The sequence below is a fragment of the Stegostoma tigrinum genome, chromosome 1, assembly GCF_030684315.1.
Source record: "Stegostoma tigrinum isolate sSteTig4 chromosome 1, sSteTig4.hap1, whole genome shotgun sequence".
Taxonomy (NCBI): Eukaryota; Metazoa; Chordata; class Chondrichthyes; order Orectolobiformes; family Stegostomatidae; genus Stegostoma; species Stegostoma tigrinum.
In genome coordinates, this window is record NC_081354.1 from 53,117,406 (window position 1) to 53,362,789 (window position 245,384).

The 245,384-nt window shown below is 41.7% G+C and overlaps 3 protein-coding genes across 10 annotated transcripts in view; all 3 read left to right on the top strand.

Annotated features, from left to right (window-relative positions):
• Nucleotides 1-5,928: 5,928 nt before the first annotated feature.
• Nucleotides 5,929-164,432, top strand: tmem131l (transmembrane 131 like). 2 transcript variants are annotated; one of them, XM_059645409.1, is made up of 35 exons: nt 5,929-6,264; nt 6,606-6,676; nt 11,138-11,181; nt 53,394-53,459; nt 65,080-65,203; nt 71,560-71,676; nt 74,288-74,386; nt 84,943-85,020; nt 91,356-91,509; nt 91,872-91,930; nt 92,346-92,454; nt 92,797-92,899; nt 96,262-96,403; nt 98,332-98,502; nt 102,858-102,918; nt 103,928-104,045; nt 110,737-110,869; nt 120,799-120,908; nt 121,709-121,781; nt 123,725-123,864; nt 125,030-125,172; nt 135,441-135,627; nt 138,583-138,768; nt 140,853-140,984; nt 141,250-141,851; nt 145,098-145,246; nt 148,110-148,222; nt 149,974-150,134; nt 150,713-150,904; nt 153,996-154,071; nt 154,164-154,294; nt 157,952-158,072; nt 159,088-159,149; nt 161,120-161,250; nt 163,989-164,432. In XM_059645409.1, the coding sequence occupies exons 1-35, from the start codon at nt 6,075-6,077 to the stop codon at nt 164,265-164,267; spliced, it is 4,827 nt and encodes a 1,608-aa protein (XP_059501392.1). In that variant the 5' UTR covers nt 5,929-6,074; the 3' UTR covers nt 164,268-164,432. The 2 variants fall into 2 exon arrangements, with proteins under 2 accessions (XP_059501392.1, XP_059501393.1); XM_059645410.1 differs by lacking the exons at nt 153,996-154,071; nt 154,164-154,294; nt 157,952-158,072; ... (1 more) ...; nt 161,120-161,250; nt 163,989-164,432 and having other exon boundaries at nt 150,733-150,869.
• A 14,307-nt stretch (nt 164,433-178,739) lies between these two features.
• LOC125452751 (toll-like receptor 2 type-2) lies at nt 178,740-202,141 on the top strand. Of its 3 annotated transcripts, XM_059645414.1 has the most exons (3): nt 178,740-178,828; nt 178,994-179,148; nt 198,590-202,141. In XM_059645414.1, exon 3 carries the CDS (start codon nt 198,606-198,608, stop codon nt 200,994-200,996), a length of 2,391 nt encoding a protein of 796 aa, XP_059501397.1. In that variant the 5' UTR covers nt 178,740-178,828; nt 178,994-179,148; nt 198,590-198,605; the 3' UTR covers nt 200,997-202,141. The 3 variants fall into 3 exon arrangements, with proteins under 3 accessions (XP_059501397.1, XP_059501400.1, XP_059501404.1); XM_059645417.1 differs by lacking the exons at nt 178,740-178,828; nt 178,994-179,148 and adding an exon at nt 179,163-179,275; XM_059645421.1 differs by lacking the exons at nt 178,740-178,828; nt 178,994-179,148 and adding an exon at nt 184,870-184,919.
• Nucleotides 202,142-215,850: 13,709 nt separating this feature from the next.
• Nucleotides 215,851-245,384, top strand: part of LOC132209546 (toll-like receptor 2 type-2) — a 154,497-nt gene continuing 124,963 nt past the window's right edge. For all 5 annotated transcript variants that reach the window (XM_059645426.1, XM_059645436.1, XM_059645432.1 and 2 more), the window contains exon 1: nt 215,851-216,292. The gene's annotated coding sequence lies outside the window, so the exon portion shown is untranslated. The remainder of the gene's footprint in view (nt 216,293-245,384) is intronic.

Genomic DNA, 245,384 nt, shown 5'->3' on the forward strand with positions numbered 1-245,384 from the left:
GGCACAACCAATATTTGATACAGCTCCAGCATTCGCTCCCTGCTCTTAAACTCTATGCCTCAACTAATCAAGGCAAATAGCCTATATGCCTTCTCAGACACTTGAGTTACCTGTCCTTCTACCTTAAGGAACTGGTGGACATACACCCAATGTCCCTCTGATTCTCTGTGCTTCCCAGAGTTCCTAGATTCTTTATGCATTCTCTTGCCTTATTTGTCCCATCTAAATGCATCACCTCACCCTTATCCTGATTGAATTCCATTTGATGCCGATCAACGCAGCTGATTACCTGTCTAGATCATTCTGTAATCTAAGCCTCTCCTTCTCATGATGTATCACTCCATCAATTTTTGTATCACCTGTGAACTTACTGAGCAGCACTCCTAAATTCAAGCTTAAATCGTTTATACATCACATACAGCAAGGTATCCAACACTGCTCACTGCAGAATTCCACTGGACAGAGATGTCCAATCACGAAACCACCCCATGTCCATCACCCTAGCTTCCTGCCACATAGCCAATTCTGTCAAATTTCCTTGAGTCACATGAGGCTCTTATCTTTGCTATCAGTCCCCCACAGAGGACCTTATCAAAAGCCATGCTGAAGTCCAAACAAACAACATCAAATGCATTTACACACCTGGCGATCTTCTTGAAAAATTCAATCAAGTTGGTCAGATATGACCTTCCCTTAACAAAACCATGCCATTTTTGATGTTCTCAGAATTGCTTACAATAGTTCACACCACTGAGGTTAGACTAACTGGTGTGGTTTATTCCTTGCTCCCTTCTTGAATAATGGTACCACATTGGCTGTCCTCCAATTCTCTGGCATCTCTTCTGTGCCCAGGAAGGAATTGAAAAAACTATTGCCAATGCCCCTGATATTTCCTCCCTTGCCTCACTTGACAGCCTGGAATACATTTCATTCTGCCCAGGAGATTTATTTACTTTCATGCCTGCGACAACACTGAGAAACTCTTTGCTGTTTATGCTACCTTTTTATGTCTTTCACGGTCCTTCTGATTCCTTCCATACCCACATCATTCCACTTATTAGTGAATACTGACAGAAAGTATTTATTTAGAAGGCTACTCATGTCCTCTGGCTCAATGCACAAATTACCACTGTGGTCCATAATGGGCCCTATTCTTGCCCTAGTTAACTTTTTATCCTCAATGTGTCCATCCTCCCTCTTGTGACGCATACGCACTTTCTTATCAGTAGAAAATTGGCAAACTTTTGGCAACATGTCAATGCACATTTAGCCACCAAGGAAAAGGTTTTGCATGTTTCTCTGGAAATTGGCAATTGGAATGTCCAAGCCACTAGCATGTACGAAGATGTATCTGGTGACCTGCCATGTCTGATTCTCCATGCAGTAGCTACTCTTTCCACCAAGGTGGTCACCAGAGAAAATGTCTGGGAGATTTCAAGCCACTCATGCTTGAGATTGATTCCTTCATTCCAGTGCAAGGATGTACATTACTGGAAATTCTGACAACCCAGAAGGGAAAACCAGTAAAGCTCACAAACAATACACAGTAGTTTTTGTCTTGTGTGCCTTAAAATGGGGCCTCGGGACGGCCAGTATGTTCATTTCCAAGTATTATTGTTTCTCCTTTACGTGGTTTTCCATCTGATAATAACAGGCTCATTTCCCCTTGGCACTCCATAGGTACATTTAGTGTGTGATCCCTAAAGCTCTGCATATGTGTCCAGCTGAAAAGAGTTTGTATTTTTCTGTGCTTTCTAGAGTTCAGTCTCCATTCCTTTTCCTGTCTTCATTACCTGCCCTTGCTCATATATAGCATGTTCCTTAGCATATGCCAGCCTAACTAAATGAGAAAGTGGATGCACTGTTATGTCTGTATCTGTGTTGATGCAAGGTGTGCAATTGCTATGTGATGATGTATCCTCAGAATGCTGCACCTTGTACGTGAACTCTTCAGGCTACTCCCTCATCAGGACCCACAAAGTACCTGTGTAAGAAGAAATACACAAGTTGCTTCTGAAACGAAATTGAGGTCCAAATTAGCATTGCGAATCCAATGTATTCGGGCCACTTATTCAACTTGAATGACAAATAACTGCCAAGTGACAACCCTTGCCTAATGCTGTCATCAGCTTTCTGGGCATCCTACGCCTCCCCATTAGTAATGACCAGTAATTACGCCACTCTGCCCATCTTAAGAGTTCCCTCCATGATTGCAGCTCAATCCCAGTTCTATGTAGCTCTTGGAACGACAGAAGGTGAAGATTGAGGAGTTAACTTATTGCTGAGGACGTAGCATGAGCGTTCAGAAAGGTGATAGTAAAAATGGATGAGAGTTTAGTGGCGTATGCCTGTTGAGAGGAAGGCTGAAGAGAACCTAGTGTGTTTACCAGCAAGGCGGTCATTCAGAGGAGTACTGTGCAGAATGCTAGGAAAGTGTCAGTGATGGCTGCCAGTTGAGAGTCCTTGGTATGATGCAGAGGCTGCAAGCAGCCGGAGTTTCTGCCAGAGGCACTTGCTGAGGCTGATAAGGCTTCATCGTTGAAGAGGATTTCTTTTCTTACCCCTTTGCACCTAACATTATCTCAATGAGTCATTGTAGTCCTTGCACTGCCAACTCTTATGTTGGTGAGAATTTTAGACGATTAAGAAATAGAAAGTTTCAGTAACGTTAAGTTGGACGTGCAGTGGTTGTACTCTAGCCTACATGAATCAACGGCTTGTGGGCTCAACTTTCAAACAAAAATCTTAAACACAAAATCCATGTTGACACTGCGCTGCAATCTTGGAGGTTCTTTCTTTCAGATGCAATTCTAAACTAAGTTATTGTTTCCCAAAGTGAAGGTAAAAGATCTCCAAGCACAATTCCAAGGAATTTCAAGACTTTAGATCTTGGCTACACTTTATCCTTTAACCACCAACACTAAAGACACACTACTTAGATCATTGGCACATCCCTTGTACGCTACTGTTTGCTCTCATTATTCCCACATTATAACGATGATAGTTTCATTACAGAACATTTTGGGGTGTCCTGGGATGGCGAAAGGTACAACATAAAGTTTTAATTCCACAACTGAATTTCATCAGAAGGCTCAAAGTGTGTGTCATAAATTTAAGCTAAATGTGACAGAAGGGAGAACTGTTTGATGGAAACGTGAAAATACTTAAAACACGATTTAAAGTAACAGCAGCTTGAAAGTGCAATGTAAATACTTCAGTAGGATGAGTCCTCAAATGATGAAGGCATGAAAAACAAGAACGCCGGTCAAAGTGAGGCAGTTGAGCCGTAAGCCAGATGTGGTTATTTTTTACGAGTCTCTCTGCCCCACCACTTTAATCAATAATCTATGAATATCTCCATAAGCTCACTTCTCTTACAATAAATATGGAAACGGCTCACAAATGTCAATTAGCTCAGGACCAAACATCCTCTGGAAGCGTGTTCACAAATTCACCTTTTATTCTCAGGAAACAATGTAGTTTCTTTTCCCCTCCCTATTCTTACATGTTTAACGAAGGGAACAATCCAACCTCCACACACGCCCTCGTTGAATAAGTTTTAACAAACGGCAACAGTGACAAGAATAAAACTGAGGCTAAAATTGTATCAGAGATAATGGGAACTGCAGATGCTGGAGAATCCAAGATAATAAAGTGTGAAGCTGGATGAACACAGCAGGCCAAGCAGCATCTCAGGAGCACAAAAGCTGACGTTTCGGGCCTAGACCCTTCATCAGAGAGGGGGATGGGGTGAGGGTTCTGGAATAAATAGGGAGAGAGGGGGAGGGAGACCGAAGATGGAGAGAAAAGAAGATAGGTGGAGAGGAGAGTATAGGTGGGGAGGTAGGGAGGGGATAGATCAGTCCAGGGAAGATGGACAGGTCAAGGAGGTGGGATGAGGTTAGTAGGTAGGAAATGGAGGTGCGGCTTGGGGTGGGAGGAAGGGATGGGTGAGAGGAAGCACAGGTTAGGGAGGCAGAGACAGGCTGGGCTGGTTTTGGGATGCAGTGGGGGGAGCGGACGAACTGGGCTGGTTTTGGGATGCGGTGGGGGAAGAGGAGATTTTGAAGCTAGTGAAGTCCACATTGATACCATTGGGTTGCAGGGTTTCCAAGCTGAATATGAGTTGCTGTTCCTGCAACATTTGGGTGGCATCCTTGTGGCACTGCAGGAGGCCCATGATGGACATGTCATCTAAAGAATGGGAGGGGGAGTTGAAGTGGTTCGTGACTGGGAGGTGCAGTTGTTTATTGCGAACCGAGTGGAGGTGTCCTGCAAAGCGGTCCCCAAGCCTCCGCTTGGTTTCCCCAATGTAGAGGTAGCCACACCGGGTACAATGGATATAGTATACCACATTGGCAGATGTGCAGGTGAACCTCTGCTTAATACACCTCCTCCCACCCACCCTCCTGCAAAAATTCCATCCCCTATTCCCAATTCCTCTGCCTCCGCCGCATCTGCTCCCACGACAAGACATTCCACTCCCGCGCATCCCAGATGTCCAAGTTCTTCAAGGACCGCAACTTTCCCTCCACAGTGGTCGAAAGCGCCCTTGACTGCGCGTCTCCCGCATTTCCCACGACACATCCCTCACACCCCGACCCCGCCACAACCACCCAAAGAGGATCCCCCTCGTTCTCACACACCACCCTACCAACCTCCGGATACAACGTATCATCCTCCGACACTTCCGCCATCTACAATCCGACCCCACCACCCAAGACATTTTTCCATCCCCACCCTTGTCTGCTTTCCAGAGAGACCACTCTCTCCGTGACTCCCTTGTTCGCTCCACACTGCCCTCCATGCCCACCACACCCGGCACCTTCCCCTGCAACACTTGCCCCCACACCTCCTCCCTCACCCCCATCCCAGGCCCCAAGATGACTTTCCATATTAAGCAGAGGTTCACCTGCACATCTGCCAACGTGGTATACTGTATCCATTGTACCTGGTGTGGCTTCCTCTACATTGGGGAAACCAAGCGGAGGCTTGGGGACTGCTTTGCAGAACACCTCCGCTCAGTTCGCAATAAACAACTGCACCTCCCAGTCGCAAACCATTTCCACTCCCCCTCCCATTCTCTAGATGACATGTCCATCATGGGCCTCCTGCAGTGCCACAATGATGCCACCCGAAGGTTGCAGGAACAGCAACTCATATTCCGCTTGGGAACCCTGCAGCCCAATGGTATCAATGTGGACTTCACCAGCTTCAAAATCTCCCCTTCCCCCACCGCATCCCTAAACCAGCCCAGTTGGTCCCCTCCCCCCACTGCACCACACAACCAGCCCAGCTCTTCCCCTCCACCCACTGCATCCCAAAACCAGCCCAGCCTGTCTCCGCTTCCCTAACCTGTTCTTCCTCTCACCCATCCCTTCCTCCCACCCCAAGCCGCACCTCCATTTCCTACCTACCACCTCATCCCGCCTCCTTGACCTGTCCGTCTTCCCTGGACTGACCTATCCCCTCCCTACATCCCCATCTATACTCTCCTCTCCACCTATCTTCTTTTCGCTCCATCTTCGGTCTGCCTCCCCCTCTCTCCCTATTTATTCCAGTTCCCTCTCCCCATCCCCCTCTCTGATGAAAGGTCTAGGCCCGAAACATCAGCTTTTGTGCTCCTGAGATGCTGCTGGGCCTGCTGTGTTCATCCGGCTTCACACTTTGTTATCTAAAACTGAGGCTGGCTCTTCGGCCGTTGCCGTTTACAGGTAAAACAGAGTCCCGCGCGACACAGCCCCGCCCCCGCCCCATGGACCAGATCCCGCCCCGCCCACCTCTCCGCCCTCATCCCGCCCCCTGCTCAGCCTGGGCAAATACGGATCGCCCCGTCCATCCCGTGCAGGCATGAGCTCGCTCCGCCTTGCGCTGGAACGCGCCACTTTGCATCTATTGGTGTAGCCCGGCAGTGTCAGTTCGGTGAGCGCGCACGGGCGAAGAGTAGTAGGAGTAAGAGTAAGAGTAGGAGAAGAAGAAGGAGGAGGAGGAGGAGGAGGAGGCGTGGGTGGCGGCAGCGACGGTGACGGCGACGAAAGCTGGTTGGTCCGTGAGTGTGAGGGCTCCTCAGCAGCATGGCGGGGCTGTGTGCACAAGGGGAGCGGAGCTGCTGCCGCTGCTGCCGCCGCCGCCACCACCCCCCCCACCCCGACCACCACCACCCCCCCCACCACTACCAGCAGTGGGTTCAATGGTTAAAGTTAATGCTGGGCGTCCTGCAGTTCCTTTTGCCGAGTTTTCGACAGGGGACGTCTGCCGTGCAAGGTTTGGGAATCCCTTGTGTGTAACTCTGTTCTCAGTATTTTCCAGGGACTCGGTTTTCGATATTTGCAAAGCCCGTATTTGTTACGTTGTCGAATGACCCACTCCTCTGGCGAGACATTCATGATCTAGGCGGCAGCGTGCAGTAATCGAGATCAACTTCTGATTAAGAATAGAATATTTCAGTGTTTTAGAGTGCTTAAGAAATATTGTGAACCGTGTTATATTTTAAGTTATTAGGTTGTCTTTTCAAACTATTCCAATTAAGTGCTTTTACATTTTCTTCGTGTCTTCGAAGTGGTTTCACTTTCACTCAAAATGTATATTTTTCTTGCTTCGAACAGCATTTGCTGAAATGACCAATGTAGTAGAGCTTTGGCAAGCAGAAGAGGGAGATGTGTTACTTCCTAATCAGGTGAGAATTTTGAAATAACTTCCCTTGTTATATTCGTATTATTTTGGGAGTGGGAATTTCTGAACTCAGTGTCGAAACGTGTTTCTAGTTTGTGACTGCATTACGATGTTTTTTTTCTTAACATGTTAAGATGACTTCCAAGGTCACGAATCCCTCAGTTATGTATTTGTGTCTTGCTGGTGGTAAACTAAATATTTAGAGATCCAATCGAACATGCACACTAACGTGCTTCTCCAGCATATCTCTCGTTGAGTGAGCTATGGAATAAGTCCTTTTTTTTAAATCAATACAAACCTGTCAATGTTAATTGTTCAGCTTTGGCATCACTGACATCTTTTGTCTTGTTAACAGGTTATTTTAAAACAAAGTAATAAATCAAATGTATTAAAATGAATAAAATAAATATTAGCATGACTGCATTGAGCAGATTTGCATTTTTTCACTTCATGAAAGTTTGTCCAATGTTCTGTGGGTTATAGGGGGATGGGTCTGTGTGCAGAGTCAGTGTGGACCTCTTGGGCCGAAGGGCCTGTTTCCACACTATAGGGATTCTATGATCTATGATGCCTTGTTTCATGGTTGAAGCAGGAGTATCCAGGATAAGTAGTAAACTGTATCCTGTGTCAGATGTTACTTGAATCAAGTTGATATGATTTCTGGTACAAGAATCTAAATTTCAGTTTTCATTTGTACAGTTTAAGTGCTGTCATTTTGTGAATGAATCAACTTTAAAGTTTCTAGTGAACTACCTGCTCAGTTAATTAACTTTTATTCAATACAAATTAATGTTCATGTTGATAGCAACTGACTGTATTGCAGTAGCTTTAATTTAGTGGGGTAGACTTACAAAGGCGTTAACCCAGTAACTCTGACTGAGTTTGCAAACAAAATTGGCTGTAAAGACTATGCCTACTTGGCAATGATCACAAAATTCTGAAGTAGTTCTTTTAACCTCTTCCTCTGTGTGTGTGTGTGTGTGTGTGTGTGTAGGCTGTTATATGTAAGTGTGGCCAATGACCTGCTGAATATGTTTTGAGGCTGTGGTCCCTTCCACAAATATAACATTGACTTCTCTATTTTGTTTTGGTTTATTTAACAACAACAAAACCCAGAATTTGTTAATCCCCTATTTGAGTCTTTTTGAAATTGCTCAAAGATTTGGGGAATTCACAGGTTGTTGCTGCACACTGACACATGTGCCAGGCGCCAGTATAGTTGAAATGCGCATTTATGGGCTAAGAGAAACAGCAATTGTCTTCTCCATAAAAACTGAAAGAACTGTGGATGCTGTAAGTCAGGAATAAAACCAAAGTTACTGGAAAAGCTCAGTACGTCTGGCAGCATCTGTGAAGGAAAAAGCAGAGTTAACAGTTTGGGTCTGGTGACTGAGGAAGGGTCAGATGCTGCCAGACCAGCTGAGCGTTTCCAGCAGCCTTGGCTTTGGTTGCAGCAATTGTCATCTGTTGCTCTTTGATTAGTTTTAATTTTATCCTACAATACATGGTAAATTGTCATTGTCAAATGGACCAGTTTAAATATGATTTACAACGGGAAAGATAGGTTTGATTGTTTCCTCTTGTGGTAATGGCACTGATCACAGATCAGGTGTGTTCTATGACCGTTTTACATGCTACACTTTGCAGTGAGAATCATACAATATTAATAAATATATTGTGATATATTTCAGTTTGGATGCTATTACACACTAGCAATGCTAGATATTTATTTATAAATCAGATTTCAAAAGAAACAATGATGACCAATACACTCAGCACCTTTTTAGAGCATCTGAATGAAATTTGACACCAAACCACGTGATATTAGGGTAAGTTAACAAAAGTTTGGTTAGGTTTCAAGGAATAGCTTAAGGGTGAAAAGCAGGATGGAGGGGCTTATGGAGGGCAATCTATAGTTTAGGGCCTAGTTAACCACAGATACTCACTACTTAGAACATGAAAATTGGATGTGTGTTGGGTAAAGAGATCTTGGAAGGGTTATAGGATCTGTAGAAAGTTACCAAACAGCAGTCGTTATCATTTGGCAATAAGTTTTATTAGGGACAAGAGAATGAAAAGTGAAGATGAGCATGTGATTGATCAGGTCAATAGCTGCAGAAATGCCATGGTGAAATGTTCATCAGTTAGGAATTTGAAAATGTGTTTAAAAGTGATTTAAAGTCATACAGCACGGGAACAGACCCTTCGGTCTAACCAATCCATGCCAAACATAACCCCAAGCTAAGCTAGTCCCATCTGTCTGCTCCTGGCCCATATCTCTCCAAACCTTTCCCATTGATGTATTTAACCAAATGTCTTTTAAACATTGTAATTGTATCCACATCCACCTCTTCCTCAAGAAGTTCATTCCACATGGGAGCCATCCTCTGTGACGGCGGGTGGAGGGTGGCAAAAGCCCCGCTTGTCTGTCTTAAATCTTTCTCTCACCTTAAAAATGTGTCCTCTAACTTTGAAATCCCCCATTCCAGGGCAAAAACAGCTACCATTAACTCTATCTATACCCCCTCATTGATTTTATAAATTTTGAAGGTCACCTCTCAACTTCCCATGCTCCAGTGGAAAAAAGGCCCCAGCCTACCCAGCCTTTCTTTATAACTCAAACCTTCCATATTAGGCATCATTCCTTCTGAACCCTCTCTAGCTTAATAATATCCTTCCTCTGACTGGATGACCAGAACTGGACACTGTATTCTGGAAGAGACCTCAGCAATGTCCTGTGCAACCTCAACGTGACTTCCCAATTCCTTTTGAGGGATAATTATTTTACCCTTGATGTATGGAGTAAATCGGTTGGGAGGTGAAAAAGGACAGTATATGGACTGCGATTCACGGAAGTGATCAGAATACGTCATCTTCAAAATAATGATTCTGACTAAGGAAATGAAGAGACAATCTGAGAAATCATCCTATTAAAGATGTGCAATTTTTTTTGAGGGTAGTGAATCTGAATTAGTGCAGAAGGCTGTTATGGCTGGATCGTAACTATCTTTCAGACTGAGATTTCTATTCATAAATTTATTCTGCATTTGTGGAGGTAAATCAGAATAGTTGAGTTAAGGATTACTGGATCATCCAAGATCTTATTGAATGATGGAGTGGGCCATTGGGCTGAATGGCCTGCTTCCCTCCTATCTCATGGTCTTGACATGACCAGTAACCCCATGTCACATTTACATTCGTTGCTGCATACTCTCGATATAATTTTGTACCATTTGAAATGGTTCAAAGCCATGTTTGGTTTCCAGTTTTTCATTTCTCCCATTTTACACTCAAAACAAGCAGGACCTTGCTTGTCCTTTTATTTTCATTGTATTGTTTTACCTTGATTTTAAAGACAGACTAAAACATAGCCATGTAAACTTTTAGTTTTTGTAGTAGAGGGTGAGAAGCCACTTGGTGCAAAGGTTGATGGTGGAAAACAATGAAGGTATCTTGGTGAGGAATTTGCCATGGTGCTAGGGTGGGCAGTAGAGAGAAGATTTGAGTGAGAAAAGGTGAGTTGATCAAAGGTGGAGATGGTGGTGGAGGAGTACGGATCAGGCCATTGTGTGATTTGCAGGTATGCTATACTTCTCCCTTTTTCAGCCTAGACTTGACAGATGGTGGCAGGTATAGTCACTTTGGATGGTGTTATCATCTTTGAACCAGGTTTCCATAAAGCTCATGCTCTTGATGCAGTCGTTTACAGCAAACTGATGGATGACATGGGCCTCTGTTGACGAATGTGTGGACATTCTGCAGAGAGGGGCAGTGATAGGTGATCTTCTGTTAGCTTGGTTCACCTTGTGAAGGAAGATTGTGCATGTAGGATGCACAAATTGAAATTGCTGCTCGTATAGAGGTTTGGAGGCTACCAAGGGAAGTGTATGCAGAACTTGTCAGCTAATCAGAGGAAATAAGCACTTGTTCCCAAGGTTTCTTATTGATACATTTCATCTATTTTTGCAATGAGGTGTCAATAGCTTACCTTGGAGTCTGTTAAATGTATTTTAAAATTCACCAAGATTTGTGTGAAAAATCCTTTAGGAGCCAGAGAAATTTCTGCTATTCACCTGTCACCAAGCTGCATGACCATCACACGCACAACCTGAACTATGTAAATAGTTGCAACGTTTTCCTTGTAAACGGAAGAAACTCATCACAGCCACAATTCTGATACCCTAAAATGTTTGTTCCATTCCCCTCCCCTCGGATGTTGCTTGACCTGCTCTCTGACTCCGCACTTTTAGATTTTTATTTCAGATTCCTAACATCTATAGGATTTTTTCACTCTTTTAAAATTTTTTTTTTTGCAGAGTCTCAAAATCAAGTATAATACATCTGTGGCTGACTTTTTTTGATGTAATTGCAATGTGTATAAAGGGATTTCAGAATCATAATCAAGGAGATGGTGATTTTGTATGTCTTTCAAATAATTTAATTTTGCTTTCCTCTTGTATTGTAGGCTACTTCTGAGCAGAGTGTAGATGAGCTCCCTCTGGAACAAAGGTAACTGATTGCTGTTTCCACGTTGTAGTTGTAACTGTTACAAAATTACTTTGAAAATGGAGGTAGTGACACTAAACAGTACTGACAGCTTTTAAAGTAATTGTCTTAAATTTGGTTCAAGAGCTTATGATTAAAATCTAAAATGTATGGGCTTATAATGTTGCAGTGAGCTGTCAAATTGGTGAACTACTAAGTTTCATCGCGTGTTTAACCATGATACTTTTAGAACCACATTGATACCATTCTGAGTTGTAGATAGGTGGGATAACCAATTGCCTCCCATTCATTAGGCAGTGGGATGTTCTTGAATTGCTTGTATGCAGATGTTGAGTATTGGATTGCATTAGATCTGGTGGCCCATACTCGTCAGATAAACCCCTGGCATTGATTGTACAGATTCTTTCATGCTTATGTATCAAGCACTGCATATCTTTATGACTGTATCAATTAGTTTTGAAGAATACTTTTTATCTCATCTCCCAGAACCAACAAGGCAGTGTGCAGAATGAAGCTACTTTTGAAATGTTCTTTGGTTCATCTCCTTGCTCCCTCAAAAAAAAACTCACTTTCCTTTCCTGAGAAGTAGAAACAAGTCACTTGCCTCCCTATGTGAGAGGAATTCAAGGTGTTTGGTGCATTTCTTTCTTCTCACTCTGGGAAACAATTTAAGTCCTGTGCCATGTGGAGGCTAAAATTAGAAACTTGCCTGTGAATCGGTTCAGACTGAACTAAATCGAGTAATGTCCAGTATTGAAACATATAGATCCATTAAGATAGCAACTACATAAAAAATGTGGTTGTGAGTTAACACTTCAGTTGCAGTGAAGGTTTACATTTATTTAAATTTGTGACATGATTTGTCTCTTTGCTTTTTGAGCAGAGAGTTCAATGAGGGCACATGTTTGGAGAGTAGAGATTGGGCTTAGAGGGTAGTGAGTAATGATAGCAGAACTTAGGGAGAGGGTTTAGCTGACAGACTAACACCTGGGTGAAATAGATGCAAGGTAATGGTGAAGGTAGAAGGCTGTTGTAGGGACATCAGTAGTAAGAGGGTGATAAAAGGAGGACGGCTGATTAGGGATCAAAAAAAATTTTGCTTAGAGATACAAGGCATGGTTGAGGTGTTAGATAATTACTTTGCTTCTGCCTTTATCAAGGAGGTGGATTCTACTGAGGCCATTGTGATAAGAGAGTTCTGGGGCAGTGCCAAAGGACTGGAGAATTGCAGCTGTTATACCCTTGTCCAAAAAATATTTGAAAGATTAGACCAGCAATTACAGATTGGCCATTTTAACTTATGGAGAGGGAAAATTTCTAGAAACAACTTTTTTTGGGACAGAATGAGTAGTCATACATGGGGTGGTGGTATTGACGTAGGATGATTAGGAAGATCCAGTGAGGATTTCTAAAAGGAAATCATGTTTGAGGACCTTGCTGGAATCTTTTTTGAAGAGGTAACTGCTCCAAAGAAGGTGATGCTGTCAAAGTGGTGTATGTGGATTTTCCGAAGGCAAATAGCATAGTACAACTCTAAAGACCTCTGAGAAGTTTCAGTTCATGGTATAAAAGGGACAGCAAAAGTATGGACATAAAGTTGGCTGAGAAATCATCAAAGTAATAGTCAATAGATGCTTTTTGGGCTGGAACGGTGTACCCCAAGGGTTGATGTTGGGACTCTTGCTTTTCCTGATTTGTGTAATGATCTAGGTCCCAGTGTGCAGGGGAAGTTTAAAAGTTTATGGATGAAATGAAGCTTGGAAGCATTGTGAACTATGAGGATATTAACAAGTTGGAGTGGGTAGATAAGTGACAGGTGAAGGTCAATACAGACAGATGTGAGGCGATGCAATTTGTAGGAGGAGGACGGACAGACAGTATTAAAATAGTGGTATAGGAGTAGCAGGACCTGTATGTATAGTTGCACAGGTAAAACTCATGGAGAGAAATGAATAAAGTACATAGTTTTGTGGGATTTACTAATGAGGGCAAAGATTACAAGAGCAAGGAAGTGATGTTGACCTTGTGCAAGACACTTTTGAGCTGGAGCACTGTGTGTGGTTTTCAGTGTCACAGTTAAGAGAGGATGTGAACATGGAGAAAGTGCAGGAGAGATTTATGAAAACGCCTCCAGGGATGAGAAACTTCAGTACAAGGATAGTTGGGACAGTTCTTCTTGAGAAGAGGTTCGCAAAAAATCTGATGGCAGTTTTGAAAATCATTAGAGGTCTAGATAGAGTGAATGGAAGAAATTGTTTCTAGTTTAAAGGATCAAGAATGGTTGGTGATGAAGAATGAGAGAGGACACATTTAAAGTCAATTGTAAATATAGCAAAGAGTGAGAGAAATTTTTGCATGCAAGGACTGGTTTGGGTCTGGAGTGCAGTTCATGGAAGTTTGGAGGTGGCAACATTTGAGGTTTTCAAGAGGGGGCTAAATATTGTTTCTAATCAAAAATTATACAAGGCGCAGGGTGAATGGTACTGTCATAATCCTCATTGGATAGTGAATGTAAGCAGAAGTAACAAAGAGGTGTGAGGGCAGAGTGGTGGATGTGATCCAGATGGACTTTGATAGGTTTGACAAGGTTCTTCACGGTAGACTGGTTAGAACATTAGATCTCTCAGAATACAGAGAGATCTAGCTATTTGGATGCAGAACTAGCTCAAATGCAGAAGACAATGGTGGTGAAGTGTTGCTTTTAAGACTGGAGGCCTGTGACCAGCGGTGTCCCACAAGAATCATTGCTGGGTCCACTAGTTTTTGTTCATACAAATGATTTGGATGTGAACATAGGTATGATTAGTAAGTTTGCAGATGACGCTATAATTGGAGATGCAGTGGTCAGCAAAGAAGGTTACCTCCGAGTACAGCTGGATTGTGATCAGGCGGGCCAATGAGGAGTGGCAGATGGAGTTTAATTTAGATAAGTGTGAGCTGCTGCATTTTGAAAAGGCAAATCAGTACAGGACTTGTACTATTAATGGCAAAGTCCTAGCGAATGTTGCTGAGCAAAGAGGCTTTGCAGTGCAGGTTCATAGCTCCTTGAAAGTGGAGTCACAAGTAGATAGGATAGTGAAGAAGGTATTTAGTATGCTAGCCTTTATTGGTCAGTGCATTGAGTATAGGAGTTGGGAGGTCATGTTGCAGCTGTGCAAGATGTTGGTTTGACCACTTTTTGGAGTGTTGCATGAATTCTGGTCTCCCTTTTATATAGGAAGGATGATGTGAAACCAGAAAGAGTCCAGAAAGGATTTATGTAGATGTTGCCCTGATTTGGAGGATTTGAGCTATAGGGATAGGCTGAATAGGCTGGGAATCTTTTTTTCCCTGGAGCGTCAGATGCTGAGGGGTGACCTCAGGTTTGTAAAATCATGAGGGGCATGGATAGGGTAAATAGCCAAGGTCTTTTCCCCGGGGTGGGGGCAGGCACAACGAGAAGGCTTGAGGTGAAAGGGGAAAGATACAAAAGGACCTAAGGGGCAACGTTTTTCCTCATGGAGGGTGGTACATATATGGAATGAGCTGCCAGAGGAAGTGGTGGAAGCTTGTATGATAAAATTTAAAAGACACCTGGATGGGTATATGAATAGGAAGCGTTTAGAGGGGTATGGGCAAAATGAGACTAGATTTGTATAGGTTATCTGGTCGGCATGGACGAGTTGGACTGAAGGATCTGTTTCTATGCTGTACATTTCTATGACTCTATAAAAGATCTTCTGCCCTGTAGCACTTTTGTGATTCTGGGTGGTAGTGTGCTGTTTTGTTCAATCGATTGGTGGAGTGAATTTTGAATTTTTAAGGAGTTTGAGAACTGTGCTTTCTTTTGGGATGATGAAACAATTTCACTGTTGCCATTTATTTTCTTGGGGTGGAATCTACACTCTCTGCTGAAGTTTAGGGTGAATGTTCTATGTTAAGTTGAAGTTTTTCCCTGATATGGTATGGACTTGCTTTGTGAAACACAGTTAGCTTTCAGTGGTTTGCTCTGTTCTGTTGCTGTGAATTTTTCATGCTTGATACGTGACTGTGCTTTTAAGCTACATGTTGCTTTTGATATCGACGAGGGTTTAATTTGTTTGCTCACTCAATCCTTAAGCATGGTTTTTATTACTTTTTTATTCAGCTCTTTAAGACACAAAAATGAGAACCAGTAAAAAGCTGGAAAACCTCAACAGGTCAGGCATCATCTGTGGAGAGAAACAGAATTAACGTTTCAAATCAATGTTGAGGGCTGACCTTATGTTTGTAAAATCATGAGGGGCATGGATAGGGTAAATATTCAAGGTCTTTTCCCCGGGTTGAGGGCGCACACAACTAGAAGTTCTAGGTGCTTGAACGTTGATGCAATTAACGTTTCATCAAAGTAAGTCATTGAGCTGAAACTTTGCCACACTCTAATAATTTGGCCCAATCTCTCAGAATCTCTCAGCAAACAGTGTTCCTGTTTCACAGTAGTCAGCTGCTATATTCTGAAATGTAAAAGTATTTTAAGTTACTTCGGGTACATCCGGTAAGTGTGATGGTAGGGTCCCAGCTGAGGGGGAGGTTGAAGTGCCAGAGGTAGGATGGGAGAAGTGTGTCAGTAAGTAGTGTGCCACCTAGGAGGTGCTTGAGTGCCATGGCTGGGATACTAGATGAGCAGGTGATATGATGCCAGATGAGTAAGGGGCAGGATGTTCAGTAAATAGAATGCCAAATTGGTGGGATGTCAAGGGCCAGGGTGGAATGTTGCGAGTTAAGAATTGTTTATCATAGGATGAAGTGAGTTGCAGAAATTGGGTACAGTGTGGGAGCATGAAAGGGGTCAGGATGGTTGGGCCTATGCGTGTGTGTCAGGTTTGGTGTGGTGGTGGTGGTGGTGGCAAAGAGGTTTGTGTTCCTGTAGTGTGTTGGGTCAGGGTTTGGGGAATGCAAGTGGTTTAGGAGAAGTTATAGTTGAGTTTCGATGACACATGTATGGTGTGTATGAATAGGTGCTTGAATGGTAGCCTGTATATTTATTGTACATTTTTCTGAGTAGTTATTTTACTTAGTTTCATCTCAATCTTCCAAAGTCTCTGATTTAAATTGCAGTTCTCGGAGAGCCAAGTGCAACTCTTACCTACCCTGGAATAATAACTGCCTGGCCATTGGAAAATCCGGGCTGTTAACTCCGTTTCTCTCCATAAATGACCAGCTTTATTTTTATTCTAGCTTCAGTATGTAAAAACCTGATGTGTTTTAATGATCAAAGGTCATAGTCTTGGAATCATAGAGTCTTTTTGAGGTCAGTTAATTGTGAATTGTTTTAAATTTCATGTCAGTTTCTATTGGATGGAAGAAATTGAATTTTTTGCATGCAATTCTTGAAGTTACTTTGACTACATTTAACCTCCAAATTGCATGTACTTTTCTCATTGTGGATAGTTTGTATAATTTTCCAGTTTTCTGACAACTGACAACAGTTACTGTTTGTAGTGACCAAGTTCTATCAGAGAGCGGGGGAGAGAGAGAGCGCTATGTTGCTACTCCCTTATATTGCTGACCCATATTCCTAGATACCTTTTTAGCTACATTACTTCTGGTATAATATCAGATCATTAGGTGTGAGGTACTGTCAGTCTTGTATGAGGTGCAGGGCTGGCCCATGCCCGAAACCAGTACCTTAGCAGTCACCTGAACCATCTTCCACTTCATCATCTAGAGGTCAAAGATGGTCAGTGTCTGCAGGGATACAATGTACAAAGCTCAGGATGATAGGAGGGGAACAGAAAAGACATACCTAACTCTGCCCTCATTCTGATGGCCACCTTTGTTTGGCTGCAACAAGCTGTACATAGACCCTGAATACATAATCACCAACTGTCGCTATGTACTCAGGATCTACCTGTCCCAGGTGTTGTGAAGAACGGGTCTGGCCTTAGTCCCGCAGAAGGCTCCACATAGTTGGACCATTTCATATCACCTGCCCTTCATGGAAAAATTTGAAATGAGAAACTGTTTTGACTGCATGTCCATCAGGAAGTGGTCATCATATAGTATTCTCAAGATCCTGTGGAAAAAGGAGAGAGTTGATCCTGTCACGTGATTCCATGAGGAGACTGTCTGTCATTTGACAGACAGCCTCAGAACCAGGACTTCCAACAAGCACCAAGATGTAACTTGGCTAGTGGTGAGAAGGTCACAGCCTATTGGATCCTGCATGCATGCCTAGTCTCAGTACTTCATGACATGCTACTCTTGAAACAGTTGTGCTGCTGAAGAGACAATCCTTAATTACATTCTGGAGTGTGCCTTTGCAAAGAACATCGGGAGGGAGATGCAGTTTTTTTACCACGATCCATCCCGGGCATTGCCATGATGCAGAAATGTGCTGTTAAAGTCGGTCCCTGGGATGCACACCAAGATAAAACATCGACTGACCAAGGACCATCTAATCAGTGAAAGATGCTCTTTGGCCTGCCTGAAAGCTGCTGGACTACCAATGTAAGGAGTTGACCTTGACTGCATGCTGCAGGCTGGTACATTCCAATGTCCAGGACTATGTGCTGAGGGATGCGCTAAAGCTTGGTGCAACTGCTGTTGAGACACAGCGGGGAAAGACTGGTGTCTGGGGTCTTTCTGTCCATGAATAAGGCGTGTCCATTCAGTTTTAATACCAGCTTGGCGTCTCAAAATGAACATATAGTTTCCTGCTTAACTCTGAAATGCGTTTGTTTATTTTTGCACCTGTAGAGTAGCTATGAAAAATGTCAAAATTCCAATGTTTTGTCTGTTTCTTTTCAATGCAAAAACTGCACAGATATGATTTAGAACCTTTTTATATGTACTTATGCATTATTCATAAAAGTCATTTACATTGTTTTGAATTAAAAGTTATTTCTGAGCATTTGTAATAGTGAGTAATGAATGAAAAAAGATCAGAAGTATGGGATTGTTCTAAGTTTTTAGATTAGATTCCCTACAGTGTGGAAACAGGCCCTTTGGCCCAATAAGTCCACACCGCCCCTTGAAGTATCCCACCCAGACCCATTTCCCTATCGACCACACACCCCTGAACACTACGGGCAATTTAGCATGGCCGATCCACCTAGCCTGCAAATCTTTGGACTGTGGGAGGAAAGTCACGCGGACATGGGGAGAATGTGTAAACTCCACGCAGACAGTCGCCCGAGGCTGGAATCGAACCCAGGTCCCTGGCGCTGTGAGGCTGCAGTGCTAACCACTGAGCCACTCATGTCCAAAATATGGATTCGGTGACATTGACTCGCATTTTACAGACATTAATTTGGTTTTCACTTTATTCTTGAATGTGTTTATCTTTTTGTGATATTTATTTTGAAAGAAGTTGGACCTTGATTTATGAGTTGAAATGTCAGTTTAATGGAAGTGCGCGAGTGCTGATGTTGCACAGTTTGGAGGCTTGTTTGAGTGTTTCAAAACAAAGGAAATGAGGATTTGGGTGTGGTGTTGGTAAGTAACGCAGGTAATGGAAAACACCAGGTTCTGTGCTGCATTTAAAATGTAGTCCTGGAAATGACAAAGGATTTCCTGCAGGTGATAGGATTACCTTTGGCAGCCTGAAGGGAACTTTCAAAGCCCAGGTTAGTTGAATTGGTGCATAAACTGGAGTTAGCATTGCCTGACAGAGCTAACAAGGCAGAAATAATTGAGCCACTAGCACAGCACTTATGCTGAGAGAAAATACAAGACAGACCAGCTCCTCTGGATTGTGAATCATTGTAATCAGATGACAGTGGCTGTAGAACGAGCAGAGAATGAAGAAACCAGAGATGGTAGAAAAGGAAAGGGAAATGGAATTAAGATGACATGAAATGGAATCGAAAAGAACGGAAGTGAAATTCTAGAATTAGAACTGTAAGCGAGGGTGGAAGTGAGGGACTGTGACTATCAACTTAAGGATGCAGTTGAACCAGGAGACGTCAGATATGATGCATGCCTCTGATAAGGAGCCTAAGAAGGAAAAGGCCGTGGTTCATATTGTAGCTTTAACTACTACAGCTAAGAGACTGGAGGTAAACATTGCTACAAATGCAGAAGAATGTAGGTACTTGAATTCTAAAGGACTTTTCGTCTAAAGGGACGATAACCCTGTTTTCTTCAAGGGAAGCATCCAAATCTCTCAGTATCTAGTGACATGGGGTTACTCAAATTCCTTTGCTGGAGAAGGATGCATTTTTCCCTCGATTTAACCATGCCCGAATTACTAAATGGGGTAGGTGGAGAATATGTCCCAGTTACACTATATAAAGTCCAATTGGAATGTAACTTATCTGGACTAAAGGTAGTTGGAGTAGTTAAGAAATTACCTGTAGATGGAGAGATTTATTCCTGGGGAATGATTTAGCAGAAATGAAAGTTATAACTTCGCCATAGGAAATCTGTTTGAGGCTAGAGAAACAGGTCCTCGTTATTTTTTTTTTGGCTGTCATCGCTGCACAATGTCAAAACAAATTCCATCACCAGAGGCCCACAGTGATGCCACAGGTTGGTGTTAGAGTATCCTCTATTTGAGGATAATTCAAAAGAAGTGTATAGCATGTCTTTAATTGAAGCTTGGGAAGCAGATTCAGAGTTACATAAGAACATGAGAACTAGGAGCAGGAGTGGGCCATCTGGCCCCTCGAGCTTGCCCCGCAATTTTTAATAAGATCATGGCTGATCTTTTTGAGACTCGGCTCTACTTACCCGTCCACTCGCCAAAACCCTTAATTCCTTTACTGTTCAAAAATTTGTCGAGCCTTGCCTTAAAAACATTCAGTGAGGTAGCCTCAACTGCTTCACTGGGCAGGGAATTCCACACATTCACAACCCTTTGAGTGAAGAAGTTCCTCCTGATCTCAGTCCTTCATCTGCTTCCTTTTTATTCTGAGGCAATACCCTCTAGTCCTAGTTTTACCTGCTAGTGGAAACAACTTTCCTGCCTCCATCTTGTCTATTCCCTTCATAATCTTATATGTTTCTATAAGATCTCCCCTCATTCTTCTGAATTCCAGTGAGTATAATTCCAGTCTATTCCGTCTCTCTCCTCATAATCCAACCCTCTCAACTCTGGAATCAACCGAGTGAATCTCCTCTGCACCCCCTTCAGTGCTAGTATATCTCTTCTCAAGTAAGGAGACCAAAAACTGCGCACACAACTCCAGGTGTGGCCTCACCAGGACCCTATGCAGCTGCAGCATAGCCTCCCTGTTTTTAAACTCCATCCCTCGAGCAATGGCAGACAAAATTCCATTTGCCTTTTTAATTACCTGCTGTACCTGCAATCCCACCTTCAGCAATTCATGCACAAGGACACCCAAGTCCCTCTGCATGCTGCGTGCTGCAGTTTTTTTTACCATTTAAAACAGTCCATTTTTTTTATTCCTACCAAAATGGATGACCTCACACTTATCAACATTGTACTCCATCTGCCAGACCTTTGCCCACTCACTTAGACTACCTATATCCTTGTGCAGACTTTGTGTCTTCTGCACACTTTGCTGTACCACTCACCTTAGTGTCATTTGCAAATTTTGACACACCGCACTTAGTCCCCAACTCCAAATCATCTATGTAAATTGTAAACCAGTGCGGTCCCAACACTGATCCCTGAGGCACACCGCTTGCCACTGACTACCAACCAGAAAAACACCCATTTACCCCATCTCTTTGCTTTCTACTGGTCAACCAATCCTGTATCCATGCCAACACATTGCTTGTAATACCGTGCAACTTTATCTTATGTAGCAGCCTTTGGTGTGGCACCTTGTCAAATGAAAGTTACCTTAGTTAGGCACAGACGACTGACACCGAAGGAGTGCCAGAGTGTAAATCAAATCAAAAGTTGAATTTTGAAGAAGTTGATGCATCAGAAACTTGTGGGATAAGAATAGATGGTTGTTCATCAGATAGCAGTACCACTCAGATATTAGCAGTATTGAGAGTACGACATGAAATTCTGATGGCAGCTCATCGTAGTAATATGGAAAAAACAGATATAATAAACATTGTTTTACATGACTAAGACTATGTAAAAATGTAGTGCAGTTCTGTAAGACACTAGGTGATAAGAAAACCTCAACGTATAATCAAATGGTTGATATTCGTACCAGTTTCTTGAAGAAACATTTAATCGAGTGTTGGTTGATTGTATAGGAGCATTGCCAAAAGTGAAAGTGTGTCATCGATATATCCTTACAATCATGGATATGACATCTCAATTCCCAGAAGTTAAGTTTAAGCACCCCTACTGCTAGGGTAGAAAAGTAACTCATTTTTACTTGTTAAGGACTAGCAAGTTTAGGGCTCTAATTAGGGCACCTGATTAGGGCTCTAACTTATATCTGAAGTTTTCCAGGAAATTCAGTTTGGATATAAAACAATCAACAAGTTGCAAAATGGGAAGCTTTTGAAGAGGTACCATCAGACTTCCCAAGCCATGATTAAGGCATATTGTGATTGAATACCTGTAGGATTGGGGCAAAACGTTAGATTTCTTATTTGCCACTAGAGGTTTCTCAAGTGAATCTGTTGCATTTAGTCCATTTGAATTGATTTGTGGTCATGGGATTAGAGGTCCATTAAAATTGATTAGGGAGAAGATCTTGAACCGAAAATAATCCTCAATGTTGGTTTATGTGTCCACTCTCCTAGAAGGACACTCAGGAGCATGTAATGTAGCTCAAGAGCATTTGAAAGTTTCACAAGTAAAAATGAAAGGATGGGCAGACAGACATTCAGCATAAAATGTTTCAAATGGAGATAAAATATTGATACTGTAGTTTTTGCTAACTGAACATCTAAAGATGAAGTTCAGTGGTCCATACAAAGTAGTTAGGTTAATAAAGTAATTTTATCAGATAAATACTTCTGATTGCAGGAAGAAAGATTTGGTTACATCAAACTTGTTGAGAAGTTGTCCTTGTTGGAAAGAGTTTGAGGAACAAGTACGTCAGATTGTAAGAGTGGTGGGAGAGACAGTACGAGTGAGGTGGAAGGAACAGTGATCAAAGTGAACCTCCTACATTTTAACTAGGCAATTCTCAGAAATATTGAGAATTTGAAGCTGTGTTCTAATTTAGAGAAGGGATGGATCTTGAAGACTACTGAGAAAGTATAAGATACTCTGTAGGGAAACACCTAGATAGCTGACAAATCACATGATGTGAACATAGGGAGGTCATGACCAGTAAACAGCAACCTTGTCAGTTGTGCCCAGCAAAACAAACTCATCTGGAAACAAATTCAGTACGTGCTAGAGAACCACTTGATAGAACTTGGTCAAAACAACTAGAGTTCACCACCAATAATTTTGTTTCCTAGATGATAGATCAACTAGACTTTGTATAGATTGTAAAAAAAGTAAATGTGGTCACAAAAAAAACTTGTGTATCCAGTTCCATCATTGGACGTCTGTATTGATAGGAATGATGCACTTCCAACCCTTTATAAGATTGATCTCTTGAAGAGCTACTGACAAGTGCTGTTAACATCAAAGGCTGAAATATCTGCTTTTGTTACACCAAATGGCTTATACCATGTTGAGTGATGCCATTGCGTTAAAGAATGCCCCAGCTACATTCTAAAAGCTCTAGAATCAAGTTGTTGCTGAGATTTCTAACTGTATAGCTTATTTGGAGAAATGTTATGGTATATAGTAACACGTTGAAACAGCGTGTGATGCAGGTAGAAAACCTGTTTGAGCAATTACGGTTGACTGGTTTGGTAATATATTTGGCAAAAATGAATTTAGAAAAGGAAGATTAGCCTATCTACATATTGTGGGACAAGGAAGTTTGTTGCCAAGGGCAATGGAAGTGAAGGCTTTAATAGAATTCTGTGCTCTTAAAACTAAACAGAAAAACATAAATTTTTCAGATATGTGTGGGTTACAACAGAAACTTGCTTATATTTCAGTACAACAGCTGTACCTTGTAACAAATTTATTAAAGAAACTGACAAAAGTGAGATGGTCAACGGAATGCCAAGCTGCCTTTGAGAACCTGAAGGCAATCCTATTAAATAAATCAGTTTGGCTGCTTCTGACTTTTCCAGACCTTTCAAAATGACTGGTAACCTGGTAAACTATGGTAAATGCAAACGTTTTAGAAACTTGTATTATGGGAGGAATGTGTGCAAGTCTTGTGCTTTATTGTTTGTGTTGCACATTGTTTGTAATTTTTAAAAATACTGTTTCAAAAATGCATTTTAAGGCTGAAGGCATAAAATGACTTTTTTATTTTTCTATATTTTTGATTGTGGACAGAAATGGGAAAGGACTGGTATAAAAGCCAAGGATTATTAAAGGATTACTTTTTTAAAAGCAAGTTATCTAGAACATATTGTAAGTGTTTTACATATTTGTCGGTTCAGGTGGTGGGGAGAAGCAGCTGTAGCCAGGGGGCTGTGTACAAATGGAGATTTGGCTGGCAGCAAGTTGCTGATACGTCTGTGAAATGGTGACCATTTATCCATGACGAAGGCCTCCTGCCTGCCAACTACTATGTGATTGACTTCCAAATAGCTGAGCAGCTTGGATATGTGAATTTTCTAGATGTGTTATTGCAACTGTACAAGTTGCTGGTGAGACTGCTTCTGGAATACTGAATACAGTTTTGATTCTCTTAATTGAGAAAGGATGTAATTAAATTGGAGGTTCAGAGAAGGTTCATTAAATTGATTCCAGAGATAAAAGGTTGGTTGTATTAGTATAGATTGAGTACTTTAAGTCTCTATTTGCGAGAGTTTGGAAGGATGAGTGGCAATCTAATTGAGGTACACAAGATGGTAAGTGGGATTGATAAAGTTGACATAGAGCAGATGCTTCCTCCTGTCAGCAATTGAGGTCATAATCTTCAGAATCTTAAAAGATCGTTCAATTATCATGAACAAAGTGACTTTTTTTGTGAAAAAAAAAGTGTCCTAACACTTCTGGTCTCAGGTGGGAGATTTAAAATAGAGATGAGGAACTATTTCTCTCAAAGATTATGAATCTGTAGAAATCAGTATCCCAGACTTCAGTGGATAAATTCAAAGAGCGATACATTTTTTAAATTAGTGATGGGTTAAAGGGAAATGGAAAATGGCCAGGAAGGTGGAGTTGTGGCCAAGATGAAATAAGCCATAATTGTTTTAAATGGCAGAGCAAGCCCAAGGGACTGAATTGTGTACTGCTGCTTCTAGTTCTTGTGTTCTTATTCTTTCCTAAAGAAAATAAATATTACTGCATTTCCTTCAACTTCAAATTTTAGTTCAATTCATGAAGACTACTTCTGTAATCTATAGTATAGAAGGTTTGAGCAACTAAGCAATAGGTACAGCATGTTTTTGCACAATTTGTTCTCAGTTCCTGTTTTAAACTGGTTTAAAAAAAATTAAACTTTTAACTCTGCCCCAAGGCTGTCTGCACTTTAACCTTCAGTGGTGAGTAGACTGGGCTACGGATGTTCCCACAACAAGGTCAGCCCAACAATCGAGGTCAAATGTGTTTTTCTGTTGCCCAGCTCAGCAAAAAGTTCATTCTTGGTTCTGGTATAAAAAAAAAAGTTACTAGATTCCATTAAGGCATCATAAATATTTCTGAACTACTCTAAAACACATAGTACAAGACCATTTTACTTGCACTATTCCCTACGCCTTGAGCAGGTTCGTGGTTCTCTTGCGAATCAATTCCCCTTTAAATCTGACATTTAGTCCTAGGTTGACAAAGCACAGGCCAAGTTTCTGTACTTAAGAATTACCATTTACTATAAAGAAAATAGATTTCAACTACAGATAAAAATTATGAACTGTCAACAGGCAACCCTACCAGTTAAAATTCAATGCTAACTACAAACAAACCCCCTGCGCATACAGACAGACACAAAATATGTTGTGAGCAGAGTGACTGGTGAGAAGGCCCTATCCACTGGCCAAGATGATCCTTTTGCTGATCAGGATGCTGCTTCTCTATTTTCTCCAGGTAATTTCACTTGTTTACAGGAAGGACAGGGTGACTGGTTCATACTTGCATCTTTTCTCACTAGACATTTCGGCTTACAACAACTGATGAGGGAAAATAAATGGCTGTCTTCAGATTTGATGCTTTTTACTGCACTGCAGAATAGCTCCTTTCCTTCTGAAAGTCCAAGTGGCTTCTATGCTGAACATTTAAGCCCTGAGGCAGTTCAGCTATCTGAAAGCCAATCACAGTTGTTGGCAGGCAGGAGACCTTTGTCATCGATAACTGATCACCTTTTCACAGACCAGTCAACAACTTACTGCCAACCAAATCTCTATTCGTACACAGCCACCTAACTACAGCAGGAGCAGGAGGAAGTCATCCAGCTCACTTTTATATCTGTTCTGGCACTTGCATTTAATTTCATGCCTTCTCTCTGAAAATGGGCACACTGTTCCTTTACATTTAACAGTTCTCATGCCCTTTAGCACACATTGATTTGTGTCTTTATGATATGCATTTCATATCCTAGCTACTCTTTTTTTTTGCATGAAAAAGCCTTTTTTGTTTCTTTCGTAAGTTACTTTAAAGCCAGGCTACTTCTCAATCCATTCACAAGGGAACAGTTCAAATTGAATATCTCTCTGTTTTCCTTTCAGGGAAAATAGTCTTCAAGAAAAACAGTCCTAACACTTCCAATCTGTTTTCATGACTGAAGTTTTTTAAATCTCTGGAACCATGCTCGTAAATATCTTCTGCAATGTATCCAGTTCTTTCACATCCTCCATAAAATCTGGTGCCCAGAACCGGACGCAGCAATACAGCTGAGGCTGAATTAGTTAAAGTGCAACATTACCTTCTTGCCTTTGTACTCCGTGCCCTTGTTAAAGCCTAGATTACCGAATACTTTAGCATTCTTTCAACTTGTCCTGCCATCTTGTAATGACATGTGCACAAATGTACATCTATTCTTGTGCCTCTCTTACAATTGTGGGTATTTTTCTAATCAATCTGTTCAGAAATGTTATGACACCATTCTGAGCAGGTGGGACTTGAACTCAGGCCTTCTTTATAGTGTCTTTTTTTCTTTTAAAAAGAATCATTCACATCTCTGCATTGAATTACAGCTGTTATCCGGCAGCTGATCCCACCGGTTTGTCTGTCCTTTTTGAAGTTCTAAACAGCTGTCCAAGATTTGCCATGTGCAGTTTTTGAAATTGTACCCTGTATACGATAGTCTAGGTCATTAATGTATATCAGGAAAAGCAAGGGTCCCATTACAGGCCCCAAGGGAACTCTGCTCAAACCTTCCTGTAGACCAGAGGCCATCCATTAACCACTCCTCTGTTTCCTGTCACTCGGGCAATTTTGTATCCATGTTGCCCTTCTTTCTTTTATTCCCTGAGCTATAACTTTGCTTAGCAGTCTGTTCTACTTCACTGTTCAAATGAGTAACAGGAAATTTTAAATGTTTTGCCCCTTTTCTGATCCAGTGTTCCAAAAAGAAAATCTGATGAAAAAAACACTTTGTGAAGAAATTTAATTTTCGGCGTGAGAAATCTATGTAAGAACGCACCATCTGCGTGCTTATGCTGCAGAACTCAACACTTCACTCTTTGATTCTGATCCTGCCTTTAACTTGAACACCACAGCATATAACAGCAGAACAATTTATAGACTTAATGTGTTAACTGAACTTTATGATCTAAATCATGTGGGAGTGCCAGTGGAAAAAGGAATTAAAGAAGGAAGAGTTCATAACTGTTATATGTTGCATTTTAGCGAAGACCCATAATCCTAATTTTTCACCAAGGATTGCTGATCATAATGTCTTGGGTAACTAGAATTTATTTATTTTTACCTATTAAATATATTTCGAAAGAGCTAGATGTAATCTGCAAACAGTGGAAGCTTGATTCCTAGTCAGAATTTTCACTTGAAGTTAGTTTAGTTTGGGAGGCTGTTAGAAGTTGACCTATTGTCATGAATTAACAGGGCATAGTGTGCTGATAATCGTGCCCCAGTTTTTCACAGGTCATCACTAAATTTATGAATGTACAAAAATCCCAGTGAAACCCCCAAAATAACCAGTTTCCTGACTGACTACTACCTAGGCCAAGTGCAGGCCCCACCAGGTTCCTTCATTAACAGTATGATAAACTATATATTTGTAGCACATTTAAATCTATCTTTTTATGGTTCTAAGGTTTATAATTTGTGCACTTTAATTGTATCCCTTCAAACCCCGAAAACACACATGCACCCAGTCATAATTAAGATAGACAAAAATCATAATGTTTAATACACATGCACTGGTTGGAAATAATATATACAAGGTTAACAGAATTCATAAGAGAACTTCCTCCTGTGTTCTAGACTTGTATTTCTGGCTGTCTTTCTAATTTTCTGTGATACCACTTCTGCCCATATGTTAACAGGCTGCTTTTTGATTTGATGTTTGATCAGATACTTGGGTCTGTTCTTTGTAAGAAATCTTTCATTTAAACTTCCTGATGTTTTCTGTCTCTTTCTCCACATGGGGAGAGAGAGGTGCTCTATGTAATGTAGATGTTTTTATTTTCTGCTCCTTACCGCAGTTATAGTTTTGTTGAGCTGCAGTGTTAGAATCAGAATTGCTGGTTACAGGCAGGATTTCCTTAACTCGGAAGGCTCTTGGGGCTGTTTAGTCTTGATGTCACTTAATTTGCACCATTTGTTCCAAGTTGCAAAATTTTCCTGTTTTCTTTTTCAGTTAAACCAGTCCTACTGCTGTTTCATTTTATAGTCTGAGAAATGAAAAAAATGTGATTGATCAATTCTTTGTAGTTAATGCAATCTAAAGTGAAATAAGGTTTCATTTTTTTAAAAAGTGAGATTTGATTTCGTGCTGTAATTTCTGAGGTATAATTGAAGTTCAGCTGCACCTTCTAATAAAATTTCAGGTTAAGTCAATTTTAAGAACCATTCACATTGCAGATCTCTTCAATATTCAACTCTTCTGTATTTCTTGCCACTGTGCATATCATCCTATTTCTGTTACATTCCATCTCACCTTTTTGCCCACTCAATCACCTATCCAAATACCAGTGTTGGCTCCTTGTCATCCTCTCCACTTGCCTTCCCACCTATTTTTATTATCCATAAAGTTGGGGATAATACATTCACTTCCCTCATCAGAGACATTAAATATTTTGACTAGTATTTAATATAACTGGGCGATTTTAAACACATGAAAGTAGAAGGAATGGCTGAGCCACTAAATGAATGTGCCTTTATCGAAGAAGATTATTCTTCCAAAGTCAGTGAAGAGGAGGTAGTTGTGACAATGGACTGAAATTTGATAAAGGGAAGGCCATAGATAGGTTGTTGCTAAAGTTGATAAGTCACCAGAACCTGATGGGATGTGTCGAAAGGAGGATGAAAATTGCGGGGCACTGGCTGTAGTCTTCCAGACTTCTTTAGTGCACTGTTCATTGAATGTGGCAGGTCAGATTGAGGAAATAGTTTGGTCTGAGCTGCGATATTCTGACCAATCCTGGACATGCGCTATGATGGAGCAAGAGAAGAAATTGAAGACTGAGCAATGCAAATAGTTACATGCGGAAAATCTTCAGAGTAGCTTAGCAAAGTTGAGATGACTGTCTTTATAGAAGATTTGGAGGAATTCTCAAAATCATAAGGGTCTGGACAGAGTTGAAGATAGATTATTCCTGTTGCTGGAAGGGCTAAGAACCAGAGGACAATGATTAAGATGTCTGACAATGAACAGTGATGTGAAACTAGAAATATATTATCAGTTTTTTGACATTATTTCCATTGTAATAGATATTCTTGAAACATTCAGTTGGGGTTTTATCTCTCAAATTGGCCAGGCAGCATCAAACAAAGTCCATGTTTTGGATGTAGACTCTTCTTCATGTCCAGATTGAAAACATTGACTTTCCTGCTCTTCTGCTGCCTGACCTGTGCTCCTTTAGCTCCACGTTTTATTGACTCTGCCTTCCAACATCTGCAGTCTATCTCCTATCTCCCAGCTATCTGGGTTTATTTCCAAGCTGTTAGCTTGCTGTGATCTAGACCCAGTCTGAGATGATATATTCTGGAATACAGACTTCAAAATCCCTATTAGAAAACCATGCCCATTCAGTGTTGTCATTGTGATGCATTCTGATCATTTTTGGAACTAAAAATGTCCTTGTGCATGAAATATGATTTAGATTGTTCAAGTCCTGTACACCTGAATTACCATAGATAGTAGATCAGAAAGATTTTTGTCATATGTTCAATGGGGTGTTTATAACTTACAAGAACAGAATGTGGTATTTAATTTGTAAATTATTCAGTAAATTAAACCATACAACTTTTAGGGTTGGGAGGAGCTAGGACACCTTTTCAGAAGAAAACCGAAGGAACTGTGAATGCTGTAAATCAGGAACAAAAACAAAGTTGCTGAAAAGCTCAGCAGCTCTGGCAGCATCCGTGAAGGAAAGAAGTGAACATTTTAGGTACGGTGACCCTTCCGCAGTGGGGTCTGGTTCTGAGGAAGGGACACCGGACCTGAAATGTTAACTCTTTCTTTCACATGTGCTGCCTGACCTGCTGAGCTTTTCCAGCAACTTTGTTTTTGTTCTGTTTCAGATGAGATTGTTCGTTTGAAATATAGAAATACTGGTTCATCCAAATGATAGCAGTAGACTGTTATGGGGCAGCTACAAGTTTAATTCCAACATTTTTTTTTGTCTTCATGTGTGACAAATGTTAATCTCAGTATTTGAATATTTTAAATTTGCTTTGCACATAGATCTTTCTTTTGAATGTTTTATTAGTAGTTTTGGGTATGGTAGAATTTGTAACTCGAGGGTTTTAAAATTGAATTTTCTCAAGTTGTCATGTACAATGTCGACATTCCTAAATAATGGGTCAATTTTAATACTACTTGCAGATTTCACTTAAAATTTTAAATAGAGTGTAATTCCCAGGCTGCAAAAGTGCTGATCAGTCACTATATATAAATTTCAACTTGTGTTTAAAATAATTTTGTTTGTGGGTCAAGGACACATTTCTTTTGACAGTTCTCACCCTATTCTACTATTTTGCCATTTGAAAAAAATGATAGTCTGTTTCTAATCTTCCATTGTATCATTATTCTTTGTAACAGTTTTTATTACAGAACTTTATTTAAATTCTAATGTTATATCTACGAAATTCACACCCATCCAACGGACTTTAGGCATAACTTTGACAGGAGTTAGTTGAACTTTCGATTGTTGCCTGTCTCCTAATCTTGAATCGGGATTGCTACTTTGCTTCGTAAGGAATCTACTGCCAGATTGCTACGATGTCTGTAAAGAAAAAGGGGTGAATGTTGGAGTTGCTGCATCAGTGAGGCCCCAGTTGGAAGAGATTGAGTTGATAGTTGTACGTTTTTAGTAGGCCATTTGAGTAATGAATTTATGGTCTAGCTAGGGATGGAGGCTAAAATTGTGGCAAGGACACTCGGTGGATTTAATTCTTAAAACATTTTCTTAGGCCCCCATACAATGTTTGTTTGTTTGCCTGTCTGTGGATTTTGTTTGGAATGGGAACTATCTTTCAGGCCACTGTTCATTTGGATTTTTGCTTACATCAACCCCTATAAAACACCTGTCTCTCCAAAACACACACATCAATTTCGAAGTGCAAATCATCTTTATTCCCACAATGCAACTGTATGTGTTAGCTGTTCTTTCAGACTGCTAGCTGCAAGAAAAAGCTAGTATCCAAATAATATATTTTGATGGTTGCATTTGATTGGTTTCAGTTTTGCTACCTCTAATGGCCTCAACTAACACCTTTTCTGTTTAGCAACTGTTACAGCTTTTCAGAAAAAAGAGCTCATGTACTTGTCACTTTCTGACACAGTTGGATGTTGATTTTAGATATGAACCAAAAGCACATTTTTAAGTAACTAACTAATTTTATTGAACAAAATTGGTGAGGGAATTTTGTACCTTTTTGAGAAGCTGGCATCTGCATGAATGTTATTACTACCTTTGAGGATTACTTCAAACCTTTTGCATCTAATTGAAACCTGCCATTAGTCAATACTGCCTTATTGTGTACTGAGGAGAAATTGTGAAATATTATGCTTTGTATTTGTACAGAGTGAAATACTCATGCTTGCAGTTCTTATTGGGTAAGCTAAGCTATCTTTCTTTGATTTAGTCTGCATTATCGTCATTCTATTTGGTATTTCTCTATTGTGTGGCTTCCACTGTAATGGTATTTAGAAATCTTATAGCAGGGAAATTGAATTTGAGACTAGAGCCCAGCATCACAGCGAGTTATTAAGTGCAGCATTCTCTTAAATGGACATTGTTTCGCAGATTGTTAGCTGTGATGACCAACAGGAAGAGGTTTCTATGTTTTAACATTGCAGTTTAATACATCATTATATAAAAATGAAGTACGATGTATCCACAGTAACGAGGGACAGAAGAATTCTGAGGTAGATTTGCTTCGATTGAAGCTTCTGAATGACCACAAGAACACAATTTTGCACAGCGGGTATTTGAGTTAACATTTTGCTGTAGATAGACAGAGGAAATGGCCTTGTATGGATGACACTTACCAATTAGTAGTTTCCAGCTTTATGCATGTGCTGGCCTCTAAATGTTTTCCCTGCATTTCCTTTACAGTAGGCCCCGATTCATTCTTGTTTACTTTCCTGCTCACTTTGTTTGAAATAATGCTTTGCTTGAACATTTTCTTTTTATCTTCTTTGTGAAACAGTGCCCTGTAGCACCACTAGTATAATGTGTTAGCCATTATGACAGTGGTACAAATGCATGATTGATTTTTGACTTTGTTCAATTGATTTGTTTAGTACCTGAGACCATTCATGGGCTCAGTTGGTTTTAAAAGGGGAAAGCACTGACTGCAGTGATCATCTGACCACAGATCGTGTCTGTTCATGAAGCTATCAATAAATAAAAACCAGTTTGTACTGAAATTAACATAACATTGTAAGTGTTAGTATCAGTCACCCACATGTGTATCTTCTGGTTGATTTGCACCCTTCAGGATGGGCTTCATGTATTAGAGAAAAAAGGTCATCTGTAGGTTCACTCCTCCCTTATCTCCCCCTCCCCCTCCCCCTTCCCCTCCTTTAACCCTCCACTCCTTTCCCACTTGCCCGTTGTCCTTCTCGCTCTTGCTGATATGGGGAAATAATTGTACTTCACTATCTGAAACTTTTAGATGTCCAATGGTTATGCAAGGTGCTATACAAATGTAAGTCTTTCTTTTTGAAAAATTCATTTGTCATTGGCTTGGTATATTCATGTTCTTCAGTTCTGTCTAGCAGACCGAAGGAACAAAATAGAGCAGAGAGCGCATATAATTAAGCTAAATTACTTGCTGCAAATGCTGCTCCATTAGTACCTTCCAGCTGATGAGATTGTGTCTCTGATTTCAGGATTGTGAGTTCAGATGTGGAAAAATAAGGGGTGTAGAAATTGCTTCTGATATTGACTGCCACTGAATTGCAGCAGGTATCCAAGGCAGCCAAGAAGTTTGCAAGTGCAGGGCACTAAGTTTCCTTAAATGCAAGTATAACTGTCACTTCCCTTTCCTGGGGGAAAATATTATGGAAATGTGTAAATTTCAGTTTACTAATTTATGTAAACTGATTTGTTCTCTTGTGTCTTTGAATTTGTTAAACCTTGCCCAAGGTCTGAGTTAATATGATGTGGGTAATAATTTTCACTTGTTTACTATGCCATGTGAATACTAGCAACAAACTCAAATCTCACCAAATAAGTTCATTGTAATGTTCTTATTAAAATGCTGTTGTGCTTCATGTAGTTCCCTGCAACTCACTTTAGGGGCTTATAGTAATTGATTATTCTAACTCAAACAATTGTCTAGATGTGCAAAAAATAACTTTTCTTTGGCAGTGTTGCCCTTGGGCTTCCCCCAAAAAAACTACTACTCACTCTTTTTAACTCCTGTGTTAACACAGTTTATTAACCCAAACTTATTCTACTACTGCAACCTTACACAGGCCTAATGAGACTTTCAGTCTTGTATTAAAGCTTAAAAGTACCAGAGGGCCAGAAAATCTGGGTTCAACACCAGCCCCAGGGGTGCGTCATAACATACTTGAAGAAATAATTTGAAATATCTGATAGAGCTATAGGGAATTGTTTTCTAATTGAGCAAATAAGTTTGATCTGGAATGCAGTCCATGAAAAGGTGATGGAAGCAGAAGTTACTTCCAAAGATGAACTGAAAGTATATTTGAAGAAGATAAATATGCAGTGAAAGGAAGGTGGGAAGGGGGAACTAACAGAATAGCTTCCAAAAGACAGTCATAATGTGTTGAAGAGCCACCACCTATGCTATAGGTTTCTGAATTTGGCACAACTGAAATTTGGATCCATTTGTTTTGGAGCTTTGGCCGCATTTCAGAATTTCATTGTTTCTGGTTCCATTTTGCTTTCTTCAGATCTATCTGGTTACCAACTCCAAAGATAATTAATTTGAGGTGCATTTTAATCTACGCTTTTTTTTTTACACAAACGAAGTATTCTGTTCCTTAAGAGCCAATTCAGTGCCACAAATGAAAAACAAAACAAAACAAAATTCCCTCTGAAATTTAATGTCGGAAAGAACAGCTGATTTTCAGCCTGTGATGTTGCCAGTTGGGCAGCTCTCATTTGTAGCTGATTTGTATTTGAAAGAAAGCATCTTTCAATGGTTGACTGGAAGTGATGAGTTTCCTTCTCATTTCCCCTTACCTTGTTACCTTCTAGGCTCCTGTGCAATTTCCTGTTGAGTTATAAAGTTGCATAATCTTTTTCCTTTTGACTGTATGTGCAAGAAAATCCATTTTTATAATGCTGACTTTCAGTTGATGATTTAAAGCAAAGCTAGCATCTTTTTGTATTATCAATAAAGTATCGTTACGCAGAACGCATTGAATCTCAGGGTTTCCACACCCCTCTATACAGGAATTGTTCCACAATATATTCGTGCATGTTTTCATATCTAACATTTCCACTATTTTAATTTGTGTTAAATCATTCACCAGTATATTTAAAAAAAGGTATTTTTGTTAAATATATCAGCTGTAATTTGATTTTCTCTCTCTCTCTCTCTCTCTCTCTCTCTCTCTCTCTCTCTCTCTCTCTCTCTCTCTCTCTCTCTCTCTCTCTCTCTCTCTCTCTCTCTCTCTCTTCTCCCCCCCCCCCCCCCCCCCCCCAGTTGACATGGATGAGTTGGACCAGATAGTCTCTTTCTGTGCTGTATCCTTCTATGACTTTATAATATTTCAGCCTGAGTTCTGACTACTGTTAGATGGCTTTCTTCACAAATCTTTTGATAGTTGGGGTTGTGAGGATGGAGGTGTTCACATAGAAATTAGTTTGAAATGCCTGACTTTTGTACAACAGGAAGGAACTTGCTTGGGGGAGGAGGGGGGCCTGTGGAACAATCTCCAGTGAAAGGTATCCATTCACTGTCTGTAAACCTGTGGTAACTAGAAGTAGTGGTGTTGAGGTTGGTGATACTGAGTAATTGAATTGAGAGAAAGTTATGGTTTTTAAGGCGTACTGCAAATTTCTTCAGTCTTTAAATGTGTTGCTGTTTGGTAACCTGCTCCTCCCCCTATTCTTGGTTACTATGTTTGTTAACATAACAATGAAATTTTGCTTCCTCTCTACTAGTTCTTTGTTCCTTTTACCTAGGAAATGAACAAAAATTATCTTTTCAACTACTTGTCTTTTCTCACAGGGCTGTGCCAGGATTTTTAAAAGTTCTTTTTACCATGAGAAACAGTTGTTTAAAAATTGAACCTAGTCGGGGTGGAATTCGTGTTGAGCGATAACTCAAACGGTCAATTTTCATTTTCGCTGGTAAAACTCAATCATGTGGAGTATGAAATAAGCTACAAATGTCGTGTGGCCCACTTTGTGCTACTGCTGGAGATGCATTTCAGCCCAAAGATGATTTTGTGTAGTAGGGATGAAAATTTGTGAAGCAACTTCCTGGGGGTAAGGGGTGAGTAGAATTTCAGTTCAGGTAAAGAATTGGATTTAAAAGTAATACGTGTGAACAAAACCAGGGGAAATGGAAATGATTTAATTGTATAGATGGTTTCAAATAGGTAACTTTTTTTTACTTCCGAACCAGAACTATTGGAGGAAAGGTTATTGCGCTCTGAAATGAGCCAACAGCAAAATTTAGTAGCTGAGTGTAAAGGTGGGAAGGGGGCAAGTTACAAATTAACTCTGGAGTCTACGTCACTGGTTTATGTGAAACACATAGCTTGTGCTGTTCATATCCAAAGGAATAATCCCAAAACTGTATTACTGATACACTCCCCTTTTCTGGTAAATCTGCATTAGAACAAACCCAAATATAACATAGGTATCAGCAGTTAGGGTGCAAGGAAAGCACTGAATGTAGTCGTCTTAATTGTTAAAATCAGAAATACAACTAGCATGTTTAAGAATTTGCAATGGAGGAAACCTGTCAACAGAAAGACAAGTTCAGTTTGCAATGAAGTCTACATGTTAAAAATTCCCCAAATTGTAGAAAATCAGCAAAGAAGAGAAATTCTTGCTATCTGATAAGGTATTGAAATTTGAAGGTCACTGAACAAGTACAGTTATTGAAAGGTTGTGCACTAAGGTTTTAAATCTGTTATAGGTGAAGATATATTTGGCTAAAATGACATAGAAGCCATAGCAGATCAAACCTATTTCAGACGTAATTTAAAAGGGCGATGTCACTTATCAATATTTAATTGGATCAAGACTTTTCCCATGGATTCCTCTAGACATTGACATTTTGGTCACCAAATCTTGTTAAAATTCCGTTTTATGTGCAAGGGATTCCATCTGGTCTCTAGGTAGGGACGCTACTGCTACACCATGAGAATCTTTTGGTTCCTTATTGACTACAGCTGTGAGAGCGTTTACATACACTTGAACAGGGAGGCAGAGTGTTGGATTAATATGTCATCCAAAAGATGGCATCCCTTGCATTGGAATGCTCCATTAGTGCTGGCTGAGGAATCAGTCTAATTTATGTAAATTTAAAAAAAATTGACTCAGAAGTTAGTGTGCTTATCCCAGAAATCCTACTCTTGCATGTGACACACATCTGACAAAATGGAGCATGAGGTTAAAAAGAACTGTGGTAAAACCCATTCACATCTGTTGCTACAGTGGTGCAAATGGAATTTCAAAGTTCTTTTGGTTAAACACCAAACACCTATGATCAATTTATATTAAGACTTGGCTGATCTATCAGCAACCTGCTTGTGGTACTTAGGACAATGTGCTGGCCTTTCCACATAAAAGGGAAAGAATCTTGTGCTGGATTCCCCTTGTTACTTAATAGTTAGAACTTTAGTCACCTATAACCTGCTGAATAAAGAAATTCACACTTAGCCTGGTAATTATTGAATTATGTTGTGCTATCTGGTGACCATCTCCACAATTCATGTGTTAAAATATGCTTCAATTATTCTCTCAAATAGTTGGTGTTGCTGTGATTGACAGTGACTAGAAAGCCAAAATGCTCATGCACAGTTGATGTCCATTTGGTTAAGTGGATGAACTAAGACAGTAGCATCACTGATATAGTTTGACAGAAGACTTAGGTTTTTCTTGGTGAATAAAAATGAGATAGTGGACAGCATCTAATTGTCAAATAGGTGTGCAGTATATTAAAATCAATCCTCTCTACTTCAATAATAAATGAACAAAGTGCTGAGGATGCTGGAAATCTGAAGCACAAGCAGAAAGTGCTGGAGAAACTCACCAAGCCTGCCAGCATCTGATAGTGGTGAGTTTTCTTCATTTCCTTTCATCTGATTACCTTCCAGGCCCCAGTGCAATTTCCTGTTGAGTTGTAAACTTTTGCGTCCAGTGATCCTTTCTCTATCTACTTCATGTGGCGACAAAGTAGAAACATAAAGTATATTAGTGCCGTCTCTTTGTAGTCTTTTAAATGTTTTAGAATCTTTTGACCAATGGTAGTGGCATATTTTCAGAGCTAGACATTTATGCAGTTCCTAAACATTTTCAGGAAGCGTTTATCTTGGCTCACTGAGCCGTGTTGGCTCTCAGTCAATTAACTTACTGATTTTTACCTTGTTTTGGATCCCACTATGGCCTTTCCTCTCCCTATATGTACAATGTTCTCCAGCCCTTTGACCCTTCTAGGTATCTGCACTCCTCTAATTCTGGCCCCTTGTGTATCCTCCAAGTCTGTAATCACTTGACTGTGAGAGGCTATTTCTTCAGTTACCCTAAGCTCTAGAATACCCTTACGTCTGCATATTTTGCTGTATTCTCTGAGGGAATATTTCAACTAGGTCCCTGTCCGTGCTTCATCTGACTCAACATCATCTTATTGGCTTGGTGTCCTATTTTTGTTACATAATGCTCATGTCAAGAGCTTTTGGGAAGTTTTATTGTGTTAATGGTGCAATATAAATTGTAGGCTGTTGACTGCTAAACGTAGTTTTTATGAAATTGGATTGCTTCCTAAGTGCACATTCTATTTCTCATCAAAATAAAATCAGAAAGAACTGTAGATGCTGTAAATCAGGAACAAAAACAAGTTGCTGGAAAAGCTCAGCAGGTCTAGCAGCATCTGTGAAGAAAAGATCAAAGTTAACGTTTCGGGTCTGGCTTTTAATTCCACAAGTCATTTGTATCTTGCAATGTTTTCTGATTTCTGGAAACACCTTGTATACAATTTCCAAAGCCCTATCCCATGGCAAGCAAATTACAAGGCTAGCTGCTTCTCAGAACTTGTAAAGGAAGTGTAGTATACAATGAACCTTTTTTTTATTATTGTGTAGTTAATGCTATAATTTTGGCTTGTTGACCAACTTGCATTGCTTCCATTTTGTATTTCATTTGAGCTGGACAGTGCTTGTCGGCCAGAGATTAAATGAGTAATTAATTATTTACAAGCTTAAAGTATTCATTGAAATTTATAAAGTATTTTCTTTGACAATCAGTTTGCTTTATGATCTAGCAAAATATTTTAATGTTTAGATTTTTATCAAAAATGATTAAATTTGTTTGGTATGAAAAAGACAATGCTACCCTCTATGCCCAGATACAGTGCAGGAAATTGAGCAGTGCTTTTTCAGTATGATTTCTGCACTGAACTGTTAGGTGGTACACAAGTATATTATGGGAAGGGTAAGCAATCTATTTTTATTCCACTTCCTTGATGGGAAGATGTGCGGATTTCAAGTCTGTGCTTCCTTGACTGTGCAACAAATGTCTTGTGTCCTTGGCTCAATGCAGTAGAGAATTAGTTTTCTGTAGCACCTTCCATAAGGTCTGCAAATCTCGAGCTGCTCCTGAAATGTGATTGTGTTGTTGCAAGCGATATACCATTGGGTTGTCAGAATCTTTTATATTTCGATTGCAAGTCATTTTATGGTCCTACATGTCTGAGGTTCTTGAGTAGATTTGTAATGCAGGTTGTAATGCTGTGGTTGGCTCGCTTGCCAAGCTGGTTTGTTAGCTTGCAGATATTTCATTACTGAGTAACATCACCAGTGCAGCCTCCAAAGAAGCACTGTTGTGTTTTTCTGCCTGGTATTTAAACTCTAGGGTCCATTGGAGTTGATTACCTCATTTCTGGCATTTCTTTGCAGTGGTGTATGTGCAGGGTTTAACTTTGTGTTTATTGATCGCCGCCTTGATGGTGAACCAAGCCTCTAGAAATTCCTGTGCTTGTCTCTGTTTGGCCTGTCCTAGAATCCTAATGTTGTCCCAATCAAACTGAAGATTCTCCTTATCATTGCGAATGGAGAAGAGTAATAACTGGTCGTGTCCTTTCGTTGCTGGTTGTTCTTCGTGTATTCTTGTGGCCAGTTTCCTTGAGTGGCACACAACTCTACACCAACTGCTAACTCGAACCAATGGCTCTTACCCACTGAGGATAGAACCAACATGATGTCCAAGATTCCATTCAAGGACTGACAGGAAGGAAACTGACCACAAGAATACAGGAACAACAACAAAAAGACATGACCAGTACTCGTCTCCATTTACACGTATAAGGAGAACCACCAGTTCAATTGGGACAATATCAGGATCCTAGGAAGGGCCAAGCAGAGACAAGCACAGGAATTTCTAGAGGCTTAGTTCTCCACCAAGAAAGCCATTCATAAACACAGAATTAGACCCTACATATACACCACTGCAGAGAAAAACCAGAAATGAGGTAATCAATTCCAATAGATGCCAGAGTTTAAATACCAGGCAGCAAAACACAACAGCACTTCGTTGGAGGCTGCAGTGTAACCAGCAGGGTAATGAAATGTCTGCAAACTAACTAGCCACAAGGTCCTATGTGTTTTTTTTCCGTGTTGAAGTTTTCTCATTATTGGCAGCTGGTTTTTCCAGTTTTATTTGGTATTTAAACTTGCCGGTAAAAGATTTTGGTAACAGATTTCATTCGAAATAAAATTGTGGCAAACAATGTAGTGTGAAATCTTATTTTCTACAGCAAAGTGAACTGATTTCAATCCCAAAATTATCTGCTTCTCATGAAGTTTTTTTTCAACAAATGCTTTGACATCCAGCCAACAAAATTACCTTTCTTCACTCCTCAAATAAACAACGAAGTTTTTAAGTAGCTGTAGAGTGTAATCCATTGACACGCAACTTTCAGGAAAAATAATGATTGTATCTTGACAGGTGTAAGGAGGGGCTTAGATTGGTTTGTATTGGATGACTAATGCTTCATTATTTACAAACACATGATTTAGGAGCAGTGGCAACCTATTTAGCCTCTCTAGCCTGCTCATCTGATTTGTGGCCTCTACTCCACATTTTTGACTAACCCAATCAGCTTTGATTCCTTTGTTAGTTACAAATCTATCTATCTCTACCTTGAATATATGCAATGACACTTACTTCACTGCTCTTGTACAAGAGTTTCCCAGACACTTGGAACCTCTGAGAGTAAAAGACCTGCTGAGATAATCTGACCTGTAATGTCTGGAACCTTTTAAAATGTTACTCGTATCCCATCAGTTTGAGTGCTATGTTTTGGACCCTGGCGGAAAGTATTGAGGAAAGCACCTTTTTAGATGCGCTCATGCCAGAAGGTAGAGATGCTGTAAGAGAGTGACTGGATGACCACCCTTCAGAAGAAGGGTAGCAGGCAGGTAGTCAGGAAAGCTCAAAGAATATCTCACTCAAAAGATTTTCTGTGTTTGGAAAAATATTCTCCCAATCCGTGTCTTAAACAGGGGACCCCCTTTTTAAACTTTCCTAGTTCTGTTCTCTTCTATGTAGAACATAGAACATAGAACATTACAGCACAGTACAGGCCCTTCAGCCCTCGATGTTGTGCCGACCTGTCATACCGATCTCAAGCCCATCTAACCTACACTATTCCATGTACGTCCATATGCTTGTCCAATGACAACTTAAATGTACATCGTGAAAGGCATCGATACAGTAAATAGACATGGTCTTTTTCCCTGGGGTTGGGGAGTCCAAAACTAGAGAATGCAGGTTTAAGGTGAGAGGGGAAAAATTTAAAAGGTATCTAAACGGCAACTCTTTCACAGAGGTTGTTGTATGTATGGAATGAGCTGCCAAAGGAAGTTGAGGCTGGTACAATTACAACATTTTAAAAGGCATTTGGATGGGTATATGAATAGAAGAGGCTTATGGATATGGGCCAAATGCTGGCAAATGGGACTGGGTTGATTTAGGATATCTAGTTGGCATGGATGAATTGGACCAAAGGGTCTGCTTCCATGCTGTGTGTATCTCTAGGGCTCTAACAGGCTAGTTGAAATTGGATGTGGCTTGCAGAGATTTTGGGTTACTTTCACCAGTGGATTGCTTTAGAACATAGAACAGCACAGTACAGTCCCTTCGGCCCACGATGTTGTGCCAAGCTTTTTCCCTAATCCTAAACTCTATCTGACCTTCACCCCCTACCTTATACTGTCATCCATATGCCTGTCTAATAGCCATTTAAATGCTCCTATCCAAGTCGACTCCACTACCCTCTCCGGCAATGCATTCTGCGCTCTAACCACTGAGTGAAGAATGTACCTCTAACGTCTCCTCTGTATCTCCCTCCACTCACTCTCTAAAGCTATGCACCCTCGTAATAGCTCACTCCACTCTAGGAAAGTACTGGATAAATTCTAAATCAAAATATTGTTCTTCCTAGTAATTTGATATATGGGAACATGGATTTAAACTTCATATGCAACTCTAAAGCCACCATCAAATGTGCCTAAGACATGCATAAATAAAGGGTTTTTTTCTATAAAGACTATTTGGCTTATTACAATGTCTAGTTCATACTTCTGACCTCTACAACTACTAATTTATGGCTCTGTTCGTGTCCACTCTGCAGTTTACTGCAGTTAACTTTACAATATTCTTAGTATTATAAAGGTTTAGTACATATTTGTCTAAATCAGAAACAGTATGATTCTCCCACTGGAACAAATAGCATGTTACTTTCAGTGTACTTTTTTTTTGTCTTGGAATCACTTGAAATGGAAATCAGTCACTGCTATATTCACTCTACATATTCTGTCAGAATCATGGGAAGTAATAGTGAGGGTCCAATTTTTAAAAGGCTTTTTCCTATCTTTGTGAATCAGACTTGATCTATTTTCATGAAAGCTTAATCTCCTGGAGAGAGCAGGTTCATTACTTGTAGTGTCACTTCAGGACTTCACCTGACAAGGGAGCAGTGCTCTAGAACCTCCACGAGAGGGATGCTGCTTGGCCTGCTCTGTTCATCCAGCTCTACACCTTGTTATCTCAGATTCTGCAGCATCTGCAGTTCCTACTGTCTCTGGGACTATAACTTGGTATTATGTGACTTCTGACTTTGCCTACCCAGTCCAAGAGCACCTCCACATCATGTTATAGATTTGTAAAAGCTTTTACAACATGCTTTATATTTCTAGCTAGTTTACTCTATTTTTCCACAAACCAGCTCATTTCCAAAACACCCCTAATTATCATATTTGCTCTCCACACAAAACAAAAAGACATACATTACTGAAATAATTGTTGTTCTTTACAACATTAGAAATCTCTGCTTTATCCAATAATTTCCTGTTGAAGGCACAGATGGGTCTTGCTTGTTGAGTTCTTGTTTTCAGTAGAATGTAGTTGCAAGATATTTTTGCACTGTCAGTTTACCTTCAGACCTCTTTACCCAATTGACCTTAGCCAGCTATCCCAAATCAAATAAACTCTTTTGAAGATTCATACTAGACTCCAACATTAGCTGCTTCTTTTTCCACAGATGCTGCCAGACCTGCTGCGTTTCTCCAGAACTGTTTCTTAAGGTGGGAACGATAAAGATGGGAAGGATTTTGCTGATCATGATTTTCTTGCCCTCAACTCAGCATTAATTTCACCCCCCCCCCCCACCCCACCCCGACTCTTGATTCACATACTGAGCCATGCTCCCAAAAGCTTCAACCTGATAGTGCTGTTGGTGGGTGCAGCATCCCCTCCCTTGGAATCTAAAGTCAGTGGGTTATAAAGGCTATAATTTAACATAAAAATACAGATCTATTTCATAAAAGGGAGTAACCTCGCCGTAGTCCTACCAGACCTGTAGTGCGGCTCTTTCATTAGAGAGGGACGAGTGCAGTCACCCACACTGGAAAAATTCTTTCAGTGTTCACTCTGTCAAGTTTTCTCAGTATCTTGTGTGTGTCAGTAAGATGATCTCATTCTTCTAAGCTCCAATTGGTATAAATTCAAACTTCCAGTCTTTCCTCTGAAGGTAATCACTCATCCCAACGAGAGCAAAGCTATCCATAGCACTCCAGAAGTTGTCTGTGTTCTGTCCAACTGTGGCAAAACAGCCCTACTTTGTCATTCATTGCAAAAATAATGTAATATAAATGTTCCATTTGGCATCCTAATCACTTAATGTACCTGCATTGAAATTGTGATTCATGTACCAAGACGCCCAGATTGCTCTGACCTCATTCTGCAGCCACTGATCTGCTGTTTTTCCTCTTCTTCCTGCTGAAGTGAATGAGTACACATTTCCCTACATTGTATTTCCGTCTGTCAGTATTTTGCCCACTCACTCAGCCTACCTATATGACTTTGCAGACTCCTTATGTCCTCTTCACAACTTATTTCCTATCAATCTCAGTGCCACCAGCAATTTTAGTAGCCATTCTTAATGTCCCTTCATTCACATCATTTATTTAGATTATAAATAGCTGAGGTCCGGCCTGATCGCTGGCATTCCACCTGTCACATCTTGCCAATCTGAAAAAGATTTAGATGTGCCTATGTTTTTTCTCCTGTTAGCTCAACATTCTCCATCCATACTATTGTCACCCCTCCCATTATGAGCTCTTCATTTGCATAATGAACTTTGTTGTGGCACCTTGTCAGATGCCTTCTGGAAATTGAAATACAGCATATCCATTGGGTTTCCTTCTCTCCAGGTTGTTCATTATGTATTCAAAGAACTGCAGTATGTTAGTTGAATGTGGGTTCTCTTTCTTACAACCAGATGAGTGTACTTGTTTACACAAACATTTTCTAAATGCTGTGCTGTATCCTACTGAATAATAGATTCCAGTGCTTTCCCTGTGACAGATATTAAACTACTAGCCTGTAGTTTCCTGCTTTCTATCTCCCACCCTTTTTGAAAAGAGGAGTTGTGTTCACTATTTTCTCAGCCTAACACGAACTTTGTAGAGGCCAAGGAATATTGTAAAACTAAAACCAATTCATTTACTACTTCAGGAGCCATTTCTTCTATCACCGTAGAAGGAGATCCATCAAGATCTGGAATTTGGTGCCATTTAGTTCTAACAACTTTCTCAATATTCTTTTGTGGTGAATATACTTGCTGTAAATTTCACCCCCTCACCTCCTGATTCTCAATTATTTGTAGGAAATATTTGTATAACCTAGAATGGAAGCAAACAAGGTTATTTGTTCAATTTAAATGCCGTCGTCTTGTTTTCTGTTAATAGTTCCTCAGAACTACAATATGAAGAACCAACATGCGTTTTACCTTTTTTCCCTGGTTTTATATTAGTAGCTTTCCCTTGTACTCTTTTTGCCTTTGTTAATATTTTAGCCATTCGGTATATTCTGTCCCAAGAACAGCAATCTTCTATTTTCCAATGCCAGAGAGATGAATGGCATGTTGGTTTCAATTTGATGCCATGGTCGTTTTAACCTCCTTGCTTAGCCATGGATGATGCGCTATTTCCTTGGTGTATTTCTTTTGTACTGGAATGTACTTGAGTATTCTAAAATAGTTCCTTACAAGCCTGCCACTGAATATCTTCTGACCTAATTTTTCAGTTCACTTTAACCAGCTCTGTTTTTGTGCCCTTTATAGTGACACGTTTATGTTTAAACTGAGTCTATTGCGTAGTTGCTATTCTAATTATTGTCTCATACTATATACATTCCTATGATGTGATCATGTGCTCATGAGCATAAGATGCAAACAGAAGTGCAAGATAATGGGAAGAGAATCTGAATGTAATTTTGCAAGAGATATAATCATCAATGTTAAATTATACTTTGCCAAAATGCATTAGTTAAAATCAAGTGAGTTATTAAAAAAAAACTGAAACTGGAAAATTTTCTCAAAGCATGCATGGCCTACATTCAATCGTTTAATGTAAATGATATCTGCCAATGGGGCATTTAAAGCAGCTGACATGAATGAAGTCCAGAGCTAGTAAGAACTGTAGATGCTGGAGTCAGAGACAACACAGTGTGGAAGCTGGAGCAACACAGCATACCAGGCAACATCAGAGGAGCAGGAAAGTTGATGTTTCAGTTTGGGACCCTTCTTCAGAAACGGTGGGAGGGAGCTCAGAAATACCTAGAGAGAGGAGGGGTGGGGCTGGTGAAGGTAGGTGAGATTGTGATAGGTGAGTGTGGGTAGGGAGTGGTGGGGATTGGTCAGTGAGGTGGGAGGGGTGGATAGGTGGGAGAGAAGATGGACAGGTTATGTCAGGTCAAGGAGGTGGGGATGAGAGGGATGGTTGGACATGGGATGAGGCTGGGGGATGTTGAAACTGGTAAAATCCACATTGAGACCATTGGGTTGTCGACTCCCGAGGCAGAAATGAGGTGCTGCCCTTCCAGTTTGTAGGCGGCATCATTGTGACACTAGAGGATGACCAGGATGGACATGTCACCGAGGGAGTGGGAAGGGGGAGTTGTAATAGTTCACGACTGGAAGATGTCATTTGTCACGAACAGTGCAGGCCCTGTACAGGAGTGTTTTCTGAGCCTCCGCTTGGCCTCCTCTACATTGGTGAGACCACATTGGGAGCAACAGATCACATTCACAGATGTCCAGGTGAACTCCTGTCTAGTGTGGAAGGTTTTTTTTGTGCCTTGAATGGACATGTAAGGGCAGATATAGCACTTCCTGTGGTTGCAGGGAAAGGTGGTGGTGTTAGTGGGGAGTGTGGAGCAGATGAGTCTGAGATTGGTCTCTATGAAAGGCAGTTAGGGGTGGGGAGGGAAGTATATCTTTGGTTGTCAGGTCAGATTGTAGATGGTGAGTATGATGCAGTGCAGATATAGTTATCGATCTAACAGATGAAGAAGTGGAGGGTAGTGCCAGTGTAGCAGCAGAAGAGGGACTGTTCCACATATCCTGCGAAGAGGCAGGCATAGCTTGGGCACATGTGGGTATCCTACAGAAATGAAGTCCTACAGCTTAGTGCGAAGTGGGCCAATGTAGATTCAATTCGCACTTGTTGCAGCAAGACTCTCCAGCAAACAGTAAGCCTAGTGGTTTTGAACTTGCAACATTTTGTCAAGTTTGATGGATGGTTGGAGCGTATATTATTGATCATGTCACTTGAATGGAACCCTTCGTACAGATGTATTATCTGGCCGTTATGCCTGATAGATGACTGGTATCGACTTTCAAACAACTGAGCTAAAAAGTATTGAAAGTTGTGCAAATCTGCAGAAACTCCTGAAGTAACTATCTTTTTTAATTTGGAATTTAGATTTTATTTGATTGCCATTAATAGTAACGAACAGTACAGTGTGAAAGGGTAATACAGTTGTGATCTGAAAGTACTCTAGAGGATTTGGGAGAGTCTGTAGTCAGTAAGAAGTTCTTTCCTAACTGGAACCTGTATCGCAAAGAAGAATGCCATTCAATGTGTGACTGCTACAACAACAATCTGGAAAACATCCATTTCTGATGAAGGGTCTTGGCCTGAAACGTCAGCTTTCCTGCTCCTAAGATCCTGCTTGGCCTGCTGTGTTCATCCAGTTCTACACCTTGTTATCTCAACATCCATTTCCTGTCCCTTTCCCTATTTCTTTTAGGGTTTGTCTCAAGATATTAATGCACTTCCCTATTGAAAACTACCATGGAGTCTCCTTCCGACACTATTTTAACATTTCACGTCCTAACAACTGTTCATCCCTCTTCCCTTTGGGTAATCTAAAACTATTTCTTTTATTTTCTATATTTGAGCAAGAACAATCAGTTGCAGAAACACTCCTTTTGTTTTGATACTTGAGGAATTTGTGCTTTATTTGCTTCCATCTATTCAGAAGTTTTACAATGATTAAACGAATCATAAATCACAGCACCAGGGACCCAGGTTCAATTCCATCCTCTGGTGACTGTCTGTGTGGAGTTTGCACATTCTCCCCGTGTCTGTGTGGGGTTCCTCCGGGTGCTCTGGCTTTCTCCCACGGTCTAAAGATGTGCAGGTTAGGTGGATTGGCCATGCTGAATTGCCCATAAGTGTATTCAGGGATGTGTAGCTTAGGGGGATAGGTCTGGGTGGGATTCTCTGAGAGTCGGTGTGGACTTGTTGGGCTGAATGGCTTGTTTCCACACTACAGGGTTTTTATGATTCAAGTGCATCTATCCATGACAGTGTCAGCGGGGTGGCACGGTGGCTCAGTGGTTAGGGACTTAGGTTTGAATCCAGCCTCTGGCGACTGTGTGTGTGGAGTTTGTATAGTCTCCTTTTGTCTGTGCGGGTTTCCTCCCACAATCCAAAGATGTGCAAGTTAGGTAAACTGCCCATCCTAAATTGCCCATAGTGTCTAGGGATGTATAGATTAGGTCCGTTACAGGGTGATGGGTCTGGGTGGGATGCTCTGAAGGTTTGGTATGGTCTTGTTGGACCAAAGGGCCTGTTTCCATACTGTAGGGTTTCTGATTCTATTCTATGATTCTAGAAGATTTTAAGATCAAATCTGGAGGTAAGAGATTAATCAAACTTAGAGAAGGTTAAAAGCATCCAATCCAGATCTGCATCTGCGCATATTAAGAGGCTGGGGAAGGGCTCAATCTTGTTTCCTGTTTATTAAATAATTTAGAGGCTGGAATCTGAGTATAATTTCAACATTTGCAGTCTATGCCAAATCAGACGCTGTAGGTATTACGGAGAAGGTCACCAAAATACAGGAAGACAGTAATAAGGTTACAAAATGGGCCTGTAATTTCTAAATGAACTTCAGTCTAAATGAGAGGATCTATTAAAGCCTCACAATGAGATTCTCCTAAGAATAAAGAGGTCAGATAGCAAGAACTGCAGATGCTGGAGTCAGACAACACAATGTTGAGCCGGAAGAACACGTCTGGCCAGGCAGCATTACAGGATAAAGAAAGTTGATGTTTCGGATTGGGACCCTTCAGAAATGGAGGGGGGACAGGAAGCTGGGAAATAGAGTGAGGAGGGGTGGGGCTTGAGGGTTCGTGGGATGGTGATAGGTGAATGCAGGTTGGGAGTGGTGGGTATTGGTCAGTGGAATGGGTCGGATGGATAGATGGGAGTGAAAATGGACACGTTGTTGGGTCAAGGAGGTGGGAGGGAGGATGGGTGGCGTCGTAATAGGTTGGATGCAGGTAGGGTGTAGTGGGGATTAGTTGGTGGGAAGGGTGGGTCAGTTAAATAGAGAAGAATATGTCAGGTTGAGGAAGCGGCGATGAGGGGGAGGGTTGAACATGGCATCAGGCAGGGGGTGGGGAGATTTTAAAACTGGTGAATTTCATGTTTAGGACATCAGCCTGTCGGCTCCCGAGAGATATGAGGTCTTGCTCCTCCTCCAGTTTGCATGTGGCATCAGTGTGGCACCAGAGGAGGTTCCGGATGGGCGTGTCACTCATGAAGGAGGAGTTAAAATGGTTAGCAATTGGAAGGTGTTGTCGTTTTTAGTGTACAGAGCGCCAATGCTCTGCGAAATGGTCCCTGAGTATATGCTGGGTCTCATCATTATAGATGGGGCCACATCGGGAGCCATGGATATAATGGACCAAGTCGACGGATGTGCAGGTGAACCCCTGTCTGATATGAAATGTTTGTTTTTTGCCTTGAATGGAAATGGGGAGAGAGGTGTAGTATTTCCTGTAGTTGCAGGAAGAGGTGCTGGATGTGGTGGGGTTAGTGGGGTGGTTGACGTTAATGAGGGACTCACTGAATGAGTGGCCCCTACGAAAGGCAGATAAAGGTAGGGAGGGATTGTAGGTGGCGGAGAATGGTACACTCGATGCAGAGGTTGGTCGGGTGGTAAGAGAGGGCCAGGAGGATTGTGTCTTTATTTTTGTTGGGGAGAGGGGTGATCTGAGCGCAGAAGTACAAAGAGATGCAGTTGAGGGCATTTTTGATCACCAGAGGTGGGAAGTTGTAGTCCTTTAAATAGGAGGACATCTGGTCCTTGGAAAATGGAATGTCTAAATGGCCTAGAAAAAGAGGGATCTAGGAATAGAAAATACTAGTACTAAAGTTGAATAGGACTATGAAGAGCATCAAGCATAGAGGAGCTTTTCTGAGATCATTAGAATAGGAACAGAGTAAAGGTTTTCACTTATGGGGCGAGCACAATATGGAACATGCCACATTGAGGCTCGGCCAAGGTGACCATCAAGAATGCATTTGAAGAAAAACTAAGGAAACACATGGAGCGAGAAAGAAAGAAAGAAAACATTGGAGTTAAGGGAAGGATGAGGCTTGTATGGAGTGTAATCATTAGCATGTACCAGTTGGATCGAGTGACCTGTTTGTCCTGGAAATACTGTTATGCAATCCATTGTCTTGTCTGTCAGGTTTCTTTCTCATTTATCTCTCAACGAGTCCCTTTTTTAACCTTGCTGAATATTTCCAGGAGCTGACTGCAGAATTTTTTTTTGGAGAATTTCAGTCATTGCATTGTGCTCTCTGAATCTTTGTTATTATGTAGCCCAGTGCATTAGTGTACCACAAGCTGATTATGATCCTAATCATTTGGGTCTGACTATTTTGATCAATAATCTGATGCAGAAGTGGCCAAGGGAGGGGCCAAATAGGTGCTTTTGTTAAGTTCTTTTTTTGAACTTTCCTTCTGGCACCAGCAGGAGAAGGATCAATCCTCCATGCTTTAAAAGGGTTCCCTGCCTCCATGAGTATAAAGTCTTATCAATACAGCCCTTATCTAACAAATAAAATGCTCGCTCTGGCCAACGTTCTTTGGGTTTCAGATGGGTGGTGCCATATAGATGTGGCCTGATTTCATTGGAGTGGAGAAGGCCTAAGTGGGTTGAGAAGATGTGAAGCTGCTCTTATCCGGTGAATGACTTAGTAACCAGAGGGCATAGATTCAGAAAGTTTGTTTGGAGAAAGATCCAAAGGAGTGATTCCAATTCTTTGCTCTGTGTTGTCAGAACCTGGTGTGGAGGTACCAATGTTGGTCTGGAGTGGGCAAGGTCAGAAATTAGATGACACCAGGTTGTAGTCCAATGGGTTTATTTGAAAACGCAAACTTTTGGAGCCTCTCTCCCAACAGGTGAGTGAGGCTCAAAGGTTGTGCTTTCAAATAAACCCTTTGGACTGTAACCTGGTGTCATCTGATGTCTGACCTTGTCAGGATCTGGAACATTCTATCTTAAAAGGTCGTGGAAGCTGATTCCAAAACTCTGTGAAGGGCTTTGGACAGGAACATGAGCATTAGGGTATTCTCGGGTTACTGGCATGAGGCCTGTGAGACTGAACGTGACTGCTGTTCGAAATTGCCAAGCGGTTATTCCATCCACTATAAATTTATGTGATTTCTGTAGTTTGTTGACATACATCAAATTACCTCGCCGATACAGATTGTCTGTCTGGTTTTGCATTTCATCACTTTCACTTTGATAGTGAGCTGTTTAATTCTGAAAGGCGTTTCTGTCAAGCCTAGTTATTGCTGAAGGTGATGCCCATTATCACTCATGTTGCAGCAGGAGTCACTGTACAATCCTGTGGAAGTTCTGGGTAATGACTTTCTCTTTTCCTATCTCTTCCATGAGACCCCAGTTGCTAAAGATTTAATGTTTTGTATGTACAGCATAATGTGAGATTGTATAGTAAATTCCCTGTTGCTCAGTACCCAAGCACCCATATTGTCATGCAATCAGGCAACAATTAATGTGTTCCCTCCTCCCCCAGTGTGTCAAGCTTGATCAGGGTGTGATTCGAAATTGGTAAAATATTTTCAAATGTTGTATCATCAGAAAGCTGACAAACCATGCGTGACAATTTCATGAATTTTAGTCCAGGTACTCTATGGAAGATGCCATTTTAATGTGGTGTGTTTGTGGAACCAGGTGAAGAATAAAACTCCATGAAGATGCTGGTGAAACCAGTGGCTTCTTTGTCATATTTGACGAAGAATTGTCTGATGGGGAAGTAACTTTTGAAGGATTTTGTGTGTGAAGAAACAAACCAATTAGAACTGTGCATGAAGAAGTCATGTAATTGGTTGACTGTGCTAATGCTGTAAATCCAATGGAAAACATTTCTAGAGATAAACTTGCTGGATGTTGATTTGTTCGATTCTGTTCTATACGGATGCAGTCATAGCCAGTGTTTTGAATCATGGCAAACCTAATTTTCAAGAGGTGGAAAGTGATGACGAGGGAGCACGTTGAAGGAGTTTTGATGTGGATTGCTGCCAAGCTATTTGAAAATGTCTTGAAACTTGTTGAATAGTGAAACTGCTTTATTGCGCAAACTCTCTAAAGCACGCTCACCTTCACATTCTCAATTTTTGCATTAGAAGGAAAACATGCAAGCAGGCAGATGTTTTAAAAAAAAATTCAAAAGGCTTACTAGGCGAAAATCCCCACCCCTCAGCCGTTGACATTGGCAGCTGCTCAAGATGCAAATACCAGTCTGTTGATAACCCTGATGAAATGCTGAGTTTCTAGAACCCAGTGAGTAAATTTAAAGGTTTTGTAGTCAAAAAATACTGGTGTAGTTCTCATGTAACTGGTATCTCTCCCCCCCCCCCAAAAATTCTCCATACATGTTGGATAGCGGAATGTGCTAGTAAAGTATAATATGTATACATGACATAGTTTTGTATAGATTTGGATACTTGGGTACGATAATGTATACCTAAATAGGTTTAATTTCTGTTTGCAGCGCAATTTGAAAGACAATTGCACATATTTCTGCTAAGTAAAAAGTTTGCCAAAAATATTTATGCATAACAAGCCCATAATTTCTATTAAAGTTATATATATTTAGCCTTTTAATTGCACTTGGATGTTGCACAAAGTGTGCTTACTACACATCGATACAACACTCTCCAAGAGTAGTGAAAAATGTGTTCATGCATTGACACTGCTAAATTTAGGATTTCTGAAAGTACTTGTTGGCTTGCACATACTGCATTTGCTGGATGTTGAGGAGTTGCAGGACATTGTAATAAGAAATTTATAGTAACTTTGGCAGATGAAAAATTGTTAATATAGCATTAAAATTGTTATGTAAACCAAAATGTTATATCACATAATCAGAAACTCCAAAAAAAGCAACATTTAAAATGCTGATGTTAGATCTGACACCTTGGCTGTTCAATTTTCAGCATATTTAGTGGTTTGTTTCAGAGGGACATCTGTTGGTAAACCTTAAAATGAAAAGTATTTTTTAAAGGCTTTCGAAAATAACATTTCTTCGTAGGCGTTGATAACTGTAACACGAGGGTTTGAGCAAGTTAACCACAGGCTGCCTTAGCTGTTGGAAATTTCCTTTTCTAAAAAATATTTGATGCATATTACGCAATATCGTCATTTATCTCGTTCCGAAATCATATACAATTGTCCATGCTTTTCAACCTGTTTTACTTGTAAAACTAACGATTCTCGCATATAAATGATGGGGGACTGTTAACATTCATTGTTAAACATCTAAGTGTGCAGTGACTCCATTCTACAGATTAGATACATGGATGCAGTAAGCTTTGCAGAATGCATTATGAGGAAAATATTGCTAAGCTGATAATTTCACATGATGCACTAAATACTGTGCCTCCAGTCAAGAAGTGTGAGATCTACTCAGGTTAGTCACTTGCAGAATACCTCCCACAGATCAATGCTCTCCTTCTGTGCAGTGAAACGTTTAGTTGAATGGTAACCACTGACAGATTAGATGCAAGTAAACCTTTACATAAGTTCCTGGAGCTTGTAAAAATATTAAAAGAGCATTGAAACACAGCAGCAATGTATATTGGTATCATTTATTACTGTCCTCTAAAATTGACTGCTGATATCAAAATACAATTGCAAACAGCTGTTGTTTTGCAGAAGTTAATGATGTAATTCAGGATTAGAATCAATTTTAAAATAAATCATAGCTTTATTGAGGCAACAGCTTGATTTTCTCAGTTGTCCTGTTGTATTTGATAATATTGAAAGTTGTGCCATCAAGCAACTATGCTGATTATTAGTTTAAAATTACTAACTTTTGCATACTGAGATAATGGGAATTGCAGATACTGGAGAATCCAAGGTAACAAAGTGTGGATCTGGATGAACACAGCAGGCCAAGCAGCATCTTGGGAGCACAAAAGTTGATGTTTCAGGTCTAGACCCTTCATCAGAAAGGGATGATGAAGGGTCTAGGCCCAAAACGTCACTTTTTGTGCTCCTAAGATGCTGCTTGGTTTGCTCTGTTCATCCAGCTCCACACTTTGTTGTCTCAATTTATGCATATTTTTTGCTAATTTTTTCCAAGGGGAAATGCGAATGCAAAAATTAACCTGTACAGTTTTAGTATGCTTCTTTGTCAAATTGAGTCTTTGTACATATTTAGCATATTTATAAGGGTACTTTTATTTAATGTGCATTATGCCAAGAATAATTCACAATTTTAGCAACACATTGACCTTAGATTACACTGGTTAAATGTTGTTTCACATGTTTAGCATCTAGGACATGTCAGATTGTACCATGCATCATTGAAAGATTTACTTATTTTCATTGTCTTATTTTTCAGCTCTGCAAATGGGCCTTGTACAAGCACGTTACATTTTAAACCTCAACTGTTGGATTTTGGTTTACAGTAAGTGTTTTTATTAATAGCTACAATGCCTTCCCTAATGTATGTTAGAAGATGTCAAGTAGATGCTGTTTGGTATATCTTTAAGTGATGTGAAATATAGTTGATTATAGTCATATACAGTCAGCAGTGTACAACATTGTAAATGATGAATGTTACCATCATAGTTTGCATTTATCAGTATATTGATTGGCTTAGTTGGATTTAATATAAAATCATTTTTTCAGTATTATGTAGTGGCAGTCTAAGAGAAAGAGTGAGCATCTGTTTATATATAACCTCTCATTGTTATATTCCATTTTAATGACTTGCTAAGTGCATTATAGCAAATCAAGTTATTGTTTTAATGTAGGAATTGTAGCAGCCAATTTGCATGCAGCAAGTTCCACAAGCAGTAATGTCAAAATCAACAGAATTTGTTTCAGTGACTTTGAGGCAGGATAGCGAGGGTGTCTCAGTTACCTGACAATACTACTGATGTCAGGAGGCCTCATTGGTACTGTATTTAAGGGAATACATTTCGTATTAAGTTTTTGTGAGGAAAGACAAAGAATTATATTGTAGTGATTTAGAAAATCAACCTCTGTTCAAGTTTTCAATGACACCAGTGAACATCTTTTCAGTCTCAGATTTGGCTAATTTGTTTTTGCAATGTTTGAGGTTCTGTTCAAGACATTACATTGTGGAAGTCAATTCTAGATGGATAAATCCCTCCAGATTTAAAGCATCAGTAATTCAATTTTCATAATCATTCTGAGTAATTAATAGATAATGTTAATTTATCTAATGTTGTGATTAAATCGAAAAATGGCATAGGTGAGAGACCATCAACATCCATATGTTAATTTAGAAGTATCAGTTCGGTTGTTTCAGGGCAGTTTTTTTCTGAACTGTAGAAGGGCAGTGGAAGAATGGCAAAACTTGGACGTGCATCTTCTGTTTTATGTTCTGTTTTAATGACATTACTATAGCCTTGTAGGCGCTAACACCATATTGATAAGTCCCCCTTCATCCTTGATCTAGATTGCAAACAATCAGCTTTTTCTTTAAAATTAAGTTGGATTTAATGTATTATGCTTTCAAAACTCAATCCTAGAATGCACTAATTGTTCTGCTTCACTTGTTCAGCTACTTTTCATATAGCTTGATTTACATTGATCGTCACGTACTGAAATACAATGAAAAGCTTTTAGTGGTACAGGCAGATCACAGCAAGTGAAGGATGTACAGATCAAAAAGACTTATACGCCTCAAGTTACGTTGCAGGTTACATTATTTGAGGCTCGAGTCCATTCGACAATCTGACAACAGTTGGAATGAAGCTATTCATGGACCTGCTTGTGCATGTGTTCAGGCTTCTGTATCTTCTTGATGAAAGAGGCTGTAGGAAGTCGTTACCAGGGTGTGATGATGGCTCTTTGATCTTGGCAGCCTTTCTGCGACAGTGAGCCTTGTAAATAGAGTCCGTGGGCAGAAGGTTGGCTTCCATGATAATGTGCAGAGACCAGACCACCACCTGTAGATTCTTACAATCCTGGACAGAGCAACTGCTGTACCAGGTGTAATGCACGCGGACAGTATGCTTTCAAGGGTGCATCTGTAGAAATTTCGTGAGGGACCTTTTTTGGCCATGCCAAATTTCCTGAGCTGCCTGATGAAGAAGAGGTGTTGTTGTGCCGCCTTGACTGTCACATCTCTGTGGGGAGACCAGGACTGGTTGTTGGTTATTGTCAATCTAATTTTTTAAAAAATGTTTTACTTGAATGCATTAGTTGCTGCCTTGTTTTACTTTTCAGTTCTGCAATTACAGTATATTACCTTGTAAGCAAGTATTTACACTTCCAAACTAGTTTGCAGAATTCTGTTTTGATACTTATTGTGTTTGAGTTAAAAAATCAGCAGTTTCTCCCGTAAGTGTACATTGCATCACTCTTATCTGGAGTGTTCTCTTAATATTTTTATGACCAAGCTTGGGAAAGAGCTCTGAGAAGATGGTATCGCTTTTCTTTGTATTTTTGATTGTTGACCAAAATGATTTTTTTAAAGAGTGCTTTTCCCAAGAATCGTGGAAGGGATTGCTATGCTTTTTTTTTAAACAGCAGGCAACTGGCACTCATTGTGGATGCTGTTTACCTTTACAACCAGTGGGAGAAGTTTACTTGCAGACGAACTGGAGCCAGTGAGGAGTACTAAATGAGATTAGCTGACAGCAAGTGGCTCACTAACAACTAGTCATTGATCCACAGATCAATGACAAAGGCTTCGACCTGCAAGCAGCTATGTGATTGAGTCTCAACTGAGAGTGTAAACAAGATAGTGAGAACCCTTTGAACCTTTGGAAAAAGAGAATTTGTCTTTGTCATCTAAAGCCTGAAGAAAAGGCTTTTATTTTTCCTGGGATAAGACCATAAGACATTGGAGTGGAAGTAAGGCCATTTGGCCCATCAAGTCCATTCCGCCATTTAAATCATGGCTGATGGGCATTTCAACACCACTTCCCTGCACTCTCCCGTAGCCCTTGATTCCTTTTGAGATCAAGAATTTGTCGATCTCTGCCTTGAAGGCATCCAACGTCCCGGCCTCCACTGCACTCTGTGGCAATGAATTCCACAAGCCCACCACTCTCTGGCTGAAGAAATGTTGTCTCATATTTCAGTTTTAAATTTACCCCTTCTAATTTTAAGGCTGTGCCCACGGGTCCTAGTCTCCCCGCCTAACGGAAACAACTTCCTAGCGTCCACCCCTTCTAAACCATACATTATCTTGTAAGTTTCTATTAGATCTCCCCTCAACCTTCTAAACTCTAATGAGTACAATTCCAGGATCCTTAGCCGTTCATCATTCGCTGAACCTACCATTCCAGGGATCATCCAAGTGAATCTCCGCTGGACACGCTCCAGGGCTAGTATGTCCTTCCTGAGGTGTGGGGCCCAAAACTGGACACAGTATTCTAAATGGGGCCTAACTAGAGCCTTATAAAGCCTCAGAAGCATGTCGCTGCTTTTATATTCCAACCCTCTTGAGATATACGACAACATTACATTTGCTTTCTTATTACGGACTCTACCTGCAAGTTAACCTTTAGAGAATCCTGGACCAACACTCCCGGATCCCTTTGCACGTTTGATTTGCGAATTTTCTCACCATTTAGAAAATAGTCCATACCTGTATTCTTTTTTCCAAAATACAAAATGTAGTAGGAACTGCAAACGCTGGAGAATCTGCGATAACAAGGTGTAGAGCTGGATGAACACAGCAGGCCAAGCAGTGTTAGAGGAGCAGGAAGGCTGATGTTTTGGGCCTAGACCCTCATTCATTTTTAAAGAGGGGTCAAGGCCCGAAACGTCAGCCTTCCTGCTCCTCTAACACTGCTTGGCCTGCTGTGTTCATCCAGCTCTACACCTTGTTATCTCGTATTTTTCCTCATCAGTTTTGTAAATTTTTCATCGATGTCAGACACCTCCCATAAATTGAGGAACTGGTTGCATTATGAGTCTAAGTCTAAAGGTATGAGGCTGAAAAAGCACGTCAGGTCAGACTGTATCTGAGGAGCAGGTGAGCCAATGTTTCGGGGCGACACCCTTTGTCAGGGCTGGGGAGGGGGAGAGGAGCCAAGAAACAAGTGGAGTAGGTGGGGTGGTGATAGAGGAATGTAGGTAGTGAGCTATTGTGATGGGACATTGGGAGGGGTAGAGTGGATAGGTGAGTAGGAAGATAGACAGGTTAGGTCAGGTCAGGTTAGGGCTGGGCTTGGGATAAAGCTGGGGATGGAGGGATTTTGAAAGAGTTGAAGCCAATGTTAATGCCATTGGGCTGTAAGTACCTGAGGCAAAATATCATATTTTGTTCCTTTGGTTTACATGTGACCTTACTCTGACAGTGGAGGAGGCCAAGAATGGACACGTTGTCAGGGAGTGTGAATGGGAGGGGGAATTAAAATGGATGGCAGCTGGAAGGAGGAGTTGGCTGTTGGGTGCTGAGCGCAGATGCTCTGTTAACCGGTCCCCAAATCTGTATTTGGTCTCCCTGACATAGAGGAGACCACATTGGGAGCAGCATTTGCAATAGATAAATTTGAATGATGTGCAGGTGAATCTCTGCTGTTTGCTGGATCTGGAAAAATTGTTTTGGGCCTTGGACAGAGGTGAGAAGGGAGGTGAGGGGGCAGGCATTGCATGTCTTGTGGTTGCAGGGAAAGTTATTGGCGTGATGGAGGAATTCGGGAGAGTAGAGCTGACAAGGGAATCATGGAATGAACAGTTCCTGTGGAAAGTGAATAGGTGTGGAGAAGGAAATATCTCTTTGGTGGTGGGGTCTGATTGGAGGTGGCAGAAATGTTGGAGGATGGTGCATTGGATCCGGAGGTTGATGGGGTATTAAGTGAGGACAAAAGGAAGTCTATCCAATTGCTGTTGGGGGTTGGAGGTTTGAGGGCAGATGTGCAGGAAATGGAAGAAATGCAGTTGAGGGCATCCTTAATTACCTCGCCATCATTGCATAACTTTTTGGTCTGTCTGTCTGTCTGTAAGTGGGAGTTTTATAAGGGGTTTAAGAATTTTAGTTATAACTACTGGAGTTATCTGTCAATTGTTCATGATTGTTTATCTGTAGTTGGAATCTATTTTATTCGTAAAGTGCTTGGTCTGTGCTTTCTGTCATACTGAGTCTAACTTGGGGAATTCTGATAAAATCTATAACTTTGAGTGTGTCTGGAGGGGCTTGGTTTCTAGTATGCTATACCATTGAGGCATGAGAACTATCTTGCTTTGATTTCATCACTGCACTGGTCACAATATAAATTCCAAGTGTTTTACCCAGTTGCCATTTTATATGCTTTATTCGGTTCAAAATAAGATCTATTAACCAGGTTTCTTTAATAAACAACAGTCTCTTTAATATAACAAAGTAGCTATGTGACAAAAATGATGTCTGATTGATACACAGTTTGAAATATGAAACCCCCACATGTACATGTGACACAAAACTTTAAGAAAAATTAGACAACTTTCCCTTCAGGAACTAACCCGTGAAAAATATTTTTTTTAAAAAAAACTAATAACTCTGCTTGCTGGAAATTGGAAACACAAACAGATTGTTGGAAAAACTCAGCAGATCTAGCAACGTTAGTGGAGAGAAAGCAGAATTAATACTTCTGGTCCAGTGACCCTTCAGTGCTGATTGTCGCTGGGGAAAGGCTGGTATATATGGTAGGGATGGGTGGGAGTAGGAATAAACAATAGTTGGGGATGAATACAGTATGTAGCTGGAGGAACACAGCAGGCCAGGCAGTAGCAGAGGAGCAGGAAAGCTGACGTTTCAGGTCAGGACCCTTCAGAAGGTCTTGACTCAACGTCAGCTTTCCTGCTCTGCTGCCTGGCCTGCTGTGTTCCTCCAGCTCCTCACTGTTGTCTTAGACTCCAGCATCAGCAGTTTATGTTATCTCTCAGTAGGAGCAGTGGGTTGTTTGTGGTAGCAGCCATGTGATAACAAGGCCTGGTGTGTGGTAGTTAGGGTAAGGACATGGGAGAAGATGCTCAAGCCTGAAAATTGTTGAACTTAATATCAAGCCCTGAAGGCAGTAAGGTTCCCAAGTGAAAAATTAGATGCTATTCTTCCAGCTTGTGAGAGTTTCACTGGAGCACTGCAGCAAGCCTGACACACTGGCCAGGGATCGTGGAGATGCTGAAGCGTCAGGCAACAGGAAGCTCAAGATCATTTTTTTACAGGCTGAATGTAGGCGTTCAGCAAAGCAGTCGCCCAGACTCTGCTTCATTTCCCTAATGTAGAGCAGACCACATTGTGAGCAGAAAATACATTGAACTAGATTGTGAAGTGCCGATAAACCACTGCTTCACTTGGAAGGGGTGTCTGGAGCCTAGGCTGGTGAGAGCTGGACCAGATGAAGTTGAGAACATGGTGGAAATTGGAAACATAATTGATAGTTTTCCAATTCTGGATGAGAGAGGGAAACAGCATTGATGTCTTTGCACTGGAGAAAGAGTTGTGGGTGGGGGCCGAAGCAGAACTGGAAAAACAAATGTACCATGTGCTGCACAAAGAAACGGGTATAATTTTCACCTGAAGGAAGCGGGAGGACTTGACGAGGGATCAGCTTGGCCGGGCAGAGGGGATTGTCATGGATTAGGTTAGTTCAGGCCTTTGTCAAGGAAGAAGCAGAGAGTCTTGAGACCACCCTTATGGGTGATGGATGTGTAAAGGCATTGCACATCCATGTCGAAGAGGTGGTGCCTGGAGTTTGTGAACTGGAAATTCTGAAACTAATGCAAGGCATTGGAAGAATCATGGATGTAAGTGGAAAGGGAGTGGACAAAGGGAGAATATTTGTAGAAAGGGATCAATTTTCTGAATAAGAAACAGGCAGAAATAATGGGTCCAGTTTGTGGATTTTGGGAAGAAGGGAGAAGTGAGGTTTGGGAGACTGAACTTGGAGGTAGTGGTGGAATCTTGCCGGATGAATTGAGATTAATGACCATTGTGACAATGACCTGGTGTTCAATGGTGGGGATTGTGGTCCAGGGGGGGAGAAAATTATGTGTCTGAGAGATGGTGCTCAGCTCAGCAACATGTGATCAGTACACCAGACAACTGCACCTCCCTCCTTGTTAGCAAACTTGAGCGCGAAGTCAGGATTGGATCTGTGAGCACAGAGTGCAGTCAATTCAGAGGGAGATGTGTTGGAATGGGTGGGGGTACAGAGCACACTGGCTGCAAATTATTGCTATATTTTTATAAAAGGATAAGATACAAAATTTTCCAGAGTTCTTCAGTCTGAAATGTTTCTACATGTCTACAAGTTAGTAATCACAGATGATTGCATGTGAAGAAGCCAGTGACAGTTTGTTCAGAGAGGTTGAAGGGGAAGCCTTCTTCTGGGAGACTAGCTACCTGTGATTTTCTGAAACTGAATTCTTGAAAGTGCTTCTCAAGAAGGTAGCAGAGACTGAACTGGTGGTCTTATCTCCTCCTTGTGCTATACCCCAGTTGAACCCAAGCAATCTGTCACACACCTGACAGAAACTCAGACATGTGACTTCTAGTAACTTCAAGTAGTTCTTTTATGATGTGCCTTCAAAAAAAATGTCCAAGCAGTTAGCTTAAATCATGTGACTTCTAATATTTGCCTTTATAAATAAGTGTTCTACATTGTCCTTCCGGAGGTGCTTGAAAAAACCAAGTCCTGCTACTGCCTCATTGCTCCAAATGACCCAAGTTTCACAATCCTTTCAATGGATATTCAATGAAATATTAATAATAAATATTAATATTAATAATGTCAACCCTCAAATTTTTTCATGCCAACATCTAGAGACTTCTGCCAAAATGTGTGGGAGCCGCCCCACAGGCTACTTCAGGAATGACCTGACAGAGTCACCCTCATGGAATTATCTCTTTCAATCTCCTAGCTGTGGCCATGGCCTGGGAATTCGTAACACAGACTGTAGGCCCCATGAAGTCTCATGGTGTTCTATCAAACGCAGGCCAGGAAGCCACCTACTAATTACCATCTACACTTCCACGGGGCCACCTTGAATCTGTATTCTGCAATATTTAACAGCTAGCACTGAGGGTGGCAAGACTGCACATTATACACCAGGACTTTAATGGCCATGACCAAGGGTGGCTCTAACACCATTACTGACCATGCTGGATAACTTTGAATAGATCTAGCAACTCAAAACTAAGTGTCCATGATGTGCTATTCCCCTCAAATGAGGTGCCAATAGGGAAGTTGCAATGCAACATTACTTGTGTGGCAAGCAGCATGTAATGGGTATGGATAAATGATCCTACAACTGGATCAGATATAAGTTCAGCTGTCATTTCACATCCATGTGGATGGTGGACAACAAAGCAGCTAATAGAAAGTGGAGGTTCCACAAATATCCCTGTTCTCGATTTATTGCAGAACTACCAATGCAAATACCTTAGCCGTATCTTTTGCAAACATCTTTGTTCAGAAATACTAAGTAGATGCTCCAACTCTGCCTTCTCTTCATCTCGGATGTTGGTTATCAGCCAATTCTTTTCCCTCTACATGATATCTACAATGACTGAAGACAGTGGATATTGCAAAGGCTGTGAGACCGAATGGCATTCTCGCCAAAGTAATGAATAACTGAGCTCCAGAACTAGCCAAGTACCATTATAAAACTGGTATCAACTTGGGAATGTCGAAAATTGCACAGTTGTGTCCTGTCCACAAAATGCAGGACCAATCCAACCCAGCCACCCTCGGTCACTCTTGGTCATCAGTAAAATGCTGGAGAGCGTCCTCAAACTTTCAACCAAAGGGCACTCAAAAGAATAACCTGCTCGTTAGTACTGTGCATTCTGCCATTCCCTACTTAACTCCTGGCCTAATTCCTTTAGAATTTTGATCTATAAGTGAGTCTAGAGTGTTGAGGACGGCAAAGAAAACTGAGTTAAGGCTACAACAGAATAACATGATCTTATTGAATGGCGGAGCATACTCAATGGGTCAAATGACCTAGTTTTAATGTTTTGAGGATTGAGGATGCCCAACCACTGAGATGCACATCACAAACAGATCAGTTTGGGATCTGCTTGTAGAACAATGGCTGGCTAATCTTCATTGTAGATTGACATTCCTAGGGCTATTTGTGAAGAAGAATATCTCTTACCAGTGGTATAAAATCTTGCTAGTGAATGTAAAAGAAAAATCCAGCAACTAACTCCTAGGGGTTATCAACAGTGCCTGTGGTTTCCATACAGCAACGTTGCAACACATTTAACTAATTATAACTTCAGAATGACCCTGTGAACTTAAATGATCTTTTATGTTTTGGAACTTTTGAAGAAAAAGTGATGTGTGCAGTTAACCTGCGAAATACCAAATCTAGCAAAATCTAGACATTTACTCCAGTACAGACAAGCCAATAAAAAAAACACATTAAATCATAATTTCCCCTCTCTGATGTTTATCCCAAATGCAGCACCTTAAATGGATCATCTGCTCATTAATCTCAATGCTGTTTGTGCAAAAATTGGATTCTACATTTACCTATAGGACAGTAATGATTACACTTCAGAAGTGCTTAGGGACATCCTGAATATATGAAATGCAGTATTTAGTTTTAAACATTTACAACCCATGTCTATGCTGTCAGAATTGTAAAACATTATCCTGCTGTTTTATCTGCAGTTTCTAACAGCTAAGATTTTTTTCAAAAAGACTGTTTGAAACACTGAAGCATGGTTAAATTTAATTTATATGCCTAATCCAAAACCTTTTGAGCAATTAAGCAGGAACAATTTTGAGACAGTTTTCAACTTTACTCGCCTGTTTGGGAACTTAGTGAAGCAAATCATCTGCCTATATTAGATCTTGCATGATTTTAATTTTGTCAACAGAATGAAAATGGGATAGCTTCAGCAACGAATGCCTTATGCGTTTTCTACTTTCAGTTTTGGGTTCAAGTTCTAGTGAAAGGAGATTGATTGATTTAGTAACGTTCTCTCCATGGAGGCTTCTAGGCCTGTGGAATATTTCCAGTCTCCTTTCCCCCTCCACTCCCTTTCCACAGCTAAAATTATCCATTCTCGGAAATGTCTTTGTAAACCTACTGTATTGCCCCTCTATTGCAGTCGCGTATCCTTCTTGTAATTTGGCAGCTAAGACTATTTGCAATACTCCAGCTGTGGCCAAACTGGCCTTTTTTATATAATTCCAGCACAGCCTCCATGTGAGGTTGTTAATTTGCTCGCTGAGCTGGCTTGTTCTTCAGACGTTTTGTCACCAGCTAGGTGACATCGTCAGTGGAACCACTGATGAAGAGATTTTATTCTACTCCGCTTGGAATTTATACTGTTTGGTCCGTTATGGTGAGTAGTATCGTTTCCAGTTTTAATTTGTATATGGGGTCTAATTCTGTGGTTTGTTGATTGCATTATGGATGGAGAAACATTCCTCTAAGAATTTCCGTGTATCTGATTTGTGGTTACCTTAAACTGGCCTTCATTGTCTGAGCGTACAGATATTAAGAAGAGTTTATCACGCCCTTTTGCTGCTAGTTGGTGTTCATGTATTCTGATGGCTAGTTTCCTTCCTGTCTGTCTGATGTAATGTTTGTGGCAGCCATTGCGTGGTATTTTGTAAACCACAGCAATCACCCCAATGCCGGCAAATGAAGCAGCATTAGGATGCTACTAAAATGGGCCAGGGGACACTGCAACACCCTAGAACCATGCAAGAAAGAGGAAGAGTACCTATACAAAATCCTCACTATAAACTGATCCCCGTAACTTCATCCTCAGATGTCTACTAAACAGACAACAGGAGGATACAGTACACCCTAACACTGGCCACACTGCCATACATCAGGAACATATCAGAACTTGCAAGACTCCTAAGACCAGTAGGAATCATGGTAGCCAACAAGCCCACAGCCACTCTACAACAAACACTTACAAGGATTAAAGACCCCATTCCCATAACATGCAGAACCAACGTGGTTTACAAAATACCATGCAACGGCTGCCACAAACATTACATGGGACAGACAGGAAGGAAACTAGCCATCAGAATGCATGAACATCACCTATCAGCAAAACGGCATGATGAACTCTCCTTAATATCGGTACACTCAGACAATGAAGGCCATCAGTTTAACTGGGACAACGTAACCATTGTAGCCAACCAAATAGACACACATAGAAATCCCTAGTGGCATGGTCCTCTGCCCATAATGCACTCAACAAACACTTAGAATTGGACCCCATATAAAAATCCATACAGATCAAAACTGGAAATGACACTACTCACCATAATGGACCAAACAGTATAAATTCTAATGGAGTAGAATAACATCGCTTCATCGCATGCCTCACTGATGTCACCTAGCATGGTGACGAAATGCCGGAATGAGAGCAAGCCAGCTCAGCGAGCAAATCAACAACTTCACCCACAACCTGAGCTACAGATCTTTGCCAAAATTTTGCTACCCTTCATGTTCTTATAGTCTAAGATTTGGCTAATAAAGGCAAATATCATCTTATGCATTTTCAATTATGTTTTCTACCAACCCTGTTATTTTTAAGGATATGTGGACAAGTACTCCAACTTCCTCCAGTGGTTCCTCAACTTCGTCCTTACATTTACTATGTGGTCCCAGGCCTTGTTTACTAACTCTCTATATGCATCACTTTGTACTCCTCTTGATTGCAGAACCCCATTTGCCACTTTACTGCCAAGTTGATCTGTCCCTTGATATTGTTCTGTATCCAATGACTTGAATGAGTAGGTTGTCTTTCATGACCACCTAAATGTCCCAAGACCATAATCCCAGACTAAATTCATCCCATTTGCTTATGTTTGGCCCATACCGCTCCAAATGTTTCTCATTCATGTTCTTATCCACGCTACTTTTGAATGTTGTCACTGTACCCACAAAACTACTGTATACAATAAAATCTTTTTCTTCTCCCAGGCAGTTAAATAATTGTGAAGTGTTATCACTGTTGTACAGCAGGTAATGAATTAATAGTTTGTGTATTTAGTTCCATTACTCATTTTGTTGGTGTATGTCAGACCCAGAAACTGACTTCAAGTTCCTTGTTTTACTTTCCCTCCTTTTGTCTGTAGGCCAGTCGGGCAGCCACGGGTTAAAGAATTTTTTATACAGAACCCAACCTGGGAATTGCCAGTCGTATTGGTTTCAGTGTTTACATTGAGTAGACATTTCCATCTACCACCTATAGATAGCATGGTAAGTATTGCAAGTGACCATCAATAACCTCTGCCAGTAGTTTGCCTTTTTAAAAATGTATCAGTGTTCATTTATTCAATACAATTGACCAGAGAGAGTCTTTGATTAAACATTGAAGAGTCAAACTCATCCCAGATTTTCAAAGTGATGTTGAATCTAATTGAAAGAATTTTTATATACAGTGGTTTAAAAGAATCTGAACATTTTTGTCAGTAGTTTTAAATCTGAGGCCTATAATAGTTAATTCCTTTTCCCCAATGACCGCAAGATAAAGGATAACAGAATGGTTATAACACAGAAGGGATCCATTTGGTGTGTTATCTATTCTGGCTCTCGGCAAGAACAGTTCACACTGTCCCATTTTCCCTGCTTTTCTCTGCATCTCTGCAGATGGTTTCAGGTATTTATCTAACTTTCTACGAAGCTGCGTCAGATTCTTAATCCTTCTACCAATGGGTATAGTTTATCCCTATGTACTCTGTCTAGATTTCTAATATTGAACACCTCAATCGAATCTCACCTCAATTAGTAGAACAGCTCAATGTTTATATATCCGTGAGCATAGTTAAAGTTCCTCGTCTTTGGAACCATTCTTCCAAATCTTTACTGTGCCCTCTGTAGTCCCTTTACACCCTTCTGAAAGTATTGTGGCCAGGGCAATACCCCAGTTGAGGTCAAAACAATGATTTCTGCATGTTTATGATAACTTCCTTACTTTCATACTCTGTCCCTGTTTATAATACTCAAGATCTTTTATGTTTTCTCAACCTGGTATATCACATTAGTTTACGTACGCACTTGCAAGGTTCTCCTCTCTCTAGCACATCCCATCTAGGATTGTTTCCTGTACTTTATATAGCCTGTCCTTGTTCATCCTACCAAATTGAAGCATGCACTTGTATTAAATGTCACCCACTAATTTTCTGCCCTCTCCATCAACCTGTCCGTATCTTTTGAAGTTTATCACAATTCACGTGCTTTCAAGTATTGTCACATTCACATGTTGGAAAATGTGCCTTGTGTAACCAAGTATTGATCATTAATGTATCAAAAAGTGAAAGGATAGTGAGTGTTGGAGAACACTGTCTTACATACCTTCCTCCCATTGGAAAAGCGTCCATTTACCACAATAGCTTCCTATCACTCAGCTAATTTTGTTATCCTGGTGATACTGTCCCTTTTGTTTCATGGAGTCTAATTTGCTCACCAGCTTGAATGTGTAATTTCATCAAATGTATTTTAGCTGTCCATGTGCTAAATCAAACATGTTGTGGCTCACAGTTTGGTATGGAAGAAACACATTTGAATTGATGATACATTGACAATAGTACTGTGGGAGAAAGGAGCTGTTCCAAGTGGTCGGGATTGTGAATCATGCAGGTTTAGAGATTTAGCGAATCACCTAGCTGTAGATAGAACTTTAAACTAAATATTTGGGGGAGGTGGAGCAGGTTCAGTTGCATAGTAAATCAAAGGTAAAGGAGAAAGTAGGATTTTGGTTACTGATGGGGCTGATTGTGCCTTTCATTTATTTCCTGGTAACAGTGTTTGAATGCCATATTGCACCAATGAATTATAAACACGCAGGGAAATTCAACAATAGAACAAACTTAAAGGCTTGTGTATCTTAAGACACAAAACATTGGTAATAATGATGAACTGATGGTACAAATCAGTGTAAATGAATATGATCTCATAGCCACTAGAGAAACATGTTTATAAGGAGATGAAAACTGGGAGCTTAGCATTCAGAGATATTTGACCTTTTGGAGAAGTGGGAGAGATGGAAAAGTGGGTAGAGTAGCACTGTAAAATAAGAAATGAAAGGAAGGCAGTTGTGACGAGTGATCTTGGCTTGGATTTGGGCCAAGGCAAAAAACAACGAGGGAAGGAAGACATCGGTAGGATTCCCTAATAGTAGCCAATCTGTGGGAAAGGCTAAAAATCAATAAATAACATGTAAAAAGAATCCAGCAATAATTATGGGCGACTTTAATCTTGTTGATTGAGTTAGTCAATTTGGAAAGTTTAACTATGACAATATTCATTGAGTGCATTAATAGTTTTCGAGAGCAATATGTCATGGAGCCAACTAGAAAGCAGGCTGTCTTGGATCTGGGAATAGGTAATGTGGCAGGTTTAATAAACTAATTCATATTAAAAGATCCCTTGGGAAGTAGGGATCATAACATGGTAGAATTTAATATTTGGGTCGGAAGAAACTTAGTATAACTTAAAGAATTACAATTAAATGTGAGGATAGAGTTAGCCAAGGTGAACTGGGTGGAAAGATTTGCAGGAATAACAGTAAACACAGTGGCAGACATGTAAGGTAATTCATGAATCTCTGCATAAAAAATATCCCGGTAAGGAAGAAAGATTCTGAGAGGGATAAACCAACCATGCCTAACCAAGGAGGTTAAGGAGAGTTTTAAATTGAAAGCAGAAGTATTTGGAGGCATAAGTCAGTGATTGCCTTGAAAATTGGGATCAATTAAGAATCCAACAAAAGGAGGACTAAGAAGATAATAAAACCCAAGAAAATAAACTGTCGGGGAAAACTAACAAGGAATATGAAAAATGACAAGAGCTTCTTTAAACATATAAAAAGGAAGCGAGAAGTCCAAAGTGAACATGGGCCCTTTGGAAAATGTATCTGGGGAGATAGTAATGGGGAGCGAGGAAAATAGCAGAGGGGTTAAACAGAGATTTTACATCCATCTTTATGGTGGAAAATACTTTATCCCTTTCATACTAAAGAATATGGGACAGGAAATGAGTACCATCACTACAAAAACAGTGTTGGTCAAACAGATGGGGCTAAAGGTAGGTAAGTCCTCCAGCAGTGATGGCTTGTATACTGGGATCCTAAAAGAGGTAGCTCCAAAGAAAGCAGATGCTAGTACGTTTTCCAAAAATCTTTGGATTCTGGAGGTGTTCCAGTGGTTTGGAAAATGCCAAAGTGATGCCCCTATTGGGAAGGAGGCAAAAAGTGAGTAACTATAGGCCAATTAGGCTTGGATCCAATGCAGAAAATATATTGGGGTCAATTATTAAGGAAGTAATGAGAGTAATAAGAAAGCATATGGTGTTTTGGCTTTCATTAACAGGGGGATCAATTTAACAGCCGCGAGGTTATGCTGCAGCTCTGCAAAACCCTGGTGAGACCACACTTGGAATATTGTGTCCAGTTCTGGTTGCCCTATTATAGGAAAGTTGTGGAGGCTTTGGAGAGGGTGCAAAGGAGGCTTACCAGGATGCTGCCTGGCCTGGAGGGCTTGTCTTACGAGGAGAGGTTGACTGAGCTCGGACTTTTCTCTGTGGAGAGAAGGAGGAAGAGAGGTGACCTGATCGAGGTGTACAAGGTAATGAGAGGCATGGATAGAGTCGATAGCCAGAGACTTTTCCCCAGGGCAGGATTGACTGCCACGAGGGGTCATAGTTTTAAGGTGTTAGGAAGGTATAGAGGAGATGTCAGAGGGAGGTTCTTCACTCAGAGTTGTGAGCGCATGGAATAGTTTACCAGTGGTAGTCGTGGAAGTGGAGTCATTAGTGACATTTAAGCGACTGCTGGACATGCACATGGAGAGCAGTGAATTGAGGGGAATGCAGGTTAGGTTATTTTATTTTTGAATTAGGAATATTCCATGGCACAACATCGTGGGCCGAAGGGCCTGTACTGTGCTGTACTTTTCTAAGTTCTGTGTTCTAATGGCAGAATGTTTGATAATCTAATCAAGGACAGTCAGTGTAGCTTCATGAAAGGAAATCATGTCTGACTAACTCAGACATTTTTGTGGAAGTCTCGACCAGAGTTGATAGAGAGACACCAGTGGATGTATGGTATTTGGACTTTCAGAAGATGTTTGACAAGGTACTTCAAAAGATTAAGCTATGAAAGCCTGCTGTGTGGAGGAAGTATGTTGATGTGGATAGACATTTGGCATGTGGGCAGAAAAAAAGCAAATGGTGTTTGTTTTTTCATGTTGGTGATGTGTGATACTGCAGCCAAATTTGCAAGCAATACAAAATTAGGTGGAAAGGCACATTGCGAGCGGGATGCAGACAGTTTGCAGAGATATTGGTAGGTTAAGTAAATGGCCAAAATGTTGGCAACTGGAGCATAATGTGGGAAAATTTGATGTTAATTTTGAAAGGGAGAAGAAAAGATTATTATTAAAATGGAGAAAAACTGCAGAAAGCTGCAACACAAAGGGAGTTTAGGGTACTAGTGAATGAAACACAAAACAGTCAGATACAGTTCAGCAGATAATCAGGAAAGTAAATGTAATGTTGGTCCTCATTTCAAGAGGGTTACTGTATAAGAGTAGAAAAGTATTACTGCAACTGTAGAAGGTGCTGGTTAGACTGCCTTGAGTCCTGGAAGTAGTTTTGCTCCCCTTATTTAAGGAAAGTAATCATTTCATTGGAGGCTGTTCAGAGAAAGTTCAATAGGATGATTCCTAGTGTGGAGGGATTGCCTGACAAGCAAAAGGCTAAACTGGTTGGAGTTGAAGTTAAGAATGAAAAGTAATCAATCTTATTGCAATATATAGGATTGTTAAACTACTTGACAGGGTAAATGCTGAGAGGATGTTTCCCCTCATGGAAGAGTCCAGGACCAGAAGGCATGTGCTCAGAATAAAGGGATGCCAATTTAAGACTGAGATGAGAAATTTCGTCTGAGCGTTGAGTCTTTGGAACACCTTGCCACAAAACTGTGGGGGCAGAGTCCTTGTGTGTATTTAAGGCTGTAATGGATAGATTCTTAATCAGTTGAGGAATCGAGGTTTATGGGGGAAAAATTGAGAGAAAGTAGATATGAGGAATGTTGGATCGACCATGATCCTATTGAATGTTGGAGCTAGCTTGTGGAGTCGAAATACCAATTCCTATTTATTATGATCTTATGTTCTTGCGTTTCTCTTAGTCCTTTCTGTTTCTGCTTCAGTTAATGTAAGAAAGTTAGTCACCTGTGATTTGCACTTAACAAGTACTTGCTTTCTAAATTAATTCGTTTGTCTAAGCAAATCTGTATGTTTTGGAGCGCTGTTACTGATTAAACTTATCCACAGTTGAGGTCTTGCTGAGCTTGTGCTTGCACTATTGTTCAAAAAAGGATATAACGTTGCAATTTTCCAGTCATCTGCTAACACACCTCTAAGGTGGATTGGAAAATTATCAGTGCATCTTCAATGTGTACCCTTACTTCTCTGTATCTCCTGTCTACCTGACTGAGTGACGTGTCCATTTTAATTACATTCATCCCATCAAATACACTCGCTTTCAATTTTTAACCTATCCAGTGTCTTAAATACAGAAGTGATTTTGGCAACTTCTAATTTCTTGGCAAAAATTAATGTGAAGTACTCAGTTAAGCGTCTAGTCATATTCCCTACCTCCATGCATGTGCATTCTCATATGTATCAAGCTCCCCCACTCTGCAGCTACTTTTATCATTATGTAAAGATGATGTCAGAATTCACCTCTATGCTGGCTGCCAGTTTCTCTTCGTAAAATAAACGTACCGGTAGTCACCAGTACCTTTCAAAACTTAAGGTTTTTTTAAACTCTTGCACACTCTTTAGATGACTTTATTTATATTTTCCCACTTTCCTTTTTTGGACCTTCCATATTCAACCTGGTTTTCAGTTGCGTTAGTGACATCCATTGTATGCAACCTCTTTGCTTCACCTTACTTTCTATAACTCCTTGACGATGAAAGGTGATAGAGTAGTTTACAACAAGAAAGGGGGCATTTGGCCCATCAAGCCCACCACAGCCCAATGGAAAAAGTCAGAATCACTCCCTCACTTGGGTTCTGTAGCCACCCAGTTTATGTACTTAAGTATTTATCCAGGCTTGTTTGGAAATGAAATTATTGTTTCTCCACCCATCACCTTCATGGACAGTAAGTTTCAGGTCTCCATCACTTGCATTAAAAATAAATTCTTCAGCACATGCCCCATGCTGTGTCAGTGCTCCTGAACACCTATTTGGAAATATGCAACATTTGAGCAGCCCCTGTGTTGGAAGATAAAATGAATTGTCCATGTAAAAGCTTTGGGAAAATCTCTTCCGCAAGGTGTCTACTATTGTCATCTCAGGGTGAAGATTGTTTGGAGCAAATGTACATATAAATTATATCCAATAGTACAAAATGTTGGTGATATAGTGGTCTTTCAGGTCTGTTGCATTGATAAGTTTTAAGTAATTGCTGGTATGATGCAGTGATGCTAACAGCATTTAATCCATAAATCAAGTGTTTATTATGACAAGGAGACAAAAACAGTATATATGCAGACTGTAATTATTGTCATGAGAATTTTTAACATTTTGTACTTTCTATGCTCCAGATAATTCCAGCAGGAGGAAATATTATACTAAGAGTTGTCTTTCTGCCCACTGAAGAAGGAACTGTACAAAATTCTTTATTTATAAACACCTCTACCCATGGGACTCTTTCATATCAGGTTGGTAAATTGACTTAATTCTAAAGCACCCTTTCTGAAAGTTCCCTTGTGCACACGAGATCTAGATGTAGCTACCATACTACACAGCTTCATGAGCCAGCATTAATTATACAACAACTTGTACTGCTGTTTGAAGTTTCCTTTTATAAAGAGATGTTGAAATAAAAAATGATCAATTGCTTCCCTTGTTTTCACAATGAAAGTTATGCACAAGTCTGTTGATAAACGACATTTAGATGTTATGCTGCTTGACAGTTGTTGGCCAAATCTCTGTTCAGGCTTTAAGCTTTTGAGGCAGCGTGCATGGCTGAGGTACAACATTCACATTGCATTTTGACTATTCCTTGAAAGATGATACTGCTAAAGTATGAGTGAAGGCGTAGGTAGTTAAGAATCTGAAGGGATTAAAAATTGATTAAAGTTGGGGGGCAGGGGCATTAAAAAGGATGACTGTACTTTCCTTAGTCACAAGGTCTGAGCGGGACATATCCAAAGATGCTGAAGGTAGAAGGATGAAAATTGAGGCGGCGTTGGCCATAATCTTCTAATTTCCCTTAAACTTAAGGATTGGCCTGGCAAACACAGGCCAGTGTGTTTTGACCTCTGTTGGAAAAATTCTTGGAATTTTTTTTAAACAGTTTGGTCGTAGGATATGCATTTTGTTGGCTAGGTCAGCAGAGATTGCTCAGATGCAGTTGAGCCATAAACAGGACTGTATTTCTGGAGCCTCTCTTAAGCCAAGCCAAGTAAGGATGACTTTTTTTTTCCTAAAAGACATTACTGAACCATATGGGTTTTTATGATAGTTGACAGTGGTTACAGATTCCCATTAAAAGAGCTTTTTTAATTCCAAATTTATTGTATTGAATTCAGATTTCACCTTTTTACTTTATGATAATCAAGGCCAAAATGAGCAGGCACTTGGAGCAGTGTATTTAACTGTGGGACCTGCTTTGTTGTACTCCATCATGGCCAATTTTCTTGTGCTGTCCCCATAACCCTTAATGTCATCATTAAGTAGAAATCTCCTGATACCTGGGTGAACTTAATGACTGAGCTTCCACAGCCTTTTTGGCTAGAGGATTCCCATGAGTTGGTACCTTCTGAGTGAAGGAATGCTTTTTCGTCTCAGGCCTAAATGGTCTAAGATTGTTTGTCAAAAAAAGCCAGCGCAGATATGCTAAAGAAAATTCTTGTTAACCAACCTGATTGAGATCTTTGAGGGTAGAGGAAGGTTGATGAGGGTGATGAAGCTAGTTTGATCTGTATTGGCTTTCAAAAGCTTTTGTTTTATTAAAGTGCCACATAACAGATTTACTAATAAAGTTGAAGGCCATGAAATATGAGTGACAATGGCAGTATGGATACAAAGATGACTTCGATACCAGAACTACTACTTGGGTGAACACTTCTCAAAATTTGCAGGCAACATATCTAAAGGTTCATAAACAGTCTGGCAAAATGGACAGACACGTGAGAGATGAGAGTTAATGCAGAGAACTGTGATATAGTATGAATTGTGAAAGGATGAACAAAGAGAAGCTTTAGGAAGCCGTTGAAGACTTTAGAGAGGGTGCAAAAAAATTTATTAAAATTGTGCCAAGATAAGGGACATGAGCTACATGTGTACAATGAAGAAGCTGGGTTATTTTCTTTTAGAAAAGATTGAGAGGAGATTCATAGAAGCTGTGCAACATCATTAGGGCTATGGACAAAATATCTAGATATCTTTCCTAACGAAGGATGGGCCAAGAACCAGAAGAGACAGATTTAAAGTAATTGGCAAAAGTACCAAAGGCAGCATGAGAAATGTTTATGTGCAGCAGGTTGTTAGGATCTAGAATGTGTTGCCTGAGAGAATGATTTGAGACATTGAATTGTGACTTTCAACAGGGAATTGGGAACATTTGTGAAGAGAATTGCATGGCTCCATGAAAGGGACATGGGGCTTGGTAAATTGCTCTTGCAGAAAGCTGCTGCAGATACAGTGGGCCACTGGCTTCATTTGTGCTGCAAGTATTTGATTACTTAATTTTTGATTTGGACAAATGGAATTAACTGATGTTGTGAGGCAGATGAAACTCTGCTACTCCCTTGAGGAATATTGATTTTACCATCTAAAGTGATGTGATGGTGTGGCGGTGCCAGTGTTGGCTGTGTAAGGTGATCACGTTACTATTGAAGGAATTCTTCTGCCCATGAGTAGGTGCTTTTGGGGTTTGGGGGAGGGGGCTGTTTGCAGTAGGGACAAGGTTAGCTCGTTTATAAATACATCAAACCTCTGCAAACCTCAATAGTCAATGTGCAAAAAGGGAAGGAAAGCTATCTGTGTCCTCAAACTCTTTTAAAATTATTGAATAGGAAGACTTTTCCACATGAAAATTTTATTACTTTGTGTTTAAGTTGATCTCTGATTTATTTAAAGTTTAGTAAATAAATATGTTTACAGAAGTTAGAAGTCTTGAAGCAAATTTTATTCTTTTCAAACAGTTGCAATGTATGAGATCTTAAGTAGAGTCTGCTGAATGAAGGGAAATCAATTGTACAATTATATTGATATTCACTGAATGCTGAATTGTCCCTTTTTCATTCCTTTAAATTTAAAAAAAAGATGATTGGTGTTGGAGGTCGCAATCCTGAGCCAGTAGTGGACAATCAACATTACTTAGATGACAAACTCATCTTTTTTCCACACATTCAAAATATTCAGGTTGGTGTACATATACAAAGACTGTCAAGACTGAATAATTTTATGCAAACTAAGTCAAAAACATTAGCATAAATAATTAACTGTACACTTTATTGTTTATTCAATGCCGGAATTCTTTGTCTTGGTGTATTTAAATTACTACTGTGCCTTCCAGTGGAATCAGTATCTTTGCTCTTTGTTGACTGGAGACGAAGTGGCTCTGAACTTGCTTAGTCAAGATGATCTCTTTCCCATTTGTGTTCGATCAAAATTGTACAGAAATCAACCCAGCAGCACCATGAGCTAGAGCTGGAAATCTGATAATTGGATGGCTATTAGAGTATTGCTTGCTAGTTTACTTAATACATTGAACTGCTCGTTGCAGAAATAGCCAATATACAAGAAGGGAAGGGAAGGAAAGAGGAAAGCTATTTATATGGCCTTAATCTCACTTTGAATTATTGAATAAAGGGGGGGGGGGGGGGTGGGCGGTATTTCATTCTAGTTTCAGACAAGGATCATTTGCTTTCTGTCAGAAAAAAAATTTAAATTTCTAAAAACAATCTCTGGAGAAGATGGGTGGACATCTCCCATTTACTGTAAATGTCCGAGGGCCAGATCGCCCTTTGTGGTATAGGTGTGAAATCTACATATAATATTGATAGTTATTGATTCCTTCACTAGACTATACAGTAGATGCTTCTGTCGTCAATTCAGACAGGAAAACCATTGTTTAAGCATTGGAATGGTTTGCTTCATATTGTTTATGTTCAAATTATCAAAAATTTTTGAGATGCGGATGGGAATTGAAGTTATCTCTGAGCCTACTACAAATCTTTAAATGCAAATCTAATAGTGGTCTGGATGTCATGATCTTGGCGTTAATTGCATCTGTTTGTTTTGTCCCCATGTAAAGTCATTCCTCTCATCTCTTCCTAGAATATAATTGGGATTTCATCCAAGCATTTTGCTCAAAAAGAGCAGAAAAATTATCGGAAGTAGAGTTGCAATGGTAAAATTATGCCTTTATGACAAAAATTAATGCTGCAGGAAAAATAGAATAGTTGCATCCATAGAGGAGACCTTTGGCATGTCATGTCCATTTTGGCACTCTGCAAGACACCAAAATTGGTGGAGTTGCAGATAGTGAGGAGGATTGTCAAAGGATTTGGGTGGAGAATGGCATAAGGAGTTTAATCTGAACAAATGTGAGAAAATGCATTTTGGGAGATCAAATTCAGGTATGAATTACACAATAAATGGCTGAACCCTTTGGAGCATTGACTTAGAGGGATCTGGGCACACAGGCCCCTAGATCCCTGAAAGTGGCAACACAGATGGATAATGTTGTCAAGAAGGCATTCAGCATGCTTGCCTTCATCAGCCAGGGCATCAAATGTACAAGTTGGTTAGTTGTGTTATAGCTGTACAAAACTTCAGTTAGGCTACATTTGGAATATTGTGTGCAATTTTGAGTGCCACACTACCAGAAGGGCTTGGGCATGGGTACTTTGGAGAGGGTGCAGAGAAGGTTTACCAGGATGTTGCCTTGCCTGGACGGTTTTAGTTAGGAGAGGTTGGATAAACCTGGATTGTTTTCACTGGAAAGAGTCTGAGGAGTGACCTGATAGAGGTCTAAAAAAATTTGAAGCATTTATAGGGTAGGTCGTCAGATTATTTTTTTCCCCAGGGTGGAAAGGTCAACTACAAGAGGGTGCAAGTTCAATGAGAGGCAGAAAGCTTAAAGGAGAAGCGTGGGCAAAATTTATCATAGGGTGGTAAGCCTGGAAGGTACTGCCAGTGGAGGTGATGGAAACAGGCATGTTAGCAACATTTTAAGGCATGTTATGAACCTGAGGCGAATAGAGGGGTAGATACTACGCATGGGCCATAAGTAGTGGGTTTAAATAAAGACTAGGAATTGGCCCAGGCTTGGTGGGCTGAAGGACCTGTTCCTGTGCTGTATTTTATTGCATATTGAAATCTTTACTTAAATATATAAATCAGGTAGAAATAAAAAAATGGAATAAACGACTGTCACAAATTTTTAATAAAAGGAATATCTTGCTGAGCAGGATTATGATATTGCTCATTTCTCCGCTGAAAGTTTGAAATTATTCTAAAGTAGCAGTGATAAGATCTTGATGCATCTGAGCTGCCAGGGACAAGTAAGTCTCAAACAGAATCAGAAAATTTTGGAAATACTGAGCAGGTTCTACATAATCAAATAACCCAGCCACACCTCTTCTTTCACCAACAGTCCCATGCTGCTTACCGAATTGGGGTCTATCTCATTATGCCTATGCCGACAGCAAAAATGCACTGAAAAATATACAGTCCAAGCCACTTTTTTTTGTGAAAATGTTTGCCCTTACATACTGTTGCCTTTCTTGCCAATCTCATTATATGTGTCCTCTAGTTCTTGACTTTTATGCCAACTTGAATGCTTGTCTCCATCAGTGATCTAAAACTACATGATTTTGAACACTCATATCAAATTTTCTCTCAATCTTCACAGCTTCTTCAACCTATTCATGTAATTATCCATGGAACCATTCTTCTAAATCTTTTCTGCAATCTCCCTGCAACAGTACCTGAAAGATACCTTCACATCCTTCCTAAAGACTCTGCACAGAATTGGGATACAGTATTCCAGTTGAGACTGAACCAGAGTTCCATGAAGATTCATCAGAACTTTCTTGCTTTATCTTTTGTGCTGTTATTTGTACTTGCCAGAATCAAGAGTCTGTTTAAACCATTTTATTCAACCTGCTCTGCCATTTACACACACACCCAAATCCTTTTGTTTCTGTACCTCATGTAGAATTCTACCCTGTTAATAGATATTTTGAATCAACCTGTTCATATTTCTTATGATGCGCCTCCTGGAACAGGTTGGACTCCTACATAGACCTTCAGGACCAGAGGTAGGGATGCTACCCTGTGCCACAAGACCCTTTAGCCTGTTTTATCTTGTCTGTCCCCATTCTTTAAATTGAATTGTACTACTTTTGCACCTAACAACACACAGGGTGTATCCACACTTCATGAACTGTCATGGTTCAAGAAGGTGATTAACTATCTTCTCAAGGTCAATTAAGAATGGACATCAGAAAGCTGGTCTAGCTGGTAGTGTCCGCATCCTGCAGAAAAAAATTGAAAAGAATCTCACACTTCTCTGCGTTAATTTTCTTCTGTCTAATTCTGGCTATATCTGCTTTCTCTTGAGGTTTATCACCTCTCTTTGCAGTTCACAACATTTACAAATCCTGGCATCTCCAATCTGAAATTATGACCAGTCCACCTAAACCTAGACTATTTAATATAGAATAAGGAAAAGCTTTAGTCCTAGGATTGATGGTTGTGAAACCCTGGCATGTGTGTTAACTCATCAACTATGTGTTACTTTATTAAAACTTGAGATTAATTAAGTGTTATTTGCTTCCAACAAATCACTGGCTTTCATGAATTAATCCACTTTTATCCAAAAAACAATTTACTACCCAGATTATCATCTTGCGAAAATTTCCTTTGATCAAGGTTAAACTCACTGGCCTGTAGATTGATTGCTTTATCTTTACACCCATTTTGAACAGGTGCAAAATTTGCAATTGTCTAGTCCTCTGACATCAGATCATGGCAAATGCTTCCACAGTTTCCTCCCTTAATTCCCTCAGCATCCTTGGATGAATTCCAATTGGTCCAGGTGACTGACTTTACATACCACCAGCCTTTCAAAAATATCTCCTGTCAACTTTTGGCTCATGCAGTGCCTCAATTGCCTCCACTTGTTCTATGGCTACAGCAGAATCATCATCTTCTATTTTAAAGCGAGGTGCAAAGTACTCAATTCGCACCTCAGCTATATCCTCTGACCATGTGTCAATCTTTTGGTGCCTATTCAGCCAACCTTAACATGTTGCAACACAAATGAAGGCTATTCAACTAGTCACATCCGTACTGGGCTTATAAAGAAGCAATTCTTATTGTGCCGTTCTCCTGACATTTCGGCACAGGAGGAGACCACACTGCCTGTTGTAGCTACACTTGCCTAATGACAGATTTTTAAACAACAACCCTGGCTTTATATTCTCCTGCAACAGGAAATATCTTCTCCAAATCCACCCTATCAAGATGCCTCCACATCTGTTTCAATAAGACATCTCTTACTGTTCTGAACTTCAGTGAATACAAGCCTACCCTATCCAATCGTTCCTTGTAAATCAGCTGTTTCATTCCAGTTTGTCTGCTGAACTGCCTCCAATGCACCTGCATCCTCCCTTAAATAGGGTGACTAGTACTGTGCATAGTTCTCCAGATTGAGTTTAACAGTGTCTCTGTATAAGTGAAGCATAATCTCCCTACTTGGTATTCAATTCCCCTTTGCGATAAATGACGACAATTTATTAGCTTCCCTTATTTACAGATGTCTACATTCTAGTCTCATGATTCATGAGGACACCCCAATTCCTCTGCATTTCAGAGTTCAGCAATCTCACCACTTAGATAATATGCTTTTTCAAATTCTATCTGCCAGAATTCATAGTTTCATATTTTCCTACATCACCTCCTTATTTGCCACACTTTTGTCCACTCAATCAACCTATCTAATCATTTTTTTTGTAGCTGCCTTTTGTCCTCTTCACTTATTTTCCTACCTATCTTTGTGTCATCAGCAAATTTGGCAACTATTCCTTCTGCTCCTTCATCCAAGACATTTATATAAATTGTAAATCATTGAACTCCCAGTAATGATCCTGGTACGCACCACTTGTTAAATCTCACCACCCTAAAAAGGAGACATTTCAATGTCTATTCTCTGCTTCGTTTTAACTATTTCAATCTCCTTTCCACCACAATATGCTATCTATTACACAACTTTTATCTTTTGCAATAACCTTTGATGTAGCACCTTATCAGATACACTTACCTTCTGGAAAGCTATTGCATCCACTGTTCCCCTCAAGAACTCCTACCACCTCAAGAAACTCCAATGTTAGTTAAACATGATATTCTTTTCACAAAACCATATTGACTCTGCCTGGCAGCCTTGAAATTATGGAAGTGTTTCAGCATAACTTCGTTAGCAGTTCCCATCAGACAGAAATAAAGCTAATTGGCCTGTAGTTTCCTGCTTTCTGCCTTCCTTTTTGAACAAAGGAGTTGTAATTGCAAGCTTCTGATTCATTGGGACCATCCCTGAATTGAGGGATTTTTGGAAAATTAAAATCAATGTATCAAATATGTCACACGTCCATCAGGGCCTGGGTACTTGTCAGTTCTCAGTTCTAATAAATTATTATGTACTGCTTCTCTGATTGCAATTTTCCTGAGTTCTTCCCTCTCCTATTTCTTGATTTATTGCTGTATCTAGGATGTTACTTATATTGTCTATAATGAAGACTGATGCAGAATACCACTTCAATTCATCTGTTATTTCCTTATTTTCAATTATTAATTCTTCATTCTCACTTCCTGTAGCAATGCTCACTTTATTGACTTATATTTATAAAAACTCTTACTATCTGTATTTATATTTCTGCCTAGCCTTCTCACATACTGTAATGATTCCCACCTTATTACTATGTTGGCCTTTTTTTTGCTGTTTCTTTGAATATATTAAAATGGGACGGTGGCACAGTGTTTGGCACTGTAACATCAGAGAACCAGGGACCCAGATTTGATTCTGCTTACTGGTAACTTGCTGCGTGGAGTTTGCAAGTTTTCCCTGTATCTTCGAGGGTTTCCTCCCACAGTCCAAAGATATGCAGTTTAGGTGGATTGGCCATGCTAAATTGCCCCATAGTGTCCTGGGATGAGTGGCCTCAGTGAATTAGCCATGGTAAATGTGGGATACTGGTATGGAATGGGGAGGTAGATCTGGGTGGGATGCTTATCGGAGGGTCAGTGTGGATTCAGTGGGCCTCCTTCCACACTCTAGGGATTCTGTGACGATGTTTAATCTTCTGACCTGCAGACACACTTTGCACAATGGTATGTGGTTTCTTTCATTTTTGATATTTTCTGTAACATTTCCAGTTAACCACAAATGCCTTCATAATTTGCCTTCCTTAAATTCTATAAAATAGTCTTGGGCCTATCACTATTCCGCAGACTGAATGTAAAATTCAAACACATTATGCCTACTGCTGCCTAGGGGTGCCTTCACAGTGAGATCGTTTACTTTCTCTCATTGTGCAAATCTAGTGTAGCCTGCTGTCGGGTCACCTTAAGAACATTATGTTCTAAGAAACTCTTTGGCTACAGGGTAGGGTAAGCATATTGTTAAAGGGTTGGTGGGGATGGGAGGTGGCAGAAATGGTGTATACCAGCCCCATAAAAGACCCCTTTCCTTTAATTTCTACCTAACCTGTTTTCATGTCCTGCATTCCTGAGCTTAGTCCGTCCTTCTCTATTGTGCTAATATCGCCATTAACTAACTGAACTACTTCTTCACCGTTTCCTAATTTCCTGTTCTTCCTAAGTGTCCTGTACCCTTGATGATTCAGGTCCTAATTCATGTCATCCTTCAGCTGTCTCTCTGTAATGGTTACCAGATTGTACTCGTTCATTTCCACTTACACTGTCAATTTCTGTTTTGAATGCTATGTGTATTCAGATACAAAGCCTTTAGTTTTATCCTTTTATCTTAATTCTAATCTTATGAGTTGGTTAACTCTCCAATTTGCTTTTCTTTTACTTTTTCTTCCTGTCACAGTATTTCATTTTCTATATTAAATCCTTTCTCTTTTTTGCCTTGACTTTATTCTTTGATTTGCTACATCTTCCTAAACTTGAACCCTTGCCCCTACTGTTTAGTTTAATATCCCCTCTACATTGCGAGAGTTATAGAGTTGCAACAATGCAGTCCCAACGCAATTCAAATGGACAGCGGCCCATCTGTAAGTTCCTGTTTTCCCCAATATTTGTGCCAATGCCCCACGACCTGGAACCCACTTCCCACACCAGTCTTTGAGCCATGCATTCATCGTTCCAATCTGATTTGCATTATGCTATTTGCATGTGCTTTAAATTATAATCCAGAGATTTGCTTTTTGATTTGATGCCTAGCTCCTGTTACTAACTATGCAAGGGGCACCGTTTGTTTTCCTGCCTGTGTGCCATTAAGCACCTAAACACTGACCATATTTAACAAACAAATTGTAGGAGGTGTGACTGCCGCCTGGTACAAAGAATCCAGGTAACTCTTGCCCCCTCCATGATGTGTCGAAGGCTGTATATGTCAGCCTCCAACTCAAACTGTGAACCAAAACTATTTGAGTTTCAACATTTGCTGCAGAAATATTATTTCTGGACCAAACTGTCATCCAGGAACTCCCACATGCTGCAACTGTGATACATCACCTGTACTGCCATCTTTAACATGTTTTTCAGGAACTATGATTTATTTTTGTTCTGTTATATAGTTTCTTAGACTTACCACCGGTTATACTATTTGATTCTTAGAAACAGATTAAACCTTAGTCACTTAACAGATACTCAGCAAATATCTAGCTTATTTTCCTGTTGTAGCAGAAGAATCAATGCTTGAGGCTGAAAAGGTCTGGAGAAAAATAAAAGAAAACCTCTCTCCTTCCCTCCCTCACTCACAACCATCTAACTGTTAATGCTCTGTTCTAAGTCATGTAAGTACAAAGTTGCCCCAAGATGGTCAGTTTTACGTGCTACTAGGAGAATAAGTCTAGTTGACTCAAGTAATGAGAATCTGGTTTCAGCTGCTGCTTTATTAATCCCAATTGCTCTTTGAAGACCTTGTTTACCTTACTTAAGGCTGGGAGCTGCAGAGTTTAAACTGTAATTTTCAATCAAGTGTCAATTAGAAACAAAATATGATTTGTGCAAAACAAAAATTTAGATTTTCCTATCTACCAGTGTAAGTATTCAGCCCCTTCTAATTTGTATCTTTGCCTTCGGTGCTGACCCTTCCATTGAGGGAAATAGGTCTTTCCCAGTATCCCAGCCTGCCTCAACTTGAACAGGATCAAATCTTGCCTCAGTTTTCTTTGTTAGGTTGGGGTTGCTTTCCTTCTATCAGTTTTGCAGTTCTCGTGACATTCTTGTGAATCTCTGCACCCTCTCTAAAGTGCGATTTATGTCTTTTGAGATGACTAAAACTGCCAGCAATACTCAAGTTGTGGTCCAGTAAATATTTTGTGTAACTTCAACTTAAGTCCTGCTCTGTTGTATTGTGACCTGGCTGATAAAGGGAAGTGTTCCATATGCCACCTTAACCACTTTATCAACCTGCCCTGCTATCTTTGAGGATCTGTGGATGTGCAGCCCAAGATCCATCACTTTGTCTACACCTCTCAGTATCTAACTATTTATTGTGTGTTCCTTTTGTCTTGTTTGATCTTCCAAATGCAATACCCCACAATTTCTCTGGTTTGTATTCTGTTTGCCACTTCAATGACCACCTACCCAGTTCATTGATACCTTGCTGCATTCTGCAGCTTCCCTCTTGACTTTCAATCACATAACCCACGTTTTTGTCGGCTGCAGACTTCTTGATAATGTCCCCTACATTTCAAGTACAAAGCAATGGCACATACCTCACAAAGCAGACAATCTTGTACTGAGCCCTGTAGGACTCTATTGGAAACAAAAACAACTGTCAATAATTATTAACAACAAAAACACAAATTGTTGAAAACACTCAGCAGGTTTGGCAGCAACTGTTGACCAGTTCATAGAATCGTACAATCCCTAGAGTGTGGAACAGATCCTTTGGCCCAACAAGTCCACACCGAACCTCAGAGCATCCCACCCAGACACCTCCCCCTATAACCCACCTAATTTACACCTCCTTGAGCACTGGTCAATTTAGCATGCAAATCCACCTAACCTGCACATCTTTGGACTGTGGGAGAAAACTGGAGCACGTTGAGAAAATGCATGCAGACACGAGGAGAATGTGCAAACTCCTCAGACAGTCGCCCGAGGCTGGAATCGAACCCGGCCCCTGGTGCTGTGAGGCAGCAGTGCTTGCCACTGTGCTGCCCCCAATTCTGGAGAAAGCTCACTGGACTCAAAATGTTAATACTGTTTTCTCTTTGTCTCAATGATTGTTCCTTTATTTCCTGCCACTGATCCAATGTTATATCTAGCTTCCTATACATCCCTGGATCCTATCAGATGTTTAAAGATATAAAAATCCATATGCGGAAGTTTGTCAAAAGCCTTGCTAAAATCCACGTAGGCTGTGTTGAGTGCAGGTGCCTCATCAATCCCACTTATTACTGCCTTGAAAAAATTAGTGAAGTTAGTTAGGTGTGAACTTCCCTTAACAAATCTGTGTTGGGTTATTTTATACCTTTTTAATTGGCAGTTTATCCTGTCTTTTGGAGTTGTTTGAATTTAGACAGAGTGGCCTGTAATTGCTGGTCTTCTACTTTTTTTAAAATCTTCAATCAGAAGTATAATGTATGCAGACTTCCAATCCTCCAGCACCATACCTGCATCCACTGAAGATTGGGAAGTGATGATCTTTTGCCATTTCTTCCCTAGTTTTTTCATAATACCCTGAGGTATATTTCATCCAGTCCTGGTGACTTATTTGCTTTAAGATACTAATCCCATCAAAACTTACTTTCTCTGTCTTCCCCCGTGTTTGTCACATTCAATATATCACGCTTCTTCAACCACAGTGCCTTCGTTACACAATCTTTGGTCAAGACAGAGAGAAATATTCATTAAGAATCATGCCCACATCTTTCTACATCTACACTTCTGGATTTTTTTTTATATTAGTTGCCATTCTGTTTGCATACTTGCTAATTTCCTCTCTTGCTTCCAATTTTGAACTTCCTATATTCTGCCTCAGTTGTATTATCACCATGACATCTATAATGCGCATCTGTTTCATTTTTTCTGCTGCATCTATCTTCATTTCACCATTTAGGAACTCTGGCTTTGCATGTCCCACCTTTCCCCTACATGAAATTGTACATATATTGCCTTGTCTTTAAAGTATGCCCAGTGTTTAATTACTATTTTGCCTGCTAATTTGATTGCGGCTTGTCTAGGACAGATTTATTTTCCTGCTGAAATTTACCCTCCAGTCTAAAATTTTTGCACACTATTGTTCTTTGTCATAACTAATCAAAACCTTTTGATGTTATTATCACTGTTGCCTTAATATTCCTTTACTGGCATTTGTTTTGCTTGACCTACCTCATTTCCTGAAACCAGATCTAGCAATGGCTTTTTCCATGACTAAAATTCTCTTGAACTGAAGTCTGTATTTTATTGAATACAGTTTGGAACCTTAACCCATCCTCCCCCACCCCTCTACTCTCCTGCCCTCTCTTGTTACCATCCGCGAATATATTGGAATAATAGGAACGGGAAATAAACACTGGCCTAGTCAGCAATATCTGCGTCCATATGACAGTAATAAGTCTTTGGCAGAAATCAACAGATTGAAAGTGTGGTAATGTCTACCTCAAAGAAAATCACAAAGTTTGGATGCATTAGCTTTTGTAAGGGCATTTATTGTAAACTTGCTATCATTTAAGTTTGGATTGAAGATTTTTTCTCTTCATCTGATCATCTAGGAGAAATCTTCAAATTGCACGCTCTCAGAACTAAGTTTTGAACTTATTCTACCTTTACAGAGCTATGAAGATTTTCCGGTAAGAAAATCCCCTCTCTCCGGGTACATGTCATTTATTTTATTATAAATTGTGCTGTAGGATTTTTGGAATGGATGGAAAAATGAATTAACCAACAAAACAAAGTTGATCTCTGTTGATATTCTGCAGTTAATTTCTCTTAATGTTGTATTTTAAATGCATCTTTATATTTTATATTAGCTTGATCACTGACAAAAAAAAATTACTGGAAAAGCTCAAACTGTGGGGAGAAAGCAGAGTCCAGTAATTTCTGTTTGTTTTTAGATGATAATCCTGCTTTCTCTCCACAGATGCTGCTGGATCAGCTGAGTTTTTTCCTGCAATTTCGTTTTCAGATTCTGATTTACAGCATCTGCATTTTGTTGGTTTTTGTTAACTTCATCACTGGATTTGTTTAATTCAATCCTGGACGTTTAAAATGATGGGTCACGTTGCAAAAGATCACTTAAGAGTTCCTGAACCATTTTACTTTTAAAATTCTGTCTTTCCTTACCTGTTATCCTGTAGAGTATTATTTAACACTTAGCTGAGGTTGTAATATTTTTGGTTCAGTGTCTAAGCACATTATCATAGAATATAGAACATCCCTTTGGCCCATGATGTCGTGCCAACCTATTATCCTACTAAGATCAATCTACCTTACATATCCTACATTTTACTGTCCTCCATGTTCCTATTCAAGAATCATTTAAAACTCTCAAGTATCTGACTCCACTACCTCTGCCGGCAGCAAATTTCACACGCCCGCCACACTCTGTGTGAGGAACCTACCTCTGACATCGCTGCTATACCTTCTTCCAATCATCTTAAAATTATGCCCCCTCATATTAGTCATTTCTGCCCTGGGGAAAAGTCTCTGACTATCCACTCCATTTATGCCTCTCATCATCTTGTAAACCTCTATCAAGTCACCTCTCATCCTCCTTTGCACCAGTGAAAGAAGCCCTAGCTCCCTCAACCTTTGCTCATAAGACCTGCCCTCCAGTTCAGGCAGCATCCTTGTAAACCTCCTCTGCACCTAAATCTTCCACATCTTTCCTGTAATGAGGTGACCAGAATTGAACACACTATTCCAAGTGTGGTCTAACCTCACAGCTTTTAACGTCCAACTCCCCTGCCAATAAAAGCCAACACACCATTTGCCTTCTTTACAACCCTGTCAACTTGGGTTGCAACTGAGGGATTTGTGGACGTGGACTCCAGGATCCCTCTGTCCCTCCACACTATCGAGAATCCTGCCATTAACCCTGTATACTGCATTCAAATTTGACCTTCCAAAATGAATCACTTTTCTAGGTTGAATTCCATCTGCCACTTCTTTGCCCAGCTCTGCATCCTGTCAGTGTCCTACTGCAACCTATAACAGCCCTCCACTCTATCTACAACTCCACCAACCTTTGTGTTATCGGTAAACTTTCTAATGCACCCTTCCACTTCCTCATCCAAGTCATTCATAAAGATCACAAATAGCAGAGGTCCCAGTACAGATGTGTCCCACCACTGGTCACCGAGCTCCAGGCTGAATACTTACCATCTATTACCACCCTCTGCCTTCTATTGGACAGCCAGTTTTGCATTCAGATAGCTAAATTTCCCTGAATCCCATGCCTACTTACTTTCTGAATGAGCCTACCATGTAGAATCTTATTGAATGCCTTGCTAAAATTCATATACCCCGCATCCATTGCTCTACTTTCATCGATTGTGTGTTTTGTCACGTCCTCAAAGAATTCAGTAAGGGTTGTGAGTCATAACCTGTCCACCTCAAAGCCATGCTGACTATTTCTAATCAAACTGTGCTTTTCCAAATAATCCTAAATGCTGTCTCAGAATCCTGTCCAATAATTTGCCCACCATAGAAGTAAGCCTGACTAGTCTGTAATTTCCAGGATTATCCCTATTCCCTTTCTTGAACAAGGGAATGACATTTGCAGTAAGGAAGCCAAAATCATTGCCAAAGCGGCAGCAGTCTCTTCTCTCGCTTCCCGTAGTAACCTTGGATATATCCTGCCTGGCCCCAGGAGACTTGTCTATCTTCATGTTTCTCAATTTCTAGCACATCCTCCTTACCAACAACAACCTGTTCAAGCATATCTGTCTGTTTCGTGCTGTCCTCACAAACGTTATGGTCCCTGTCACTGGTGGATACTGAAGCAAAGTGTTCAATTCGGGACAAACCACGCGCGCGCGCACCCCCCCCCCCCCCCCCCCCCCCACCGCCATCTCTGACTCCGCACACAAGTTCCCTCCACTGTCGCTGGTTGGCACTACCCTCACTGGCCATCCTCTTGTTCCTCACATAAGTATAGAAAGCCTTGGGGTTTTCCTTAATCCTACCCACCAAGGTTTTCTCATACCCCCTTCTAGCTCTCCAAAGTCCATTCTTTGGTTCCTTCCTGGCTATCTTATAGACCTCTACTCTCCTGTCTGATTCTTGCTTCCTCAATCTTAAGTAAGCTTCCTGCTTCCTCTTGACTTAGGTGTTCCACATGTTTGTCATCCAAGATTTCTTCACCTTACCATCCTTTCCTTGTCTCGGTGGGACAAAGCTATCTAGTACCTATAGCAACTGCTCCCTAAACAATCTCCATATTTCTATCATGCATTTCCCTGAGAACGTCTGATCCCAATTGGTGCTCTGTAATTCTTGCCTAATAGCATTGTAATTCCCCTCCCCCAGTTAAATACTTTTCCATACCATCTGCTTCTATCCCTCTCCATGACAATAGTAAAAGTCAGGGAGTTGTGATCATTATCACCAAAATGCTTTCCCACTGAGAGATCTGACACCTGACATGGTTCGTTGCCAAGCATCAAATCCAATATGGCTTCCCCTCTAGTCGGCCTACCTACATATTGAGTCGGAAATACTTCCTGGACACCTGACAAAATCTGCTCCATTCAAACTATTTGCACTTAGCAGGTTACATTCAATACCAGGGATGTTGAAGTCACCCATGACAACAATCCTATTACTTCTGCGCCTTTCCAAAGTCTGTCTCCCAATCTGTTCCTCCGTGTCTCTGTTGCTGTTAGGGGGGTCTATAGAAAACTCCTAATAAAGTGACTGCTCCTTTCCTGTTTCTGACTTCCACCCATACTGACTCAGTGGAGAAACCCTTCTCCACGGCCTCCCTTTCTGCAGCTGTGATACCATCCCTGATTAGCAATGCCACTCTTCCACCTCTCTTACCTTCCTCCCTATTTCTGCTGAAGCATCTGTAATCCAGAACACCCAAAACCATTATTGCCCCTCTGTCATATCCAAGTCTCCGTAATGGCCACAACATCTTAATTTCAAGTACTGATCCATGCTCTAAGTTTGTCACTGTTATTCTTGACACTTATTGCTTTGAAGTAGGCACAACTCAACCCATCGCACTGACTGCCACTTTGCCCTATTAACTGTTTGTCCTTGCTCATAGAGCAGAGTGTCTATCTGTCTGTGCACTAGCTACCCCAGCCTCCGATCTGTAGCTCTGGTTCCCATTCCCCTGCTAAACTAGTTTAAATTCTTCCAAAGAGCTCTAGCAAACCTCCCACCCAGGATATTGGTGCCCCTCCAGTTCAGGTGCAACCCATCCTTCCTGTACAAGTCCCACCTTCCCCAGAAGGTATCCCAATGATCCACAAACCTGAATCCCTCCCTCCCTCCTCCACCAGCTCTGTAGCCTCACTAGCCCGTGGCACTGGTAGTAATCCTGAGATTACTACTCTACTTGTCCTGGCTTTCAGTTTCCATCCTAACTCCCTATAATTACTTTTCAGGTCCTCATTCCTTTTCCTAGTTATGTCATTGGTACAGATGTGTACCACAACTTCTGGCTGCTCGCCCTCCTCTTTAAGAATTCTGTAGACTTGATTCAAGGCATCCCTGAACCTGGCACCTGGGAGGCAACATACCATCCAGGAGTCTCAGTACCGCAGAATTTCCTGTCTGTTCCCCTAACCAGTGAATCTCCTATTCTCATCCCCTGCCCTTCTGAGCCACAGAACCAGGCTCAGTGCCAGAGATCTGGCTGCTATGGTGTTCCCCTGGTGTGTCATCCCCTGCAACAGTATCCAAAATGGTATACTTGTTATTGAGGGGAACGGCCACAGGGGATCCCTGCACTGTCTGCCTGTTCCCTTCCCCCTCCTGACAGTTACCCAGCTACCTTTTGTCCTGTACCTTGGGTGTGACCACCTCCTTATAACTCTTTTTATCACCCCCTCAGCCTCCTGAATGATCTGGAGTTTATCCAGCTCCCTAACACGGTCTATGAGGAGCTGGATTGGGTGCGCTTCTCAAGTGAAGTCAGATGGGACACCAGTAGTCATCCTTACCTCCCACATCCTACAAAAGGAGCATGTAACTGCCCTAGCTTCCATTCCCTCTACTCAGGATTTCCAGAGGAATAAAGAAAAAAAAATCCTTACCTTAGCGACCCTCCACACGGGCCTTTTTTTTTGGTTAGACGGGGAGGAGGGAGAGGAGGAGGTTGGGTGGGAGACACTACACGTGCAGTGTTTCAGGTTTACCAATGCCTGAAAATATTAGTTCACTTCCTTCCTTGCGCTGTCGCCACTCCCACTGCTGAATGCAAGAAGGCCGCTGCCTCATGAGGTAGGTTTTTATAAAGAAAATCTTGGCTGACAATTTTTTTTTTCTTTATTGTCCTTTCATGATGTGTCATTGATGAGGCCAGTATTTATGTCCATCCCTAATAGCCTTTGGATTGAGTGGCCATTTCAAAGGCAGTTAAGAGTCACTCGCGTTGCTGTGGGTCAGGACTCTAATGTAGGCCAAGCAGATAAGGATGGCAGATTTCCATTCCTGAAGGACATTTGTGAACCAGATGAGTTTTAATAACAATTGATTGTTTTGTGGTTACTACTACAAAGTCTTGCTTTATATCCCAAGTTTATTCATTGAACTTCAAAGTCCACATGCTGTTCTCCAAAGCTTTAAACTTTGTCCTTGGGGGATTAGCCTGTGTCACTGGAATGCTGGTCCAGTGAAATTACCCCTGTGCCATCATCTTCCTCCCTTCTCTCATTCACAGTCTCCATGTTTCAGTACATCGCTGTGGTCATGCTGGAGATTATGTTCTTCAAATGGAGGCATAGAATTCAGGAGGAAATAGAAGATTCTATGGCACTCTTTCACTTAAGAACGTACTTGCCCTGACAAGTTTGCCATTCTCCAAAGCTTCATTAATATTCTGTTTCTGAGTGCAGGACAATGCATTTGATTATGTAATATTGTGTTCACATATTTACTGTGTATCAAAATACATGCCAGTCGTGCATATGACCAGGAGAATTGCCCCAGCGTATACATTATTTACTGGTAGTAGAAAAATATGTTTCGACGGCATTGTTTTACTTTTTGGAAAGTTGATAATCCATTTAGAGTAAAAAGTAAGAAGAGAATTTAATAAAACAACAATACATTACCCAGCATCGTAATGATTTTTTGGGATGTTTTTGTTTATCTTGTGATATTACTATACTGAAATAAATTCCAAACCTCAAGTTCAAAATATATTTAGCTGTTTCTAGGAATGTTTTGTTACTGTGCTGGTTCCTGTTTTTGAATCCTAATTTCTATTTGTATTGAAAATTGATAATGAGAAGTTATTGCCCTTCTGACCCATTGCATATATTGAGAAATTCTGACCTTCCACTGTCCAGCTAAGTGGATTACCTTTCATTTGCAGCACTGAGGGTATATTATGGTTTAGGATTTTTGAATTGGCAAAAGCCTAGTCCGTCACTGTTGCCAGAGTAATATAACTTGCCTAGATTGCAGCCACTGCCATTCACCAAGGCAGAGCTGGTGCCTAGATGCAAACCAAGTGAGAGTGGAGTGGAGGCACATGAAATCTTACCATGAAGTAAATGGGCATGAATTTGGATATCAAGGAGGGTTCAAAGTTAGGAAAATATCAAACTGGTAAAAGGGGATAACTGAGAATATGTCCACACCTTAGCTTGCATTGCATGAATTTATGCAAATTAAGAAACTTTTTTTTGGCGTGTTAGTACTGTTATGCTATATTTAACGTTCTCAGTTTGCATCAAACATTGACCTTAATGCTCATGTCTGAAATCGTTATAGTAAATTGTATGAATTCTGTTAAACCCCAAATCACAGCCGACTTCTTGGAGGATTCACGTTTGTAAGACTAAATTGATTTGAAATAATACTAATGCACTGAATCTTGAAGCTGCGTGTTTGAATGTGATGTTAACTCCTGATCTGGTCTTTGTTTGATCTAGTAAATAATAAATCTTTGTGGTTTGATATTTGGAAATTACTTTTCACTAATTTACTCCTTTGTCTGTTACAGAAACATTGCTTGTTGAGGAATGAAAAGTTTATACTGTATGTCCACGTCTCTCTCAGCATGGGAGAATGTTACAAAGAATTTGAAATAGTAAAGAGCTATTTATTAGAAAACATTATTGTACTTTATTTGCCAGTTAACAAAGAAAGTACCTCAGGTAAATTTATATATCTTGCCTGTGTTTTCTGTTCCTTCCCAGTGCACGTTTAGTATATTTTATCTGCATTAGTGGATGATTTCCTTTCAGTAATGTAAATTTTGGCAGAGTATATATACAATGGTCATTTTAAGTGAATATTAATGTAAACATTTACTTCTACTATGAAGATTTGAGGAAAGCTTTAACCATTAATTCCTTTAGGTGCATTTCAGATGTTTTTTATTTTCGGTGCTTTTATAACTGACTGCACATCAAAAATAATTCTATGAACATAAAGTATTTAATTGTTTCTTAGATGCTTCTGCAAATACTAGTTTTTTTTAAACTGCCATTGCAGTTACTAAATTCCTTTTTTACAGATGAACAAATAAATACTGTGTACTTCTGGCATTCAGGGAACAATATTTTGTATATTAAGGTATGAATTTTAAATACTTTTTTTAACATTTTGTATCATCTGATCTTCAATCTGTAGTTCATATTATTGATCCATTTGGGCAAGAATGCCCAGTTAATGTGCAAAGAAAGGCATAATTTCAAATTTTGTACAAGTGTGCTATAGAAACAGAAGCTCAATTGTGTTTTGCTATCACTTCTCTTTGCTATAATCAGAGATATTTGTTACTGTCTGTGTGTTCTAATCATGGTAAAATCACTTTCTAAAAATTTTTAACTCTACTGATTCTGTATTGTACCTATGCCCACATCACAATTATATCATCTTCTGAATTTATTGAATTCTGATAAATCACTTTCATTAGTCCACTTTCTATACTGACAGAACCTGCCAAGTACTATTCTTAAATTGACATTGTTTTATTAATCCTTCACAGAATGTTCATTTTCTGCCAGGAGCAAGCACAGTTACTGTTGAGTTTGAGCCAAAGCTTTTGGAGACAGCTGTGACCGATTTGACGAGTGTTGCTTCTATTGTTTGCAAAAGTAGGTAATTTAATGCTTAGGTGCTAATTGAGATGACTAAATGTAATTTATTTAGTAGTCAAGGAGATCTATGTGGTTCTAAGTCTTTATTGGGGCTGAGGAGGATTCTGGCTAATTTTAGCTTAGTGCCAAAGACCCCTGACAAAGCATAACTCTCTCACACACCCCTTAAAGGTTTTCTAAACTTTCTAACATGCTACTTCAGGCATGGTATGTTTTTTAATGTGTTGATTAAAACCTTTTTGATATGTCTTATTAAGTTCATACTGAGAGTTCTGTATAAATGCAGGATGTAAACTTTTTGATACGGTTGAAAAATATTTTCACTTTATTTTCCAACAGCTGCTATGCCTGACGATATGGAAAATTGTTCAGGTGAAGTGACACATGTAGTAAAAGGCAGCTTAATAATTAAAGCATCTCCTACATTGCAGCTAATAGAAAGGTGAGTTCATTGAGAGTAGGTCCGGAGTGTTTAAATCTCATTTATTTATTTTTGTAATGCATTATATGGTTAGACTTTGAAACATAAAGCATTTTTATAGTTTAAGATAATAAAATGTGAGGCTGGATGAACACAGCAGGCCAGGCAGCATCTCGGGAGCACAAAAGCTGACGTTTTGGGCCTAGACCCTTCTTCAGAGAGGGGGATGGGGTGAGGGTTCTGGAATAAATAGGGAGAGAGGGGGAGGCGGACCGAAGATGGAGAGAAAAGAAGATAGGTGGAGAGAGTATAGGTAGGGAGGGGATAGGTCAGTCCAGGGAAGACGGACAGGTCAAGGAGGTGGGATGAGGTTAGTAGGTAGATGGGGGTGCGGCTTGGGGTGGGAGGAAGGGATGGGTGAGAGGAAGAACAGGTTAGGGAGGCAGAGACAGGTTGGACTGGTTTTGGGATGCAGTGGGTGGGGGGGAAGAGCAGGGCTGGTTGTGTGGTGCAGTGGGGGAGGGGACGAACTGGGCTGGTTTAGGGATGCGGTGGGGGAAGGGGAGATTTTGAAACTGGTGAAGTCCACATTGATACCATTAGGCTGCAGGGTTCCCAGGCGGAATATGAGTTGCTGTTCCTGCAACCTTTGGGTGGCATCATTGTGGCACTGTAGTTTGGTTGTTTATTTCATTGTGTAAAATATATAACACTTGTGAATTTCTGAAGAAGGGTCCCAACCCAAAATATCAACTTTCCTGCTCCTTTGATGCGGCCTGGCCTGCTGTGTTCCTCCAGCTCCACATCATGTTATCTTTGACTCCAGCATCCGCAGTTCTTACTATCTTTGTTTGCAAAGTGATGTTTATTTTGGGTTCACGGCGTTGGTTTCTGAATGATTCCTTAGCATGTAAGATGTTATTAACCCTGTGTGCCTGAGGAGCAGGATGAGTTGTCACACTGCGTTCCCCTCAAGCTCACTGAGCAAAGGAGATTTTGGGTATCTTTGTAGAGATCCTTATCATTTTTTAAAGTATGAAATAATTAGTCAGAGTTGATTTACACTTGCTGTACTTTGAGAAGAACACACATGTTTATGTATTGATTAATTCAGTAATTTCTTTACTGTGCATTTTGTTTTTCTCAGCGCTGTGCAGGTTTGGAAATCCTAATTTCCTTGGCAGTAGCCCAATGTCCTCTGCAGCCTTGCCTGCACATAAGCAGGGACTAACAACAACAATAAAAGCTACTTGTATTTGTGTAGCCCTTCTAATAGGGCTACAGGATGAAATGTTCTCCACTGAAGGTGGGGAGAACGGGAGATGGATCATAGAATCATAGAATCACTACAGTGTGGAAATAGGCCCTTTTTGGCCCAATAAGTCCACACCAAACTTCAGAGCATCCCACCCAGGCCCATTCCCTTCCCCAACCCGCCCTGCCCCAATAACCCACCTAATCAATACCACCCTGAACACTACGGGCAATTTAGCATGGCCAATCCACTTAACCTGCACATCTTTGGACTGTGGGAAGAAACTGGAGCATCGAGGAAACCCACGCAGACACAGGGAGAATGTGGAAACTGCTCACAGACAGTCACCAGAGGCTGGAATCAAATCTGGGTCCCTGGCGCTGTGAAGCTGCAGTGCTAACCACGGTGTCACTGTACCGCCCAGATAATTGGTGGTGTTGTCCAAATTCTTGCCGCTTCAGTTACCTTCTAGATCAGAAGGTCAGTTGGGGACTTTCTGAACTGACCATTTGCAGGGCCTCAATTCCCCACCTTCCTGATTAATTGCCTTCTTGGCAATTAAGTACATTAGTCAATTTCTTTACAGGGAATCCTCGGTGACAGCTTGCTAGGTCATGACGGACTGCCAGTTGGAGGCATGGATCGTGGTTAAGGAGGCCCACCCTTCTACTCTTGACTTGAAAACCCCTCTCTCATACACCCCACTCTGCAGTATACAGATAAGAAGTCACTTGCCTTTTCACTGTTGAATCCCCAGAGTGGAAGACCTCGATAATAACCCTATCCCTGCCAAGGAGCCAGACGTTACCGTCTTCCAATTGATCAGCTTCTTGTGACTCGATGTCTGTATAAAGACATGTTCATTCATCCACATTCATTTGGCACCTCTTATTGAACTGAATGGCCTGAGATCAAGTGTGTTACCTTGTTTCATTAGTTGCCGCCTGCCATGCCTGCCTTCGTACTTTGACAAAAGAATGGGGAGGTTGGAACTGGATTGGGCCATTCAGCTCTTTGAGCCTGTTCTGCCACTTCATGTAATCATGTTTAATCTGGTTATGGTTTCAACCCAACTTTTCTGTATCCTTCATAGCCTTTGACTCCAAGATAATAAAATGTGAGGCTGGACGAACACAGCAGGCCAAGCAGCATCTCAGGAGCACAAAAGCTGACGTTTCGGGCCCAGACCCTTCATCTGCAGTTCCCATTATCTCTAGCCTTTGACTCCCTTGTCTTTCAAAAATCTACCTAACTCTACCTTGAATTTATTCAAGGTAATTTGAGTATAGGAGTTAGGATGTCATGCTGAGATTGTACATGACATTGTGGCTTCTTCTGGAGTACTGTGTGCAGTTCTGGTCTCTGTTATAGGAAGGATATTATTAAACTGGAGAGATATTTACTAGGGCGTTGCCAGGCTGGATAGACTGGAACTTCCTTCACTGGAGTGTAGTAGGTTGAGGGATCACCTTATAAAGGTTTACAAAATCGTAAGGGGCATAGATATGGTGAATGACAGAAGTTTTTCCCTGGCGTGGGTGAGTTCAAAACTAGGGTGTGTATTTTTAAGGTGATAGGTTTAAAAAGGACATGAGGGGTAACTTTTTTTACACAGCATATTTAGTGTGTGAAATGAACTGCCAGAACAAGTGGTGGGTGTAGGTACAGTTACAATGTTTAAAAACCATTTGGATAAGTTCATGGAAAGAAAAGATTTCAAGGGCTATGCGTCAAGCGCAGGCAGGTTTGACTAGTTTAGTTTAGAAACGTGGTTGGCGTGGACTTGTTGCTGTATGACTCTGACTGTGACCTTCGTATTGAATGTCATGAAGGTATTGAGGTAAAAATTAGAAAAAAAAATTGTAAGTACCAGTTAATAAATCAGTGACTAAACAACATATATTAAATGTAATCTCCAAATGTATGAAGAATGTGGTTCCCCAAAAAGACTTTAAAAGTTATTGGGGGTCCTGCCAGGAAGTGGCAGAAGCAGAAAATATTCACACTTAACCTTCTGAAAGTTGATGAATAGATTATTTGGAAAATTTCAAAGTTTAGACATCAGAGCTGTCTAAATGTGCTGTAAAGTTCTGTCCTGATATTTCCTGTCTTTTTCTCTTTATTACAGAAATACGGAACATGACTCATCGAGCTTATTTCAAGTCAAGGCAGGACGTGAATTCTGGACAGTCTGGTTTACAAATAACTTCAAGTTCAAAATCGTGATAAGAGATGTTTATATACCTGAAGAAGTCTCTCATCTGTTAACAGTAAAGTTGTTTTAATTTTTGGATATCTTTATGACACACTAGATACCAGAATATATTTGATGTGAAGACAGTTGTATTGTTCTTCAGACTAAGAACACCTAAGCTGTGATGTTGAGCAGGTGTGCTGTTTAAACTATTGTATATTGAATTTACAATTTACTGTCTGTAGAATGTTGCTGGAATTCAAGACAGTTCAAGCGAAAGGATTCAAAAATAGTGCATGCAGGTTTTAACTTGGGTGCATTTCTTACACCTGGATGGTGAGATTCAAGGCTCCCTCATTATTGAAAAAGCAAAATATTGGAAATCTGTAGTAAAACCGGAAATGTTAGAAGTACTGAACAGATTTGGCAGCATCTATGGAGAATGAAGCAGAGTTGATGGCCATAATCATTTTTGCAGTGTAGAAGGGGGTTGCACAATGGGACCTTGTGGAAACCTAACGGTGAACTCTGAAGGAATTGCTCAGAGAATTGATTCCATCGCTCTATACCTGGAACCCTCTGAAAGTATTTAAGTTGGAGAATTGAGGGTTCTGCAGCTGCTTAACTAGTTACTCAGGAAATGTTAGATTCTTAGAATCCTAGTCTAACTCTTAACTATTAAGCTAACACCCCAATTTACACCCACCAATTCCTTCTGGCCTGGCACCTACTGCCATCTCTTCACTTGACAGTTGCAGCTCCCAAGCACCAGGTTTGACCCACCATCCATTTTGACTAAACACTCCATCACTTACCTGGCTCCCTACTCATCTTGTGTCCTGGCACCCTAAAGAATAGAATCATCACCAAAAGCTGCTGTCCAAAATTAAAGGAAAACAAGGAAATATACAACCAAAGTTCAAGATGAGGGCAGAATTTATGATCTGAAATTGTCAAATTCTATTTAAGCATCTGCTTGAAAGAGGAGGTACTGTTCTTCCTACTGTTACTGTACAGTACTAGTGAACCAGCTCAATGTAGGACCAAGCTGGATAATTAGAACCGTGACCAGAAGCTTGGAGGTGACACTTGTGGACTGAACAGAGGTGCTTATTTTAAATAATTACTGTAATTGACACTTTCTCTCCCTACTGTAGAGGAGTTTGTGGTGAGCAATATATATGTTAACTTAAATTGAAGCAGGTACAAGTAAATCTATATTTCACTTCCATGCAGGATTATTTAGGAGCCTGAATGATGAGAAAGTTGGAGATAAAAGGATAGGTGATGTATCTCCTTTCTTTACATGAAAAAGTGCCATGAGATAGAGAGAAGTTGTGGTTGCTTGAGAAGTGAACTGGTGTCCAGGATGGAACTGTTCTATGGAATGCTGATAGGGGAGGGTAAAGGAGGGTTTGCTGTGTTGGTGACAACATCACGCTAGAGACGGTCCTTTTATACGTGGAAGCTGATGAGACGGAAGATCCCTTTTATCCCTTGATTGTGAGAGGAACTCATTCTAGCTGCTGTTTTAATGATGTAATCGACTCAACTTCCTGAGTTGGGCTAATTGAGATTTTGAAGCCTAGTTTCCCTGTAGCAAATACAGTTTGCCCGAAACAATGAAGTTGGGAGAACTTCAAATGACTATTGCAGTTTTATATATAGGGAAAGGGCATAATTGCGTAGGATTGAATAAAAGAGACACAATTATTTCCCATGATCAGTAATGTCAGGTATATACATATGATCAAAAATGTGCACATGCTTCCTATATGTCATGTTGTGATTTAGTAGTCCAAGTACTGCTTGCAACAGTTTCTAGGTTATTGCATTGTAAGTAAATCTAAAAAATAAATCTTTTAAAAAGAAAGCGAATAGGTGGATTTGCTTCTTTGGAAAATAAAATCACCAAAATAATATTCAAGGTCATAATGTCAGGCTAATCGTGTGAAATAAGAATGAATTGCTGTCAGCTCATCAACTGTTTCATATTTCTTTCAGGTTCTTAATTTTACTGGCCCAGTGACACTCCTACCAGGTTGCTGGCACATCTTGTCACTACAGTTTAAAGCTGGGAAAATGCCTAGAACCCTAAACACTCAACTGATCATTGTAATTGGATCCGGGTTAATGCTCAAGCTCCCTTTGCGCCTCTGTTCAGTTCGCATGCAGGTAAATATGCAATGTTTCACCATCCATAATCACATCATCAGAATCAATATTTGACTCATGCTACATTACAGATTTTATCACATACAACAATGTTTTAAATCTAAATTGGCAAAGCTTTTAATTTGAAGATTTTCCTGAAATGTAATTGCAGCAGTACTTTATTTTTGCATTTAACATTTTTGTTCAAAACGCTTCATTCAAATGAACAGACTTTTTTTAACTTCTGTTGCATACTTAGATATAAGACTAATCCCATATTGCAATGTTTCTGCATAAATAACTAACTGCACACAAAACATTTGGGAATGAGTTAGTACTACAAAACTGCTAAATTAGTGTGAAGCTGGAGGAACACAGCAGGCCAGGCAGCATTCAGTGTCCTGACTCGCAACATCAGCTTTCCTGCTCCTATGCAGCCTGGCATGCTGCATTCCTCCAACTCCACGCAGTACTATTGCTAACACCAGCATTGGCAGTTCTTACTATCTCTGCTAAATTAGTGTGTTTTGTCAGGTTACGTAGACTAGGTGATTCTAGAAAATGAAAAATTGTCATGTGCAGTGTGGTTGCTTTCTTCACTGATTAGAACTAACAGAGATATGAGAGCATACTGATCTCTACTTTGCAGTTAAGTGTTCAGTTATCCAGTGAAGCTGAAGATAAGCATTCAGTGTCTATAGAACAGAACAGTACAGCACAGAACAGGCCCTTCGGCCCTCGATGTTGCGCCGACCTGTGAACTAATCTAAGCCGCTCCCCCTACACTATCCCATCATCATCCATATGCTTATCCAAGGACTGTTTAAATGCGCCTAATGTGGCCGACTTCACTACATTGGCAGGCAGGGTGTTCCACGCCCTTACCACCCTGAGTAAAGAACCTGCCTCTGACATCTGTCTTAAATCTATCACCCCTCAATTTGTAGCTATGCCCCCTTGGACAAGCTGAAGTCGTCATCTTCGGAAAAAGACTCTCACTGCCCACCCTATCTAATCCTCTGATCATCTTGCATGTCTCTGTTAAATCCCCTTGTTGAAAAATGTGCACTGTTCTCATACCAACATGTCTTATCTAAAAGAAAAGTCATCATTTATGTTAGAAAATAATGTTTGTGGAGGGAATAAAATATGTCGTAAAAAAGATATGCAAAACTTGCTAAAAGATATTTTTTTTTAAAAAGGACCTTTCTATGGTGAGCACCTGTTTGAATATTTGTGTCTTGTCAGAACTTGCATAACTGAAATAAATGCTGCTTCATTATTTTTACAGGACGAAAATACTAAATCATGTGTTTCTTAGCAAGTAGAACATTAGATTTTGCATTTCTTGATTTCAGTTTTAATTGCTTAAGCTGTAGAAGTGAGAACATTGGACAACAGTAATGATAAGCTCAGCATTTGAAAATTAATGAATTGCATTACAACTGCTGCCTTAAAGTTAATTGAAGAAAAACAACAGGAAACATGAATTTAAATTCGATGATCCCATGGTCCCAGAACTCTTGAATCAACTGAACACTGCACGATTCACTATAATGGAGTGGTTGAATATATTGTAACAGTTTGTGTTGCAATTACTGCCACTCCCCTTGCCCGTTAACTGTCTTTAACACATCATCAATTGGTCTCCCATTTTGTGTTACATGGCCTGCATCACTTTTTTTACAACTGTTGTTTTAAGTTTACTGCTGATATATATCATTTGGACATCATTGGTTAATGCATTTCATATTTTCTGACTGCTTGTGCAGAAGGAACTAGCATTTGGCCTTATTTCATTCTCCGATATCTCGGCACTTCACAGCCAATGAATTCCTTTCTGAAGTGTGCTCCCTGTTATTTGACAAATACAATTATGTTCCACACAGCAAAGTCCTACAAGCAGTAATGATCTAATTGATAGTCCAGCTGGTATAGGTAGCAACTAAGAACTAGGCATGTCATAGACTGAACTTTCCTACTCAACAATGCCATGGATCCCCTTATAATCACTGGAACTGAAAACAAAACATGGTTTAACACCTTTGCCAAAATCAGGTATCCTAGTGCAGTGTTTTTCTTCAGTGCTATGCTCAAGTTTTAAGCCTGTATCAAAGTTGAAAAGTGCATTTAAATCCACAGTTCTGATGTGTGTAAGAAAGAAGAAAGGTTTGCATTTACATGGTGCCTTTCCCAATTGCCGGATATTAAAGATATTTTTAAACCTGTGTATTTGCTGTTATACTTTAGGAAGCTGGCCAGTAATTTGAGCACTGCAAGTTCTTATTAACAGTCTTAGTCATACAGCACGGAAGCAAAACCTTTGGCTCAACCAGTCCATGCCAAACAAAGCTAATCCCACCTGCCTGCTCCAGGCCCATATCCCTCCCAACCTTTCCCATTCATATACTTATCCAAATGTTTTTTCAAATGTTGTAATTGTGCCCATATCCACCACTTCCTCAGGAAGTTCATTCCAAATGCAAACTATCTCTTTTTTTAAAATTTGTCCCTCATGCCTTATTTAAATCTCTCTTCTTTCACCATAAAAATTTGACCCTGGATCTTGAAATCCCCTGATTCTAGGGAAAAGACATTAACCATTAATCTTATCTAAACCCCTCATCTTTTAATAAACCTCTTTTAAGGTCTCCTCTCAACCTCCTACACTCCAGTGGAAAAAAGCCCCAGCCTTTCTTTATAACTCAAACCATTTCTACCTGATAACAACCTGGTAAATTTCTTCTGAACTCTCATCAGCTTAATAATATGCTTACTGTCACTAGGTGATCAGAACGGGACACAGTCCTCCGAAAGATGTCTCACCAATGTCCTCCACAACCGCAACATAACTTCCCATCTCCTATACTCAAAAGGTCTGAGCAATGAAAGCAAGCATGCTAAATGTCTTTTTAACCGCCCTGACAATGTGTGACATAAACTTCAAAGAATTATGTACCTGAACCCTTCAGATCCTCTGTTCAACACCACCAAAGGCTCTATCATTAACTGTATCAGCCCTACCCTTGTTTGTTGTACCAAAATGTAATACCTGGAATTTATCCATATTGAACTCAGTCTGCCATTTTTTCAGCTGTTGACCCATTTGATCAAGATCCCTTTGTAATTTTAGAAAACCTTCTTCATTGTTTACAATTTTTCAATTTTGGTGTTGTTTGCAAATGTTGTAATCATGCCTTCTATATTTGCATCAAAATCACTTATGTGGACGACAAACAAAAGGGGACCCAGGAACGTTCCCTGTGGAACGCTGCAGGTGACAGTCCTCTGGTCTGAGAAACAATCCTCCACTACCACTCTGTCTCCTGCTGTTAAGCCAATTATGTGTCCAATTGGCAAGCTCCCCCGAATCCCATGCTAATTGTACTAGTTAGTCTACCATGCAGAACCTAGTTGATTGATTGCTTTATTAAATTCCAAGTAAGAAACATCTACTGCTCTGACTTCATCAATCTTTTAGGTAATTTTCCCAAAAATCCAAATCAGGTTTGTGGGACACAATCTTACTTGCACAAAACCATGTTGACTATTCCTAATCAATGTCCATAAATCGTATCTTTTAAAATCATCTCCAGCAATTGACCCACAACCGAAGTCAGCCTCACAGGTCTTACAGTTGTCCAGTTTCTCCTTACAACCCTTCTTAAACAAAGTTACAACATTAGCCCTATGATTATAACAAATTATCTGTCCTAATGTTAATTGAGCGATGCACATTGTTCAAGACACCAGGGATAATTTGCTTGCTGTTTGTCTAAATAGTGTAATAGGGTGTTTATGCTGACTTGAAAGGAGATGGGGACCTTGGCTTAATGTATCATCCAACAACTCAAATGCAACCCTTCGTCGGTACTGCCCTGGAGTACCAATCTAGAATTTTGAGCTCAAATGCTGGATTAGAGCTTGAATCTCAATCTTGTGACTTGAGTGGTAATGCTACTAACAGCAGTGAAAGTGGCAACTCAGTATTGAGTTAAATGAACAGCTATGCTCATATTGAATGGAAAATGGCCTACTCTTCCTCCAGTTTTTTGTTTCAGCTGTGCCACTTTGGCCCTAAAGAGTATCAGTGCATGCACCATGGTTCTGTGTTTGAAGTGCTGCTAATGATTTTGAAATCTCACTTTGTTGCCTTTTTTCTAATGTGCATTATTCTTATTTAAGTATTATGTCATGAGATCATATATATGCATTAATAAGTGAGTCTTAACCACCATTTCTGCATTCTCTAATGCTGCTGAAGGGACATCAGGAATGAAATCATGAAACACCACTTAGATAAAATGCATTCTTTAACTATTTTTATTTTCACTGGGACTACAATCTACTAAAGTAGCTTTCCTTTTTCTGAACAGGGAAATATGTATTCTGATTCAATTCTGCAGTGTGGTGTATATTGCTATCTAGGGGCAGAAGGTAAGAACAGAATGATGTGCACACTTCTGTTGATTTTAGGGGAGTTATTTGTTTAAATCAGTAGTCAGGTCACTGACAAAATTCTGTTTTGTTGACCTGTTCCCCTGTTCAATGTTACTTCATTTTCTCTCCTGATCAAATTAGCACAGTTGTGGGTAGATCAGGCCAGACTTGCCTGCATTTTCGTCTGGATCGTCAAGCAGGCAGTGTCTTCCAGTAGCTGATCCTCCATACTGCGGCAGGGGTGATTTACTACTACAGTTTAATTTCACCCCTTCAGTCAATTGTGATGTTCAACTAACTGGTTACCGTGCACTGCAAATTGCAGTGGAATAAAAAGAGGAAGTAGACTGTAGTTGCCTGAAATGCAGTTGAGGAATCTGGAAAATTTGGGGAGATCCAGACACTCCTGTCTAAAGCTTGTTTTACTTGATGCAAGAAAGTACTTTATTTAATGATTTTATTTAATTATCATGGCTTTGACAATTGTGATTTTGTCTATTGAGCATTACCTAGTCATTAGAAAATCAACTCTCGTATGGATATTTGAGAGCAACAATAGATGTTTCTGTGCTTATATCTGAAGTTGGATTTTGATTTTTATAAAGCATTTGTGCGTGAAATTAATCTAGTAAAACTTGCTCAGGAACTATGCCTAAGCTACAGCTAAGGAGGGTCAACTAGAATGTACTTTGCACAAGTTCAGGCAACACCTTTTACTCTTTTTTTTATTTTTTTTTGCTCTGATTAGGTGATGCATAATCAACTTAAGTAAAGTTTAAAGTAGCACTGCATGTTGACAGTAGACTTTAGGCTGTCTTCCTGTCACCTACTAAATTTATTTTTGTCTTCTGGTTTAGAACATAATGATTCAATATCCAGATAATAGACATTTCCAGAAGATTTTAGTGATAATAGTGAATGTCCCAAAATTGTGCTAATAGAATAACATTAGAGTTTATAGCTGGTATTTTCAGCCATGTGCCTCTTGACATCATCTGTCTTTCAGCTGCTGTGCACTGGCATAACAGTCTTTCTCAGGAATCCTCTTCCTGGAAAGTGGATTCTGAGCTGGGTTTGGATTTACGACACAAGTGGCAACAAATGACAGAGAAAAAAGCAAAGAGGTAAAACTAACAGATGAATGCATTACTTAAAAATTTGAAGGCCTGAATTTTGCAGTACTCATGATTGTAAAAATGTCAGTGCTCATGATCACTGACTTTGAAATTAACAGCAATTTCTGGACATAGGCAGTTAAGTTGGGAACTTCAGAAGTTTCTCCTTTTCCGCAAATTGTGGTGTACTAGAGATTCAGTTGATTAAAACTCACTGAAATGATGAACAAGTTCTTATTTGTGCTATTGGTCATACTCTAAAAATGATTAGAAAATGTTGCACCTTTTTCACATGAGGTGTAACTACAGTTATAGTGAATACTAATAATAATTATTGTTAACAAGCTTAACATACTAGGGAAGAACCAGTTGTAAATTCATTAACTACCTTGAGGGCAACTAGGAATCCCATGAACAATTTAAAACAAACTCCAGGAAAATTCACGTAATTAATATTTGGGAACAAAATTTGAATTGCAACTTTTATCTTAATCCGTAATTTAGATATTTGTAAAATGTGACCAGAAGTGAAAAACATCAGTCCATTTTGTGAAGTCATTTGTTGTCTATGAAAATACAAGATTTGATTGGCTGCATTCCATATTTAATGGCAGCATTGTTTCTGTATGCCTGGTGATTCCATTGATTTGGCATCAGATCAAATTGATATCAGGAAAACTCATTGCCAGATCCGCTTTCTTTGAGGTCAGCAACAAGCACCATCACTTACCTGTTCACAACTAAATCTGAGGTGAAGAATAATGTATACCTAGGAATGATTTATAGTACAATAATTCAGTTACTGGATTTGAATGTTTGGATGTAATTTTCTCCTGTAATTTATGGCCATAATTCCAATCAGAAGATTGAAATGCCACTTCTGAATTTATTTCAGAGCTTCTGATACTATTATAAAATGTAACATTTATTTCTGTTTATCATAGAAAGTAATTACAAAAGTTTAGTTGAAAGATCAGTGACTTCAATCATAATATGATTTTCAGTATTAGTGGATGGATTATGTCACCACCTTTTGGCTGAGTTGTGGAACTGCAAAAATGCCTCGCCCTCTATTTGACCTTCATTAATTTTGTTTGTTGGGAATCTGTACATTTTTCCATGAAGGCTAAAGTGCAGTCAATATGATCATGTAATGTGACCAATTACACTTGCTCAGATATGGTCTTGCCATCTCTGTTTTGATTAGGTATTAACTTCTTGGAAATTGGGGCTAGTGCCCAAAACTCATTGCCATGAATTTGATTTTTCTTTTGTTCATAGTACATTTGAGTTTATTAAACCCAACCCTGACACTATCTGACTCTGTGTAATGATGACATATTTTGCTATTTGGCAATGCTACAGGCATCGAATGCAAGACCTATCATTAATCATATTTTATGAGCATCGCTAGCAGGCCAGACTCTCTTTTGTCAATGAGAAGGTCATAATGAACTGTTTTCCTCAATAGCTGGGTGCATGTAGTGTTAGTGCATCCACAGTACTCCTCGGAAGAGTACCTAAACTTTTTGACTGAATAACATTGAAGAATTAATGATATGCTTCCAAGTCAGAAGGGTTTGAGATTTTGGAGGGAACTTGCAGATGGTCTTCTCATGGGTCTATTGTCTTTGCTCTTCTAGGACGTAGAGATTTGGAGGCTGTGTTGAAGGATCCCTGGTGAGATACTGCAGAAAATCACGTAGATGGTGTACAGTGCTGGCATTGTGCATTAGTGGCAGTAGCAGTATATATTGAAAGTGATGAATGTGGTGCCAATCAAGTAGGCTGTCTTGTCTGGGATGGTGTCAGTCATCTTGAGTTTTATTGGAGCTGCACAGATCCAGTAAAGTGATGACTTGTGCTTTGTAGGTGGTGGTCAGGCTTTGGGAAGTCATGAATTGAGTGAGTTGAGCCAATGTAGAATTGGTGCCTCTGACTGGCTCGTATAGCTATAGTGTGTGTATATATATGGTTGGTCCAGTTCAACTTTTTGGACAATGGTAGCCCCTGAATGTTGCTTTATGGATGCTTCAGTGATAGAAAGCTATTGTGTATTACAAGGAGATGGTTGGATTTTCTTTGTTTAAAATAGTCATTGCCTGGCATTTAAACCTGAATGTTAACCAGATTTTATGCAAACAGTCACAGAAAAGATATAGCGCAGAACAATGCCATTGAAGGCATTGTGACTGTACTGACTGAGTCACCTAGCTGCCCATAATCTCCTTTGTAGGTTACAGTACTTCACATGCAGATATTTTAAATGACTTGGGAGTTGCAAGGGAGCACACACTGCTTCAATATCTGAGGAGTTGAAAATGGCCCTAATCATCAGTGAGCATTTGTCAGTGCACATCTCCCCATTTGGCCTCATGTTGGAGGGAAGATCGTTGAAGCAGCCAAAGGGTTAGGCCTGGGACTCAACCCTGAGGAACTCCTGCAGTGTTGCCTTAGGGCTGACATGCTTGATCTCCAACAATTACAACCTTTTTTTTGTGTTTGTGTATGATTTTACGCAGCAGAGTGTTTACTTTTTCTATCAGCTTTAATTTGCTAGGGCTCCTTGATGCTACACTCAGCAAAACACTGCCTTTATGTCAAGGGCACTTGCTCTTGCCTCGTCTCTGGGATCAGTTCTGTTGCCCATGCTTGGAACAAGGCTGTAATGAGATTCAATTGATGCAGTTTTGCATTGTATTATAGAAATCTTTGGGCAGTAATGGTTTGGAGTACAAAGGTAGCTTTAGGTATTTGTTAACCTACAGGTGTACACTAAATGCAAGAATTTTAATCATTGATCAATTTTATGTGGCGTCTTCAGGATAGAAAATGCACCATTTATAGTCGGGTGTATTTTACCATGTCACCAACAGCAAGTGAAAACATGATACAAGAAGGTGGCAAAATAACACTTCTTCGCAATGAGGGATAGGAGGGAGCAGTTAGCTGTTGCAGTTTGCTTTGCATGTGTTTTTAGACTTGTTTGCGAATTCTTCCAGTTGAGAATTGTTTTTTCACAAAAGAGAAGTACTAATCAAGAATATGGGAGCAAACAGGTGAGATATGTTGTGTTGAAGAAATTTCTGCATGTAAAGTTGGCACATTTGTTTATTATTACACTGCATAATTCTTCTACATAACAGCTAGAATATTGAGCACTTATAACTAAAACCTGAGCTTTGCATGGATCTCTAGCTTTTACAGAACAACTTTATTGAATTGCTTATGTATTGTAACTCAGATTCTCATGCCTGAGAGACCATTGAAAGAATCAGCTGGTAACTTGGGTTTTTGAATCTTGGTTGATGGCTTGTTGACTTTGCCAGTTATGAACTGATCAACTGAAATAAGTACTGGACTCCTGAAACCAAGTTTAGGAATAGTTAAGCATTAAAATAATAGGGTGGTTGTTTTTGACCAGATGCGATGGCCTGAAGGGCTTTTTTATGTGCTGTAGATCTCTGACTCTAAATCAATTTTAAGGCATGTTCTGAGACATGCCTCTGTAGTGGTATTCCAAACAATATATGTTTGTCATTCATTTCAGTGCTGTAAAATATACCCTGTTATTTTTGGTAGTTTCCACAGTATATAAGTTACAACATTAACCATATTTGGGTATAAAGTAGTTTAGAAGGCAGATTTTTGTCAGTAGTCAAGGCGTATTCTGGCCACACTGTAATTTGGAAAATGTCAGCGTTTACCTTGCATCTTCCATAGACTTGAGCTCATCCAAAGCTCTGCTGTCCATATCTTAACTCCCAGTAAACCTATTCCTGTTTACTCACCACTTCTAGGCTCGCTGACCTGCATTGCCTATTTATCTGCAAATGCTTCAATCTCTCCATCACTCCTGCTCCCTGGCTTGTGCAGCTGTAACCGATCACTTTTCGGATTCAAAAGTAGCCATGTTGCTTGGTAGTACAGAACCTAAATGCGTAAGGTATTCAAATTGCTGAGTTGTTTGCTGTCAACATCCTAGGGGTTACCATTGACCAGAAACTGAACTGGACTAGCCATATGAATACTGTGTCTTCAAGAGCAGGTCAAGGGCTCTGAATGCTGCAGTGATTTTCTTGGCTCCTGACTTCCTAAAGCTTCCATGGTTTATGGTTTATAAGGCACAAGTTGAAAGGAGTAGTTTTGGATATTCGCCACTTCATGAATTAATGCAGTGCCTGTGAAGCTTCAGAAACTTAAAGCCACCTAAGGCAAAATAACCAGTTTGGCATTTGATAGTGTTCGCTCCCTCCACAACTGATGCATAGTGGGTGTTAGTGTGTATCATCTACAAGACACACTGCAGAACCTACCGAGTCTCCTTTGATAGCACCTTTTTAAATTAGACAATTACAAATGCACAGCAGACACATGGGAACACCACTACATGAAAGTTTTTGAATCTGTCACCAAGGTAAGGGAAACACCTGGTCATCTAGCAACAGGAATATCATTCAGCGGGGGATGCTACCAGCCTCTCAGCAGTATTATTGCAGACGGCAAATCTGGAAGTAAAATTTCCCCAACAGTTTTTCACTTGTACAGAAAAACGTTTTCAAGAAGCTAGCAAAACGATCGGGGCATTTACATGAGATCAATATAGAAACTGAAATTTTATATTTTTTGTAAAAAATGAGACTTGTTGCAGTGGAGAAATTTGACAAATATAAAATTTGTTGTCCAAGGTCAGCAATAATTAAGATTTTAGTACTCTTAAGAACCCAGTACACCTCACTTAACAGGGTGCAAATTATTCATGTTATTAGAGAGAAACTAGTTCTGTAAAGAGGCATGTTCTCATCAGTTCAGTGGTTTATTTTTGATTACTATTTGAGAGGACTTCCAAGAGCGCACAGTTATGGGGAAACAAAGCTAACCGACAGAAACTTTGGTATATCCATATTTAGATAAGTTTGTGCAGAGATTCCAGATCAAATAAGGGAAGCAATACAACTTCAAATTCCACACTAGAGATTATAAACCGTTGGAATGCTCCCAAAGCTGAATGGTAGAATTTAGAAATAGTAAGATCAGTCAGGTTTACATCGTTGGAGATGTGGTGCAGAGAGAAGGCTTCAGATTCCCAGGGAAGTTGGACTAGTCCTGGGGCAAGAACTGCACCTCGACGCAAAGTCCTTGCAGGTAGGTTGACTAGTGTTGTGATGGAGTGTTTAAGTTAATTTGTCAGGGATATTAGCAATGTAAAAGGCAAAGAGGAGGAATTCCTGTAAAGAAACGAGAGAATTTTTTGAGTAATGTTTCCTTTAATCAGGAGAATGAAGTGCATCAGTGTTGAGTTAGAGAGCATTTGGGGAACTGTAATCAAATAAAAGTTGAAAATAATCACAAATATTTGGACCAAGTAAGTGTGAAAATAATTAACATGAAGAGAGCTAATTTCAATGAGTTAGGAAGTGATCTGGCCCCACTGGATTAGTTGCTGCTTGCTAGATAAATCGGTAAAAATCACTGGAAATCTTTTAAAGAGGAGCTTTTCTCATATAAAGTTAAAGTTGGATGATTAACTACAAGAGGAAGTGGAAGGGTAGGTTAATAAGTTTGCCGATGACACGAAGGTTGGTGGAGTCGTGGATAGTGTGGAAGGCTGTTGAATGTTGCAGTAGGACATTGACAGGATGCAGAGGTGAGCAAAGAAATGGCAGATGGAATTCAACCTGGAAAAGTGTGAAGTGATTTGTTTTGGAAAGTCGTATTTGAGTGCAAAATTCAGGGTTAATGGCAGGATTCTTGGCAGTATGAAGGAACAGCGGGATCTTGGAGTCCACGCCCATAGATCCTGCAAAGTTGCTGCCCAAGTTGGTAGGATTGTAAAGAAGGTATATAGTGCATTGGCTTTCATTGTCAGGGGGATTGAGTTTAAGAGCCATGAAGTTATGCCGCAGCTCCATAAAGCTAAAGCCCTGGTTAGACAAAACTTGGAATATTGTGTTCAGTTCTAGTTACCTTATTATAGGAAGGATGCAGAAGCTTTAGAGAGGGTGTAGACGAGATTTACCAGGATGCCACCTGGGCTGGAGGGCAGGTCTTATGAGGAAACGTTGAGGGAGCTAGGGCTTTTCTCATTGGGGCAAAGAAGGATGAGAGGTGGCTTGATAGAGGTGTTCAAGATTGATGAGAGGCACAGATAGAATGGATAGCCAGAGACTTTTTTCCCAGGGCGGAAATGAATATTATGAAGGGGTGTAATTTTACGGTGATTGGAGGCAAGTATAGGGGAGATGTCAGAGGTAGGTTCTTTACACCGAGTGGTGGGTGCGTGAATTGCCACTGTTGGCAGTGGTAGTGGAGTCAGATACATTAGGGACGTTTAAGTGACTCTTGGATAGGCACATGGATGATAGTAAAATGTAGGGTATGCAGGGTTGTTTGATATTAGAGTAGGAAAATTGTTCGCCGCAACATCATGGACTGAAGGGCCTGTACTGTTGTATGTATGTTTTGTTATTGCAGGCAGTCTGCCTCCAATCTTCCCCTCATCCTTCAGTAAGAAGAAGGTAGCTTTCAAAAGGGAACTGGATAAATAATTGAAGAGAAAGCATTAAAAGTTCTCGGATACTGGGGACAGAGCAATGGAAAAGGATTATTTGAAAATCTTTCACAAAGAGCCATGAGAGTTGTATATGCTGCACCTTCTGATGATTCTAACTTTTAGATTGTTTATTTTCCCTTGTAATAGGAAAATATTGTTAGATGAAGATCATCTGACGCAGCAGAAAATCCAGCAATCATTTTCAACTGACTTTATTTGGCCCCGTTTAACTCGAGACTTTCTAATAAGCTTCAGTGTTACTGCTTCACACAATACAACGGTAAGTCATGAACAACACCTTTAAACATGGTTTTGAAGACAAAAACTGATCATATTCATTGTTAGATTGGATTAGGTAGGTCTTCTGTATATTTCTGAACTTGATTTAAAATTTAGCCAGACGGATGCATGTAGTTACAGTTATCTATTTGTATTATATAATTACAATCCTAACCAACTTAATCACTCCTCATATTGTCAGTTCTGTCATCCCACAAATCAATTTGGTAAACTTTCACTGTACTCCCTCCCTCGCAACAATATCGGTCCATAAATAAGGAAATCAAAAATGTGCGCAATAAATCCAGGTGTGGCTGTTGTAATTTCAGCAAGACAGTTGTTTCCTGTACTCATCCCATTGCTATGAAAGGCCAGCATACAGTTTACCACCTTTATTGGCTGCTGCTCCTACATGTTTAGTTTCAATGACTAGTGTACAAGGGCACCCAAGTTTTCTTGAATGTAATCCCCTCTGAATTTACAACAATAAAAATAAAATCTGCCTTCCTGTTATGGTTACCAAAGTGATATCCTTGCGGTACCATGCTGGTCACTGCAGCCATTCAGAAACAAATTATTCCTAATTTGTTCTCCTGCCTGATCACCAATTTTCTACCCATCTCAATACACTACCTCAGCCCCACCCCCCACCAATCCCATGCACTTTAATTTTACACATTAATCTCTTGCACTGGACCTTGTCAAAAAGGACTTCTGAAAGCCTAAATAACCCACATCCACTTCCCTCCCAGATCAACTCTACTAGTTGCACCCTCAAAGAATTCCAGCAGATTTGTCAAGAATGATTTACCTTTGTAAATCCATGTTGACTGCATCTGATTTTTTCCACTGTTTTCTAAGTGCTTTACTACAAAATGCATGATAATGATCTCCAGCATCTTCCCCACTACTGATGTCAAATCAGTGGTCTGTAATTCCCTGCTTATTCTTTACCACCCTTTTCTAAATAGTTAATCAAACATTAGCCACCCTTCCTTTTGGAACTGTTCCAGAGTCTGAAGAATCTTGGAAGATGACCACCAATGCATCTGCTTTGTTTAGGGCCAGATCCTTAAGTATTCTGGGCTGTAGCTAATCAGGCTCTGCTGGAAAGATTGATTTATGAATTTTCTTCCAATGTCTTTTATTGGAGGTGGAGAAAAAGATGCCTTTAGGACACATTCAAATGAGGCCCAGCTGACAACTTTCCTCTCACCTTTGATAAATTTGTAATTGTATCAGTGAGCATCTGCTCCCTAGACTCAGCCAGGCCTAGATTTGTTGATAATTTTTAGAATGTTCATTTGTGGATGCCTGCTTTCAGATTAAAATTCCCATCCTCACATTTAGGTCCCTTCATAAACTTGTTCCTCTCCTGTTTGTACTTAATTTTACCACTGCAAATCCAAACCCCTTGTGCCCTGTTTTTAAACCTCATCCTTCTTTAACATGCATCTTACTTGACCTGTTGACCAAACTTGGTCACCCTTCAGCTGCTGTTCAGTTTTCAAATTTCTGTAATAGTGTTTCAGGACTTTCTTGTTTTTTTTTGAAAACAATGTAAGTAACATGTGCCTTTGTGGCTTTTACACATTCTCCCTATGTCTGCGTGAGTTTTCTCCCACAGTCCAAAAATGTACAGATTAGGTGGATTGACCATGCTAAATTGTGTATTGTGTCAAGGCTGGGTGGATTAGCCATAGGAAATGCAGGGATATGGTAGGGAGGTGGGTCTGGGTGGGATGCTCTTTGGAGTGTCATTGGGGACTCCATGTGCTGTTGGACTGCTTCCATTCTGTAGGGCTTCTGTGATTCCATGATGAAGTGTTTTTCTGGACATATGTTGACCAACTTTTGATCCACCCATCACAAGCTCATGTGCGTCTCCAGTCAGACCACGTGATGCTGAGAAAAGCTCAACATCGCCAATGCAGAACCTTTCTCTGTTTCTCCCATTGAATTGTCAGTACCCCTGACTACATGACCACAGCTCTGTCAAACACATTCCTTGTCCTAATGTCTCGTGCTGTACAATAAAGCATGGCCCTCATTGAATTTAAGTGCAGACATTGCAAAATATATATTAGATTTTCACGAGGAGAGTGAGAGAGCCAGACAGAGAGAGCACCAGGAGGCTGCCAGGAAGGTAACTTTTTTTACCACTTTTAAAAAGCTTACCTTATGGTTCTTTTTCATTTATCTAAGTTAAGTTTAATAATGTCAGGAGATCTCACACCTGTGTTGTGCTCCTCTTGCTCAATGTGGGAGCTCAGGGACAGGCCTCCTTCATGTGCAGGAAGTGTGTCCAGCTGCAGCTCTTGTTAGACCGCATGACGGCTCTGGAGCTGCAGATGGACTCACTTTGGAGCACATGCGATGCTGAGGGGGTCGTGGATAGCACGTTTAACAATTTAGTCACACCGAAGATTAGGATTGCTGAGGGAGATAGCGAATGGGTGACCAAAAGGCAGAGGAAGAGCAGGAAGGCAGTGCAGGAGTCCCCTGCGGTCATCTCCCTCCAAAACAGGTATTCCGTTTCGAATACTGTTGGGGGAGATGGCTCACCAGAGGAAGGCAGCAGTAGCCAGGTTCACGGCACCATAGCTGGCTCTGCTGTACAGAAGGGCGGGAAAAAGAGTGGAAGGGCAATAGTCATTGGGGATTCAATTGTAAGGGGAGTAGACAGGTGGTTCTGCGGTCGAAAATGGGAATCCCGAATGGTATGTTGCCTCCCAGGTGCACAGGTCAGGGATGTCTCCGATCGGCTGCAGAACATTCTGAAGGGGGAGGGTGAACAGCCAGTTGTCGTGGTGCATATAGGCACCAACGATATAGGCAGAAAACGGGATGAGGTCCTACAAGCAGAATTTAGGGAGTTAGGAGCCAAGTTAAAAAGTAGGGCCTCAAAGGTAGTAATGTCAGGATTGCTACCGGTACCATGTGCTAGTCAGACCAGAAATGAAAGAATAGCTGGGATGCATGCGTGGCTTGAGAGATGGTGTAGGAGGGACGGCTTCAGGTTTTTGGGACATTGGAACCGGTTCTGGGGAAGGTGGGACTATTACAAATTGGATGGTCTACACCTGAACCGGACTGGAACCAATGTCTTTGGGGGTGCTTTTGCTAATGCTGTGGGGGAGGATTTAAACTAATGTGGCAGGGGGATGGGAACCAAATATTGGACAGAAAAGAGGTAGAAACGAAAGCCTGTAGGGAACTAGATAACAGTCAGTGTGACTAAAGGGAACAATAGTCGGGGAGCAGATGATGAACACAAAGGGACAGGTGGTCTGAGGTGCATTTGTTTTAATGCAAGAAGTGTAGTAGACAAGGCAGATGAGCTTAGGGCTTGGATCGGTACCTGGAGGTATGATGTTATTGCTATTACTGAGACTTGGTTGAGGGAAGGGCATGACTGGCAAGTAGTTGTCCCAGGATATCGATGCTTCAGGCGGGATAGAGAGGGAGGTTGCAGTAATGGTCAAAGACGATATCACAGCTGCACTGAAGGAGGGCCCCATGGAGGACTCAAGCAGTGAGGCAATATGGGTAGAACTCAGAAATAGGAAGGATGCAGTAACAATGCTGGGGCTGTACTATAGGCCTCCCAACAGCGAGCGTGAGATAGAGGTACAAATATGTAAACAGATAATGGAAAGGTGTAGGAGAAGCAGGGTGGTGGTGATGGGAGATTTTAATTTTCCCAACATTGACTGGGATTCACTGTGTTAGGGGTCAGGACGGAGCAGAATTTGTAAGGTGTGTCCAGGAGGGTTTTCTAGAGCAGTATGTATGTAGTCTAACTCGGGAAAGGGCCATACTGGACCTAGTGCTGGGGAATGAACCCGGCCAGGTGATTGATATTACAGTAGGGGACTCATTTGGAAATAGTGACCACAATTCCGTAAGTTTTACAATACTCTTGGACAAGGATAGGAGTGGCCCGAAAGGAAGAGCACTAAACTGGGGAAAGGCTGACTATACCAAGATTCGGCAGGATCTGAGGAATGTAGATTGGGAGAAACTGTTTGAAGGTAAATCCACATTTGATATGTGGGAGGCTTTTAAGGAGAGGTTGATTAGCGTGCAGGAGAGACATGTTCCTATGAAAATGAGGAATAGAAAAGGCAAGATTAGGGAACCATGGATGACAGGTGAAATTGTGAGACTAGCCAAGAGAAAAAAGGAAGCATACATGAGGTCTAGGCGACTGAAGACAGATGAAGCTGTGTAAGAATATCGGGAATGTAGAGCGAATCCGAAAGGGATGAAGAGGGCTAAGAGAGGGCATGAGATATTACTGGCAAACTTGGTTAAAGAAAATCCCAAAGCCTTTTATTCCTATATAAAGGGCAAGAGGGTAACTAGAGAAAGGATTGGCCCACTTAAGGACAAAGAAGGAAAGTTTTATATGCTGAGTCAGAGAAAATGGGTGACATTCTTAACGAGTACTTTGCATCGGTATTCACCAAGGAGAGGGACATGACAGATGTTGAGATTAGGGATAGATGTTTGCTTAGTCTAGATCAAGTTGACATAAGGAAGGAGGAAGTGTTAAGTATCCTAAAAGACATTAAGGTGGACAAGTCTCCCGGTCCGGATGGGATCTATCCCAGATTACTGAGGGAAGCGAGAGAGGAAATAGCCGGGGCCCTAACAGATATCTTTGCAGTGTCCTTAGACATGGGTGAGGTCCCAGAGGACTGGAGACTTGCTAATGTTGTCCCCTTGTTTAAAAGGGCAGCAGGGATAATCCAGGTAATTATTGGCTGGTGAGCCTGATGTCAGTGGTAGGGAAGCTACTGGAGAAGATACTGAGGGATAGGGATCAATTCCCACTTGGAAGAAAATGGGCTTATCAGTGATAGGCAATATGGTTTTGTACAGGGAAGGTCATGTCTTACCAACTTAATAGAATTCTTTGAGGACGTGACAAAGTTGATTGATGAGGGAAAGGCTGTAGATGTCATATACATGGACTTCAGTAAGGCGTTTGATAAGGTTCCCCATGGCAGGCTGATGGAGAAACTGAAGTCACATGGGGTCCAGGGTGTGCTAGCTAGATGGATAAAAAACTGGCTGGGCAACAGGAGACAGAGGGTAGTAGTAGAAGGGAGTTTCTCAAATTGGAGACCTGTGACCAGTGGTGTTCCACATGGATCTGTGGTGGGACCACTGTTGTTTGTGATATATGTAAATGACCTGGAGGAAGGTGTAGGTGGTCTGATCAGCAAGTTTGCTGATGACACTAAGATTTGGTGGAGTAGTTGATAGTGAAGTGGACTGTCAGAAATTAGAGCAGAATATAGATAGACTGGAGAGTTGGGCAGATAAATGGCAGATGGAGTTTAATTCAGGCAAATGCGAGGTGATGCATTTTGGAAGATCAAATTCAAGGGCGAACTATACAGTAGATGGAAAAGTCCCAGGGAAAATTGATGAACAGAGAGCTCTGGGTATTCAGGTCCATTGATCCCTGAAGGTGACAACGCAGGTCAATAGGGTGGTCAAGGCGGCATATGGCATGCTTTCCTTCATTGGGCAGGGTATTGAGTACAAGAGTTGGCAGGTCATGTTGCAGTTGTATAGGACTTTGGTTCGGCCACATTTGGAGTACTGTGTACAGTTCTGGTTGCCACATTACCAAAAGGATGTGGATGCTTTGGAGAGGTGCAGAGGAGGTTCACCAGGATGTTGCCTGGTATGGAGGGTGTTAGCTATGAAGAGAGGTTGAATAGATTAGGATTATTTTCATTAGAAAGACAGAGATTGCGGGGGGACCTGACTGAGGTCTACAAAATCATGAGGGGTATAGACAGGGTGGATAGCAAAAAGCTTTTTCCCCCCCCAGAGTGGGGGACTCAATTACTAGGGGTCATGAGTTCAGAGTGAGAGGAGGAAAGTTTAAGGGAGATATAAGTGGAAAGTTCTTTACACAGAGGGTGGTGGGCGCCTGGAACGCATTGCCAGCGGAGGTGGTAGATGCAGACACGTTAGTGTCTTTTAAGCTTTATTTGGACAGGTACATGGATGGGCAGGGAGCAAATGGACTCAGACCATTAGCAATTAGATGACAGGTTAGACAGGGGATTGTGATCGGTGCAGGCTTGGAGGGCTGAAGTGCCTGTTCCTGTGCTGTAGGTTTCTTTGTTTGTTTCATAATTTTCAGATTCCCTTTTAAAAGGATACAATTTATATTCTGAATGTTTGATTCCTAGATGTAACTTCTAACTTTAGGTATGACTGATTTTCAACTAAGAAATTACACAATCCAGATAGACTTCCAAATTGCAAGGAATACTGAGGAGTAATTCAGTTGAGTTTTGTGCTCTGTGTGACTCCAACCAGTAGATGGGTTTCACCGTCGCTCCCATGGGACCCTAGCTTTTCCAGAATTTTTTCATACCACACTCTGTCAAAGGCCTTGATGTCAAGGCCAGCCACTGTAACCTCCCAGCATGAGTTTGTTTCCTTTTGTTTGTATTGGATCAACATAGTTATGAGATTGAAAACCAAATGGCCCTTGTGTGTCCAAGCTGAGCATTATTTTTTGCTTTGTAATTGTCACTTGATAACATTGATCGCTAATTCTGTCACATTTTGATGATTGTGAAGAGGTGGTAATTGGTCAGATTGAATTTGTGCTGATTTCTGTGGCCAAAGATACTTGGGCAGTTATCCACATTGCTGGGTAGGAGTCATTTTGTTGCCATACTGGATTGGCTTGGCTAGTATTGTGGCTATTTCTGAAGTTTGGGTCTTCAATTCCATTGCTAAGATATTCATGAGGACCATAATCTATTGCAACATCTCATGTCTTCAACTGTTTCTTAATGAGGTGTGTTGTAGTGATGATGTCACTAGATTATAGCCCAGAACTCTAAGGCTTTGGAGTAGATTTTTAGCTTGTGTTGTGGGAGTTGAGGTTGGTTGGCTCGCCAAGCTGGCTTGTTGTTCTGCAGACATTTTATTACCCTGCTGGATAACATCGTCAGTGCAGTCTCCAGTGAAGTCCCAGTGTGTTTTCCTGCCTGGTTCTTAAAACTCTGGAGTCCGTTGAGCTGGATTGCCTCACTTCCGGCTTTCCTTCGTAGTGGAGTATATGTGGGGTCAAGTTCTATGTGTTTGTTTATTGATGGCTTTCTTCACGGAGTACCAGGCTTCTAGGAATTCCTGTGCCTGTTTCTGTAGACCAGAACCTAAGCCAATGCCCTGGGGACTTGGGTTCAGATCCCACTGTGTTAGATGTTGAAATTTCCATTCATTAAAATCTGGGATAGAGAGCTGGTCGAATGACCACCATGAAACCATTGTCAATTGTTGTAAACACTCATCTAATAGTCAATATTTTCCTTCAGGTAGATGGCAGATTTCCTTCCCTAATTTGGCCAATATGAGAGTCTAAATGCACAGCAATGTGGTTGATTCATAACTACCCTCTAGGCTGTAGCGGGTCAGCAAAAAACGCTGATCTAGCCAACTATTTCCACATCCCTTGAATAAATAAGAAAAATGTCACACGAAATGAATCAAATCAGCTGGAGATTGGTATCTGTGATCCTGGGAGACTTCAAGAAAAGCTCAAAATGGATCATGTGCTCAGTGGTTCTGGCTGACAATCGTTGCGTGTGGTTCACCCTCTCTTTTGTATTGATGTGCATGACTGCTAGTTCCTGAGGATTTGTGAAACCTGCTCTTCATGTTTAATCGTCATGCAATTCATGACTGGATGTGACTGGATTCTAGGATCAGATCCATTTGTTGTGGGTTTAGCTTTGTTTATTGCAGGATGCTTCTGCAATCTGTTGTGCAAATTGTTCCATATTGTAGCTTCAGTCTGATGCCTCATTTTAGCTTTGCCTGGTGCTGTTCCTGTCATGATCGTCTATACTCTCCATTGAACCGGGGTGGTTTACCCTGGCTATGCTGCCCATGAGGTTATAGATTATGACTGAAAGCAGTTCTGATAATCATGCAAAATGCTTTGTGAATTCCCAGTTTTGAGTTGCTAGATCTGTTCTGCGTGTCTCATTTACCGCTGCCACATCCCACAGTGGAGGGTATTCTTAGTGTAAAGATGGGATGTTGTCTGTCCAAGGCTATGAGGTGATCACTTCCACCTCTACTGTCATAATATATCTGCGAAAGCTAGACTGGTGAGGATTAGATCTTTATAGGTTTTTCCCTCTTGATTTCTTCAATATCTACTGTAGATTCAGTCTTAACTCCCACGGTACATTCTTTGGCCTTAGCTCCCTCAATGTTCCTTTTAAGTAGTGTTTAATGTGAAGACCTGCTGATTACCACCAACTGCTTCCAGTAGTTTATGAATCAGTGGAAATATTCCTTGCTCATGTTTAACTTGATGGTATGAGAGTGCAGAGATGACTGCTAGTTCCCTCAATCTTGCGGACATTTTACTTCTCCATCCCAAACATTACTCTAAAGAAAGGAAAGGGGAAGTGGTGACATAACATTACTGTCATAATCCTGAAGCCCTAACCAATGCTGGCAGAATTTAAACTCAATTAATGCATTTGTTCAGCAATGGAAAACCTTGAACTGAAAGCTGTTCTCAGCAAACATAACACCCAACTATCATTGATGGTCATATAAACCCAGCTGGCCCATTTGAGCTGTTGTTATCAGAGTTTCACGAGATCTACAGTACAGAAAACAGCCCAGAGGAACTAAACTATTCTGTTCCCTTTTGTTTAGTACCTGGCCGAGAGCCTTTTTTGCCGTGGCATCACAAGTCCCGTCTAAAGGTTTCTGCTTCTACCACCTCATAGTAAGCTCCAAATTCCCACCCCGCTCTGGGTGAAAAAACTTTTCCTGTCATCCTCTCTAAACCTCTTGCCCCTTTCCTTAAATTTATGCCCTCTGGTCATGGATCCTTCCACCAAGGGGAAAAGTTCCTTCCTGTCTAAGTTATTTATGCCTTGTGCTGGAATTACCTTTGCAATGGCAGACCTCTGCCCACAGATACCCTCAGGAATTGTCATTAAACAATCGTGTTCCATCATCAAGGTGCACAAACCTCCCACTGTGACCTCCTGAGGAACTGAGGTTCTGACAGCGTGGGGCTCATCTTACACTGCTAAGTTATATGCCAGGATATTTGCTGCTCATCTATTTTGCGTGCTTCAATTGGCTTTCTAGCACTGCTGCATCAGTTATCTTCACCACACAAGCCCTTTTCAGGGCAAGAAGGTATGAGCTCCTCCACGACTTTCCTGACCCTTTTTCACTCCCAAACTTGTCTCCAAATGCTTTGTAAAATTCCTCCTGAACTGTGTTAATTATTCTAGTGATTATCATCCATAAAAATATGGCCTGTGTGTACATTGATGTACCTGTAAATGAAATAAGAGTAGACTTAGACCATTCAACCCCTCCAGCCTGCCCTGCTGTTCATTAATATCATGATTGACCTGCTTCTATTTCAAATTTCACATTGTCACCTATTCTCTAATTTTTGATTCCCCACCTACAAAAATTCAATGATCCTGCTTTCATCAACTTCTGAGGCAGAGAATTCCATTGATGCACAAATATCTGAGAAATATTTTCCTCATCTTGGTACTAAAAGTGTGATCTCTAACTTTAAAACATTACCCATTTGTTCTGAACTCACCTGCAAAAGAAAATATCCTTTCCACATCCACCTTGCCAGTACCTTTCAGGTTCTTATTTACTTTAGTCAAGGTGCCCCTCACTCTTCAAAACCCCAGTGAAATCAAAACCAGAGTGTTTAACCTTAAAAAAAAAAATCAGCCATTCCAGGTATCAATCTAGTAAACCACCTCTGAACTGTATTTACGTCCTCATTACCAGTCTGTATTTCTCACACACGTTTGTATGTGGTGTTACCTATCTGTTTGTTGTGTCTGACCAAGCCAGTGTAATGAGTTGTTTTTAATGTTTCAGATGAAACACTTTGTTTTGAAGAACCCATCAGATCTACCAGTCACAGTGCAGCTATTGCCAATTGCTCATTATCCAAATCCAGAAGATGTTTTAATTCTACTGAAGAAATGGTAAAAAAAATACTGTTACAACAGTACTGCAATTAAGAAAACAGCTGACTTAATTGGACTAGATTATCTTCCACTACAGCATTCAGTGTTAACCTGTGCTACCCCTAAATGTATTCTGAACTAAATGAAATCTAAAAACAACCTTTGCCACCTCAAGGTTTGATAAAGTAATTTAGTTGTCTTAGTTTCAAAGTTCTCATCTTTCAGAAGCCTTGTCTACTGCTGAAAATGTGAATCCAGAAGGGCAGTTTTCCTGCATATCTGAACAGCAGGCCTGGGCCAACAGTGTTGTGGAACAACATTGGCAAGTTTACACCTACGTCTAATTTCCAGTAGGGTCACTGAATAGTCAGGAGTAGGAACCCTGGAGCTTAAACCATTTTATCTTCCACCAACCCAATTAACATGATTTGTGAGACCTATGTTGCTTCCTGACTGAGAAGCCTTTTCTGCACTTACTGATAAACAAAGATGTAATGTTCTGTTCTGTGGTTCAACTGCATGCTGCCACCTCGGGTCTCGATGGTTAATATTTATCTTTAAATAAAATGTAACCTTAACCTATTTTTGAGCTGGTTTGAATGATGTGCCCAAACAATGCCTACTGTAGAGAGAAAGTGTGGTTATACACAGTACAGTTATTCTCAGGTTGGCAGTAAATATGAATTACCACTGATGTAGTGAGAATTTAGATAAAGTAAGATTTTCCACATCTATAATCTGTATAAGTGAAACTGCACATTTTTCTCTAGTGGCTTTATTTAGATTTCAAGTAATCCAATTATTTAATTTTTTAATAGGTACAAACTAAGCAGACAAGACATTAATGTCACAACAAGTGAATTTATGCTGGTGAAGACCCTTGAAAATGAGGCAAGTTCAATTACATATGGTTTCCTAATACTTTATTAAATGCAGCAAAGTGTGGTAATTCATTTACGAAGCCTTCTTGCTAGTTTTCATCCTTTCAGTTTGACATTTGTGTTCACTAAATTAAGTTAGTCATAGGGACATACAGCAGGGAAATAGACCTTTTTTGTCTAATTTGTTCATGTGTCGACCAGATATCCTATATAAGTCTAATCCTGCTTGCCAGCATTTGGCCCATATCCCTCTAAACTGTTCCAATTCATATAACGGTTCTGACGCCTTTTAAATGTTGTAATTATACCCGCCTCGTCCACTTCCTCTGGCAGCTCATTCCATATGTGCTCTGTGGAAAAAGTTGCCCCTTAGGTTCCTTTTATTTTTTTTTTCTCTCACCTTAAACCTATGCCCTTAGTTTGGTACTTCCTGCCCCATGGAAAAAAACCTTGCCCCTATCCATGCCCCTCATGTCTTTAAAAACCTCTGCAAGGGCACCCCTCAGCCTCCAATGCTCCAGGGAGCCCCTGCTTATTCAACTCTCCCTATTGCTCAATCGGGCAAAACTTGGCAAAGTCCTTGTAAATCTTTTCTGAACCCTTTCTAGTTTCACAACATCCTTCCTATAGGAGAGAGACCAAAACTGCATGCAATACTCAAAGTTTCCGAACCAAAGTACTGTACAGCCCAAACTGACCTTCCAACTCTTATTCTCAATGCGCTGACCAATAAGGGTATGCATGCCAAACACCGCTTTCACTATCTATCGATCTGCAACACCACTTTTAAGGAACTCTAAACCTGCACTCATGTTGTGGACAATTGTTCCATGATTTATTCTAAAGCAGTCGTTAGGCCATTTCTTACAAATTAATGTGACCAAATGACATTTACAATGAATATAACAGTGAAGTTATTGGTACTCAGCATTATAATGAAGGAAATCTGACAACAGCTTTGGTGTACACACATGTACGTTTATGTAAAATGCAGTGGAGATAACATGCTGTGTCACTGCATGTTGCATTACTTGCTGGTGGACTCTGACTTCCATGACTCCCCTAGAATGAACTTGTGTAGGTGTGTGTATATACTACTGCACTAAAACAGTATGGAGTTGGGGCCAATGCATTCAGTATGAATTGGGTGAGAACAACATGGTAAATGTTCATTGCTGCTGCAATTTGATTAATATTACCAGGTTGGAAATTCATTACCTTAAAAGAAAACTGCTGTTGAGCATTTTTTAAATGACTGCTTATTTACTGAGTTCAGACATAGGCCATTGGTACGAATCAAATGTTGCTTCACCTGAGTATGTCCACCATTTTGATTTTATTTCAAATGCTTTTACTTCTAATGTTGGGCTGTTTTTAATCTACCTTTTAATGCCACTTTTATTTCACTTCCTGTGCATAATTTCAATGTAATTTATCATTTCCAGTTTTGCATTTCTGCTTTGGATTCTCTCAATGAGCATATTTTGATAGGTTGAACAGCCTTATTGTTTGTCCACTTTACAGATCTGTTGACCTTCTGTCGATATCCTGAAATTGGAAAGGATGCTAGTTTATACAGGGCTTTTGCTGAATAGTGCACAAGAAATGTGAAACTAGTTGTCAGAGAAAGTCCCTGAAAGCATTGACCTTAATTCAGTAGTTTTGTTGATTTTTATCTTCTCTGTTATGGTCCAGTGCCCGTCTTTTTTGTTTCCTGACAGTTAACAAGGAACTGGAATGCATGGGAATCACCGCTGCAAACTCATGCTCAATTAAAACGCCACTTTTTAAAAAATTTTTGAATGCCATATAACACTTTAAGTTGTACAACACAGCTGATGGAAACCCAGTCTGTAGCCTGCCTATAATGACCATCAGTACAGTGTATGTTAATGAAGCAGAATCCTCTGGAATGGTATAGAGAAAATAATCTTGATGTTTGTAATGAAATAGAGTTCCAAGCACGTGGAATTGGACAACAAGCCAAGTGATGGGATTCTTCAGTTCACTTTACAGCCTTGGGAAGTGAGGAAGATTGGTGTTGAGTTCACACCAGTAAGACACAGTCTGGTCACATCACTCCTACTGATAAGGTACAATGAATCCCTTTAGGAAAACACCCCGATAAATACCTAATTTTAAGTGAATTACAACAATGCTTCGAATACCAATTGAGTATGGTTAATACCATATTTTAATGTCTATCTCTTTGTGAATTGTAAAGGCATGGGTAATTTTGTAATAGATTTCTTAACTTAGAAACTTACAATAGAACAACTAACACATCTTATAACAGAACCAGAGATATGATATATAGCTTCTAGATTAATTGAGTGGGAATACACGTTTTTTTATTAGAACATAGAACAGTACAGCACAGAACAGGCCCTTCAGCCCACAATGTTGTGCCGACCACTGATCCTCATGTATGCACCCTCAAATTTCTGTGACCATATGCATGTCCAGCAGTCTCTTAAATGTCCCCAATGACCTTGCTTCCACAACTGCTGCTGGCAATGCATTCCATGCTCTCTCAACTGTGAAAAGAACCCGCCTCTGACATCCCCTCTATACTTTCCTCCAACCAGCTTAAAACTATGACCCCTCATGTTAGCCTTTTCTGCCCTGGGAAATAGTCTCTGGCTATCAACTCTATCTATGCCTCTCATTATCTTGTATACCTCAATTAGGTCCCCTCTCCTCCTCCTTTTCTCCAATGAAAAGAGTCCGAGCTCAGTCAACCTCTCTTCGTAAGATAAGCCCTCCAGTCCAGGCAGCATCCTGGTAAACCTCCTCTGAACCCTCTCCAAAGCATCCACATCTTTCCTATAATAGGGTGACCAGAACTGGACACAGTATTCCAAGTGTGGTCTAACCAAAGTTTTATAGAGCTGCAACAAGATCTCACGACTCTTAAACTCAGTCCCCCTGCTAATGAAAGCCAAAACACCATATGCTTTCTTAACAACCCTGTCCACTTGGGTGGCCATTTTGAGGGATCTATGTATCTGCACACCAAGATCCCTCTGTTCCTCCACACTGCCAAGAATCCTATCCTTAATCCTGTACTCGGCTTTCAAATTCGACCTTCCAAAATGCATCACCTTTGACTTTCTTTCAGTTAATATTCTATTTTCCGAATGAAACCTTTTTACATAATTTTGATTTGTAAAGTATTCTTGTTAAACACAGTTTGAGTTTTGATTAAAAAAAATTCAAAATTGCCACACGTAATATTACATTATTTCTTTGTTAAAGAAACAACCTTACAGTACTTGATGCGGTAATCATGGAAGGCTTTGGGGCTAATGAGATGCTGAAAGTGGGAGGAAAGCTGCCTGGAGAAGCAGGTTCACTTCGTTTTAAGGTTCCAGAATCCACGCTCATGGAATGTAGAGGCAGTAGGTATCTGAAACAAATGTTTAAAAAGTGTTCCAGATAATAAGCTGATGTAATTTAGCAACTGAATCATAAATGATTTGTGTCTTAAAAGTTGCCTTTTGAATCTGCCACCCTGTTTAGTTGCCAGCAATACAAGAATAAATAAACAATGAATATTATGCCGTTTAGGTCAAAGTTATGTGAAATATTCTGACTTTTTTTTCTTAAGCAAAGCAATACATGTTTGTAATTGAGAGGTCTGGTTACAAATTGCAGTCATGTTTTTTCAAACTTGCGTTTGCATATTGAAAAGTTTTAAACAGCTGTCCTCTGGCTTTATTGTTGATGGCTGTGTTTCTCTTCTAACAGCGACATGGACTTCTAGAAGTTAAAACTTGAAAGGAGTCTTTAGAACTGTCGATACTTCCATGGTGTGTTGGTGTTTGCTGAATGTCAATTGTACAGAAATATTGAAATCTGTCAGTTTTATTGATTTCTAGCAAAGCAAATTCTGCAGGAGACTTGATAGAAGGTTATAGGGAGTTAATTTCCTTGATAAATAAGTCGCACCCTCATTGATATGATATTGACAACGGAAAACATAACCTAGATCAGGATGCTTAAAAAAAAGTGAAGGATAAAACCACGTTAACGCAAAAATCATTTTTTCATGTGATAAAAGAATTTATTCTCCTTTCCTGAAGAAGAATCCTGACTCAAAACATCAACTTTCCTGCTCCTCTAATGCTGCCTAGCCTGCTGTGTCCCTCCAGCTCCGCACCGTGTTATCTCTTATTCTGTATGAAGTTGTGTGCTCTTTGCCCAACTTCCTTGTAATAACATGTGTATTGACAAATAGAAAAATCCTGCAGTTATAAAGGGCTTTTCATACTGCACAATATCCCTGAACGCTTAGTCATTTAGTACTTTTAAAATGCAATCTCTTGTAAGTAGGAAATATGGTGGTCACTTTGCCCATAGTGAGCTTCCACAAACTGCAGTAAGTTAGTGACAGGATAATGTTTATAGAGGTGTTGTTGGAAGGAAATGTATTAGCAAAAACAACTCCCTTACTCTTTTCCATATAGTGCCTTGTGATTGTTTAATTTCACTTCCAAAGGTCAGCACCTCTTGTGGAATGTTTTCCAAGCACTACACTGAACTGCTATCCTGGATCACTGTAGTGAAATTCGAATCCATAGCCTTCTAACGCTGAGATCAGTTATGAATCCTTTCAGAGATAGTAGAAACTGCTGATGCTGGGGAATCTGAGACGAGGGTTATTTGATTTCTGAAGAAGGATCCAGACCCGAAATTTCCCCTTTCCTGCACCTCTGCTGCTTGGTCTGCTCTGCTCATCCAGCTCTACCCCTTGTTATCTCTGTTATGAATCCGTTTAGCACCTCAGAAAAAGGAAGGCTACACTGATTTCAGTGGTGAAACAGATTTAAGTATCTTTAGATAATGTGAAGTCTTTGATCTTAAATTGTGTTGAATGCACTGCCTTAATCTGTTGTTTACAGCACAGGATTAGGGAATTAGCCCAATTCATTGTTTATGTTCCTCAGAAGCCTTCAGCCATCCTACTTGTCAAACCGAAGCAGCCTATCTTCTTGCTCTTTTTCTCTCGTGTTTATTTAGATTTGCCTTAATTGCTGCTGCGGTAGAAGATGTTAAACATTTTCTGTGTAAAGTTACTCCTGAAATCCCATTTTAATTTATGATTGTCTTGTGTTTACGGCCTCAAGTTTAGAGCTCCCTGCAGAAGACCTTTTAAGAGATTATGCTTCAGTCTTTCCTAGAGAAAAGAATGACAGTATATTCAGCCATTCAGATAGATAAAGCCAGTTAGATATTAACCTTGTCGGCATTTTTACATTTCCTGTAGTTTCTGTATATCCTTTCTGTGAAATGGAGATCAAAACTGAACACAATCCTCCGTGTTCCATATAAGCATTATCTAAGATTCTGTTTTTCAGTTCTGTTGCTTTAGGAATTAACTACAGTGCCTTTTTGTATTGTTCTAACCTCGTTAACTTGTATTGCATCTTTTTATTTTGTGCATGTAAATCCCTAATTGCATTTGCTTCTCTATCAAGTTTGGAATCTAGTTTAGAATCTAGTTCTCCCAGGCATCAACAACTTTCCTATTCCTCCAAACAAAATGTACCACCTTGCACCTGGCAACATCAACATACACTGCTGTTTACATGCCTAATTTCAAATTTACTAACCTGTTTTGTGTTTTGTTGCAATTTTCTTCAATATTAGCACCAAACAGGTGCCAGACAAAGTTATGCTTTCTGGTCCTAAATAACTATGATTTTAGATATTTTCATAAATGGTGAACAGCTGTGGTGTAAGCTCCTCCTTGTGAAATACTCAACTACAACCTTCCATCAGCCAGTGTACCTAGCTATAATCCCTGTATTCTGTTTTTTTGTTACTGATTAACCACTGCTGCTAATTGTTCCATGATTCTGCATTCTCTGAGAGAAATTGACCAAGGTGCCAATAACACTGTCCAGGCTATTCATTGGCAATTCATTGAGTTGTAGGATGGTACATCAGTCATTGATGCCATGATTATTGGTGAAAGCATCATCTACTTTCTAAGAGATTATGCTTCAGTCTTTCCTAGAGAAAAGAATGACAGTATATTCAGCCATTCAGATAGATAAAGCCAGTTAGTTATTAACCTTGTCGGCATTTTTACATTTCCTGTAGTTTCTGTATAGACTTTGCCTTAACTGAATTAATGCTGTACAATACAAATGGCAAACAGACAAAAGGCATAAAAGTACCCCAATTTTAGGTATTTCTTGGAAGCCTGATTGTGGAGGTAAACACGTGGAAGTGAGTGCTTCTCCAAAAAGGTTGCAGAATGTGTCAAGGCAAGTTGCTTAGCAACATACTTTGTGAGAGATGAGACATTAATTATCTCCAAAGCTATAGCAATCCTAGATGATTTTCTCAAGTCAAAGTTGCAAAGATTGGGCCAAAGTCTTCCAATTTTTCTTGGTCGTACAGTAGTGTCAGAGGACTGGATTATTACAAATATTGCTGCTTTCTTTAAAAATGGGAGAGAAGCCCAATGCAGGCTAGCCAAGCTAGTGTTGGTGATGAAAACTTTTAGGAACAGTTCTCCAGGACAAAATTAATTGGCTCTTGCGGGGAGCGGGGTGGTGCACTGAACCCAAAACGTTAACCCTGTTTCTTCCTTCATGCTGCCAGACCTGCTGAGCTTTTCCAGCAACTTTGTTTTTGCTCCTGATTCACCGCATCTGCAGTTCTTTCGGTTTTTATTCAAGATTAGTTGGTATTCAGCAAAACCACAAGTTATTAAAGAAAGTCTGATGTCATTACTAAATTACAATTTAACATTTGAATAAACTGAGTTTTGACGTGATGGAGAGGGTTGATGCTTTCATAGTCTTTCTAAAGATATTTGTCAAAATGCCATGAAATGGCTGTTTTTTTTTAGCATACCAGAAGGAACATGCATGAGTACAGAATTAGCTAAGGAACAGAAAGCAATTTTCAAGCTAGAACTGTAGAGAATTATTTTGGACTAAGTTGAGGACTTTCCTCATTCAGGTAATGAACGTTTGGATTTCTCCAGTTGAGAGGGCTGAGACCCCAGTTGTGGCGCATGTTCAACTTTGACATCAATAGAATTCTAGATGCCACTGACGTCAAGGGACAGTTAAATGATCGGCCATGACTGAGAATGGTGGAGCAGACCTGGAGTGGCTGAATGGCTCCTTTTGTTTGAGTGTTGGTGTTCCCAGGGATTGATGATTAGGATCATTGCTCTTTTTGATATTTATTAATTATCTAAATTTGGGTAAACAGCATAATTTCAACATTCATTGACCACTCAATTCAAAAATGCATTGAACAATGAGGAATATGATAGCCAACTTCAGGCGGACACAGACTGGTGGGATGGGTAGGCCCAAATAAAATGAAATATTTGCAGAGAAATGTGAAGTGATTCGTTTTGGGAGGAAATGCAAGGTGAGGTATTATAAACCAAATGATACACATTTATGGAGGTGCTGTTGCAGGAATGGACACCTGGGGGCGTAAGTACATAATTTTTGAAGGTAGCAGGATAATTTTGAGAACACTCCCTTTTTAAGGAAACGTGCTCCTTGACATTCTTGATAAAGGCAGAGAATACAAAAGCCCAGAAATCATGCAAAATCTTCATAGAATATTAATCTGATATCAACGGCACGGTGGCTCAGTCTTTAGCACTGCAGCCTCACAGCGCCAGGGACCCAGGTTCAATTCCAGCTTCTGGTGACTGTCTGTATGGAGTTTGCACATTCTCCCCTGGTGTTCCAGTTTCCTCCCACAGTCCAAAGATATGCAGGCTAGATGGATTGGCCATGCTAAATTGCCCGTAGTGTTCAGGGATGTGTTGGTTATTGGTGGGGGGTGGGTGGGTCTGGGCTGCAAGGGGCGGTGTGGACTTGTTGGGCCAAAGGGCCTGTTTCCACACTGTAGGGAATCTAATCAACTGGAGTATTGTTTGGTACATATTTCCAGAAGGATACAAAAGTTGGAATAAAATTTTCCAATAACAAAGCATGTAATAAAAGTGAGTTATAATCCAGACCTTTTTTTTACATTAAAGCCTTACGCATTTAACATATTTAATGTGTGTTCATTAAACTTTGGGATGTAGGACTTGAATTGGAAGTTGCCATTGGCCTGTTTTCTTCTCTGCCGTTTACTAAGATAGTGACTGATGTGGTTGTGCTTTTAACTTGATTTTTCTGTCTGACACACACCTCCACAACTGTTAACTCCCTCATCTATCAAAAGATCTATCTAAACTCAGCCTCGAATAAATTTAGCAACTGAACATCCACTGTTCTTTTGGGCAAAAGAGTTCCACAGACCAATAAGATCTCCTCAACATTCCAATATTTACAGCACAGGAGGCTTGTATTTGATCCATCATATCTGCAATGGCCATCAAAGATCTGACTACACTAATACCGTTTTCCAGCTTTTGGCCTGGAGGCAATGGCAGTGCAAGTGAATATCTGAATATTGCTTAAATTTCCTGAGTTTCTGACTTGACCATTTTTTTCCCCAACATGAAGTTCCAGTCTCCCACCATTTGCTTAGTGAAAATATTTTTCCTCAAATTTTCTTGTTATCTACTTTTACCTTTAATAAAAGCTTTTCACTGTATTTTATTGTATTTCACTATAAAATAGACGTGACAATAAAATCATATATTCATTCAAATCTGTGCCCCCTGATTGTTCACTCATCTACCAGTGGAAAAAGTGCATTCCTATCTTTCTTTGTAATCTTATACCCCTCTATCAGGTCACCTCAACCTTCACTGCTCTAAGGAAAACAATCCCAACCTATTCATCTTTTTTTTTTTCATAGCTCATACTTTGCAGCCCAGGCAGCATCTTGGTAAATCTCCTCTCCATCCTCTTTAGAGCAGTCACGTGCTTCCAATAACGTGGTGATCAGACCTGCATATAGTACTCAAAATGTGACTAAACCAGCATTTTATACAGTTTTCTGATGAAGGGTCTGGGCCTGAAACGTCAGCTTTTGTGCTCCTAAGATGCTATTTGTCCTGCTGTGTTCATCCAGCTCCACACTTTGTTATCTCGATTCTCCAGCATCTGCGGTTCCCATTATCTCTTTTATACAGTTCCTGTACTGTGTTACATAACCTTCCTGCTGTTGCATTTTAGGCCTCAGCTAACAAAGGCAAGTAACCCATATGCTGCCTTAACTACCTCGGCTGCCTTCAGGAATCTGTGGATATGTTCACCTCCGATCCTCAGTGCTTTCCATGATCCAGCCATTCATTGTATAATCCCTTGCCTTGTTAGTCCTCCCAAATGCATTGTGCCTCATATTTTTTGCATTGAATTCCATCTGCCATTGCTCTGCACAGCTGACCAGTCCATTGATGTCCTCCTCCAACTTACAGCTACCTATGTCACTGTTTACCAATCTTTCCTTTATCCACAAACCTCTTGATCATACACACTATGTTTAAGTTTAAGACATTAACATACGCCACAATCAGCTCGGGCCCCAGCACCATGTCTTGCAGCACCTCACTGGAAATGTTCTTCCCCATCTTGTGCATACCTGCCCCGTGGCCCTCTGCTTCCTGTCTCTTGGCCAATTTGGAATCCAATGTATCACTTTGTCTGAAATCCTATGGACTCTTACTTTCTTGACCAGTCTGCTATGAAGCACCTTTTCAAAAGCCTTGCTAAAGTCCATGTAGATCATATGGAATGTATTACTTCAAAAATACCACTGGTTACTTTCTCAAAGAATTTGATGTACTGGTCAGAAGACTTGCCCTTAACAAATGTATGCTAATTATCCCTGATTAGCCAATGTCTGTCTAGGTGCATATAAATTCTGTCCATCTAAATAACTTGCTTACCAGCAAAGCTAGACTGACTGGTATGTAACTTATTGGTATCCCTTCCTCCTTTTTAAAGTAATAAACAATACCTGTCTCCTAGTTCAAGTTACCCCTAAAAAGGGGAGACATTTTCTCAGAATCCAGTGTCAAATCTGCTTTTTTTTTGGTTAGAATGCAATAGCACATGATGAGAAGCCTTAACATGCTCCTTTAAAACCTTGAATTTAATTGGTGCACAAATGTAAGTTTCAAGCTCAAATCTTCAGCATTGGATGCAAAAAGAATAGTTAACTAATATTCCCAGCTTTATACCCAGAAACTGGTGTTTTCTTCTGCAAACATTTAATTTGTTAGGCAATTTTTTTCCCATCTTCTAAGTATCGAACACTTGATGGTTAATAACCTCCCTCCTCAATAAATGCATTCCTGCAAATTCAAAGGCTATGAGAAACTTGCTTCCTTATCGATCAATTCCAAGTTATGTAATAGTGCAATACTACAGATGCTGGAAATCTGAAATAAAAATAAAATCCCGGGAATATTTCAAGAAGAATCATACTAAACTTGAAATGGTAACTTTTTTTCCTTGACAGAGAGTGCCACATCAGGGGCATTTTTATTTCAGACAGGTAAGTTTCCCCTACACTTGAAATGCTTAAATTAGTACTTGTTTTGAAAGAATCGCAGGAAGCCCCTTCACCCTCCTTTAATTTCAAATTCTGGAAGAGACTACTAGCTTTCTGTTAAATTACATGTGCCCATGAAGAATTGACCTTCAGTCCAAACCTGCAGTGTTTGTTCCATTCTCTTTACCACCTGACTACAACAATTGTAACCTTGTGGAATGTAAAGGATTTGCACTTTGACCACTGAACTTTATTTTATCCCAATTTTTCTGAATTACACGTGGTAGATTCTGCAGAATTCATGAAGTCAGCATTATCAGTCATGCAATCCCCTTACTGATGGCATCTAAGCACACTAAACTACTTACATATAAATTAACAGTTTTCCTTCTAGCAACTGGGGAAATTGAAGTATACTTTTGCTTAGACATGATTAGGGTTAGTTTTTTTAAGTGGAGCTCTTGCGGTAAAATACTGTACAGTATAACAAATGCATAATTTTCCACAGAACCAAGTTGGGAAACTAGTAATGTCTGAATGGCATATTGGTACACTTCAGAATGATTTTTCAAAAGTATCGCTAAAAAAAGTGTGGGGAGTTCTTGTGGTGTAGAGACTGAAATAAAAGCATCATAGAGACATAGGAAAGTAGAAGACAGGGGCAGGATTTGGCTTGTTTTCTCTTTATTTCCCTTTTAAATAGTGGGGTTATATTAAGTGCCCTCAAATCTGTAAGAACCGTTCCAGAGTATCAAGAATCTTGGAAGATGACCATCATTGCATCCATTATTTCCAGGGCCACTTCCATTAAGAATTCTGGCGTGTAGATTATTAAGCCTTGGGGATTTATCAGCCTTCAACACCATTTTCTGTACAAATACAAATTTGCTTCAGTGACTCCCCTGTTTTCTGTCATTTCTGGTACATTTATTTGTTTCCTCCTTCGTGAAGTATGAATTTAGTTTGCCAGCTATTTCTTTGTTTCTCATTATAAATTCTCCTGTTTGACTGGAAGGAATCTGTTAGTTTTCACCAATCATTTTCTCCTAACTTACATAGAGAAACTTTTGCAGTCAGCTCTGTTTCCTTTACACTCATACTCTGTTTTCCATGTTTCCATTGTACAGCACAGGAACAGACCATTTGGCCCACCACATCAGTGCTGACCATGATGCCATTCTAAATTAATTCCATTTGTCAGCACATGGTCTGTATTCTTCAATTCTCTGCCTTTTCATATGAACGTCTAAATGCCTCTTAAACATTGCTATCATATCTGCATCTGCTGCATCCCCTGCGTTCTAGGCAACGACCACCCTCTCTTTCTTTTTAAAAATGTCTCCCACATCTTTTAAACTTTATACCCCCTACTATTTGATATTTCCACCTGGGGGGAGAGATTCTGACTCCCCTTCTTAATCAATTCCATGGTCCCCCTTTGACTTATAAATTGTTCCCAGTCTTCAGTTTTTTTTTGTCAAATCATTTAGTGTTTTTGCATCTAATACAGTCTCTAACTTCCCTTGAGCCATGGTTTGGTCACTGTTCTCTTTGCGCTTTTCGGCAGAGAGGAATAAACCATTGTTCCAGTTTCACCCATTTGTTGTTTGTTTGGTACTGGTGTATTCCTGATTTTGTGTGTGTGTGTGTGTGTGTGTGTGTAGAGCTGTTCTTGCCATTATGGTTCCTGGTGTATGCATAGTGTTTCTTTGCAAATATAGCCTCCACCCCATGTGAAGACAATACCCCAATACTTGAAGACAATACTTCCACGCATATTAACCATGCTAAAGCAAAATGGCTGGCAACACTGTTCACCTCCACGTTCTACATTCTCAACTGTGCTTTAAATGAAAACACATTTTCAGAATGTACTTTTAAACCAAGGATATCTACTAGAACAGTAGTATGGATGGTTAGCGTCAGCTTTGTGTGGTGGGGAACAAACTGGGATTATTCATCAGTTAGGGAAGGTTGAGGAAATTTAAAACAATGAGAGGTTTTGATAAGAGTAAACTGTTTTCAGATACAGAAGGTTTGATAAGTAGTGCTCATCGTTTTCAAGATAATTGGCAAAAGAATCAGGAATTACGTGACTTGGTTTTTTAAACACTGCAACTTCTGGAAAATACTTCCTGAAAAAGGTCCCGGAAGGAGATTCAGTGTCACGTTCAAAAATGAAATTGATAAATAAACAGTACAAAATTACAGGGCTGAGGGCAAGGAGCAAGGAAGTGAGATTAATTGGATGGCTGCACTAATAAACAAGCATGATGGACTGAGTGGAGTCCACATAGAACATAGAACATTACAGCACAGTACAGGCCCTTCGGCCCTCGATGTTGTGCCGACCTGTCATACCGATCTCAAGCCCATCTAACCTACACTATTCCACGTATGTCCATATGCTTATCCAATGACGACTTAAATGTGCCTAAAGTTGGAGAATCTACTACCGTTGCAGGCAAAGCGTTCCATTTCCTTACTACTCTCTGAGTAAAGAAACTACCTCTGACATCAGTCCTATATCTTTCACCCCTCCATTTAAAGCTATGCCCCCTCGTGCTCGCCATCACCATCCACCCTATCTAACCCTATGATTATTTTATATGTTTCAATTAAGTCACCTGTCAACCTTCTTCTCTCTAATGAAAACAGCCTCAAGTCCCTCAGCCTTTCCTTGTAAGACCTTCCCTCCATACCAGGCAACATCCTAGTAAATCTCCTCTGCACCCTTTCCAAAGCTTCCACATCCTTCTTATAATGCAGTGACCAGAACTGTACGCAATACTCCAGGTGCGGCCGCATATCATTTTATGATTCTGCCTTCTTACATGGTTGAGTACTACCACTGAGCCATAGTTAAAACCCACAGGACTCGGATGATATTTTCAGAGACCCGTGCTTGTGAAGAATGTTGATGGATGTTTACCACAAATTGCTTGGTGTGTTGGGCACACATATAAGTGAGCTTTGCCAAAGTGTTCAAAGAGCATGGAACAGGTTTGCTGTAACATGTCAAGATTTTGTACAGAGCATAGAGATCTTTCTTTTTATGGGCCATAGTCATCTAGTCCCTCTTGGCAACTCCCAACACATGCAACGGAAGCTTAGATGGTTGCCATCCTGGCTATGACAGACCAGTGTGAAATATGCTTCTAGAGTGTGATTTGTTAATGTTATACAAATACCTGAGATTATCGGAGTTACAAAATTCCCTTTATTACAGAGTCAAAAGGAAATGAACTCAACTTGACCATCAGGAAGAGTTTTAAGGTTGAAAACGTTGGACCACTGACTATCTCAGTGATTTCGATGAACATTAATGGATACAGATGTCAAGGATTTGGGTTTCAAATTCTAAAATGTGAACCATTTGTGTTGGATGCTAATTCTTCACGTGAGATCAGTATTCTGTAAGTACAGATAATAAATGATGCCCAATGGTAGTGTTGACCTAAGAAGTGGTATAGTTGTACTGGAACAGTTTGATTAAGAGCACGGCAAATCTGGTGCACAACTATTCAGTACTGGTAACAGAATTTTTAGGTTATACTTTTGCTAGGTTGTCACCTAAGTTTTTTTTTGTTTAATCATTGGGTCAAAATCCTGAATTTCCCTACCTATTACGGGCAGCACGGTGGCTCAGTGGTTAGCACTGCAGCCTCACAGCGCCAGGGACCCGAGTTCGATTCCAGCCTCGGGTGACTGTATGCGTGGAGTTTGCACGTTCTCCCCATGTCTGCGTGGATTTCCTCCAGGTGCTCCGGTTTCCTCCCACAGTCCAAAGATGTGCAGGCTAGGTGGATCAGCCATGCTGAATTGCCCGTAGTGTTCAGGGGTATGTGGGTTTTAGGGGGATGGGTCTGGGTGGGTTGCTTCAAAGGGCAGTGTGGACCTGTTGGGCTGAAGAGCCTGTTTCCACACTGCAGGGAATCTAATTAACTCTGCGGCATAACTAGACTCCAAATACTGCTATGGTCAAGGAGGTAGCTCGCCAGCACCAGTTATGAATAGGCAATAAAAGCCAGGCAAGGCTAGTGATGCCCATAACCCACATACATTCTCAACATTTACTCGTTTCATTTCAAAAAAAGACTTGAACCTTCAATCCTTTGACTTAAAAGCAGGCGTGCTACTAATCATCTTATGGAATACTTAGAAACACAATGTCTGGTAAATATGAATGTGATGAAACGTGTTTGTAAATAAATATCATTTTCAGCATTCGGATTTTAAAATGTGCTTTAGGGAAGTTCTGAAAGTTGCTTTTAAAATTAGTCCTTCTGGAACAGTAACTCAGTCGAGTGAATGTCAGAGACCAGAGACCCCTGGTGAATTAATGGAAAATTATTGTTACTGTGTGGTTTATGACAAGTGGACTATACATTGAAGACAATTAGCTTGTTTTTGGCTCAGGATACTGCAGGATTGAATTTAGGTGAGAAAACTCAAAAGATTAAGAGGGTTTTTATAGATCCGTTTGGAGCAGATCTTACTGGTGTCTAAAGCAAATTCAGTTTCCCTCCAAAAAAACAAGTTCAGAGAAAGCAGAGTTATCTCAGTAGAAAACTTTTTAGTTTGTGAGACTTTGAAACCATTAGTGTTCGGTTAGATATCTGCAGATTATTGAAAACTAAGGAATTCTAAGTTCTCAGTTCTGGAAATATTCATGGAAAGAGACTAAACAGTTTGTGGGGAAATGGATAGAATCAGCTAAACTGAACTTAAATATTAGATAAAGAAGGGTCATTTATTTGGATTGAGTCTCTAATGAATAGTTTTTGAAAACTTGTGATTTCTGTTTGCTTTTTGTTTTAATATCTTTCAAGCTGTTCTGTGTTTAGATGATTTGTTTTCTGGTTTTCAGCTTTTGTGTAATTAACTATTGCTGTGTTGTTAAAGCAGCCTTCAGCCTTTTGTAACTATGTTTCAGTGAATGACCACCATGTTAGCAAAATAAAAACAAAAAACATGATCCTAGACATGTACAAAATGCACTGCGGAAATTCATCAAAGATCCTTAGAACCCTCCAGATCCACAACCACTTCCATCTAGAAGGGCAAGGTGCCCCAGATACATGGGAACAACACCACTTGCAAGTTCCCCTCCACACTTAATCCTTTCTTGGGAATATATTGCAGTTCCTTCTCTGCTGGGTCAAAATCCTGGAATTTCCTCCCTCAGTCAATCTACAGCATTTTGACTGTAGCAATTCAAGAAGGCAGTTCATCACGTCATGGCCAATTAGGGACAGGCGGTAAATTCTGTCTAACCAGCGATGTTCACATCTCTCAAGTGAATAGATAAAGGTTCCATTCTGGGATCTGGCATGTCTAGAGTGTCATCAATAGATCATTTAACAGTTGCAATCAATATTTAATTATACTGAACCAACGTCAAGTTATAATGGAATTACATTTTACCCCACCTGTAGTAAACCACAATAAGAACAGTTTCCCTAAATATTCTTAGAGGATTCCTGCCTTCTGACGCACGTTGCACTGTCATATTTCAAAAGGATTGTCTGACTTAGTTTTTTTCAAATGTCTCAAAAATAACCCCATTTGCAACTATTTTAAAATCTAAACTCTTAATTTTATCACTCTTCTTCATAATGTCCAGATACTTTATTTTGATGTAAGTTGTTCTCCTTGTGTTAATTTTTAGTCTTGCAATGTCCAGCTGTGCACTTATGACTTGCTGTTTTTTGTGACAATAAGATAGCTGAGAGTGTTTGTGTTATGACAAAAGCAAGATGCTGCAGTTGGAAATCTGAATTTCAAAGAGAATCTACTTGAGCCACTCAGCAGGTTGGCAGCACTGTGACTAATGGCATAGAATTAACATTATAGGTCAATAATCTCTCCTCAGAATTGGTGAATTGTTCTAATGGACACCCTGTAACCTAAAACATTAAGTTTGTTTTTTCTTGATAGACACTCCCTGTCCTGAGTATTTCCTGCATTTTCTCTTTATGTTCATGTTCTCATTGTTGGCTTGTTAATAATCATTGTGTTGTTTATAGTATACTTTTCAAGACATGCTTTGCTTGGAGATGATCTGAACTTCATAGAACAGCAAAATTGTGAACAGGGGCAAATTGATGGTGAAGACACTCTTCTTGATCACTTTCCCACCCAATAGCAGACATTAGTACTGACCTCAAAAATGGTTTGAGTACCAACTTTCCTAAATATAAGTCAGACGTGATAGTTGGAAGAACGGAATTTTCAAAAGATTGTAGTGGACCATATCTGTACTACTGTCTAGTTCCAGATGTAGATGCACTGCTTTTTCTCTTCAGATTTAAACCTGGTCAGTTTGGTCATATTATGTTACTTACTAAATTTGCCCCTTTTCCCTGCAGGTTTACACCAGATTTCACCACTTCCTGGGTGATTCGTGAATTGCAGCTTTTAACTGCAAGAGGCTTGCAGTTTGAGTTTACTCTGAATATGACTCTTCCACATCACCTGTTACCTCTTTGTGCAGATTTGGTGCCAGCACTAAGTTGGGAGCAACCATTCTGGATTGTCGTCTGTCTCTTTAGCTGGTCAGAAATTTAACATGAAATTCATGTATATTTGAAGTACAGTTTTAATGTGACAATAGTTACTATGAATTTATTGCTTTGAGTAATTGTTTCCTGTGTGATCTTGCAAAGAAAACTTACTTAAATATCTCAAGTACTTTATCTTTCCTCTATTTGTACTTTAATAGTTCTTAACCAAGTTACTGTCTGGAACTTTAATATTCACTTTGTATGTCGATTGTCTGAGTCTCGACACTCTTGTTTGCTTCTTGTGGAACATTGCTAGAAATTTAAGCATTCACATTTCTAGTGAATGAGGATTTCGTGCAGCCTTGTAGCTTTCAGAAACAGAAATTGCTGGAAAAGCTCAACAGGTCTAGCAGCATCCATGGAGGGAAAGCAGAATTAGTGTTTCGGTCTACTGACCATTCACTGAAGAAAGGTTACTGGACCCAAAACACTAATTCTGCTTTCCCTCCTCGCTGCCAGACCTGCTGAGTTTTTGAGCACTTTGTTTTTCTCCTGATTTCCAGCATACACAGATCATTTTTCATTTTGTCTTTGCATTAGCATTGGATCTGCAATTGACGAATTACTCATGGTTACTTTGCCAGTCCTGTCCCAAATCTGTTATTACCAGGATTCAAAAATGTTAGGGCACATGTTGCATGAATTGTTTTGCTAGGGCTGTGGTATATCAGAACCAGCAGGGATCCAGCTGAGACCAAAAGCTTGGGGGAATGTGATGTTTGGATGGCTGTTGAGGCCCAGGATTGGAATTTGTTGCCACTAAGCCAGTCAGGCAGGAGCCTCTGTCAGAGAAATTGCAGTTCCACCATGAGGAGAGGAAGAGGACAGATTGATGGACATATATATGTCCTCCAAGTCAGTTAAGTGAAACATGGCACTGTTGGGGGCAGCCAGGCAGACCCCAGTAAGGTGGGGAGTGAAATTACTGCGGGCAGGTCATACCATTGCTGTCAGGGGAACTCTTGGTGGATACAGTCCTAAAAGAAGGAATCTTGAATCTCTATCTGCAGATTCCTCGCTTTAACTGGCAGCCTACCCATGCAGCAGAGGATAAAATGCTATCAGACATAATGGGAACTGCAGATGCTGGAGAATCCAAGATAATAAAATGTGAGGCTGGATGAACACAGCGGGCCAAGCAGCATCTCAGGAGCACAAAAGCTGACGTTTCGGGCCTAGACCCATCAGAGGGTGAAGGGTCTAGGCCCGAAACGTCAGCTTTTGTGCTCCTGAGATGCTGCTTGGCCTGCTGTGTTCATCCAGCCTCACATTTTATTATCGAGGATAAAATGCTACTGGCAAAACGGGGAGGAAGGAAATGGGCTCCAGTAGGATTGTCTAGCCAGCATTAGCCAGTTTCCCCCCTCTCCTCCTCTGACCCTTCCCCTCCCAATAGTTATTACAATAGGCCCTATGAATTTCCAACCGCAGTGAATTTTTGGAGGTGAGTTGAACACTCCATAGAGCGAAGGGGGACATGCTGAGAACGTGCCCTCAAGAAACATTTTAGTGTTTTTTTTGTGTGTGATGTGTAAACTTTTTTTTTCTGAATTTCAATGTAAACTGAAACTTTAAGCTATGAGGGCCAGTTTTCTGCCGGTGTGTTGGCTCCAGTAGTGATCTAATTTTTTTTAACTAGTAAAGGAAATGGATTATTCTTAAGTTTCTTCTTAACTTTAAGGTGTAAAACCAAAAGTCATATATACCTGAAGCTTAAAAGTTTGCACAGTTCTTTTAAGAACAGTATCTGTTGAAGAGATGTGATTTGATCATTGGATGTTCTGGGGCTAAAGCTTTGCTTTGGGGTGCAAAGCCAATAGTAATGTTTCTTGTGCTGTGTGTCTGCAATTCATATCCATGAACTTAAATGGGAAGGAAGATCAGTCAGGTTGCATAGTATTCGCCTAAAATTGCACATGATCTCTGTTTCAGATTCCAATTCACCATTAAAGTACACCAGATTAATACAGCTTGGAGGTCTTTCGTTCATATTACAGTAATGCATTACCTGTAAATTGAAAACTTTTTTATTTATTTTTGTTATTGTCAATCTTATCACGTTTCTTTGTTTGTAGCTTGCTGCTAATTTGTGTCATCATTATGGCCTACCAACGTGCTCACTACATTTTAACAGAGTTTAGTCAATCTAGACAAAGGACATGCCAGGACGGAACTTCCATTAACACACTTGGCTCCACAACTTACAAGTAAGCTTTCTATAATCATTTTTCAGCAATAGTTTTATAGTGGAATGTGGCCTTTGTGGTGGCTTATTATTAAGTCACCTATTTGGTTTAAGTAATTGTAAAAGTATATACATGTGTAAGTCTTTTAAGTAAAATATATGCATGATAATGTTTAAATCGCCACAGGCAAGTCAATAATTAACATTTGTTTTTCTTATACAGACAGACAACCTTTAAAATGAATTCTGATGGTATAATTTTAATACTTCCCTTTTCATATTGACAGGTTAAGTCGAACAGGCTGTAAGACGTGCATTGGAGGCAATAATTCGCCAGATAGAGGAAAAGGAAGAGGGGCTCTACAGATGAACGGAACTTCTATCCGAACTCAAAATACCTCAAAACGGAGTCCTATTAACTCAAGCCATTGTTCAAAAAAGCTCAAATATTACAGCAAAAATAAATTGAATACATCTGCAAGCATTGGTTGTGAGACTAGTGAAGAATATCAGCAGACCAATGGTGGACCATTTTATAGTTCTAAAGAGCAGCCATCTTGCACTGAGAATCCTCCAAATACAAAGCTACGTGATGAAAGGTGTACACCATTTGCAGGAGACGATCTGGAAAAAGTAGAGGAAATTGTACAGGAGTGTGAAATTAAACCATTTTTTCTTGAAACTAAACCTACTACTGAGCATGCTGATCATGATTCTGTGACCTGTGTACTGTCAGAAGAAAGAAGTTCTGAGCTTCCTGTCCTTGTCCTTGACAATAAAGAATTGAATCACTACGAATCTTTCCAAACACAATCTCTAGATGATCACCTGGTGCTAGACGAAAGCTTCAGGACTGATGAAACACAAGTTGTGTCATCCACCACTATAGGTACCTCTATTTTCTGAATTATTCAGACTCGAAATGTATGCTTTTTCTAACAGTGATTTTAATGGCATCTTATTTTAATTGATGCTCATTCATGTGGCCCTGAATTAATGTAAAGCTGGTAATTTGGCCATACAGAAATTGAGTATTGCCGAAAGAAGACGCTTTTTGTCTGTCACACATTAGGATGATTCACAGGTCAGCTAATACGAAAGGAGAAAGGCATTTGTACCGTATGAGAAGCCGGTGCTGATTAATTTAGGCGTTGGAGACTACACCAGTTAATGATGACTAACAGTTCACTGTGAAGCTTGTTGAAATTATAAACCAGCAGATTAATTCTAGTGAAACATTGTTCTAGAAGGTGATTGAGAGAATGACTTGCCTATTATGTTGAGTGGAAACAGGTCCAGTGTGTACATATACTTTCCAACTGCACAGAACAGGGCTCTGTGTGTTAATACATGTAGCTTCTAGTACATGCAGGTGTGCCATATTCTAAGCCCAGCTGGTGCTCCTGATATGATTGTCAGTATAATTCTTTCACAGAGGATCATGTTGCAAATTGCAGAATCACATTTAATGTTGGACACTTGAGTTTTGCAAACATAGCTGGCTGGGAATGGTGAGTACCTTTATTACTGTTTGATATGATCCTCCAATCTTTGTGGCATATGGCCAATATACCTAGCATATAATCAGCACTGAAACTTATATACCATTCTTGTCAGTGTACACCACCTAAGTTCCTACTGTACAGTAGCAGTGTGAAAGAGTTAGCTGCACCCGATGCTTATACTTTTGAGATCTCCTGCCCTTCTAGGGGGTAATCTCAGGTTGACTGGGCACTTCTCAGACCAAATCCTTGCAAAGTGAAAATGCCTGGACCCTTCTTTGAATTTTTTGGAACCTCAAAAAAAAAAGTTAGTGTATGGTAGTGAAAGAATCTCAAGTATATTGACCAATGAGGATAGATTTATGTTAGACAGTAGTAGAGAACCTCCTGACCGAGTTCTGAACTAGTATATTAGGGAGTTCATTTGATTGCACTACTTCAAAGGTGAATTTGGCTGGAGAAGGGAATCCATTAAGGCATGTAAAGAAGTTAAAGCTTGGCAGTGAACTGTCAGTCATTGTTAACTGCTGAGTCAAAATACAGAACAGGATAGAGGGTGTGGTGTCATGGTGTGATGATGACAACTTCTGTCAATGCTGACTAAACGAAAGAACTAATCATTGACTTCAGAAAGAAAGGAGGAGGACATGCCCCCATGAGCAGAGGTTGAGTGTCAAGATCCTAGGAGTGACAATAACTGACAACCTGTTGTGTACTTCCCACGAAGATGCAATGGTCAAGAAGGCACAACACCTCTTCCTCAGGTGGCTTAGGAAATTCAGCCCGTCCAAAAGGACTCTGACCAAATTTTACAGCTGCACCTTGCTTACTGTGATCTGCCTGTACACTCAAACAAAGCTTTTCACTGTACTTGGCTACAGAACAATAAATCAAATCAAATCATCCATTGTGATACCCCTGCCAATCAATCAGCACTCTCCTCATGTACAGTGTTCCCTTTTCGTATTGCAAATTGTCCTGATGAGAGATAATATAAAGCTCCTATAAAATGTGTACATTTTCAAATGGCCTGAACCATTTGCAAACAGTGGCCAACATTAGATTTGATTCTAAAATTGCATAGCAATTGCTAGAACCTCAGTTCAGGGATAGGGGACACCACCATAAGAGGGCCCCTCCAGTTACATATAGACAGACCATGTACACATTCTCCACCTGTTTCACCTCAACAAAAGAAGTAATAGCCATTTGCTGATTCGTTTTCAAGGCAGTGTCTTGAACAGTCAGAATCATGCTGCCTTGTTTAAAGTTTTACCAAAGCTTGGCAGTTAATGTCAGTCATTGTTACCTGGTATCTTCTCCATGGCATAGCCTCTAGTGATCAGAGGCCACTTGCTAACCAGTCCCCACACTCATAGGGGAGAAGTGTTGCTTTTTCTTTACTCTGTTCCTTCTTACAGATTGTCTTGAGTGCAAGATGAAATGCTTTGACAAAACGCTTCATGTTCCAGTTTTAATAGGATTGGTAGTTTTGTTTTTATAAGGCAGTCAACCAGTTACGATGCTATTGCAAGAAGGACACTAGTTCCTAGTCTAAGGCTATTGCTTTGGTTTACAGATACTGTCGATGCTCTTTTATGCTTCTTCGACACCAGTGCCTACAAGAAAATAAAGCAGGCTAATGGCACTAAGCGCTCCATGTAGCGCTGGTGTTGGATAACGTAGTTCAGTGTAGGTTGAGCCAGATATACCTACGTGGCTCTAAACCACTTTCCAAATCCTTGAGAGGGAAGTTGAGCACCTGTTGCTGAGGCAGTTCTAAATAAAATCGCAATATAATGGCTCCACTCAAACATATCAAGTGAGCAACCAGGCATACTCTACCAGAGGAGGAAGTTCTATAAATTGAATCTCTCTGTTGAGGTAAACTGACTTGAATTGATTACAGCAATGATTTGGGTCCAGCAATTAGTCTTGAGGCTCTAAATTTGGGAAGCAAAATCAGCTGTGATTCCTGTTTGCCTTTCGGTGACTCCACCTCTTTTGTTCTTTCATGGAATGTGGCAAGACCACTACTGTGCCATCCCTAATTGCGCTTTAAGTGAACATTTTGCTATGCTATTTTAAAGAGTATTTAAAAGTTGGTCTCAGTGCTGTGGATCTGTCACATTTAGGCTAAATGAAATAAGTATGGCAGATTTCCTCCCCTGAGGATATGAATTAATCAGATGAGTTTTTAATGACTTGATGATTTCATGGTCACTTTTACCGAGAGTACCTTTTAATTCTGGACTAAATGGTCTTAATTTAAATTCCACCATTTGCAGTGAGATTTAAACCTACGTTCCCTAAAGCATTATTAGCCTGGAGATTTAGTGACTACATCATTAAACCACAGTTTCCCTTACTTGGAAATTCATTTAAGTGTTAAATGGATTCAGTCATCCTTTGGTGTATCTTCTTTCCACATTTCCTCTCATTTAGCCTGCACATATTCCACAATAAATCTTGCATGTGAATAGTACTTGAAGGAGGTGATGACTTTTTCAGGAGTGGTTGATAAACAGTAGTGAGAGTGATGGGGGGGAAAAAAGTAGTTTCAAATGCAAAATTTAGATGTGCTGCTTTGAGCTGTCAGGGTTTTTCTTTAAAGTTGTAATTCTGACCCTCAGATAATCCACAGCAAGAAACAATGGAGAAGATCAGTGAAAATGTGAAGACAGATAAACAGGTCCCTGATGCACCTCAAGAAAAAAATTGTGTGCCAGAGCTACAGAATATACTGCCTCCCTTGATAACACAGAAACTGTCCACAACTGAGGTAAGAGGCTTTAACTGTGTACAGAAAGGAACATCCTAGAATTCTTCAAAAATATTATGATGTGTGCGTTTTCTGATTCTGAAGCATTTTCATGGTTGCACCTACCCTAAAACTCTGTTCTTCTCAAAATGCCCAATGCACAGATAGGGTTTTGGAAGCACCCGCAGCAAGCATTTCTTGACCAAAATGGACTTATGTTGGGGAGAGGATCTGCCAGTAGTACAGATCGTAAATTCTCCTCAAGCACCCGTATTACTGATAGATGGTCCTTTGCACTATACTGATTTCTCTTAATTGTTCAACCCTAAGTTAAATTCTTGGCCAGCCTTGCTTTATTGATGCCATTTGGGCCTCTAACTCAGACGATCTTGCATGTCAAGCTCTCTAATGACCGGACACGTAATCTAAGCATCGGCTCCAGTGAGTGGTACCTTGATTGCTCTTTCAGGTAGTTTTAAAAGCACTCATGGCACTGTTGCAGATATGGGTGTACTCCAGATGTTCTGCCTAACATTTATGTCTCAACAAACATTTTTAAAAAAAAAATTATTTCATTATTGCTACTGGATCATGCCTTGCTCACATCAGCTTTTCCACTTTAGTGTCTACGTTCGAAAGCATTACACTCATTGAAGTAACACAATGTGGAGCTGGGGGAACACAGCAGGCCAGGCAGAAACAGAGGAGCAGGAAGGTTGACATTTCAGGTCGGGACCCTTCTTCAGCTTTTCTTTAGCTCTGCTGCCTGCCTGCTGCGTTCCTCCAGCTCCACATTTGTTATCTCTGACTCCAGCATCTGCAGTTCTAACTTTCTCTCACTCACTGAAGTGCTTTGCCACATTTCTTTTAGGATTTGAAAGACTCTGCAATAAATGTGAGACCATGCAGGTGTGCATGCTGAATGGATAGAGATAGAGGAAGCTGATGTGCTGAAAATTTTGTCAAACATTAAGATTGACGAGTTGCCAGGCCCGGACCAGATTTGTCCTCGGCTGCTTTGGGAAGCGAGAAATGAAATTGCTTCGCCACTTGCGAAGATCTTTGCATCCTCGCTCTCCACTGGAGTCGTACCTGAGGACTGGAGAGAGGCAAATGTAATTCCTCTCTTCAAGAAAGGAAATAGGGAAATCCCTGGCAATTACAGACCAGTAAGTCTCACGTCTGTCGTCTGCAAGGTGTTAGAAAGGATTCTGAGGGATAGGATTTATGACCATCTGGAAGAGCATGCCTTGATCAAATACAGTCAACACGGCTTTGTGAGGGGTAGGTCATGCCTCACAAACCTTATCGAGTTCTTTGAGGATGTGACTAGAAAAGTTGATGAGGGTCGAGCTGTGGATGTGGTGTATATGGACTTCAGTAAGGCATTTGATAAGGTTCCCCATGGTAGGCTCATTCAGAAGGTCAGGAGGAATGGGATACAAGGGAACTTAGCTGCTTGGATACAGAATTGGCTGGCCAACAGAAGACAGCGAGTGGTAGTAGAAGGAAAATATTCTGCCTGGAAGTCAGTGGTGAGTGGGATTCCACAGGGCTCTGTCCTTGGGCCTCTACTGTTTGTAATTTTTATTAATGACTTGGATGAGGGGATTGAAGGATGGGTCAGCAAGTTTGCAGACGACACAAAGGTCGGAGGTGTCATTGACAGTATAGAGGGCTGTTGTAGGCTACAGCGGGACATTGACAGGATGCAGAGATGGACTGAGAGGTGGCAGATGGAGTTCAACCTGGATAAATGCGAGGTGATGCATTTTGTAAGGTCGAATTTGAAAGCTGAGTACAGGATTAAGGATAGGATTCTTGGCAGTGTGGAGGAACAGAGGGATCTTGGTGTGCAGATACATAGATCCCTCAAAATGGCCACCCAAGTGGACAGGGTTGTTAAGAGAGCATATGGTGTTTTGGCTTTCATTAACAGGGGGATTGAGTTTAAGAGTCGTGAGATCTTGTTGCAGCTCTATAAAACTTTGGTTAGACCGCACTTGGAATACTGTGTCCAGTTCTGGTCGCCGTATTATAGGAAAGATGTGGATGCTTTGGAGAGGGTTCAGAGGAGGTTTACCAGGATGCTGCCTGGACTGGAGGGCTTATCTTACGAAGAGAGGTTGACTGAGCTCGGACTTTTTTCATTGGAGAAAAGGAGGAGGAGAGGGGACCTAATTGAGGTATACGAGATAATGAGAGGCATAGATAGAGTTGATAACCAGAGACTATTTCCCAGGGCAGAAATGGCTAGCACAAGGGGTCATAGTTTTAAGCTGGTTGGAGGAATGTATAAAGGGGAGGCCAGAGGCGGGTTCTTTACACAGAGAGTTGTGAGAGCATGGAATGCGTTGCCAGCAGCAGTTGTGGAAGCAAGGTCATTGGGGACATTTAAGAGACTGCTGGACATGCATATGGTCACAGAAATTTGAGGGTGCATACATGAGGATCAATGGTCGGCACAACATTGTGGGCTGAAGGGCCTGTTCTGTGCTGTACTGTTCTATGTTCTATGTTCTATTTGTTTCTCCTTGCATAGTGCACATGTTCAGCCTTTGAGAACCAGCATGCTTCAGATCCACACACTGACATCAGCCTGATCTGACTGTGATCAGTAGGCTTTGCAGTTGCATCTAATGTTTTTAGCACTTGGTTTTAGTCCTGATGTGGATTTGTTTCTCACTTCTCATGAAGTGCAAATTAGTAGACAGCTACACAAGTGTAACTGGTTTAATGTAATATAGTTTGAAAGCTATGGCATTGATGGTTCTGACAAAGATAAGATTGTCTGTCTGATTTTAAGTCAATTTTTGATGAAATTATAGAATGCTAATATCATTTTATAATAAATCTTTCACAACTTTTTGAATAATTCAATCAGCATAAGACACCATTGGACAAGGTTAAACAGAAAAGACAAGTGAAAGGCGAAGTTGCAATTCGTAATAAATGGAAGGGAAGAAAGCCATGTGGGAAAAACAATGTTTCTCTGAGGTAAGTATGAAATTTCTCACAATGCTTTAAAGATATAATGGAACAAATTATATTCATGGCCTACATAAATATCGCTAATGCCTCTCGATAGATTAGGCTACTGGCAACTCATAAATGCTGTGTTTAGCCTGGCACCACAACTCAGTTGTACCAAGCCATTACAGAAAATTCAAAAAGGAGTTACAACCAAATGGACTATCCAGCATAAGTCTAGGCACCAGAATTGGCAATGGCATGCCCAGCCCTGTTGACACTGAAAATTCATTCTTAGTGTCAAAATTGTCATTGAGCGATAATTTAGCAACAGCTTGTATTAGTTGTACTCCAAGTCTTGCCTTGCAAACAACGTCCCAGCACTGTCACTCATTCCCATGCGATTCTATCATATGAAGTAAGAGAGGAGTAGACCACTCAGCTTCACAGGCTGCTTCATCCCATTGGCAGAACAGACCTCCCAGATGTGGTATGAAGTTGGGAAAGAGTGTGTTTTCTCAATAGTGACTCAGGACCACTTGAAAACTTCTGGCATCAGGGCAAATGTGGCATGGAGACCTGATTATTGTCTCAGCCCCAGCCTAAGCTGATGAAACAAGATGCATCCATGTTAAAACACTACTTGGAATAAGATTGCAAGGGTCAAAAATGCACTGTGGGTCGTGAGTACAAGATTTTTCCAGTTGTAAATCAGTTTTTGATAAAATCATAGGTTTATTATAAAATGATATTTTCTGTCACAACGTTTTGAATAATTCTATCAGCAAAAGGCACCGTTGGACAAGGTTAAACAGAAAAGAGACGCTCACCAAGGGTTTCAGATGTGTTGCTATTGACCAAGCTGGCTGAATCTTGATAGCTACTAGACTCAAATAAATAAGGAGGAAAAACCTACTTGCCCTCATTCTCATCAATCTACCTGTTACTGATCTATCTCTTTTTGACGGTACGAGTAGGAGTGTCCACCTGTCCAACGTTGTGAAGATGCTGTTATCTTCACTCTGAGGATACTTTTCATTGTTCTGTGTTAGTGTCACTATGATAAGTGGGATGCATTCAAAACAAATCCAACAGCTTGTATCTAGCTTTGAGTTAAGGCACCTTACTGATGGACTAAAATACAGAATTGCTTTCTTAATAACACTGAAGTCCTTGAACTCAGAATGAACTGCATTGGTTCTGGAAGGTAGTTGGCCACTATCTTCTCCAGGGCAGTCAGGATAGGCTGGTCTAGCTGAGAATGCATACATCCTGTGAGAGTCCTTTTAACGAAAAAGGCATGATGCTAGATCTGACAGTGACTGGATGAATCAATTGTCTACTATATCCGTTCAAATTTGTTCTTTGGACTTGGAGATTGAGGGTTGACCGGGAGAAATGACTAGGTTGAGAGAGTGAGTTTTATTAGGGACTCTATAGCACACAAAGAATCCATTCAACTTACTGGGTTGATACTAACTTTATAGGGTAGTCTAATTAGTTCCAGGTTTGACCCACCGCCTCATTATGCCAATAACCTTGCAAGTTTATTTCGCTTATTATCATCTGATTTCCTTTTGAAATGAGTCGCTTCTACTACTTTCACAGCCAATAATCTAATACCATTGCCCAATGCCTATGCTGAAGTCCAATAAGATGTAGATTGTAAACTATTTAGGATTTTGACATCTAACGTTTATAGTAAGAATAAAACTTTTATTTGCCTTGTTATGATTGTGCTAAGAACTGGCGAAACTTCAAGCTTCATCTTTTTCTAGGTCAACTGATCAGATAGGTGATGTGCACAGTGAGAGAAACTACAATTGCAGACAAAAGGAAGATGCATTTCAGGACCAGTCTAGGAAGGTGTGGCAGTGTGGTAAAAAAAAGGCTAACACCCATACAAAACCAGACATTTATCTTAAAGAGGCAGAAAGTGGTAACTATGCAGCTTCTTTGCATTTTATTGTTTGTTTTTGCAATTCTTGTATCAACTTAGGCCAGTTGAATACAGCTCTCATAATGGGACGGTTGAGTAATGACAACAATGACCATTAGGCCATAAGATACAGGAACAGAAGTAGACCATTCAGCCAACAGGTCTCCTCACTTTTCAGTGAGATCATGGCTGATCTGATGATCTTTGAGTCTAATTTTTTTCCATCTAATCTTTGATTTTTCTTATTGATCAAAAATCTGTCAAACTTGAAAAATCTTAATTACCCAGTCTTGACGGTTCTGTGGTAGAGTTCTGTAGATTGGCAATTTTATTGTGATTGGAAATATTTGCTATTACCATATCACATTCCTATTTTACAGATTGTGCCAGTACAATTGACAGCTAACTTATAGTACCCTAAGGTGTATTGAAAACCTATTATTTCATTGCACTGATTTTTTTAAAATGTAGATTTCTTCATGTGAAACGCTACAAGCTTTAAATCTTCATTTGTTAAAATGTGTTTTGCTTAATATTTCTCTAATGTGTGTTGTTTCTTTTCTCCATTTTATTTGGAGACTGCTGTTCAAACTGGAAGATGCTGTTCAGGAAAATGCGTTCTGGTGAATCCAGCTCTGATTCTGGAAGTTCGTCAGACAGTGTGAAAGCAAGCCGTGATAGCTGGGGAAGCTGGAGCAGTAGCAGTTCTGAGGGAGAGAAGGATCAAAATATCAATGCAAAATTGCACTTTGTATCATCTGCTGCTCAGAGTAAGTGAATGCTTTAAAGCAAAGTCCTACACATTAACTATAATTCAAAACTGGATTCCACAATGGACGTAATGCCTGTTGGAATTAGGTTCAAATCATGAGGATTTTCCATCAAAAACTTACCTAACTGCAAGCACCTGGATATGGGGGGTTTCCCCTGCTGTCCAAAAGTATGTTTGCACTACTTGAGAAAGTGGAAATATGAGTGACAGGGAGATATGCATTCAGCTTGAGCCTTTCTTCGCAAGCTTTACAATATTGTTGCTGGTTCAGTTCTTCTTAGTCTATGAATCAGAGCGTGTGGACTCTTGTTGATCTGTTTGAGTATGCTGTTCAACCTTGTATCTGACTCACGACCAGAATGGTTACTGCTGCACAAAACAATCATTTCTGTCTTTTGCCTGGAATTGTGCATGTGCTACCTCAAGATTTATTGTTATAATTTCTTCAATTATGGTGTCTCATTCTCCATAAGCTGATAATTGGTCCAAAACACTTATGCATGTCCTGTATGGCTCAAAGTCCCAGTGGCTTCTAGTGTATATCCTCAATGGGATCAGGTCCTCCAAAAGTTAACTTTGTCTACATGGATTGCCCTATTGATTTTTGCAATTTCCTTCAACCTTGTATCAAGTGCCAGACCCATTCCTTTGGTTCAAGCCCTCTCTATGCTTTGATGCCTTCACCTGCCTTGGTCCTACTTGAAAAATTCCCTTCCTAAAACCTCTTGCCTGTCATCTCTCTCCATCTTTCAAAAACTTTGAACAACCCAGCTCAGATAATAAAATGTGAGGCTGGATGAACACAGCAGGCCCCGGCAGCATCTCAGGAGCACAAAAGCTGACGTTTCGGGCATAGACCCTTCATCAGAGAGGGGGATGGGGTGAGGGTTCTGGAATAAACAGGGAGAGAGGGAGAGGCGGACCGAAGATGGAGAGAAAAGAAGATAGGTGGAGAGGAGAGTATAGGTGGGGAGATAGGGAGGGGATAGGTCAGTCCAGGGAAGACGGACAGGTCAAGGAGGTGGGATGAGGTTAGTAGGTAGGAGATGATGGAGGCGCGGCTTGGGGTGGGAGGAAGGGATGGGTGAGAGGAAGAACAGGTTAGGGAGGCAGAGACAGGTTGGACTGGTTTTGGGATGCAGTGGGGGGAGGGGACGAACTGGGCTGGTTGTGTGGTGCAGTGGCGGGAGGGGACGAACTGGGCTGGTTTTGGGATGCGGTGGGGGAAGGGGATATTTTGAAGCTGGTGAAGTCCACATTGATACCATTGGGCTGCAGGGTTCCCAAGCGGAATATGAGTTGCTGTTCCTGCAACCTTCGGATGGCATCATTGTGGCACTGCAGGAGGCCCATGATAGACATGTCGTCTGAAGAATGGGAGGGTGAGTGGAAATGGTTTGCGACTGGGAGGTGCAGTTGTTTATTGCGAACTGAGCGGAGGTGTTCTGCAAAGCGGTCCCCAAGCCTCTGCTTGGTTTCCCCAATGTAGAGGAAGCCACACCGGGCACATTGGATGCAGTATACCACATTGGCAGATGTGCAGGTGAACCTCTGCTTAATGTGGAAAGTCATCATGGGGCCTGGGATAGGGGTGAGGGAGGAGGTGTGGGGGCAAGTGTAGCATTTCCTGCGGTTGCAGGGGAAGGTGCTGGGTGTGGTGGGGTTGGAGGGCAGTGTGGAGCGAACAAGGGAGTCACGGAGAGAGTGGTCTCTCCAGAAAGCAGACAGGGGTGGGGATGGAAAAATGTCTTGGGTGGTGGGGTCGGATTGTAGATGGCAGAAGTGTCGGAGGATGATGCGTTGTATCCGGAGGTTGGTGGGGTGGTGTGTGAGAACGAGGGGGATCCTCTTTGGGCGGTTGTGGCAGGGGCGGGGTGTGAGGGATGTGTTGTGGGAAATGCGGGAGACGCGGTCAAGGGCGTTCTCGACCACTGTGGGGGGGAAAGTTGCGGTCCTTGAAGAACTTGGACATCTGGAACGTGCGGGAGTGGAATGCCTCATCGTGGGAGCAGATGTGGCGGAGGAATTGGGAATAGGGGAATGAATTTTTGCAGGAGGGTGGGTGGGAGGAGGTGTATTCTAGGTAGCTGTGGGAGTCGGTGGGCTTGAAATGGACATCAGTTACAAGCTGGTTGCCTGAGATGGAGACTGAGAGATCCAGGAAGGTGAGGGATGTGCTGGAGATGGCCCAGGTGAACTGAAGGTTGGGGTGGAAGGTGTTGGTGAAGTGGATGAACTGTTCGAGCTCCTCTGGGGAGCAAGAGGTGGCGCCGATACAGTCATCAATGTAACGGAGGAAGAGGTGGGGTTTGGGGCCTGTGTAGGTGCGGAAGAGGGACTGTTCCACGTAACCTACAAAGAGGCAGGCATAGCTGGGGCCCATGCGGGTGCCCTTGGCCACCCCCTTAGTCTGTAGGAAGTGGGAGGAATCGAAAGAGAAGTTGTTGAGGGTGAGGACGAGTTCGGCTAGGTGGATGAGGGTGTCAATGGAGGGGGACTGTTCGGGCCTGTGGGACAGGAAGAAGCGGAGGGCCTTGCGGCCATCTGCATGCGGAATGCAGGTGTATAGGGACTGGACGTCCATGGTGAAAATGAGGTGTTGGGGGCCAGGGAATTGGAAGTCCTGGAGGAGGTGGAGGGCGTGGGTGGTGTCACGGACGTAGGTGGGGAGTTCCTAGACCAAAGGGGAGAAAATGGAGTCCAGATAGGTGGAGATGAGTTCAGTGGGGCAGGAGCAGGCTGAGACGATGGGTCGACCAGGGCAGGCAGGTTTGTGGATTTTGGGAAGGAGATAGAAAAGGGCCGTGCGGGGTTGTTGCCAGGGAATTGGAAGTCCTGGAGGAGGTGGAGACCCAGCTCCTTTCTTTTTGGGTACCCCAACAAGTCTTTTCTTTCCTGCTTTACTGTCCCTTTGCTTACATCTATTTGTAATGCAGTGTGAAATACTTTACAAATGTTGATCCTAGACTTATTCATCTGTAATGCAAAGCTATATTTATAAAGTGTTATCCTTTGGAAACTAAGCCTACTAGGTCAGGTAAAGGACACCTGCATTTACTGCATTTTAAAATTTCACTTATTTACTTTAGAGGAGAGGATTTTCCGGCAGACTACTTCAATTTATAGCGCACCTTTACAAGAGCATCACAGTTCGGGCAATAGAAGGTAACTATTAATATCACTTGTTAAAATAAAAGCCCCGTGATATATTATAGCACGCAGTTTGAATTTTATATTTCCTTTCTATTTTGTAAAAGGTTTGTTCATTTCAGCCACTCTACCAATAACAACATATGCTTAAGAGGTGATGCACAGCATTCGGCTCCCCCTGACAAAAACCAATGTCCCACTTTTGCTGCGGTAGCTGCGGGTTTAAAGAAAAGTCCAGGTAAGAAACAGATTGTAGGTTGGAACGGAATCAGTAAATTAAAAGCAGTTAATTGTTAAATGCTTTAGCCTTGTGAAGAAAAGCGCAGCTTTTGATATTCAACCTGAAAGAAAACTGAAGTTGTGTGCTTAAAGATAAAAGAAGCTGTGTTGCCTTGCTGATGGTGTATCCATGCCTGTGCTAATACTTTGACAAGCATTGAAGAAGTTGTGGTCATTTGCTTATACATGAGAGATTTATCCTACAGTAGGAACTTTGTAATTCTGAAATAGAACCATGGATAATTTATTGTATTCAACCTATTGTGCCTGCACTGGCTCAATAAACTAGTTGCCTGTTTCAACATCTGAACATCTGATCTATAGAGTTAGTGTTCTTTTTAAATGAGTTGAGGGTTTCTGCATCCATCACCAAATTCCAGGTGCCCACTGCCACCCTTTGAGTAGAAAAGTTGTTCTCCATGGCCTCTGAAACGACATTGTACCTTCGTCAAGGTAAAATCATTCACTGTAATTCCAGGAGCCCATAGGGCTGCACCCTCATTGAGTTTAACCTGAGGGTTGCCGCTCTTTAGCCAAGAGGGAATGATGAGGAAGCATAACCTTTGTGGTGACCTCAGCTACTATGGGAATTAAACTGCGCTGTTGGCATCATGCTGCATCTCATACCAGCTGTCCAACCAACTGAGCAACTCAACCTTGTAATCTTTCTGACAATCATCATAAATCTGTGCCTGTGGTAGTTGACCTGTCTGTTAAGGGAAACAGGTCTTCCCTGTCCACTGTATCCTAATCCCTCATTATTTTGTACACCTCACTAGCCTTCTATTCTAAGGAAAGCAACCCTAATCTATTCAACCTTTCGTTATAGCTACAGTTTTCAATCCCTGATAGCATTCTTGTAAATTTTCTTGGCATTCTCTCTGAAGCAGTTATGTCCTTTCTGTGAATTGGTGACCTTATCTGTATACATAAGTCTAGCTGTGACCTAACCTCTGTTATTATAGAATTCAAGCATTATTCCCTGCTTTTGTGTTTAATACCTCCCCTAATGAAGGAAAACCTCTCATCTGCCACCTCTACCACCATATCTATTTCTCCTACCTTCAGGGATTTGTCAACACACAGCCCAAGGTTTCACTTCTTTGAGTTCTCTCAATGCTCTCCTATTTATTTTGTATTCCTCCTTTTGCCATCTCCAAATACATAATCTGGATTGAATTCCATTTGTATCAGTGATAATGGGAACTGCAGATGCTGGAGAATCCAAGATAACACTGCTGGAAGATATCAAATGCTGGTAGAGAGGACGATAAAGTGGCAAATAGAATTCAAGATAACAAAGTGTGGCGCTGGATGAACACAGCAGGCCAAGTAGCATCTCAGGAGCACAAAAGCTGATGTTTTGGGCCTAGACCCTCATTCAGAGAGGGGGATGGAACGTGGACTTCACAAGCTTCAAAATCTCCCCTTCCCCTACTGCATCCCAAAACGAGCCTAGTTTCTCTCCCCCCCCCCCCCCCCCCCCACCCCACTGCATCCCAAAACCAGCCCAGCTTGTCACTGCTTCCCTAACCTGTTCTTCCTCTCACCCATCCCTTCCTCCCACCTCAAGCCACACCTCCATTTCCTACCTACCAGCTCATCCCGCCTCCTTGACCTCTCCATCTTCCCTGGACTGACCTATCCCCCCTCTACCTCCCCACCTATACTCTCCTCTCTACCTATCTTGTTTTCTCTCTATCTTCGGTCCGCCTCCCCCTCTCTCCCTATTTATTCCAGTTCCCTCTCCCCATCCCCCTCTCTGATGAAGGGTCTAGGCCTGAAACATCAGCTTTTGTGCTCCTGAGATGCTGCTTGGCCTGCTGTGTTCATCCAGCTCCACACTTTGTTATCTTGAATTCCATTTGCCACTTTATCATCCTCTCTACCAGCATTTTATATCTTCCAGCAGTGTGTGTTTGTCATCAGGTCACTTGAAGGTTTGAATGCTTAACAACTTATATTTATCATGTGCTGTTAACCCTGTCACAGTCATCCTGTTCGATATCAACCACATGGTCTAAGTGTTCAAATTTCCCAATTATGCCTTCCACATTTAAGTTTAAAACATTAAAATAAACTACAAACAGCAAGGAACCCAAAACTAAGTCCTGCAGAACATTATTTTTGCGAATGAAAAGCAGTTTGTATTTATCGGCCATTATCCCTTCCTCCTGACACCTGAGCCAGTTTTGGACCCAACTCACCACATTCCCCTGGGTATCGTGGATTTTAACCTCCTTTTAACAGTCTGCATGGGACCTTGTCAAATGTCTTAATGAAATCTTCTTCAATCCTCTTTATTTCCTTAAAAAAATCCAATTGTTAGCGATGCATGATGTTCCTTTAACAAAACCGTGCTCAGTTTTCCTGATTTCTTTCTTGGAAAGGCAAGAATTAATCAATCCTATGTCACTATTCATTCTGAGATAACAAGGTGTAGAGCTGAATGAACACAGCAGGCCAAGCAGCATCGGGAGCAGGAAAGCTGACGTTTCGGGTCTGGATGCTTCTTCAGAAAATGCTTTTGCTCCTCTGTTGCTTGGCCTGCTGTGTTCATCCAGCTCTACACCTTGTTATCTCAGATTCTCCAGCATCGGCAGTTCCCACTATCTTGTTATTCATTCTAGTAGTTTGGCTACCACCCAGGTCAGATTGACTAGTCTGTAATTACTTGGTCATGCCTTGCACCTTTTATGAATAATAGTATAATGTGTTCTGGTCTCTTGTCTGGTAACTGTCTTTGGCTAATATCATCCTTTGGACCAATGTACAATTTGCTAAGCCCCTTTACCCAGCTGACTAAAAGTTTAATTTTAAGCTGCTGAAATTGATGTTAATGAGTCAGTGTGGATCTCAAATTGGGATTAGCAGACTTACTACTACCTTAGCCCGAATTGTTTTGCTGTGACATTCGCAGGCCTACCCCTTGGTGACCAAAGTGCCAATCTGTCTTGGATATTTGGCTCCTTTTTACTAAGCAGTTTAGGATACTTTGAAACAGGGATGAGTAGGTGCAGAACAACCTTCTCTCCTTTAGGATAACAAATCAGGGTATCAGTGTGCTAAGTGCGTCAGTGTAATAATCTGGAGAGTTATTTCATGTTTTTCTTGATCCCGGAGTGCTCAGATGAACTCTGCAAAGATATTGATGGCTACTGCCCATCTGAGTTTGACCCCCCCATAGATTTTTTTTTAATCTTTAGAACAGACCATCAGTGCATTTGGTAACTCCGTAATGGCAGACTTTCCACAAGACACCCACTTCGTACCAACAACTTGCCAGTGAGTTAGAAATGATTGCTGTCTCAAATGGGGCTCCTAGTTGGTCAGTCGGTATAAATCATCTACATCCTTACAGTTTGACTTAGTGTTGTGTCAGGCATCTGTCCATATATTGGGAAATATAAGCAACTTATGGGATTTAAAATCTAGGCCTGCTTAAAAGGCTGCATGGACAACTCCTGTTCCTAGTCATTGCTCTGCTTGGAGCTGAAGAAAATCTGAATATCGAAGTTTGATTTGGAGTTTTGTTATTTTTTTTCATGAGTACGAATGAAACTTTTGTTTTTGTTTTGAATGTGACATTCTCCCTCTCATTACTTGCAATTTTTAGGTCTTTACACAACTGTAAATGGTCAGTGTTTAAAAACCATTCCTTCTGCAAATAATTTGGCATATCACTCAAGGAATGGTTTGCAGATTGAGCCACAGCCAAGATCAGCTGCTGATTACAGGTATTTCCATTCTGTAAATATCTATGACCAAAGAGTCACACTGTCATTTTTATTGTCAGCAACTTTGACTTTTTTTGCATAGATACGCAACCTTGGCCTATTTTCAGAATGCTCCAGCTTTGATCTGAGGACATCTTTAATCTGTTTGTTCCTTTGAAAATTTAATTGAGCTGGTAGACATAAGCACCACCATTCGCCAATTCAAATTCTGTTCTATATTATGCTGTTTAACACTAGTTGTATTGATCTTGCATTAGGCAATATTAATAAGAAATGCTGCCCATCATATTTGAAAATTATTGTATCCAGGAAGTGTGATCCAAATTCTATCATGTGGAAGGGTACCATTAGCTTCCTGCCCAGGCATACTGACCAAAGAAGAATGTAGTTCTTTGGCTTAAAGTAGATTCATTGAAATAATAAAGTAAATGAAAAGATCATTACCATTTCGCAATTGCTTTAACCTAGAAAATGCAAATAATTTTTAAAAATGCAGTAGATTTTCACTTATTTTTTGGATTGTTTAATTTAATGTGGGTATGTTAATCTTAAATAAAGGTAACTGAAACTTTACCTCTTTAAAGTTCTCTTCACAATGTTTGGGGAGTCAATGCACAGTACCATGATGATTAAAAAAGCAATGGATAGTGCATAACTGCACTTCTAGTGTATATTCCTGGCAGACAGGGCTCTCAGTGGGAATGCAGGCCTGTAAAATCACCTCATGACTTTGACTTTCTGTCAACTGTGTCCCATTTTTATAATAAATGGTGAGTAGTTACTTTGCTGTGACTGGTTTTTGCATGCTTGTGGAGAAATGTTAAATGGCCATCTGAATTTCTTCTTTCATCAGTTATTGCAGTGTTGACTGCAAGTTTAAGTGGCAATGTGAATCCTCTTGCATTGTACTTGTTACTTAAAATGAATTTTAAAAATTTGGTTTTATCTGTAAATTGGTGCATGTATTAATTTTTAAAAATATTTTGAACTATCTTCCCCGAACCGCATTCAACAGTGATCATTGCAGTAATGCTGTCAGCACATTTCATGAGAATTACTTCTCTGGTGTTTCTGAAGGTAAGGCATCTGTAAAATGACTTGTTTTAGCATTATCTTTATTCTACATTTTAGTTGAAGGGAAACTTGACATACAGCCAAAATGGGCAATGAGCCAATTGAAGCTGAGATTGTTTCAGAAGCTGTAGCTATGAATTTCTAGTATATGATAAGAGTTGCTTTGGCATTAGTACAAATTTGTTCTCAGTATTTTTCAAAAGTTCAAATTTCATAAATGCACAAATCAACAATGTTTAAACAACTGAAGCTATAAGTGAAAGGCGTGTGTACTTTGACATTCATCTGCCTATCTCTGAAAATGCAAGATGCTGACAGTACAACTGCAGCATTAAAGTACAGGACAAGAGAAAATGTAAAGGGAAGACGGGGCAGGCAGTTATTGAAAATATTTGGGTAAAAGAGAATTACTCGTGTTGTAGCAGGTAATGAAGTAAGTGTCGCATTTTATACATGTTTAAAAGAAATGCACAACACTACAATTACATTTTAATGGTACTAAAATGTTTTTTCCAATTTGCATTTTAACTTAATTTGCTTTAATTTTTGTTTTCTTTGTGATTGGCAATATTTGAGAACAGAATGGTTCTTTGTAGGAATGTTCTTGTGCAGGAGTGACTTTTTAAAAAAAATTTAATCTATTTTTCTGATCAACCTGTTCAGGGTGTTATAAACCTCTGGAGCAGGTGGGACACGGACCGGTGTCTCCTGAGCCAGGGGTAGGGATACTACCACTATGCCACAAGAGGGCGGCTTTGTTCTCTATTTAACCTGCTTTTTTAATTCACCTGTTCAGTGATGTTATTACACACCCTTGGACCAAGTGGGACTTGAACCCAGGCCTCAGAGTCCAGGAGTAGGGACATTTCCCATGCACCACAAGAGGGCCATCAAAAGCGATTGCAACAGGACTTGAACCTGCAATCTTCTGGCATTCCAATTAACACCAAAGCCAAACGTTTTATTGATTTTAGGCCATGCAACCACCTGTAAACAAATTGCATTATCGTATGTGCAGCCTTAATCGAACACACCCACGCGGACTCGGCATGACGAGCTACTATTACATGTGCCAGTTGTGATATAAGGTTTATGCATATCTTTGAGCTTTTTTTGTTTGTTTAGCCTATTTTTCTAATCAACGTATTTAGAGATGTTGTTCCATAACAGATCGGGCTTGAACCCACATCTCTTAGTCCAGGGATAAGGATGCTACTACTGCACCGCAATAGTTGAGAGTGTCCATTTTAGAAAAATGATCTAAATCCAAGCAGCCGAGACCTGTTTGTTCTTGGTCCTATGCTCTGAAATTCCTGAAATTCTACGTTGCCTTTTTGAGATGCTCCTTAAAATCTGGTTCATTGACCAAGTTTTAAATCATCTGTTTTGATATCTACTTTTGGTGCAACATCCTGTCATATTGGTAAGTGCCATGAGCCATTTTGCTATATTACAGATGCTGTATAAGTTCAAGCTTTGTATTTTTATTGGCTTATTTTAATTCAGTGAGCATAACAGTTTGGAGACAACTGTAAAGATAAAATCAAAACATCAAGTGTGTCTATCGGCACCTTGAGATGAGTCCAGTCTGCAGAAACGTGTATTCAAATGTAACATATGAGTGTGAGGCTAAGTGGTGTAAACCTATGGTCTCCATAAAGGAAAGACTTTGAAGGCAGTTATTTATAATTCTTAAGGATTAGCTCTTAGAGTTTCTCTTCTCCCTTAACAAAGTAAGTGAGCTTAATTTGTCTTATTTCTTTGTCAAACAATAAATAATTGAACAATCAAATGATTTTGATGTACCAGCATTGCGTGTGTGCATACATAGGGACGTAGTTCTGTATCATTTTCAATCGGTAATTAATGGCAAATTCTTACCATCTTTGCATTATCAAAACCATTCACTTGAACTGTAAGATATCTTTCAAAAGGCAATAACCAAAATGTGTTTTGAAATTTCTCCATTATAGCCAACGTGAATTTGTGTCATCCCTTCATTTGCGCTGAGGGCCAAAGTACATCATTTGCTGATCCAGCTTCAAGTTGGACAAATTTAGAGGCTCCCTGTAGCTGGTATCCTTCAAGCAATGTCAGAACTCCTGTAAGTTGCCTAACTTGTAATTTGAAGGTCTTGTTTATTGAAGCATTAACCAACATTCTTATCAGTCATGAAACATGAAAATTGCACAGTTGTGGGGCAATTCATGTTATAAATTCATGTTGTATTCAGTTTAACTTCAGTTGAACAGACAAAGTATTATTTGTTTCAACTGACTTGCAATGATTTCCCACAAAGTAAAAACCTGAAGATAAAAATATAAAACAGTAGTCAAGCAAAATAATTGAGAGAGAAGATAACAGATTTGAGAACACACTTGCAAATAAAATCAAAGCAGATTGCGAGGGCTCCTTTAAAAATGAAAAGGAAGAAAGTGGCCAATGGTAACGTAGACCTCTTAGAGATTGAGACTGGGGAAATAGTAATGGGCAAACAGGAAGTGGCTGAGGAGTTGAATAAATACTTTGCATCAGTAGAAGACACTTCAGCTTTCCAAAATTACTAAATAATCAAGGGGCAAAAGAAGAGGGGCAATAACGATAGGAGCCAAAGCTAGAGAAAATAAAATGCTAGAGATGGGGCTAAAGACCAGTAGGTCCAGTGGACTTCGTGTTCTACTCAGATGGTGGACACACTTGTCGTAATCTTCTAAGAAGCCTCAGATTTCAGAAAAATGGTGAAAGATTGGATAGCTGCCAATGTAACGCCTTTTATTTAGCAAAGGAAAGGAGACCAAAAATAGGTGGCTGTATGCCAATTAGTCGGAGTCCTACAGCACGGAGACAGGCTTTTTGGCCCAAACTGGTCTGTGCCAACCAAAATGTTCATTCGCAGTAATCCCATTTCCCTGCAGTTGGCCCATATCCTTCTAAACCTTCCCTATTCATGTATTCATCCAAATGCCTTTTAAATGTTATTAATGTACGCACTTCAACCACTTCCACTGGCAGTTCATTCCATATGTCTACCACCCTCTGTTTTTTAAAAATAAAAATTGATTATTTGGGGGCTTATAGTACAACCCCAGTAATGTCACTACCCCTTTCTTATCTCTTAGTTCTGCCCAAACAACCTCACTGGATGATCTCAGTTATTTCATTCTGACTAGTGCTGTGATACTCCCACCGACGTCATGTACAACCCCAACATGATGTCCCAACTCCTAGACTCAAAGGTCTGAGTAATGAAGGAAAGCTTGTTTAAATGCCGCCTTAACCACCCAAGGAAATCACACCCGACAAATATGTTCGATAACAAGTGTCATTGATACAAAATAATTTCAGCTTAAGATGCAGGAACAGAAGCAAACCATTCAGCCTGTCAACTCTGTTCACCATTCAATGAGATCACTCCAAAAATCCTCAACTCCACCTACCTGCCTTTCCCCCATAACCCTTTAACAAGATAACAAATAGATAAGGGGAAAGTAGTGAATGTACTGTATTTGGATTTTCAGAAGGCATTTGATAAGGTGCAACATGTTAAGTGATTTAATAAGATAAGAGCTCATAGTGTTGCAAGTATTCAGTTAGCATAGAGGATTGGCTAACTAATAGAAAACAGCATTGGGATTAAAAGGTCATTTTCAGAATGGCAGCCAGTAGAGTGCCATAGGGATCAGTGCTAGGGCCACAGCTATATGCAATATATATTAATGACTTGGATGAAGAACATGAATGTGCCATTGCCTTGTTTGTAGATGATAGAAAAATAGGTGGGCAGTAAGTGGTGAAGATGACGGTCTGTAGAGGGATGTAAGCAGGTTAAGCATACAGGCAATTATTGGAAAATGGAATATAAAGTGGAGAAGTGTGAGGTTATGCACTTCAAAGAGAAGAATAGAGAAGCTGAATATCATTTAAATGGAGAAAGACTGCAGAGAACTACAGCACAAAGGGATTTAAGTCCTTGTAAATCAAAAAAAGCTGATGTCTAAATTCAGATAATGGTTAAGGAAAATTGAATGGTGAGTTTTAATTTTAAAGGGAATGGAGTACAAAAGATAAGCAAGCCTTGCTAAAACTATATAAGGATATTAGTCAGACCAAATCTGGAATACAGTAAACAGTTTTGGCCCTCTTTGCCTAAGGGAAGATCTACTGGATTTGGAGGCAGTCCAGGAAAAGTTGACCATTCTGGGAATGGAGGGACGACTTCTGAGAACGGGTTGAGTTGGCTGGGCCCACACTCATTGGATGTAGAAAGGTTGTTCTCCTGTTTTTCCCCTTGAGACTAGGACCAAAGAGAAAAGCCTCAGAATAAGGGGTCACCCTTTTAAGACAGATGAGGAGGAACTTCTCTCCAGGGATAATGAATTTCTAAAATTCATTATTGAAATGGGCTGTCAAGGCTCGGTCATTAAAAATCTGTTTGCACCTTGAACATACTTAATCAGTAAGAGAATCCCCCAGGGTTATGGAGGAAAAGGCAGGTAGGTGGAGTTGAGGATTTTTGGAGTGATCTCATTGAAAGGTGGAACAGAGTTGACTGGCTGAATGGTTTGCTTCTGCTCCTGCATCTTAAGCTGAAATTATTTTGTATCAGTGACACTTCACTAATCTACAATATTTTTGAAAAACTGTTAAAATATGAGTATTCTCCATAAACGTCCAGGTGCTGTGTTTAAGTATTGAGAATTTAATAGGTTTGAAAGTTAAGACACCCAGAAAAGATATTGTAAATATTTAATGATGGATGCTTTGTGATAAGCATATTTAAATTTTTAAATTAAACTAGAACCTGTTGTCTGAGTAATTTTCCCCGTCTCTCTCTCTTTTCAGTCCTACCTTTCAGGCACCAGAAGTCTGTCGCCTATGTCTGGATTGTTTGGATCTATTTGGACCCCACAGTGTGACCCTTACCAAAGCTACTTCACATCTGATAACCCAGTCTCGCACGCATTGGTGAATGAAAATCTGGAGTCAACTTATATCCAAGAGCAAACATCCAGTTTTGATCCCTTTGGCACTTACATGAACCTGCATATTTGGAATTCTTCCTGCAGTCGTGTTTGTAGCTCTCAGCTCTCTCGTGACTCAGGTTATTACGGGGATATTTGATTTAGATTTTTTAAAACTAAAGGTGTGCATAAAAATAGTTCAAATCCTTTAAGAGTATTTAGGTGCATTAAATCTCTTTTATTTTTTTAAGTTTTCTGATTTTATACGGAGGAAATTGCACTTAATAGGGGAAAAAACACAATTTCTAAAAACTTTTCCAAATAAAAGGACAAAAAAGCAAAACTTGTGGCAATTGCATTTTTTTCCTACATCACAGATGCTGTCAATTTATGATGCACACTTGTATTGCAGCGGTGTTTCGATTGTTAAAGCAGAATGAAGAAATTGTTATTCACCAAGTTGGTCACTCACTGTTTGCAGTTAATTTCATTTTGGTTTAGTCGTTTAGAAGAACATTACAGCACAGTACAGGCCCTTCGGCCCTCTGTTGTGCTGACCTGTCATACCGATCTGAAGCCCATCTAACCTACACTATTCCATGTACATCCATATGCTTATCCAATGACGACTTAAATGTACCTAAAGTTGGGGAATCTACTACCATTGCAGGCAAAGCGTTCCATTCCCTTACTACTCTCTGAGTAAAGAAACCACCTCTGACATTTGTCCTATATCTTCACCCCTCAATTTAAAGCTATGCCCCCTCGTGCTCGCCGTCACTATCCTAGGAAAAAAGCTCTCCCTATCGACCCTATCTAACCCTCTGATTATTTTATATGTTTCAATTAAGTTTATGTCCCCACAAAGAATGCAATTTGACCCATCGTGCCTATACTGGTTCTTTTGTAAGTCAGTCCACCTAGTCCTGTTCCCATGTCTACCCCTGTAGTCATAGAAATCATCAAATCCCTACAGTGCAGAAAGACCCATTCAGCCCATTGAGTCTGCACCAACCCTCCGAAGCGCGTCCCATAGAGATCCAGCACCCTGACCCTAACCCCAATGACCCCACATTTAATATGACTAACCCACCTAGAATGGACATCTCTGGGTGCTATGGGGCAATTTTAGCATGGCCAGTCTACCCTAACCTGCACATATTTGGACTGTGGGAGGAAACCCACAGAGAACACGCAAACACTGCAGCCAGTCACACCCAAGGCTGGAATTGAACCCAGGACCCTGGCATGTCCCTGGCACTGAGGCAGCAGTACTAGCCATCGTGCTGCCCCACCCTACAGGATCAGTTTTATCAAAGTCCATCCAATTTCCTTTTGAAATCATTTTCCTTGTTTTCCCCATACTTATGGGCACTGAGATGGTGTAATTAGCATATTGCTATGTAGGTAGTTGCATTGGCAGGACGTTCTTGTCCTTTGAATCCCAAAATGTCTAACTTTTTTTTTCTAAACCATGAAGTGTAACCATTGTGAACCTCTGGGCCAGGGTTGCTAATCATGGTGAAAATATTCCATGAGCTGTAGGTGGAAGTGAAGTTTTGGAAAGCTGGCAGTGTGGTAAATGTGGGTTCTAAAGGAGCATGAGAGAAGAAAGCACTCGGGCTTCTATTGAACCCATTGAAAATGTTCATTTCACATTAGTTAAGATTTCCTGTATAATTTCTCATCAAGTCACATAATAGTTTTCATTTTTTCAATTTAAAAAAGTCAGCTAGGACTAAGCTGTTACTTTTTAAAAATCGTAGAATTACACAGCATGGAAATAGACCTTTTGGTCCAATTCATCTGTGCTGACCAGATATCCCAAATTAATCTTGTCCCATTTGCCAGTGTTTGGCCCATAATCCTCTAAATGCTTCCTATTCATATACCCATCCAGATGGTTTTTAAATGTTATAATTGTACCGGCCTCCTCCTCCTCTGGCAGCTTGTCCCACACACCCTCTGTGTGGAAAAAGTTGTCCCTCAAGTCCCTTTTAAATCTTTCCACTCTCCTCTACAACCTTGACAGGAAAATGCCTTCTACGATGAACAGTGTACTTCTGAAGACTCGCTCCTTTCAGATCTTCACTTTGAGTCACTTTGGGAGAGGAGATAAATTGGCAACAGTTTTCTTTGTGTGGTATAGGTGGATGACATGGCTGTACCAGTTTACATTTTTATGTCCTGTTGCCAAGTATAGGTCAGACCACTGTTTTGTAGTGACCAAAATGGGTATTATGGATTGAAGGAAAAACTAAGAATGTAGTTCTGAGGAAGAGTTATATTGGACTTGAAACATTAACTTCGTTTCTTTTTCTGCTATCTAAGGCTCAATCTTGGCCTGTGTGTGTGCGTGTGTGTGTGCGCACGCGTGTGTGTGTGTGTGTGCACGCGCGCACGCGTTGTCTGCATGTACTGTAGCTCAGTGACAGAGGTTGGGAAGTTTTGATCATTGAACAGTTTCCCATTTGTTCAGTCCAACAGGAAGCTTCATGGATATTCTGGAGTGTTATAATGTATAATATAGAGAAAAACATAATCTTGCTTGACCCTATTTTCCTTTTGCATTGGGACTGTTTCAGATCCATTTGTGAAGATCTCTTATTGTATGCCACCATATAGTAGGTGGAAGATGGTGACATATTTCTGCAGGCAGCCAAATTTGAGGCTGAAGCCCCAAAGCTCCTCTTGGTTGACAGTCAACAGTTTCAGTCAGAGATCAAAAATGACCATATGTAGAGTTTGCTGCTACTCCCTGCACTTTTCTCCAGCTGTCTTGCTGTGAAGATCATGTCCTTCGCAACTTGTGTGCTCTGCACCAAAGAATCCACTTTGTGATCTGGGAGAAACTGGTCAGCTACGAGGATGATTCTTATAATGACCTTCCGTGTGATGGACCAGAGTTGCCACAATTGGATTAGTTTCCAATGTTGAAAGACTTAAATCTGTTCTTCTTTCCTGATCTTTCTCCTCTTTGTCATTTTCTCTTATCTATAATTACTTCATTCTTTCCTCATGCCTAAACTGCTTTAACCATTGCTGAATATCACCCGATTCTGATGTTCCACTATTTCAGGTTGTATTGTATTTCCTTTAAATCCAGGTGCCATGTTAGTACCTGAATAATGTCTGTTGTTTTAACTATACCAGGGAATGCTATATCCCCCTTACCAGCGAAGTCAATCAACTTGCTCTTTGAAATTTCCTTTAAGATTTCCAGGAGAGCTGTGCCGTTTTTGATGCCATCCCTTAAAGGCCGTGCAAAACTTGGTGTTTTCTTCATCTGCTATTTATTAAATACCACACCTCAATCTTCATTGCCTCCTATTTCAAACGAATTCCTGACAAAGCCTGTATACTTCACTGATTTAGTGTCTTCAGACTCCGAGCTTTGCTATTCCTGGAGTCGTCATCAAAGTAATGGATTTCTAAAGAGTATTTAGAATCCTCCAGTTTACCTGACTTTCAGATGCAGTTGATAGAAAGCATGGTCCAGGTTTCTCTACTGAACAAGAATTGTTGTTTAATACCAATAAGTAGACTCAAGCTGTAGAAACAATAATGAAGCATAATTCTATAATTCTGCCAGTTAAAACTCTTTGTAAAACCCTTATAACAAGACTTCAGTATTGTAGCACCAGCATGTTAGGTAGTGTTTTGGTCTCCTGAACCTGTCCACTTCAGGCCAGCTGTATCCTTTCTCCTTTCTTGTCTTTTTTTCTTTTTTCTCTGTATGCTGATGTAGTGGGGAAGCTAGAGCAGTGCTTGGGTTGTGGCAGTGCCCAGATCAAAGATTCCTGAAGCATGGACTCTTGGGTGGGGTTGGCATTGCTGTACCTGGAGCAGGGTCTCCTTGAGGTCAGAGACACTTTGCAGAAACTGTGGGGCCGTGTTTGAAGACCCCATGTATGTAGAGTTTATTTTATGTAATTTTTAGTACTTTTTGTAACTCAAAATTGCATTAGTGTCATGATAAAACACTTTTCACTGTACGTTTCTTGATGTATGTGACAATAAATAACTCAAAAACACCCCCATTATTAATACACATGCAGACAAAGGGGTAAAAAAACATGCATTGTGGGCAGAGAGAAAGTCTGGGAAGGTAGTTTCTGTTCGCAGGGTTTGCTGAGATAATTCTTTGCTGATCAGAACATTGTTTGTTGATCTTTAAGTGTGAAGAAAGGCCCCTGTCAATCACTGTAAAAATCAGTTTATGACAACTGCTGAAGAAACAGTAGATTGGTTTCCTTCAAGAGGGTTTGATTGCAGAGAACACAGAGCTTCTGAGCAGCTGGAGATGTGATATATTCTTCCCATGTTCACATACTCCAGCTGTTTGCTTTCCAGCCAATCACATAGGTGTTGGTAGGATAAAGGCCTTTGTGATCTAGTTCACAGACCAATCGACTATTTGTTGCTATCTAAATTTCCATTTCTGCATAGCCCTTGGCTTCAGCTCATTTGCAAACCGTCTACTACTGCTTGACCTGGCAGTTGTGTAAACTAGTTATAACCAGCATCAAGAGATAACAAGGTGTACAGTTGGATGAACACAGCAGGCCGAGCAGGAAAGCTGACGTTTCGGCCCAAGACCCGTCTTAGGAAATGGGGGAGGGGAAGAGGATTCTGAAATAAATAGGGAGAGAGGGGGCAGATGGATAGAGGAGAAGATAGGTGGAGAGGAGACAGACAAATTAAAGTGGGGATGGAGCCAGTAAAGGTGAGTGTAGATGGGGAGGGAGGGAGGAGATAGCTCAGTCCAGGGAGGACGGACAGGTCAAGGGGGCGGGATGAGGTTCGTAGGTAGGAAATGGTGCGGTTTGAGGTGGGAGGAGGAGATAGGTGAGAGGAAGAACCGGTTAGGGAGGCGGGGACAAGCTGGGCTGATTTTGGGATACGGTAGGAGAAGGGGAGATTTTGAAGTTTGTGAAATCCACATTGATGCCATCGGGCTGCAGGGTTCCCGAGCGGAATATGAGTTGCTGTTCCTGCAACCTTCGGGTGGCATCATTGTGGCACTGCAGGAGGCCCAGGATGGACATGTCATCTAAAGAATGGGAGGGGGAGTTGTTTATTGTGAACCGAGCGGAGGTGTTCTGCAAAGCGGTCCCCAAGCCTCCCTTGGTTTCCCTGATGTAGAGGAGGCCACACCGGGTACAGCGGATACAGTATACCACATTGGCAGATGTGCAGGTGAACATCTGCTTGATGTGGAAAGTTTCTTGGGGCCTGGGACGGGGTGAGGGAGGAGGTGTGGGGGCAAGTGTAGCACTTCCTGCGGTTGCAGGGAAAAGTGCCGGGTGTGGTGGGGCTGGAGGGGTGTGTGGAGCGCGCAAGGAAGTCACGGAGAGAGTGGTCTCTCCGGAAAGCAGACAAGGGTGGGGATGGAAAAATGTCTTTGGTGGCGTCGGGTTGCAAATGGTGGAAGTGTCAGAGGATGATGCATTTGATCCGGAGGTTGATGGGGTGGTACGTGAGGACGAGGGGGATTTTTGCTTGGGTTGTTATTGCGGGAGCGGGGTGTGAGGGATGTGTTGCGGGAAATGTGGGAGACACGGTCGAGGGTGTTCTCTACCACTGCAGGGGGGACGTTGCGGTCCTTGAACACGGACATCTGGGATGTACAGGAGTGGAATGCCTCATCCTGGAGCAGATGCAGCGGAGGCAAAGGAATTGGGAATAGGGGATGGAATTTTTGCAGGAAGGTGGTGGGAGGAGGTTATTCTAGGTAGCTGTGGGATTCAATGGGCCTGAAATGGATATTGGTTTCTAGGTGTTTGCCCAAGGTGGAGACAGAGATCCAGGAAGGTGAGGGAGGTATTAGAGATGGTCCAGGTGAACTTAAGGTTGGGATGGAAGGTGTTGGTGAAGTGGATGAACTGTTCGAGCTCTTCTCAAGGCAACGCCGATACAGTCATCAATGCAACGGAGGAAGAGGTGGGGTTTGGGGCCTGTGTGGGTACAGAAGAGGGACTGTTCCACGTAACCTACAAAGAGGTAGGCATAGCTTGGGCCCATGCGGGTACCCATGGCCATCCCCTTTGTCTGTAGGAAGTGGGAGGAATTGAAAGAAAAGTTGTTGAGGGTGAGGATGAGTTCGGCTCAGCGAATGAGGTTGTCAGTGGAGGCGGACTGGTCAGGCCTGCGGGACATGAAGAAGCAGAGGGCCTTTAGGCCACCTGCATGGGGAATGCAGGTGTACAGGGACTGGACGTCCATGGTGAAAATGAGGTGTTGGGGACCGGGGAATTGGAAATTCTGGAGGAGGTGGCGGGCATGGGTGGTGTCACAGACAAGTTACTTGCTTTCAAAAACTACGGTAATCCTTCAGTTATCCTTGGTTTTGAAAACGCTTCTTTTCTCATTTCAATCCACATTTAAGAAAAAGGAATGCAAAAAGGCTCAGCCTTTAAAAGAAGTGCACAAATCCATCTTGGAAATTCCCCTGCATGGTCTCCTCCTTCCAGATGAGGTCGCGTATACAGGACCAAATGCTTTTGTGCTGTATTTTAGTATTTTGACAGGGATCGGGAATGCGCAGTGGCTTAGTTGGCTCTTAACTGTCTGATTACTATTTTGACTCATGTCAGACTGCATTTGATCTACGATGGATACTGGCTGTGGGATGGTAGATGGCATGGAGTACACCCATGTGAAGAACTGCGCCTTGGTTGAGGACACCCTTTGAGTGCTTCTTTCAATGAGTACTGCCTGCCTCTCTGTCCTCTGAGTGTCACTCTTTTCTCTGGATTGGGTAGGTCCTTGGGAGCTTGGGTGTAGATTGCCCTGAACGTGCTGGAACGTCCATGCAGACCGATGCTAGCAGTGAGCTGTTCTATTTCCTGTGCTCTTTCCACCCAGTCCAGTTCTTTTTGACTTTAACACGGTTGTAGATGGGAAGCAGAAAGACAATGAAAAGGAAAATGGGAAAAGAAAAAGATTGAAATAGTTGCTAATTTTTAAGAAGCATCTTCAGCCTTTGCAGTATACAAAACTCATTTATAAAGAAGTGAGTAGTTTGTTATTATTAAAACCATTCAGCAATCATGTAAACAGCTGCAGCATTTCAATACTGAATAATTTATAACATTTTCTGCCCTAACATTTGGTATAAAATCTACATACATGAAGCTATATGTTACATTCAGAATATAAAATATGGTATAAATAGGATACATGATAAAAGATTTTATTGTACAGATAGATTTACAATTTTGTGATGAGATCCATTATATATTTGGCTCTGCTTCTTTAATTTTGATGGTAAATATTGAGTGTTTTTTCTTGCAAAACATTAATCTAAAAGCAAATAAAATAATTATTAGTGTCCAGACAAGTTAAATGCTGTAGCATGATCGTGTCTGAGTTATTCACTGTACTTAAATGGCTTTCAGTGATGGTGATGGGAGACCTAAGGCCAATGTCTATTTGAATTGAAGAGCTAAAAGAAAATAGGCTAAAAGATCATCAAGCTAAAATGTTACTTCTTTTTAAATGCCGCCTGACCTGCTGCGTATTTCCGTTGTTTCTTGCTTTTATTTCCAACAATATTGTGCTCCTCCTCCATTTTTCTGGAAGGGCCGCTCCATCTCACTCCAACCTTCCAAATAACCATTCGGAAATAGCAAGAATTGTAGATGCTGGAAGTTAGACTATACAGTGTGGAGCTGGAAGAACACGGCAGGTCAGGCAACATGAGAGGAGCAGGGAAGTCAACCTTTCAGGCTATCCATGAACTGAACGCTCCATCATGGAAGCGGATGCAGCCGAGGTGGAAGAATAGGGAGTAAGGGACCACGTTCTTGCAGGACCGTGATAACCATCTCGGGTAACCATCTCAGCACCAGCATCTATTTCAAACTCATATAGCTAACTGGACTACATCTCCTCTCACCCACCCTCCTGCAAGAATGCGATCCCTCACTCCCAATTCCTCTGCCTCTGCCGCGTCTGCTCCCAAGGTGGAGCATTCCACTCCCGGACGTCCCTTCTTTCCTCCTACTTCAAAGACTGCAACACACCCCCTCTGTCGATCGAAAATACCCTCAACCACATGTCTTTCATTTCCCTCACTTTTATCCTCAAACTTCTTCCCCCAACAAAAATAGAGACAGAGTCCCCCTGGTCCTCACATACCACCCCAACAACCTCTGCATCCAGTGCATCATCCTCTGCCACCTGCAATCCGATGCCACCACTAAAGACATTCCCCTCTTTCCCCCCCCCATCTACCTTTCACAGGGACTGCCCACTCCATGACTCCCTTGTTCGCTCCACACTCCCCACTAACACCACCACAGCCAGCACCTCCACCTGCCCCTACTCCTCCCCTTTCACCTCTAACTGAGGCCCAAAGCAAGCTTTCCATATCTGACAGGCATTCTCCTGTACATCCTCCGACCTGGTCTACAGTATCCGTTGCTCCCAATGTGGCCACCTCTACATCGGTGAGACCAAGCACTGACTGTGCAACGGATTTGCAGAGCACCATACACTATAATCAACAATACCTTCCAGTCACTAACCATTTTAACTCCAACCCCCTCCCCCCTTCCCGCCATTCCCTTGATGTTGTGTCCATCCTGGGCCGCCTCCAGTGCCACAATGATGCACCTGGAAACTGGAGGAGCAGCACCTCATACTCCACCTTACAAGCCTACAGCCCAATGGCCCTGAACATTAGAATTCACCAGTTTCAAAATCTCCCACCTGGCCTTTTCCCATGACCAACCCTCCCTGTCATGCCCACCTCCTTGACCTGACAACTTGTCCATCTCCTTCCCCACCTGTCTGCCCTCACCTTTCCCACTGACATGTCCTCATTACCCCCTACCCACATCCACTAATCACTACCCTTTGTAACTTACCCAGCCCCACCCTTCCTCTCTGTACTTTCCAGCTCCCTTCCCCATCCCCACCTCCCCAACCGAGTTCTGATGAAGGGTCCAGGCCCATAACTTTGACTCTCCTGCTCCTCTGCTGCCTGACTTGCTGTGTTCCTCCAGCTCCACACCCTATTAATTCCAAATGAACACTCCGCTCCGGTGTACTTGTCACAGCCCTTTAGTTCATGTTGGAGGCTGAGTGGGTCATAAGGAAAGAATTGGGAGCAACATGCCAGTAGCCCGGATCAAACGAATCGCAATGAAATTTATTGAGGTAGTAAGAAGCAAGAGTGTAGTTCACTGCAGCTTGAAACAGTGTCACAAGACTTTAAGGATCTCATATGGGCAGGAAAAGTGTGTTAAACATTACCTGGGTTTCTGGGTTAACAGTTCAGCAATAATGTTAGTGGGCCATCATGTCCCTGATGGGATGGGCAATAAATGCTGGCTCAGCCAGCAATGCCCACATCCCATGAGTGAATTAGAAAACAAATCTGCACTATTGGAGGTTGTCTTGATTCATGTGACAGTGTATTTGGTCTCCTCCACGCAACTGAAGAGATCAAAAATATGCAATTCATGCCTCAGTAGGGCATTGCAGTCGAGCTTTGAGATTGTTGTGTAGTAGGGAGTGTATCATGTGAGAAAGACAAAGTACTGGAATATTCCTATCAGATGGAGTAGGGCTCTTAAAGCTGTGAGACATTGAGATTCTGAGAACCATCCCCAAAGAGGCTAATTCTTAAGCAACAAAGGTAAACATGTGTGCTTCTGTTGGCATTTCCCAAAGACAGTGTGCACTCTTTGAATAACACACTCTAACATAAATGCATTGATGCTTCAGGTAATTGTGCTCATTTCCACCTCCATGGACAAGTGGCCAACATGCATAGACAATCCAATGTAGCAGTATGTAGTGGCCAGTAGTAAAAGCCTGTGATCTCTGCCATTTCACAAAGCCTCGCTGAAATACAGCAAAGTGCTCACTAGCTTTCTTCTCGAAGGGGTGTGTTGACCATAAAGTGGGAAGATGGAAAAGACAAAGAAGTGGGCTCTTAAGGTACCCACATCTTTTTTAAACTTCCACCAACATCCCTAGCTTGGTCGAGTCCCACACATTAAATTCTACCGCAGTGACTTTATTCGTACACACATGAAGGTACAGCAAGGTTTTTGGAGCCCTCACAGACTGCACCATATGGGAGTCATAGAAAAGAGGAGTAGGATACACTGAGTGTTCATGGCATTATTATGATATTGATCTCAATAAATCAATTCTTCATTCTGTTGCAGCCCCAACTCAAAATGCGTGGTATTTTTTCAAGAGGGAGCTGAGTAAAGAGTGATAACCTAATGCTGGGATTTACGACTGTCAAAATGGTTTGCGTCAGGACAGGATGAGGCTGAGGGTTTAAAATTGTAAACTGTCAAATTTCCTTAAGAAGGCTGAAAGGAGAAGGGAAATGACTTTTCACCGTGGCATTGTACTGGATGTGGCTAGCATAGTCTAATGGTGGGAATGTTGAGGCTTGTGAGATGTAAGGTGACAGCAAGGACACTGTATTATGGTTCTGGAACAGAAATGAAGGGACGTTAGGGCTGAAATGTGGGAAATGGGATAGATGTGGTTGAAGGCCTTGTCCCTCAAATCTTTCATTTTGAGGAAAAAGTGTTTTCTAATTCACTCAGCACTGTTGTGGAAGGTGCCATGATCAAAACAGATGTGATGAAGCCAGAGCAAAGGAGAAGGAAGTGGAATCAAAGTAGTGTGTCTCAATGAGCTTATTCTCGATATTGGCTGTAGTCTATCCCCAAAAATTCAGAAAGGGAAGTGGAGCTGACACTGGCTGTAGTCCAGCTCATTCTAATGAAGTTTTTGAGATAATGACTACTGCAATAATTGTGCAATTAAATTGACCCAGAAGCTCTCATGTAGTTAACTCAATGTTGTAAGAATAATGCAACTCATTGCTCGGCCACAGCATCATATTGCAGCTAGGTGAACACTGGGTGAGATCAGAAAATGGGCTGTTAACTATAATCATAATTCTTTCTTTTAAAATGTGTTTGGCTAAATTAAGTTGTGGTTCCTGCATCAAATGACTGCATATCTTCTGCAGAAAGTAAAGTGTGGAACATTAAAATGTGGCTAGATTTATTATTTTATTGCACAGAAAGACTTATTTATGTGATTTAAGTAAAACAGTCATTCTGTGACCTGGTTAATTCTTGAATTTTTGAGTTGTGAGATTTTTCACCAATAACAATGCCTATCAGACATAATACAACAATGTAATGAAACTTGTGCTTTGCAGATGTTGGACCAGCTTTGAGGGATAAATAAGGGTAATTACAAAGGAATGAGGGCTCACTGGGGTAAACTAGGAGCAAAGTTTAGTAGAAAAAATGGCTGAAGAACGATGGCAAATGGCTAAGAGAGTAGTTAATGAATCGTAACAAAGATATTTCCCATTTAAGAAAGAGGGATTCTAGAAAGGAGATAAGCCAACCACCATTAACCAGGGAAGTTAAGGATAGGAACAAAGTGAACAGTAAAACATACAATGTGACAAATCTCAGTAGTGGTAAACAGAATTGAAAAAAATTCTTAAAAATTGACAAACAAAAACAGAGAGAGAACATAAAGTTTGTGAGTAAACATGCATGAAATAACAAGATGGACAGAACGAGCTTCTTTAAACAAGTACAAAGGAAGAGAGGGGCTGAAGTGAACACAGATCTCTTGGAGAACAAAACTGGAGAAATGACAACAATGAACCAGGAAATGGCAGAGTTGAATAAGTACATGAATCTTCATGGTAGAAGACACTAATAGCATTCCATAAATACTGAATACTCAGGCAAAAGGAGGAGAGGAAATAAATGCATTAACTATCTCTATAGGAGAAAAGGGCAAAGGAAAGTAATTGACCTAAGACTGAGACATGCCCTGGACCATATGGGATACATCCTTGGATAATAAAGTAAATAGCCACAGAGAATAAAGGAGAAGCAGTGGATGTAAGATATTTGAACTTCAAGAAGGTGTTTGATAAGGTTCCACTTGTTGGACTAATTAATAAGGTAAGAGCCCATGGTTTTGGGGGTGGTTTATATTAGCATAGGTGCAGGATTAGTTAACTAATAGAAGGTAGAGTTGCGATAAAGGATGGTCCTTTCAAGATGGCTACCTGTAACTAGTGGTGCACCATTAGAGCAGTGCTGGGGTCACAATTAATTTACAATATGTATTAATGAGGAAAGTGAATTCAATCTGAATGAATATCTTGATATTCCGATGAGTGTGAGAGCAATGGCATGCTTTTTCAGTGTAATGGGAGAGAGATCACTGACACTTTGGTATGTGATTACTATTCAACATTTTTCTATAGGTGGAGAGAATTATGTGACTTTGAATCTTCTTTCTTGACCAGTATCTGATTTTTCTTTCATTGTTTGCTCATGGGATTTGGTATTGTTGGTTGGGCCAGTACTTATTGCCCATCCCTTGTTGACATTGAGATGGCAAGTTGTCTTCTGGAGCCACTAAATTGAAATGGATTCTTTGCAATGTAAATGGAAGAAACTCCATCCCGAGGACAACAGTGGATATTGCAGATTTTTCATTTCCTTATTGAGGAAACGGAAGTGAGGTGAAACGAAGGTGAGGTGGACCACCTGAAGATGAGGAACCTGCGTAACTCTATCAGCACGTGGCAAAACAGAATGAAACTGCTGATGATTTGTTAGAAAAGAACATTTTGAATCTTGCTATACTTTTTGAATGACCGTGTAACTGACTACCGTGGTCACATCCCTGTTAAGGAGAGTCTGTGTTTTGGCGAAGGTGATCAAGAGACAGATTTGCCTACTCGCTTCACCAAAGCCTTGAGTGACATCTAACAACAATAACTACAACTACAAAAACTAGCCACAACCTGCTACAGAAGCTCCTTTTCTTTGAAGAACTACCAACATGAAATATCCTCCATATTACCAGTAGAGCTTTTGTAGAGATAATAGCTGATGATATTGTTGAAACTTCTGAGTCTTTAGGCAAGTCTACAGATCAAAATACTAATAAGGTGCTTCTTGTAGATCCAGTCTTGATATAAATGTTCAAGAGAGTTTAATTTCCTTAAATATTCAAGTGTATTCTATTGTTGGTGATGGTGAAATATGACTTTCAGCTGCAGTTCCTGAGTTATCATTGCCTGCAGAGATGTAGCCTCAAGCTGAAGTGACTGTGGAAATTATGCCATGACCTACAGAAAGAGAATTTCTAACACTAAGAGAGATTGGGAAATAATCATTTATTCATCTTCAAAATAGTTTTTAAAATGTTCTTCATTCTTTTTGTTTAGCCAACCCCTTTCTGGATGAAGTTTTTGATGTACAGCTGTACAGTTCTTTTCAGAAGCTGATCAAGCCTCATTTATTTACACAGGAGCAGTCACGCACTTAATCTGTCGCCAAAGAACAAGCAAGAAGGAGGAGCAGAAGAGGAAAATGAGAATTTCAGCTTGCTGCCTTTTATATTCAAGGCATCATTAGTATGTGGCTCAGGTGCCAATTGTTGTGAGAAGCTGGCAGCACATTCTGCCAATGTGGTTGCTTTCCAAAGGGAAGACAGGGAGCATATACATTCCTCTCTCCCTGAAAAGGATAGTGAGCACTGTTGGAAATTGATATCTTTAACAAAGGAGACTTGGGTAGAGGAGTGCCTCTAATGAGATGAAAATGTAAACAGTTGTGGGCAAAATGGATTTGGAGCAGGTGTAGTAAATGTAATTGACAGCTGTAAGTCAAGAGGGTTGAGAAAGTATTTTTTTAAAAAAAGGAAGGGTCCAAACCTTTCCTATGTTGAAAAGGGTTTGTCATGTAGTTCATCAAGGAATGAAGGCAAACAGCTTCATGTGTGCTGGAAGTCAACTGTTTGCACAAGTCGTGACACTGGAGAAAAGCAAGTAAAGCTTTCAATGAGATAACTGATGGGCTTTAGAGCCCTTAATTGCTTGAAAACCTGGCATTGAAATACTGTAGGGGCCTTTATATAATTATTGCCTAGTCATTCTTTCTGGACTTCGTTTTCTGTTTCATAAATGTTAGTCAGCAATAAGGAAGACACCAACATTCCATTGCAACATAAATTTGGTAATTTATTTTAGAAATCATGTTTCCTGTCTTGACTAATTCTTTGTTTATTTTGTTACGAAGTTGTGTAGAATATTCATGAGTTGGAAGGCATGAAGTTAGAATTTGTCTGTAAAAATTATAGTGGGGAAAAGCAGAGCTGGTACCTTTAAAAGATTGTGCTTTTTCTGTGCTTGGAAGTTTGCAAATGGTGTGTGGACAGCCCCAAATTGAAACAAGTGTATCAAAAGACCTTACACTTGGCAGGCAAAACAGCAGTCTTGTTTTGACGTTTTAGCAATGAGTTGGACTCAACCAACTAATTTAAACCAAGCGCTCAGCAATTGCAAGCCAATTGAATTTAAAACTGATGGTTTTGACAACTCAAAATCAAACATATTCTCAGAAATCAGAGGGGTTCAACATTCCCTCCCTTTGTAACAATTTCTTTCAAATCAATCTGCAATTAAACAAAACAATATTAAGTACTTCGGCACAGAAAGACTGTGCCTGTTTTGGAAGCTGGCCATTTTCCAATTCTAGAATAGTTATTTCACAATACCATCTGCTGGTAATTCTTCCTTTTAATGATGTAACATTCGTATTTACTGACATTTTATTTCCAGTTCCAGTTTAAATTCACATTTGTATGTAGCTACCTCAGCAAGATTTTGCTGCCTTTGTTCCTCAAGTCTCAGTAAGTGCTAAAATCTGTGCTAACAGAAATGACCTCAATAGAATGGTTCAAAATTAGTTTTTGTTTGTTCCTGCATTATATGCTATTTTTTTTTCTGAGTTTGTTCACACTTACAATACTAGATTTGATCTAGACCTTTGTTAATCGAGATCTGCTTCATTGCAGTAAGAAGTCTCAGGCGTCGATTTCATTTTGGCTTTGAATTGCGGCAAAAGTTGTGGAAAAGTTGATTTTTGGATTCCTTCCACCAAAACAAACTACGGGATACTTTCATGAAGAAGAGATACTGAGAGTCAGAATCATCTGAACGTTCACTGAAGGTGAATTGGTTATTCTGAATGCTTCTGTAAATTTCATCTGGAAATAGTTTGTGGAGAACACTGTAGGAGTACTTTTAATGTGAAAAGTTAATATTGGGTCAGCTGTGGAAAAACAGGAAATCTGTCGGTGAGGAATTGAAACATTTTTCTTCAATCTGATTCTAATAAGTTTTTAAGTTCTGTTGTATAACAGCAGAAGTCCACTGATTAGGTGACAGTATTTAAGTCTATAAGCTGTAGAAATGTACAGTAATTCAGTTCCGTCTACTGGGAATGTGCAAAATAGAGATTAATCATTTGAAATTTATAGTTACACCATTCACTGCAGTGTTATTATAAAGGTTTATACATTGTATATATAATGTTATATAATGTTTATATGTATTATATTATTAATAATTTCAAAGGTATTTATTCTTCTGTCTTTAATCTCGGTGCCAAACTCAGACGATGTATAAATCTGCACTAAATTTACAATTATTCAAACTATTACCAGAAAGGAGGATTACAGTTCTGGCTTGTTATGTGTGGTAGCTACGATTGCAAAACTGTGGGAGCTTGGCATTTTTACTCCACAGAGACTAACAGCAAGCGCCAGAATCCGCTTGTTACAGTTAAATGTAGATAGAAGAAATTGTGGTTCTGCACTTTTTCACAAGGTGCACGGTTGATGTCGTGCAACTGGGGCTGTAGATTAGGGCTTTGAAGTAAATAGTGCAAGAGTTGGGTGGGGTGGTGTGCTTTTCATTTGCATGGGCTATTATAAAATCAGAAGTAAAGGAGGAGGTAGGTTTGCACCTTATTAATGGGGTTGATTGTTACCAGTAAATAAAGGATGGAATGTGCATTTGTCATATTGTACCGAGGAACTGTAAAAGTGTCGGGAAGCTCAACAATAGAACAAGCTTAAAAGCTTTGTATCTTAAAAGCACAAAACATTTGAAATAACGTGGATATCTGACAGCATAAATTGAGGTATATCAAGGTCTTAAGGACTTTAAACTAAAAGGGAAGAGGGCGCAGGGAAATTTATTAAAGTTTCCAGAACAAATGATAAGTTAAGGGCCAAGAATCTAACTTCAAGCACAGCAGATAAGGGGACACCTATGACCACCCCCTTTCTCAACACAGGACTGACAGTGTTGTACTTAAATATGTGCAGTATAGAAAACAAGGTAAACTGAAGGATAGAATGAAATTGGCAGGTACAATGTTGTGGGTATCACAGATGTGGCTGCAAGGGAATCAGGGTTGTGAACTAAATATCAAAGGTCATGCATCCTTTTAAAAGGGCAGGCAGAAGGGGCAGGGTTGCCTTTTTAATAAGAAGTGAAATTAAGTTGAAAGCAAGAAGCGATAAGGAAATCAGAAGGCATAGAATCTGAGAGTAGATTTGAGGAGCCACTATAGAGAAAAGATCCTGTTGGGAATCATGTACAGGACACTTCACAGTAGTTAGAATGTGGGACAGAAGATGGAAAAGGTATGTAAGAAAGATACTGTGACAATAGTCATGGGGGCCTTCAATATGCAAGTTGACTAGGAAACTTAGGTTGGTAGTGGATCTCAAGAAAAGGAATTTGTGGAATTTCTATGATTGTCTTGGAGCGGCATGTGATAGAGCCCACGAGGGAACAGGTAATTCTGGATTTGGTGATGTGCAATGAGGCAGACTTGATTAGGAAGTTTAAGGTGAAGGAACCCATAGGAACAAGTGACCATAACATGATAGATTTCACCTTGCAGCTCAAGAGAGAGAAGCTGGAATCAGATGTAATGGTATTAAAACTAAGTGAAAGTAATTACAAAGACAGAAGGGAGGAGCTGGCCAGAGTTGATTAGAAGGAGGCCCTAGCAGGGAAGATGTGGAGCAGCAACAGCAGGTGTTTCGCGGGGCTATTCAGGAGGCACAGCGGAAATTCATGCCAAGGAGGAAGGAACAAACTAGGGATAAAACAAGACAACCATGGCTGGCAAAGGAAATCAGACACAGCATAAAAGCAAAAGAAAACACATACAATGTGGTGTAAAATAGTAGGAAGCCAGACGATTAGAAAGATCTTAAAAACCAGCAGAGGACAACAAAAAAAAAGTCCTAGGGAAAGGGTGGGAGATTTAGTGAACATGAAACATGAAAGTAAGCTGACTAGTTATATGAAATAATATTGTAAGATTTTAGATAAATAAAAGAGAGGGGCAAAAGTTGACATTGGACTGCTGGAAAATAATAATGGGAGACAAAGAAATGGCAGAGGAACTAAATAGGTAATTTGCAACAGCCTTCATTGTAGCAAACCAAGTGTAGTGGCCATTGCTGAGGAGAAAGTGCTGGAGAAGCTAAAAGCTCTGAAGGTGGATAAATCTTCCTGACCAAATAAACTACACACCAGCATTCTGAAGGAGATAGCTGAGGAGACTGTGGAGGCATTGGTGGTGATCTTTCAGGAATCACTGGAATCAGGGAGGGTCCTAGAGGACTGGAAAATGGTTAATATAACCCCCCCTCACTACCACCATTTAAGAATTGAGGGAAGTAAGAGAGGAAACAGTTGGCTGATTACTTGCCCTTGATCATTGGTAAGATTGTAGAGTCCATTATTAAGGATGAAATTATGGCATACTTGGAAGTGCATGATAAAATAGGGCTGAGTCAGCACAGCTTCGTCAAGGGGAGGTCATGTCTGACAAATCTGTTAAATTCTTGAGGAGGTAAAAGCTAATTAGACAAAGGAGAGCCAGTGGATGTGATCCATTTGGATTTCCAGAAGGGCTTTGACAAGGTGCTACACAGGAGCTGCTAAAATTGATAAGCCCAGTGTGTTTGGGGCAAGGTACTGTCATGGATAGAAGATGGGCTGATTGGCAGAAGGCAGAGAATGGGGATAAAGGGATCTCTTTCAGAATGGCTGCCATTGACTACTGGAGTTCTGCAGGGATCCATTTTGGGACCACAACTGTTCATGTTATATGTTAACAATCTGGTGAAGCAACTGAGGGCATTCTGTCATCTGGAAACTCAGCAACAAAGATAGGTGAAGGGACAGGTAGAGTTGAAGAGACAGGGAGACTGCAGAAATACCTGGACAGGCTAGCAGAGTGGACAAAAATGTGACAAATGCAACACAATGTGAGAAAGTGTGATGTTATGTACCTGAGTAGGAATAATAGAGGCATAGATTATTTTCTAAATGGGGAAAGGCTTAAGAAATCTGAAGCATAAAGGGACTTGAGTGTTCTAAATCAGGATTTTCTTCAGGGTTACGTGCAGGTTCAGTTGGCAGTTAGGAATTCAAATGCAATGTTAGCATTCATTTTGAGAGGGGTAAAACAGAAGAGCAGGGATGTACTGCCGAGGCTGTATAAGGCTCTGTTCAGACCTAATTTAGAATATTGTGAATGGTTTGGGGCTGCATATCTAAGGGAAGGTGTCCAAAGATGGTTGACAAGAATGATTACCATAGAATCCCTACAGTGTGGAAGCAGGCCATTCAGCCCATCAAAACCACACCAACCCTCTGAAGAGCATCCCACCAGACCCAGAACCCCTACTCTATATCTGTAACCCTGCATTTCCGATGGCTAACCCATCCAGCCTGGACACAATGGGCAATTTAACATGGCCAATCCACCTAACATGCGTATCTTTGGACTATGGCTAGTAACCAAAGAAAACCCACATAGACTTGAGGAGAATGTGCAAACTCCACACAGTTGCTGGAGGCTGGAATTTAACCAGAGTCCCTGGTGCCATAATGCTAAGCCACTATGCTGCTCCCAATGATACCAGGAATGAAGGGCTTGTCATATGAGGAGCAGCTGAGGACTCTGGGTTTGTACTCGATGCAGTTTAGAAGGATGAGGAGGGATCCGATTGAGACTTACAGAATACTGTAAGGGGCCTGGGATAGAGTGGCCGTGGAGAAGTTGATTTCACTAGTAAGAGACTAAGACCTGACAGCATAGCCGCAGAGTGAAAAGACAATTGACACGGGGAGGAATTTCTTCAGCCAAAGAGTGGTGAATCTGTGGAACTTATTGCCACAGCCCTCTGTGGCAGTCAGGTCATTGTCTCAAACACACAGACAGTCAGGTTCTTGATTAGTAAAGAGTGTTAGTTTACAGGACGAAGGTTGGAGAACAGGATTGAGAAACAGATCAGTCATGACTGAATGGCAGAGCAGAATTGATGGGCTGAATTGTCTAAGTCTGCTCCTAAATCCTCCGGTCTGAAATCAAGTAAAGATCACTAAACTAGTATCAGAGATAATGGGAACTGCAGATGCTGGATAATCCAAGATAATAAAATGTGAGGCTGGATGAACACAGCAGGCCAAGCAGCATCTCAGGAGCACAAAAGCTGACGTTTCGGGCCTAGACCCTCTGATGAAGGGTCTAGGCCCGAAACGTCAGCTTTTGTGCTCCTGAGACGCTGCTTGGCCTGCTGTGTTCATCCAGCCTCACATTTTATTATCAAAGATCACTAAACTGATGGGTTGTGTCTTGTTGTGCAGTCTTCCTTTTCAATTAGACAGATTACACTCTAATATAAGAGGTCTCCATCTTACTCTCTATATATCTTGTCTGTTAGACAGTTGGATGTCAGTCAGTCAGACAATGAGGAATATAGTGTTATAAAAGTATAAATAAGCATATAACCCTGACTTTATATGCAAGTCTGAGGTGTCATATTAGTGTACACAGTTAGGTATTGATAAACGTTCAGATATTGGTCTTGATTAGAAAACAGAAATGGCCTGAAAGCAATTAAAGGCATGCATGATGTTCCTTGATACTTCTTTGTTTGTGAAAGTCGCATTCAGGTTCTGCTCAGATATTTTATTTAAATTGGCAAATACAAAAAGAAAAGGAGAAGATGGCTGAAACCTCTAAATCAGCAACAAATCAGAAACAAAAATAGACAAGTCAAAAAAAGAGCATTGTATCATTATATTTCAAATCCATTATATACTGGCAATGTGTAGCTGCACAGTGGGGATGGAAACTAAATATCTGAACACAGATTGACATTCCAGTCGCATTCTGTCAAGTTTAGCTAGTTAGAGGAAGAGCAAATCTTCACTTCATAGATCATCAGATAGATGATAAAGAAAGACAGGCACCCTGACTTCTTCCCACTTTGGAAATGATAGATTGAGGAGATTAAAGACAGCCACAAAGAGGCTGACAGCATTTTATAACTTTTGTAAGGTCAGCTTTAGTTTGTGCCAACTTCAGGACTCCTCAGACTTGAGTTCATGGCAATCCATCAACAACCAGGTTAAATATTGACTACTTCATAGGCAGATATCAATAGGAAGGTGCAGAATGTGATTTTATCAAAGCTAACTTAGCTGAAAAGCTTATGAAATATCATTGCCTCTGCACTTATGAAATCTTTCTGAAAGGTGCTTACAGACAAGTGAAAAATTGTATCATTATGTACATTAAAAGAAGGATGCAATCTTAACATACTTGTGGTCAGTTTGATACAGCACCATTATCCGAAATATATTCTAACAATGAGGTTTTTGCAATCTACCAGGTTGTCCCTGTGTCACTGACAACATTGAGTTCTCAGGAAAACTAGATACGAGTGTGATGTGAGCCTTCATCAGCTCTTGGCGGCCGGGGTTTCATTTTTAACCGTATAACTTTCAAATTAACATGAGCCAAATCACCACCTTAGGGGATCTGTCTGCCCCTCCAAAAGTACCAGAAATGATGCTACCAAAGCAGAAGACCTACAGAGGAAGCCTCACCACATGATAAAGGTGACTTACATGCATCTCAATTTCTTTAACATTTTGCCCCCTTATATACTAAATTTTGCAACCAAGCTCCTCCTCTTTGAGATTTTCTTCACAGAAATACACCATAAATGTGGCAGGAAGATCACCATAATAATTTTCTATTTCAAAAATGCTTTATCATCTAACAAGTGTATTCTTCAATATTATGATCCCCCCAAGCTCTGTGTTGGAAGTTGATGCATCTTAGAAAAGCCTTGGAGCACAACTATTACAGGATGATAAGCCTATTGTTTTTGGCTCTCAAGTCCTTATGACAGCTCAAACTACTCCAACATAGAAAGGGAAATTTTGCTCTGGTTTTTAGACTACAAATGTCCAATGTAGTGCTAGGATAGATCCTACCAAAATATGAGGCGTACAGAAGATGCCTACTCCACAATCCAAGGGTGACTTGCAAAGAGGGCTTTAAACTGATTTGGTGTGGGGTGGGGGATGGTCTAGGAGGGGGACAATGTAGGCTTACAAAGCAAGTGGATATGGCAGTACTGCAGAGCAACAATTTTCATAATGATGTCTACAGTGGGTGAGGAAGGGATAAGTGTATGTACAAGCATAAGCAGCAAATAGAGTCAAAAGGCGAAAAATGATTTAAAAAAGGATAATAATGCCTCCTAAATAATATTCGGAACAAAATAAATCAATTAATGGTACAAATAGAGGTCAATCGGTTTGATCCTGTAGCCGTTACTGAGACATGGTTGCAAGGAGATCAAAACTGGGAACAAAATATTTAGGGATATAATATTTCAAAAGGCCAGCGGGAAAGAAATGATTGTTAGGTAGTCTTGTTAGTGTTGAGGAGAAATGACAAAGAGCAGTCTCCAGTTTTATGCTCAGAAGTACAATTGATCCTTATTTGAGCTCTTTACCACGTATGGGAGAGGGCAAAGACCATTCTGAATCTGGCGTTCATGTGGGGCCCAGTCGGTCTCTTATTCACAGATCAGATTGGAAGAGACGTCAATGACACTCTGATTTCCCCAGCGGAATATAGCATTTTTTATATGTTTCGTATTGCAATAGTTACAGGCAACATCGTCCCTTCCCCCTTAACTTAGAAATAAAGAAATGAGGCAGAGCTGGCTGGAGTGGACTAGGGAAGGTATTTTGTAGAAAAGATAGTTGAGGAATAATTCCAGATATTTAAGAAAATATTTCATGTTTCACAGTAAAGATATATCCCAGTGTGGAAGAATTCTACAAAGAGGATAAATGACTATGGATAACCAAGGAAATTAAGGATAGTATTAAATTGAAAGGGAAATATATAACGCAGTAAAGATTAATGGTAATAATAAGGATTAGAAAAGTTTTAGAAGCACACAAAAGATGGTCAGATAACAAAAGAAGAGGGCAAAAATAAACAGAGGGTAGGCTAGCAAGTAATATAACGACAGTAGGAGGACCCTTAAATATTTAAAAAGGAAGAGAGTCAAAGTGAACATAGGTCCTTCGGAGAGTGAGATTAGGGAAATAATGAGGAGTTGAATTAATATTTTGTATCAGTCTTCACAGAGCACTAACAGCATTCCAAAAACACTAAGTCATCTAGGGGTTAAAGGAGGGAGGAAATACTCTCAGTAAGAATCATGAGAAAAACGTAACAGAGAGATTAATGGGTCTAAAGGTCGATATGGCCTCTGGATCTGATGGGTTACATTTTAAGATTTTAAAGGAAGGAGGTGCAGGAATAGTGGATGCACTGGCTTTAATCTTCTGAGAATTCTTAGAGATTCTGGAAAAGTCCCAGAAGATCAGAAAACTGCTAATGTAATTCTAAACGGGTGGCAAAAAAATGTATGGCAATTAGTTTGGTAACTGTATTTGGGAAGACAGGATGTAATAAAAATTTTAAAATGCATAATGTGATCAAGCAGGGACAGTGGGTCCCATGAATGGAAATCATATCTGACACATTTGTTAGATTTTTTTGAGGGGGTAGCAAGCAGAATAGCTAAAAGGGGAACCTGTGGGTAGAATATTTTTGGCAAATGTATTCAATAAAGTACCACCTATAATGTTACAGAGTAAAATAAAGCTAATCCATTGTATTAGAGTCGCTCATGAGCATGGGTAGAGGATTGGCTACCGAATGGAAGACCGGATAAAAACCGAAAGAACTGCGGATGCTGTAAATCAGGAACAAAAACAAAGCTGCTGGAAAAGTTCAGCAGGTCTGGCAGCATCTGTGAAGGAAAAAAGCAGAGTTAACGTTTCGGGTCCAGTGACCCTTCAAGACTGGATTGAGATAAAGAGGATATTTTCAAGGTGACAACCTGTAACTATTGGAGTGCTGCCAGGGGTCAGTGCTGGGACCACGATTATCTCCTAATTGTTGATATAAATGACTTAGATGAGGAAAGTAAGTATATTGCTGCCAAAGTCACGCTACCCTATAGAAAAAACAAATTGAACTTTGAAAACATACCCTTGAATCTTCACAAGTAGACATAGTAGTTGTGGAGGTTCGCTGTGAGATGTTTTCCAAGTTCATAGTTAACACAAAAATAGCTACAAAAACAAGTAGCGAGAATGACTGCGAGTCTACAGAGTGATAGAGACAGTTTAAGCAAATCAATAAAAAAACTTAGCAAATGGAATATAATGTGAGAAAATGTGACAGGAAGACAGGTAGACAGGAACATTGAACGTAGAACACTACAGCGCAGAACAGGCCCTTCGGACCTTGATGTTGCACCAACCTGTGAAACCAATCTGAAGCCCATCTAACCTACACTATTCCATTATTATCCATATGTTTACCGAATGACCATTTAAATGCCCTTAACGTTGGCAAGTCCACTACTGTTGCAGGCAGGGCATTCCACGCCCTTACTACTCTCTGAGTAAAGAACCTACCTCTGACATCTGTCCTATATCTATCACCCCTCAATTTAAAGTTACGTCCCCTAATGCTAGCCATCTCCATCCGAGGAAAAAGGATCTCGCTGTCCACGCTATCTAATCCTCTGATCATCTTGTATGTCTCTATTAGGTCGCCTCTTAACCACCTTCTCTCTAACGAAAACAGCCTCAAGTCCCTCAGCCTTTCCTCGTAAGACCTTCCCTCCATACCAGGCAACATCCTAGTAAATCTCCTCTGCACCCTTTCCAATGCTTCCACATCCTTCCTATAATGTGGCGATCAGAACTGTATGCAATACTCCAAGTGCGGCTGCACTAGAGTTTTGTACAGCTGCAACATGATTTTTTTTTAGGGTTTTCTGTGATTCTACCTGCCAAAGACTTCTCATGTCCCCTCCTGGCTCCTCTTAGCTCTCTCTTTAGGTCCTTCCTGGCTAACTTGTAATTCTCAAGCACCCTAACTGAGGCTTCACGCCTCATCTTTACATAAGCCTCCCTCTTCCTCTTGAGGAAGAATAGAGAAGCTGGATGTTACTCAATGAAGAAAGACTACAGAAGGGAGTTCTGGACATTCTTGTACATGAATCACAAAAAAGCTACCATCTAAATCCAACTGGGAGAAGGGAAGACAAATGGATTGTTTGTCTTCAATTCAAACGGAATGGAGGATTTAAAATAGCAAGTTTCTAGTAAAACTGTACAAGGCACTAGCCAAACCACACCTGAAATCCGGCGAACATTCTTGAGCCCCTTACTTAAAGAAAGACATGCTGGCATTGAAATCAGTCTAAAGAAGGTTGATTAGACCAATTTCAGTTATGGAAGGATTTTCTTATGGAAAGAAATCGAATAGATTGGGCTTGTATCATTACAGTTTGAAAGGATGAGAGAAGACTTTATTGAGACATGTAAGATTCTTAAAGGACTTGACAGGGTAAACGCTGGAAAGGTTGTTTCCCATTGTGGGACAGCCTAGATCAGAATACATAATTTCAGAATGAGGAGTTGCCCATTTAAGACCGACATGAGGAGAGGTCTTTTCCCTCCTACAGATGGTGAATCAGTGGAATTCTTTACTATAGAGGCCTGTTGAGGCTGACTCTTAAATATATTTAAGATTGAGACAGACCAATTATTATTCAGTAAGAATGTCAAGGGCTTTGGAGAGAAGGTGGGAGAGTGGAGTTGCAGATGACCAGATCAGAAATCAGCTCATTAAAAGGCACAGCAGAGTCAATAGGCCAAATGGCCTGCTTCTGCTCCTATGCCTTGTGGTCTAATGGTAACACATACCTATTTAACATTTTATTGTTCATACTAACCGTTGGAAATAATTTTGAAAACCTCTCACAGTGGACTCCCACAACTACAATGCCTGCTTGTGAAGATCCAAGAGTATGTTTTCAAAGTGCGTTTTTTTCTCAGAGGGTAGTTTGACCTTGGAACACTCTGCCTCAGAATGCAGTGGGGTTGGGGTCATTGAATGACTTTAATCACAGGTAGGTAGATACTTATTGGTCGATAGAATCAAAGGTTAACCAGGTTGATGAAATTGTGGAATTCCAAACAAACAGGTCAACAGTGATGACAGATCAACCATGAAGGGCAGAATAGCCAACATCTGCTTATATTTGTATGTTCCTGTGCTCATAGGAGGCAGTTTGGAGGAGGTTTACTAGATTGATGTCTGGAATGAACTTCATTTCAAAGGGAATGGAGGATATAAGGCACTAGCCAAACCACACCTGAAATCCTGTGGACAGTTTTGGGCCCCTAAGGATAGATATGCTGACATTGGAGGCAGTCCAGAGAAGGTTATTGTTTTGCATATGAGGAGCAATTGAGTAGCCTGGGCTTGTTTCCATTAGAGCTTAGAAGAGCAAAGGGTGATTTGATAAAATTTATAAGATCCTGAATGGTCTTAAGGGAGTGTGGAAAGGATATTTTCTCCTGTGGGTAAGTCCAGAACTAGAGGATGCTTTTAAAATTTGGACCACCCTTTTAGATCAGAGATGACACATCCAAATTGTACATGACTAGCAATCCATCATGCACGACTGATACTGGAACAATGATTCCAGATAGTGTTCCAGACATCTTTAATACATGATGTAGATCAATACGCAATGACATGCAGCATGCTACAGAATGAAACCACGTAGCTGAGTCTTGGTAATCATGTAAGGACTGGATCCATTGGGTTATACATCCACTAAAGCATTATCTTCTTGTATCAAGATAGTGTGCCATTGTGCATCCTTCTACTTAATTATCTGAATAGGTTTACTGTTCCTCCAGGGGTAAAATGGGAAGATATTATTTTACAGATCTCAGCTGTACCTTTAAGAGACAGCTGGATGATATCATGATATATGATGTTTAAGTATAAAAGGTCTCCATCTCACTCTTTGTACAGCGGGCCAGTCACCTGTATGTACACAATTCAATTGGAAGACATCTCTCTCCATTAGATCATTGGTAATGTGTAGTTTCAGGGTAACCACTTCTCAAATGTGGGGGAGGTAAGGAGATGGGTCTCCATTAACTAGCACTAGGTGTAGAAGGATGGTCTAATTCTGCTCCACACTCCAGTTATCTAAATAACTGATATCCAATATAATTTGATATTAATACAAGAAAGCATATGTCCCAGAATTTATCATCCTGTAGCAGTTTTAAAATCCCTATAACTGGGCCAGAACATAGTCCCACCTACCCTGGAGGTGTGTAGCAGTTTATGCAAACAAGAGGATTGAAACTTATATAGTCTCGGATGTCATATTAACAAGTATAGTTAGTTGCAAATAAACTTGCAGATATCTGTCTCATTAAGAACATGAATCTGTGTGATATATGCTGCCTCATCTAACATACAGAAAGCTACATCGTGTCAGTGTGAATCTTTAATTATACATTTAGCCTCACTGTTAAAAACTCTTGGAAAGGTTGCACTTTGCTGAATGAAGTGTAACTGGTTTTAAGTGGATTACTAAGTTCACAATTAATGTTGATAGCTTCACTGATTCTGAAAAACTAATTTCATATTTGTAAAATGTGACATTTCTCCATGATGATGAAAATTCTGGATTTTTTAGAAGTTTTTGTTAGATTCTATTTTGGTCACTTATACATGTCCCAATCTTCATTTTACTCACCCCAAATTATAATGTAAAGCAAAGGGGAGCAATGTTTTCAACTTTATAGGTTACTCTCTTTGAGAATTTTTCAATGGGATTAGTTGTTTACACTGCTTGCTGGTGGTGGAAGCCTGAAGATTCACTTGACATAGAGCTAGTTTCAAATGAATAGTTAGGAAATATGAAATCAACATCGCAAACTTTGTGGTCAGAGATAATGTGAACTGCAGATGCTGTAGAATCCAAGATAACAAAGTGTGGAGCTGGATGAGCACAGCAGGTCAAGCAGCATCTCAGGAGCACAAAAGCTGACGTTTCGGGCCTAGACCCTTCATCGGAGAGGGGGATGGAGAGAGGGTTCTGGAATAAATAGGGAGAGAGGGGGAGGCAGACCGAAGATGGATAGAGGAGAAGATAGGTGGAGAGGAGAGTATAGGTGGGGAGGTGGGGACGGGATAGGTCAGTCTGGGGAGGACGGACAGGTCAAGGAGGCGGGATGAGGTTGCTAGGTGGGAAATGGGGGTGTGGCTTGAAGTGGGAGGAGGGTATAGGTGAGAGGAAGAACAGGTTAGGGAGGAGGGGACGAGCTGAGGTGGTTTTGGGATGCAGTGGGGGAGGGGGAGATTCTGAAGCTTGTGAAGTCCACATTGATACCATCGGGCTGCGGGGTTACCAAGCGGAATATGAGTTGCTGTTCCTCCAACCTTCGGGTGACATCATTGTGGCACTGCAGGAGGCCCATGATGGACATGTCGTCTGCGGAATGGGAGGGGGAGTTAAAATGGTTCACGACTGGGAGGTGCAGTTGTTTATTGCGAATCGAGCGGAGGTATTCTGCAAAGCTTAGTCAAACTCATCCTCACCCTCAACAACTTCTCCTTCGATTCCTCCCACTTCCTACAGACAATGGGGGTGGCCATGGGTACCCGCATGGGTCCAGGTATGCCTGCCTCTTTGTAGGTTACGTGGAACAGTCCCTCTTCCGCACCTACACAGGCCCCAAACCCCACCTCTTCCTCCGTTACATTGATGACTGTATCAGTGCCCCCTCTTGGTCCCCAGAGGAGCTCGAACAGTTCATCCACTTCACCAACACCTTCCACGCCAACCTCAAGTTCACCTGGGCTATCTTCAACCCATCCCTCACCTTCCTGGACCTCTCAGTCTCCATCTCGGGTAACCAGCTAGAAACTGATGTCCACTTCAAGCCCACCGACTCCCACAGCTATCTAGAATACACATCCTCCCACCCAGCTCCCTGCAGAAATTCCATCCCCTATTCCCAATTCCTTTGCCTTCGCCGCATCTGCTCCCAGGGTGAGGCATTTGACTCCTGCACATCCCAGACGTCCGCGTTCTTCAAGGACCGCAACCTCCCCCCCGCAGTGGTGGAGAACGGCCTTGACCGTGTCTCCTGCATTTCCCACAACACATCCCTCACACCCCGCTCCTGCAATAACCGCCCTAAGAGAATCCCCCTCGTCCTCACATACCACCCCACCAACTTCCGGATACAACGCAACATCCTCCGACACTTCTGCCGTCTACAATCCAACCCCACCACCCAAGACATTTTTCCATCCCCGCCCTTGTCTGCCTTCCAGAGAGACCACTCTCTCTGGGACTCCCTTGTCCGCTCCACACACCCCTCCAACCCCACCACACCCGGCACCTTCCCCTGCAACCGCAGGAAGTGCTACACTTGCCCCCACACCACCTCCCTCACCCCCATCCCAGGCCCAAGATGACTCTCCATATTAAGCAGATGTTCACCTGCACATCTGCCCATGTAGTATACTCTATCCACTGTACCCAGTGTGGTTCCCTCTACATTGGGGAAATCAAGCGGAGGCTTGGGGACCGCTTTGCAGAACACCTCCGCTTGGTTCGCAATAAACAACTGCACCTCCCAGTCGCGAACCATTTTAACTCCCTCTCCCATTCCTCAGACGACATGTCCATCATGGGCCTCCTGGAGTGCCACAATGATGCCACCCGAAGGTTGCAGGAACAGCAACTCATATTCCGCTTGGGAACGCTGCAGCCCAATGGTATCAATGTGGACTTCACCAGCTTCAAAATCTCCCCCTCTCCCACTGCATCCCAAAACCAGCCCAGCTCGTCCTGTCCCCCCACTGCATCACAAAACCAGCCCAGCTCATCCCTGCCTCCCTAACCTGTTCTTCCTCTCACCTATCCCCTCCTCCCACTTCAAGCCACACCCCCATTTCCCACCTAGCAACCTCATCCCGCCTCCTTGACCTGTCCGTTCTCCCTGGACTGACCTATCCCGTCCCTACCTCCCCACCTATACTCTCCTCTCCACCTAGCTTCTCCTCTATCCATCTTCGGTCTGCCTCCCCCTCTCTCCCTATTTATTTCAGAACCCTCTCCCCATCCCCCTCTCTGATGAAGGGTCTAGGCCCGAAACGTCAGCTTTTGTGCTCCTGAGATGCTGCTTGACCTGCTGTGTTCATCCAACTTCACACTTTGTTATCACAAACTTTGTGGGTAGCTTTCTTAGATGCTGTCAAGCTACTACTGACTGCGTAAACTGGCCCTATAAAAACAGATTTGAGAAGTTCCTGAATTGTTGACATGATAAAGATTTTCAAGATTAGGCAATTTTATAAATGGTAGATTTTGTTAGATTGTTACCACTATTTCGTAAGATAGAATGAGAAGTAATAAATCTAAAATGCTTACCAAGCCACTTAATTAGGAGAACAGAAAAACGTCTCAAAATAAAATTTCAGTTGAGCAATGTAAGCATTGCCAAAACGTAATTAGTTGTTTGAAAGAAAGGAATGTTGAAAGGTATGTAGATTGCATCAGAATACCTTGCGAAGGCTAACATCGACTCTATAGCTCTGTGACCGTATGAACTAATTTCTGTGTGAGTATTGCCTTGCTAATAGTTGGAAAATAGGTCAACTGGAAATGAATAAAGAAGAGATCCTGCCAATTGGCTGTCTGATTCATAACTGACTCCCAATTTTAAAGCTGGTCTTGAAATTGCCAACCAGAGATCCTAACTGAAACAGTTCTCCCTTCTGACCTTCCCTCCATCATAAGGTCAGAAGTGGGGCTGTTCACTGATTTTTTTAAAAAAAATTCATTCATGGGATGATGGTATCACTGGCTAGGCCAGCATTTATTGTCCTTAAAGAGGGAAGTTAAGAGTCAACCACATTGCTGTGGGTCCAGAGTCACATGTCGGCCAGACCAGGTGAGGGTGGCAGTTTCTTTTTCCGAAAGGACATTAGTGAACCCAATGGGCTTTTCCTGACATATAATGGATGGATGGTCATCATTAGACTCTTAATTCCAGATTTGCATTGAAAAGCACCAGTTATGATTCTTCAAACATGGAAGAAGCATCCGGGCTTAGCCTCACCAGTGACATGTAACGTCTGCACTACACAAATGCCAGGCAATAACCAGATCAAATAACAAACAATCTAACCACCATCCCTTGACATTTAATGGTGCTGCCAACACTGAATCCCCTACTAGCAACATCCTTGGGGGGTTATCATTGACCAGAATTCGTCCCATAAACGCAACGTCCACAAGAGCAGTTCAGAAGCTAGCTATTCCATCACTAGTAACTCACCTCCTGACTCCCCAAAACCTGTCCACCATCCACAAGGCACAAATCAGGCGTGTGATAATCCTCATTTGCCTGGATGGATGTAGCTCCAACAACACTCAAGAAGCTTGTCCACATCTAGGACAAAGCAGCCCACTTGGTTGGCACCACATCCACAAACATTCGCTCCCTGCACCACTGAAGCTCAGTAGCAGACAGCACCATTCACACCCATGAGCACTTCCAGCTAGAAGGAAAAGGGCAGCAGATACATGGGAATATCATCATCTGCAAGTTCCCATCCAAGTCGCTCACCATCCTGACTTGGAAATCTATTGCTGTTTCTTCACTGTTGCTGGATCAAATTCATGGAACTTTCTCCCTAAGGGCACTGTGGGTCTACCTTTAGCAGGTGGACTGCAGCAGTCCAAGAAGGCAGCTCAGCACCACTTTCTCAGGGCAACTAGGGATGGGCAATCAATGCTGATCAGCCAGTGATGCCCACATCCCATGTGCGAATAAGAAAAATTAGAACATAGTTTAAAAATAAAAGGGTTTACAAAGTGAACATTGGTCCTATTAAAGTAACTGTAGAGAATTGATCATGGAAATTAAGGAAATGACAGATGCATTGAAGAGGCATTTTCCATCAGATTTCAGAATACAGGTTACTTTCCATCAGCAGATATAAATCATGAACTGGGATGGTGTGAGGAACTTGGGAAAATCACAACCATCAGAGAAATGGTGCTAAATAAATGTTGGAGCTGCAGGCTGACAAATCCTTGGATCCTGTTGGACTTCAGCTTTGCTCTGAAAAGAAATGGCTGGTGAAATAGTTAAAGTGTTGGTTTTAATTTAAAAAAAAACCCTTTGATGTGGTGAAGGTCCCATTTAGTTAGAACATAGCAACTGCATCTTCCTTACTTGAAAAAGGGAGGGCGATAGAGAGCAGGCACTACAAACCCACTAACTTCATGTCTGTTGGGGAAAATGTTAGAAGCTATTATTAAGTTGTAGCAGGGCATGTAGATAAGTTCAAGGCAATCAGGCAGAGTCAACAAGGTTTTGTGAAAAGGAAATCATGATGACCAACCTTTTGGAGTTCTTTGAGGAAGTAATAGGTGTTGAGGACAATGGGGAATCAGTGGATGTACTGGACCTATGTTTTCAGCAAGGTTTTGATAAGGTTCTGCATCAAATATTACTGCAGAAAATAAAAGCTCATGGTATAAGAGGTAGTGTATTAGTGTGGATAGAAGTTTGGCTGGCAAACGTGAAGCAGAGAATTGGCATAAATTTGTTTTCAGGTTGGTGAGATGTAACAAGCGGTGTGTCACAAGAACCAGTGATGGCACTTGAATGTTTACAATTTATAACAATGACTTAGATGAAGGGATGGAAGGTGTGGTTGCTGATGACACAAAGCTGAGTAGGAAAGTCAGTTGTGAAGAGAACATAAGTTACAAATAAAATAGATTAAATAGCGGACAAAGAAATGGCAAATGGAGTGTAATGTGGGGAAAATGTGAAATTGTCCACTTTGACAGAAAGAATGAGGAAGGAATAAGAAAGAAACAGATGATATATGAGAAATTGCAGACCTCTCTAAAGGGGAGGGATCTGGGACCTAGTGCATGAATTACAAAATGTTAGTGTGCATGGAGAGCTAATAGAATGTTCTCATTTGTTGTGAGAAGAATTGAATACAAATGTAGGGAGATTATGCTTCAGGTATGCAAGCCATGTTGGAACCGCAGTTAGTGTACAGCATTGGTCACCTTATTTAAGTAAGGATATAAATGCATTGGAAGTGATTGAGAGGTGGTTAGCCACATTGATACCTAAAATAGTGGCTTAATCTGAGAGGAAGTTTGGTTAGACAAAGCTTGTACTTGCTGTGGTTTAGAAGATTAAGTGGTAACTTCATCGAGATATCCTGAGGTGTCTTGTGAGGGTAAATGTGGAAAGGATGTTTCATCTTATGGGAGAACTGAGAACTAAAGGTCATTGTTTACAAATAAGGAGCCACACATTTAAAACAGGGGAGCAAGCAAAATATTTTCTCACTGAAGGTCATAGATCTTTGGAATGGTGGGAACACCCTTTGTGAAGGGCATTTTAAGACAGTGATGGATAGATAGCAAGGGCTGTAAGGGTTGTAGGATATGGGCTGGAATGTTGATTTGAAAGTATAATCAGATAAATCACTATCTCAGCAGCAGGTTTGAGGGGTTGAATGGCTTATTCCTGCTCCCTGTTTGTATGCTCGATGCCATTTCTCTTTGACTATTTAAAGACTCAGTTTAGAAAAGAAAATGTTTGGAGCTTATAAGAGTGTAGGTTGGGATGATTGCCAGGAGAGCAAAGTATGTCGAGTCATCCCTCAATGTTTTGCTCAGTCTATAAAGCCTTGTCTCCTAGCAATGGAAAAAAGAGAAACCAAGTTCTACAACAAAGCAAGCTTGAGGTGGTGCAGGAACTTAGCATTAAGAATGCCATCTTGAGCTTGAGTCCAATACTGCAGATGCCTGGTCAGGCAGTGTGAGATAAGTTTCAAGTACCCCTACATTTTGTACTGTAGCCCTTCTCACTCTGCCTTTTGACAATCCTTGCACAAACTTCACTTCCGTCGACACCTAATGTTCTGCCTGAATTAATGTCTTCTCACATTCACTCCCTCACATTCTCATCACTTCATCCAGCAGTCCACTCCAATTGTCATGTCATCTGCTATCGCCTCAGTCACTTCCCCAATTCTCAGCACCTCTCCTCAACATTTCACCAACCAAATAAAAACATGAAATCCCCCTCCCCACATTTTCTTCAAGTGAAAGGAAATGCAGTGAACTCCATAGAAACCCTTCTTTTCTTTGTAAAGACATTGGGCTGAATTTGTTGCTGGGGGCACTGTCCATGCTTGGAGACTGAAAGTCAGGGTTGAGTCCCCAACTCGTTTGAACCAGCATGTTCCTTAATGGCTTCCAGGGTGCTTGTTGCCTTCAGCCTCTAGGAGCTACTGGCCAATCAAAAAACTAGGAACTCCCTGGTCCCAGAATGGCACTGGGAATAATGTGGAAAGCAGCAAGTTCCAGAAGGAAGACACCTGCAATGAAATCCATATGTGGGGAGATTTGCTGGGCGTGGTCACTGTGAATTGGCTCTGAATTGACTGGTGTTAGATAGGGTGGGGTTAGGGGCCAGTGAGGGAAGACTTGGGCATAATTCTTTCTGCAGGCCTCCAGTTGGCACCAGGCATACCATTTACCCACCCACCAGCCTGTCAGCATTCACTGGACAGTTGGGGCTACTTCTCCCTGTTGCAGGTAACATCCCAGCAGTGATGGAGAGAAGGCCCTTGAGTGAGCACTAAGTGGCTACTTAAATGCTCAGTTAGTCTGGTCTCACCTAATACCATCTTGGCTGGAGTGAGAATGGATGGATAGATGCCAAGAATAGCACCATTAGCATGGCACCTAGTTTTACTGCCTGGGGGATGGTATGTAAAATACATGCCATGTAACTGATCTTTTGAGTTCGATTGTGCTGAAATCTATATTTTGCTAATATTTCCCCACCCCAACCCCAGTTTTTAGCAGGCAATGTATACACAGCACAGTTAGGAAATAGACTCTGGACTCACTGCCATGAAATGCATTACTGACTGCCTTGCCCCCCACTCCTCCCCCATGGCATGTGGCAAAGGGTATTGGACATTCCCTCTCGGTGATATGAACTGAGGACACCAAAATCTGCAGCTTGAATGGGGCACAGGCGATAGAACCCTCAACATTTCTAATAACATCTTAACTACTCTATCTCGCTCAGCAACAGATGGCATAGCTTGACTAGAATCTTGAAGTCACTGCTGACTCACTAAAGAAGGAGGAGAGACTATTTAAGTGGTGCTTTCTTTGTTTGGATGCTGCAAGCACATCCTACGGAGGCCAATGAAAACTTCCATTTAGATATGCTTTAAAGTAAGCAGTAGACGAAGAGTATTTGATTGTATTAGTGTTGATTTCTTTTCATTTCAGATAGCTCTGAAGAAGAATGATGAGCTCTCCCTCCTTGCTGATCCTGCTTGTTGATTGCATTTTTGTACATGCAGCTTTCTTCGAAGGGAACACCGACCCATCAAACATCTGTCAGAAATGCATCTCTCACAACTTCTGCAACTGCTCATCGGTGAAGCTAGAGAATGTTCCACGTGTAGTAGAAAATGTACTGAGATTTGATCTGTCTCATAACGAGATCACACAGATTAAGGACACTGATTTCATAATCTATGTGAAACTCAAAAGACTTCAATTGCAATCAAATCGAATCCACTCTATTTCGGAGCAGGCGTTCCAGCATAACACAGACCTAGAGTATCTTGACTTATCGAATAATCTTTTGACATGCCTGTCACCGCATTGGTTTGAACTTCTTTCCAAATTACAATACCTGAACATTTTAGGAAACAATTACACAGATTTGGGATCGGGGAGAATTTTCTCAAATCTGACGAGACTGAGATGGTTAGAATTTGGCAATCCTTCTCTCTCTGTTCTAAAGAAAGGTGACTTTGTAGGGGTTGCACATCTGGATGAGTTTATTGTAACAGCAGAGAAATTACAGGTATATGAGAAAGGGAGCTTCAGTTCATTCAGCAGTATAAGTCATGCAAGCTTAAGTCTGCCTTACACATTTCTGAATAAACCAAGTCAGGCTCAGCAGATTTTTGTTGATTTGTCAGAACTCACCACCCACATGGAGCTAAGAAATGTAGCATTTCCGGACAAAAGGGACAATCAGCCATTCTTATCAGTACAAAATTCGTCATTGAGAAAATTGAGTTTCAGAAATACTTTTCTTACTGAAAACACTGTAATAAATTTCCTAAGTTCAGTGAAAAGCACAGAAGTATCTGAACTCGTAGTAAAAGACAGTGAACTTTCAGGTGTTGGGAAATGGTATGGAATAGACAACTTAAAAACTAATTCTCTCGATACAATATTATTAAGTAATATATCGATTAAACACTTCTATTTATTTCATGATCTTTCAAGTATTAGTGATCTGTTTCAATCCATTAAAAATGCCACATTTACAAAACTAACAATGTTTCTGATGCCCTGCACTGTATCCAAAAAGTTAAAAGATATGGAATACCTTGATTTAACAGACAATTTGTTAAGTGATAGGAGTTTGGACGAAACTGTCTGTTCAGGAGCTTGGCGTTCATTACGTTATCTTATTCTGAGAAAGAATCTTTTTAAATCCCTGGCTAGAACAAGCACAAAATTAACCACACTTCCTAAACTTATCCATTTAGATTTGAGCCAGAACAGATTCAGTGACATAAAGACTTCATGCAAATGGTCTGAAAAGCTACAATTTCTAAACCTTTCGAGCTGCACTATCAAAAATATAGAAGAATGTGTCCCTCCAAATGTTGAAGTGTTGGATTTAAGTAACAATATTATCAGCAGTTTTGCTGTTAATCTTCCTTCTCTCAAAGAATTAAATCTGTCCAATAATAAGTTTAAAAGTTTACCAGGTGATGGCTACTTACCAAAGATGGAAATTCTGAAGATCAGCAGTAATAAACTCACCTCTCTCTCAGCTGAAGAAGTCAAGACATTTCAGAAGCTTCAATTTTTAGAAGCTGGAAGGAATAATTACATTTGTTCATGTGAATTTCTATTCTCTATGAATAATGGCATGACAGTTGAACTGTTGGACCGAGCGGAAGATTACATTTGTGATTCACCTTTAATTCTCAGGGGAAAGATGGTTCAAAATACTAAGCGCTCTTTTTTTGACTGTCACAAAACATTGTCCCTAGCCTTACTGTGTGTTGGCACAATTTTGACCGTAGTCATTGTTGTGGTGATGTGTTACAAGTATCATGTGTTCTGGTATATCCAAATGACATGGGCATGGCTGAAGGCGAAGAGGAAGCCAAAGAATGTGAAGAATAATAATATTTGTTATGACGCATTTGTCTCTTATAGTCAGATGGACTCAGAGTGGGTGGAAAACCTGCTGGTAAGTGAGTTAGAAAGTGCTCATCCACCGCTGACGCTCTGCCTTCATAAGCGCGATTTCATCCCAGGCAAGTGGATAATTGACAACATTATTGAGTCCATTGAGAAAAGTAGGAAAACCCTCTTTGTTTTGTCTCAACACTTTGTCCAAAGTGAGTGGTGCAAGTACGAGCTTGATTATACTCATTTTCGTCTACTTGATGAAAATGATGATTCAGCCATCCTTGTTCTGTTGGAGGTGATTCCAAAGGAAACCATTCCTCAAAGATTCTGCAAGCTGAGGAAACTGATGAATACAAAAACCTATTTGGAATGGCCTCAGGATGAAGTGGAGCAACAGAAATTCTGGCTTTCTTTAAAAGTAGCATTAAAAGAAGAATCAAATGATTCTGTTGCCAAAAAGATTTAAGTGTGTTTACAAAATGTTTACTTTTAAACCAACTAATTTGGAGGCGGTCTCATTCACAGCTTATTGAAACAACAAGGATTCTTAAAGGACTTATCAGAGTAAATGTTGAGAAATTGTTTCTCCTCATGGGAGAGGCTAGGACCAGAAGGTATCGTCTCAGAATAAAGGGGCACCAATTTAAGACTAAGATGAGGGAGAATTTCTTCCCTCAGAACTGAGAGTTTGGAATTCCTTGCCACAGAGAACTGTGGGGCAGCATCCTTTTGTATATTTAAAGCAGAGATAGATAGATTTTTGATCTCTATGGGAATTAAGGGTTATGCAGAAAAGGCAGAGAAGTGGATGTGAGGAATGTCTGATCAGCTATAATCACATTGAATGGTGAGGGAGACTGGAGGTGTAGAATGACCTGCTCCTGTTCCTATTTTTTTGGAAGTATCTGAGAAAATATTGGTTTATAGATGTCTGACTTGAATGCAAAAAAAATGGGTTGCATGTGTTTTCAGAAAACAAGTTTTACCTTTTGCAAGCAGAAGAGAAATGCAGCAAGAACAAGAACAAACTAATATGATCAAAAGCTGCTGAACAGAACATAGATTTTCATGTGTTTCTCAGATAAATTGCACGTGGATTTTATGCACTTTTTAAAAAAGAACTGCTCCACTCTAACCTTCAGTATATCCCATTAAAAATAACCACCAGAAGCTGAGCATTTACTCGCCTATCTTTGTGAATGAGTCAAGCCATGTTTGTAGCCATGACAACCAGTTGGTTATAGTTGACCTAACAGAGGCTAGTCACTTTACAGGAATGGAGCATTAAACATTTACACACAGTTGTAATATCTTCAAATAACAGTCTTTTTACGTCAATGAAGTGCTTTTTTCTAAATGTGGAAAAGAAAATCATTCTTCGTATTACACTTCTCTCCTGCTACTTATACAATTCTTACTCACATTAACATTTGTAGATCACTAGTTACTGTTTATCATGGATATATTGAAAGTTTAGTTTTAATCTTTGAACCTTAATTTAGAATGTATTGATTCTTTGGACTTGGGTGTGAAAATGCTCCTGACTTTTGTCTTTGTTGTGCTGTTAGTATTTGCAAAGTGCCAGTACTAAATATATGTAAAATAAATGAATATCTGATTGACCAGAGATGACTGAGACCAGTTCTTATAAAAGTGTGCAATGCATGGAATGGTATTTTTGTTATTCGTAGGATGTGAGCATAGATGATAAAGTCCAAACTGCCCTGGATAAGATGGTGAAGAGCTGCTTTTGTTAACTATTGCAGCCTGTATGGTCCGGGTACACCCACTTGCTGTGGGAAAGGTTTTTGGCCCAACGGCAGGGAAGAAATAGTAATATAGAACCACAGAGGATTGTTTGCAACTTGGATTATCCCCATGCCTCTCCTGCCCTTACCTTTTGAGGTGATACACATTGTAGTTTTGGAAGGTACTGTCTTGGCAGCTTTGGTGAGTATTTACATTGCCTCTTCTGGATGGAACACACTGCTGTCACCAAGCACCGGAGGTGGGCTGAGTCTATCTGTAACATGGGGGATGAGGTACTGATCAAATGGACTGCTTTGTCCAGGATGGTACCAAACTTCTTCAGTATTATTCAGGCACATGGGGAGCTTTCTACCACACCCCTAACTTGTGCCATGTTAAGATATGGCAAGTTGTGAAGAATAGGTAAGTGAATTATTCCACACGGAATTCCCAGGCCTTGAATTGCTCCTGTAACCTCAGTGTTTATATGGTGGATCCAATTCAGAATGTTGTCAATGGTAACTGCTAGGCAGTCGACAGCGGGGAATTCAACAGCTGGAATTGCAATATAAAGGGTTAATGATAAGTATAAAAATAATCTAGATCATCCCACTAAATTCAGAGATCAAATGACAACTATATCAAAGACACAGAACTAAATAAGACCCACGGTGTAGGAGGGTAACATATAGATAGGTAGAAATTTATTAGAACATAGAACACTACAGTGCAGTACAGACCCTTCAGCCCTCGATGTTGCGCTGACCTGTGAAACCAATCTGAAGCCCATCTAACCTACACTATTCCATTATCATCCGTATGTTTACCGAATGACCATTTAAATGCCCTGAAAGTTGGCAAGTATACTACTGTTGCAGGCAGGGCATTCCATGCCCTTACTACTCTCTGAGTAAAGAAACTACCTCTGACATCTGTCCTATATCTATCACCCCTCAATTTAAAGCTATGTCCCCTTGTGCTAGCCATCACCGTCCGAGGAAAAAGGCTCTCACTGTTCAGCCTACCTAATCTTCTGATCATCTTGTATGTCTCATTTAAGTCACCTCTTAACCTTCTTCTCTCTAACGAAAACAGCCTCAAGTCCCTCAGCCTTTCCTCATAAGACCTTCCCTCCATACCAGGCAACATCCTGGTAAATCTCCTCTGCACCCTTTCCAAAGCTTCCACATCCTTCCTAAAATGCGGTGACCAGAACTGTACACAATACTCCAAGTGCGGCCAGACCAGAGTTTTGTACAGCTGCAATACGACCTCACAGCTCTGAAACTCAATCCCTCTATCAATAAAACCTAACTGTACACCTTCTTAACAACACCATCAACCTGGGTGGCAACTTTCAGGGGTCTATGCATATGGAAACTGAGATCTCTCTGCTCATTCACACTACTGAGAATCTTACCATTAGCCATAGTACTCTGTATTCCTGTTACTCCTACCAAAGTGAATCACCTCACACTTTTCCGCATTAAACTCCATTTGCCACCTCTCAGCCCAGCTCTGCAGCTTAGCTATATCCCTCTGTAACCTGCAACATCCTTCCACACTATCCACAACTCCACTGACTTTAGTGTCATTCGCAAATCCACTAACCCATCCTTCCATGCCCTCATCCAGGTCATTTATAAAAATGACAAACAGCAGTGACCCCAAAACACATCCTTGTGGTACACCACTAGTAACTGAGCTCCAGGATGAACATTTCCCATCAACCACCTCTGTCTTCTTACAGCTAGCCAATTTCTGATCCAAACCGCTAAGTCACCCTCAATCCCATGCCTCCGTATTTTCTGCAATAGCCTACTGCGGGGAACCTTATCAAATGCTTTACTGAAATCCATATACACCACATCAACCACTTTACCCTCATCCACCTGTTTGGTCACCTTCTCAAAGAACTCAATAAGGTTTGTGAAAGTCTTCTTGGGACCTGGGATGAGGGTGAGCTGGGAGGTGTAGGGGCAGGTGTAGCAGGGAAAAGTGCTAGGTGTGGTGGAACTGGAGGGGAGTCTGGAGCAGACAGGGGAGTCACAGAGAGAGTGGTCCCTGCACAAAGCAGATTAGGGCGAAAAATGTCTTTGGTGGTGGGGTCGGATTGCAGGTGGTGGAAGTATCAGAGGAAGATGTGTTGGATCCAAAGGTTGGTGGGGTGGTACGTGAGGATGAGGAGGATTCTGTTTTGGTTGTTATTGCGGGGAAGGGGATGTGAGGGATGAGTTGTGGGAAATGCAGGAGACACGGTCGAGAGGGTATGTTGCGGTCCTTGAAGGCTTTCCAAATCAAGCAGATGTTCAACTGCACATCTGCTAATGTGCTATCCACTGTTACTGTTGTGGCCTCCTCTACATCAGGGAAACCAAGTGGAAGCTTGGGGACCCCTTGGCAGATCACCTACACTCGGTTCGCAATAAACAACTGCACCTCCCAGTTGCGAACCACTTCAACTCCCTCTCCCATTCCTCAGATGACATGTCCATCGTGGGCCTCCTGCAGTGCCACAATGATGCCACCCGAAGGTTGCAGGAACAGCATCTCATATTTCACTTAGGAACCCTGCAGCCCAATGGTATCAATGTGGACTTCACAAGCTTCAAAATCTCCCCCTCCCCCACTGCATCCCAAAACAAGCCCATCTCGTCCGTTCCTCCCTCCTCCCACCTCAAGTCCCACCCCCATCTCCTACCTACTAACCTCATCCCACCCCCTTGATCTGTCCATCCTCCCTGGACTGACCTATCTCCTCCCTACCTCCCCACCTACACTCACCTTCACTGGCTCCATCCCCACCTCTTTGACCAGTCTGTCTCCTCCACCTATCTTCTCCTCAATCCATCTTCGATCTGCCTCCCACTCTCTCCCTATTTATTTCAGAAACCCCTTCTCCTTCCCCCATTTGTGATGAAAGTCTAGGCCCAAAATGTCAGCTTTCCTGCTCCTCTGATGCTGCTTGGCCTGCTGTGTTCATCCAGCTCTACACCTTGTTATCTCAGATTCTCCAGCATCTGCAGTTCCTACTATCTCTAAGACAAATGCCATTTTTAGTTCATTCCATGGCCATCCTGGTTTCATGAAGTAGTCACTACCAAAAACCAGGACCTGCCCAAATGCTGAAGGCCAGGGTCCTCTCAAAACTACCAAAAACTGGGGCCTGTCCAACCAGAACTGCTGCACCTCAGCTACAGGAATAAGAAAAGTTGCATTTGATACAAGAGATATACAAGATGGTCAAGGTGCTCAAAATCTCCCCTTCCCCCACTGCATCCCAAAACCAGCCCAGTTCTTCCCCTCCGCCCACTGCATCCCAAAACCAGCCCAGCTCATCCCCTCCCCCCACTGCAACCCAAAACCAGCCCAGCCTGTCTCTGCTTCCCTAACCTGTTCTTCCTCTCACCCACAAGCCACACCTCCATTTCCTACCTACTAACCTCATCCCACCTCCTTAACCTGTCCCCTCCCTACCTCCCCACCTCCCCACCTCCCCACCTATACTCTCCTCTCCACCTATCTTCTTTTCTCCATCTTCAGTCTGCCTCCCCCTCTCTCCCTATTTATTCCAGTTCCCTCTCCCCATCCCCCTCTCTGATGAAAGGTCTAGGCCCGAAACATCAGCTTTTGTGCTCCTGAGACGTTGCTTGGCCTGCTGTGTTCATCCGGCTCCACACTTTGTTATCTTGGATTCTCCAGCATCTGCAGTTCCCATTATCACTAGGTATGGAATCTGTATTTTTTTAGACCAATACATTAAAGAACAAACTGGAGAGCAGGCTGTTCAGATTGTTCAATAGGGAGGGATTAATTCATCATGCTGTGTGGAATCTACTGCGGAAATGTGACCAAAAAAATGATGCAACTGTTCATGAGGTGCTGAGTGAAAAAGTTGAACCAAAACTAGGATCCTGAATGTAAGTAAAGGGAGCTATGAAGGTATGAAATGTGAATTGAAAATAATGGATTGGGGGATCTTACTAAAAGCTTTGGCAATGGACATATAGGTATTGTCTCATATTTAAGGAATGTATAAAGGAAATACAACAATATTCATATCAGACACATAAAATAAACAGAAAGGGTGGTTCAATCATAGGTCTCAAGAGAATTTAAGGATAATATTAGGTCTGAAGAGGAGACATATAAAATTGCTAGAAAAAACCCCAGCAAATCTGAGGACTAGGAGCTGTTTAGAATTCAGTGAAAGAGGATAAAAAGATTGAACAAGAGGGAGGAAACAGACCGTTAAGTGTAAAAGCTGACAGTAAAAGCTTCTATATATGTGTAAAGAAAAAGATCTTAAAGACAAATGTACAAGCCCTTACAATCAGAAATGGAGCAATTATAATAAGAAAAGAAAATGGTGGAAGAAGTAAACACATTTTGCTTCTGTGTTCACAAACAAGGACACAAATGATTTCCCAGAAATATTAAGGAGCCAAGGATCTAGTGAAAGGGAAGAATTGATGAAAAGCAGTATTAATAAGACAACGGTGCAAGACAAATCAATGGGAGTTAAAAGATAATCAATTCCCAGGGTTTGATAATCTTGATAATCTCCCTTTCTGGTACTAAAGGAATTCACCTTGGAAATGTCGACTGCATCAGTGACCTTCTCCAAAAATTTGATTAACTCTGCAATAGTTCTCGGATAGTGGCAAACATAACCTAATTATTTAGAAATGGAGGGAGAGAAAACAACAGAGAATTACAGACCAGTTTACATAACATCATAGTGGACAAAACGCTAAAATCTCTTATAAAAGACATGATAACAGAATAATTGGAAAGCAGTAACAGAATTATTCAAAGTCAGCATATGTTTATGAAAGGAGAAAACATGCTTAACCAATCTTCTGCAGTCTTTTGAGAATGTACTAGTAGAATAGATAAGGGACAACCAGTAGATGTGATGTACTTGGATTTGAAGATGTCTTTTGATAAGATCCCACAGGCTAGTGGGCAAATCTAATGCATGTGCGATTTTGGGCAATACACTGGCATGGATTGGAGATTGGCTAACAGACCAGAAACAGAGAATAGGAATAAATGGTCTTTTGTCAAGTGGAATGTGGTGAGTAATGGTGTACCGTAGGGATTGTTGCTTGGGTTCCAGCTATTCATTTATGTATGACTTTGGATGAGGGAACAAATGCAATATTTCCAGGTTTGCTGATGACACAAAACTAGGTGGGAATGTGAGAAGAATGTAAGGAATCTTCATGACAATCTAGAAGAGTTAGGCAAAGGTATGGCAGGGCTGCTGTCTCATGAGAGAGAGAGAGAGACACACAAAGATAGACACAACGACGCGGCTGGTGTTGATTTAGCTCAAAGGGCACCACACCCCTCAGGAGAAGGAGGGTCCTTCACAGTCACCTCTGTTGGTTTGGGAAGTGAAATGACACTATTGTGTCATTTTGCATTGCAAAGCAGCCATCCAAGCTAACTATCCCTCACAGCTACAATATAACATGGACGAATGTAACCTTATACATTTTGGTGTGGAAAACAGGAAGGAAAGAGTAATGGTGGTATATTGTGAAGTGTGCATAAACAAAGGGATCTGGATGTCCTTATACACCAGCCAATAAAAGTAATGGGTGGTACGGTGGCTGAGTAGTTGGCACTGATAACACAGTGCCTCGTCTTTGTGGGTTTCCTCCAGGTGCTCCGGTTTTCTCCCACAGTCCAAAGATGTTTGGGTTAGGGGGATTGGCCATGCTAAATTCACCATAGTGACCAGGGATGTGTAGGCTAAATGAATTAGCCATGGGAAATGTAGGGTTACACAGATAGGGGAGGGGATGAGTCTGGGTCAGATGCTTTTCGGAGTGTCAATGTGGACTTGATAGGCCAATGGCCTGCTTACACACGGTAGAGATTTTTTTCTATTCTAAACAGGCAGGTGTAGCAAGCAATTAGGAAAGTGTATATTGGTGTTCATTGTAAGAGAATTTGAGCTCAGAATATGGATGACTTACACAGAGCCTTTGTGAGGCCACACCTGTGTACAGTTTTGGTCTTCCTGCCCAAGAAAGGAAGTATTTGCCATAGATTTAGTGCAGTGGAGAATCACTAGACTGATAGAGGGAAATGACAAGACCTCATCCTCCTGGACACCACCCCATGGCCTCCTACCCTCCTTTGACCCCTTCATTTCCAACTGCCATCACGATATTGATCGCCTGAACCTCTCCACCTCTCTCACCCCCTCCAACCTCTCCCCCACAGAATGTGCAGCCCTCCGCTCCAACCTTAGCCTCACCATAAAACCTGCGGACAAAGGAGGTGCAGTTGTGGTATGGCGCACTGACCTCTACATCGCTGAGAGCAGATGCCAATTCTCTGACACCTCTGCTTCCTGCTCCCTCAATCATAACCCTACCCCTGACCACCAACCATCATCTTTCAAACCATTCATAACCTCATCAGCTCCGGTGACCTCGCACCCACAGTCTCCAACCTCATCGTTCCCCAACCCTGCACCACCTGCTTCGATCTCCTTTCCAAAATTCACAAACCTGACTGTCCCGGCCGACCCATTGTCTTTGCCTGCCCCTGCCCCACTGAACTCATCTTCACTTACCTTGACTCTGCTTTATCCCCCCTGGTCCAGGAACTCTCCACTTACGTGCGGGACACAGCCCATGCCCTCCACCTCCTCCAAGGTTTCCAATTCCATGGCCCCCAACACCTCATCTTCACTACGGACATCCAATCCCTGTACACTAGTACCCCCCACAACGAAGATGGCCTAAAAGCCCTCCACTTCTTCCTCACCCGCAGACCCAACCAGCTCCCCTATCCACTGATACCCTAATCCATTTAACAGAACTCCTCCTTAGCCTTAACAACTTCTCCTTTAACTCCTCCCACTTCCTACAGACTAACGGGGTGGCCATGGGCACCCACATGAATCCAAGCTATGACTGCATCTTTGTAGGATACATGGAACAGTCCCTTTTCTGCTGTTACACTGGCACTATACCCCACTAAATCAATGACTGTATCAGTGCTGTCTCGTGCTCCCACGAGGAGTTTGAAAAGTTCATCAACTTTACTAACACCTTTAACCCAACCTCAAATTCATCTGGACCATCTCCGATACCTCCCTCCCCTTCCTGGACATCTCTGTGGCTCCCTTGCCCACTCCACACACCCAACTAACCTCACCACACCTGGCACCTTTCCCTGCAACCACAGAAAGTGCTACACCTGCCCCTACACCTCCCCCCTTACCTCCATTCAAGGCACAAAACAAACCTTCCACATTAGACAGGGTTCACCTACACATCCGTCAACTTGGTCTACTGTATCTGTTGCTCCCGCTGTGGCCTCGTCTGTATTGATGAGACCAAACATAGACTCGGAGACTGTTCCATAGAGCATCTACACTCTCTTTGCCACAAATGACAACGTCTTCTGGTTGCCACCCATTTCAACTCCCCCTCCCAGGATGACATGTCAATCCTGAGTCTCCTCCAATGTGACAATGACACCACCCACCAACTAGAGGAACAACATCTCATATTCCACCTCAGGAGCCTACAGCCTGATGGCCTAAACATAGAATTTGCCAGTTTCAAGATCTCCCCACGGCCAGCCTCATCCCATATCCAACTCTCCTTCTCATGCCCACCTCCTTGGCCTGACACAACCTGTTATCTTCTCTCCCATATATGTACCCCTGACCAATCCCCACTATTCCCTACCTTCACTCACCTATCACCATCCCACCTACCTTGCCCAGCCCCATTTCTTCTCTCTCTATTTATTTCGGAGCTCCCTTGCCCCTCCCCATTCCTGAAGAAGGGTCCCGACCCGAAATGTCAACTTTTCTGCTCCTCTGATGGGCCTGTGTTCACCAGAGTTTAGAACAAGTTGGACATGTATCTGCTGGAGTTCAGAAAGAAAAGAGGCAACTTGAAAGAATGTATAAGATCATGAGGAGTCTTGATCGGGTAGATGCAGGTTCTTTCAGTTGGCTGTGTATTGAAATCCCTTTCACATGAGCTGAGACGCTGTTCAGTTATTGGGAAGGTGCAGTAAGTTGTGAACTGGAAATTGGTTCACTTCACAGGTGAAACACAGAAATCAAACATACTAGCAGTTTCAGTCATGTTTCTTTCTATTTTGGAAATGAGGTGAACTTTGATTTTCTGGCCAAAAAATATTGTGTTTTGTGATAGGTAATGAGAAGTCCGTAGCACAATATCAAGGCTAAATGGGTTTTAATGCTTTCTCTGTTCCAAACTAGCTGGTATATTGGACTGGTATACAGTTTTTTTGGGTTGGCTTGGTTACAGTGTCAATACAATGTAAGGATTGTCATATTCCAGAAGCTGATGAGTTTGCTTTCATCCTGCTAATTGCTAAAAATGTGTAAGGTAGTTTCACTCTGTATTGCATCATGTTTCCTGATTTATGCCTTGTAGATTGTGGACTGGATTTGAGGAGTCTGAAGGTGAGTCACTCACTGCAGACTTCTTAGCCACTGACCTGCTCTTACAGCCATTGTATTTATATATGGCTGGTCTGGTTCAATTTCTTATCAGTGTCAACACAGGATGATGGTAATGACCATGTCTTTGAATGACAAGAGAAAATAGTCTCTTTTTGGAGTTAGTTATTATATGGCCCGTTGCTGTGAGTCTGGGGTCACAAGTAGGCCAGGCCAGGTGAGGAAGGCAGGTTTCCTTCCCTAATGGACACCAGTGAACAAGATGTGTTTTTTTTAATAACAATTGACAATATCACCTTTTGGCCAAACAGGAAGATCTCTGTCAAAGATCACATTCAAGAAACTTACAGACTTCTCAGATTGGCTACCTGTGTAACTGTATGATTTAACTGAAACTGTTTCATTCAAAATTTTAAATGAAGATGTTGACTAGAAGGGAATTTGGATCTTTGGAAAGAGACAAAATAACCTACTGTTCTGGTGCATCAGCAGCTGCTGAATAATTGACAACAGCCAAATCCAATGATGATATGGAAGAATTATGAGTGGATTTATCACTAAAAAGGTTATTTGTAAAGGAGATCATTGGGGATAAGAACTCACTGTAAAAAGCTTACACATATGAAGACGTTCTCTTGTCAAGTAACATAACAGTGATTCAGAACATATGAAGTCACTGCTGTCAGTTGTAAAACTCATCTTGTCTACCTGCTGCAGCATATAAGAGTGAGGGCAGCCTGGGGAAAAAAAAACTAGTGCATTAAAGAACAAACTTTAGAGAATTGGTGTTTGGACAAGAGTGAGGAAGTTGAAACATCTTGGGAAGAAATATGTAGCAAGATATAAAAGGTAGAAATTGCAGTGAGAGAAAATGTAAATTTAGAATAAATTATCAGAGTATGACAGAGAAATGAATTCCAGTGCGACTCAGAGGGTTTGACATTGTCTAGCTAATGAACTAGTTTAAAGGAAATAAAGTTAGAAAGACCCTCAGCATAAATTAAAATGATAGACGTAAGTAAAAGATAACAGGAGTGCATATGAGAAAACTTCCTAATTTGCAATAAAATATCTTGTCGGTTTGTGAGTGAGTTGATTGTAAAAGGTGTGATTAAATTTTGTATATCAGCTTCAATGAACTGAAAACTGTTTAATACTTTGAGGATGTTTTATATATGTGTTTCTGTAATGAATAAAATTTTAAACCATTCAAACTTCTGGAATTTGAGACCCCAGGGATGTGTATCTGGCACATTAAGTTTAGAACCTATTACAAGAGTTCATATGTCTAGGCTGCCCTGAAATATGAAATTATGTGTATTCATGTTCGTTTAAGATTTGGGTACTTGAGAAATAAAAAAAATGTTCGAAATTATTACTTGTGGATGTTTGGGGACTCTGTAAAAGATAAATGTGAGATTGTAAACATGGTGCGGAATTAGTGCTTGGCTATTAAAATGTTGAATTTTCAATGTTCCCTTCAATTCTACATTGTTACATCTCTCCCAGATAAAATAGCTGAGAATTTTGCTTTTAGTCTACATTATTTCTTAAATGGGTGTGTTGAATTTGTGGTTTTTCAGATCGCTGTAACCTTTCCAGAATTTAGGTAATTTTCGAAGATTACAACTGATGCATCCAGTCTGCCAACACCTCTTTCAAGATCTTGTATGGAAACCATTAGATTCAGAGCACCTGCCAGCCTTCAATCCTGTTATCTTTCCAAGTACATTTCCTTCAGTGACAATGATTGTTTTAACTTCCGGCGTCCTTCTTTGCCTCTCAATTTTCCTCCAATCATTGGATGTTCCTTGTGTCTTCCACTTAGAAGACAAAAACTTCGACATTTTCAAGACTGCTTCCAATTCCTGGTTTTATATTACTGACTCCTATATCATCCTCGAAGGAAACGTTAATTTCAGCTAGTCTTTTTTATACACTGATTGTTAGAAATGACAGTGAGCTTGAAATAGGAAAAGAAATGGGTTAATGTTGTAAGAAATAATGGGAACTGCAGATGCTGGAGAATCCAAGATAACAAAGTGTGGAGCTGGATGAACACAGCAGGGCAAGCAGCATCTCAGGAGCACAAAAGCTGAGTTTCGGGCCTAAACCCTTCATCAGAGGCTTCATCAGTGTTGTAAGTTCATTTTTACTGGGGATTGCTTATGGTTTCATTTCTATGGAAACCAGGCTGTAGAAATCATTATTCTTAGATAAGATTGGTTAGCTTAAACAAAATGCTACAGTTGGGATAATACAGAAAGATGATAGAAACCCTTCAGTGTGGAAACACGCCCTTTGGCCCAACAAGTCCATGCCAAACTTCAGAGCATCCCACCCAGACCCACCCCAGCGAATCTACACATCCCTGAACACTACAGACAATTTGGCATGGCCAATCCAAAAAGCGTGCGCATCGTTGTACTGTGGGAGCAAACCCATGCAGACACGGGGAGGATGTGCAAACTCCGCGCAGACAGTCGCCCTGAGGGTGAAAATTGAACTCAGGTCCCTAGCGCTATGAGGCAGCAGTGCTAACCACTGAGCCACTGTGCCACTGCTTAGATGTTTTATTTTAGGGTTTCTTAATTATGATACTTTCTACAGTTCATTCATTTATTTTTGTGTGGCTAGATGTGACTATGGTGAACAATGGAGTTCTTTACAAGCCTGATGTCAGCTGGAGCTCCGTTAAACCACAAGGTTCCAGTTACCATTCTAGGGCTTGAGCTCATAAAATCAAGGCTAAAGGAGCACTGCTTTGTTGGAGATACCATCTTTCGGATAGGACATTGAACTGAATCTGTCTGTTTAGGCAGATGTGAAAATGACTTCATTTTGAAGAAGAGCAGGGGAGTTATTCCCCGCCACCAACACCCCTCCCTCCCTCCCCCAGAGAGACTTGGTCAATATTTATCCTTCAACAATATTCAACAAAACATATTATCTGGTCAGAGATAACGGGAACTGTAGATGCTGGAGAATCCAAGATAATAAAGTGCGAAGCTGGATGAACACAGCAGGCCCAGCAGCATCTCAGGAGCACAAAAGCTGACGTTTCGGGCCTAGACCCTTCATCAGAGAGGGGGATGGGGTGAGGGTTCTGGAATAAATAGGGAGAGAGGGGGAGGCAGACCGAAGATGGAGAGAAAAGAAGCTAGGTGGAGAGGTGAGTATAGGTGGGGAGGTAGGGAGGGGATAGGTCAGTCCAGGGAAGATGGACAGGTCAAGGAGGTGGGATGAGGTTAGTAGGTAGGAGATGGAGGTGTGGCTTGGGGTGGGAGGAAGGGATGGGTGACAGGAAGAACAGGTTAGGGAGGCAGACAAAGGCTGGGCTGGTTTTGGGATGCAGTGGGGGGAGGGGAGATTTTGAAGCTGGTGAAGTCCACATTGATACCATTGGGCTGCAGGGTTCCCAAGCGGAATGAGTTGCTGTTCCTGCAACCTTCGGGTGGCATCATTGTGGCACTGCAGGAGGCCCATGATGGACATGTCATCTAAAGAATGGGAGGGGGAGTTAAAATGGTTCGCGACTGGGAGGTGCAGTTGTTTATTGTGAACCGAGCGGAGGTGTTCTGCAAAGCAATCCCCAAGCCTCCGCTTGGTTTCCCCAATGTAGAGGAAGCCACACTGGGTACAATGGATACAGTATACTACATTGGCAGATGTGCAGGTGAACCTCTGCTTAATATGGAAAGTCATCTTGGGGCCTGGGATGTGGGTGAGGGAGGAGGTGTGGGGGCAAGTGTAGCATTTCCTGCGGTTGCAGGGGAAGGTGCCGGGTATGGTGGGGTTGGAGGAGAGTGTGGAGCGGACAAGGGAGTCACGGAGAGAGTGGTCTCTCTGGAAAGCAGACAAGGATGGGGATGGAAAAATGTCTGGGTGGTGGGGTTGGATGGTAAATGGTGGAAGTGTCGGAGGATGATGCGTTGTATGTGATGATGCACTGCATCCCAAAACCAGCCCGGCTCATCCCCTCCCCCCACTGCATCCCAAAACCAGCCCAGCCTGTCTCTGCCTCCCTAACCAGTTCTTCCTCTCACCCATCCCCTCCTCCCACAAGCCGCACCTCCATTTCCTACCTACTAACCTCATCCCACCTCCTTGACCTGTCCGTCTTCCCTGGACTGACCTATCCCCTCCCTACCTCCCCACCTATACTCTCCTCTCCACCTATCTTCTTTTCTCTCCATCTTCGGTCCGCCTCCCCCTCTCTCCCTATTTATTCCAGTTCCCTCTCCCCATCCCCCTCTCTGATGAAGGGTCTAGGCCCTTAACGTCAGCTTTTGTGCTCCTGAGACGCTGCTGGGCCTGCTGTGCTCATCCAGCCTCACATTTTATTATCTTAGATTATCCGGTCATACTGCATTTGTTAACCACATTGTTAAACGTAGACAGAGAACCAGTGTTTCTTGTGGAACTGACGCAACTACAGCAGAAAGAACAAAAACCACAGAATTGTTAGAAATAGTTGGTGAGCAGGTCTTGCAAGTAGAGGTAGATATATAGAACGGATATTGAGTGAAACATTTGCGAGTTTGGAACCAGAAATGGAATGTCATTAGAGGGTGGAATTAATCTGGGAAGTACATCGGGGATATGGAAAAATTAGACGAGTGACCAATTTCACCACAAGGCTCTGTACAGCTAACTCAGGCGGATTTTTCAACTTAGGCTCCACACCTGATAGGATATTTTGAAATAAAACTAATCTATACAGGACCAAAAGACCTTCACAATAAACCATGTAGTTACCTACTCCTGAAAAACGGTGCAACGAGAATTCGGTCAAGTTCAGTGGAGTGCTCAAACACTCCAAAAGAAATTCAGAGTTCCAGGGGGCAGGGGTGTTAATTGGGTCGAGAGAGGGGAACAAAACAATTTATTCCGAGGTTTTCGGTAAAGCTACATCTTAGGGACTGTGAACAAAATTAAACTCTAAAATGCCGGTGATACATTGCTTTACGCGATTCATTTAAACGATGTTTGCTCTGAAACTGATCGCCCACTTTTCAAAGAACGAAACGCACAGTTAAACCACAGCAGATCAAGGGCGATTAGTCTCGCAACGTTCCCGTCAGATCAACATGAAATGCGAGGGTCTGATCTCCCACCCGGGGGGTGGGAGAATGGACGTGGGTCAGTCATGTGTGCACAGCCCCCTCTGCTGGGAACTGATCATTGCTACTGCACATTAAGCTTCTGCGACTGAAATCGAGACCGGGACGTGGGTTTTCGGTCATCGATTAAACCGTGAGATCCTCAGGGATAAATAGGACAGGCAATGGCCACAATATCCCCGGCACATCTATCCTATCGGCAGATCACTGTGATCTGGGAGATCTCCCCTCCATAGGCAGTCGGTCAGCAGCCCAGCTCCACGCCCACTGACCTGCTCCGTCCTGCAGCCGAATCCTCTGAGAAGCGACTAGGCTCCGTTCCTCCTCAAGCCCACCGGAGTGAGAATTCATGGATGGTTCTTTCGGCATGCGTCTTTCCTGGGGACGGCATTCCTCACTCCCTGGAGGTCAATGATCAAGGTAAGTCCCAGTCGAAGTACCAGTGTATCCCTGTTTGAGGGAGGAGTGAATCGATCTCCCCCATATCACGCGCGTAGCCTTCAGCCGAGGCTGCTTTCATAGTCTGCAGAACGACACCCCGATTCCTCTGAATGATCCCAACGATACGGCTTACGCTGGGACGGCGGGGACCAAGATTTTTTGTTTCAAAAGCTCTTCCTCGTCTGTGGAAGAGACGTCATGGCTACTCGTTGTGCCTGTCTTCCAGGAGTGACTTTCTGCAGTCCAGCCTTCGTGCATGTGAACGGGCTTAAATCCTTCAGGGACATTTGGCTCTGCTAAATCCAATTCCTCCTCAAATGAGTGAACTGATTTGTTCAAACCAGGGCCTTATGCAGCCATGTACTTTGAAACACCATGCCGCCATCCCACTTCTTACTAAGGTGGGGGGGGGGGGGTGCGTGAGCACCTGCATGGGCCCAGGCTCTGCCTGCCGCTTCATAGGATACGTGGAACAGTTCCTCTTCCGCTGCCACATTGGCACCATTCCCCACTCTTCCTCCACTACATTGATGACTGTCTCGGCGCTGCCTCATGCTCCCATGAGGAGTTTGAACAGTTCATCAACTTTACTAACACCTTTCACCCCAACCTCAAATCCACCTGGACCATCTTCAATACCTCCCCAAAGCTCTCTGTCTTCATCACTGGTGATTGCCGAAACCGACATCTCTTTCATGCCCACTGACTCCCACAGCTACCTGGACTACACCTCCTCTCGCCCACCTTCCTGCAAGAATGCAATACCTTACTCCCAATTCCTCCATCTCTGCCACATCTGCTCCTAAAATGGGGCATTTCACTCCTGCACATCCCATATGTCCTCCTATTTCAAAGACCGTAACTTACCCCCTCTAGCGATCAAAAATGCCCTTAACCGCATATCTTGTGTTTCCCACAGCTCTGCTCTCAGATCCCCTTACCCCAACAGAAATAAAGACAGAATCCCCCCGTCCTCATTTATCTCCCCACTAACCTCCATATCCAACATGTCATTCTCTGCTACTTCCACAACCTACACTCTGATCCCACAACCAAATTTCACTTCCCACCTCGCCATGATTCCCACGTCTGCTCCACACCCCCCACTAATGCCACCACCCCCAGCACCTTTCCCTGCAACAGCAGGAAATGCTACACCTGCCCCTACACCTCTCCCCATCACCTCCGTTCAAGGCACAAAATAAACCTTCCACATTGTACATGGGTTCACCTGGCCGTCTGTCAACTTGGTCGACTGCATCCCCTACTCCCGATGAGGCCGCCTCTATGTTGGTGAGACTAAGTAGAGACTCAAAGACTGTTTTGTGGAGCAGCTGCGCTCTGTTCGCACAAACGACAACATCTTCTGGTCGCCAACTATTTTAACTCCCCCTCCCATTCCCTGGGTGACATGCCCATCCTGGGCCTCCTCCAGTGTCATAATGACACCACCTGCAAACTGGAGGAACAACATCTCATATACTGCCTTGGCAGCCTACAGCCTGATGGCCCAAACATGGATTTCCTCAGTTTTAAAATCTCCCCATCCCTGGCCTCATCCCATGTCCAACTCGCCCTCTTATCCCCACTTCCTTAACCTGACACAATCTGTCCATCTTCTCTCCCACCTATCCGCCCCTCCCATCCCACTGACCAATCCCCACCACTCCCTACCTGCACTCACCTATCACCATCCCAAATACCTTCCCCAGCCACCCCACCTCTATTTATTTCAAGCTTTCTTCCCCCTCCCTAGTTTTGCAGAAAGGTCCCAACCCAAAATGTCAACTTTCCTGCGCCTCTGATGCTGCCTGGCCTGCTGTGTTCCTCCAGCACCACTCTGTGTTATCTATGCTACCCTTGGCTATGTGTCAGAAAATATTTGCGATGGCATCCGGGATACACACTTGTCTCCATCTTCTGTGCATGCATTAAAGAAACTTGAGGTGTTTGACATTCAAATCAATAGTTAACCAATTGACTGTAACGTTTTCAAATACTCTCTTCACCACCACGGCACAGTGCCAGCAGTGTGCACCACCTAGAAAATGCACTACCCAAACACCCACAAGCTCCTTCATTGGCACCTTTCAAACCAGCGACCTTTATCACTCAGAAGGACAAGGGCAGCCGATCAGTGGTAGCACCAAATTCCGCCACAAGCCACACAAAATCCTAATTTGCAGCCAGATTGCAGTTCTTTATTTGACACCGTTTCAAAATCCTGGAACACCCATGAATAGCACTGGTGCTGTAGCAACACCAGCCTCCCACAACACCTCCCCTCGACCAACCTCCTTCCCCCCCCCCCCCCCCCCCCCCCCACCACCACCACCACCCCATCCCCCAGGCACTGCAGTAGACCAAGAAAGCAGCTCATCAGCACTTTTCAAGGGCAATTAGAGATGGAGAAGGGGCCAACATTTTGGGAATTCAGCCCCACGGAACATTTCCTACAGCAGAAATTTACAGATGCGGCAGGAATGAAAGCACAGCCCAGTCCTGTGAACAGAGGAAGAGAAGTTCAGTTTTGGCAGGGTTGCAAAATAATTTTCAGCCCATTATCTTGGAGTCTTGTTTTACCAAAATGGGGTTTGGAATCCCAAATTGGGTCATAAGCTCAATTTCTGGGGTTGTGAGCTATGGGGCAGCATTGACCGCTCTGAGAGTTAACTGAGTTGAAGTAGCCATACTCCTGGTCTAACAGTCTCCCACTCTCACAGGTCTCACTGAAAGGTCACAGTTTTCAAGTTTCACAATGAGGTCACAATGTGAACAATTTTGGGAAGTACTGCTCTAAGTTGAAGGCAAAAAAGTGGTAAAATGAAATCTGCCATGATCTACGTGAGTGGAAATTTGGAATTGCCGAAAGGCAGGAAATGGTGTGCACCATGCTGCAGGCCAGTCACAGTGAAGTCCACAAGAGCATTAACGACATGCTAGAGTGTGTCTCTCAGCTGCTCTGCCACAGAGTCACTGAAAGCCAGCTCTGTTTCCTCATAAGAAGGACCCCCTCCCTCTTCACTGGTGCTATTTCAAGGACCAGCAAACAACTTGCAGGAAAGGTGTAACCTTGACTCATGTCTATTGCAGAAGTACTATGGAGTGTTTTTGCAAGCATTGTGGTGAATTTCTGAACTAGGCAGGAAGTGCTGCAGCATTGTCATTGGAATGGTGATCCCAAATGGTGACTTTCCTTCACAAAGAGATGCAACAGATTTGTAAGCTTTAGGGGCAGTCCCTGTACATCTGCAACATGGCAGAACAATGGAGGAAAGGCTGTGGAGAGACAGTGTAACTGATCTTGCTATTCAGCTGTTTTGTCCGATTTTAGGGTTTCTTTGCCTTAAATACCTCATACCCTGCAGACAATGTCCCAGACCCTGCCATCACAATCTCTAACATGTGCTTCTCCCACATGTTGCATACAGTTTGGAAATAATTGCCCTGGTAGTCCTCAGACCTTATGAATTCGCAACATGAACAAGGAAACCTGCTGCCTGATACTAGCTACATCCCCCCTACCACCATCAGCTGATGATTCCATACTGAATTTTGAACATCATTGGAAGACGCAGTGAGGGTAGCAAGGGCATAGAATTAATGCTGAGCAGGGCACTTGAGCTTAATAAGGGTAATTATGAAGGAATAAGGGCAGAGCTGGCTGGAGTAGATTGGGAAAGGGAGGGGTTAGCAGCAAAGACAGTTGAGAACAATGGCAGACATTTAAGAAAATAATTCAAGGCCCACAGCAAAGATATTCACCAGCGAGGAAGGATTTATGGAAGGGGATAAACCAGCCATGGCTAACTAAGGAAGTTAAGGATAGCATCAGATTAGAAAAAAGCAATATACATGTGGCAAAGACCAGTAGTAAGCCAGAGGATTGGAAAAGTTTTAAGAACTATTAAAGACTATAAAAAAAATTGAGAAAATAATCTCTGAGGGAAATGTAATATCAAGATAGACAGCAAGGTCGTCTTTGAATATATTTAAAAAAAGAAGTGAGAAGTCAAAGTAAACATAGGCCCTTTGGAGAACAAATAATATTGGGGAACCAGGAAATGGCAGAGGAGTTCAAAAAATACTTTGCAAGAGTTTTTGCAGTCGAAGATACTAATAACATTCCATCGTTACTAAATAATCAAGATGCAAAAGGAGGAAAGGAAATAAATACAGTAACTATCACCAGAGAAAAGTGCTAGGGGAATTAATGGTGCTAAAGACCAGTAAGTCTGCTGGACCTGATGGGGTGCATTCTAGGATATTAAAGGGATTAGTTACATGGATAGGAGATGCACTTGTAGTAATCTTCCAGGAATCCTTAAATTCTAGTAAAGTCTCAAAAGAATTGAAGACTACCAATGTCGTACCTTTATTAAACAAAGGAAAGAGACCAAAGCAGGTAACTATTGATCGGTTGGCTTTATGTTTACAAGGGAAAATGTTAATGCCTACTATAAAGGATATAATAGCAAAACATTTAGAAATAGTAAGATCAAGCATGGCTTATCAAGTCATAGAGTCATACAGCATGGAAACAGGCCCTTTGGCCTATGTCATCCATGCTAACCAGGTCTCCTAAACTGAACTAGCCCCATCTGTGTGACAAATTTAATAGAATATTTTGAGATGATAACAAATAGGACAGATAAAGGGGTAATGGTGGAGATAATATATTTGAATTTTCAGAAGGTATTTCATAAGGTTATGCACATAAGGCTACTTAATAAAAGAAGAACCCATGGCGTTGGAGGCAATATGTCATATTGATAGACAATTAGCTAAATAATAGAAGACAGTGACTTGAAGGGCAATATTTTCAGGATGGCAACCTGTAGCTAGTGATATGCTACATGGATCCATGCTGAGGTTATAGCTATGTATACTTTAAATGACTAGGATGAGGGAAGTGAATATACTATAACCAAGTTCATTAATGCAGCACAAATATGTGGGAAGGCAAGTGGTAAGGAGGACACAAAGAGTCTTTCGAGGCATGGGGGGTTAGCTCAGTTGGCTGGTTTGTCATGCGGAGTGACATCAATCAGGTGGGTTCAATTCCCACACCAGCTGAGGTTACTATGAAGGTCCCTCCTTCTTTACCATTACCCTTGCCTGAGGTGTGATGCACCTCAGTTAAACCACCACCAGTTGGGTGTCTCTCACGAGAGAGCAGCCATCTTTAAATTTTACTGTAGAGAGATATAGATAGGTTAAATGATTGGGCAAAATCTTGGCAGATGGAATATAATGTGGGAAAATGTGAGGTTATACAAGTAGCTAAGAAGAGTACTATTTAAACAGAGAATGGCTGCAGAAAGCTACAGTACAGATTGGGGAGCACATGTCCGTGCATCACAATAAGGTCATGAAAAAAGCACCTGGAATGTTACTCTTTATTTTGAAGGGAACGGAGTAGAATAGCAAGGAAAATAGGAACTGTTCATACTTTCCCATCCCATTCGTGTCTGCCTTATGGGTAGCTTTGCCCTTGTCTGGTGCTATCTCAGTGGCTGCTGATTTTTTACTGCAGAAGACTAAAGGTGTCCTTCAACTGATCTAGGCTTTAAACCAAAGTTTGGACTTTTCCACCTCAGCATTGGTCTACACCAACTGGTTGACAGGCAACAGCCTGACAGAGGACAGCAGGTTTGAGCTCCACAGAATCCTTCCCTGGGCAGCAACACATCAGTCTTAGTAATTAGCTAGTGCACGGGCTGATGGACTACCGACAAAGGCTGCAAGCCACTTTAAACACTGAGACCTGCATCCAAGATAATAGCAGTCTCAAGCTGCTTGGCACTGGGCATAGATCCTATATCCACCTTCTTATCATCCACTGCATCAATGAAATATTGATGGCTTCTCCCTGTATTGCAGTCCCCATCAGAAGCTCTGTCATGGCTACGTCCACAAGTTGGTCTTCACTTCCATGGTGGGAAGGCTAAACTGCTGTGCTGCTTTAGAGTATTAGGTTTCTTGTCAGCATTAGTAGACTGCCTGGCAAGCCAGCCACTCGATCTGGATCTTCATCAGCAGAAGTATATTCCAGTGATAAGGAAGAACTGTAGGAAAAGAGAGAGTCAGCCATGGATGTCTAAGGAAATAAAAGAAAGCATCAGATTAAAAAAAAATACAAAAGAAGGGTAGTGGGAATCTAGTAGACTGGGAAATCTTTAAAGGCCAACAGAAAGCCACAAAGAAAGTTACAAAGAAAAGGACGATAGATTATGAGAGTAAACTAGCTCAGAATATAAAAACAGGCAGTAAAAGTTTCTATAAATATGTAAATCGTAAAAGAATGGCGAAGGTAAACATTGGTCCTTTAGAGGATAAGAAGACCAGTTTAATAACTGGGAACGAGGAAATAAGCCAAGACATTAAACAGTCATTTCGCGTCAGTCTTCACAGTGGAAGACACAAATAACATGCTGAAAACTAATGGCAGGAAGGTTATAGCAGGTGAGGACCTAGAAACTATCATTACCACTAAGGAGGCAGTGCTGGGCAAGCTAATGGGGCTAAAGGTAGACAAGTCTCCCGGCCCTGACGAAATGCATCCCAAGGTACTAAAAGGGGTGATGGGAGAAATAGCAAATGCACTAGTAATTATCTGGTCTGGCAGATGAAGTACAGTGTTGGTAAGTGTGAGGTCATCCATTTTGGTAGGAATAACAGCAAAATGGACTATGTTTTAAATGGGAAAGAATTGCAGCACGCTGCTGTGCAGAGGGACTTGGGTGTCCTTGTACATGAATCGCTAAAAGTAGGACTGCAGGTACAGCAGGTAATTAAAAAGGCAAATGGAATTTTGTCTGCTATTGCTAGAGGGATGAAATTTAAAAACAGAGAGGCTATGCTGCAGCTGTATAGGGTCTTGGTGAAGGCACACCTGGAGTACTGTATGCAGTTTTGGTCTCCTTACTTGAGAAGAGATATACTAGAATTGGAGGGGGTACAGAGGAGATTCACTCGGTTGATTCCAGAGTTGAGAGGGTTGGATTATGAGGAGAGACGGAATAGACTGGAATTATACTCATTGGAATTCAGAAGAATGAGGGGAAATCTTATAGAAATATATAAGATTATGAAGGGAATAGATAAAGTAGAGGTAGGGAGGTTGTTTCCACTAGCAGGTGAAACTAGGAATAGAGGGCATCGCCTCAAATAAAGGGAAGCAGATGTAGGACTGAGATCAGGAGGAACTTCTTCACTCAAAGGGTTGTGAACCTGGGGAATTCCCTGCCCAGTGAAGCAGTTGAGGCTACCTCACTAAATGTTTTTAAGGCAAGGCTAGATAAATGTTTGAACAGTAAAGGAATTAAGGGTCATGGTGAGTGAGCGGGTAAGTGGAGCTGAGTCTCAAAAAGATCAGCCATGCTCTTATTAAATAGCGGGGCAGACTCGAGGGGCTGAATGGCCTACTCCTGCTCCTAATTCTTATGTTCTTACGAATCTTGTAACCCTGTGCAGCAGAATGCAGTCTTGAACTTGGCCTGTGGTGAACTAGCATACAAGCTGCCTATTTTCCCAGCTTGGGTGCAGCCCACTCATGCCCAATGACTGACAGCATGCACATCCTGAAATTTATGCAGTGCCAGTCTCTGAGCTGATGGTTACAAATATCTGACTGATGGGGTTTCTTCCACAATCCCTGAGATGCCATGACCGGACAGACAGTTCTTGGGTAACTGAAGGCAGCATCCCAGGAAGAGAAGGCTAATCGTTGGAGGAGGTGGTTGTTGTGAGGAGCAGCAGGGTCCCTGATCACAACCTCAGCAGCTTACACTTCATTCTATATAAAGAGATTAGAGTGAAGTGGGCGTTGAAAAGGAAATACAGCCATCCTTTGTTTTCTCAACAGGACTTGACAGATAGGCTGTCTTGCAGTTTGGGCTATCAGTTACACCTAGGAGATGCATTCCTCCTCGTTCACACCGTTCATGATGTTGAGTCACCTTGTACTGCAAGATAGAATGGAGAAATCTGACAATTATATTGTATCGATATGAGGGTGACATGCCTGTAGCAGCTGAATAGTTGTGTGGAAGCATTGAGAGGTTGGATGCGAGGAATTGTATGTGATGCTGGCACAGTGTATCTGCATACTAGGCCTGAGTCCTGAGTGAATCATAGAATTCCTACAGCGTGGAAGCAGGACATTCAGCCCATTGTGTATACACCGACCCTCTGAATAACATCCTATCCAGTCTCACTCACCCTACCCTATCCCTGTAACCTTGCATTTCCTATAGCCAGTCCACCCAAACTGCACATCTCTGGGCTGAGAGAGGGATCAGGGCACCCAGAGGAAATAGGGAGAAAGAGAGAATGTGCAAACTCCATATAGACAGTTGCCAGAGGCCCTCGGTGTTGTTAGGCAGTAGTGCTCACTACTGAGCCACTGTGTCACTGTGGCAGGGAATGTGTTGGGCGTCTGCTGTGGGTGTGGTGAAAGATTATTTCATATGAAGATGCATTCACTCACTTTGAGTTCATCTGGTGTTCATTGAATCTTATCTGACAGTGCTGCCAGATTCTCTGGCCACGTTCCAGGAATTGACTTCTTTGTTGACTCAATCCCGTTCCCTTTGAAAAATGGTCCTTGAGGGCCTCTTGCAATCCCAAGCAAACAAGACATCTCTCTGTTTGTCAGTCTCCAGGACTAAGGCTGCTATCACCATGAGCCTGAGTCTAGACACAGCTCTCTTCCATGGGGCTCGGTTTGTGCAACTCCAGCCGCTGTCAGTGAAGGTGGCCAGCAACAGCTCCCTCAGTGCACTTGCCATTCAAAAGTAACAGGTTTCTTTACTTGCAAGCTCTAGGCTAGCTTGAATATGCACTATTTGCACACACTGCTATACCTCTGCTAGCCAGCAGTGCAGGCCCTACCCAACCGATGCTGCGTCTACATTACATAAGAGTGCAGCCCAATTGTGTGCTGCCTGCTTTAATGTGACTGAGCACGGGCTGCCCATGTCTCAAGGCCACGTGCCTGGAAAATGGCTCAATGGAATTTTTATGCTAAAGTCTTGCAATTTGCACAATGTTCCAAAACACTTTATAAAGTGCTACATTTGGTCAATGATACAATATAGGTACACAACTCCTAATAATTGCACAGCAAGATCCCCTAACCAGTAATGAGGTAAAAGATCAGATATTTTGTTTTTGAGCTTCTGGTAGATAATGATGAAAACTCCCCTGCTATTCATCAAAATAACTGAGGATCCTCATTTAGTACTGTGTTGAAGTGCTGAAGTGATTTTCTGCTTATCTCTCTGGAGTGGGACTTTCAACCCCAACCCACTTCACAGGTATGAGCATGACCAGCTGAGACACAGATGACGCCTTAATTCTATTGTAGAGGGTTTAGTATCAGCATTTGCTGAGTGGTAGCACTTTCACCTCTCAGACAATAGCTCACGTGTTCAAACTCCATTTCCAAGATGTGACTTCACAATCTAGGCTGACACTTGAATGCAGCCGCGAGGGAGTAAAAATGTACACACAATGTGATAGCTCTACCTATAACAGTTTGCTTAAAAAGAAATACTTCCCCTCTGTTAACCTTTTGGATACACCTGAAGTCATTAAAAATGCAAGACAAATCAATTTATTTATTTCAAAGACACCCTAAACATTAGTTTCACTTGTCTCCTTAGGTTGATATAAGAAGGAAATTCTGGAGTGTATTGCTTGAAAGGGTGGCAGAAGCAGATTCAAAAGCAATTTTCAAAACAGAAAACTGAAGGGTGGCTAATGTTGTTCCATTATTTAAGAAGGGCTGCAAGGAAAGGCCAGGGAACTACATACCGACGTCAGTGGTGTTGGAGACAGCATCTAACTAATTTTGAGAAGATTTGTAGCTCATGTTGAGTTTCTGGATGTGAGTTTGCTCACCGAGCTGGAAGGTTAGTTTTCAGATGTTTCGTCACCATTCTAGGTAACATCATCAGTGAGCCTCGGACAAAGCGCTGGTGTTATGTTCTGCTTTCTACAACTTCCGAGATGTGGACAAGAAAGATTTCTTAGCAGCATTAGAAACAACGCCGAAAGACAACAAACTCACAGAAGAAACCCAGCAAACCATCAGACAGACAGCCGCACCAACATTAAGCAGGAAAAAGGAAGAAAACACACACAATACACGAGACCTAAACAGATAAATAGAAAGCGGGACACAACACCAGCGCTTCATTGGAGGCTCACTGATGATGTTACCTAGAATGGTGACGAAACGTCTGAAAACTAACCTTCCAGCTCAGTGAGCAAACTCACATCCAGGATCTAATGAATTTGGAGAGGCAAGGACTGATCGGGGATAGTCAGCGCGGCTTTGTGTGGGGAAAATCGTGTCTCACAAACTTGGTTGAGTTTTTTGAAGAGGTGATCAAGATGATAAATAAAGGCAGAGCAGCAGATGTTGTCTACATAGACTTTCGCAAGGCCTTCAACAAAGTTCCACATGGTAGACTTGTTGGTAAGGTTAGATCACATGGGATCTGGAAGGAGAACTAGGTGATTGGTTTCAAAATTGGTTTGGCGTTAGGAGACAGAGGGTCGTGGTACAGGGTTGTTCTTCAGGCTGGAGGTCGCTGACCAGCTATGCACCACAAGGATCTGTGCTGGGTCTGCTGTTGTTCATCATTTACATAAACAATTTGTATGAGAATATAGGAGGCATGGTTAGTAGGTTTGTGGATGACACCAAAATTGATGGTATAGTGGACAGTGATGGTTATTTGAGTACAACAAGATCTTTATTAACTGGCCGAGTGGGCTGAGAAATGGCAAATGGAGTGTAATTTACTTAAGTGTGAGGTGTTGCAGTTTGGTAAGACAAACCAGCCCTGGACTTACACAGTTAATGTTAGGGCCTAGGGTGTGCTGTCAAACAGAGAGACTTAGGGGTGCAGGTACATAGTTCCTTGAAAGTGACATCGCAAGTCGACAGGGTGGTGAAGGTGATGTTTGCCTTCATCTGTACTGAGTACAGGATTTGGGACATGATGTTGCAGCCATATAACACATTAATCAGGCCTTATTTGGAGAACTGCATACAAATCTGGGCACCCTGCTTTAGGAAGAATGTTATTAAACCGGAAAAGATGCCACAACTATTCATAGGGATGTTACCGAGACTGGAGGGTTTGAGTTATAAGGACAGGCTGGGACTATTTGCCTGGAGTGTAGGAGGCTGAGGGGTGACCTTATAGAGGTTTATAAAATCATGAGGGGCAAAGATAATGTGAATAGCCAAGGTCATTTTCTCAAGGTTTGGGAGTCAAAGACTAGAAGAGTAAGTTTTAAGGTGAGAGGGAGATGATTTAAAAGGGACCTGAGGGGCAACCTTTCTACACAGCGGGTGGTGCGTATATAGGATGAGCTGCCAGAGGAAAGGTAGAGGTGAGTACAGTTATAACATGTAAAAGACATTTGGATGGTGCATGAATAGGAAAATTTGAGGGATATGGGCCAAACCTAGGCAAAAGAGACTAGTTCAGTTTAGGAGTTAGACCGAAGGGTCTATTTTTGTGCTGTATGACTCTGTGACTTGTTACAAAGTTATGTACAGTGCATGGTCCGTTTAAGAGAGAAAGTGATTTTTCTAAGCTTAGAGATTTATACAGACAAAAAAATTGGTGTGTCCCTGGAGATATACAGCCAGTTCTAAAATGGAACCATGTATGAATTGGCTGTGCGATTAGAACCTTAGGCTTGTTTTCATGTTTGTATAACGAGCTGGAATCAGCCAATTAATTTAAACCAGGCACTTAGTCATTGAAAGTCTAGTAAATTTAAATCTGATGGTTTTGACAACTTTGGACCAATGCTGTTGTAAGAAAATTGATATGTCATCCAAGGTATCTAAGGAGAGGGTTTTTGAGGGTGAGAGCGAAGTACCTTCCGAGAAATAAGCACCTAATTCTCACAAGAAATCACTTATCTCTCTAAGAAAGCATCACCCTATCCATAAAAGATACCACCATGGCATTTTTAGCTCAGAGTCCTCACAGAAGAAACGACAGAGAAAACATCCCTGTTGCTGTCTTATTAATTGGGTGCATATACGCGGGGCACTTGTGTTTATTTGAACAGCACACCAATACACTTTAGTTCAGTTAGGGAATAGTTAGGATTTGGGGGCAGATTTGTTTTGTTTGTTAGTAATTCCATTAATTTATTCATTGTTAGGGTTGAATGAATAAGTTTAAGTGGAGATCAGGGGTTTTCTTTCCTTTAACAGATTACAAGGGGCAAGGCAAGCTTCTCTGGATGTTTCAGATTTAATTAGTAGAAGGGAAGGTCTACTCCCATCATAACAGATTATGTTTTGGTTTAATTATGGGGGTGACCTCCCCCTCCCCCGCTCCCACCCCAACAACACATTGAGGGATGTCATCCAGGATTTGTTGGTCCCTGTTCATATCTGTTCAGATCCTGTATGGATTTGGACAAGTTTAGACAGACTTGGGGATTAGTGTCGAGATCTCTAAATAAAATTTAAGTGATTTAATTTAAATTTAATTTAAGTAAATAAAATCTTTTTTTTTTATCATTTATCATTGGTTAAAGTAAAAGTGAAGGAAATAGCTATTAACATTGCAAAAGGAGGTTCTGGGGTTTAAAACTTTGCCAAAAATGTTTAGAAAGCCAGAAGAAGGATATGCTGTTAGAATTACCAAACAGTTTAGATTTGGGTTCAACTAGGGATAATAAGAAAGCTGAAATTGTAATGAAGTTGGTCAAACATTCAAGTATACCAGAGAAGCAGGCAAGTACATTGGAGTTAGAGAAAAGTTAATTGAAAATTAAAGAATTGGAGTTAGAAGATAAAGAAAGGGAGAGAAGGTTCTTGGCTGAGCCGAAGGAAGAAGAAAGAGAAGAAAGGGAAAGAGTGTTCGAGTTGGAAAAGATGAAGTTGGAACTTGAAGCAAGAAGACTTTCAAATGACAGAAGGAAAAGTACAAGATAGAAGTGAGGATGAGCAAACTTGACATAGCCAACAGCCTAGTAGGATATATTTAAAAATGTCAAAATATTACCAAAATTCAATGAAAAAGATGTAGAAGCCTTTTTTTAATTTTCTTTGAGAAATTGAGATTATGAAGATGTTAAACAGGTTATTCTGAGTACTTACGAATTGGTACCAGAAGCATATAGACAACGGTTCAGAAACATAAAGGAGGAACTAGGTCAGACTTATGCTGAGTTTGAAAGAATTAAACAGAACAATTCAATAGATGAGTGAGAGCATTAAAGATAGAAAAGACATATGAGGATCTTAGAGAGATTATTCTGCTGGAGGAGTTCAAAAACTCGCTTCCAGAGATGGAAACAACTCAAGTTGAGGAACAGAAAGTTCAAACAGTGAGAAGAGCTGCAGAGATGGCAGATGAAAACGCATTAACGCATAAATCAAAATTTAGCTTCCTTCCGACAGCATTTCATTCTGTGAGGGATAGAAATTGGGAAAAAGGGAGATTCTTCACTGATAAACAAAAAGTAGATCACACTGGGAACAGTTTACCACAGGTGAAAAAAAGAGACCTAAGCGGGTGAAAAGGAGGTGAAAGGGCTCAGAGGTTTTCACTGTAATAAGGTAGGACATACAAAGTCACAGTGCTGGTGGTTTTAGAAAGGCACTGAGAAAAAGGATGTGATGAAAGAGGCTAAACCAGTGGCATTAGTTGAGGTAGTGAAGGAAATCCCAAAGGAAGTTGAGAACCTGCAGCAGAGTGGACAGCCTAGCCACGGACTGGATAGTGAGATGGTGCCCTGTCTCTACACAGACTTCACCTGTGTGGGTAAGGTTTACTCAGAAAGAACAGGAGGAGAAGGTAATAAAGTTAAATTATTCAGAGATTCAGGAGCGGGTCAATCTCTAATAGTAAGAGATGAAAGTATTTGCACTCCTTCTCAAATGTTACCTGAAAGAGTGGTAATCTCTGGAATAGATGGAGAGAGATTTAGCATTCCCCTGTGTAAGGTCAGGTTGAAAAGTCCAATAAAGATTAGGGAAATAAAAGTGAAAGTGATTGAAAGAGTGTCAATCCCAGGAATACAGTTTGTTCTTGGAAATGACCTAGTAGGACCAAAAGTGGGAGTGACAGCCATTGTGGTTGTGAAGCTGAAGGAAAACTAGGGAACTGAGGAGTTAAAAGACAAATATCCTGGAATTTTTCCAGACTGTGTGGTAACAAGATCCCACTGTTATAGGTTACAGCAAGAAGGAAAAGCCAAAGAGAGAGAGGGAAGAGTTAGCTGACACCCTGCTTGATGAAATAGCAAAAAAAAACTTAAGCAGGTAGAGGATCAGGCAGAAGTATTTAGTTCTGAAAGATTATCGGAGTTACAACAGAAAAATGAGACATTAAAAGATCTATATCATAAAGCCTACTTGGAAAAGGAATCAGTATGTATTCCCCAGTGTTATCATTCTTAAGGATAGGCTCCTAAGGTGAAAATGGAGACCTCAGCAGGTTAATGCGGAAGAGAAATGGGCCAAAGTGCACCAGATAGTGTTGCCAGTATCATGCAGACAGGAAGCATTATGGGTAGCACACTAATTACCAGCAGGAGGACATTAGGAGTGAGGAAGACTCAGGATAATGTACAAAAGCACTTCTATTGGCCTGGATTGCAAGAGGATGTGGGTGAATTTTGCCATACCTGTCACACGTCAGATATTAGAAAAGCCGCAGGCAGTAATAAAACCAGGATCTTTGGTCCCAATTCCCACATTTGAAGAACCGTTCACACAGGTCCTACACAGAGTAGGTCCACTCCCTAAAATCGGAAGTAGAAACCAGTATTTGCTAAATGTAATGGATGTGCCTACCAGATTTCCGGAGACAATTACATTACAGAATGCTAAGTCAAAAAATGGTGGTGGAGGAGTTACTTGCTTTCTTCACGCATTATGGACTACTCAGGGAAATTCACTCAGACCACGGGTCCAACTTTACTGCCAAACTATTTAAGGAGGTCATGGATAGTTTAGGCATCAAACACTTTAAATCTAGTGTGTACCATCTTTAATTCCAGGGAACATTGGGAAGGTGGTATCAGACCCTAAAAGCAACGTTGAGGGCTTATTGCCAGGATTACCTAAGTCATTGGGATAAAGGCATCCCATTTATATTATTTGCTATTGTAGACACAACAAATGAATCAATTCAGTTTACTCCATTTGAATTGATATTTGGACATGAAATAAGATGGCCTTTAAACTTAATTAAAGAAAAGTTGATTGGTCCAACTGTGAGATCTCAGAGTTCTGACTCTGTGTCTGAGGTGAGAGAAAGATTAAACAGGGTAGGTCAATTAGCTAGACAACATCTGAAGGTGGCACAGCACATAATGAAGCAAGAGGCAGATAAGAAATCTAAAATGCTGACATTTGGCAGTGGGGACAAAGGATGAGTGGTGTTACCAGTGATAGGAGATCCCTTCAAAGCAAGGTTTAATGGTCTGTTTCAGACTGAGAAGTTAAGTCAGTTGGTAAAGACGCCAGATAGGAAAAAACTTTATCGGGTATGTCATGTCAATATGTTGAAACCCTATAATGACAGGAACAGGTGTTAGTCTCTGCCCTTCAGAGTGAGGAGTCAAATCCAGACAATTTGGGCTTTGTGCCTCAAAATGAACTAAATAATGAGCAAGGCCTTGGAGAATGGGATAGGATAGTGAATGTCACACCAAATTTCTTGAAATCCTTTAAACCTTTGAAATCACTATCTATGTCAGTGATATAGCTGTGTTGATGCAGGAGGTTGATGATGGAATTGAAAGGCCAATTGGTTATTTTTGAAATAAACTCAATATTCATCAGAGAAAATACTCCACCATTGAAAAATAATTATTGAGTTTGGTACTGGCCTTACAACATTTTATGTTACTAACAATGTTTCAGAAGCAACTTTTTGGTAAAAATTAAGGACAAAAATATGAGACTATTTTGTTCGAGTGTTATGTTACAGGTTTTTAATTTACAGATCGTACGTTGGACTGTAAAAATGTTATTGCAGATGTGCTATCGTGGGTCGAAAAGAAAACAGTACATAAGATAAAACCGGTATATGGACCAATGTTAAATAAACATAGTTAGTATGAAAGGTGTAACATTAGATTACTGACCCATGTATCTTGTGATAATGGTGTTAAGAAGAAAAAAAGTCATCTTTTCTTCATGATAGTTCATTTTGTCTTCTTAAGGGGGGAGGTGTTACAAAGTTGTGTAGAGTGTGTGGTCCCTTTAAGAGAGAAAGCGCTTTTCTAAGCTTAGAGATATATACAGAAAAAAAAATGCATATGTAACTGAGGATGAACAGCTAGTTCCAAAACAGAAATATGCATCAATTGGCTGTGTAATTAGAAACCTTAGACTTCTTTTCACATTTGTACAATGAGCTAGAATCAGCCAATTAATTTAAACTAAGCAAATATCAATTGAAAGCCAATTGAATTTAAATCTGATGGTTTTGACAGCCTAGGACCAATGCTATTGTAGGAAAATTGATATGTCATCCAAGGTATATAAGGAGAGGATTTTTGAAAATCAGGGTGAGCGTGAACTACCATCTGAGAAATAAGCACTAGCTCTCACAAGAAATTGCTAAGCTCTGTAAGGAAACACCATCCTATCCATAAAAGTTGCCACCATGGCATTTTTAGCTCAGAGTCCTCACAAAAGAAATGACAGAGAAAACATTGCTGATGGCAGGATCAGTGGATGAGAGGCATTTGTGGCATGAGATCAACAGAAGGCAAGGTGTTGCAGAAGACATTCTATGCAAAGTTAGAGAGATTGCGTTTTAATTTATTGTTGTCTTAATAGTTAGGTTTATAAAAGTGGAACATATTTATTTGAATACCATAACGGTAGAATTTAGTTCAGTTAGGGAATAGTTAGGAGTTGGGGGGGATTTGTTTGGTTTGTTAATAATTCTTCTATTTGTTCATTGTTAGAAATAAATAAATAAATTACCACTTGTGACTTACAAAGTGGAGATCAGGGATTTTCTTTCTTTTAACAGATTACAAGGGGCAAGGCAAGCTTCTCTGGATGTTTCAGATTTACTTAGTGGAAGGGAAGCTCTACTAGAGTCTAGGCCCAAAATGTCAGCCTTCCTCCTCCTCTGCAGCTACTTGGCCGACTGTGTTCATTCAGCTCTGCACCTTGTTATAACAGATTGGGACTTGTTTAATTATCAGAAGGGTTTGACTTTGCTTCCACTTCGTAACAGGGTCTAAATTGAGTTTGCACCTCAATTTTGGTAACGGACTGGGAACATTTACAAGACTTCGGGCCTCAATTTGGAAACAATCATGTTGGCAACTACACTTCTGCTTCAAACTCTTCTTTGATTGGAAAAAGACAAAAACAGTTGAATATACCTGCAACTTGCTAAATGAAAGTGAAATGCAAATTAACTGGAAATTCTTCTTTAGACAATGTGAACTGAAAGGTTGAAACTAAGAAGTGAAAGATTAGTGGGTGTGACAAAGTCTGTGGCCTGTGCGATGAGGTTTAGTTGCACACATCAATCATCAAGCTACACATTTATTCTCCCTTCCTTTCTGTTGTTGGATATTTGCGTGTATGGAGTAGTGGGGTAACTTTATTTGTTCATGAGATGTAGGTGTTGCTTGCTGGACCAGTATTTATCATCCATCCTGAATTGCCTTGGATAAAGTGGTGGTGAGTTGCCTTCCAGAACCACTTACTGCTGGTGATGTTACTGATCTGTTTTGAATTTAGAGTGTTTCAATATAAAGCTGGATTTCAGACCCAGCAAGGCGAATAGTGGACAGTGAGGAAAGTTATCTGAGATTTCAAAGATGACTTGATCAATTGGGTCAATGAGCTGAGTTTAATTTGGATAAATATGAGGTATTGCATTTGGTAAAACAAAAAAAGGAAGGATTTGTATATATAATGGTAGAGCCCCGGGTACTGCTGTACAACAGCGTGTCCAAGGGGTTCAGGTACATAATTCTATGAAATATGTGTCACCGGGAGGCAGGGTGGTGAAGAAGGCATTGAGCACAGTCCCCTTTGTTGCTTAGACCTTGGGGTGTAGGATTTGGGACATCATACTGAGATTACAGAGGACATTGGTGAGGCCTCTTCCAGAGTACTGTGTGCAGTTCTGGTTGCCCTGTTCTTGGAAAGATACAATTAAATTAGAGAGGGTTCAGAAATGATTGACAAGGATGTTGCCAGGAATGGAGGGTTTGAATTATAAAAAAAGGCTGGTTAGGCTGGGACCTTTTTGACTGGAATTTGGAAGGTTGAGGGGTGACCTTGTAGAGGTTTATCAAATCATGAGAGGCATAGATAAGGTGAATATCAAGTTCAAAACAAAGGAGGCATACATTTAAAAAGAGAAGAGAAAGATTTAAAAGGAGATACAGGGCAATTGTTTGACACAGCGAGTGGTTAGCGAGTGAAATGAACTGGTAGAGGAAGTGGTGGTTGCAGGCACAGTTACAGTGTTGAAAAGACATTGGGAGAAGTACATGAATAGGAAAGGCTTTGAGGCATTAGGGCCAAATGCAGGCAGGTGGGACTAGGTAACATGGTCAGCATGGACTAGATGGACTGAAGGGCCTGTTTGTGTACTGTATGACTCCACAAATGTCGACGGCAAAAACACAATCTGGTGAGCGCCTCAGATTAACAGCTTGGCGGCAGTCTGAGGAGGAAACAGCCCAGGCGGTTGACAGATTGAAGATTTGCCAGAGAACAGGCTCATCCTCAGGCCCAGGTAGGAGGAGAGGAGCCTTTGGTGTCAGCTGTCAGGCTGTATCCCCACACGCGCGCGTGCACGCGCACACACACACACGCGCGCGCGCACACACACACACACACACCTCCAGACACAAACACTTCCACACACCTCCACCTCCACACACACACACACACACACCCCTCCACGTTCACACACAGACACACCTCCACACGCACCTTCACCTCCGCACACAAACACACGCCTCCATACACACACACACAAACACAAACACATTCAACACACCTCCACACACACACCTCCAAACACACCTCTGCCCACACAGACATACGCCTCCGCCCACACGCACACACACACACAACTACACACACCTCCACACACAGACACACACATTCCACACACCTTCACACACCTCCACACACACACACTTGCACACACACACACAAACACATTCCACACACCACTACACACACGCCTCCATACACACACACAAACACATTCCACACACCTCCACACACACACAACTCCACCTTCACACACATACACCTCCACACACACACCTCCGCCCACACACACACCTCCAAACACACCTCTGCCCACACAGACAAATGCCTCCGCCCACACACACACACGCACACACACACACAAACTACACACAGACACACACACACAAACACATTCCACACACCTTCACACACACACTTGCACACACACACAAACACATTCCACACACCTCCACACACACACAACTACACACACCAACACATTCCACACACCTTCACACACAGACCTCCATACACACACACTTGCGCACACACACACACAAACACATTCCACACACCTCCACACACAACTACACACACCTCCACACACATTCCACACACCTCCACACACACACAAACACACACACAACTACACACACCTCCACACACAGACACACACCTCCATACACACACACAAACACACACCTCCGCCCACACACACACACACACACCCAGACACACACACACAAACACATTCCACACACCTCCACACACACACACAAACACATTCCACACACCTCCACACATACACACACAACTACACACACCACCACACACACACACCTCCATACACACACCACCACACACACACACACCTCCATACACACACACACCTCCACACACACTCACACACACACCCCTCCATACGCACACACACCCCTCCACACATACACCTCCAGACACACACACACACCTCCAGACACACCACCACACACACACACACTCCCACCTCCACACACACACACACACACCCACCTCCACCTCCACACACTCTCACACACACCACCACACACACACGCACCCACCTCCACACACACATACACATACCCACCTCCACACACACACTCACACACACCTTCAATCACACAGACACCCACCTCCACATACACACACACACACGCCACCACACACACACACACGCCTCCACAAACGCACACACACACACGCGCACGCACACCCACACACACCCACCCACACACACACAGAAACACACACAACCACCTCCACAAACACACATACCTCGACACACACACAGACCTTCAATCACACACACACACACACACACACACACACCCACCTCCACCTCCACACACTCTCACACACACCTCCACACACACACACAACCACCTCCACACACACACACACACACCCACCTCCACACACACACAAACACCCACCTCCACACACACACACACCCACCTCCAAACACACACATACCCACCTCCACACACACACACACACACACACACCTTCAATCACACAGACACCCACCTCCACATACACACACACACACACACACCTCCAATCACACAGACACCCACCTCCACATACACACACACACACACACACACACACCCACGTCCACACACACACAACCACCTACGCCTCCACACACACACACTCCTCCACACACACACACACGCCCCCACACACACACACACTCATACCCACCTCCACACACACACACACACCCACCTCCACACACACACACAAATCCACCTCCACACACACACAGACCTTCAATCACACACACACCCACCTCCACACACACACACACCCACCTCCACACACACACACACACCCACCTCCACACACACACACACCCACCTCCACACACACACACACACACCCACCTCCACACACACACACACACAGACCCACCAACACACACACACACACACACCTCCACACACCTCCACAGACACACACACACCTCCACACACACACACACACCTCCACACACACACACACACCTCCACACACACACACACACCTCCACACACACACACACACCTCCACACACACACACACACCTCCACACACACACACACACACACCTCCACACACACACACACACACCTCCACACACACACCTCCACACACACCCCCTCCTCCACACACACACACACACCCCCCCTCCTCCACACACACACACACACACCCCCTCCTCCACACACACACACACACACCCCCTCCTCCACACACACACACCCCCTCCTCCACACACACACACCCCCTCCTCCACACACACACACCCCCTCCTCCACACACACACACCCCCTCCTCCACACACACACACACCCACCTCCACCTCCACACACACACACACACACAACCACCTCCACACACACACACACACACAACCACCTCCACACACACAAACACACACAACCACCTCCACACACACACATCCACACCCACCTCCAAACACACACACCCCTACCTCCACACACACACACCCCTCCACACACACACACCCACCCACCTCCACACACACACACACACCTCCACACACACACACACACACCTCCACAGACACACACACACACCTCCACAGACACACACACACACCTCCACAGACACACACACACACCACACACCTCCACAGACACACACACACCTCCACCTCCACACACAGACACACACACCCACCTCCACAAACACACACAGACCTTCAATCACACACACACCCACCTCCACACACCCACACACACACACACACACACACACACACACACACACACACCCACCACCACACACACCACCACACACACCCACCTCCACACACCTCCACAGACACACACACACACCTCCACAGACACACACACACCTCCACACAGACACACACACCTCCACACACACACACACACCTCCACACACACCTCCACACACACACACACACACACACACACCTCCACACACACACACACACACACACACACACACCTCCACACACACACACACACACACACACACACACACAGCCCCTCCTCCACACACACACACACACACACCCACCTCCACACACACACACACACACACCGACACCCACCTCCACACACACACATCCACACCCACCGACACCCACCTCCACACACACACATCCACACCCACCTCCACACACACACACCCACACCCACCTCCACACACACACACCCACACCCACCTCCACACACACACACCCACACCCACCTCCACACACACAATCCACACCCACCTCCACACACACACACCCACACCCACCTCCACACACACACACACCCACACCCACCTCCACACACACACCTCCACACCCACCTCCACACACACACACACACACCCACCCACCTCCACACACACACACCTCCACACCCACACACACACACCTCCACACACACACACACACACACACACACCTCCACACACACACACCCCTACCCACCTCCACACACACACACCCCTACCCACCTCCACACACACACACCCCTACCCACCTCCACACACACACACCCCTACCCACCTCCACACACACACACACCCCTACCCACCTCCACACACACACACACCCCTACCCACCTCCACACACACACACACCCCTACCCACCTCCACACACACACACACACACACACACACACACACACACCTCCACACACACACACACACGGTCACACACACACACAGACACACACGCCCACCTCCCCACACACAGACACACGCACCCACCTCCACACACACAGACATACACACACACACCTCCACACACACACGCCCATCTCCACACACACCTCCACCTCCACACACACACACCGCCCCACCTCCACATACACACACCCACAGCCACCCCCACCTCCACACACACAGCCACACCCACCTCCACACACACAGCCACACCCACCTCCACACACACATAGCCACACCCACCTCCACACACACACAGCCACACCCACCTCCACACACACACAGCCACACCCACCTCCACACACACACAGCCACACCCACCTCCACACACACACAGCCACACCCACACCCACCTCCACCTCCACACACCCACACACACACCCTCACCCACCTCCACACACCCACACACACCCACACCCACCTCCACACACACACACACCCACCTCCACATACACACACACCCACACCCACCTCCACACACACACACCCACCTCCACACACACACACCCACCTCCACCTCCACACACACACACCCACCTCCACCTCCACACACACACACCCACCTCCACACACACGCACACCTCCACACACACACACGCACACCTCCACACACACGCAGACACCTCCACACACACACACACACACATACACACCTCCACACACACACCTCCCCACACACACACACACACACACCTCCCCACACACACACACACACACACACACACACACACACACCTCCACACACACACACACCCACCTCCACACACACACACCCACTCCCACACACACACACCCACTCCCACCTCCACACACACACACCCATCTCCACAAACACACACACCTCCACACACACACAGACCATCAATCACACACACACCCACCTCCACACACACACAGCCACGCACCTCCACACACACACCCACCTCCACACACACACACCCACCTCCACACACACACACACACCCACCTCCACACACACACACACAGACACACACACACACACACACAGACACCCACCTCCACACACACACACACCCTCATCCACAAACACACCTCCCCACACACACACACATACCCACCCCCACACACACACACATACCCACCTCCACACACACACACACCCACCTCCACACACACACACACACACCCACCTCCACAAACACACACACACACAAACACCCACCTCCACACACACACACCCACCGCCACACACACACACACAGACACCCACCTCCACACACACAAACACCCCTCCACACACACACACACACACACACACACCCACCTCCACACACACACACACCCCTCCACACACACACACACCCACCTCCACACACACACACACATACACCTACCTCCACCTCCACACACACACACCCACCTCCACAAACACACACACCTCCACACACACACAGACCTTCAATCACACACACACCCACCTCCACACACACACACACACACATACACACACACACACCCCTCCACAGACACACACCTCCACACACACACACACACACACCTCCACACACACACACACACACACCTCCACAGACACACACACACCTCCACACACACACACACACCCCTCCACAGACACACACCTCCACAGACACACACACACCTCCACACACACACACACACACACACATACACACACACACCCCCTCCTCCACACACACACACACACACACACACACATCCACCTCCACACACACACATCCACACCCACCTCCACACACACACACCCACACCCACCTCCACACACACACACCCACACCCACCTCCACACACACACACCCACACCCACCTCCACACACACACACCCACACCCACCTCCACACACACACACCCCTACCTCCACACACACACTCCCCTCCACACACACACACACACACACACCCACCTCCACACACACACACACACCCACCTCCACCTCCACCTCCACACACACACACACCCACCTCCACAAACACACACACCTCCACACACACACAGACCTTCAATCACACACACACCCACCTCCACACACACACACACACACACCTCCACAGACACACACACACCTCCACACACACACACACACACACACCTCCACACACACACACACCTCCACACACACACACACCTCCACACACACACACACCTCCACACACACACACCCCCTCCTCCACACACACACCTCCACACACACACCTCCACACACACACACCTCCACCTCCACACACACACACACACACACACACCTCCACCTCCACACACACACACACACACACCTCTACCTCCACACACACACACACACACACACACACACACACACACACACAAACACATTCCACACACCTTCACACACAGACCTCCATACACACACACTTGCACACACAAACACATTCCACACACCTCCACTCACAACTACACACACCTCCACACACATTCCACACACCTCCACACACACACAAACACACACACAACTACACACACCTCCGCCCACACACACACACACACACACCCAGACACACACACACAAACACATTCCACACACCTCCACACACACACACAAACACATTCCACACACCTCCACACATACACACACAACTACACACACCACCACACACACACACACCTCCATACACACACACACCTCCACACACACTCACACACACACCCCTCCATACGCACACACACCCCTCCAGACACACACACACACCTCCAGACACACACACACACCTCCAGACACACCTCCACACCTCCAGACACACACACACTCCCACCTCCATACACACACACACCCACCTCCACACACACACACACACACACCCACCTCCACCTCCACACACTCTCACACACACCACCACACACACACGCACCCACCTCCACACACACATACACATACCCACCTCCACACACACACTCACACACACCTTCAATCACACAGACACCCACCTCCACATACACACACACGCCACCACACACACACACACGCCTCCACACACACACACACACACACGCGCGCGCACACCCACACACACCCACCCACACACACCCACCTCCACACACACACAGAAACACACACAACCACCTCCACAAACACACATACCTCGACACACACACAGACCTTCAATCACACACACACACACCCACCTCCACCTCCACACACTCTCACACACACCTCCACACACACACACACAACCACCTCCACACACACACACACACACCCACCTCCACACACACACAAACACCCACCTCCACACACACACACACACACACAGACACCCACCTCCACACACACGCACACCCACCTCCAAACACACACATACCCACCTCCACACACACACATACCCACCTCCACACACACACATACCCACCTCCACACACACACACACACACACACACACACACACACACACACACACCTTCAATCACACAGACACCCACCTCCACATACACACACACACACACACACACACACACACACACACACACACACCCACGTCCACACACACACAACCACCTACGCCTCCACACACACACACTCCTCCACACACACACACACGCCCCCACACACACACACACTCATACCCACCTCCACACACACACACACACACCCACCTCCACACACACACACAAACCCACCTCCACACACACACAGACCTTCAATCACACACACACCCACCTCCACACACACACACACCCACCTCCACACACACACACACCCACCTCCACACACACACACACAGACCCACCAACACACACACACACACCTCCACACACACATACACACACCTCCACAGACACACACACACCTCCACACACACACACACACACCTCCACACACACACACACCTCCACACACACACACACACACACACCTCCACACACACACACACACACACACACCCCCTCCTCCACACACACACACACACACCCCCTCCTCCACACACACACACACACACACACACACACCCACCTCCACCTCCACACACACACACACACAACCACCTCCACACACACACATCCACAACCACCTCCACACACACACACCCCTACCTCCACACGCACACACCCCTCCACACACACACACACACACACCCACCTCCACACACACACACACACCTCCACACACACACACACACCTCCACACACACATACACACACCTCCACAGACACACACACACACACACCTCCACACACCTCCACACACACACCACACACCTCCACAGACACACACACACCTCCACCTCCACACACACACAGACACACACACCCACCTCCACAAACACACACAGACCTTCAATCACACACACACCCACCTCCACACACACACACACACACACACACACCTCCACACACACACACACACCCACCTCCACACACACCACCACACACACCCACCTCCACACACCTCCGCAGACACACACACACACCTCCACACACACACACAGCCCCTCCTCCACACACACACACACCCACCTCCACCTCCACACACACACACACACACACACACACACACACACACCGACACCCACCTCCACACACACACATCCACACCCACCTCCACACACACACACCCACACCCACCTCCACACACACACACCCACACCCACCTCCACACACACACACCCACACCCACCTCCACACACACAATCCACACCCACCTCCACACACACACACCCACACCCACCTCCACACACACACACACACACACCTCCACACACACACACACACACCTCCACACACACACACACACACACACACACCCACCTCCACACACACACACCCACCTCCACACACACACACACACACCCACCTGCACACACACCCACCTGCACACACACCCACCTCCACACAAACACACACCCACCTCCACACACACACACACCCACCTCCACACACACACACACCCACCTCCACACACACACACCTCCACACACACACACACCCCTACCCACCTCCACACACACACACCCCTACCCACCTCCACACACACACACACACCCCTACCCACCTCCACACACACACACCCCTAACCACCTCCACACACACACACACCCCTACCCACCTCCACACACACACACACCCCTACCCACCTCCACAAACACACACACCCCTACCCACCTCCACACACACACACACCCCTACCCACCTCCACACACACACACACACACACACACGGTCACACACACACACAGACACACACGCCCACCTCCCCACACACAGACACACGCACCCACCTCCACACACACTGACATACATACACACACACACCTCCACACACACAGACATACACACACCCATCTCCACACACACCTCCACCTCCACACACACACACCGCCCCACCTCCACATACACACACCCACAGCCACCCCCACCTCCACACACACAGCCACACCCATCTCCACACACACATAGCCACACCCACCTCCACACACACACAGCCACACCCACCTCCACACACACACAGCCACACCCACCTCCACACACACACAGCCACACCCACCTCCACCCACCTCCACACTCACACACACACCCACACCCACCTCCACCTCCACACACCCACACACACACCCTCACCCACCCCCACCCACACCCACCTCCACACACACACACACCCACACCCACCTCCACCTCCACACACACACCCTCACCCACCCCCACCCACACCCACCTCCACACACACACACACCCACACCCACCTCCACACACACACACACACACACCCACACACACCTCCACACACACACACACACCTCCAAACACACACACACACCTCCAAACACACACACACACCTCCACACACACCTCCACACACACACACACCTCCACACACACACCTCCACACACACACCTCCACACACACACCTCCACACACACACACCCACACACACCCACACCCACCTCCACATACACACACACACCCACCTCCACATACACACACCCACCTCCACACACACACACCCACCTCCACCTCCACACACACACACACACACCCACCTTCACCTCCACACACACACACCCACCTCCACACACACGCACACCTCCACACACACACCTCCCCACACAGACACACACACACACACCTCCACACACACACACACACCCACTCCCACCTCCACACACACACACCCATCTCCACACACACACAGACCATCAATCACACACACACCGCCACGCACCTCCACATACACACCCACCTCCACACACACACACACACACACACACCCACCTCCACACACACACACACACCCACCTCCACACACACGCACACAGACACACACACACACAGACACCCACCTCCACACACACACACACCCTCATCCACAAACACACCTCCC

Bases quoted from the DNA above. Each gene is read 5' to 3' on its own strand.
- tmem131l (XM_059645409.1), top strand. From the start codon at position 6,075: ATGGCGGGGCTGTGTGCACAAGGGGAGCGGAGCTGCTGCCGCTGCTGC. The intron at 104,046-110,736 runs GTAAAACTAACA...CCCTTGTAATAG, and splicing joins ACAGAGAAAAAAGCAAAGAG to GAAAATATTGTTAGATGAAG. The intron at 125,173-135,440 runs GTAGGTATCTGA...CCTTTATTACAG, and splicing joins GCTCATGGAATGTAGAGGCA to AGTCAAAAGGAAATGAACTC.
- LOC125452751 (XM_059645414.1), top strand. From the start codon at position 198,606: ATGATGAGCTCTCCCTCCTTGCTGATCCTGCTTGTTGATTGCATTTTT.